The sequence below is a fragment of the Crotalus tigris genome, unplaced genomic scaffold, assembly GCF_016545835.1.
Source record: "Crotalus tigris isolate CLP2741 ecotype Arizona unplaced genomic scaffold, ASM1654583v1 scf7180000024424.1579004, whole genome shotgun sequence".
Lineage (NCBI taxonomy): Eukaryota > Metazoa > Chordata > Lepidosauria > Squamata > Viperidae > Crotalus > Crotalus tigris.
The window spans coordinates 1,203,115-1,467,375 of NW_024100591.1; the positions used below are offsets into that span (position 1 = coordinate 1,203,115).

At 39.1% G+C, this 264,261-nt stretch overlaps 2 protein-coding genes and 1 non-coding gene across 36 annotated transcripts; 1 reads left to right on the forward strand and 2 right to left on the reverse strand.

Moving 5' to 3' along the window:
• Positions 1 to 3,267: 3,267 nt before the first annotated feature.
• Positions 3,268 to 9,460, reverse strand: TSN (translin). Its single transcript, XM_039330131.1, has 6 exons — positions 9,047 to 9,460; positions 7,239 to 7,332; positions 6,334 to 6,430; positions 5,591 to 5,706; positions 5,210 to 5,289; positions 3,268 to 4,756 (listed from the first exon to the last, which is right to left on the reverse strand). The coding sequence occupies exons 1-6, from the start codon at positions 9,110 to 9,112 to the stop codon at positions 4,520 to 4,522; spliced, it is 690 nt and encodes a 229-aa protein (XP_039186065.1). The 5' UTR covers positions 9,113 to 9,460; the 3' UTR covers positions 3,268 to 4,519.
• A 13,654-nt stretch (positions 9,461 to 23,114) lies between these two features.
• On the forward strand, positions 23,115 to 238,319 carry CLASP1 (cytoplasmic linker associated protein 1). Of its 34 annotated transcripts, XM_039330093.1 has the most exons (43): positions 23,116 to 23,379; positions 57,645 to 58,135; positions 97,394 to 97,472; positions 100,068 to 100,171; positions 101,655 to 101,746; positions 101,853 to 101,928; positions 111,839 to 111,936; positions 112,733 to 112,800; positions 134,252 to 134,404; positions 135,824 to 135,897; positions 137,442 to 137,534; positions 138,993 to 139,138; positions 141,098 to 141,233; positions 143,002 to 143,072; positions 146,557 to 146,616; positions 150,564 to 150,641; positions 151,436 to 151,603; positions 151,927 to 151,976; positions 152,889 to 153,062; positions 156,943 to 156,966; positions 165,705 to 165,812; positions 166,865 to 166,891; positions 167,798 to 167,974; positions 172,156 to 172,263; positions 177,838 to 177,900; positions 184,468 to 184,571; positions 189,576 to 189,599; positions 191,947 to 192,191; positions 193,668 to 193,731; positions 194,184 to 194,186; positions 194,409 to 194,572; positions 195,138 to 195,216; positions 195,473 to 195,616; positions 199,399 to 199,494; positions 201,885 to 202,028; positions 203,570 to 203,676; positions 213,914 to 214,064; positions 217,378 to 217,624; positions 218,249 to 218,439; positions 219,648 to 219,776; positions 222,756 to 222,962; positions 233,595 to 233,711; positions 235,912 to 238,319. In XM_039330093.1, exons 2-43 carry the CDS (start codon positions 57,941 to 57,943, stop codon positions 235,996 to 235,998), a joined length of 4,725 nt encoding a protein of 1,574 aa, XP_039186027.1. In that variant the 5' UTR covers positions 23,116 to 23,379; positions 57,645 to 57,940; the 3' UTR covers positions 235,999 to 238,319. The 34 variants fall into 34 exon arrangements, with proteins under 34 accessions (XP_039186028.1, XP_039186032.1, XP_039186027.1 ...); XM_039330094.1 differs by lacking the exon at positions 194,184 to 194,186 and having other exon boundaries at positions 23,115 to 23,379; XM_039330096.1 differs by lacking the exon at positions 189,576 to 189,599.
• LOC120302147 lies at positions 95,098 to 95,225 on the reverse strand. Its single transcript, XR_005555089.1, has one exon. It is a non-coding gene; the product is annotated as a U4atac minor spliceosomal RNA (small nuclear RNA).
• Positions 238,320 to 264,261: the final 25,942 nt, after the last annotated feature.

Genomic DNA, 264,261 nt, shown 5'->3' on the forward strand with positions numbered 1-264,261 from the left:
TTCTGCAAAGTCAGTATTGATACTCAACTGGACAGGGAACATGGAGAGGGAGATGGAATCCCAATGGACCACAGGAGCTTCCCTTCTCTCGGCTTCAAGTTTGTGCTGGTGATGAACAAGGTACTCAAGTGAGCACAGCTGGGAGAGGCCAACTGTCCCAGTTCATTCAGCCAAATCTCTATTATACATAGCATTTCAACGTCTTTATCTTCAACTAGATCCTAAATCAGGTAAGTTTTATTTTGGATTTTTAAATTATTTGGAGTTCCTTAAAACCAACTACTGTAAGATTTCAGAGCAAGGTTATATAGTAAAATATTCCAAGTAGCAATAATGGTTGAGGTAGTAGATAATGCCAAGCCAGGAATTTTAATTGTGGAATCCTTGGTGCTCTCTGAGCTTGGTTGCTTGCAGCAATGGGCAATCCTGAATAGGATTCACACCTCACAGGGCGTCTGCCAGGGCTCTCTATATAAATGGGGCTTAGTATCCTCCCCTCAGTGTCACTGGGGGGTCCTACGTCAAACTGTAGATCACATTGTGACTGGCTGTAAGCTGAGAGCATATACCGATTCAGTATCTGATTTTTTAAAATATAAATGATGCTGTGCTCCGGTGATTACATGGTGTAGACACTGGTATTTGAATACAGATCTTTTTAACATTTATATTTTATTGTTTTATTAAACTAGATGAAATGTTAATATATATTGCTAGTCCATACCATACACTAAATAAATAGTGATTAAGACATCAAGCTAAAACCCAGCCTTAGGCACAAAACTAGTTTGGTGACCTTGGGCCAGTCCCTTTGTCTCAGCCCTAGGAAGGAACCTTGCCAAGAAAACTGCAGAGATTGGTCCAGGCAGTCTCCAAGAATTGGATGGATTGAATGAGAAAAAAAGTCCCCATTTCGTAATCACAGTTGGGCCTGGCAACTTCGTTCTTAAGCAAAGTGGGTACTAACTGAAAATGTGACTGTGCTTATGACCTTATTTCAGCTTTCCTTTGTTTTACAGATCTGAAAAGGTCATAAATACGATTAGCTGCAAAGTTACTTTTTCATCAGTGTTGTAACTGCAAATGGTTGCTAAATGAGGACTACTTATAAATCGTTTTTATTTAAACCAAAGATTCTCAAATTCTGTAATTCCATGTCGTAAGATGGTTAATAAATTTGTGTTACGTCATGGCAATAATCCTTTCAAAGATTTCTTTCAAATCTTTCTGGCCTATCTGGAAACCCATTGTACTGTTATTAGCAGTGCTTTTTTTCTTTAAAAAAAAAAAAAAGGTGCGGAACTCACACACGTCATACAACCCGCCTTGCCTACCCTACAAGGTTCCATCCAAAAAAGGTGCCGGAACTCCGTTCTGGGCATTCTATGAGAAAAAAAGCCCTGTTTATTAGTAATAGTAGTCTTCATAAACACTAACTATGCTTAGGATAAGAACATACTGAGGAATTTGAGGAATTCAGATGTGTCAAACAAATCTATTTAGCCGTTGTTATAATGTCTCAAACCTATTTTTCTCATTCTTTCAATTACCGTATTTCGTTTCAGACAATGCTCTGCTGGCGCTAGACTAAAACTACAGAATTAAAACAAATCTGCAGTTCAGGTTTGTAGACAACATACAGATAACTTTTATAAGTTTTGTCTCTAGTAACAAGTTCTTGTTGAAGGAAAAGAATTGCAGTGCACAAGAATTGGGAGTTGATAGAGAAGTTCAAGAATTTAGTTGCATTGGATTTTCACATGGATTAATCAGTGGCTTCTTGAATACAAAGTATTAAACCCAAATCATACACATTGCAATTTAGTGTTGTATGTGAATTAATCTCTCTTGTCTCCATCTGTTCTGTCTTTCTCTCTCTCTCTGCATATTAATAAATAATTATCTTTGGCACTTTGTGATACCAACCATATACACTTTTTTTATTCGAAAGCTCTTAAATGGATCCTAGTATGAAAGAGAACAAATTATCTGTTTTAATTTCTCAAAATTAATTCAGAAAGTTTGATAGTACCTTTTCTAACAAATTCTATTGAAAATGAGTCGAGATGGCGCAGCAGTTAGAGTGCAGTACTGCAGGTCACTTTAGCTGACTGTGTTCAGCAGGTCAGCGGTTCAAATCTCACCGGCTCAGGGTTGACTCAGCCTTCCATCCTTCCGAGGTAGGTAAAATGAGGACCCAGATTGTTGAGGGCAATGTAAATATATATATATACATTGCTTACAGGTGTACACCGCTTAGAGAGTGCTTGCACTTAAAGCGGTATATAAGTCTCATAAATAAATAAATAAATAAAACCATACACATTGATGGGCTATAGCACACTTCATCAGATGGATGGAGTGCTAAACTGACGTTAGGTTTAAAAAGAGGGTGATTGTACAATTACACGCAAGCCAGATTACAAATCCATCATTAATTAGCAATTGCAATGTGTTAAGTTTTTATAGTTTAATAAAACTTGTTAGTTGGAAAGGGGGCTACCAAATTTTGTTTCAGCTGCCATAGAGGCCATACAGCCTTCCTCCTATATGTATGTTGAGAATCTAACTTTTGCCCAATATTTTATAAATTTGAAGAATTCTCTTTAGTGCCCGACACTTGAATTTGTGATTCTGATCATGGAATTTAACATTCTGGTGATTCCTATATAAATAGATCTGTTTAGTTTACCCATCAAAACCATAAATAATTAACAAATGTTAATTGTTAATTTAAAAAATTAGTCAATTTTTCATGGTATTTGTAGAAAGGGCTGGGAAAGAAAGGAAGATTTCTTTTAAATAAATCACTAAATTCATCACTAGACATGAGAGGTATGTTAAAATACATAACATCATGCTGTGATATCCCCTTAGATTAAGCTCTCTATTATTTGGCAACCCTCTTGATAGTCTAGCTCAGGGGTAGGGAATGTTGGCTCTTTTATGACTTGTGGACTTCAATACCCAGAACCAGCCATGCTGACTCAGGAATTCTGGGAGTTAAAGTCCACAAGTCATAAAAGAGCCAACGTTCCCTACCCCTGGTCTAGCTATAGCTGGGAAGAGCTGTATTAGATAGTAAAAACCAAGGAGCCCCTTTTATAACAAATTTTATTAACCTACCATAACTGAAGGGGTGATTAATGACACACACAATCCTGAATTTAAGATTATTAGCAAATTCCAATTACACAAATTATCAAACCCTTGAGTGTTTACGGGCATTATCATGGATGAAGCATAAATCACAGACTTACAAGCATATGCCATGTTTAAAAAAATGTCTATTTTTATTTACCAGTTTTAACAAAGGAAGTATTTGCTTCCCGTTGAACATTTCAAAAACAGCAACCAGAACAAGGAAAAATGTTATAAACAAGGATGCTTATATCAGTTATCATAAAGTACATTTTTTTTATTCTTTGGGAGATAATCTTTCTCAAAAAAACAGACAATGGAGAAAGAAGGACATAAAACCTGCATGTAAAATGATCAACAGAAACATGTCACTGTACATTTCAGAAACAATATGTAGTTTATGCCTGAATGACAGCGAAGATGACGATCAAATATTAACATAGAGAAAGCAGAGTAAGTGGCAGTATAAAATCAGCTTGCTTAACATCTGCATCTTACTATTTAAAGGCTGTGATCTTATGTATATTTGCTGGAAACGAACTGAATAAAATCAACCTGCATTCAGATAAGCATAATTAGGATTTAGATGACAATTTTCTCTTATCTGTTTGCTAAAGATCTACTTAGAACCTTGTTTTAAATTGACTGGGCCACTTAAAATGAAATGGACTGCTGACTCAGTGCAGATTCCAAGCACATTAATTGCTTATATCCCTTTGCCCTCTACTAAACCACATACACATTTTCAAAAATTTAAAAAAAATGGATATAGACTAAGAATATGCATATAAATGTATTAGGAATGGTTCACAGTTCTTTCCAATGTTTAAGAATCAGCTTATTTCAGAAAACAGACTCTGTATTATATAATGATCATTTAGAAATAAATTCTTAACATGTTTACTTATTAAACCGATTACATTAAATCTGAAATCTCACAAGATAACTAGAAAATGAAGCATTCTGATTTCATTTTAATGATAAACATGTTTACACATGTTGAAACCAAGTGCTCATTTTAAAATGAGCATTTATTCTACTAAATGTGAATTATGGACAGGTCCAGAAAGATTCAGTTCAACCTGATACTAAAATACAGTAGCAACTGATTTCCATGTTTGGGACTTCAGGACTATGAGACAATAAAGGACATAATTCACAAATGCGGCTTATATCATGGTAACTTATCCTGCACACACACTCCACTAGATGGGCATTTACAGAATAGTTTCAGACATATACTAAGTGTTCAGTTGGGGAAAAACATAGTTTGTAGCTTATGGTTCTTCTACATTACTACTAGACAGCTCAGTTGAAGCTTCTCTTTCATTGGCCATGTTACTGAGGTAATCTTGAATGCAGTTCAATGAGGCCTTTTCTATTTCTCCTCACCAGCACCTCCGGTTGCTGTTTTGCTGAGTCCTCTGATTGACAAGTCATAAACCACCTCTTCTATTTTCTTGACGTCATACTTGAGGCCATCGTAGCGCTTCCTCAGGGAATCATTTTTCAAATTGAGCAGGCGGAATCCCGAATCCAACTCATTGATGAAAGCAGAGATGCGGAGTGGCCGACAGTAGTCCCCAGCTGTCACACTGTTCACTGCTAACCTAGACTATTAAATAAAACAGAATGAAGCCTGTTATGCCTTGCTGGAATTCCACTGTAATACCTGTATGTTAATAGGATACAAATAAGCAGCCCCAATTATTTTCAGAAAGCGTGAACTTGAAATCCAGATATTTGGAAAGTACCTCAAAAGCCTTTTAACTAAAAACTTTACTAATTAAAATCTTGCCCATCAGACAATAGGAAAGGCTAACAACATCAATCAATCAGCCAACAAGGAAACAAATAGTGCCGCTTAGGTGTAGCTTCTTCACTTGCTGTCCTCCAAATAAACTGAGATTTTACACTTCCCAGAATTTTTTAGCTAACATTTGAGATTGCCTCTTCCAACTAGAGAATACCTGGCCAGAAGAGACCAAACTAACTTTATCCGTGCATTAACTTGCTGTTCCTTCTATCTAATTAGGCAAGCAACGTAGCTGTACAATATTCCACATACCAACTCACTGGCAAGAGTCAATACTCCAGAAAGATAATCCTCAATGTCCAGATGAAAGCCTTTTTCTCTTTCAGCTTCAACTGAAAAGAAAAAGAATATAAATAAGTAGGCAAACTATTTTGGCAATTAACGAATATGAGATTCCTAATGCCATGTTAAGCCTTCCTCTAAGTTGGGGGTTCCCAACTGGGGGTGCTCACACCCCCTGGGGGTGCAAGACAATATTCCAGGGGATGCGAAAACTCGGGTTTGGAAATTTCAAAATTATAGTGTATACGCATAATTTGTTGCTTTATTCTGAACCTTTGTAAAGGGTGCGAGAACACATCAGAAGCGTTCTAGGGTGTGGGATATAGAAAAGGTTAAGTCTTATTAACTTACTTCCAAGCATTTCAGTAACAGCTTCACGTGTCACCAAGGTTTCTGTTTCCAGATAGACAACAAATGCTGCTAAGAACACCAGTCGTTGGAGCACAAACCTCCAGTGTTCATGAAATCTGTATGGAAAAACACCTGATTGAAATATAGGCATTTTATAAGCATTTTTAATGATACCAGGGTCATGCTTACCAAGTTTCAATGGTCGTATAACCAAACATCAATAGGAAAATATATGCGCACCTTGCTCTTCTATTGAATGCAACAAGTTACATTCTGATTAGTCCCAGAATGCTAAATTATTCTTGTTAATCTATAACCCCCCACAATTATTTCTCAAATAATTCTTCTTGCACAACAAGACACTTACTATTTAACATACAAACATTAAAGATTAATACAGCAAATAATTGTTTAGAATTAGCTCTCTCTAACAACAATTTTACCTTTTAGCACAGTGGTTCTCAACCTTTCTAATGCCATGACCTCAAATACAGTTCTCCATGTTGTGGTGACCCCCAAGTGGGTGTGGCCACCAATAAGAGGGAGTAGGACAGCTAGGGAAAAGGGAAAAAAATGGCGGACAGCGTGGTTTGGCGACCCCCGTGAAATGGTCATTCGACCCCAAATGGGGTCCCGACCCACAGGTTGAGAACCACTGTTTTAGCAGATCTTTCCCCCCCCCTTTTGAAATCTATCCTGTGTTAAATGTGTACTCAGGGAAGTGGAGGGAGGAATTCACTAACCTGTAATATTGATCTGCAGGAAACTTTGTTTTCAGAGAAGCCAGATGTATTTTAACAGTATTAAAGTGTTCTCGAGCCTTCTGACATTTCTTTGGTACTAAAATTTAAAAAAATAACGTTAAAAAAAGCTATTGAAAATGTATGCTCCAAGCATAAACTCATGAGCTGTGGAAAAAAAAAAAAAAACCAAATTCAGAATTAAAAGAAATAGGTCCAGATTAAAGTTTTAGCCATTCTCAAATAAATGAAACAAATTAATGATGACTAATTTCGATCTAGCCCTTTTATGTCTTAAGCTGGGAAATTAAACCTTCTGCGACAGGCAGCCTATTTTTTTTTTTTTTTCTCTTTCTGTCTCTTTTTAGTGGCTAAGGACCACAGCGGGCAGATGCTGACACACCAAAGTAGCTGAGTAGGATTTCTGAGGAAGCAGCTTTTGAGATGCATGTGCTTCGTTTCTATGCGCATTGGTATATTCATTCTAAAAGAACTTTTATATACCTTGAAAAAATTTTCTGCCAAAAATGATCAGGAGAAACCATACTTTTGTTTCTTAACAACTGGGCACTGAAATTCAGCTGCACAATCGGGACACTAGAAGAGGGGATTGGAACCAAATGCAGCCTCTCCTAAATTTTCAAGGCTTAAGAAACATTTTGCTATCACACCATTCAAATGATGTATCAAGTATTTAACTCTCTGTTTAAAAAAAAAGTAATTATTGACTGGCTAAATATCTAAACTGGATTACTTTACTGTTAGATAGGTCCCCCAAAATGCAAGGCCATTTTGAGTCAGAAAATACATTCCCCACCTTACTTGGTGGTGACTACTTTTGTAGCATTGATACATTTTCCATTTTCCCCAACAGCATGATATACTGAATGCAACAAAGGTGGACTTACTGTCCTGAAATCCAGAACCCTGGTGGACTCCTTGAAGCACAGTCAAAATTTCCCGGGCAGTTTGCTCCAGAGTTTGAACACCTTTCCTAATCTCCTGTATTTGATAATAAAAACAACCCTTTCAAAGAAGATTAATGTAATTTTGTCTTTTTTTCAAATGTTATGGCCAAACCTGGTTTACCATAAGCAATCCAACTGCTTTGAAGATGCAACACAAAGCCTTGGATTTAGAATAATAAGATACATTTTGGCTTATACGTATAATCATGTTATAAAAGACCCTCAGCTGGGAGTAAAATGGAAGTATCCATGTGCATATCCTTATGGGAATTTAGACAACTAAGTCTCCCCCCCACCCACTTCTGGATGCCTTCAAAAGCTATTAAATGATTTGACTTTCTTATTCCAACAGGAAAAGGATTTAGACATTTTTAGAGGCCTAATTCATTTTGAGGATCCAATTCCCTTCATCACTAGCACAGGTAGTCCTTGCTTAGAGACCACAATTGCGACTAGCAACTGCATCCTAAGTGCCAGGACCATTAAGCAGAAAATTACATGATTGCAATGGGCTTACCACCTCATTTAGATTGTTGGGGGCAACATGCTGACTTTTTAAAGCGCTTAGGGCTATAAAACACTGTGAAGCGGTATATAAATCTAAGTGCTATTGCTATCAAAATATGCTTCTCTTCTCTCTCCTCCTCCTTTGACAAGTAGTTCTTGATTTATGACCGGTAACTTAAACACCCTTCGAAGTTACAAGGGACTTCCCCAGAGCTACCTATAATCCATCTTTGAAGTTATGACAGCTCTATCTTCCCAGGTCATGTGATTTTATTTTGGATGCTTGGCAACCAGTTCATCTTTATGGCCATTTGCAGTACAGTATCCTGAGGTCATGTGATTGTGATCTGTGACTTTTTTGCTGGTTTCTGGCAAAAAAGCCCATTGGGGAATTGGATTCACTTAAGGATTGCTGCAAAAATGTCATAAAAGCAGACCCAATCACGTGATGCTTCAACTTACAATCACAACAACTTACAACTGGGCTCAATTATGGTCATAATTTGAGGACTACCTGTAATATAAACACAGTCATATTTTACACCAGTGTTCTTACAACTTTTTTGCTCTCAGGTCCCCTTCCCACTTTTACAAATTATGGGGGACCCTATCAATATTTACTATATTAAACATTTAAATAGATGCATTCATAGAATATTTATTCATTGCAGCATGTAAAAAGAACAATATTAAACCTATTAGATGTTAACGTAAATATTTTCATGAAAAATCATGTTTTTGTTTTAACAAATAAAAAAATGAGAAGAGTGAAATTGTTTTAAATTTTTGCAAATTATCTTCAATATCTGGCAAATCATTTTGATTTTGTAGATTCCCGAGATGCACTTGGAGGACCTCCAAAAGGCCCTCGGACCACAGTTTAGGAAATACTTGTTTAGCATACCATGATTATTCACTATGGGGAAAACGTATGCAAACCTATGCGACGTAGGTGGATAGACAGATAAGTAGGGTGTGTGTGTGTGTGTGTGTATGTATGTGTGTGTGTGTGTGTGTGTGTGTGTGTGTGTGTGTGTGCGCGCGCGCGCAGGAAGGGCAACCAAAGCTTCCCTTTTTCCTTACAATCAGTATTACCCATTACCTCCACCTTACATCCGCCCCCTCTCTGGACGGGTAAGGACTGCAATTCCCAAAATTCACAGCCACGGCCAGGAATCGTGGGAGTTGCAGTCCCGATGCCAGGGAGGGGGCGCCCCAGGGTCCCTCCCACCTGCTCTTACCTCGCGGATATCCTGGTCGGCGGTGAGCACCCCCTGCAAGCCGATAAACATCTGGCTGACGGACATGACTCCCACACCTGGACGAAGATTCGCGCCTCCTGTGACCGTGCGCACAGCAGACGAGCGGGCACGCACTCCAGTCGCGTTCAGCGTAGAAAAGGGTCCTTCTCGGCCGCCTTCGCGTGAGCCTGTCCTCGTGGCTGCCTCCTCCAAAAGGCTGCGGCATGGGGAAGCAGGTTGTTGTGAACCCGAACTGGCTGGTTCGCCTTTCCCATTGACTGGCTGCTTTGCTGCCGTCCGCCCCTGTCCGGGCAACGCGTAAGGCAGCCCTCCGAGAAGAGCTAACCCCAGTCCGAGCTTATACTCCTCAGTTTTGGTTCCAATCAAAGAGAAAAAGATCCCGGGAAATTTCTATGGCTGGGAAAGACTCTCGTTGAGCTTCGTGGCGTGATTTTCTGTGTTCGCTCTCGCACCTCAGGCTTCACTCGGCCAGCTGTGCCCAGAGAGTGGGGACCTTTCTCGGTTTCGGCGCGATTTGATCTGCTGTGCTGGGGGGGGGGCAATGAGAGGCACCCGCTCTTGGATGTCATAGAAACGAAGGGCGTGATGCTCAGTCGCTTCCTCGAGAGGAGGACGGAGAGACACGAGCGTCTCTCTTCGAGGTCGGCCTGTGCTGAGAGCGTTAGTTGCGAAAAATGCGCAAAGCGGGGCGGACAATTTGGTGGGTTTCTACTCTTACTCCCTCCTGTCCGTAGCAACCGGGGAGTAGCGAGTGGTTCACCATGTCGGAGTAGCAAAAATACGCAGGAGATTGCAGCCTGCCTTAGCTACCGTCTCCTCGTCCTCCGGATTTTATTTTATTTTTCAACTTCAGTTATGGTTGTTGAAAAGGGGGTAGCGGTAGAGCTGCCAGGAAGCCCATCATCCCCAATTGAGCTTTGCACTTGCCTTTGGCGAACCTCCAGGATGAGGGAGTTTTGCTGGCGCTGTGGTTGTTATTTCCCAGGTTCTGTGCTTTCCCCTCTCTGTTGTGTACAGGTGGTCCATGACTTACGACCAGAACTGAGCTCCAAATTTCTGTTGCTACGTGAGTCGTTTGTTAAGTGAGTTTTGCTCTTTACGACTTTTCTTGCCACAGTTGTTAAGTGAGTCTCCGTAGTTGTTAAATTAGTAACACAGTTGTTAAATGAATCTGGCTTCCCCATTGACTTTACTTGGCAGAAGGGTGCAAAAAGTGATCACGTGACTCCAGGACACAGCAACTAGCAAAAAGTGATCACGTGACTCCAGGACACTCCAGCAACTATCATAAATATGAGTCAGTTGCCAAGCATCCAAATTTGGATCACATCACTCTGGGATGTTGCAATGGTCATATGGTAAAAAACAGTTTTTTCAATGCTGTTGTAACTTCACATGGTTACTAAATGAATTGTAAATTGAGGACTATCTGTACTGAGTAACACAGCTGAGACTTAAGGGGGGGTCTTGAATCAATCTTAGAAATGTTAAAAATTAGTCACTAAGGAGAGTTTTTCTGCTTCTTGGTAATGATTAAGAATGAATAAAAGTTGAGGAAAAAATAGACTTTAATCTTTGAGATTTTGTTTTGCAGTTTCCATAATCCATTCACGGTGGGCTAGGGCTAAATTAGAGCTGAAATTGAAAACTTTCCTTACCAGTCTTTGCTTTGCTCATATGTAAAATTCCATTGCAGGAGTAATACTTCAAGATAAAGAATAACATATTAATAAAATTATAGGGATTATTAATACAAAATTATAAAACTAATACTAAAGATCAAAGTGTAAAATTGTACATACTTTTGATATTAAAACTAAAAACTGGTATGACAGTGTAATGTAGATGATTAAACAAGATAGCTTAAAATATAATAAAACAAAAATTAAAAAATATGCAGTCTGCAAATCAAAATCTAGAATTTAGAGTATTAGGTTTAATAAACTACAAATTTATATTACAAATATGCTGCAGATTTGGTTTATTTAGCTTAATCCAAGATCAAAGGTGTAGAAGACTCATCAAAGCACTAAATTGCCTATCCCTGCTTTTTGATAAATGTAATTCAGATTTCAGCATCCTCTGGCACATAAAATTTGATGGAGTTGTAGGCGACCATGATGGATTGGATAATATTAAACAATGGACTTTAATGATAACTTTATTTCATAATAGAATCCAGCTATAAATGCAGGCTACCTTCACTTAAGAACATGGTGAAGTTCTATATTCATTGAGGAAAACAGCAGAGTTCTCTTAATTTTATATCTTGAATAAATATTATTAATGGCATTATTGTTTTAAAAGATACGTTGGAAGTCAAAGATGCATCCCCGCCTTTTCTTTTTCACTGGGTTTTATTTTAAAATCTTCTCTCGTATTATGAGAATGTGAAAATATTAAAACATTATTATTATATGCAGTTGAAGTATTTTTATCAACATACCAACTTTTAAAATCCCTTTTACTCCATTAAAACTTTTTTTTTATTGAAAATTTTTAAAAGCTTTTACAAAAAACAAGAAACAACAATAACAACAAGAAAAAACAAAACAACCCTCACCCAACCCCTCCCGAACCACCCCCTCCATCCCCCCCCCCGAGCTTCCCAGAGCTGAATATAGGCTTAATTAAAAAATTTTAAGGATCCTAAAAAAATTAAACAAATTATAAAATAATTAACAATAATATATATATATATATATAAAAAGATATAAACCTTAAAAAGAAAAAGTGTTTAAAAAAGAAAAACAAAGAAAGAAGAAGCAAAATTTATATACAAGTTATAAAAAAGCTAAATGATATTTTTTTATATCCAATTTGTATTGTATAAAATTTATCCATTTTTCCCATACAGCAAAAAATTTCTCTTGCGATTGCTCTTTTAGGAAAGCCGAAATCTTTGCCATTTCCGCCAAATAAGATACTTTAAAAAACCACTCTTGCAAAGTAGGCAAAGATTCCTTCTTCCAATATTGCCCTACTAACAGCCTTGCGGCTGTAAGCAGATTCAACATCAATATAACCTCCTTAGCATCACAATCAGTAACAATACCTAGCAAAAACAATTGAGGAGTAAATTTTACCCTCTTTCTAAAAATTCTCTGAATATTCCACCATATCTTAATCCAAAAAGCTTTTATATTTTTACACGACCACCAAATGTGATAGTAAGTGGCGTCCAAACAGCCACATCTCCAACATTTAGGCTGTAGGTCAGGATACATAAGAGACATTTTTTGTGGATCAAGGTGCCATCTATAAAACATTTTGTAAAAATTATCCCTTAAGTTCTGGGCTTGTGTAAATTTAACATCCATTAAAACTTTTACAATAATTATTTATTCACAAATTATTAAGCCTGATTTATCTCTCCCTAAAGGATAGAGTTTAAGCCAGTGGTGGCAAACCTATGGCACGGGTGCCAGAGGCGGCACTCAGAGCCCTCTCTGTGGGAACACATGTCGTTGTCCCAGCCTTGCCTCCCTCCACAACCCCCTCCTCACCAGCAGCCCCCCCTGGAGGAGAGTAGCCCCCGAGCGTGGCCCACACGGAGCAGTGCAGCCAAGGACATAGCAGCCAGACAGCGTAGACAAGACTCTGTCCTCATGCCCCATTGCGCAGTTGATGCTGTGGGGTGCGGGCAAAGGGCGTGGCCACCATGGTGCTGCTGGGCGATTTGCGGTGGGCCCTGGAGGCAGTGAGTGGCCCTGTGGCCAGGCAGGGTGGGGGCAGAGCAGGGGTGGGACATGGGGTGGAGCGGGGGCGGGGCCAGGTTTTGGGCACTCGGTCTCTAAAAGGTTTGCCATCACTGGTTTAAGCAATTGCTGTACTTACTGTACAACTTTATAAGAAACTGAAAGAAGGCTTTAGTATTCCATCATAGTGTCCCTGTAGCTCAGACATGTCAAACACAAGGCCCGGGGGCCGGATGTGGCCCGCAAAGCCATCCTGGAAACAGTGAGGGAACGGCCCCCGCTGCTTTGGCCCTGGCCCAGGCCGACTGGGAGCCAATATACAATTTTGTGGTGGCCATCTATGCTGAAACGCATTCAGTCTTAGCTCCACAAGGCTGTCTAGAAACAGTGAGGAACCAGCCCCTGCTGTGTCAGCCCCTCCCCCTGGGTGCATGCTGGGGAGGTGTCACTCTTTGTGAGGAATGAAGAAATGGACCATGCCTTGGCGCTTGCTCCGATCCCACCCCCTTCTGCCAGAGACCCTCAGATCTGTCCCAGTCCTGCCCAGGCCCCCACAGGCACCCTTGATGCGAATGATGTAGAGCTGGCCACGCCTACCCAGTAGGCCACACCCACTCCATCCACGCCTTACCCAGTAGGCTGCACCCACCTGGCCCCCCAAGGGCAACCGCAATTGATGCGGCCCTCAATGAAATTGAGTTTGACACCCCTGCTGTAGCTGGAATTAATTTAAAACATTAAAACGAATAAATATAGTTAGTGGGATATTGCTCTGTGAATTTGTCTAGTCCCCTTTGAAAATGACATATTTTCTATTGCATCCCTTCTTACCTGCCTTCTTTCTGTAATTTTTCCTTATATAGGAGCTGTTCATACATTGTTTGCCCTTTTCCAGCTCCACAATAATTATTGAAGTGCAGAGATCAGAAATAGATAATATTCCAAATGCTGTCACTCCACAAATTTATATAAATGAACATGGGCAGTTTTACTTTCACTGTTTTTTTTTAATGATAGACATCTTTATCAAGCATGATTCCAAGATCTCTCTTAATCATTGACAATTGCATCATGATCTGCCCACCATTATCCAAATTGGCAATTCATTATTATTATGAGTCTTTTAATGGTAAATGTCCCTAGTTTTTGATAGAGGCCACAGTTCAGACTTCCCAGTGTACATGGCCAACAGGAAAATTCATCCCACCCATCCAGTTGAACATTTAGAAGTTCTTACTTCACAACCAATTATGTTGACAATGCATCCTTAAAGCCACCCACACTATTGCTATTAAAGTTTTGTAATGAGTAGCATTAGGGAATCTGTAAGTGTTTTAGCATTATCTGTAGGTTATTAGATTTTCTTGCAGGTGACATACTATTTTGTTTTGATGCCTGTTGTGATCATTGCAGCATCTTAGCTTAGATGGGGTAATGACTGGAACTAATCTTTTTATCTGACTTAGAGTTGCTACATTGTACTTACCAGATTTTATTTCATGTCACAAATACAGAATGCCGAATAAGTTTGCATAATCAGACATGACAAATCCTTTCACTTGTACATTCACCTGTAGATAATCTAGTTGTACTATGGAAAAGTTTCCAGTATTACCATCTGCAGGACTCCTGTTAACACCATTTTTAAAACCAATCACATCAATATGTATTAGAAAATATGAATAAAAGGGTTATTTAAGTTTTGGAAATTTATAAAAGGGTGAATCTAACCGATGTGAAGAAGAAACTGACGATGCAAATATAGTTACACTATATTCAGTATAATGAATACTCTGTGAGCTGGTTTGGAGATTTTCATTTTCATTAACTTTTATTAGATTTCATTGGCCTGTATGTCAAATATTTTTTCTATGTAACCAGTTCTAAAATGTACTAATCTAAAAACTGCAGATCTTTAGGAAGGAAAACTAGTCTCCATCCTTTAACGTTGATACACCAGGGGGCAGCAAATTTCACTTTCCACCAATATTTCATCTATTTTACATCAATATAGATTTGTTTTTCATTTGCAGGACAAACAAATCTTTACCATGAAAACATTTGCATTTTATCAGTGTAATAACACATTCTATGATGTGAAATGTAGTTTATAATTGCAATTGCAATATAGATTTTAAGCTGAAGAATGCCAGTGGTCCTTTATGAAAACAGCTAATGGTGAACAATGAAACCTTATGTTTGGAGATTTGGCCAAGCTTCTGATAATGGATTAATGTAAAGGTGAAGTGCACTCACAATATGCTTGTTGGAGAAGAAAAAAAAGAGCATAAGTTTTCTTGTTCTTTTCCTTTGCAAGCCAGAGACTTCGTCTGTCATGCTGTTTCAGAGTGTTGTGCCTCTGGGGTGGTGTTCTAAGGAGTTATAGGGAAAAGAGAAAAATAGTGAAAGTTATTCACCACCTACCTGTTCTTCCCCCACTGCCTCTAGATCCTTTTGGGAGTGAACAGAGCCAATCAGTGTTGAAAGATAATTTCTGAATCCAGCCTTTGCACAGCCATACATCTCATAAAGGTGATTTTGGGCAGCATACAGAGATTAAAAATAACTCAGTAAAATTCATAAAAACAATGTGTAAAAACAATAACATGTGCCTGGGATCAAAAAACACTTGTCTTCAATTCGATGCAATTTGACAATGGGGCTTACTAAACCTCCTGGCCCAGATCCCTGTGGAACATCCAAGTTTTCAAAGCCCTGCAAAAGTCCAACAGGGTCAGGCCCATTTGGATTTCTGAGGCAATACTTAACAGAAGCAACAACAGAGAAGGCATTTAATATCACAGAAAGCTGCTAATTTGAGCATTCCACTTTCATCAGGACAGTAATTTAATGTGGCCTTCCAGATACCACTGAACTGCATTTTCAATAGCCAAGCAAATAAAGAATGACAAGATGCTGGTACTTGTAATTCAGCTATATCCAGGTGTAAGATCCCTTCTCTTAAACACATTGGCATCTTGTGTATTCTTGGAAGCGTGTCTTTTCAGGCCTTCGTCTTTTTAGTTTTCTAGAGAATATTCTTCCTCCAAGCACTGGGATAGGATGAATTCAGGGTGAGGTGAGATGAGAACATGGGTTTCCAACAGAAAAGAGTGTTGTGATACTATATTTTTGTATTTTTTTAGGAGGGGGAGTTATTTTATGATTATAATATATTGTTTTATTAGCTAGAATTGGTTTTAAGATAGGTGACTATACAACTGTTTTACATTGTATTGTATCTATATAAATAAAAATGTAAATGTTCGTTTGTTCAAAATCTTAAATCTCCGAAAGTTCTTCACCGATTGCTTTGAAATTTTGACACAACGTTGCATTCAAATACGTGCATGTTTTTATATACCTATTATTATATAGATGTCACACCTGTGACAGGTAAAAATTTTTTTAAAAAAAACAGCGCCATCTGTTGGACATAAAAGCAATCAGACAATCTCTATATCTGCACATACAATGGAACAACAAAAAATATTGTATACCCACAAGCATTATGAAATTAAACATCTTACAAATGTGCGCTTTCTCTTTTCTTTCTTTTCCATTAACCAGACTGAGCCACAGCAGCGCGTGGCCGGGTACAGCTGGTTAATAAATAAAAATAAAAGGCCACAGGTTCACAAGTCCTGATCTATTCTCAAGTCATCCCATTTTTTCACAGTGTCAAGATGCTGATAACAGAACTGGATTGCTCAAGCATTGACATTCGTCTTGCTTTGCTTTAGCATTCTTTGTTCTGTTGTTCTAATGTGGAATATTAATCTTACTGGACACATAGCTATCTTTGTCTGGAAAAACTGCATTCTTCTGGCAATTGTAAAACCAACAATAATTAATATATTATTATTGCTCAAGCCAGATTTTGAAATAAACTTCAAGGCTTGGAAAGAAATTGATTTGCTGTTTTAGTCTTTAGGGCAGCTGAGGTTATAAATGCATAGATATTGCCAGCTAAGTGCATGAGCAAAAGCCAGGCACCTTATATTTAACCAAACATAGTTTCCATAGCTAATGGATGGGATGTAGTCTCATTATTAGCTTCTGACAAGGAGAGTGCATGTTGACGATTCTGCTCATTGAATTAAAAGGTGTATACAGTCTTAACTTACAAAAAATATATTCATAAGGCTTCATAGGATTTACTTTACAAAAAAGAACTTTTAGAATTGGTATAAGTAGCACAATTGTTAAGACTGGGAGAATGATGAAATATATTTAGAGTAAGGTCGCTAATCTTATGAAGGCTTTGGTGTTCTTAATAGGTACGGTATATGGCACACAGAAATTGAATAGATTATGATCTCCCTCATTATTATTACCATTTGGATCTTCCAACTTTACTAGTGTATTATGAACTTCAATTTGTAAAAATACCTGATAGGCAGATACCCCATATGTGATATTTTTTTGGCATAGAGATGTAGGGCAGGAAATAAAATTTTACCAATTCAATTAGGCAAAAAACAACAACAACAACAAAAACCCCATGCCCTGGTAATCCTAGGTATGATATAAGGAAGCCAGAAGATAGGTTTAAGATACAGGAGGATCTGGACAGACTTGAACATTGGGCGCTATCTAACAAAATGAAATTCAATGGTGAAAAAAATAAGGTTCTACGTTTAGACAAGAAAAACCAAATGTACAGGTATAGTATAGGTCAGTGGTGGCGAACCTATGGCACGGGTGCCAGAGGTGGCACTCAGAGCCCTCTCTGTGGGTACACATGCTGTTGCCCCAGCCTTGCCTCTCCCCGCGATCCCCTCACCAGCAGCCCCCCTGGAGGAGAGTCGCCCCCGAGCGTCGCCCACGCAGAGCATTGCAGCCAAGGACATGGCAGCCAAGCAGCGTAGACAAGACTCTGCCCTCACGCCCCATCGTGCACAGTTGATGCGGGGTGCGGACAGAGGGCATGGCCGCCATGGCGCTGCTGGGCGATCTGCAGCAGACCCTAGAGGTGGTGAGTAGCCTTGCAGGCAGGCGGGGTGGGGGCAGAGCAGGGGCGGGGCTGGTTTTTGGGCATTCAATCTCTAAAAGGTTCACCATCACTGGTATAGGTGGTACCTTGCTCAATAGTAGCAACTATGAGAGGGATCTTGGAGTCCTAGTGGACAATCACTTAAATATGAGCCAGCAGTGTGCTGCAGCTGCCAAAAAAGCCAACACAGTGCTAGGCTGCATTAGCAGGGATAGAATCAAGATCATGTGAAGTGTTAATACCATTTTACAATGCCTTGGTAAGGCCACACTTGGAATACTGCATCCAGTTTTGACCATGATGTAAAAAAGATGTTGAGACTCTAGAAAGAGTACAGAGAAGAGCAACAAAGATGATTAGGGGACTGGAGGCTAAAACATATAAGGAATAGTTGCTGGAATTGGCTATGTCTAGTTTAATGAAGTGAAGGACGAGGGGGAACATGATAGCAGTGTTCCAATATCTCAAGGGCTGCCACAAAGGAGAGGGAGTCACGCTATTCTCCAAAGCACCTGAAGGCAGGACAAGAAGCAGCGGATGGAAACTAATCAAGGAGAGAAGCAACCTTGAACTAAGGAGAAACTTCCTGACAGAACAATTAACCAGTGGAACAACCTGCCTCCAGAAGCTGTGAATGCTCCAACACTGGAAGTTTTTAAGAAGAGACTGGACAGCCATTTGTCTGAAATGGTATAGGGTTTCCTGCCTGAGCAGGAAAGGTCCCTTCCAACATCATCATCATTATTATTATTTTTCAAACTATTAAAACTCTGGACATTTTTGAAAAACAGTGATGGGAAATCTCTTTGGGTCTAAGGCAGCGGTTCTCAACCTATGGGTCGCGACCCCATTTGGGGTCGATCGACCTCTTTTGTGGGGTCGCCAAACGCGGCGATCCGCCATTTTGTCCCCTCCGGGGGCGCGCCGCGCCTCTGGGGGGGTGGTGCTGCGCATGCGCGCCGCGCGTGGGGGCGGCGGCGCGCCTCCGGGGGCGCCACCGCGCATGCACGCCGCGCGTGGGGGTGGCGGCGCGCCTCCGGGGGGCGCCGCCGCGCATGCGCGCCACGCATGGGGGCGCCGCCGCACCTCCGGGGTGGCGCCATGCATGCGCACCGCGCAGGGCCCCGCCCCCATGCGCACCACACGTGGGGGCGCCGCCACGCATGCGCGCCACGCCGCGCATGCGCATAACGTTTGTGTGACGGGGTCACCGTCACACAAACGTTGAGTACCGCTGGTCTAAGGGTTCAGATAAGTAAGCATGTTGAAAGCTGCAGAACGCCATATGACAGGGTACACCCCGAATAAGGAGGGAAATCACAATAATGAGCTTGCCAAGGCTACCTATTGGGTTCATAGGTTATGTCAAGCTGTAAGTAGATTGCTTAGTCTTGGTTTTAGCGTGTTTTATGAACCCTATCAATTATGTCTTATTTAGTTAATTATGGTTAATTACCCAGAGCTGATAATGTGTAAATCCAGCCATACTCTCGTCACATTCCTATTCATTGGCAAAACTTCAAGTTAATTTCTAAAGGAATCACTTGAAGCTATTTCTGATGCAATAAGAGGGTTTTTTATTTTTGAGGGAAGGATCAGAGATTAGTGAGAAAAGCATTTCCTTCCCATTCATTTCTCCCCTCCCATAAATACATGGAGCTTGTAAAACAGCTTCCATTTACTTATTATTTAAAGACTTGCCTGAAGCCAGGGAGAGTTTTTAAATCTAGTTAGCTGCTGACAGGAGATAATAGCTGGGTTCATTGTTGTTAATCACATTGCTGAATGAACTGTACTTGTCTAGATTCCACATTTATGCAATCCACTCTAACACCATTTTAAGATGGCTATGATCATGTGATCATGGGGATGCTGCATTGATCATGAGAAAAATGGTCATTGGTCACTTTTATCAGTGACGTTTAACTTTGAACAGTCACTAAATGAATAGTTGTAAGTCGAGGACTACTTGTATTATAATAAAAACTCAGGATAAAATGGAATCCTTCAAAAAATGTATTTGGACCAAACTGTTCAAATGTTCTATTTGTAACAAGCAATACACCAAGGACTCTACGGACGAAGCTATATCTTTTAATTTTTGGAGAAGATAAGACTTCTATACAATTCCACTACTATAAGCTCAGAAGGGAAAACTTTGCATCTTCTTACATGCCAGTGTAAAAAACAACTTTCCTAAATATTTCTCCAATGCAGTTGAAGACACAAGAACATTACCTCACTAGTAACCTAAAAATTTTAGGTGAGAGAAAAAAAAACACTTTTTTTTGTACTGTTATTGTGTATCCAGCTGAGTGAAAAAAGCTGCAGTTATTTAATCTAAGAGAATGACATGTCAGCAAAGCTTTTCTCTGCTCCTGAAGGTTATAAGCCCCTCTAATTTCTCCTTCAAGAACTTTAAAAAAAAGGAAGAATCGCATGTCTTGGGAATTGGAATGAATTATAGTCATACAACTGCTATCTATTGTAGAATCAAGTCCTAGTCATTAATGTAAACTGAAATCCACTTCTGTGTTGCCTAATGCAATAATCAGTTTCTTGCACCTGGCAACTAGAAACTGCCATAATAAAAAGGTATAATGACATGAGATGCTTAATACGGAAGGATTTTGTAGTTACTTCTTATTGTGACCAGCTTTCCACTTGCAACAAGGAAGAGGAGATAGTGGTGGAATGTTAACTGGCTGCTGATTTTTGTGCTCTCCCACTGGTCAGCTGAATGGAGCACTGGTTGCCTCATGGAGAGTGAGCAAGCACATTTGAAAATGACTGTTTGAGAATAGGTATATGAAACTGGTTGCTGTATGAAAATTCCCATAGGGAGGGAGGGAGGAAGGAAGGAAGGAAAGAAGGAAGGAAAGAAGGAAGAGAAAAGAAAGGAAGGAAAGAAGGAAGGAAGGAAAGAAGGAAGAGAAAAGAAAGGAAAGATATTTTGGAAAGTCAAAGTTGATGCCATTTAAAATGAGAAAAAGTATGAAAACAATTTAGGCAAATATTGTCCGTAGAGAAAATGAAACATTTCTAACTAGTCTACTTGTGTGAAAAGTTCCAGATCAAATCTAGCATTAGATAAAGAAATGGATGAGATTTCATCAGGAAGCAGTGAAGAGATGTTGGAGAGTAGATGTATGCATGTGATCTCCCTTTTGATTTGTACCTTCTCAGCTAGCCTGCTGCCTTCAGGTGTTAAATTAATTTTGCATTAACTATGAAGGATGTCATATTCACCATCTTAAGTTAGAGCAACGATACTATCAAGGCAGGATTTAGAAGCAATACATCTAAAGTCCCTCTTCTCCAAACAACTAAGCCCTGCTATTTAATTTTAAAGGAAGTCAAACAATTACAGATTGCCATTTCATAAGGCTATGCAGTCCAATCTTGCATGTTCTTCATCAAACTGCTTGGATGAACTCTGCAAAACTTTCTACTCAACCAAACCACTCTTTTGCCTTGGGACTGTTGAAACAGTATAATAATATTTAACTCAACAAGGGGGAAATGTTAGTGAATCCCAGTCTTTTGAGCCTTACAGAATGCTGGTGTTTGCTAATGTTTTTGCTAGATTTGAGGTCCATTCCTTCAGCATGCAGTATTTCCCCTCCCTGCATGGAAATCCTCAAAATCTCAAATCTAATGTCCTTTCTGCTTGCAACCTTCCCCACTGACCCTATTCATCCAGCTGGCTTTCTTGCCTAGGGGAGGCTTCTCCTGCTTTCTAGGCCATCACCTGAACTACTACACCGAACTGGCTCTTTGAAGGGAATTGGAATTCAATAGCTCTTGGAAGATCATGCATTTTCCCTTCTTGATAGGTCAGACTAGGTCAGATTCTCTTGTTCCTTTTGATATAATCTAGTAATAAAATCCCATGTCCCCAAGTTTTTGCCTGATGGGAAAACTAAACATTAATCAAGAAAGTTACATGAATATTATAGAAGTATAACACGTGGTAAGTGGCAAGTCTAATTTTAGTCATTTGAAGGAACTTTCTTGGCATAAGAACATATCCTAAATAGAAGTATATATCGTGTAAGGGTCTGGGTAGAGTTCACAGTGGATTGGAAATCATGTTTGTCTTTTTTAAAATCCTTTTCAAATTTAGTGTTTCTATAATGTTTTGCTAACCTAAAATTTCCATAAACAGTATAACCTTAATGTATCTTGCTTTCTCTTTTTTTGTAGTGATAGAATTATTTTAATTATGTTTCTGGTGCATCGGTTTTTTTTGTTTTTTTAAAAAAGCTTTCTCTTTAATCATTTTATTTCTCATCCAACCTAGAATGAAGGAAAAATTTCCTGATAGTTAGCACAATCAGTAGAACGACTTGCCTTCAGAAGTTGTGGGTGCTTCAACACTGGAGGTTTTAAAGAAGAGACTGAACAACCATTTGTCTAAAATTGTATAGGATTTCCTGCTTGAGCAGGGGGTTGGACTAGAAGACCTCCAAGGTCCCTTCCAATTCTGTTATTCTATTCTGGTATGCATTCGAAAATACCCTTGTAATTATGGAATTTATGGATGAGCAAACACAAAAAAAAATATTACATGGTACAACTCTTTTCATTTCTCGAATACTTTTAAGGCAGCGACAATAAAATAGGCCTGACGTTGAAAACAAGTTTTGCCCGTAATTCAAATTTCAAATCATTAGGCGGTTTATAAAATGAACGTATGATAACCTCAAGTACGGACTACTATAAGCGCGCCCCGCCTTCTTGGTGCCTTTTCATAACCTTTAACCCCGGAAGGAAAGCTAGCCACGCTGTTCGCCTCCATTTACTAAGCACCCTTCCGCCTTCACGCAACCCCCCCCCCCGCGTAAGAGTACTAATGAAGGTATGCAGCAGTCCGCTTTGCCCTATACACCATTAAGGCGCACGTCTCATTAACGCATGCGCATTCCACGCGCTGAGATCATCGCTCCAGCCGTGCTTCAAAATCCCCCCTCCCTTATCGTTCTGATCGGATTTCGTCACCGTAGAAAGGTTCGCTCGTTCTTTTAGCCTCCCATAAAACTCTAATTTTTGACACGGGGAATTCGGGGTTAGTAAATCTCGACGGAAAAAAAAAATTCATGTGACCATTGGGAAGCGGGAAAGACCGAAAAAAAAACCCCGCACCTCTGCTGCCACCTAATACACAGCGGGAGGTTTGCAACCGAACTCCTATAGTCTGAGGGGCAAGTGCACTAAGCGAAGGCAGGCCAGCACATGCGTGATTATCATTAGAAGCGCCAGGAGTAAGAAGCGCATGCTCACTGAGGGTTTTTTTTTTTTACTCTGGCCTATTGCGCATGCCCGTCACCGGTCCGCTCCGTCTTTCCAGCCAGTGCGAAGTGCGCCTGCGTAGCAGCGCTTCCATTCTTACCAAGCCCAAGCTGCAGTTTTATCAGCAACACAGGGGCGGAGAAAAGCATCAGCCATGCATTGCAGTTGCAGCAGGAGCAACAGAGGCAGCGGCGGCGGGAGCAGCGCGGATTAAATACGTCTGTTGCTCCCATTCGTCTGAATGTCTCTTCCAGGTCGTGCAGGGCTCCAGATACCTTTGCACCCACCTCCAGTGTTAGCACCGCTGCCACCACCATCACCGCCAGGTAGTCGATCCCCCCCCCACCCCCTCCCCGGCGCTTGCACTGTCATGTTGCATGGACTTTCTGCATGGATGGGTGGAGGACTTGGGTGCTTGGGGGAGGGGAAATCGACGGCCGGAGGGGGGGGGGAGGAGATGCGCGGGACGGAAGGGGGAAGGGAGCATTGTTTGGATGTGCGTGTGTGCAAGGCTGATGAGCAGAGAGGGGGCATCTGCTTTAGGGGAGTATGGTCTAGTAGGCAGGCAGGCAGAAGTGCGGGCACTCCTCGGATCTTGTTGCCCGCCTCGTTCATCTCGCGAAGGTCACGGTTTGGTTTTGCTTCAGATGCGGGAGAAGGAGAAGAAAGATCGGAAGCGCCTGCACAATGGGCGGGCAGGGTGAGGAACAACTCTTTCAGAAAGTGATCTGGGGGGGGGCGGGGGTTTTTTCCTGCCGATCCTCCTTTCCTTGGGATGATTTATGCGAGAACAAAGCAAACCCTTTCGGTCTAACTGCATATCTACAGGCCGGCGGAAAGTGGGTTGGGTGAGCTACTGTCTCGCTCGTCTATCTGTGTTTTTCTGCCTTCGATCTAAATTGAGAGAGGGGAGAGAGAGTTGCCGGAAAAGTGCAGCTTTTGTTTTATCTCTGCCACTCCCTATTGTCTTTAAATCAGAGATTCTGATTTGTACTAGGGCCGTATAGAATTATAAATTATATCATTTCATTCTTCCTGCCGGATCTCTTCCCTTAACTGATTTGGGGGCATTCGGATTTTGATGTCAGCTTCCCTCTCGAAAATGTGATCACATTTCTGCAACAATCTCTTTAAATTGGCTCTTTGTGCATCTGTGTGTATAAATTAACTGGGATTTGTTATCTGGATGCAAAATGAAGCTGCATAATATTTCTTGGAGTTATTTCACTACACTTGTTTAAATGATGTGAGGTTATGAGTGGTGTTTAAATATTCTAAGATGCTGGAGGAAAACAGGTTGTAAAGAATTTAGTTTGAGTTCACCTGAATAATTTGCAGATTGTTGGACTTGCACCATTTCTCTTAAACATCAGTGGTATCATTATTTCATCTGCCCTTTCTAGATGGTGACTTTATATCTTGTAGTAAGTGTCCAAGTTCTGTAGTTGATTATATGCCATCAAATCAATGTTGATTCTTAGAGAACACATAGAGGATGATCTGTTCCCAACTTGGCCCTTCAGGTCTATCAGTAGTGTAATTATCACCATTCAATCAAGTTCATCCATTTTTTGGGTTGTCATTCCCATCTCTTTCTTTCTACCTTTCTCAGTATTTCAGACTTCTCAAAAGAGGTAGGTCTTCTTACATCCAAAGTACAATAATTTGAGTCTGATGCTTTGTGCTCAAGTGAGAATTTTGGGTTGATTTTTTTTCTCTTTGCTTTCTTGGCTGCTCATGCTATTCTCTGGAATCTTCTCCAATATCAAAGTTCAAAAGCATTGATATTCTTTCCATCCTGCATCTTCAGAGTTGAACTTCTGCTTCTGTAGAGCGTGACATGGTAAACCAATGCCTACTCAATCCTAATCTTTGTAAACATATACACATCTTGGCATCTGAATATCTTTTCATTGCTACCCTAACAAGTGCCAGTTTGCAGTGTATTTCTTGATTATTAGTTCTGTTATCTGTAGACCCTCATAAAAGAAGTTATGACCACTGTATGATCACTTTCAGTCTTAAGGGTGGTTGGACTACCTGTTGCCATTAGCTCGGTCTTCTTTATATTTAAGCATAATCCCATTCTTTTCACTGTGTCTTTGATTTTCATCACAATAATATTTTCATTTAGCAGAATAGTATTAATACCATAGCATATGGCAGATTATTGACTTTTCTTCCTCTATTTTAAAAACATGCTCATCTTTAAATCCAGCCTCCTTCAATATATACTTAGCATATAGATTAAATCAATAGAATAGACTAGAATACATCCCTTGCTGATCTGGAACCACTCTGCTTCACTATTTTCCATCTGACCATGGCTTCCTGTCTTGTATATAGATTTTGCACGAGGACAATGAAATAGTCTGGGATTCCTGTTTTCTTAAGAACATTTTAAAACCTCTTGTGATACCTCTTGCTCTTTAGCCTTTTCTACAACCAGTTCAAACCTCTGGCACGTACCACTGTAACCTGCATCAGATGATCCTAGGTATTATTTTCTTAGTATGTGAAATTAAGGATATCATACCATAGTTTTCACATTATTTTAAATCTAATTTCTTTGATACTGTATGTAAACTGACCTCTTCCAATCATTCATTATTGTGTAATTCTGTAGATTTGCTGACATAGTTAGATTCATTAGCATATTTATTGATTCTTCTGTTGCATGCCATATTTGTGTAGATATTCCAATTTCTGTAAACTTTCAACTTGGTAATAACCAGAATGCTGATTTAATTTCACCTTCTGGTATTACAGTTCTTATAAATGTTTCTTATTCTTACAATTCTTATATTTCTTAGAGAAATTTTTTAAGGATCTTGGATTTTGTTGTTTGTACTGTATAGAATTTCAGCATCCTCCTTCCATCTTTGTTTAGTCTTTGAATCAGTTACTATCTGTTCACTGGTATCCTTTATTATATCACAGTGATGGCGAACCTTTTAGAGACCAAGTGCCCAAACTGCAACCCAAAACCCACTTATGTATCGTCGGGTGCCGGGTGGGCGTGGCCAACTGGGTGGGACTGAAAAGTTCAATCAATCAATTCCAACTTTGCAAAATCTTTTTTTTTCCCCGCGAGAAGTTGAAATTGATTGATTGAACCTTTTTTTTTTTTTTTGCACATGGCAGCAGAGGCCTAAAGTGAAAAGGTTTTGTAAAACCCAGCTGAAAGCCTAGGACTGGGGCGATGGTGCGCATGCCCACAGAGAGGGCTCTGTGTGCCACCTGTGGCACCATGCCGTAGGTTTACCACCACAGTTAAGTAAGTTCAGGGTTGGCACCTCTTCCTCAATTCAAAGATCTTTTGGAAAGCTTTCCTTGTTCTTTTATTTCTGTTTTCATTGTTTAGGTTTTTACAAAAGTCATTGAAATATTGCTCCTTGTCTCTTCTGTCAGCTCCCTGATACTGTTTCTTAAATTTCTTTCTGAGATCTTTTTGGCTTTGGCTTCTCCTCTCTTCTTGGTAATTTCTAGCATTTGTTCTGATATCTAGTTTTTTGTTTGTTTTCGGTGCCTTGGTTTTTGGAAGTCTCTTTTCACAATTAACCTGAGCAACTACTTTGATTTCATTCCATAGTTTACCTAGTTCTCTATATATGAGATTCAGGGTTTCAAAGCAATTGCTGATGTTCTCCTTGAAAATGGTGGGATATATGCTCAAGATCATATGATGGAAACCCATTGGCTTCCTTCTTTAACTTGGATCAGGAACAGTTTGTGATCTGTTCCACAGTCACCACCTGACCATGTTTCTGATGCTATAATTGAGCTCTTCTACCTTCTTGTATCAGTAATACAAGCAACTTGATTTCTGTGTACTCTGATGATAACTATATATATAGGCATTATTTTGGTTTTCATAAGACTGTTAGCAACAAAGACATAATTGGCAGAGATTGATACATCATTTTCATGCTTCATTTCTGTTTCTTAGGCCGTACAGACCAACTACATTTTTCTTCATATTTTCAATTTTGGAATCTCAGCTTGCAACCATAACCAAAACATCTTGCTTGCATGTTCTGTCTATTTCAGATTGAACTTCTTTCTGCGTCAGTGGTTGGAATATAAATTTGGATAACCATTATACAAAAAAGTTGCCCATGAATCTAATTTATATTATTCAATCATTGATTGCATTGTTCGCAAATATTATCTTTGGCATTTTCCCCCGACTATGAAAGCAATACATTCATTGTTTTTCACATCTCAAGTATTAAATAGTATGATTTTCTGACTGAAATTGTCTCATTCCAGCATTTCAGTTCATTGATGCCTAAGATATCAATGCATAATCAATAAATTTAATATCTCACGATGTTGAGCTTTTTCCATATTCATGCTTCTTATATACCATGTTCCCACTACAATTCTCTTTTTGCAGCTTCAGATTTTCTTTTCCTACATGGCAATACCAGCAACTAGATATCCCAAGGATTTAATCTAGCCACATCAATAACATATTGATACTATGAAAATCTTCAGTCTATAGCATATTGAGTGTATCCAACCCAAGGGGCTTGGTACTATATCATCAATCATTTTGTCTGTAGTTTTCTCGATAAAACTTAGGAGTGGTTTACCATTGCCTCCTTCTCCTGTATAGTATAAAATGATACCTTTGCTGTTGTTTTTCATTCATCCTTCCCAGGAACAACAATCTGCAATGATGAGGCAGCATAACTGCAGTTGGGCAATTATAACACATCTCTGCATCAACCATGTTTGTATTTTCAAGTAGTAGCTGTACATGAGAGATCTCTGATGATCTCTTAACAAGTTGATATCTTCCAAGTATTTGTATTATAACTGTCATAATCCTTGATCACTGAATATGTGGCCTGGTCTTCTGGGGAATCAAGTCCAAAAATCTGAAAGTATGACATAGCCTATCATAGTGTCTGCTAGTATGCCTCTTTTTGAAATGGTCATTTCTTACTTTTCATGTCTTCTTAAACCACATTGTCTCAAAATGATGAGTTTCTTTCTTTGTATGTTTCTTTCTTCAACAACAGCATTTACATGATGATGAAATTCATATCTTAGCTAACTTTCAAGACCATAATGGCCTTCTATGTCATAAAAGTATAGTAGCTTATTAGTAAGAATGTATTTGAAGATAAATAGTAAATTAAAATCAGCTATATGAATAACTTTGTCAGTAATATATGACAAAAGTTATTTTACGTGCTGTGAACATGTTTGAATATTTTTTCCTCATTATCAAAAATGAGAGACATAAGTAAGTCCTGCTGCCATATATTTTTGAAAACCTTTTTTAAGTGATTGAATGATTTCTTCTTGAAAGTATACTTTTATTTATTATTGAGTAATAGTAATAGATAATACATTCTTCTGTTTAAATGAATGCTTTGATGTTTTAATATAATAATCACTTCATTATCTTTATCCTATGCACATATTCTACTTTTATGTTTTAAAAATATAAGCATGGACTGGATCCATACTTTAGATCTGTACATTTAAAAATGTTATCTGATTAGCCATGACTAAATCAAGTCACTTTGATTGTAATAACCTACTAAATATAAAAATGTCTGAATCTATTTTATAGTTTCCCCTCAGTAAGTCTTATCTGAATTCTAGAAAAAAAGCTAAGGCATTCTTTGTCCTTTAGTACATGTTGATTGGATAGCATATTATTCCAAAGTAGGCTTAGGTTTTGTTAGATGTATACATTCTTTTCTTACTTGCTCAAAACATTGGACTTTTTTGGGAGAAGGCGGGGTTGCCTTATATATAGTTCTTCCTGCTAACTCAACCTTGACAATTTTAAGGCATGTGGACTTCAACTCCCAAAATTCCACAGCCAGCATTTGCCTTAAAATTGTCAAGGTTGAGAAACACTGTGCTAAGCTATGGATCATCAATAGGATTGGGTTATGATTCTGTACTCTTACTTTCACTTATGCTAGTTTCAGACATATTGTTCCTGATAGTTGCTAGGCTCTGCAAGACTTACAGATAAGGCATGTGTGGAGGGGTTTGTATCTTGATAGTGGAGGTTATATTTTAAGACATAAAATATGTAGTGCTTCTGGGAGGAACTTTTGAAATTTAGGAAACAAACTGCCAAGTGTTTTGATTATTGAGTGAAATTGATCAAATTGACTTGGTATAGTAGCTTCAATTCTGTATTTGGTTTGGAGAATGCTAAACAGAAAATATATTTCACTGTCATTGAATTCATTTAGATAAATGAATTTTTAAAGATGTCTTTCCTGAACACAATCGTCACTGGATATGTTGCACTTAATGTCCCATCTCCCCCTGTACCATAGCATAACAGATTAAGAAAGGTTCAGTTGTTAGGACAAAGTGTTACAGTCTTATACAGGTGGGTATTAAAATGTATCTGTGTGGATTTTATTTTTTAGTGATATAAATTTTATTTGCTAGTGATATAAATCACCTGAGTAAATAAAAGTCAATCTCAGTAATTAGAATTGTGTAACTGTTCCATAAAACTTGAGATGTGGGAAGGAAATTATTTAAAGGAGATTCTTTGGTCTTCAAAGTCAGCAATGGTTTTATTAATGATTGTCTTGAAAAAAATCTACATTTTATATTGTTTCCATAAGTGATTTAGCAAAAAAAAAAAAAGGCCCTATTGATTTAGAGCATGCATGTTTTTGGGGAAAGGCCAGTTGAGCCAAATTTTTATGTACAATTACAGGGAAATTCTCAAGAAACTAATTAGTGACTCTGTATAACTTGCTTTCTCTGATACTGTGACAGAGGAGCATCTTGAGACCAAAATGGCAAGGAGGCTTAATTATATAATGGAAAATAACAGTAATGGAACACATTGGTTGCACTAGCACAACACAACTACAATAACAGTCTATCACCATTCTCAAGTACCATAACTTATCCAGTGATCCAGTGGCAGGCAACTGATGAAAGCTGAATCTGTCCTTGTTAAGTACAGAGTAACCATCCAAAATAGCATTCCAACTTGATTTGACAATTTCTCTCACCCCAGAATTCAAAAGTGTTAAAATACATGATAGCTTGATCAGGGTTGGAGCAAATGGAGGATCATTCAGAGCCAGAGACAATGGGAATATTCACTGGGTAGAAAACTGAAAATATACCATAAAGATCAAATGCCTGCAGCGGTAGCTGCTCTAGATTCTTTATCTCTATGTCTCTATGTTTTCAGAGGCTGGAAAGAAATATAAATCACAAGTTAACCCTGTCTTTTAAAATTTTAATACTTTTGATTTTGGGGAAAAGCATGATCCTAACTCAACTGATTGGGTTTACATAACCCAAGAGGTATTTAACTAACTTTGTTAAAAAAAAGTTGCTGTGACCCTACATCCTGTGAAGTCATGCCTGTAAGGTTATTATGACTATTTATGATCCTTCTAGCACAGGGGTGTCAAACTGCCAGCCGTGGGCCAGCCGTGTCATCCGGAAGCCACGCCCACACCATTGCCAGCAATGGCAAAACTGTCCCGATACTTCTCACAATGTCACATGACGTCGCGAGTTTGATATGTTTGTTCTAGCAGTTCCCAAGCTGCAGCACCCCAGAATGCCACAGAAAGCTCACTAATTTTCAGTAGTCAAATATCCCAGCATTTTGGGATATTTGGGATATTTTGATTTTGCTATATGGTTCCCCTGCGACGCTGAAGTGCACGGTTAGGAGACTGCAGGCTTAGAATATTGTTTAAGCAAAGCACTTGTAATCTGTAAATGATACTTTATAGATTAGCTACTAAACCTTGGCACAACATGTAAAAACTAATCCAGCCATTCTGTGTAGATTAGTCAATTCCTCTAGTTAACAAAATCTTGGTTTGGCCTGCTCTGTCAATGACCCCATGGAAGTCATTGTCACATCGGATTGCTTTGAGGACCAAACTCCCTAGAATGAAGCATTCTGTGGGAGAGGGATCATGAAACAGTTCCCAGAAATAAAGGAGATCAGAAAAGATAATCCTTTTTTCTCCTTCAGTGCTACAAGAGGAGGACTGGGTAGCTTCTCATCTCCTACAGAATGGATGGAGTAAATGCAGTTGGCTGTAGATTTCGCCCCCCCCCCCGCCCCTCCTTCTGCCATCATCATTTATAAATTACTGTAACTAAAAATGCATGCACTTGGAACAATGATCAGTTCTTCTATTTACTCAAATTAGCTTAATCCTCTCTTGTTTATTTTGTATGCCTGTTTCAGTCTGTGCTGTAATCTCCTAGGGAAAAAGCCTAATATAATAGTGATTTCCAAGGGCAATATGCAAATCCTAGACAGTACTCCATAGCCATGTACATACATAGTCAATAAAAAAGTAAAGATAGCTGATAACGTATTGAAAATATAATAAGCAGCTGCTAGGATATTTTTCTACAGATATTTGATAAGCTTTTTTATCCTGCTATTTTGTGCTTCAGTAGTAAGGATTTGTTTTTGGTTTGAAAGCTTGATGGTCCTCAAGAATCAAGAGATCAATTGGAGAAATGACATGCGATGATCCCATGCAGCATCTGAAGATGATGCTGTTATATTGGGTATATCCAGTGAACAGTCTGGAACAATCCTGCACTCCATTGACACTCCTAAAATGATGTTTACACAACAGGAGAACTTAAATACATGCAATTTTAGGTGCATTGATTTTCACATGAGCCATGTCTTTGCATTATCAAGGTCCTGGTTGCTGTGGAATTCTGTGCGTACATAGCTGTATATGCAAAGACTTCTGTATTGGCATAAATGATGTCATTTATGTGATGTTGGTAGTGGAATGGACTTACCCAGGTCCCTTATATAGTCAATATTTTAGATTTAATTTCAATCAGATATGGGCAGTATGGTAAGTAGTGGGTGAGCAGCCAGAATACCACTTGGGATAGAGAATTTCTATATGAGATCTGGGATGCTGATCTTTGAATTTGAAAGACTATTTTAGTTTCTAGTGTTGGAGGAGAAAATCAGGATAAAAAAAGAAATATTTTCAAAGGTAAAATGAAAGTAGTTCTCTTAAACCAGCCTTTCCCAATCTGGTGGCTTTTATAAATAGTGCAATTACAATTTTTAGGATTCTCTGCTTACATGCAGACTTCACCCTCTACCCCCAATCTAAATGATTATAGTTAATCAGCTTTTTTATTATAGTTTGTGATTACTTCCATTATTGTATTTTGGGAAGTTAGAAATGTTGTAATGTTAATGAAATTAAAATGGTCTGACAAAATAATACCCTAGAAAATTATTATTTAACTAGTTCTATTGAGCCAGACTGTCTGGGTAGCAAATCAGAAAACTATATTTTTTTTTCTTAGCAACATTAGCAAAATATCTTGAACCTGCTGTCTTGTTGTGGAATGTATTTTAAATGCTTCCAATTAATAGATTTATACTGTGATTTTTCCTGACAGTTCAAGGCAAAGTACAGTACAGTTATAAATCAGTCATCACATTCCTGCTACTGTGATCCAGATTATTTGGAAAAACAATTAAAATGAGGAAGCAATTTGAAACCGCACCCAATAGTTGTTTTTCAATATGTAAGCAAGAAAAATGCAACCTTATTTGTAATATGTAGCTATGTTAACATAAGGCAACATTTTAAAAACACAGTATGTCCATTCTTATTTAAAATAGAATTAGCTTTATCTTTTGTTTCTGATAGTCAAGGAAACCTTCTAAATGTTGAGCTTCTTTTCAGCATTTTTGTCCCCGTTTGTTCTGTTTCTGAAATGTCTCATCAAGTTAATAATTTGACATTAAATTCATTTGTGAGCTTTCTATTTTTAGCATCTCTAATTCTGTCCCACTTTCATTTAGCAAGTGCAATATAATCATATTTTACAAAGAAATAGAATGATCATGGGGAATAAATTGGTTGAAGTGGAATGCTGGAAATATATGATATGCCCTAAAGATTTATTTATTTATGTATCTGTAGATTACTTCAGTCAATCAATTCTAAGCAAAGTACAGGAATGGTTTTTGAAAATTTACTGAAAGATAATCAGTCATCAAAGTTGTAATTTAAAGTCTATGACAGTAATACTCAAGAAACATGATTAGAACTGGATTAGTATCTTATGTATTTTAGCTTTCCACAGATATCAACCAACTCTGTTTTTTCCCCGTAAAAGACCCATTCTTTTCCAAAGTATTGCACCTAGCCTTAGGTAGATATAGTGGTAGAACTACACAATACAATTTTGTTATATTTCTCCTCCCTACCACTTTTGCGAAAAGATTTGAATTACTCACATAATATAAAAAGGCTGGCACTTTCCAACATAGACAATAGTTTTTCATAATTTGTATTTTTAATTTTTTTTAAATGTTGCTGCAGGTTTGTACCTGCTTACAGAAATTTAAGATCTGTTCAGTTGATTGTCACTTAAATCTGTCTAGACTTGTTTAGGATTGTAGTAGTATTTGTTCAGAAGAAACAATGGAGTCTATGTCCACCTTTTACTTATTAAGACACTTACCATGAGGTGAGGAGGTAGTTATTTAGCCTTTTCATTTTTAAGCAGATCTGGAAGTATATGAAGTGAATTTTTTCCTAATAGAAGATGACATGTAAGGGGGATGGCAATGGAGCCAATAAACTTGCACCAAAACAGATACCTATACACTAGCATAATTTATTAGATATAAATTAGACATCCAGCATTTGCAGGTTGGCACTTCTTTTACATAGGAGTAGATTTGTTACTTTTAAAAAATGACATCTACAAAGATGATGAATTTATCTGTTTGATGTGTCTCTAGCTTTTCTTCAGCATGACGAGTGGAGAATCCACCAATGGGTTTTGCTTGTCTTCTGCCCGTAGACAAGTGGTTCTCAACCTGTGGGTCGGGACCCCATTTGGGGTCGAACGACCATTTCACGGGGGTCTCCAAACAAGGCTGTCCGTCATTTTTCCCCCTTTTCTTTAGCCACGCCCCTGGCACCCAGTGATGTATAACTGGTTGGGGGTCACCACAACATGGGGAACTGTATTATGGGGTTGCGGCATTAGAAAGGTTGAGAACCACTGCCGTAGACTAAGTCAGCCAATTTTGCCACGCCTCTCTTCCTGGGCCCTCCTCTTCCCGGTCTCAGCTTAGTCTATAGCCCAAACAGACAGATTCTTCTTGGCTCCAGAATCAGTTCACTAGATTAGGTCGTATTTTTTTCTTTGTTTAACTTCACTCGAAGGGGGGGGAGTAAAAAACGAATGGCTGTTCGTTTTGCCGTTCCTGCCGATCACAGTGCAGCTGTGAGGCTTGCTCTAGCCTGGCCGATCGTCGGAGAGAGAACAAAGAGCCAGGTGCCATTTTTGGCACCGCGTGAGCTCTAAGGCGAAGGGAGGTTTCCCTTCCACCCCCCCACCCCCCCACACACCAACCCACAGGGAGTGCCTAGTTTTCGTCTCCTTGGAGGAACAAGGCTTCCCTGAAGCCTAGCTGCTTCGCGGAGAACTAATAGGGCTTCCGCGGCTTTCCCCGAAGCCCAGCTGATCCATGGAGAGCTACAGGACTCCCATGGCTTTCCCCAAAGCCCAGCTGATCTGCAGAAAACTACAGGACTCCCGCGGCTTCCCCTGAAGCTCAGCTGATCTGGGGAGAGCTACAGGACTCCCGCGGCTTCCCCGAAGCTCAGCCGATAGGCGGAGAGCATAAAATCTCTACACGTTTTTTCCCCCGGAGCCCAGCTAGTAGGCGGGGTGCAAACAGAGCTCTGCTGGCCTTCCGGGAACTCAGCTGAGCTGCAGAGAGCGATCAAGGAGATCGGTCGCCATCTTGACTCCACATGTTTTTGGAATGGGGGAGGGAAGGGAGCGTTCAAGCTGTGCTTCCTTTTTCTCAAGGCAATCAGAGTCAAGCATTTCCTATATATATATATATGTATGTATGTATGTATGTATGTATGTATGTATGTATATATGTATATATGTATGTATGAAGGAAAAGAGAGACAATCATAGGAACATTTTACAATCACAGATTATCCCCTGGACTAGATGTTCACCAGGCCTCTTAATTGAGATTTCTCTCAGTCTTGCGCTGGGATATCTCTTTTGCCAATGGCAGACACAAACGCTACCCAGACAGCACAGGAATCCTCCATTAGCCCTCCTGGTTGTAAGAGGCCAAGATCATCCAACCAGGAGGTGGTGGGCAGGATCAAGGCCAGAGCAATATCTGGCAAAAGGTCTTCCAAGGCAGCAGATAAGGAGGCCAAACGTCGACACCAGGCCCTGGAAAAACAATTTTCTAGACCCGAGAAGAGGCAAAACACAGCAGAAGATGGTCTAGTCCCACCTACTTACAAGGAGGAAGAAATATTTGGCCCAATGAAGCCTAGTCAGGAATCTCTGGAAACAGAGGCTGACACATAGCAGGCAATCGGATCTCCTCTAAGTGAAGGGCCAGAAGGCCTGGGGATGGCAACAGGTCCTTGTCTCTCAGACAACCAGGGAGCGTTGTCATCAGAACACTTACAATCTCTGATATCTCAGGCTGTTGCTCAGGCCATGGCCTCTTGAAGACATCATTGCTCCAGAGCCGGGTCTGTGGCTTCAAGAGGTCGTTCCCACCTCTCCCAAGAAGAAGCCTCTATGTACCAGGACTCAATTTCCCCTTCTCGGTCCTCCAGAAGCAGGAGGTCTCCTGCAGAGGACTATGAGCAAATGGATCAGGGGCTGTCAGAGGACGATGATATATCACCAGACCCTCCACCATTCGTGGGTCTCTTTAACCCGACTCTATTCAAATCCCTGCTCCACAAGGCTAGCAGCACCGCAAAGATTGCAAGACTAGTCAGGTCATAAACAACAGGGTGTTCTCACAGCCCACTTACACACAACAATTTATTCCCTGCCCCCTCTCTTCTTTGATACAATTCAGAATAATCTGGGGGCACCAGGGTCTTTCCTCCCAGTGGGGGGGGGGGACAGACAAGAAGCTGTTCAACATAGATCCGGCCTTATCGGAGGTAATAGAGGTCCGGACAGTAGATGAACCTCTAGCTGCGCTTTTCTCTCTATCCACGGTAACCGGGAATGCGGCGGAAGCCCTGAAATCAGAAGATAAGAAGTTGGATCTCACCTTCCACAGGACACATCAGGCCTCGGCGTGGGCAGTCAAGGCAGCCATGTCTACCTCTTTTTTTGCTAGGACTTCGTTGCTCTGGCTGCGCCAACTCCAGGTGAGGATCTCCCCGGAGGAGGAGAGAACCCACCAGGACTTAAGAAGGTTAGTGGCGGCAGCAGAATTCATGGCAGATTCATCCTTGCACGCAGCAAACTATTCTGCAAGGGCAATAGTGTACAACACCGCAGCATGTAGATTACTGTGGCTCAGACAGTGGCGAGCCGACATTAAGGCGAAGTGGCGGTTGGCGACAGCGCCCTACAAGGGCGGCATGCTTTTTGGTGAGGCCCTTAATCCTTATCTGATAAAAAACAAGGACAAATGCAAGGTATTGGCCCATCTGTCAAGGAGAACGGAGAGGAGAGTCCCTTCCTACCCTTGTAGACCGTCCTTTCGATCTGACGCAGGCCCAGAGCAAAATTCTTTTTCCCATCCCTATAGGCCCAGGTCAGACCGACAGAGTGATAGATTTGGCAACAGGGACAGATTTAGGCAACAATTCCAGTCAAAACTGCCCTTTCGTGGAGCGGGGGGATCGTCCATTTCGCAAATCCAACTGACGCCGGGGAAGGCTCTCCCATTTGTGGCAGGCTGGCTCTCTTCACACACAAATGGCAGGCCACCACCATGGACCTTTGGGTCCTAAATACTGTCGGATTCGGCCTCTCACTGGAATTCATCTCCAAACCCTCAAACCGTTTCATCCCTTGCCCATTGCCAAGGGATCCGACCAAAGGGGAAGCCATCCAGCACCTCCTGGCCATTCAGGCAATAGAACCTGTGCAGAAAGGGCAACAAGGACAGGGTTCTACTCCATATTATTTTTAGTCCCAAAGAGTTTGGGTGGGTGGAGAGCAATTCTACACCTAAAAAACCTGAAAACCCAGCTAGCATACAGGAAGTTCAAAATGCAGATTCTCCAGTCAATATTAGCAGGCGTCAGAAGGGAGACCTCCTGACGCCCATAGATTTGATGGAGGCCTACCTTCAAATCCCCATCCTACCAGAACATCCGAAGTTTCTCAGGTTCTGCCTTGCAGGCTAGCACTTTCAATACAGGGCCCGTCCCTTTGGTCTTTCTTCATCCCCCAGAGGATTCACAAAGGTTCTGGCGACCCTCTCCGCACACCTACGGACAATTCCAGTGCGCATCCAGTGTTATCTGGACGACATTCTCATCTAGTCCTCATCAGTCTAGGCGGCGCAGTCAGATCTAACACTGACCCTAAGGGCCCTTCAGGACCATGGGTTCTCAGTAAATTTCCAGAAGAGTCAAATGGTTCCATCGACCCGTCTTCTTCATCTGGGAGCTGTGATAGACACGCTAAAGTGCAAGGTCTACCTCTCTCGAGAACGCAAAAACAGCATTCAAACCCTGGTCAGGTTAATTTGAAGGAAGCAGACCACCACGCTCTCCCAATTGCTAGGCAAAATGATTTCATGCATAGCAATTGTGCCGTGGGCACGGCTACACTTCAGGGACATGCAATGGTTCCTGCTCCCATTTCAGAAAATGTGAACTGGCGCTTCCAACCAGAGGGTAAAGGTGCCACCAAGGGTTCTGAAATTGTTCAAGTGGTGGTTGTCCCCAGTGGTGGCAAAGGGACACATATTCAAGGAAACCACCTGAGTCATTCTGACCACGGACGCCAGCCTATTCGTTTGGGGAGTGCACCTGCAATCACAATTGGCACAGAGCCAATGGTCCAAAGAAGATCTAAGACACAACATAAACTGGTTAGCGCTCAGAGCCGTACATCTGGCCCTCCGTCACTTTCACAACGCAGTGGCAGATCAGCACGTCCTAGTTCTCACGGACAACGTGGTGGCCAAAGCCCATGTCAACCGACGGGCACACGGTCCAGGTCCCTCATGATTGAGGCCCAATCGCTGGGAATCTGGGCCAAGAACAATCTAGTCTTCCTCAGGTCCGAACACATATCAGGAGAAGCGAATCAACAGGTGGACTTTCTGAGCAGGCAGCGGTAGACCACTCAGTGGAGCCTGCACCCTTCTCTCTTCAGGGAAGCATCAGAGAGGTTCGGCCATCCAATGCTGGACCTCTTTGCCAGCCCCAAGAATGCTCAGCTCCCAAGGTTCTTCTCCCGTTTTCCGTCACCGGGGGCGGAGCGAGCAGATGCGCTCCAGGGACACTGGCCGGAGGGGTTGCTATACGCCTTCCCACCGCTTCCTCTGATACAAGCAACCATCATAAAGATACTGCAGGAACAAGCAGAGGTGATACTCATTGTACCACACTGTCCAAGACGGCCATGGTTTGCCGACCTCATAAGTCTTTCTACATCCCCACCATGGAGGATTCTGCACAATCAAATCTCCCTCAGCCAGGGGGATCTACTACATCCAGAGCCACAGTGGCTCCAATTAGCTGCCTGGCACTTGAACGGAGCCTCCTAGAAAGGGAAACCTATTCACAAAGAGTCATTAAGATAATCTAGGCCTCAAGAAGGCCTACAACTAACAGAATCTATGACTCCACGTGGAAAAATTATTGCAGCTGGTGCGCAAGGCAGTAGCTAGATCCCTTTAGTATTACTATTCCGAGGATCTTAGACTATTTAGGGGAGGGTCTGGATAGGGGCTTAGCACCCAACACGATTCGTAGACAAGTGGCCGCCCTGTCCACTATTCTTACATATGGCAACTCTGAACCACTGGCCAAGCACTCAGTGGTGTGATCCTTCATTAAGGGCACAACAAACAACAGACCCCCCGTGGTCCACAGATATCCCTCCTGAGATCTGTCTAAGGTCCTACAAGCCATTACCTCACCTCCATTTGAACCTGTCCGGACCTGCACATTACAATACTTGACCCTTAAGGTCACATTTCTGGTCGCCGTTACTTCAGCAAGGCGCATTTCAGAGTTGGCAGCACTATCAGTTAGAGACGATCTCTGTACCTTCCACATGGACAGGGTGGTCCTACGTCTGGACCCCTCCTTCATTCCCAAGGTCAATTTCCTATTTCACAGGGCACAAGAGGTGGTGCTACCAGATTTTTGTCCTCAGCCCTCCCATGAATTGGAGCGCAAATGGCACACCTTAGACATTTGCAGGGCCTTAAGGCAATACATAAAGTGAACGGCACCCTTCCGCAAATTGGAGGCCCTGTTCGTTTCCTTCCACTCGCACTCAAGGGGTCGAAGGGTCACAGCATCCACAATCGGCAGATGGATCAGGAAGTGCATAGCAGAGGTATACCAGGGGCAGTCGCTAGCAGTTCCTAGACAAATCACTGCCCATTCCACTTGCAGCGCTGCAACTTTAACAGTGTGGGCAACTCAGGCACCGATTGAGGAAATATGTAGGGCGGCGACATGGGCGTCACCTTCCCCTTTTATAAAACACTGCAAATTAGATAAGTTCACATTGGCGGAGGCCTCATTTGGCAGGAGGGTCCTCCAATGCGTAGTGTCAGGAAGTGGGACACAGGCCCAGACGGCTTCCCACCCACAGGGACAGTGAGGCTTTGGTATGTCCCATTGGTGGATTCTCCACTCGTCATGCTGGAGAAGGGGCGTTATCTTACCTGAATGCCTTTTCTCAGCATGACGATGGAGAATCCACTCCCACCCTTAGGGCCAGTCAGGTCCTGTGCTTGGAAAAGATTGAGCCAACACACGGAAACATAGCCAACAGCTTCGCGTCAGCTGAGACTGGGAAGAGGAGGGCCCAGGAAGAGAGGCGTGGCAAAATTGGCTAACTTAGTCTACGGGCAGAAGACAAGCAAAACCCATTGGTGGATTCTCCATTGTCATGCTGAGAAAAGGCGTTCAGGTAAGACAACGCCCCTTCCTCAAGAAGCTAGAGGACTCATTGCATCATTTTTCCCCATTCAAATAACTACATGATATATGTGGGTTGATTAGATATATGCAGCTAAGTGTGTATGACTAGGACCATTTGCTTATTTATTTTTTAAAATCTTTATATAATTGCCCAACTTCTAACCAACCCTGGGCGGCTCCCAATCAAAAGTTAAAACAACATATACAATCATATTAAAACCATTAAAACTAAACAAATTAAAATATTAAAAACAACAAAGACCTGGCGCCAAATCAAACTTTTAATGTGCAATTATCCTATCTTATCCTAGTGCTTGTGGGAAAAGCCCGGTCTTTAAAGCTTTACAGAAGGCTAGAAGCCAGCCAAACCTTAGAGGGAAGAGTGTTTCAAAAGGTTAGGGGCTGGCATGGAAAAGGCATGCTTCCCAGTTCACATCAGATGGCAATATTTAGGGAAGGTACTAAGAGCATGCCCACCCTATTTAACATGGTAGGACAAGTAGAAGGAAAGGCAGTCCCACATATAACTGAGCACTGTGCCATGTAAGGATTTAAAAGTGATGACCAGCACCTTGACTTGCACTCAGAAAGAAACTGGAAGCCTGTAGGAGTAAGAGTGGCAGAACCTGGAGGCAGAATTAAAAGAGGGATCAGCTTAGAATCCCTACATAGCTACAAGCTATGTCCAACTTTCCTGGAATTCTGGTGACCCTTATCTAACTGCATGCAGGTGAAGGCTGTTAGCTGAGAAGATTCCCGTGCACAGGCATGATTAGCAATAAATCAGTTTAATTGGACCTTCCATCTATGGACCTGATGTTTTGTGTTGACAACACTTTTGCATGCAGTTTGTGCAACATACATGGGAAAACTTAGGGGTCCCCATTATTGTGTGCACTGCTGCGTTATGGACCAATTGAAGTTTCTGGGTGGTCTTCAAGTCCCATATGGAGTGCATTGCAGTAATCCAGATGAACATGATCAAGGCACATGTGTCTGTGCACAGCTGAAGGTAGATTTTAACTAGATATTCTGTTCTGGCACCATAACCACTTTATCACTATAATTCAGGAAAAAAGAAGAGTAGTGTTGCTTTTACACTACTGCTGTCTTTAAATTCTATATAACCTGGATTGGTAATTGTCACAATGCTTTGCTCTCCCTATTGCTAATCCCTGACATGCCTATATTATGTCTATTCTGAAAGGCTGCCAAATGATGCTCTTCTGATCAGGAAGCATGCCACTCATTACAGACAAGATGATTAGTTTTCCCTTCTTGCTTTGCTGCCATTCCCTTTCATCATGTCGCTGGCCAGCCAGGAATACTTCCTGCAGTAACAGCACCTTAGCAAAAATGTGTTGAGATCAAATAACATTTAGTTTGACTGAGTTCTTTTCTGGGCTGCTTTGTACACTGCTCTTCTTCTTTCAATTCTGTGACATCACAAATTGAATAAAAGTGTAAGCAAGAAACAGACAGGAATCATGAAAGACGTTGAGCCCTTAAATGGTACATAGCAGTACAATTTTAATTAGGCCCTTCCCTTCCCTTCCCTTTAATCTGCCCCTGTGAATGTCAACCTCTTTTGTATGCATGCAAAAGCACATGCACAGACATATTTACATGCATGGTCAATAAATGTCAGCCTTAGTATTTCTCTGTGATATTTAGAAGTTGGTTTTGTGATTTCACAATTTCACTATGTCAGCTCTGCACAATAGTGCTTTCCTTTCCCATCCCAGGATTAATGTGGAATTAATTCAGTCCAGGAACCTCTTTACTGTAGTGGTGGGAAACCTGGAGAGAAGCTGGTTTGTCAAAGAAACAGGGTGCAAATGTACCTGATAGCTAATGCTGATGTAAATCTTCTCTGATCATATCAGAGTGATTGGTTGTTGAGCAGAGCAAAGATCTGTTAGCAAATGGGAGCTCTTTCTGCACTTCTGATGATTTCCTCTGCTGGCTCATATTTCGAAAAAATGTAATTGTTTGGGCACTGATGTGAAAGAAAGAGCACTAGATATTGCATGGAGGCAGACAATGAAAGCTAAGCCAGCCAAAGAGAATGCCACAGCCAAGGACATTTAAACTTAGTAATGTAATGCTGATTTCATGATCCAAAACCACATAAGTAGATTGGAAAACTTGATAGAATGAAAGAAAATTGAAAATATTTATTAAACAAATGGGCTGGAGTGGTCTCACATTACTCTACAATTCTGATTGGCCATTTAAATTTGTTGATTGCTCAGGAGAGCAGCCAGATCAAGGTAGTAATATGTTGATATCCACATGTCATGCTGTACTGTACGTGGACACAGCAGCTGGTAGAGAGAAGCCATTTGGATGCCAAGGTTATGAGAGGAAAGCAAAGGAAGCTCTTTTCCTCCTGCTTAAAACACAGCAGTGCAGTGAACGTTCTAGTCTCGTTCTGGAAGCCTGACAGTCTGCTAATAGCAGACTGTCTCCAAATAGCAGCATATAAAGTGGCTTTATTGGAGGATGGATTTCTGTTTGGGACAACAGAAATACAGATCCCCCCCCAGCTATTTGTCCTCCAAATTGTGAAGGGAGGGAGCATGATGGCTCGATGGTTTAAAGACATTGAGCTTATCAGCTGAAAAGCTGACAGCCTGGGTTCAAGACCCAAGTGCCATGTGATAGGGTGAGCTCCTGTTCCTTGCTCCAGCTCCTGCCCACCTAACAGTTTGAAAGCATGCAGCTGTGAGTAGATAATTAGGTACCACTTTGGTGGAAAGGTAACTGTTCCGTGTGCCTTGGTATATAGTGATGCTAGCCACCTGACCACAGAATTGTTTTCGGACAACACTGGCTCCCTCAACTAGGAAACGGAGATAAGCACCACTCCCGGTCCATGGACCAGTACCAGGCCGCAGCATGCCAGCAACTGGTCCGCACAAACAAGCAAAGCCCCATGCGCAGGATGCAGCCAGCACACAAAACCATGCATCCTCCGGTCCGCGGAAAAGCCTCTCTCCATGGAACTGGTCTCTGGTGCCCAAAAGATTGGGGACGTCTGCCTTAGAGTCAGATACAGCTGGACAAGGGAAACCTTTATCTTTAGTATTGAAGGACCAGTAATGATAAGTTGGGAACATCTTCTAGTGCAGTGATGGCGAACCTTTTAGAGACCCAGTGCCCAAATTGCAACTCAAAATCCACTTATTTATCACTGGGTGCTGAGTGGGCATGGCCACAGTAGTCATGGCAGACTGGGTGGGCGGGGCCAGTACAGCGGGGGCCAGTCCCACGCCATCTCCAGGGCACGACACGTGAGCCCACAGAGAGGGCTCTGAGTGCTGCCTCTGGCACGCCTGCCATAGGTTCGCCACCACTGTATCTAGTGCTTCTGAAGAGCAGTGCACGTTTCCGGATTGTGTTACAGTACTTCATAGGCCAAACTTTGTTCAGCTCTTTAAGGAGAGAAGAGCAGAATAATAGCAGAAGAGGCTGACTAGAGATCAAAGGGGAACTGGTATAGCTGGATCAGCCTGAAATACCCAATAAACCTGTGATCACACCCATTATGGGTCCCTGCCTGGCAGAGCACAATAGATTTTATGTATTCTTGAGACTGTCTTTGTATTGGAATAAGGGTGAAAAAATTATATTTATACTGGCTAACTTCAGGCTGTGTTACTCTTGTATTGGGGGAAAGATAAGAGCAGTATTAAGGGAACAAGGGAGAAATTGATGCCAGGATGCCCATTAGTGCAAATGGAGATAGAAAAATCTTTGAATCCGACCCATTATGTTATAAAAATTGCAAGATACTTTATAACTTAGATAATTATAACTAAACATAATAGAAAAAGATATTAGGGCCAAAAGCCAGAAAGTATAACCTCTCCATTACATTTTTTACAATTGTGTGGAAAGTTGAATGTGCAATACCAAATCAGCCCTGTAGCAAATCTAAACAGCAGGGATGGGTGATAACACAGGCTGTCCAATTTGGCTGTGTTAAATTTGGAAAAAGAGAAACTCCTCGATTGTAGTGGATAGAAATCAATATATGTATCTGAGTTTGTATAAGTTATAAGTTCTTGCTCATTCATATAGGAATTTGCTAAAAGGGGGAGCAAGTATTTCTTCATGAAATTTAATTTTGGGGTAGGGAACTACTTTTTTCTCACCTTTACAGGTGAGGGACTATAAGGGTACAAGTCTCCCTGAGAACAATGGATTTTGAATAAACATACTCAGGCTACAGAATAGGCAAAACCAGATTTGTCTAGGGCCATCTGATAAGTGTATGGCTCCATAAAATAACATTGGCCTTTTTCTGCCTGAAGCAGTGCTGGACTTTAAACATTAGATTACAGGACTTCCTTACTAAAATTGAGGTCCTCTGTGGTAGAAATCTGTTGGGTAAAAAAAAAGCAATTCTTTTATTAAGATTAATTGCAGTGCAAGATAAAAGCTTTTAAGCTTTGCAATTTCTGTCTCCAGTTTGTTTAAAAGGGAGGGCAGGTTCGATAGGCATTTCAACATTGCATTTGCTTAAAATAACTGTTAAAGGTACACTGCATTAACTCCTTGTTTGCAGCATGAATGTGAATTGCAGCTGAATTTTGCTCTTGATGGATCCACTCGTGAATTAAATTCTGCTAAATTTACAAAGTCTTTCAGAAACTGTTTCTATTTAAAAGTAGGCACAATCGACATGCCCTTGTATATCAGCTGATGCACCTAAAGTTGCAACACTTGCACTAAAATGTTGTAACTTTAAATAACTTCATACCGTATACATCTCTCTCCAACTATAAAAAGGGTGGACCTAATATAAAAACAGGAGCAAAATCAGAAGAATGCCAGTAACGAAATAAGAAAAAGCTATGGAGCAATTGTGTAAGTAACAGGCTTATGGATAGGAATTGTAAAAGATTGCACTTTCAGAGAAACCCAAAAGACAACACACATTTCATTTAGTTATTTGTAGGGCCATAATATTCACCTGTTCAAAGGTGGAGGTTCGTCCTTCCCTCTTAGTGCTGAAGATTTCATTCAGGAGTCTTCCTCTCTCATTCTGTGTTCAGTCAGGTTCATCTGCTACCTCTATCTTGTTGGTTGCTTGGTGATTTTAAGATCTTGGTTGCTTGGTGATTTTATGGTGTTTGGGATATGCTTGGAAGAGTAATATGAGAACAGCTTTTAAAGTCATCTTTTTAAACCTTGTAAATGAACAACTTACAAAAGAGCCATTATCCACTGAAGACGTTGGTGGATTATATGGAACATTTCCTAATTCTTCTTTATTTAGAAGGGAAGAAGGCCTTTAAACCAGTGTTTCTCCACCTTGCTGGCTGTGGAATTCTGGGAGTTGAAGTCCACATGCCTTAAAATTGTCAAGGTTGAGAAACACTGCTTTAAACCTTTAACAAACTTGCAAAAACTGCAGGGAATGCACTTTTTATACAGTTGTGACTGATCAACTTCTCTCTCTTTTTTCAGAGTTCAGCTAAAGGCATTATCTGTTTCTGTCACCGAGAGCTTGAGGAGTTACAGGAAGCTTCTTTCCGAATTTAAGACTCAGATAGTCTATTTTGATCGCATAGGATGGGTTGGCTGCCCTAATCAAGTTGATGAAATTTGTAGTCAGTGTCTAAAAGTAATGTGTCACAGGGAATATGTATTTTTAAATGGCATGAGCCATAATAGGGATTCATTTTTTATAACAGATAAAACATAGGTAGCTTTTGGAAGTGGTAGCTCTTTGTGAAATATTGTAAATTGAATCTGAAATGCTATGGAGCGAGCAAACACACACACTTTTTTGAGCTTTTGAATTAATTTTGACCCCCTCTCTTTTAATTTTCAATATTATGTATATATATACACACACGTGTGTGTGTGGGTCTGGTATGTATATGTACGTATATATGTATGTACCGGTATGTATGTAAATATGTAAATTGAAAATAAAATTTTCTTTGCCTCCTAATGTGATAGGAAGAAACATGGTTCTAGTTAGATCTTAGCTCCAAAATTATTTTTGTTAAATCAGTAGTACTTGGGGCACATAGTTTGGGGTTCTGAATTTTAAATATTCAGATAAGTCCTATGGATCAGTACATCCCCAGAAGCCAAAATAATTTCTGTTACATTGTTGTATCAAGCTGTTTTTCTTTTTCAGTTATGGAATTTTGGCACCCAGCAGTGTTCAGAGACTTTTTTTTTTTTAAAGCAATGTCCCTTAGTTACCCAAATTCTCTGAGGGCCTCCCCATCTTGCAAGTGTTTCTGACAGGTTAATTTATCTTTTTATTTTAAGATGAGTAGCTGCTTGTTAGTTGAGCTCATTGTTCTTACCGTTGGCATCAGTATTGCATTTGATTTCTATAAGGGAAGTGTAGAAGCATTGGGTTGAGTTCAAACTTGGAAAGGCTGTCTTCTGAATGAGCGAATGTAATAAAAGGAATTTACCCCTGCAGGCTTGTTGTACTAAATAATTGTATTATTTGGTACTGCTCTTGGATAGTTCAAGATTAAACAATTTGTCAAATTGAAAACTCATATTAATCCATACATTTCATGGGGAGGAGGGTTGCATGATTATTTAAAACATGAACATCTGTTTATTTGCCAATTAGTAATGTTATATTATACTCTCATTCAGATTACAAATCATTTTGTCTCAGAAATGGATTGCAAATTTATTAAATCACTATTAGTACTTTTAATATAGGGAGGCCTCTCTCTCTCTCTCCCTCCCTCCCTCCCTCCTCCCTCCCTCCCTCCCTCCCTCCCTCCCTCCCTCCCTCCCTCCCTCCCTCCCTGTATGGGAATGCATTGTATTGTATTATATTGTATTGTATCATATCATATACATATTTGCTTCTATGTACCAGTATTGACTCCTGACAATTGCTTGGATTCGTCACTGCATTTTTTTTGACAGCAATTTTTTGGAAGTAGCTTGACTCTGCCTTGTTCCTAACCAAAGTCACTCAGCTGGCTCTTCTATTTTATATCCTAGTATCTTCACCACTGCACCAAACTGGCTCTTAAATAAAATCTATTTGGCCCCAAATCTCTAATTCTGCAAAATTCCACTTACAGGGTTAACAGTCATTTCCTTTATTGTGAAGATTTGCTTATTTAAAACAAATATACTGAAATTCCATTCATAATATAGAATTGCGCATTGTATTCAGACACCTGGTAAATTGTGGTTTATCATAATAGGAGGAAGGTCATATGAGTTGCACATACTCCCTCCTTTTTCTAGCATGAGAGAGAGAAGCTTCAAAATATGGTTCCTTTTCAAATTTTGTTCAGTTTATCATTTTCCAGATCTCACAGTCTTTGCTTAATCTACAATCACATTTACTTCAGACAAATCAACTTCAAACCATGGAAATTTTCAGCCAATCTTAATTAAGATTAAGCACAATTTGAGCTTCATTGTAATATTAAATCATCATTAATCAAAGATGGAAGTACATATTTCCAAAAGCTTCACAAACCTGATTATCTATCTATCTATCTATCTGTCTGTCTATCTATCTATCTATCTATCTATCTATCTATCTATCTATCTATCTATCTATCTATCTATCTATCTACCTACCTACCTACCTACCTACCTACCTACCTACCTACCTACCTACCTACCTATTAAATGCATGGCAGTAAAGAGCACAGACATTCAATTTCACTGGGCTAATTCGTATAATGCTGCTCTGTGAATTATTATGAGATGCCCAAAGCAACTACTGACTGAAGGCTGGATGGAGGAGACGACAGTCTGATCTCCTTCTGGAACATCCACAGAATTGGTCTTTTTGGTCTCTGTTTGCAGTACTTCCATTGGCTTCCCTTTGGGTTGGGTCAAGAAGGTGATGTGTATCAAAGTATCAGTTGTGTTGAGAAATTATATTCACATAAAGGTGACAGTTCAGCGGGGATTGTTGACCTATAGGGTTCCATAGAGTTTATTCTTATTTTTCATTCCATTTAATCGGTATCTATATGAAGCCAGTCATCTGGAGTTTTGGAGTAGGATACCATCTATGGATTGATGACACCCAGCAGTGCTGCTACCGTGCTTCCCTCTAACTCCAGGGAAGCAATCAGGGTTCTTGAATGTTGCTTAAGTTCAATTAACAAAACTTCATGAGTGAGCCGAGGTGGCGCAGCAGTTAGAGTTCAGTACTGCAGGCCACTTTAGCTGACTGTGTTCAGCAGGTCAGCGGTTCAAATCTCACCGGCTCAAGGTTGACTCAGCCTTCCATCCTTCCGGGGTAGGTAAAATGAGGACCCAGATTGTTGGGGGCAATGTAAATATATATATATATATATACACACATACACATTGCTTATTGGTGTACACCGCTTAGAGAGTGCTTGCACTTAAAGCGGTATATAAGTCTCATAAATAAATAATAAATAAATAAAACAGATAAGACAGCGGTTCTGGAAATCAAAAACTGAAGTTCAGTATTTTTTGGGTGGAGTCACCAAAGTATTAGCTGTGTTGAGAAATATATTCAGATAAATACAATATATACTTCACCTTATATAGGCAGTCCTTGATTTTACAGCAGTTCATTTAGTGACTGTTTGAAGTTACAACAGCATTGAAAAAAGTGGTTTATGACCATTTTTCACACTTACAACCGTTGCAGCATCCCCAGGGTCACGTGCTCAAAATTCAGACGCTTACCAACTGACTCATATTTATGACGGTGGCAATCTCTTGGGTTCATGCAATCCCCTTTTGTGACCTTCTGACAGGAAAGTCAGTGGGGAAGCCAGATTAATTTAACAACCATGCTACTAACTTAGCAACTGCAGTGATTCACTTAACAACTCTGGCAAGAAAGGTTGTAAAATGGAGCAAGACTCACTTAACAAATGTCTCACTTAGCAACATAAATTTTGGGCTCAATTGTGGTAATGGGTCGAGGACTACCTGTATGTTTTTATATTGGTTCATTCTGTATTTTTATTACTTCTCTGTGTTTGTTTAATAAGCCATCTTGAGGGGGTTTTTTCTCAATGAAAAACTGTGTGTATGCACACACACACACACACATACATGGGGGGGGAGGAGAGGAAGAGAGAGAATAATGAAATTTGTTGCTTAATTGTGACTATATGAACAAGCTGTAGGTCTACATGGTATAATTCTCTAATTAGCTAGAAATTATTATGTATAACTTCATGCATATGCGTCCATTATCATGAAGTATGAATTTGGCTAAAGATGAGGTAGCGAGATCAGAAAGATGAATGGAAAAATACCCAGGGAAAATAGCAACAAAGTAGCTTTGTAAAATGGAATGCAAGAGTCATTCGGAATGATGCATTTGCAAAGCCACAAATCTGCTTCAGCAAGAAGGCTTTATGAAAAATGAAATTTATGGAGAGGTTTCCCTTCAGATTCCTGATCTGTTAAGTAAACTAAAGCTATGAAAGTAGCACCGGGACATTTCTAGAATGTGAGGTTTTAATTCCTTTTATTTGTTTTTAATTTACCAATATAATTATGGCAGAATGTCTCCCAATAGAAAAAAGTATAATATTTTATATATTTAAAATGAAAATGCATTTTCAGTAGCGAAGAAGGCTTCATATGACCTAGCATAAGGTCTTCAGAAGAATTATGAGGAAGGGGGGGGGGTTGCTTTTAAGATTGTACATTTTTAAAAGCCATTACTTTCTCTGAAAATAATTATTATTTGGCAGGTCAAATTGCCAATGTAGAGGAGTGTTTGATTGGAGCAAGGGCTCTCTATGTCAGGGGTCTTCAAACTTGGCCCTTTTATGACTTGCGGACTTTAACTCCCAGAATTCCTTAGCTAGCGTGCCTGGCTGAGAAATTCTGGGAGTTGAAGTCCACAAGTCATAAAAGGGCCAAGTTTGAAGACCTTTGCTCTAGGTGATCAGGGACTTTTTGAAACTTAAGTTCCACCACAGTCACTTTATTGAAGAAACTAGATTCCATAATGCCAGAAACAAAAAGGCCTATTTCCCCAAGAATGGTGTTTAAATATGTACATTAATTATTTGTGTATTTTTAAAAGAACCCTTAAAAGGTTCAGCTTCTAACCCTGTGTGTCCTTTCAAGATTGCTTCTGAGCCCCACTGTGGTATATTTTACCACCAGCTGAGAACTGTTGCATTAAAATGAGACAGTCTTTCTCATTTAACTAGCTATTGATACTGTCGCCACTAGATATACAGTATGTGCCTGCGGTTTATGAATTAAATCTGGATTGAATATCTGTATTCTTAACAGTAGTTTCTGAGGACAGCCGGGCAGCAAGGATGAGGTGGGACTACCAGAAATCAGTGGAAAATTCAGAAACCTCACATTTCAATCATTAACAGGTTTATAGAATAAAACATGCAGCGTGGTTCATTTATGCCCCTTTTTTATTTTATATTATTGAGCCACGGGTAAAGCTGGGAGCTCTGCTTGTGTATTTCCTTTTTTTTAAAATTCTTGAGGCACAAATTTTCATTGTCTATTTAAATGTGCAAAGCTTGAACGACTCTACTTCCAGAAGATCTGCCTGTCATTCTGCTCCAACAAAAGCAGGTGTGGCTTTGTGAAAGATCAGCAGGTTTATTGCTGTATATGCTTTAGCTATTTGACTTCATTAGATCACGAAATATTTACAGGTAATACTCGAGTTACAACTGCAATTGAGCCTGACAATTAAGGTTGTTAAGTTTTGATGGTCATAAAGTGGGTCAGCAGGTGACTGGACCGGATTTTATGATTCTCTCCCCCCCTCTGCCCGCAGTGGTGGTTAAGCAAACAAAGTGGTCATTAAGTGATCCCATTGTTCACTGTTGGGTGTTTTTTGCCAGAAATTAGAGAGAAACACTGGTTTCTGACAAAACTTGTAAATTGTGGTCATATGACTGCAGGGTCACATTTGCAAAAGGCAGTAAATGTGGGCTGGTTGATGAGACCTAAAATAGTGTCATGTGACCTGGAGGGGCCAGACTGGAACTCTGAAACTGGGCCATTAGTAGCTTTTGGGAGATTTTAACTGTTGCTATGTGAACAGTTGTAAGTTGAGGACTCCCTGCAGTTAGGTGAATTGGTGTATTAGAGGAAATAGGAAAAGAAATAGTATATATATTTAAACAGCGAAGGATCAGAAGCAGTTGCTGCTGCTTATTTTCTCATGTTATGGTCTCTTATATGTGTGCAATTTGTTGTTTATTGCAACCAGTCCACATAAAATATGTCACAATAAATAATTTTTAAACTACTACAGGAATCTTCACTTTAAGTTAAAGGATTACTGTTTCTCAAGAAGCATTCTCTCTCTTTTTGATGTGCATCTCTATCTGGGAAATGTATGATAATTTAACCAGCTTCCTTAGAGAACCTAAAACAAGATTTTAATTGAGCTACTCTTGTATCTAGCTGACATGCAAATACCACAGCATAGTTCTTTTTGGATCTGAATGAAGCAAACTCTTTTGGTATGTGAGTGGAGTGGGTATTGTATTGTTTAGGAAAGAATATGAGCATAATATTTTGTAATGGAATATTCTTTGTTTGAGGAAGGGAGATTAAAGAAGGGAATGTGGCTTCTGGAAGGAAGCCTTTGAGTACGAAGTAGAATAATTTGTTGAGTTAGGGTTGATTTGGTCAGTGACTCATTGGTTTGTTTTCTTGATTGTCCATTGGATTCTGTGGAGTTCTCCCCGGCACCATACTCCAACTGCATCAATACTCTGCCTATCCTTCTTCCTTAAAGTTGAACTTTTGCTTTCATAATGTCACAGAGAATTTCATGGTTTGCCTGATTCTTACCTTTGTAGGTATAAACACATCACAGCATTGAACAACTTTTCCATTTTAATGGCTGCTCTACCAGGAGCTACTTTTTAGCATGTTCCTTTTACTGTTTACTGTTGATGTTTCATCCTAAAAAGCAGAAGCTATCCACCACTTCAGTAGCAATAACAATAGCAGTAGCAATAGCACATAGACTTATATACCGCTTCACAGAGTAAGCATATTGACCCCAACAATCTGGGTCCTCATTTTACCAACCTCGTAAGGATAGAAGGCTGAGTCAACCTTGACAGCCTGGCAGTGAGCTGAATTAGCCTGCAATACTGCTTTCTAACCATTGTGCCACCATGGTTTCTAGTATTTTCATTGTCAAATTCCATGGCTGCTCGTTCTACTTGTCATTTATTTGGTCTTCTTTATATTTTTAATCCCATTTTCACTGTCTTCCTTGGCTTTTAGATCTTCCAGATCCTTTGCATTGTTAGTTTTAAATGTAGTATTATCACTATAGTGCAGGTTAATAATGCTTCTTCTTCCTGCAATCTTAAAACTATGCTTATTTTCTAATTTCCTGTTCCTTTCGCAGCCTTCAGGAACCCTTGTCATATTGTTCAGGAGAGTCCTTAATACATTCCCTCCTGTTTTCCAGGAACTCATCCTGTGAGTAGAACCCCACCCATAGGATAGATTCTATGTAAGTACTTTACAAAACAAAAGTCTTAAGTTTGCTACAGGGTTTACAATCTGATTTACAACTAGGATGAAAAGAAATCTTGGAAGAAAAAAAATCTGAATTTACTAAACAAGGGAGAAGGTAAACAGATAAGAAATCAGTGGAATTGTCAAATGTTGCTGAAGAAATAAAAGAGAGAAAGAACCATTGTTTGACTTCATTCTTATTTTGAAAAAAAAAAAAAACATAGGAGAGGGAAGTGAGCAAAAATGTGCAGGGGGGAGCCAAATGAAATTATCCTAGGATAAGACCAAATAAAACAAAAGTAGGCAAGAGACAAGGCCCTTTGATATTTTTGATTACATTTACAGTGCCCTACAACTCATTAATTAAAAACGGGGGGTCTTTTTTCTTTTATTTTTTTCACTGCTATGAACTTTTTTGTCCAACGTCTGAGACTTCAGCTGGAATCTTAACTGTTGGATGAACATTTGTCATGATATTTATTCCTTTAAAATAAATGTTTTTGTTAGAATGAGGGAAAAGCAGGCAGTTACAGAATACAGCACAGTTAACAGGCAGCTTATTCTGCTAGAGAGGAATTGGTTTACTTTTTATAGGCTCTAGCTCAGTGGTTCTCAACCTTTTTAATGCCGCAACCCCAACCAGTCGTAAGTCGAGGACTACCCAACCATTCGTAAGTCGAGGACTACCCAACCGGTCGTAAGTCGAGACTACCCAATCGGTCGTAAGTCGAGGACTTTCCCTGCCTGGGAGCACCGTGCATGCGTGGTGCCACCCCCTGTGCCGGCCGAGGCATAGTTGGCAAGGGTCAGCGACGGCGCAGGGCAACCACCGGCTGGGCCACCAGCTGGCCCGGCCCAAGGGAGATAAGGCACCCGCCGGGCCCCACGCGCGCCAGAAACCCTCCTTGTGCCCGCCGGCCTCCCACCTCCCATCCCTGGCCCTCTTTTACTTACATTTTTAGTAGTTGCTCAGCAGGGAGGGGGGGTGGAAGCTTCCAAACAGCTCATCTTCGCTGCAGACAACTTGCAGCACCGTTTGCAGACTGCGGCTTTTGGCGGGCTCAGCAGGGCAGAGACAGCCTGGACAATTCCTAGTGGCTTTTGAAAGCCAATAGAATAGACTCTCTTGAATAGAGAGTCTTTCCTATTATTTATTTATTATTTATTATTATTTATTTTAATAGAATAAAAGGGAGTAGCACAGCTAAGGAAAAGGGGAAAAAATGGTGGACTGCGATGTTTGGCAACCCCCATGAAATGGTCATTCGACCCCAAATGGGGTCGCGACCTACAGGTTGAGAACCACTGCTCTAGCTGCTTTTCATAAAAGAAGAGGCTGGTAGGAATGATGACCTGAAAAAAACCCAGGAGGTCTGATAAGGGAGCTGCAACTCATTTCAGCTTTAAGTCTTTGACTCTTTGCCCTGCAGATGAAGGAGGCTCTCCTCCCATATTGTCTGATAAGGGAAAGAAGAGACTGATCTGCAGAAGTCTCCTCTGATTTGATACAGGTCATTTAGACTACACTTCTAATGTTTTGGCCGCCATGATACCTTTAGGTCTTCTTCTGCTTGTTTACTTATCAAGGTTTACACACACACACACACACACACACACACACACTCCATTCACACACTTTAATGCTGAACCTGACCCATTTTCCTTCAAGTGTTGCCCTACTTTTCTTTTTTTGCAGAACCAGAGACATGCCATATTATTATTATTATTAGATTACCCTCTTTTTATCAAATGAAAAGGGACTTGCTGGACTTGAGTGCTTTAAGGGTAAGAGAATGTTCTCTGCAGGCAGGCAGCAGTTTTCCAAGTAATGGTGCAAGGTTGAAGGACTATGGAGCATGGCCGGAGGACAGAAGGAGATTGTGTATCTGTCAGACTTAATAAAGTAAAGTACACACATGGGGGAAAATTCATTTTGTTATAAGGGGGCAGGGAAGAGGGAGGCTGCAGCTGCTGGTAAAGTGATACAGAAGAGCTGGCCCTGTTGTCATGATGAGAACCTGCAGTGTGTACTTTCTTTGTGTCTGTGAGAAATTCTGCTTGCAAGTAGTGCAAAGGACAAAGTAAAACTTGCATTAATTGTCTATATATGTATTTCAGGTAGTGCTGTGTGGGTGCTGGAAAGGCCTGTACTCAGGGCCAGTCTCAATCATGGAACATCATCTATCATGGTGTTGTAATGAGAAGAGGAAGTGCTAGCTATACAGCTTTGCACTGCTGAATGAAAGGCATTCATGGTGATGGTGGTGATGGTGATGAGATTGCAAACAGTATAGTTAGCTGTCCAACCTTTAGCCAACATAAGTCCTGCTTCGTCTGAACAAGACTTATTTATGTGAACTCAAATAACTTATTTATTTATTTATTTATGAGACTTATATACCACTTTAAGTGCGAGCACTCTCTAAGCGGTGTACACCAGTAAGCAATGTGTGTGTGTGTGTGTGTGTGTGTGTGTATGTATGTATAAATGTATGTATGTATGTATGTGTATATACACACACACACACACACACTGCCCCCAACAATCTGGGTCCTCATTTTACCTACCCCGGAAGGATCACACACACACACACACACACACACACACATTGCCCCCAACAATCTGGGTCCTCATTTTACCTACCCCGGAAGGATGGAAGGCTGAGTCAACCTTGAGCCGGTGAGATTTGAACCGCTGACCTGTTGAGCACAGTCAGCTAAAGTGGCCTGCAGTACTGCACCCTAACTGTTGCGCCACCTCGGCTCTTAATGAAATAGATACAATCTATTTATCTGGACAAGTAGATGCAAAATTCTGAATTGTTTCAGTGCCCAGTAAAGCATGAATGCTGCTTATTAGTATTGGTAATCTAGAAATATTTGTTGAGCCATAAACCTGGGCCTAGATGTGTATCGCCCATCCCTGATAGTTTACATGTTAGCAGTGGTGCCACTTATCTTGATGAAAATTCAGGTTTGTAATCAAATTCATTCTTAAAGTCACTATTTAACATGATAAAGTGAGGGAGTTATTATTTATTTACTTACTCATTCCAAAATTACTCTTAACAAGCAGCCAAAAAAGCATATCCAAACCTGTTTGATGTAGGAGTCTAGTAATACTGGATGCCTGAAAGGGTAAGGCTGCGTCAGATGGCTTTAAGGAAATATTTCTTCCACAGTTTCTCTGTGGATCAGGGATCCCCATTCCTGCTTGAACACACCATTTTCCACTATTGTACCATGTTGTGTGGTAGTGGTAGAAACGAAGGTTTAGTTTTTATAAGCAATTATTTTGCTAATTGCAACTATTTTAAGCAATCTATTGTACCTCTTGCACTGTTGTATTTTTGTCTTTCCTTAGCTGGTGAAACAGGTTAAGAGATTAAGAATGCATATTTTGTCAACTCAGGTTTCTGCAAATGTACATACCAATCATTGCAATGTAAATTGTTTTCAAATTAGCATGCGGATTGCACCTATGGTTGCGCTTCTTATAATAACCTGGGCAATAGAGCTAAGTGCCTCTGCATTTATTTGGCGTTACCTCAGAGAAGTCATTAAATTAATAGCCATAATAAGGGGAGTCTGCATACTGACAGTTTAATCCAACTTTTTCTATTTGAATTATGTTAACCCATAGTATGTGAGTTCATGGCTTCAGTTGCATTAGAAATAGGAGTGTGCCAACTTAGGAGCCTGGTTGCCTTCAGAAAGAAATTCTGAGGATGCCAGGTGTCTTGAGATTAGAAAACTTTGCCAGTGGATATCATGAAACATGATATTTGCAGTTTATTCAGGTAGGCTGGATAGCCTTTCAGGCTTCTGGAGGAATGTTCTTTGCACAGGTAGATCAAATGGGTATCTTTTGGATCTACTTGGGTATTATGTCTGGCAGAAACCAAGTGCCGTATTTTGCGATAAGAACTTTATATTAAGCCGAGCAGGGAGATAATTTGACAATGCTATGTGGTAAGGCTGTTTGCTTCCTCCTTTAACACCTCCTTAATTCACATGCTTTCAGATGGAAGTGTGGCAAGCCTTGAGAAAGCCATGACTCCTTTAAGAAGCTACTGACAAATAGAATAAATGCGTAACTAGAGAAGAAGCTTCCCTTCTTTGCATCCAAATAGCTGCACATCTCTAGGAAGGATCCATGCAAAGCTCTGATAATGTTCAGTGGGAAAGACAGGCACAATTCCGAAAACCCCAAAGAGGGCAGAGATATATACGGAGACCTGTAGATGTTATCTGGGAGTGTTGCGGATGATGTAACGCTCATGCCAGTGTATTGCTTGCCCTGCAGCAAGAGAAAGTTTCAGGATAGCATTCTGACATTCCTGATTATGGAGCATCTCCCACAATATCAGTTAAGCCATGTTCTAAATATGATGCTTGTTTTAGTATTTAGAAACCATCATCCAATATTGATTTCTCTTAAGACTATCCTAAACCTTGCTGTTCAGTATCTTGGTTGTGCATTTTCTCCTCTTTTTTTCCCTTGATGTAGTACCAGATTTGGATACATAGATCCTGTAGCAAAGTATCTTCTCTATTTAAATATGGTTCCTGGTAGTCCATATTAGATTCATATTTTTGTAACTGAATAAAATGGGGTGATTGTGTCTGTGTGTGTGCGCGCGCTTGCGCAAGCGCGAGCATGCATTTTCTGAACACTTGACATCTTATTACACTAAAGCAGTGATTCTCAACCTTTCTAATGCCGTGACCCCATAATACAGTTCCCCATGTTGTGGTGACCCCCAAGTGGGTGTGGCCACCAATAAGAGGAAGTAGGACAGCTAGGGAAAAGGGAAAAAAAATGGCGGACAGCATGGTTTGGTGACCCCCGTGAAATGGTCATTTGACCCCAAATGGGGTCCCGACCCACAGGTTGAGAACCACTGCACTAAAGCTTCATGCTTTAATTTTAAGACAGACTTCAGTACTACATAAGATACAAAAAGATACAAGTTTTTAGTCCCCGTTTTTAGAACCTTAATTAGTTGTCATGACTGAATTGAAAGAGAACTGCAAGGGAAATTCATTCTTTCTAAAAGGAAATTTGGGATTTTGTGCAATGTAGATTTCTGCTCAATATTCACCACTAACTTTTGCCTCTTTAAAATTTCTTTCAGGATGGACTGCTGATTTGGAAACCATCACAAACCTGGTCCTACAGCCTGGCTGGTCTGCTTTCTGCTTTATTTATCTATTACTAGTTATTTGAATTGAACTTTTAATAACCTGCCAGCTGCTCTTTAGACACACATGGTGCATTGTTGTCATTCCCAGAATCACATCTTTGAAATCCAGGACCTTGGTAACCTTCTTCAAACAAAGAGGCGACCTCAAGGATAATATCTGCAGGAGGACTTTTCAAACCTACCGCTCTCTAGTTTCTCTTCTGCCTCTGCCCTCTTTCTAGAACATTATGGAACCCACAATGGAGTCCTGCTTGATGCAGGTCCTGCAGAAAGATGTTGGGAAACGACTTCAGGTTGGCCAAGAACTGATAGATTATTTCTCAGATAGACAAAAATCTGCTGACCTTGAACATGATCAGACCATGCTGGATAAAATGGTTGATGGTCTTGCTACCTCGTGGGTAAATTCCAGCAATTATAAGGTAAGCTTGATTTGCAGAGACAGGAGTGTGAATGGGGAGATCTTGTGTATTTGCATAGGTTCTTCAGTCAGTTTTGGAACAATGAGTTCACATTGCAAATCCCTGGAGGCCCAGCACATTTCTTACTGATCCATGATAAGCTTTCATTTGTGGCATTTCCTCCCCGTCCCCTTTGTTTTTATGAACACTCACACCAACTTGTAGGCATAGGCACTTTCCAATGAAAATAAAAAAAGGAACCATGTAATTGAATTTGACAAGTTATTGGTTTTCTTTGCTGGGTGCTTGGGATGGTGATCCAAGCTGAACAGATAAAATATTGTGTGTGTGTGTGTGTGTGTGTGTGTGTGTGTGTGTGTTTCCCTGTTCAGGATTGGGGATCCAGGTTCAACTTCTTACAAAGTCATGGAGGCTAATTGACTGACTTTAATCAGTATTGTTGTGGTAAGAACAGTTGGAGGAAGAAGAACTCTTCATGGTGACGCCTAGAAGAAATCTGGCTATAAATCTAATGAATTAAGTAGAGGATCAAAATAGTAACTGCCATTTATTTTTTGCCAAGAGACCATTTGCATAAAAAGAGTATGTATGTAAGATTAAAATGTTATATTTTAAAAGACATTGGGCTGTTCTTCAAAAGTTAATCTTGTGTTTTACCTCCAATGCTTCTTTTTTAAGTAATTATGCTGTATGTTTTCCTTCCTTCTCTTCTAACTTTATTGGTTGCTACAAACAATAATCTTAATAGGGTTCGAGTTAGGGCAATCAATTAAGTCCTATTGCTGTTACAGGAGGAGAGACTGTAATAGCATTTCCTGTAGCATACAATAACTTTGATAAATATTTTTCCACAGGGAAAGGTTATAGGATAATAGGAATCATTTTGAAAAAGTCAAATAGGGAAGAATTTATTCTGTTACTAATCAGACAATGTCTGACATCAAGGATTCATAATTTTAATAGAACAGAGATTTTGCATTGTATGGTATAAATATCAGGCTAAGTATTACCTGAGTGACACAACTGTGGGTGATGGGGGTCCTTAGAGCCTTTTCAGGAGAATCTGCAATTTCCCAGATATTAACTGATTTGTAATTCCCAGCATCACTTATTGTTCATACTGTCTGGTGCTGGTGAATATTGTATTTATGCAAATCTGCAGAACCACATGTTTCTCTAGCATGATGACTGAAGAATCCACCAATGGGTTATTTCAGTCCTCCTGCCCAATCAGACTAAGTTGTCAAGTTGTCACGTCCCTCATTGACCGGGACTTCCCAGTTTCATCTTAATCTTTCGCCAATGAGGATGTGATAACTTGACTCTCTTCATTGGAATAGCAGGTCAGACTAGATATTGTTAAAGCATTGGTGGGTTCTTCCTGGAGAATAGGAGAATTGTAGTTGGGTTAGTCCTTCTTCAGGAGGTTTAGCCATTTTTTCCCCTTTCCTTTTTCTTGGGAGCAGAGTTGTATTCCTCTCGTTGCTGGGGGGGGGGGAGTGGCTGCTTCTCCAGCAGGATGACTGTAGAGTCCAAATGGATGGGTTCTATGACGGCCTTCCTGCCTGGCAGACTGGGTAAAAACTTCGGCCACACCCCTTCCTTTGGGCGTGACCCCAGTTTTGACTCAGTCTCGAAGCCTGGTACAAGTGCGAGAGGCAGCTCTCAGAACCAAACGAATTTAAACTCAAAGAAAAAAAAAAAAAAAAAAAGGAATCCCCTCTTCTTCCCTTTGCAAGAGAAACTTCCTGGCAGCGATTAGAACTGAGAGAGGCAGCCAGGATCGGCGGACTCGTGAGTGGGGCTAGCTGGGGAGGCTCGGAACGGGCCGGATCGCCCACCCTTTCTTCCGGCCCGCCGAGCAGCTGTTGGGCGCGGGGGATCTCACCGGGTTGCGCGCAGCCCTCCGGGCCCTCCCAACAGCTGAGCAGCCTGGCCGAGGGAGCTGAGCACCCCTCGGCGCGGAACAGCTGAGCCGCGCGGGAAGCGGCAAACCAGGTCGCCGCTCGGCTGCGATCAGCTGAGCGGCGCGATAGACAACGCGGCAAGAGCAAAGCCGGCGCTGAATTTCCCTCTATCCAGAGGAAAGGCGCAGCCCCCTCATGACTAGAGGAGTCTTCCTGATTGCAAAAATCAGGATCCGCCATTGTTTTTGAACCTCGTGGATTCCCGGGCTTCCATTGGGAGGCGTGGCTTCTTCCCCATTCGCCATTTTGGAAATTGATCTTCCCGCCGTTTCCCCTTGGGGGCGGGGCCATCACCCGGACTCCATTTTCCGGCAAACAAAGGGTTTTTTTTCCCTTGCAAGGATCTGAGGTTGCCCAGGGAAATTGAGACAGAGGAAGGAAGAGGGAAAGCAAAAAGAATCGTTTTTTCCTATCGTGGTCTGTTGCCACAGCCAAAGACTGGGGGAGAGAGAGAGAGATATAAACTGCACCTTGTCTGGACTAGGTGAGGAGGTGAGGAGGAATATTCTTCCCTAACTGTTCCTATAGTGGCCTTTAGTCACTGCCTGGCAGGATCTTCGGTCCAAAGAATCCTGTCTGTCCGGCCATTGTTTGTATAGGCAGAGGAGGGCACAGTCCCAAGCATCTGCCTCTGATCTGCGTACCTCATTCCCCCATCCCAGGCATTTCCTACTCGGGGTGTCTGGCACAATGGCAGACAATGTCTCGTATTCAGTCACACAGGTCCCTCAATTGTCCCCCCCACAGCAGCAGCGAAAACGCAGATCCTCTGAATCAGAGGTGGGGGGGGAGAAGAAAGCTAAAACAAAGCACCTTACTCAGAAGGGACAGTCTAAAACGGCTGAGCGAGAGGCTTTGAGGAGACATTTGGCTTTAGAAAGACAAATTAGCAGGGCACAGAGAACCAATGCCAATGGGACAAATTTGGTTTCCCCTGTCCCAGTGGCGGCACCCAGCACAGAACCTACTGCCGAGGAAGTGCTCAAGACTTGGTCTCCTCCTGGGGAAACTGAACAGTTAGATTCCTCCAATCCCTCCTCACCAGCTTCTTCTCCCTCACCCGACCACACTCCAGCGCCTCACCCCAGCGACAAAGCGCAGGAGAACATATGGTCGGCACAATTTCAGGCATTCATGCAGGATGCATTCTCCCAATTCATGGCTTCCAAAGGGCAAGTGGCCTTTCACACACCCCGTAAGGGACGAGCTAGGCCACCCCCTACCAACATCTCTGAATCTTCCTCTCAACTAGGAGAGGGTGACTCAGTAGATCTTGACATGTCAGACATGCCCCTATCGGAGGACGAGGAAACCGCACCTGAGCAGGAGACGAGCTCTGGCCTCTTTAACCCAGCGCTCCTAAAATCACTCCTGATAAAGGCAGTTTCCACAGTCAGCCTAACATCAGTACAGGATGAGAGGCCATCGACAAGCAAGGAGGCCAACCCTCTATTTGCCAAAAAGGTCCCACAGGACAAGTACATTCCATGTGCGGAGGTCTTCATGACCACGCTGGAGGAACAATGGTCCTCACTTGCAAGCCCACCGGCACCTAACAGCGCGGAGAGGAAGCTTTTCAACCTATCTCCCTCCTTCTCTAACATGTTAGAGGTTCCCACTGTAGATAACCCCTTGATCTCATTATTCTCTACCTCCGCGATTCCAGGAGACATGGCGGAGGTCTTGAAACCTGAGGAGAAGAAATTTGAACACTCCTTCCGGCGTTCCCACATGGCTGCAGCCTGGGCGGCCAGAGCAGCCACCTCATCATCATTCTTCGCGAGGGCCTGCATCATGTGGCTGAGGGAACTGCAGGGCACGGTGCCTCCAGACCAGGTCAGAGTACACCAGACATTGGCCAAACTCCTCGCGGCCTCTCAGTTCATGTCTGACGCTTCACTGTACGCAACAAAGTATGCGGCAAGATCCATTGCGGCCACAGTGGCCTCGCGTAGGCTACTGTGGCTCAAAAACTGGAAGACAGACCTGAGGTCCAAATGGCGTCTCTCGACGTCCAAATACAGTGGAGAGGCCCTATTTGGTTCCATTCTGGATCCACATGTCAGCGAAGGCAGAGACAAGAAAAAAATCCTAGTACATCCATCAAAGAAGTTAGACAGGAGAGGCAGTCAGGACTTCCGGAGGCAGGGCTCCCGCCCAGGAAGCCCCTGGGAATGGAGGCAGCCCTTTCGATCAGGGCAATCCTGGGACTGGCCCAGAGGCTCACGATCCTTCTACCCGAGACAGGATCGAACCCAGGATCGCCAAAGCCCGGGAGCCAGGGGCCAGTTCCAGTCCAGACGCCCATATAGAGGAGCGGGAGGCAGATCCTTTAAGCGTACCAAGTGACGCCAAACAGGATACACCCATCGGGGGTCGGTTAGGAAATTTCACCGAGGTCTGGGAACAGACCACTACCGACGCCTGGGTCCTGGAAACGATCAGGCATGGCCTGACCTTAGACTTCTGTTCTCCCCCTCCAAACCGGTTCATCAGATGTCCCATCTCCAGAAGAGTACACAAGACAAGGCTGATAACTTCGGCCATAGCTCACCTCCTGTCAATTCAAGCCATAGAGAAGGTACCAAAGGAAGAGGAAGGAAGAGGATTTTATTCTATCCTCTTCGTTATCCCAAAGACATCAGGAGGGTGGAGAGCAATCTTGGACCTGAAGGGCCTGAACTATTTCATAAAGTACAGGAGGTTCAAGATGCACTCCCTAAAGTCCATACTAGCCAGCGTCAGGGAAGACGATCTACTATCCTCAATAGATCTCACAGAGGCGTACCTACACATCCCCATCCACCCCAGCTACCGGAAATTCCTCAGATTTACCTACGCGGGGCGACATTACCAATACAGGGCATTACCCTTCGGACTGTCGTCAGCACCAAGGGTATTCACAAAGATCTTAGCTGTACTAGCGGCCCATCTCAGGTTGATCCCGGTTCGCGTCCAGTTTTATCTGGACGACATCTTGATCCAGTCCAGATCTCGGGAACAAGCAAGGGCAGATCTCAAGACCACAATCCGAACCCTACAGGGGCACGGATTCTCGGTCAATCTAAACAAGAGCCACCTCATTCCCTCAAGGAGACTGCAACACCTGGGCGCGGTGATAGACACGTCACAGTGCAGGGTATTCCTTTCCCAGGAGCGACTGATCAGCATATCCAAGCTAATCCACCAAATTCAAAGGATCAGGAGAGTGCCCTTGCTACAACTCTCGAAGCTCCTGGGGAAGATGATATCTTGCATGGGCATCATCCCATGGGCAAGGCTACACTCGAGGGAGTTGCAGTGGTTCCTCCTACCCTACCAGAGGAGGAACCTCAGCACCTCCAACAGGAGTGTGCTGGTACCAGCACAGGTGATGAAATCACTAAAGTGGTGGCTATCCCCCACGACACTCAAGGGGAGCATATTCAGGGAACCGAACAGGGTCACACTCATGACAGACGCGAGCCTGTTCGGATGGGGAGCCCACCTGGGAACACAGATAGCACAGGGCCAGTGGGGACAGAAGGACCTGTCACACAGCATCAACTGGCTAGAGCTCCGGGCCATACACCTGGCCCTCCGCCATTTCTCACACCTAGTAACGAGGAGGCACGTCCTCGTACTAACAGACAACGTAGCAGCCAAGGCACATGTAAACAAGGAGGGAGGAACGAGATCAGTGGAACTAATGAAAGAAGCATTGGCTCTGGCTCGGTGGGCAGAAGCCAATGTGAGTTCCATCAGAGCGGAACACATCTCAGGGGAGACAAACACCCAGGCAGACTCCCTGAGCAGAGCCAAGGTGGACCAGTCGGAATGGCGTCTGGACCCGGCTCTCTTCGAGGAGATCTCCCGGAGGTTCGGACAACCGCACCTAGATCTATTTGCCAACCACAAGAACACACAACTCCCCAGGTTCTTCTCCAGATTCCCGTCCCCGGGAGCGGAGGGAACGGATGCTCTCAGGTGCCGGTGGCCGGCGCAACTCCTGTACGCCTTCCCACCGCTGCCACTAATACCGGCAACCATACGCAAGATGATCGTGGAGGGCGCAGAAATGGTCTGCATTGCCCCTCACTGGCCACGGCGCCCGTGGTTTGCCGACCTCGTGGACCTTTCGATATCACCTCCGTGGAGGATTCCCCCGGACAGGGTAAAACTCAGTCAGGGCAAGCTCGTACACCCAGACCCCCAGTGGCTACAACTAGCCGCTTGGCATTTGAGCGGCAAAGCTTAACAAAACAATCTTATTCTGCAGGGGTGATATCGATCATACAGGCATCACGAAGAGCGTCCACTAATAGGATTTACGACGCTACATGGAAGGGATTTTGTAGGTGGTGCGCTTCGCTTCACCTAGACCCGACCGCAGTATCTATCCCCAATATCCTAGATTACCTATTGGAGGGTCTTAATAAGGGCCTGTCAGTCAATACTATCCGCAGACAGATATCGGCCCTCTCAACTGTACTCTCCTGCGACAACTTAACTTCCCTAGCACAACATCCAGCGATTAATGCCTTTTTAAAAGGGGCATCTAACACAAAGCCCCCAGTCATACACAGGTACCCGTCCTGGAACCTGCCTAAGGTCCTTCTAGCCTTGACATCAGCACCCTTCGAACCTCTTGAAACATGCTCACTCCATCACCTATCACTGAAGGTAGCTTTCCTTGTGGCAATTACTTCAGCAAGGAGAATCTCAGAACTAGCAGCACTGTCAGTAAGGAAGGATCTGTGTACCTTTTTCAAAGACAGGGTCGTTCTTAGACCAGACCCGACCTTCATCCCGAAGGTAAATAGCATCTTTCACAGATCTCAGGAACTTACGCTTCCTGATTTCTGTCCAAGACCCAAACATAGGCTAGAACACAGATGGCACAAGCTAGACGTACGGAGAGCACTGTGTTTCTACGTGAAACGCACCTCGGCTTTCCGAAAGACTGAAGCATTATTTGTGTCTTTTCAACCATCAACTATGGGAAAGAAGGTATCTTCTTCCACCATAGGCAGGTGGATCAGAGCCTGCATAGCGCAGACCTACGTTTCACAGGATTTGCCAGCACCCACTCAGGTGACTGCCCACTCAACTCGGAGCGCAGCCACATCTGCGGCGTGGCTAACGCAAGCTCCAGTGGAAGAGATTTGCAAGGCCGCAACCTGGTCCTCACCTTCGGTTTTCATTCGACATTACCGTTTAGACTCCCTAGCAGCAGCAGACGCGGCCTTTGGCAGAAGAGTTCTTCAACAGGTCGTATCTGCTCAGAGTTCGGTAGCCTAGACTTTCCCTCCCAGGGGGACATGAGGGCTTTGGTATGTCCCATCCATTTGGACTCTACAGTCATCCTGCTGGAGAAGGGGCGTTGTCTTACCTGAACGCCTTTTCTCAGCAGGATGATGTAGAGTCCAAGCCCACCCAGAGGATAGGTCTAGGCAGGGATATAATAAAGATATAATAAAGAGCTGCAATGTTAATTCCAACAAAGTTTCTCGCCTAAGTCAAAACTGGGGTCACGCCCAAAGGAAGGGGTGTGGCCGAAGTTTTTACCCAGTCTGCCAGGCAGGAAGGCCGTCATAGAACCCATCCATTTGGACTCTACATCATCCTGCTGAGAAAAGGCGTTCAGGTAAGACAACGCCCCTTTCCCCCCCAATTTAGCAGTTTGCTGAATTAATTCATTTCTCACCAGAGGAATAGAAGTGGGGGGTGCTCCTTTTGTTTAAGTGAACAAGGGGTCTGAGTTAGTCAATCCCCTTGGAACAGCGAACGCGTTCTTTCCAGCGGCCGCCATTTTGAGGCCACGTAGATTCTTCTCTGACCGGGCCCGGTCAGAGCTTTTCTCCAATGGCCGCCATTTTGGGTTTGCTAAACTACTTCTTTTTTGAAGCAATTCAGGCTATTACCAGTTCTGTTCGCAGCATGGTGTAATTGCAAAGAAAGCCTGTTATTTAAAATTCCTTTTCTTTGGCTGCTGCTAAAAGGAACGAAGCTTCGTTCCGCGGCGAACAGCGGATGGCGCGATTACTCATTAGCATATTGAAGACATTGAACGCTTTCCTTTTTTGCCTTTCTGGACTTGGAATAGTCAGATTAGTTCAAGGATTTGTTTCCTCTCCTCCCCTCCACGTAGGTCGTATTCCTCCCTCTGTATCCAGGGCATCCGCCATTTTGCCACCTACTATTCCCATTGGGAAACGCCCAGGGCAGGCAGGGACGCCATTTTGGGATTGATTGAATACAGTTACTTCACAGCTATTATTGATATTTCTTACCTCATATATTTCACCCTAATTTGCAATTAAGATTCACTTTCAGGATTTACTATCTACTTGCAATCATCAGATCAACAATTTGGTAGAATTACTACTAATGCTGAGGTCCAGCAGGCCCTGCTCGCCATACCTTGTCTGAGTTCTGCCACTCCACATCTAGTGGTTGCCTCCAGAATCCTGACCATTGCCACTATTGTGAGACATGTGTGATTTCGTCACCATTCTGACCTCAGGCCTGGTATACAGTTGCCCTGTGCCTTGGTGACGAGTACCCCAGAGCGCCCAGCATGAGGCCAGGCTTGCCAGTGGGCCGGTTCATGCTTATCCATGTGCAGTCAGCCCCTCTTCGGGAGGGCTCCTGATGTCTCTTGCGGAGCGAGTCAGTACCAGAGTCTCGTCTGGGGTGCATTTCAATCAACATGGCAGAACCCATTGAGCACAGACAACACCACTGTCCAAGCTGAGCCAGTTTCTGAGGCGCCTACAGGTAGGGCCAAAGCAAAATCTAAAGATGGCAGAAAGGCTGGCAAGACAAGCGATAAGCAGGCCGACCGAACACATAGAGCTTTGGAGAAGCAATTCTCCCGGGCCCAACGCTTGTCAGCAGAACAGGGTCATACACCTTCTGGTTCCATTCCACCTGAGACCGGAGCTCATATGCCGTCCACATTGAGAGCCTGGTCGCCTGTGAGCGCAATTCAGCAGGTCTCCACTCAGACCTTTGGTCAGGTGGGTCCACCTCTGTTTGGGGAAGACCTTGATCTGCCCGGACCGTAATCTGCACCCACTGTTACATTCACTCCAACGGCTGCGGGGTTACGGCCTCCGCTAGAGCCATCTTTTTCAGACCAGCTCCAATCGTGGATATCGCAGGCGGTGATCCAGGCCGTGGCATCATCGGGTATCCATCAGGTGTCGCCAGTTCCTGGGCCTTCTTCTGCACCAACTTCCTCTTCTCGACCTCCATTGGATCGTTCGGGTACGGTTTCCCCATCCCACTCTCCTGAATCCGAGTCTTCCAATGTCTCGGATTATGACGAAGGTGGGGACTGCTGGTCTGAGTGCGAGGAACCTACACATGAGTGTCAGCCCATGGCAGAGCTGTTCAGTGCATCGCTCTTTCCCTCCTTGCTGTACAGGGCCTGTGCAACGAGCAAACTCTCCTCCGTTACAACTCCGACCCCTCAGCTTTCCACAGATCAGGACTCTAATCCTCTATTTGCCGAACCGGTAGACAACCACCTCCATATCCCATGTCCCCCCATATTCCTGAAGAACATTCAGGGACAATGGGAATCTCCGGCAGCTCAACCTTCTCAGGGAGTGTCTGAGCGCAAGATTGTGGACATGGCAAAGAATTTGACTGACCTTTTGGAGGTGCCTAAGGTGGATGAATCTTTAGCCCCACTGTTCTCTGAAGCCGGTCTTCCGGCGGATGTTTCAGATGCCCTTAAGGCGGAAGATAAAAAGTCTGAACTTGCCTTACACAAAGTTCATCTGGCATCCGCATGGGCAGCAAAGGCGGCAACTTCCACCTCCTTTTTTGCCAGGATTTCCATTACCTGGCTTTGACAGTTACAGGACAGGATCCCTCTGGAGGAGGTCAGGATCCATCAGGATTTTACTAAACTTATAGCTACATCTGAGTATATGGCAAATGTTTCCATGTACTCGGCCAAACACTCAGCCCGGGCAATGGCTTCCGGCGTAGTCGCCAGGAGGCTACTCTGGCTTAAAAACTGGAGGGCTGAAAGCAAGCACAAGTGGCGTGCGGCCATTGCCCCCTTCACGGGCAGCTGACTGTTTGGGGAGGCATTAACTCCATACCTTATTGAGAATAAACAAAAGCAAAAGGTCATTTCTCACTTGGCTAGGAAAACCAACAGGCGTTTCCTCCCTTACAGTCACCGTCAGTCCTTTCGGACTGAACTACGTCAGAACAAGGACAATCCTACAGGCCCCCTGCTCCGAAGGCAGAGCACCCCTTTGATAGAGCAGGTTATAGGGACAGATCCCGGTACCAAATCCCAGAACAAACCTTCCTTCCGTGGCAGAGGGGGTCGCCCCTTCCGCCGCTCCAAGTGACTCGGAAGAGACCCCTCCCATTGGCGGCAGGCTTACTCTTTTTATCCGCCAATGGGAAAGCACGACCACGGACTCCTGGGTTCTGAATACCATAAGAGAAGGCCTGTCCCTGGAGTTCAGGTCCACTCCAATAGATCACTTTGTCTCTTGCCCAGACATGAGAAATCCCATAAAAAGAGGTCTCATGGAAGATGCCATCCGAAATCTTCTGGGCATCAAAGCCATAGAGGAGGTCCCCTTGTCACAGCGGGGATTGGGGTATTACTCCATCCTATTTGTGGTTCCAAAATCCTCAGGAGGATGGAGGGCAATCCTCGACTTCAGGGGGCTGAACCTCCACCTACAATACAGGAGGTTCAAGATGCAGACATTGCATTCCATCCTCAGCAGTATCAGGAGAGGAGACCTTCTAACATCAATAGTTCTCAAAGAGGCATATTTACACATCCCTATCCATCAGGCACATCACAAGTATCTACGGTTCTGTTACCTTAACCGTCATTTTCAGTACAGGGCTCTTCCATTCGGCCTCTCCTCCGCCCCCAGGGTCTTCACCAAGATACTGGCAGTTCTGGCAGCCCATTTGAGGTTGGTTCTGGTGCGTGTCCAGTGTTATCTGGACGACATTCTGATCCAATCGCTGTCAGCAACATCCGCCCAGTCGGAATTGAATCTAACGATCAGGACCCTACAGACCCATGGATTCTTAATAAATTTCAGAAAGAGTCAGACAACCCCATTGACCCGTCTATTACACCTGGGAGCGGTAATAGACGCGAACACTTGTCACGTGTACCTGTCGGAGGAGTGGCGCAGGAGCATCAGAGACCTGGCACTCAAGGTTTGCAGGAACAGGACAGTTTCATTGGCTCTCCTTTCCCAGCTACTGGGAAAGTTGATATCTTGCATAGCGATAGTGCCATGGGCCCGACTACATGCTCGGGCCCTCCAGTGGTTTTTGCTCCCGTATCAGAGACAACACACTAGTACCTCCAACCAGTTGGTGCGCGTCCCTCGTCAGGTGTGTCTCTCAGCTGGTGGGCTTCCTCGGCCATTTGCAAGGGGACCCTATTCAAAGAGCCCAGTCGCATCAGTGTGACCACGGACACAAGTCTTTTCAGTTGGGGTGCTCACCTCCAAAACCGGATGGCGTAGGGTCAGTGGTCACGGACAGACGTGAGGCACAACATAAATTGGTTGGAGCTGAGAGCGATCCACCTAGCTCTCAAACATTTCCACTCAGTAGTCAGGGGGCAACATGTACTGGTGGCGGCAAAAGCCCACGTCAATCGGCAGGGGGGTACCCAGTCAGAGTCCCTCATGGCAGAGGCTCGAGCTTTGAGCTCCTGGGCAGAGAAACACCTGCGCTCCATCAGGGCAGAGCACATTTCGGAAGAGGCGAATCGGCAGGCAGACTTCCTCAGCAAGTCAATAGTGGACCATTCGTAGTGGAAATTACATCCGGATGTCTTCAGGGAGATCACAGACAGATTTGGTCGTCTGATAGTGGACCTGTTCGCCTCGCCGGAGAACACCCAGCTGCCCAGATTTGTCTCTCGGTTCCCCTCGCGGGGAGCGGAGGGGGCGGATGCCCTACGCAGCAAATGGCCACAAGGCCTCTTGTATGCTTTCCCCCCACTACCTCTGTTGCCAGCAGTTATCAGGAAGATCCTGGAGGAGCAGGTAGAGGTAATATTTATTGCTCCTCACTGGCCCAGAAGACCATGGTTTGCAGACCTGGTGAGCCTCTCTGTCTCCGCTCCATGGAGGATTCCAGACAGCCGCATTTAGTTGACATGGGGATCTCCAGCATCCAGATCCCCAATGGCTTCAGTTGACCGCCTGGCACTTGAACGCCGCACCCTGACTCGGGAGTCTTATTTGTTAGGGATAATCGATATGATTCAGGCTGCCAGGAGACCGGCGACTAACCGTATCTACAACCTTACGTGGAACAACTTCTGTCGTTGGTGCGACAGGAATCACGTGAGTCTGTCTCAGGTAACCATTCCCAAGGTGTTAGAATACTTACTGGAGGGCGTCAACAAGGGGTTGTCGCCCAACACTATCCGTAGACAGCTGGCGGCTCTTTCCAAGGTACTTTCTTGGGACTCTTCAGAGTCTTTGTCTTGACACCCGACCGTCAGATCTTTCCTAAAGGGAGTCACTAATAGTAAATCCCCTGTGATTCATAGGTATCCCTCTTGGGATCTACCCCGGGTTCTACAAGCCCTAACCTCTTCTCCCTTTGAACCACTTAGAACATGTTCCTTGCGGTACCTGTCGCTTAAGGTCTCATTCCTGATAGCTATTACTTCTGCCAGACGTATATCGGAATTGGCTGCCTTATCGGTCAGGACGGACCTGTGCATGTTTCACGAGGACAGGGTGGTTCTTAGATTAGATCCCTCGTTTATTCCAAAAATAAACACAATATTCCATAGGGCACAAGAGGTTATTCTCCCGGACTTCTGTCCTCACCCGTCATATGACTTGGAATGGCAATGGCACTCACTAGACGTGAGGAGAGCCTTGCGCTGTTATATTAAACGCACTGCACCTTTCCATAAGTCAGAAGCCCTGTTTATATCCTTTCAGCCTTCCTCAATGGGCCAAAAGGTGTCAGCTTCCACTATAGGTAGGTGGATCAGGGCTTGTATTGCAGCCGCCTATGCGTCTCTTGCCCTACCCGTTCCTAGTCATGTGACGGCTCACTCCACCTGCAGTGCTGCCACAACTGCGGCGTGGGCAACCCAAGCATCTATTGAAGACATTTGCAGGGCGGCGACATGGTCCTCGCCCTCCCCCTTTATTAGACATTACCACTTGGATAAGTTTGCATTGGCTGAGGCCACCTTCGGTAGACGTATTTTACAGCAGGTAGTGACACCTTCATGTTCACAGGCCCCAACTGATTCCCACCCATAGGGACTCCAGGAGCTTTGGTACATCCCATTGGTGGATTCTTCAGTCATCATGATGGAGAAGGAGCATTGGCTTATCTGAACGCCTGTTCTCAGCATGATGATGAAAAATCCACGCCCTCCCTTCTAATGGTTAGTTAAGTTCGGGTTGGGGGCCTGTTCCTCTTTTTGTTTTTTTCTGGATACCTGCTTGAGAGTCATCACATCGAACTGTTGTCATTGGCTACACCGTTGATGAAATTGGGAAGTCCAGGTCAATGAGGGGCGTGACAACTTGACAACTTAGTCTGATTGGGCAGGAGGACTGAAATAACCCATTGGTGGATTCTTCATCATCATGCTGAGAACAGGCGTTCAGGTAAGCCAACGTTCCTTCTCATACCTGTTGTTAAGCCGTCCTGCTTGAGCTCCAATGAAAGCCAAAAACCAGGAACGTTAAACAACCAACAGCTTTATTCGCTATATGGAAACAAAGTTAGCACTGGGAGTGGCTTGCTCCCAGTGCCTTATATACAACAAGCACACCCCACCCACACCAGACCCCACCGTTACCTGGCCCAGCCCCGACTCAACAAGCCCTGATTAGGGTGGTGTTATAAGGAAGCGCCCGTTGAGTACCTAGCCCCTCCCCTGTCTACCACTGCACCCTTGTGCCTCCTCCCCCTCTGCCGAAACACCCTCGGCCATGCAAAGCCGTTTGCCAGTAGCTCAGGCAATAACAGTCCCTTCCTCCTGCCGCCTGGCCTCGCAGTCTGCTGAAACGCTGTTGGACCCGGCGAGGCTAGGATGCCCACAGTCCAAGCTAGGATCAAAGCCCAAAGAGCAGCAAATGGAGCTGGGCGCCCCCTGAGGATGTCAGCGGCACTTCCCGATGACGTCAGCAGTACAGGATGGCAGTCGGCCACAATGGCGCTGGGAGACGTAGGGCGGCAACACGGAGAACGGGGCCTCACCGGAGCGGTAAGCAGGCAGCGACTCCACCCGTCCGGTTGGCGAAGCCTCGCAGGGTCTGACACCTGTTATAAAAAATTTCTGGAGAAAGTCAGTATATATGGAGCCTGCTTTATCTCTGTGAAATAACTGAGTACTAGCCCACCACTTAAATGGATTTCATTATACAATTTATTCCTATTCTTGTTGCATTCTATATGCATTAAAAGTGATATAAACCCAAAGCATCAGGACTGACTTGTTCTGTGAAGTGAACGCCAGTAGAGGGGCAATTTGGGGTCAGAATTTGAACAGTTGATTAGGGTCTAGAAACTAAGTCATATGAACAGAGATGGAAGGAACTGAGTATAGTTAGTGTTGAGAAAAGTTAATGGCAGGGGAATATGAGAGAGATTTGAAAGGTTGTCTTATAAAAGGTCAATCTGGCTCTCTCTTGTTGCAGAGTGATGAAGTTAAGATATAAGAAGGTTGATGCTAATGGAGGATTAGGAAAACTTCTTCACAATGAGACTAATTTGACAGAAGAACCGATGTTGGTGGGTCTCCATGCACTATGCATGTCCAAGCAGAAAATAAACAGCCATGTGCCTTTAGCTTTAGTTTGGACTTGGGTGCTGACCATGAGGTCAAACTGAATGATCAGGGTCCCTTCTAGTTCTAAAATCCTGAATCTAGCTTTGGTTACTGAATTATCAGATGTAGCCTATATATTCACAGAAAAAGTGACAATAAAGCTCCTCTCCCTCTCCCCTTCTTATAAAGGTTCTCTTTATGGCAGCATGAAATAAATAGTTTCTTCTCAAATTGGAATTTTGGCCAGACACCTGGAACAAACCAATATTAAATAATTCTGTCTGGCACTAAGATTTGGGCTTGGCTGTTTTGAAACTTAAACCTGATATTTGTCATAATATTTTGCAGTTGCTCTGTTAGCATCATTAAATTGTCATAAAAGCCATTGAGTCAGACTTGTATTTTATCTAGTCTTTTCTCTCTTCCTGGGAACAGCATCTGCAGTTTTACGTAGCTATTCCCATCCCAAACTGATTTTATTTAAAAAGAAAAGAAAAAGAAAGATGTTGAAACTCAATCAAGGACTTTCTACATTTTAACCATACCTACCTAGTACTGCTGATCATCTTTTAATGTTAATTCAGCGCCTAAATACCAGCTTTGAATTTTATGCATATCATAAGCAATGCCAAATGAAACCGCTTCTATTGTTACAAATTTGCGATGAGTTTGGTGTATATGACTCACAATCCCAGACTACAAATGTCCTTATAAATAAATAAAGTGACAGTCCTCCTAGCTGAGTCTCCCCTGCTGATATTTGAGATGAAAATGAGCATTTAAGGAGAGTTGAAAAGCAGGGGGCCCAGCAGTTGTATAATAGCCCTAATAGAATTTCAGGAAGACTGTCATAGCAAGGGGGAAAAAAAAGTACTGTAGACCTAAAGCTACAGTACTTTTTTTTTCCCCCTTGCTGTGACAGTCTTCCTGAAATTCTATTTCCCTGGAACGATAACAGCATGGGATCTTTAAGCATTGGTCACTGCCCTATGGGCCCTATTTATAACTACTCAGTTATCAAATTCTTTGTGGCAAATGCTACAGTTGTTAAACACATATTTTTTCATGGAATCATCAGTGCTGTAAATTAGTGTTATGAAGATGCAACTCCTTTATAATGCAGATAAGTTAGTTTATCCCACAATAAAAAGATTACATAATTTATCTTAGGGATAAAGACACTGCATTTTAAGTAAGTTAAATCCCAAAGGTTCCAAAGTGTTACAGACGTACTACTGGTTATAGATACCTTACTGTGGCCTTTGCTAATCTACTGTCCCCTAAGAGGGTTTGAATTGTAGCATTCTGAATCTCGGAGGTGGGAAAAGATTGTAAGGGTCGGGAAAGTGGTCTTAACCTGTACAGTGAGCGTGAAAACTGACACAAAACAAGGTGGATGTTGCTGGGAAAAAAAATTCCAATCTTGTATTTTGAACATAAAAACCACGTCTATATATCTTTCATTTCCATTGTCACAAACTGCTTTCTGAAAAACAATTGTTAGAAAAATATAATGAAAAAGTAATTCCTTTAAGAAATCAAGTTGTATTTTTACAAATAATGCATACAATGTAAGGGAATATTGTATATACTCCAAGAGTGGATAAACAGACTCAATTTTTTTAAACCAAAATACAATGAAAAATATGGTTTAGCCTGTTTGTGGGTGGCACATTTTTCATGCTATTTTGATTAAAAATTCAAGGATCAGTTTAACTGTGAGTATATATGGTAAAATGTCCCTTGTCTGATACAAAGGGGAAAAAAAGTTTTGAATTCCTTAGAATAATAGTGTCCTGCCACAAGCTGTGGCTGCAAAAGCAAATGCAGAAGAGTAGGAAAAGGTCTTTGGAAAGTACATTGCATCTTATAGATATTTAGAGCAAAACCTTTGAAAATATCATAGACATTTCTATATTTAATTCTTCTATATTTTATCAATTTTATAAATAATTTAGGGTGGCAGACATATCTAATGCTCCTTCCTCCTGTTTACCCCACAACAACATCCTGCGATGTGTGTTGGGCTGCAGGAGAGTAACTGACCCAAAGTCACCCAGCTGCTTTCATATCTGAAGGTGAAACTAGAACTCACAGTCTCCTGGTTTTTAGCTTGGCATCTTACCCACTAGCTTGCTATAAATGACTTTTTGCAGGACATTCAAACTCGTAGTTGTGCCTTTATTGCTAAGGGTGATTGTGTAAGGAGCCACACATTCATTCCTTCATGTCTGTAAAAATGTACAATTGCAAAACTGCCTTCGACAGGCTGCATCAGGAGGGAAGAAAAAAACCCGCCTGCACCATGCAATTGTGGAGTCTGATGCTGGTTTTGTTCTTTGGAGAGGCTTCTAAAGACCCTTGGCAGCGAGAGTTGCATGAAAAGCAGAGTTAAGTAAATAAAGATTGGCATTCTATATTCTTGTGCATGGCTGGAGGTTGATTCTGCCTTCTATATAACTAGAGAAAGGAGCAGATGGTTCAAGCTTATTTTAAAGTGCAGGGTCTATTAAAATAACAAGCTGATAACAATCATTTGGCACTTTAAGAAGTCTACTTTCTGAAGCAGGCTTTTCATTCTGTGGAAGTCCGGTGGATGAAATTAGCAGAACGTTGTTAGAAGCAACAATAGGAAACAGGCAGTGTTTTATCTCTTCTCATAGGTTTTTTTTTCCTGAGAAAACAAGTTGTTATAACTTTTTAATTGTGAAATACGGAGGAAGAAGGAAACTGCTGTGCAGAAGTAATGCACACATTCTCCAGCATGAAGAATGGAGAATCCACGAATAGGTTAAATGTGCTCTCCTGCCCAATTAGACCAAATCAGCCAAGTTGCCATGCCCAGCAGGGCTGGGTCACGCCCCTGTTTCGATTTGGTGTCAGCCCAAGAAGAACGTGTTAACTTGGCTCCCAGCAAAATTAAAAGCGGGCAGGTTGTAGATATTTATTCCATTCATGGTTTTTTTCTTCTTCTACGGCCATCCGGTCAGCGCTGGGATCAATGCTGCCCCAGGTGGCTCCTTCTTTCATTCTCTCTGTTTCTGGTAGGCTACCTCATAAGAAAAGCTCAGCTGTTCGTTGCGGCCACCATTTTGAGCACCTAGCAACGAACAGATCATTTTCTATCTTCAGGCTCTTTCTCCAGAGGCCTCAGTAAGCTTTCCTACATTGCTTAAAGGTTTTCTTCCCGAGGTTCTCCTGCCAGATCGCCCCGGCCGCCATTTTGAAGCGCCACATGGCATCCAGCCGGAGTTTCTCTTTCAGCCTTCCCTTCTTAGGGGGAGGGGGCTATGTAAATAGATTCTTCAGCTTGCAGTCTTACCCAAAAGGCGTTTGGGCCCATTGAAGTCTATTTTCTCTGATTTGTTTCTGTCTCTTGAAGGTCGTGTTGCGGCCGCCATTTTGGATCGCGCCATGCAATTGCAGGTCCAGAGCTCCGGACGGAGCAATACAACAGCAACTAGGGCCTATCAAAAATAATAGTAATCAGCTCTCTCTCCAGATTCATTGTTCTGAAACATTTGTTTGGGGCCTATTGCCCTAGTCTTCATCTAGTGGATAGGCTGGATACTGTGAGGCTGCCACTAAGTGAGACACGTGTGATCCCTTGATACCGACCTGAGATGTGCAGCGAGCACAGCCAGTATTTTGGTGAAGACCCTGGGAGCCGATGAGAGGCCGAATGGCAGGGCCCTGTATTGATAGTGGTTGTTGGAATAGCTGAACCTGAGCTTCATGGCTCTTTCGCGTTTGCTTCATATCTTTCAGTGACGTGTGACATTTGTCGCTAAGTGTGACTCCAAGCTTGTCAGTGGGCCGGAGATCACTGATCCACGTGCAGGGCAGGACCGCTTTGGTGGGACATAGTGCAACTCTTGCAGACCGAGACCCTTCAGCATTACACTGGAATAAATCTCACTGTTTAAATGGCAAACAACACTGAGCCACTGGCCTCTACTTCTGGTAGTCAATCAAAACGTAAGTCTTCCAACCAGGAAACAGCTACAAAAATTAAGGCCAAAAGTAAGGCCAGTATGGACAAGAGAGCCTCCAAGATGGCTGAGAAGCAGGCTGGATGCACTCACCGTGCCTTGGAGAAGCAATTTTTGTATGCTCAAAAAAAGGGCACGAGTGGAAACTGTTGCTGTGACCCCTAGTACACTGACGTCTACTTGTGAGCCTCGGCTTGTAACTACCACACCCGTATGGTCCCCAGGACTGGGCCCTGGCCAGGGTTCTTCTCCTGGTTATGAGCAAGAGCACCTTTCCTTATTCCAGGACACGAGGCCTCGAGGCCCTCCTCAGGCACCAGAGACCACAGACAATCCAACCTGTGCAGAACAGTTGCAGATCCCAGTGGCCACGTTTACGCCCACCGCTGCTGGTCTTAAGCCAGCGGAGCAACCATCTTTCTCAGACCAACTGCAGGCCATGATTTCCCAGGCGGTTGCACAAGCGTACCTCCACATTCCCGTCCATCTGAACCACTGTCAATTTCTCAGGTTCAGCTATTCCAACAACCACTATCAATACAGGGCCCTGCCATTCGGCCTCTCATCGGCTCCCAGGGTCTTCACCAAAATACTGGCAGTGCTCGCCGCACATCTCAGGTCGGTACCAATCCGGGTCCAATGCTATCTGGACAATATTTTAATCCAGTCTTCCTCTGCCCTGAAGGCACAAGCGGATTTGGCCTTAACTATAAAGACGCTTCAAAACCACGGTTTTTCGGTCAACTTCTGAAAAAGTCACCTGAGGCCTTCAAACCGCCTCTTACACTTAGGTGCGATGATAGACACTGTCAAGTTTATCTGTCCCGGGAACGGCAGGACAGCATTCGAGACGTGGTCCTCAAGGTTCGCAGGGAGCGTGTAGTGGCACTGGCCTTACTTTCCCAACTGTTGGGAAAGATGATATCTTGCATTGCTACAGTGCCTTGGGCCAGACTACACTCCAGACACCTACAGTGATTCTTGCTCCCATATCATAGACTGGGTACAAGCTCTTCCACACAGAGGGTACGGGTTCCATCTCAGACCCTAAAATCTCTCCAGTGGTGGATCTCCCCAGCGTTGGCCAAAGGGTCCCTTTTCAGGGAACTTGCCCGGCTAACCCTGACCACAGACGCCAGTCTATTCAGCTGGAGAACGCACCTCCAATCTCAGTTGGCTCAGGGCCAATGGTCTCGGCTAGACCTGAAGCACAACATCAACTGGTTGGAGCTCAGAGTTATACATCTGGCCCTTCGTCACTTCTGCGAAATGGTCGCGAGGCGCCATGTGCTCGTCCTCACGGACAATGTGTCTGCAAAGGCTCATGTCAACCGACAAGGCGGTACTCGGTCTCTCATGGCTGAGGCTTAATTGTTGGGATCCTGGGCAGAACGGAACCTGCTCTCCCTGAGAGCTGAGCACATTTTGGGTGAGGCGAATTGGCGGGTGGACTACTTGAGCCGCTCGACAGTAGACCATTCCGAATGGCATCTGCACCTCTTCAGGGAGATCACGCAGAGGTTTGGTCAACCGATTCTCAACCTGTTCACCTCTCCAACAAACTCACAGCTTCCATGGTTTTTCTCTTGGTTCCCCTCCCTGGGGGAAGAGGGGATGGATGCTCTTCGCAGCCCATGGCCACTGGTGTGAGTGTCAACCCTTAGCCATCTCGGAGGTGACTATTCCACGGCTCCTAGAATATCTGTTGGAGGGCGTGGACAAGGGCCTGGTGCCCAATACTATCCGCAGACAGGTGGCGGCTCTCTCCACAGTCTTCTCTTGTGACAATTCTATGCCATTGGCCCAGCATCCCAGGGTCTGTTCCTTTATTAAAGGGGTCACGAACAGCAAACCATCCGTAGTTCATTGGTATCCCACTTGGGAGTTATCAAGAGTCCTACAGGCCGTTACCGGGTCGCCATTCGAGCCCATCAGACCTGCAACCTATGCTCCTTATCTCTCAAGGTGGCTTTCTTGGTTGCGGTGACCTCGGCTAGGCACATCTCGGAGCTGGCAGCCCTTTCTGTCAGGGACAATTTGTGCGTATTTCACTAGGACAGAGTGGTCCTGCAATTGGACCCATCTTTTATTCCTAAAATTAATACCATGTTTCACAGGTCACAGGAAATTGTATTACTGTACTTTTGTCCTAACCCGTCTCATGACTTGGAACGGCAGTGGCATACTCTGAACATCTGCAGGGCATTGCGTTATTACATCAGACGGACGGCTGCCTTTTACAGGTCGGAAGCCCTTTTTGTTTCATTCCAACCAGCCTCTAAGGGTCAGAGGGTTTCTACGGCAGGTGGATCAAGTCTTGTATAGCAGAGACGTATCAGACGTGCTCCTTGCCGGTTCCAAGTCATCTGACAGCACACTCCACCCGTAGTGCCGCTACATCTCCTGCATGGGCTACGCAAGCCTCCATACAAGATATTTGCAGGGTGGCGACGTGGTCTTCGCCTTCCCCTTTTGTGCGGCAGTACAAGCTCGATAAGTTTGCTTCTGCAGAGGCCTCTTTTGGCCGAAGGGTGTTACAGCAAGTAGTGCCAGTGGCAACGACACAGGCCCAGTTTGCTTCCCATAGGGACTAGAGGGCTTTGGTAAGTCCCATTCGTGGATTCTCCATTCTTCATGGGCGTTGTTTTACCTGAATGCCTTTTCTCAGCATGATGAATGGAGAATCCACCCCCATCCCTTGTCCGCAGTCAGGTCCAGTGTCAGGGATCTGGGAGCTAACACGTCGTACAGTCATTGGCTTCGCCCTTTCCGAAACTGGAGCGTGACCCAGCCCTGCTGGGAGTGGCAACTTGGCTGATTTGGTCTAATTGGGCAGGAGAGCACATTTAACCCATTCGTGGATTCTCCATTCATCATGCTGAGAAAAGGCGTTCAGGTAAGAGAATGCCTCTTCTGATTTCAGTTGATGTAATATTGTGATGATAATTATCCTAAAAAAACATTTATTACAGCTATCCCCTAAATTGGATATCCTTAGACCAGGGGTGTCAAACTGCCGGCCCGTGGGCCAGTTTCATCATACCACCCCATTACCGGCAATGCAAAAAGAGTCACAATATGTCGTGACACATCATGTGATGTGACGAGTTTGACACCCGTGCCTTAGACGGTACCCTTAGCAATATGACTCATGGGATAACTGTGTTGATCTGCAGTTCTCAATCTTAATTACATTTAAACATTGTGCTAGATCATGTTTTAACCATTGCTTTTCTGATCATCTGCATGATTTGATTCACATTAAAGCTAGGGCATAAATCATAATTGACAAAGCAGAGTAGCTGTGTTGATGCAGCTCGGCAAGATATGATGTGTTATAAACACAGTCATAAAACAAATGATGGGTAATTCAAAGTTATGCTAGACTTCAGATTAGAAATACAAATTTATGCAAAAATTACATAGGTTCATTAAAAATGGAATGGTAAACAAACCTACTAGATGGAATATTTTGAATTTTAATTCAAAATAAGCTGCCTTGACCTCTGTGGAAGTGATCCTACAAAGTAGAAAGGCCTCTATTTTGAGGTTGAAATATGGGGATTTTGAGGTCAGAACGCCTTAAATAAAGTTGGAATAGTGTTGAAACACTTCTGTAGAGTCTGCACAGCCTTTTATTAAGTACAGTGCACCTCTATTTATAACTCATTCTCATTCTAAGTGAAAAATTATCCCCTATGGAAGATTTTTTTAAGCCTCTATCTATGCTAAGTGAATGTGTAGACAGCTATCTAAAGTAGCACTTCTCTGAAGATGTTAATGCAGCTGTTGTGATTTTATGTGCATTTGCATGAAGCACAATTTGCTGGAGCAGTTTGCATTTGGTGTAATTTTTCCAGGAGTTCCTGACCTAATTACTCAATACTTGCTTTAAAAAGTAAAAGACAAACATATGCATTTCACTGACACAATGTGTGTGTGTGTTTTTTATATAACAGCCTCCCTCATTTTACCAGTATGGTTCCTTTGCTCTTGTTCGTCATCAGTTTGTGATTGGGACAAAGCACTAACAGCAACCCCAAATTGGTTTAAATCCATTAAAGCAGTGGTTCACAACCTTTTTAATGCTGTGACCCCGAACGGGTCGTAAGTCGAGGACTACTCAACCGGTCGTAAGTCGAGGACTACTCAACTGGTGCAGCACCGTTTGCAGAATGGAACTTTTGGTGGGCTCAGCAGGGCAGAGACAGCCTGGACAATTCCTATTGGCTTTTGAAAGCCAATAGAATTAGACTCTATTCAAGAGAGTCTATTTTATTGGCTTTCAAAAGCCAATAGAATAAAAGGGAGTAGCACAGCTAAGGAAAAGGGGGAAAAAAATGGCGGACTGCATTGTTTGGCGACCCCCGTGAAATGGTCGTTCGACCCCAAATGGGGTCCCGACCCACAGATTGAGAACCACTGCATTAAAGTTTTTCACTAAATGCTTCCTTCCCCACCCTCAATTTTCTTCATTTTCTATATACCAGACCAGGGGCAGCTCTGTTGTGAAGTAACGTGAAATAGTTGCTTTAGGCAGTAGATTTTTTAGGATGGGTGCCATCATGATACTATCATTTTGACATTTTTGTTTAAGGGGCAAATGTTTTCTGAAGTTGCCAAGGTGAGTATGTATCTTTGGGATGCCTGAAATCTGTGACTCCACACCCTTTTCTGTACTTTTTGATTTGTTTATTACTTTGCTATATCTGTAATAGCCAGTAACTTAATCTTCCTGAGGTTAGACTGGTATTATCAATATGAGGAGTGTCACAGGGAGGGTAATTGGCATTCAAGTGGAGCTATAGCAGCTGGACTCTGTCAGAGCCAATGTTAATTTGAAGCCGATCTTACAAATTTATTGAGCTATTTAAGAAAGTGGGCTGATGCTTTTATCTCGCAAGAAGTACAGAACAATAAACAGCAACATGGATGCCTTTTAACAGCAGCTTATGGAAGGGAGGGGGTGGGTGTGAAGGAGAGACAGGGTGGGAAAATTACCTGTTGACTGTTTCAAATATGCAGGAAAACAAGCACAGGAGCCAACTAGACAACTGTTCAAAACAACTGGTCCTAAAAGCTTCCAAACATGATGATAGTGGAGTTGATTTTATTTTTTTTTTAAAAAAGGATTACAAGTAGCCCTCGCGTTATGGCCATTCATTCAGTGACCATTTGAAGTTACAGCGGTGCTGAACAAGTGGTCCTTGTGCCTGGTCTCTGAAGTCACTACTGTTGAGGGGCCCCCATAGTCACAGGATCAAAATTCAGATGCAACGGGTTCTGAATATTTAGCTTGCAGACTGTACATTTCTTAGGGAAAGTTATGAAAGAAAGAGAAAAGTCCTTGTGCCCAAAGAGTAGAAGGTGACCTTTATCTGCCATTTTTAATGAGTGTACTGAAGCTGTATGTGGGTGAACTATAAGACTTTATCTTTGTTTATAGAAGAAGATAAAGGGGATAGAAACTTCAATGTTCTCAATTGTTTGAGTCACAGGAAAAAGGCCTTTTCCCACACTTATTACCTGATTTATTTTCTGCAAAAGTTGTAGCCCCAATTGACTTTCAAGTATAATGTGAATTTTAATTTATTCCCTTGCTCATCTTCATCCCAAACAAACTTTTTTTTAATATTACTATTATTCTTATACAATCAATATAATTTTTGGGAAATGTTACCTTCCACATAAAACTTTTTAGTTCTGTAGATTTAACACATAAATATATCTTGTGAGGGAATAGTATGATATTTGTGTACAACAACAAATGTTTTTGAGACTTTGGACCGACAGTATGATTCTTGTCCTTGTAATTAATATGGGAAATAGAATGCTGATTTCCAGAATTCAGAAGTAACTCTTAAGGGGTCAGAAAAATAAACATGGCTTTGTGAAGGAGCCTTTGGTCTCTTGCAGTGGTGGCAAACCTTTGGCACTCATGCCAGAGACGGCACTCAGAGCCCTCTCTGTGGGCATGTGCACCATCGCCCCAGCCCACCTCCACCCACGACCCCCTCCTTACCAACAACCCCCCCCCGGAGGAGAGTAGCCCCCAGGAATGGCCCGCATGGAGCAGCACAGCCAAGGACATGGCAGCAGGGACAAGACTCTGCCCTCACGTGCCCTCGCACTCAGAAGATGCTGCGGGGTGCGGACGGAGGGTGTGGCTACCATGCCTGCAGGGCCGCCTGGGCGATTGGCAGGCTGTGGAGGTGGTGGGTGGCCCTGTGGTTGGGCGGGGCAGACTGGGTGGAGCGGGGGCAGGGGTAGAGGGGGCAGGCCAGGGATGGGTCAGGGCGGTTTTGGGGCACTCGATCTCTAAAAGGTTTGCCGTCACTGTTCTATACGATTCCAGAAAAACGGGTGCCCAATCTCTTCCATCCTCTAGTGATGGAAACCAAGCACAGCTTCTAGAGGCAAGCTGTTCCACTGATTAATGCCAAGCAGATCATTATTCTTATATAATTTTATATTGTCTATCGCAGAGAAAGACAACCTGATGCTGTCCAGATGTTTGGGACTACTATTCATTTCATCTCTGATCACTGGCCATGCTGACTAAGCCTGATAGAAGTTGTCTAAAACATCTGTAAAGCCCCAGCTTGCTTGCATTTGATCTATATATCTAGGAGCCCTCACCCCCTTTATCTAGTGGAGATATCAGAGAACAAGCAAGCTGTGTATGAAAACTGCAAAGTCTGAATGAGCTACCATCTCCTTGGATACAACAAAAGAGAAAGGGGAAAATCGAAGCTTAAATGTTAGAAGTCATGATATAATTTCAAATTTTAGTTTGACATTTAAATAAGGAAAATAAAAAACCCATTTGTTTATTTAAAAAATTACCCTTTAACTCCAGGGTAAGCGACTTCTTACCTAGCTTACATCATAAATTTTACAGATAGTTCCCGACTTAAAACAATTTGCTTAGCAACCGTTTGAAGATAGGGTAGTGCTAAAAGCAAATGATTTATGATAAGTCCTCATACTTAACGACCACAGCAGTGTCTCCATGGTCACATGATTGCAGTTTGGGCACTTCACACTGGCAGGTTCTTACAGCGATTGCAGCATCCGGGGTGTGTGTCACATGATTGCTATTTGCAACCATCCCAATAGGCTTCCGACTAGCAGAGCCAGTTTGCTTAACGACCACATGGTTCATTTAACAACCATGGCAACAAAGTCATAAAATTGTGTTTGACTCACTTAACAACCCACATAAGTGTTAACCCACATAAGTGGCAGACATTCCAATTCCAATTGTGGTCATAATTTTGAGGACTACTTTTATTTCAACTTCTTTGATGCCGGATCAAAGGTAATCAGATTTTTTTTTAAAAAAATACTATATTTGGTAGGATTGCTGACAAGATAATGAGAACTTAGCAAATTAAGCACTCATTTTTCAGGTGGGGGTGTTGGATCTGTTTGCTCTCTGTTACCAAATTTTATTCATACAAAATGACATACAACAGAGTGGCATTCCCTATTGGGAAAGATTGACATTCTATACTCCATCTATCTCTAGTTTGTAAAAATTGTGGAGAGATATATCAAATTTGTTTTGATTCCTATAATACGTTTGATATTTATCCCCAAAAGAGGAGAGGGTTTTTTTTTCCACCCTTAAATGATAATTTATCTTAAAAATAAGAAGGTTCTTTGTGATGTGCTGAGAAAATAGCAGAAACAGGAAATGAGTTCTTCTGATTAAGCATTTAATCTAAGCGTTTATTTTAGGAAGAGGTCATTTTAAATTCAGGCTTATCTTTCAGGTAAATAAGGATTTTTGTTTGCTCTTGCTAGCATTGCAGAACCATTTTTTCTGGCTTCTGAATTCCTGTCAGGCATTATCAATACATTTATAAGTATGGCCATGAGGGCTACAATCTTACTGTGTTTTGAAGACTTAATAATTGAGATGCTGAGAAAAATAATCGTTCTTTGATTAGAGCTTGCATTTTATTGATACTCTTCTAGTGTTGTAGCATATGTGGGAGAGGATTACTTGATATTGTCTGGTACTGCTCCATAAATACCTTTTTAATGGTAAAGTGGTACAGATGGGTTACTTATCTCCATTTGGAAACCTGTGGACCACGACATTAGAAAAAGCGAGATTTTGTTAATTCAGCATGTAATATGTCTAGCTGATGGCTGACTTGCACAGTGACCTTGAAATCACTCATGAATCATTAAACTTCATTAGAATCCTGTCTCCTCTTATTGTAAGATAATGTCAAGATAAAGGTTTCCCCCCCCCCCATGGTTTTCCAGAAACATTCCTCAAGTTTGTACACCACTGTGAAATTTTTGAACAAGTCTTGATTCCAGCAGTAGGGATTTTATTTTCCATGCCTCTTATTTTATTTGCTTTTGGTCTACTTTCAGATGCCTATCTATGTATGTGATTTATGCCCAATTATGTTCCATTGAAAAAGTTAAAAAAAAAAGATTGGGGGCAGGGTTTTGCTTTTAGTGAAGGACATTAGTTTTTCTTCCTTGTAACCAAGGAGGTTAAAAATAGTAGTAATCAAATTGGAAAAGTAAAACCCAAGTACAGCTTTAGAAAGCAATATGGTGCCACAAGAAGTTATCTTTTTAAATGAAAGTTAGCTTTTCTACATTGCTGCTTTATAATTCAGTTAAAGCCATCTTTTATTTTCTATTTCTTGCTTGCAACCTCTTCAATTTTCTTAAATATTTACTTCCATGTTTCACAATTATTGTATTTTCTAGCAGCAGTGTTTGTATTTGAAAAAAGCAATTATTTCCTCAGGACGTTGTATTAGTGATGTAGCAATAATCCAAAATGCCAAGGGTCCTGATTTCATTTTCTATTTAAGATGCACCATATTGTGGAACTATCCCTTTGAAAAGTCTGTATGTGAGTGTACAAAGGGAAGGAGGGGAAAAGCTCTCCAGGGTTTCATCTCTTTATTGATTAGCGGTGCAATATCTTATGATATGCAGGAAATAGCCTCGATTTGAATTGGGTGGGTATTTTTAGTCTGATGGCATAGAAATATGATTAATCAATCATCAGTCCACATTTCCCATGAAAGTTATTGGTGTTGTAAGGAGATGAAAAACTGGCAGTGCATACAGTAATGCAGATATTGAAGTGTACACCATTTTTTTTTTTTTTTGAAAGCCATTTTAGCTGACCCTGTCCTTGTTTTTCTGCCTGTCTCCTTCCTGAGATCTGACCATTTGGGGTAGCTGACTTTCTCCAGAGGTCTCTTGATGAAGCAGCAGGTTTTTGATGGGTAAACAAAGAAAAACTAAGTGACCAAAAGAGAGAAAGGAAAGCGGGTTGGAAAAAAAAGAGAGATTGGGCTGATAATATGGGTGGTTGCATTCTGTTACAACATAAGCCAGGATTTGTCTTAAGCCAGCTATCTCAGTTTCGTGGTCAAGCAAAGGAATCTGTTCAGGTCTTCAAGTGGGTTTGACTCCAGTCCCAATTACCTCCTGTCAGGCTAATCCAGGGGTGGCTCAGTTTGGAAACCTCTCCCTTTCCCCTCAGCATAGCTGGCTTAGGAATTCTGGGAGTTGAAGTCCACGAGTCATAAAAGAGCTAAGGTTGCGTACCCCTGGATTAATCAAAAGCCAAGTTAGCTGGAGATGGTGGGAGTTGTAATAAAACTCATCAGGGCCTGTAGAGGTGCAGGTGCAGGGAGCAGGTGTGGAAGGGCAGACAGTTTCAGATCTTTTATGGCTTCTAAGTGTTGCATCTTGAAGGGAATTAGGATAGTAATCTGAATCTCTATCTTGCTGAAGATAAAGCATTGCTTTGACTCTCCCTAATCTTTAAGCCTGGTGGCATAGCATCTTCCTTGGTTCCTGGCTTAAGTAGACAGGCACTGATTCGATGAAGCATTCCTCAGACAAATCAGACTTCTCCAAAATGAGGACTAAAAGAAGCTTTGCTTCATCTCTTTGCATTTTTATACTTTCCCCCAGTTGATAACCATCCCGTTTATTAAGAACTGTTGGTTTATGTACAGTTTTTATCCTAGATATGAAAATATGCACAAATCGGAGAAGTCTCAGACATTTGAAGAGAACTTCAGTAACTGGAGTAAAAGTCAGGTTATATAACTCACTAGTGAAACTCTTTTCGTGGGGGCTTAGAACTTCTTGTGTACTCTAGTACTATATAAGAAAACTTTTGTACGGGGTTGTGATTTGCCTGTCAAGTGCAAGGCACAGTCCTCTAAAATTTATGCAGCTTTGACACAGGTTACTTAAGCTTTATTTCCCTCAAATATTGATTCAAGAAAGCCCGCAGGTTCTAAGGTCTTTCATGCATGGATCAAATTCAAGGGCAAGTTATCCACCTCTGATGGTAAGATGTGTTACTGAGTAAGTAGCAGGTGATTAAGCCTGAGGACCTGCCAAGATGTTTGGAGAAAATAACTGGTGTAAAATGAGAACATGGCCTTCCTTCCCAAAGATTTTGGAAACCACTGCTATGTTCAAAAGGTGAGCTTCTCCCCATTTTCTCCAATATCTGCTTGAGAGGAGGGGTATAAAAAAAGGCCTTCATTTCTTGTTTGTTAACTGATTCTCAATGAGGTCAATTTCTCTTGCCCTACTCCTGGTTCTGGGGCTGAAAGATGCCAGGAGCTTCTTTCCATAGTCAAGTTATAGTCAAGTTATGTCTTTATCACTCAGTAAACACACTGGTTTCAGAAAAAGCTTGAAAATTGCAAGACTTGGAAGCACAAATTGGAAAAGTTAATAATGTGTAGATCATTTTCCCTTCTATTTCTTATTCTGATGCTTTGATATGGAACCTAAATTAATATACTTTTGAAATGCATTCCTTATAATTTGGAGTGCCCAATGAACAGCCAATTTGCCACCTCTTCAGATCTGGGTACAAGCAGTGTTCCGTCTTCTTTCCTCATACTTTCTCACTCAATTTCCCATGAATCTTTTAATAAATCTGGACAAGATTTAAGGAAGAAACAAGTTGGAGATCAATTAACAAATAGCGATTGTAGCAGATGCTTCCTTTTTAAAAAGAAAAAATCAATTGATATTTATTTCTGCTTGATAGAATGGTAGTAATGCTTGGAGAATATCTGCAGCCATTGTACCTCAATCTTCCAAGATGAAAAGATATAGATTGTTTGATGGAGCATGCTACTTGCAAACAGTAGAATTAGAACAGAGGAAGGCAGCTAATAAGCAACCTTGAGGATGAGATGGGTCTATTTCTAACTGGCCAATAAATCTGATTGTATTATTTCTGATGCTAATAATGGAACAATTTAGGGGGGCTTTTTAGGAACTGATTTGCTTTGGCTGTACAGGTTCTTGGCATTTAATGGGATCGTAGCAAGAAGTAAACATTGCCTGCATTGTCAACAGAGGCTGTATCTGTTCTCCAGATGAAGAGTCACCCCTGAAAGATCAGATTCTGCTCCCTGGTGCCTCTTCATGTGGCCAGGTCACCTCACACTCTTATGGAAGCCTTACATCTCATGATTTAGTTGACCACAGAAGTCACCCAAAGCTGCATCTTGGTATGACAGATGAGGAACAGGTTGTAGTAGTGGTGGGGAGACAGGGAGCCACTATAGAGTAAACCTCAAGAATAGGTTTGAGGACATATGGAAGTGTACAGGCTAGGCACACTTTTGCAGACAAGTAATTTATGGGCTTGCAAACTGACCAGCTCTTTTATTTAATATGGCAGAAAATTTTAGAAGATTCCCAGAAGATGAAGTTCATGCTGCTTGAAGGAAATAATAGGATGGGGCTGTCAGATCATTCATTTAAGATTCCCGTTTTTATTTCTGTTCATAAATCAATCAGTCCCATTGGACCAGAATTCATTGTTCTGTATACTGCACAAAAGCAGACTACTGTAGTTTTGCTGTTTTTTTTTTTAATAAAAGCTTGAAAAAATGCAGTTGCCACCAATGGAAACAGAAGAGTTTTTATATCTCATTTCTGTACACTAAATGATGTCCCTTAGGGGGAAAAAACAGGCTGGTGCATGCCTTTGTATCTTTATTGCACGGCTTGCATACCCTCATAAATTCAGCTTTAGATGTGATTTAAAATTGCATGATTGATGATACAAGTAAATATTCACATTCTTACATCTATATGGTGGCAGCAGAAATTTGTGGTGGTGCATGTATAATCGTGCATGTGCAACCAATAACAGTCATATTAACATAATCAGTTCAAAGAAATACGCATTTGTATCATCAATCATGCAGTATTTAATGAAGTACTATGTTTGCAGAAGATTACAATTCAAAAAGGGAACTGTTTCTCCTTCTTGCTTATCTTCAGAGATTGCAGGAAGCTGGCATTCACTGGAAGAAGGCAGTTTACAGGAGATCTACATTTCAATCCCTCTATTTCCCTGAAGGATGAAAAAATCAGATGTTGGTGTATTCTAGCAGTGGGGAACTTTGACCTCCTAAATGTTAGGTTACAGTTCTGTCATCCTTGACCACCAGCCTACTAGGGAAAGCCAATGAGAGTAGGTGTCCAGCAGCATCTGGAGTCTGTCATTCTTGTCCAGGTGTTCTTTTCCATGGTCAGGAGGGAGGAAATAAATCACCCTTTGTGATTTGGGGCTCACTGGGTCTGTTGGTTTTAAGTTTCTGAAAAGTTTTTATTGATACCAGGAAAAAGATTTTTTGTTTGTTTGTTTGTTTGTTTTGCAATTTAGGTCCTCCAAAGCATTACACTATACCACAAGAAGAGAGATAAAATAGTTTCTTCAATTGCTGCCTTCTAGGGTGCTTAGATGGCGTCTCCAGGTTTGTGGAAGGTCATTTTTGTGATTGTTTGGAAAGATTCTTAGTCTGGTAATCCATGCATATATTTAAAGTAAGCATATTAAAAGAAGAGTATTTTGAGAGTAGGTGGCTCAGCAAGATCCCTAGGTCCCATGTTTGTTTGAGTTTCAAAAAAAAAAAGATGTGTAAGGAAGCAGAGTTAATAAGACAGAGGAAGAATCACAAATATACACATGGGTGAAAACTGTGTGGGATTTTCACTTCAGATTTGATGTGACACATTCCATGTTCTATTACGTGCCATCTAATATTTTTAGATGCCATAACTATAAAGACCATAGTTCAGTGGTAGCACAACTGCTTTGCATGTAAAAGTCTACTTTAGTCCCTAGGTAGCATCTCCAGATTTTTTGGGGGAAAATTTATGGAGAAACTGACCACTCTAGTAGATCAACCTTGAGTTTTCCAAATGTGTTGCACTTTAGCTCCTCTCAGCTCCACTCAACATGACAAGTAGCAAGAAAATGTGGAGTCTGTTGTTTAAAAAGTCACTAGCTTGCCTGCCCCTGATTTGAATAATAATAGACTAGAGGGATCCTGGGGGGGGGGTCTGGTTCAGCATAAGACAACTTCGTTTGTTCCTATCAGACATCTCCTTTTCATACTGTAGTTTATGCTATATTTCTTGGCTAGCCAAGTCAAGGCAGCCATTTTGAAGAGTAAAGTCCTTTGAAGTAAACCCAGCAAAGTTTGCCAAGCCAACCCAAATTTTTATACCTTTCAGTCCTGTGAAAGCTCTGCTAATGATCTGACAATAATGGCAAAGGGCCAGTTGGTGAAATACCATTCTAACAGCACTGGATTTTCCCCCTACCCCCACTTCTCCCTGTGAAAGAATACTCTGCAACTTCCTAGCTAATTTTAAATGCTGATTTGACATAGATAAAAGATCTTAGAGAGCTTAACTGTTTCTCATTTGTCTAAACCCAGGAACTGGGAGTGGGTTGGGGAGTTCAGTTTCTTTTATATTTAGAACCTTGTAGGCTTCACCCTTTGCTGTACTGAATTGGTAACACGGAATTTGTCAGTGGAAGTAGTACTGCTACTTCTGTCTTGAGTTTCATATTTCCCCCCTCTGGATTTTGTATATCATTAGGTGGTACTTACTTCCTACAAATGTGTTTAATTGCTGGTTGAATTGATCACCCAATTGTAGACTCTGTTCGCTAGAAAGTCCCATTCTTACAATTGGGTTGCATCAGTTTTATTCTGTAAACAAGAGATGGAAACCCGTGTTTTGCCAGCATTCATTTGACTTTGGGTATCGTACAACAATCCAGCCCTCAAGGGGGCAGTCCCTCCTATTTTCCTGTGGTGCAACTTCACTAGATAAATTGGGCTCTCTGTAATTGGGTTCTTACTACTTTTTCTGTGTTTCTGTGGATTCCCCCCCCCCATACTTCATGGGGGCTATTGGGCCTTGAGCCATTTGGAACCGGCTGCGGAAGTGGTGAGCATGCAGGCATCCCCACTTGCATGAGCAGCAGGTGAGTATGTGTACTCCATTTGTGTGAGCAGCAGGAGCACGGGCCTGCAGGTCATACGAATGGAGCTTTGTGTGTGCTCGTGCACTTGCCCACTGCTTGTGTGGAACCATCCCCTCCCCCCCGCAAAGTCAGAAAGGTTGGGGAACTCTGGTTTAGACCTTGACATCAACCACTGCATCGCCAAATACATATTCATACTGAGAAAAGATTAGTGAGAGATGTAATCCAACACATTTAAAGGATGCCAAACTAGGAAAATGTGGTCTCATCAGAATTCTCTTTTTTCATTTGTGCAGCCTTTCCCACGTACACGTTCTATCATATGGTCTGGATTGTATTAATTCTTTAGATAAAGCCTCTTTCTATCTGAGATCAACTCCTGGTGCCTTCAGAGACATACAGTACTTATGTCAGTGATGGCGAACCTTTTAGAGACAGAGTGCCCAAACTGCAACCCCAAACCCACTTATTTATTGCCGGGTGCCTAGTGGGTGTAACCCATTGGGTGGGCGTGGCCACCTTGATGGTGCTCGTGGGGAGGGACACCTCTGAGGGCCGGGCAGGGTTGGGGGAGATCCAGGGGGTCTCTGGCAGGTGGGGCGGTGGGCAGGAGGCTCGTCCTACAGAGTGAGATGAGGCAAGGTGAGGCAGGGCAGGGGTGCTGTTGTCGCAGGGCAAGGCGAGGCAGGGGCCGGGGCGGCTGCTGCCTGACACCATTGGCCCCTGCACACAGAGGCCAGCGAGCACATGGGGAGCGACAGTGTCCGTCAGCAGCCACAACCTGCCGGCCCCTTGACTGGCACACTCTGGGGCTCCGCAGCCTGCTGCTAGCAGTTCAAAGAAGCCGCCTCTGAGCTGGACAGCCAGCCAACACCTGAGGAGGCAATGCAGTGGGTCGTGCCCAGGAAAAGGAGAGCATGCGAGGCCAGGAGGGATGGGAGGGGAGGGAAACCAGCTGTGCTGGGATGCATCCGTCCACGTGGGACCTTGGCGAGTTAGTGGGGATTGGTTGAAGAGGGACAGTTGTCATCTCTGGGGCATGGCACGCATGCCCACAGAGAGGGCTCTGAGTGCCGCCTCTGGCACGCGTGCCATAGGTTCGCCACCACTGACATGTAGTTTTCTTAATTAAAGGACATTGGATTTGCTCTTGCTTTCTTCCACCATGCTTTCTCACTTCCCAGGATAACCTTCAACTACTTCAGTTTTGCACAGGTCAAATAACAACAAATTCCAACTCTGCTTACCTTTTCCATAAGAAGCCACAATTGGCTAAGTGTTGCTGCTGCTTAACTGGATGATGTTTTCTGTTGTGCCTCTGTTATGCTAAATTTCTTTCTTTTTTTTCTGTCAGTGTGATTTTTGTACTTTTATACTTTCCTAAGAGACAGGAGATCTCCATCTTTTGTGAATAAGTACATGTAATACAACATTCCTATCAGGCTTGTCAGGAAAAATATTTTTATTTGAAAGACTGAATGGTAATGCAGATCTTGATCTCCTTGGACATCTTTCATAAATACTTAAGAGTTTTAAGGTGTATTTGCCAGGAGCAAATCAAAGAATAGACTTGTCTATTTCTTAGTAAAGAATTAAATTTTTAAAGCAATGCCACTTTAGAACTTGTGGTGATAATTTGATTTTTAATGTATGCGTATAGCACATAAATTGGGAAGTTTGATGGTGCAAATTGCATAGACTGAGTTCAGTCAAGCAGAATCACTTCGCAGTAATACTTGCAATGTGACAATAGTTGAGCAGTTATTTTGGTGTCGTGACACTTAGGGTCCTAACCACAAGTATGAAACGCAACTTGAAGTAGCACATACTGTAGCTGATCTTAACTAATCTTGAAAAGATGAACAGGATCAGATCTGATTATTATTTGGAGAGAAGGCCACCAGAAAATCCTGAAATCGGGAAGTGAGGAGGTTTTTTTTAAAACCTTAGAAAAAGTGAATTCCCAGTGGCTGGTAAAAGGTGCCTTAGGACTGGTGCTGTGTGATCTTGCTTACCAACTTGGCCACAGCATTTTCCAGCTGCAGCTTTGAGACTGTTTCAAAGGTAGGCCTGTGGAGAACACCTCAGAGTGACCATACCTTGCAATTATTGGGGTAGGATCATTGAAGAGACTGGGATCCTGTGGAGTCCCTGATGCCAGGGGACCAAATCAAACACATGCACATACACTCTCTCTGCTGAGTTTTAGTAGTGACCTGAGCAACTGTGGTACAGGACCTTGAATTCCCAACCCTCAAAACTGCCCCAACTAAATCCCATCAACAGTGAGGGAGCTAGCAAGATCCACAGAGCATCCAAAAACTCATCTCTCAGGGTAATCCAGACAGGGATGTGCTCAATTGTCAGATCTGAAAATTGAAACATACAGGAATAATAATGTAAAGAATGAGGGACTTGTCAATTAATGTTTGAAATGTAGGTATTTCTTTAAATGCATAGAATGGGCAGCTGTTAGCAAGTTCTTATGATGGTTGTTTGAGAACTGAAAGGACAGGTAGCCTATGTATGTATGTACGTATGTACGTACGTACGTACGTACGTATTTATGTATTAAATTTTATTTCTATAGTTGCCTTCTCAGCATTCTATTCTGCTTCCTCGTAAAGTGGATCACTCTTGATTCCCCTTTGCAGAAATGCAGAGTTCACAGCAGGTGGCAGCCCCATGCCAAAAGTGGATGTATCTCAATAAAGCTAAGCATGATTGGACCTGGTTAGCATTTGGATAGGAGACCACCATCGTGAGATTCAGAAGATTAAGCTAGACTGGGAATGAAAAATAATCTCAGAAGGTGCCTGAATCCGAACACTTCCATATTGCGTAGTTGTCAGGAATTCAGTTTGACTTAAGGGGGAGGCTTGCCCTAAAAAGACAGCCAGGTTAGTTATAGTAATTAAAGGCCCTTGGTTAGAAACATACAATACATTTCCTCTTACATTGCTGTCTGGGGTGGGGGTGGGGAGGCAGGGGAAGGCCTAAATTTTCCACTTTGCTAGTTTCGGTTTGAGCCAGTTGGGTGTGGTGTCATGGCACCAGACTAGAAACTGGGAGACCATGAATTCCAGCTCCTCCCTTGGGTGACCTTGGGCCAGTCATTCTTTCAGCCCTGGGTAGGAGGCAAGGGCAAGGCTGAAAAACCCTGCCAAGAAAATCTCAGGGACTTGTCTAGGCACTCACCAGTCAACACTGACTCGGGGATTCTCCCCAGATTTTGCCTAAAGGAGGATGATTGGTCCAAAGCTGATAAAACAGTTGAAAACAAGCACAACACTGCTTTAGCTTTCTTCTGATAAAACAGTTGAAAACGAGCACAATACTGCTTTAGCTTTTTTGATCTTCATGTTCCCTGCAAATGCTAACAGTGAAGCATTGGGAAAGAAACCACCTGCCTTCCTTAACCATCTATTAATGTTTTTGCAGACAACTTTTATCTTTTCTGATTTGTCAGATGGTTTGGGTAATTGAAGACACTATATTAAATAGTTGGAAGAAGTCATTTTGAAAGAGGCTGTGTGTGGAATTCCAATCTCTCTCCTCTTGGCTCAGTCTGGATTTTTGTTGTTGTTAAATAGTACCTATGGAAATGGCCAGATTGACTGCAATTGCTTTAGGATGCAGAAGTCGTAAGAATATACTCTAAACCTCCTAGCACAACTTGCTTGCTTGTTCTGGGTGTACCAAGTAACCTGTAGCACCACCTGGTGGCAACGAATGAAAATTAGACACCAGCTACTCTGCAGGGACACCCACGAGTACAGTTCACAAGACTATTATTATCTAGCACAAAACATAAAGATAACGCATAGCAACATTGTTTACTGATATTCGTACCCCGTTGGGGCTTATTAAAATAAGGTTCCAAAAATTGCACCTCATTTGGGGAACAAGCCCCAAGGATGCCGAGTGTGTTGTGTAGGTGTTAGCAGTACTGTCCTCACTAGACGTTCATTGAACAGTAGCGCAACCCCAAGATAAGGATGGTTGAAAACAAGCGCGCAGGCGGTAGTCTGGGGAAGTAGACGGGAAACCCATTGAGATTATAGTGAGGCGCGACCCTCGTTTGTTTGCTCAGACTGCTTTATGTAGGCGGCGTGTTATTTAATCTCGTTTGTGAAGTATTTGCAAAGCAAGCAGCTTTTCGGCCCCTCTCTTCGTGAGTTTGGAGGTTACCCAAAATACCTTGCAGCAGTCGCTTTGCATAGTGGGCGGTGCTATGACTATGCATAGCGGGGAGGCGGTCTTAAGCTTCGACGCAATACCTTTCGTTTTGTGAAGATCTTGTTTTGGCGCGCCTGCCTAGCGAGGGGGGTAGAATTCATTCTTCACTTCCTCTTTAGGGTTCTTTAGACTGCATGCCTATACGTGTCCCCGTTGGGTTTAGGACTGTTGATATTTTTTTTTTTTTAGTTGAAGCCCTTAAGAATGTTACAGACCAGCTTTCTCCATACGGACGCAACCCCACGTCATTAGGCAGCAACTTCCACAAAGGAGGATTGTGGGAGGTGTAGTCCAGTGCTCTTGAAAGGCAGAGGCATGAGGAAGGCTGCCCTAGATGGGTAAGCTTCCTGTAACAGAAAAGTTCTGCAGGTAAATTCCTTCTGTGTTTGGAGTTTTGTGTGCTGTTGGAGTCTATTTATCTCTGAATTCTGTAGCAAATACATTCTGGGAACTACATAAACTTGGTACTTAAAGGTTTTCTAAAATATATATTAGGTTTGCTTCATTTCAGGATGCTTCATGCAAACGCTTCTCCAGTCTGGTTCTTTGCAGATCTGTTGTGGCTGCAAATCCAAGAGTGCCAAGCTTTGTAGTTAGAACATTTTGCAGGAGGGATAAGGGCTGTTTTAAAATTATAGTTTTGTAGAATTTAGGTTTTCTTTTTTTTTTCTTTTGCTTTTAACTTAGTATTTTTAAAAAGTAATTTTGGGAAAGTTTACATCTTACCCTTCATGTGTAACATAAGTTATTTTTCTCTGACCCTTTAATTTAAATTTGAGGGTGTTTTACATGTAAACCAATACATTCATAGTAATTGTGTTAAAGGTGTCAAGAGTTGGAATAAGTTAAATGCAAATACTGCATTATTGGTCTCTTCTCCTCTCCACCTTGTTTGAAGTATGTATTTGAAGTATCTATTCAAAATCCATAATTCATTTATTAATCTTATATGCTGCTCAATTCTCAATGACTCTAATCCTTTGGTTAGTCATAAATGTACTGCCCACATAAGGATCCCCCCCCCAAGACATCAGTATGGCTTTGATAACATCTTGAAAGATTATTAATAAAGAATGCTAACTGGACATTATTTTAAATAACAATCATTGAATATGAATACATTGTTTTATTACTGCTATGGTACCACATGGTATCATTTTCAAAATGTAATAAGTTTGGTAAACACATCAACAACTTCAACTTATGCAATATTTGACCCAGTTTTTTGAAACTGTTAATGTTAATTTGCTTACTGATAACTTTTAGGTTACAAAATGGTGCATCTTCAGTATAGTTGGATTTGCCATTTTATGTATTTCAAATAATGCGCCTCTCTCCTCACTTGCTTGTCTTAAACCAGTATTGGTAACTTTTATGGAAATTAATCTTTAGACTTGCAGCTGTTCCACTTATTTGCATTTTCCTGAGCTGTTGCATAGACATTGGCTAGGTTTCCTGAATCACAACTAAGAAAAACCACAAACAGAATACAACACTACATAACTGGCCTTCATTCCTCCACTCTTCTGCCTGGACTTACAATGTGGGTTAATTAATCTATAATAAACTACCAAGTTTAAAACTTTAATATCACTCTCTAATCCAGAATCCTTAACCTGCTATTTAAGTATATGGGAAGCAAGGACAGAATTAGCAATAGAACATTTACTGTCCTGAGCAAAGTTGGATAACTGACTAGAGGATTTACTCCAATAAAGGTGCAAAGCATCAGAGAGGACATTGGTTTCTGCCCATCTTAGTCATTGAATTGGGTTTATTTATTTCAGTAGCAGTTGCCTAATTACAGTCTTGTCTACAACATTGGTTACCTAGAAGATTGCATATTCACTGTTTCATATTCATGTTTCTTTTCCATATTCAGAGATTGCCTGCATCTTTTTTACTCTTTTTTGTTTGTTTGTTTGTTTTCAGGTTGTCCTGCTAGGCTTGGACATCTTATCTGCACTGGTGTCACGGCTTCAAGATAGATTTAAAGCTCAAATTGGCACAGGTGAGGTAACTGGAGCCAAGGGATAGGCTGCTCTATTAAACAGGGTGTACTGTCTTTGGTGACTTGCCCTCAAATTAAGTTTATTTCATGATGAAACTAAGGGTCATATGTGTGAGCCAGCTTGTTCTTAACTTGTTAGTTAGAATTAACAGCAACCTGCAATAATTAAAAAAACCAGGAACTTTGCCATTGATATGAAGATGGAAATTACTTTGCATTGTAATAGTGTTAGATAAAAAAAATGGCATAATTATTTTGCTTTTACAGTTTTCGCTGAGGAACAGGCTGGGTTCATACAATATACTAACCTAAAATGCAGTTAGATCAGGGCCGGCCCGCGGGCTGGATGCATCATAGCGAAACCGTGCCCACCCCATTGTTGGCAAAAGCAAAAAAGTTGTGATACATCATGACACGTCACATGATGTTGCAAGTTTGACACCCCTGAGTTAGATGGTTCAGGATCCAGTGGGAATCCAACTTTAATATCACAACGTGTTTTAGCACATTGTGTGAAATAGGCCACTATGTTAAGCCATAATATGGCTTGCTTATTTGGTTAAATATGTCATAGGAATACAGCAATTGTATGAGCCCTGATTTAGGATTTAGTAGGTGGTGTGAACTCAGCAACAAAAAGTGTGCCCTAGAGTTTGCAATCCAAAACTTGATTATTCTGTTTAATGGCATATATTATAATAATAAATATATTTATACCTGCGTCTATCTGCATTGTTGGGGCAAGGAGAAGAAGGAAAGAGACTCTTTCTTGCAGAGTGTGCAAAACATTAAAAAATATGGGCACACTGTCGATTGGGAAAAAGATGGAAAAGGAATTTAGTTTGTAATCAAAGAATCTAGCTAAAAATCCAGGCTCATATTCTCTTTTCAAACTTTTTTTTGTCTCATAGTTTAGAGGTTAACTCTTTGTAAGTCACTTTTAAAGTAGAGATGATTATATCCTGAATGCTACAAGCACTTGAATGAAATTATAGACTCGGCACCAATCACGCTAATGCTAGTTTTCAGCTGATTGGATAATATACCTTTGAGCTTGTACAGGACATTGGGAAGTCATGAAGAGTCAGTCTGGTGTAGTGCAGGGGTGTCAAACTCGCCGCGTCGTGCGAACGTGTTGTGATGTATCGCAACTTTTTTCCCCTTGCTGGAACTGGGGTGGGCGTGGTTTCCGCATGACGCATCTGGCCCGCAGGCCTGCAGTTTGATACTCCTGGTGTAATGGTTAAGGTGCTGCCCTAGAAACCAGAAGATTGTCAGTTCTAATCCTACCTTAGCTGTGACAACCAGCTCTCTCTGCACAACCCCCCTCACATGGTTCTTGTTGTAAGGAAAATAGAAAGAAAAGGTGGCATTTGATATGTTCTCTGCCCTGAGTTACTTATAAAAATAATAAAGGCAGGATAAAAAAAAAATCTAAAAAAGTCAGTACCTGTGAAAGAGTCTCATATATGTGTGATGCTACTGAATTATTATTTACATTTACAGTAGAGATTGCTGAACCTTTAAGGACTCTTGCACATAAGAAACATAAATATACAATCAAGTAAAAGCGTAAAATAAGTGTTCACAAACTAATGAATAAAATGAAGCTTATCAAATCAAAATGCCTTCTGAAAAAGCTCAGAAAGCAGTCAGGTGGGCATAAAAAAAGGAACATTTCTCCTTATGTTCCTTAAAGCAGACACTACTAATAGTTTCTCGAAGATAGGCTGAACCAGTCAGGGCAATTCCAATGAGTGAATCTACTCATGCGAATAATTAGCAGCGAGTTATTTAGGGTTTTAAAAGTTAATGCCAGCACTTTAAATTGTACCCTGGAGCCTATTAGCAACCACTCAGGTCCCGCAACATTGGGTATAATGTATTCCCATTGGCAAACACTGGTCAGCATACAGACTACTGCACTCTGAACTAATTGCATTCTTCCGTGTGATCTTCAGAGACAGCCCCAGGTACTGTGTGTTTCAGTGAGCAAGTGGTGAAAATGAGGACATGAGCCACTGTAGTAAAATCTTACCACCCCAGCTAGGGTCACAATCAATGCACCAGCAGCAGCTGGAAAAACACACCTATCTTTCCCCCCCCCCCAACCATAGCCTCCAACTGCTATTGTAGCAGGATCCATGTGTCCCGAAGAGTCTCATGTCACTAATTAACATTTATGTAAATATGACTGGTTGCCAAGTACCTAAAGTGCAGTCACATGACTGCTGGTGTATGTGTGGCAATCCTAACTTTGAGGATGGGTTGTAAGTAACTTTGGGGGGTTCAAATGATTGTTAAGTGACTTGTCATTAAGCAAAGTCTACTTGTATTGGGTAGTTTACAGGAAGCAGCCATTAATACAGTACATGAAAATAAATATGATTGGACATACTTGGAAAGCTTGCAGCATATACAAGCATCATAATGGCAGGGCAGCCTTTTTCACAGCCTTTTTCTGTTTCTTCTATAAGAGCAGCTTACCAAAACACCGTCAGAGGCATTTGGGTAGACGTATTTTAGTGTTGATCTGAAATACCAACTCTGTTTTTCTGAATCCTCCTTTGTGATTGCCTTTCTTTTTGTCTCCAGTGTTACCTAGTCTAATTGACAGACTGGGAGATTCAAAAGACTCCGTACGAGAGCAGGATCAGGCCCTGTTGTTAAAAATCATGGAACAAGCTGCTAGTCCCCAGGTGAGCTCTTGGAAACGTACAGCAGTCAGGCAAACCTATGGTACCTGCTCCAAGAAAACTTTTCACAAGAGGGCTCAATTCGTAATGGACATTTTTATTATGCCTAAGAAACTCTATTGTTCAAATAGGATGGGTGCTGTGTATCTATCAAAAGCATACAGGTGGAAGAAGGACTATAGCAGCAAAATTGTCCTCAGTACTTTGGGAAGCCAGCACAACAGTAGCAGGATTGATATCAGTGCAGAAAATATCCTTAATTGAAGTGACCAAGAACATAATCAAGAATCTTTTTATGATGTGATAAAGCTGGAGCATACAGCTAACCTGTGTGTTTGTTCAGAGTATTTGTGCTCCTTTTTTAAATTGAAATAAACCGGAATTGAAGCATACTTTTTGTAGGTACCAAAAAGAACAAAACAGGCACAGGGGAATGGAGATAGGGAGGGAGTGATGCTGATTAGATTTCAGTCCTTGAACATAAAGTTTCTATTTATAATCTATGCAGAGCAATATTTAAGAAGATCCTCAACCTCTGCCCTTTATGCTCAAAAGTCTACTTTGCATTATATTCAACCGATTAAACAACAGTAAATATATTGTAAGAACTCTGAGAAAAAGTCAGTAATTTAGCTGCCATAGTTCCATAGCTACAGGTAGTCCTCAACTTACCACCCTAATTGAGGCAGGAATTATGGTTGTAAGTTGTGCTGGTTGTTAAGTGTGTCATCACTTGACCTGATTTTATTACCTTTTTTGCACTGGTCATTAACTGAACACCACAGTCATTAAGCAAACCAATCAAACTGATCATTTTTAAAGTAGCAGGATGACCTTTTCCATGGAGAACATGTTGTCTTTGTTTTTTGCTCATTAATATTTATTAATTCCTCAGGTTGTATGTCTATTCCTTTAAATGGTGTAATAGATAAGATTTTGTTTGCTATAAAATAAAATAAAAGATGCTAATGAAATCCAACCAGTTGCCATCAAAAAGTTTTTGTCATGATGTCGGAATATTCTGGGTCTACAGAATAGAGATTAGGATGTACTTGAGATTGTAACAACAGGTTGCCTATCTGTGCTTTAAAACTTCTGAATAAAATTATAGATTATGAAGTATTTTATGTATAAATAATATATGTTTAGCATTCTGTCAGAACAGTGGAATCTTACACAAGGTATTTTTAATTTGATGTTCAAAACATAACTTTTGAGAGCCTTTATATATGGATAAGATAGGAGGCCATTTCAGTATACTCCCACCCAGTAAAAATAAACTTCTAAAATATTTTTCAATAGTTAAATTAGTTGCACTTGCCTACACTGCTTTCATTCATTTATGCATCCGCACATATACATTACATGTGCAATCCTGTCACGCTTCCTTATCTTGTGACAATAGGATGTTCAGGATCAAGCAGATGCAACTGATCTTGGTTTAGGGTGTTTTCCCTCCCCTTACTTTCTTATATTTATGTGACAGTACGTGTGGGACAGAATTTTGGGAGGATTCAAACACAAGAATTTCCGGACAAGAGAAGGAATTTGCCTCTGCCTTATTGCAACTCTTAATGCGTAAGTTGGACTATTATGCCTAATTTATATCTGCATTCAGTTGCTTTGAAAAATACTTTAGTTGATATGTTGCTTGCTTTCTTTTTCTCTTCTTCCTCTGTTTTAGATCTGGAGCTCAGAGTTTAACCTTGAGCAAGATTGTGCCCCATATATGTAACTTGCTTGGTGACCCAAACAGCCAGGTGAGTATTTAATGCTCTATATTTGCTTACTTATATCCTTCCTGGGGAAGAATATCTGTGCTAGAGGCTTTATTTTATGAGACATGGTGGTGCAGTGGTTAGAATGCAGTACTGCAGGCTACTTCTGCTGACTGCCAGCTGCCAGCAGCTCAGCAGTTTGAATCTCACCAGGCTCAAGGTTGATTCAGCCTTCCATCCTTCCGAGGTCAGTAAAATGAGGACCCAGATTGTTGGGGGCAATATGCTGACTCTGTAAACCTCTTAGAGAGGACTTTAAAGCACTGTGAAGCAGTATATAAGTCTAAGTGCTATTGCTATTTGCGTTTTATTTTATTTCAAAGCTTTACCACACCACATTCATATGGCCGGGAAAGTTTTAACTTTTTTTTTTTTATTGATAGCAGGTACCTATATATTTTAAAATATGTATCATTATCTTTAAGCAGTAACTCCTTATGGAAGCTCTTTTTTCTGGGACTCACATGACTACTGCTCCACAATTCCAGGAAAACATGCAATTAATTTAAGACATGTTGACAGATATTATGCAAAATCGTAAGGTTGAATGACCTCAGGGGCCATTTGAAACAGGGTCATATATAATTTTGGAGTATCTGTGGTAACTTTGAACATTAGTTAAGTCAACTATCGTATCTCAAGGACTACCTGTATTGCACTGAAATCATAAGCTTAAATTAATTAGTAGGAGATCAGCTTTTCTGCTCAAACTGTGTACACTTTCAAAAGGATGCTGAGACATTTGCAATGCATATTTTGACTGCTGCAGCTGATTCATAGATTGAAGACTGTTTTGTATGAAAACTTATGTGTGAATAGACAATATAAAGAATGGTTGAAATTGTTGGCTCTCTTCTTCCATCCTATTTTCATTTCCGATTTACTAATCCTATTATTAAAACAGTGTCACTAATGTGACAAAATAATGTTTTTTCAGCCTGATGTTGAAGCCTGAAAAAAATTCCTGCCTGCTTTAAGGAATAGCAGGAGGTCATATGAATAGCAGAGAGGTTATGTGGACACTAGGTATAAATATTTCTTCGAAATCATTTTTAAATCAGCTACTGTCCTAACAAATACTGGAGACCAACTGTTATTAGAGTGTAAAGAGGAAGGTTTCCATTGTTTTACAGGTATTTTTCTCTGTTTCTTGGTATGGTGTAGCTAGTCTTTCCCAAAAATGTAGACATTTCCTAATTATTCCTCATCTTAATCTTTTTGAGCCTGACTTACTTTAAACCATGTTCTTTGCAAAAATCTTGTTATTCTCCTGATCAGGCCAAGATAGAATTGTACCAGTTCCGATCCATATATAATTAGAAATGAACCTAATTATTAATGGATATGAAGTGGTCTAAAAATAGCTCAGTTAATTTAATAATTGGAGTTTACTGAAAGGGGTAGATAATTCATATCTTATCAGAGCATAATCTATCTTTCACTAATTGCTGTAAAGCCACAGTGAACCAGCACTGTCTTGTTAATTGCAATATATCCATCATTTTGGGAACCTAGTGTTCCACAATTTCATCTGGAACACTTCACACTGCTTCTGGATTTGTGGATTTAATCTTAGAAACTGCCAGACAGGCTTGGGGTGGTATAATTTGGGAGGAAATTTGGTGTAGTCTGAAAAGATAACAGTATTCTTATTTCTAGTTGAAACAAAGTAGAAAAGACCATTGATTTTTAGATTGGTTTGCTTTTGAATAATTGTTTGGGCTTTTCTTTGAGGTATTTTCTTTGTTCTTTTAAATGATTTGCACCTTAAAGGATTATGTAGTATTAAAACTTTGCTTTCAATATTTAAACGATATTTAATGTATTTCAGACCTTTACTGTATTATTCCAAATCCTAATTTTTATCATGATTTTTCACCTTCTGCTTTCTTTCTTCATATAATAATTGTGCTGTAAGAAAAAAAATGCAGTTATCTTCATTCACTACTCCTAGAATGGATGCCAGGATTTAAATATTGTAGGCAAGAGTACCAATACCTTTGAGTTTCTAATTCCTTTCTGCAAAGAGTTTCCATGTTGCTCAGATAATTCATTTGAGTAGAAAGCTTAATATAGCACTAAAAAGTAAATGCCGCATGATAAACTTTATTATGAAAACCACTGTTAAGAAAATCCAACCAAGTATAACGTTGGCCATGTTTTTGTATATTGATCTGGCTCTTAGCAGGTGTACCTAAGCTCTCTTTAGGGGCCATCATGTATTTTATTATTGAATTTTAATTGTATAAAATGAGGTAATTGGGATGCCTCTTTTATACTGTTCTATATTATTGTATCCTACCCAGAAATTTGGAATTGGGCATTGCAAAAAAACTTTTGATAAGTACACCAATGAATAGTTCCCCCTAAATCCATAGAATCAGTGTTTTGCTTCTGGGACTTACTTTATTGATATTTAAACGATAAAAAATAAACTTGCGTGCCTGTTTTAGTGAAATACGTTTTTTTATTTTTCTCTTAATCTGCCATGAAATCTATGATGATTAACTAAACATCAAGGCTTTTTTTGTCATAGAACGCCCAGAATGGATTTCCGGCACCATTTTTGGATGGAACCTTGTAGGGTAGGCAAGGCGGGTTGTATGACATGTGTGAGTTCCGGCACCTTTTTTTTTATATACAAAAAAGCATTGGATTTTATTAAAAACAGTTTCCTGTTTATATAACTCAAAATTTATTTAGAACTGTTTTGTCCAGCTTGGTACTTTCTATATGAACTGAGTATTGGCCAAGATGGCAGAGAATTTTAGAAACTGTAGCCCAAACCAATCAAGAAGACACCAAGTTGAAAGAAACTGACAGAATAATATTTTAAATCACTTATCTTTTTTCCTCCAATTTTCCTGCAGGAAAGGGAATAAACTAAGTGCCTCATGTTGTTGCTGTAAGGCAGGGGTGTCAAACTCAATTTCATTGAGGGCAAATCAGCATTGTGGTTGCCCTTGGGGGACTGGGATGGGTGTGGCCTACTGGGTGGTGTAGCTGGGGTGGGCATGGGCAGCTCGATATTACTCACTTCAAAGGTGCCTGGGCAGGACTGGGACAGATCTGAGGGTCTAAGGTAGAGGAGGATGGGACTGGGATGAGTGCCGGGACATGGTCCCTCTCTCCCTCCCTTTCTCTGTTCCTTTTTTCCTTCCTCTGTTCCTTCTTCCCTCCCACCCTCCATTCCTTCTTCCCTGTACCTACCTTCCTTCCTTCCTTCCTTCCTTCCTTCCTTCCTTCCTTCCTTCCTTCCTTCCTCTCTCCTCCCTCCATTCCTTCCTTTCTTCCTCTCACCCTCCGTTCCTTTTTCCTGGTTCCTCCCTCTGTTCCTTCCTTCCTCCTTCCCTTTTTCCCCTCCCTTCCTTCCTCTCTCCTTCACACCCTCCCTTCCCCCCTTTGCCTTCTCATCTCTTTCCTTCCCCCGTGCTCAGGAAGGGGTGATGGGAGGGGGAGAGATTGCCAGAGCTGCCATGTTGCCGCTGGTCTTGCTATCCTGCATGGGGGGGGGGCTGTGCTGGTGAAAGGAAAGCCTCGTGGCTGCAAGGCTGGAGGTGCTGGGGGCGGGGCAGCACTGATCTACAACTTGGTTGCATTCATCAAAGTCAGAACGTGCTCAGGCTAAGATCCACTGGAACCAGCAAGGAGCTGCCTCGCCACCTCTGCCCTGCCCCCGGGTGTGTGCACAGGAGACGGCCAGTGCTGGCATCCTGGTGAAGTCAGCCTGCAGGGCAAGACAGGCAGCAGGGACGCTGGACTCCGCTTGCGTGTGCACCCAAGTGGCGGGACAGAGCTGCCCCGTGGATTTAATGCTGAGCACGTTCTGGCTTTGATGGATGCAACCAGGTTGTAGATCAGTGCCCGGTCAGCCTGGGCCGGTCCGAGGTGTGGCGGGCCAGTCCTTCACTCTTTCCAGAGTAGGTCCCCGGGCCGGACAGAACCACATATCGGGCCGCATCCGGCCCACGGGCCTTATGTTTGACATGTCTGCTGTAAGGCAAATTAGTTGCTGGGTTGTTGAAAGGAAATGCTAGTGACTGTGACAGAAAATGTACATTTAAGTTTTCTCCTTTTATTTCTTCTGTAGTGCTACTCTTCTGAATGCAAATAACCCTCTCTCATGGGTAATTCTTCACTAATACTTGGCTCTCTGAAGATGGGGCTAACAGCACGGTCTTATTCTTTGGTAGTTCTCTGAAATATATTTTTTCATCTATATACAAAAAATGACTGTTGTTTATCTGCCTTTTTGTTTATTTCTTTTGGGGAATGAGGTGGGCTACTTGTGAGGTATTGGAATTGCCCAGGGATCCTGAGTTGATTCTTCCTATCCCAGGGCATGGGTGGGATACGTAAGGCCAGTAGTGGAAGTCCAGGTTCCAGAACCTTTGCCTATCAGCAGTTGTACCCTTGAACAGTGACAGTTGGGAAAAATATACATACATACATACATACATACATACATACATACATACATACATACATACATAGTTTTGGTGGGAGGATGCACAAAAATATCCTTTAACATGTATGTTTGTCCCTCCTGTGATCATTCCTTTCCTCAAGATGATAGGACCTTGTGCGGTCTATTGGCAAAGTCTTACTTCCCTCTAGTCTTGCAACACAGTGGCTTACCTGTGGTTACCATGGAGACAAAAAGAGCTTTCAGCCATGATAGGCCAGATAGGTGGAAGAACAGCATGGAAGGACCGTTTGGGAGGAGGATAGAGGCCTAGTGAGGATGGCTGGCAGGATGAGTATGATTTGTGAGAAAGAAGAATGGAGGATTAATTAGAAAAGTTTGCACCTTTGTGAGACAAAAATACAGAAGAGGTAAGTATTTTCTGGAAATGCTACTGTTAATGTCTGGATGCGTATGTGTGTTCTCCCTAGATCAATTTTGGATTTTAACCTCTTTTTAAACTGGAACTTCCCTTCTGAATCAGTATTTGATGCTGATCAAAGATAGGTGGCTACATTGACCTATTATGACATCATTTGTAAGGCCATTCAAATTATATTTTCATTATAACCACATTTATTTATCAAATTTCTACACCACCCATCTCACCTCTGTGATCTTCTAGTGTATTAGAGGTCCTTGTGCAGAATTCAAAAGTTCAGCTTAAGCAAAACTATTCTGCATTTTTAAAAAGTGTTGCTTTTTTAAAAAAGTGAGATTAAATGCTTTAGATTAGGGCCTTGAGTCTGAAGTGGATGCCAAATCTGATGCAGTGTATATTGACCAAGATTCCTCCTATGAATAGTTCACTTATTTTCATTTTATTTATGTTATTTATTTAAATGTATTGGCAGTCTAACTCCAATGTAATCTGGGAACTACACAAAACTAAAAAAAAACATAAAAACAGCTAAAAACATTAAATAAGATGGATAGTATGGATTAAATTAATCTAATAAACAAATCAGATTGGTTTTAACTATTGGCTGAATAAGTTATATTGGCCTCCTTCACACTTAACTACTATAAGTCTAGATTTACAAACCACTATGGCTGGGTTCTTGCATCATGCCAAAAGAAAATCAAAAGCCAAGCCTGTTGCTGTTCAGCATGATAAATTATTTTGCTTTTGTCTTAGTCTACTTTCACTTAATTCTCATTCCCCCTATTTAAAAAAAACAAGAAATATTATTTCTTGTCTCTAGAAAAGGTAGGAGATCCAAAGCTGTCTGTAAAATTTAGAAAAGCCAGATTTTTAGTATGAGCTTTTAAAAGATTGTTTAACACTTTCTTCCATTAATCATGATGGCAAGAAACATGTTTATCTTGCAGGTTTACTGTAAATATATTGACAAAAAGTTAGTAATCTGCGCATACCGATAGAAGAGAAACAGAGTTTGATTCCTCTAATAACAATCTGCTGCAGTGGTACACTGATTTTGGAGGAGGATATTTTCCTTCTCTAGGAATATACTTTGATTCCATGTTAATGCTAAGGGAAAATGTGGTCCTTTTTTATTAATGTACTAATCTCTGCATTTTTATTGTTATCTATGGCTAGCAAACCAGGGTATAAGGCTGGAAGGATTGAAATGTGATCAGTTATGCTAGACTGTACTGAAAGTCAGATAGTTAATTGTATGCCCATACAAATTACCATAAAGCTAGCTAGATGAGTCTTTTGCAGCAACACATTGCAAAATGTCTTGTGGCACCTTATATATGCCATATTTATTACTACAGATACTTTCATGGATTGTGATCTCCTTAGGCAGTTCCAGCTTGTCTACTAATCTGCTCTGATATTATTTCTCAAAGCCTTCAGAAATGGTCTCCATAATTGGATGAATAATGATGACATTCTCTTTGACGCTTTTAGTTTTTTTGCTTCCACATTAAGTTGTGAAAAAAGATGCTTTGCCAGGTACATTCACTCAGAGATTTGTTTACCACACAGGAGAAGTCCTGGCCTGGAGTGAATTACTTTGGGAATTGCAGTTTGGTGGCTGCTATCATTAGATTTAGAAAACTGTAAAGGACTATCTTTTCTACCAAGCGCTCACTTACCTACTTATTCACTCACTCACTCGTTCATTCTTTCCACTTATCATCTTATCATTATCAGATTGACTCTTTTATTTGTTGTTTAATTTACTTTGATTTTAACTTTCATTTTGGAACTTTCTGTACTGTCTGTACTTTTTGTTTTAACGTTGTTATCTGCTTTGCCTACTCATTTAAGTAGAAGGTAAAATAATCCATGGATGGATAAATAGTAGATTGTGATTTTCTGCGTTGTGTGAACCCATCCTGTTATGATTGATTTAATACTTGGTTAAAATAATGAGTTGCATGAATAGACATTATTAAAAAATGAGAAGATTTCTTTTCTTACCAAGAAATATTGAAACACACAAACACATTGATTGCTCAATGAAATTTTCTTTAACTGGAAAATTGGCCATGGTGTTTGCTTGTTTCAGCAATTGTTTGTTTGCCTTGTTTCAGCAATTGTTTTTTTCTGTAAGCAAGTACAGTTGTTAGCTTTGTGTTGTTTCATCACAACATCAAACCATGATGTGCTTTCTGAACAGTGCCCTTATAGACGGGAGAGATGATGTGGGGAAATGGTAGTGGGAAGAACCACTATAACCTGGTTCTCAGGTAAGCAGGAAATGTACATGCAGACATAAATCCCAGTAAAAAACTTAAGAAGTCATGAGCATCTCCCTCCCTTTTTATTTCCCGTTTAACTCTACACAAAATGTGTACATAGAATTCAAAGCAAACCTTGGCTGCCTAAATATGCAGACCTAGCCATGTTTATAATTAACTTGTTTAAAATTTGTTGCAACTGGTTTTAAAACATTTTTTCTAGTTCAATTGTATGAATGAACCTGTTTCTATGTAAGGTTGAAGTCAAGAAGACCCTTAATATCAAGGAGGGAGGAAAAAGTGGAGGAGGCGAGAGGACTATAGGAATTTGGTCCTACTTGTAAAAGTAATTTTAAGTATCCGTTTAGGGCAGTGTTTCTCAACCTTGACAATTTTAAGGCATGTGGACTTCAACTCCCAGAATTCCACAGCCAGCATTGCTGGCTGTGGAATTCTGGGAGTTGAAGTCCACATGCCTTAAAATTGTCAAGGTTGAGAAACACTGGTTTAGGGTAATATGAAAAGTAGGCCTTTGTGTAAGCAATCTGTAACAGCCAAGGTCAGTTGATGGATATAGAAATAGATCTGTAAAATTCACTTTGTTTTCTGTCCTTTGGCTTTAGAAGGAAGTATAAATAATTAAGTGCTATCAATAAAGAAAGGTGTTTGTATCTCAGGGTTGAAATGAGGGGTCTTTGGTCCTCTCCCAAGGACCTCTCAATGAAGTACTGTCTCTTTCAACACAACTCTTATAGAAATGAGGATGTGCTTGGGACCTGTATCGTTACATTCTTTGAATATGCACCGTCATATGGTTGAAATGGTTTATTCAGAAGGAAACTTAACTCTATATTACCCCTAAAAGTGCAAGAATTGGTAGTACATCAATGCCTTAGAAGGAGAATTTCTTACAAAATAATCTAGGCATTGTAGTCCTTGACTTACAACTGTACATAAGTGGTAATGGTCGTAAAATAGGCTGATTAGGTGTCCAACCCGATTTTATGACATTTTTTTGCAGTGGTCATTAAGTGAGCACAGTAGTTGTAAAGCATCTGTCCTAGTTCTTAAGCAAGCTATATGGTCATTATGTGAACCAGTTGTTTGCTATGGGCATGCTTTTGCTGAAAACCAGAAGTAAATGCCATTTTCAGCAAAACTGTCAGAGAAAACGATCACTTGATCACAGATGCTGCAAACAGACACAAATGCAACCTTTTGCCCAGCTCCCAAAGTTTGGTCATGTGACAACAGGTGGGCCTCAACTGTCAGAACTTCAAATCTGGATCATAAGTAGCCCCCTGGCTAAGCAAAAGTCACTAAGTGACCGGTCATTAATCATGAACTATCTGTATAGAAATTATTTTCCAATAAGCTAAAATATAGTAAGACAGGCTATTAGCATGAATTACACTAAGCTTTTAAGAATCTTGGGTTCCTTCAGAAGAATTTTGAAAGCTTGTACTTTTGTTTAATCATGGTTTTATTGTCTGCATATCATTGGGAATACTGATTTACACTAACTGTGGTCATTTCAAAGAAGCTAAATGAAGATGAACCTATTGCGACTTCTAAAGCCAAATGTCTTGAAATTAACTATAGTTATTTTTAATCATAAATTGATGTGTATTCAGCGTGATATGGGAAACTGCCTTATGCTAACTCTTAAGATCAACTGATAAAACTCTCTAGTTTGATAGCTTGCATTTGCTGATAATACCTTTGTAGAATTTACACTAGCCCTACATAGAGATTCTGAAAATAGAATCCATTTCTTCAGGCAGAATTATGTGCAATTTTATTCTCAGCTATGGCCCCTCCCTGGGATAACTAGATATAATATGGGTGGCTGTTAAGGTGTTAGACTAGAAGCAGAAAGACCCAAATTCAAGTTATTTTCAGCCATGGAATCTCACTGGATGATTTTTGGCCAGTTAATCTTCCTCAATTTACTCTGTTTCACAGAATTGTTGATGTGGAGGAAATCATGGGAGGAATGAGGACTATGTATACTGTCTTGAGCTCTTGAAGGAAAGGCAGAATATAAACCTATTAAATAAATGGGTATTACTGTCACATTCACATATTTTGCAATAGAAGTGGTATAGTGGAATTCCTAGAAAAAGAATTTCAGTGCAAAGTTCTGTCGGAGGTTCAATTATACCATATTATGTATTTCTCTGTGTATCATAACATTTCTATAAGAATTTCGAAATTGCCATTTCTAAGACATTGTATTCTCTTGTTCTGGCATAGCAGGCAATGCCTTAGGTAGTAGTGCTTGTACATCACACTGGGTCATTAAATAATAATGCAGTAAAAGTGCCATGCTAGGTCTGCATGCATCATCCTGTAGCCAAAAGTGTGCAACTTCCAAATCATCAATTTGTGCTTTGGTAAAATGGCTAAGCATGTAGATCACGGGCTATGTATGGTTGCACAAGCCACAAAGTGAAACTTCAGTTGTAGTGGAACAGTTTAATATTAAATGGTTTCAGCTAAAGGAAAAATACCAAAATTTGACCTGAGTTCAAATCATACAGGATACCAAAGTAAGTTTAATTACTTTCAGCATTATTGGTTCATAATATTTGAAAATGGAGAGTACGTTTGCCAAGAAATAGAGAAAGTCTGCAAAAGTTTCCTTAAGCTAGCCATGCCTTGCAATTTTACTAAGGCTTTGGTTTTGACAGTGTGTAGAGTAATATCATTGCTTTTTCTTTATGCAGCTGAACATATACAAATATTTTCCTTTTGTTATTTAATGATTAGGTTCGTGATGCAGCAATAAATAGTCTTGTAGAAATCTACAGACATGTAGGTGAACGTGTAAGAGCTGATCTCAGCAAAAAGGGATTGCCACAGTCTCGGTGAGTGAAAAGCTTCTCTTTCTGAGTTTTGTTCGTTTGTTAGGTTTTGAAGTCCACTTTTAAAAATCAGATTATCGTGAGGATTTGGCAACTCTCAATTATGATACTATCTTACAAATAATGAGATTAAAACCCATTCTGAATTAGTGGCATTTTATACGTGTATGTTCCTGGAAAAGTATGTGCAGGTAGTCTTCAATGTACAGCCATAATTGAGCCCACAATTTTGGTTGTAAATTGTGATGGTTATAAAGCAGGTAACCACATGACTAAGACTTAGTTTTATAACCTTATTATGGCAGTCTTTAAGCAAAACTGACAGTTGTAAGGTGAATCCATTGTTTGCTATAGGGCAGTTTTTCCTGGAAACCAGAAATAAACACCAGTTTCCACAAAAATATCATAAATTGCCAGTGTATGTGAGCCAGTTATCATGTGACCACAGGGGGTCCTGGATGTTGAAAGTTTGGGTCATAAATAGTTTTTTTTGGGGGGTCCATTGTCCATCACTAAATGACCAATTATAAGTTGAGGACTACCTGTATCTTTTGTTTCACTAAATTAAAACTAAGACTGAAGAATGGACTAAATTTTCTCAGAGTAAGAGAAATATAGTTCACTTTATGTACAGATTTGAAATTCCATAGTCTTTAAAATATTTAGCCTCTTTTGTTTTCATTTACATTTAATTAAAAAAGAGAAAAAGAAGGACTTAAAATTAGAGAAACAAATGTGCTTTATTTGGTTGTCATTTAAGTGCTGACAAAATCATTATTCTTCATTTTTTTCCAACCAGGCTGAACATCATTTTTACAAAATTTGATGAAGTCCAGAAATCAGGCACCATGATCCAAGGAGCTGGTGGTGAGTAGTAGTGTTTTCTTCAAATAAGATTAAATCAGTGTTGTAAAGTCTTTAAAATAGTTTTAAATTTTCTTTTATTCTTAAATTATGAGGATCATGCTTTTCTACTTTCGTATATTACTTCTGGAGGAACATTTCATTTTATATATATAGACGTGTGTGTGTGTGTGTGTGTGTGTGTGTGTGTGTGTGTGTGTGTGTAAATATATTGGGCTGAAACCCAATGAATCGGTCCATATGCAATGTTAGAATATTTTCAGAATTATAGAAATACGTCTTATGCTCATGTGATTTCTGCGACCTCTGTATGCTCAATTATTTCATAGTTTGAGGGGGACTAAATTTTAATGTAAACAAAATACTTCACTATCTTATTTAAAGTCTGTAAAGTGTTGGTAAAAAGGATGATTTATGACAGCTAGGAGATTATCTAGATCAGCTTCCCCAACATGTTGCCCTTCGAATGTTTTGGATTATAATTCCTATGTATTCTATCCAACTTCTGGAGAATACCAGATTGTGGAAGATTGTTCTTGCATAGATAAAATGGAATATTTTAAGGGTCAAAATTTGCATTGTCAGAGCAGCAGGTTTTCTGGTTGAATCATGGTTTAAAAAATGCCACCATATTATATGCTGGGCATGACTATTTAAACTTCACAGTGCTTTGCTTAACATTAAGTAACAAATATTAAGATGCTTTGTTTGACAAGGTTTGTCATTGAACAGAGATGTCAGATTTTGAGAACTAGTTTAGGGTTTAACAAGCATTCATTGCAACTGTAAATGTATTCCAGAGTAAAGTGCTAGATATAAGAGATTCATGCTGGATTTGATATTTTTTGTAGTCAATAAATAAGTGTTTAACTTAGAGAAAAGATACTATGTAACCTATTTATCTTTTCATTTGAGGAACTGATGATCATTGATGATCATCTTATGAAGGAATTATTGGTTAAGAAATAATAGTTTTTGTGAACGCAAAGGCACAGTTGGTATTATGTCCTCACTTCAGGAAGTAAGTTTATTTGTGTGTGTGTGTGCTTGCATGCATACATCTATGCATATTAGGGTGGTGGAGGTAATTTGATGGTGCAGATTAGTTGATTTATGTGTGATCAGTGCATAGTAAATAAATTAGGAAAAAATAGTCCCCACTTTCTTCGGCAAAAATAGATTCAAATGAATAGAAAGGCAATATTTGTTATTTACATAGCTTAGAGCTGCTCTAGTTAGCTCACTGTACGTGGCGTGCAAGTCCTAATATGTAATTGGGATTAAAAACAATAAAAATCAAATTTAAAAACAAATTATACATTATAATACTGGGGGTGATGTAAAACTGGAAAACATAACTGGTAATAACATATGATAAAACTGGGAGAAGAATAAAACCATGAGAGTTATTTATAGCAAATGTGATTCCATAATTTAGTGGAACAGCCATGTTTTCATAAAATTTCTGAAGAGAAGCAATTGTTCAGATATCCTGGGAGATGGAATACTGTTCCATAGGAGGAGGCAGTCACTGAAAAAGTATGCTTCTCTAAAGATGACGGCATAAAGAGCCAACTTAAATATATGCTATAAGTTTTAAAATAGGTGTAAGGAAAGCATCCTTTAGTATTATCCATGCTAGCTAGGATTGCTAACAACAACTGGATGATCTCCATCTCATTCTTACTCATTTAATACCTTTTCATTGCCTTTAAAATTAGAGAAACACACACACACACACACACACACACACACACACACACAATGATTGTTACTTAAATGCTGCTAAAATCTTTGTTCTCATTTAGGGATTTTAAATTTTGACTGTTGAATTGTTATCTTTTTTTCCCAAATGGGTTATACAGTGTTGAAAATGGTCCTAATAAATAACAGTTGAAAATAGGAAAGCTTGATCTTGGTTCCTCTTTGGAATTCTCATGTTTGTTTCATGTAAATAATATCATTGACCTTCATATATTAAAGATCATACTTTAAATCTTCGTTTGCTCTTGAATTAGATGAACTGACCATTCTTTAAGTATAAGATTTCTTTTCCTCTTCCATTATAGGGCACGGGAAATAGAAAATAAAATACCAGCTTTATGATTGTTATCTATAATGGCTTTGTTTTTAAGTTTTTATAATAGTATTAATAAAATGCCAGTTATTAGATACAAATTGTGATTTGAAGCAGGCTTTACTTTATGTAACAGAAAGAAGGATTTAATCTTGCTGATATGCCATAGTTGCTAGGTTACAGGAAGGTTTTTCATTTTTTTTATAGCAAAAAATAGTGCTAAACTGCATGCTGGATTTCTCACTGATTCTTAATATTCTATCTATGCACATATGTGTTTATGTGTATGTGTATGTGAGAAAGAGAGATCTGTAAATTGTTGGATTCAGCTAATTATTTTTCTGTTAGCAGCCTTTTCTGTAGTTTCAGTAGAAATCTATTTTGGGATGTGAAGTGAGGTGATTGACACCTTTGCCTATTATCCTTTAGAGCAGTGGTTCTCAACCTTCCTAATGCCGCGACCCTTTAATACAGTTCCTCATGTTGTGATGACTCCCAACCATAAAATTATTTTTGTTGCTACTTCATAACTGTAATTTTGCTACTGCTTTGAATCGTAATGTAAATATCTGATATTTTCATTGTTACGAATTGAACATAATTAAAGCATAGTGATTAATCATAAAAACAATACAGCAATGCTCGCTGGAGAAGCTTACTCTTTCTTGTTCAAAAATGTTGGGAGGGAGGGAAGGGGAAGGAAGGAAGGAAGGTTGAAGGGGAAAGGAAGGAGATGGAGAAGGAGATTGAAGGGGAAAGGAAGGAAGGAAGGAAGGAAGGAAGGAAGGAAGGAAGGAAGGAAGGAAGGAAGGAAGGGGAAAGAGATTGAAGTGGAAAGGATGGAGATGGAAGGAAGGAAAGAAGGAAGATTGAAGGGGAAAGGAAGAAGATAGAGAAGGAAGGAGATTGAAGGGGAAAGGAAGGAAGATTGAAGGGGAAAGGAAGGAGATGGAGAAGGAAGGAGATTGAAGGGGAAGGAAGGAAGGAGAGAGATTGAAAGGGAAGGGATGGAGATGGAAGGAATGAGATTGAAGGGGAAGGAAGGAAGGAGAGAGATTGAAGGGGAAGGGATGGAGATAGAGAAGGAAGGAGATTGAAGGGGAAAGGAAGGAAGGAAGATTGAAGGGGAAAGGAAGGAGATAGAGAAGGAAGGAGATTGAAGGGGAAAGGAAGGAAGGAAGATTGAAGGGGAAAGGAAGGAGATGGAGAAGGAAGGAGATTGAAGGGGGAAGGAAGGAAGGAGAGATGGAAGGGAAAGGGATGGAGATGGATGGAAGGAAGGAAGATTGAAGGGGAAAGGAAGGAGATGGAGAAGGAAGGAGATTGAACGGGAAAGGAAGGAAGGAAGATTGAAGGGGAAAGGAAGGAGATGGAGAAGGAAGGAGATTGAGGGGGAAAGGAAGGAAGGAGAGATTGAAGGGGAAGGGAAGGAGATGGAAGGAAGGAAGGAAGGATTGATTGATCTTTGGACAGTCATGTTTTTCTAGATGGTGATGAACTGCAACTCCCAGCATTCCCCCCTGGGACCTGCCTGCCCCTCCAACCTCCTGAGCGCCATCGCAGCGGCAGGGTCGCAGGAGCCCCTTTCCATGCTGTGCAGCCCTTCACCACCATGACCCTTCCCCAACTCGTTGCACGTCAGAGGGGCGCAGCCAGAGTGCCAGGTCCCACTCGGAAGGTGCTGCTTCTCCCCTCCTGGCCCGGCCGGCTGGCCTCCGATGCAGATGCGGGCATCGCTGCTGCCTGGCTGCTTCCGAGGCCCGGAGCCCGGCGAGCCGAGAAGGAGCCGCTCCTGCCCACCAGTCCCAGGGCTGAGGTGGCCTCTGACGGCGAGGGAGACGGGCTGGGCAGCGCGGGGAGGCTCCGGTGCAGAGGGCAGCCGGGGGTGGAGTGCAGCCGGGCAATCAGGAGGCGTGGAGACCGGCTCGGTGCCGCAGCTCAGCTCAGCCAGCAGCAGCAGCGCGTTGCCAGAGCAGGGCGGGAAGAGAGGGGGCGGTGGTGGCAAGTCATGAAAGCAGCGTCCATACGTTCAGGGTGCAAATGCCTTGGACGGTTTGGCTCCCCCACCCCTTTATTTACTGATCTGCCACAAGCTCGTGCAAACAAGCCCTGAGGAGTTCTGAACGAGCGGTCGTTTAAAAAAAAAAAGCTTTAAGCAACGAGGCAGAAAGGGGAATTCACTCACAGCTCTTTTTTTCCCCTTTCTCGGCGACTGGGAAGGCAGCAGCCAGAGACACTGCTGTACAAAGGGAGGTGGAGAAAGGGGCGAGGGGGAAAACCTCACTCAACTTTTGCCCTTATCAGACCCAGTTCCCTTCTGGTCGACCCCCTCCCACCCACCCGTCCCCTTCACCTCCCGCTACAGATCGACACTACCACTCGGGAGTATTTCGCCAGGCTTTTTTTTTTTACCTTGGCCCTGTGCTTCTCCCAGACGGAAACCAGGCAAGAGGACCTGAAAGACGCTGAGCAGGAGGTTCATAGCCATGCGACGCGGCAGTAGCTGCTCTGTGATGGGTAGCGCAGCCCCGCCATGCTGCTGAGATGGCTGCTTTCCTGTCTGCCCGAGCTGGCTGGCGGAAATAGCCTTGAGCAGAAATTCTCACTAGTGTCTCGGTTCCTAAGACTATCGGAAATATGTGTTTTCCGATGGTCTTAGGCGACCCCTGTGAAAGCGTCGTTCGACCCCCAAAAGGGTCGCGACCCACAGGTTGAGAACTGCTGTTTTAGAGCCAATTCTTTAATATTATAATTTCAACTGGTGTTGATTCTTTTCTGATGAAAGGGAGGGTGTATTACCATGTTTCCCCAAAAATAAGACCAACCCCAAAATAAGACCTAACCTGATTTTATTGGTGTGTGTCTAATATAAACCCTACCCGAAAAATAAGCCCTAGTTAAGAGCCCGCCCACTCCGTCCCACCATCTGGTTATTCGCTGGTACAACCATGACCACGACCATCTGGTTGTGACCGCGAGCAGCCAGACAGGATGGAGTGGACGGCTGGCCACAAAGTCAGGCATCCCCCCAAAATAAGCCCTAATGGGTCTTTTGGTCCAAAAACAATTATAAGACCCGGTCTTATTTTCGGGGAAACATGGTAGTTGCCTTAATTGTCTTGTTTAAAACAAGGTTTTAGAATTAATGTAGAGATGAATTTTGGGTTCTGTAGCTCCACCTTTAAAGCTTTACTTTCCAAGGAAGCTATTTCCCCCCCCCCCCTCGCTTTTTGAGGATTGAAAAATCTGTTATATTTCAGCTACTCAAATGTGATTCACCTTGCCCTCTGCTATTTACAGCAGTGTGCTACAGTATGTTGCAGTCTGATAGCTATGCCACTCAGGTGTTTATTTGTTCCATTTTCTAGTGTATAGGATAATATTTAAGTCAACAGTTATTTTTCTGGTTTTGATTTTTGTAATTCTTTTAGAACATTTCTTTCAGGGGTTAGTATAAGGAAAGCCATGTCAATAGGCATGCAAATTAACAACAAGGCATGCTGATCATTCCCGGTCACGCTCCCCAAATCAGGAAACTGTAGTTCATATTTTCCCAAATATCAATAAATTGTACTGTTTAAAGCTGAAATTCCATATAAGGAATAGATGAAGTATGAAATACTTTTCTCAAATCAGCATTGAAAGGAATAATATATTCCAGTTCATTCCAACTTCATAGATTGGATTGTAAAACTGAAAATGAGCATTTGAATCAAGTGCAGTGTTCATATAGCACTCCTTAGTGTGTGTAGTTTTTTTAACTACTTGGAAAAAACATCAGTTTTCCTCTGTATGTGAATATGATAACACTGATTTATTATGACTTGGCTAACCAGTCAGCAGAAGCATTATAGCTACCAGGAGCAACAGTACAGTTTACTGAATTTTTTAACTCATTAATGATCATCTCAACCATGTCTTTATCTCTGTATTGATCTACTTTGGCTAAACATGGAAATATCTTTGTGGCTGGTCCATCAAAGGTCATATTTTGAGGCAGCTGTGCAGATTGGATATAATTCATTTTTCAAAAGAACAACCAGAATGAATTGGAAAAGACAGTTGATTACTAATAATATTATAAGGAATCTTAAGGCAAAATTTGGCGTTATTAAGCTGGAGTTTATGCGCTTTATTTGGATCTTATAAAAAATCAATAGAGTGCTTATTTGAAGTTCTGAGGGATGAATAGTGCAATATGCATAAAAGTTGATAGACAGATTCCTATTTTGAGAGAAAAACCAGGGCTTTTTTTCTTATAGAACACCCAGAACGGAGTTCCAACATCTTTTTTGGGTGGAACCTTGTAGGGTAGGGAAGGCGGGTTGTATGACGTGTGTGAGTTCCGGCACCTTTTTTTTTAAAGAAAAAAAGCACAGAGAAAAACAATTAGATTTTGACAAAAGAACTTACTGAATTTGTTGTGAATGATAACTTTTGTAATTTTTGGATTTGAATGTATCACATTTTACTTAAATTAAGTCAGAAATGGGACACAAAAAGATGCTGCTTCCGAATGATCGTGTCTGCTTGGATTAAGCAGACTTTCCAATAAATACTTTGCTGAAAAGCACACGTACTAATTCAAAATGGAAATCCTTCAGGTTGCTAAACGCAGCTTTACAGATAAAGGTTTTTAAATCAGGGTTTGTGTGAAAATGCTCTATTTCTACTGCCTTCCTTCTTATACCATAGAGGGGGATGATTATGCTGTATAGATTAAGTCTTCTTTATCTGCAAAAAGCAGCTTTTATTTTGGAACTGTGTAGCACTAACTTCTTGCACTTGGAGTTCGGGGGAGGAGGTGAACTGGTTTTTAAGTTGATGAGAGACTGCATACAGGCATGGGTGGTGCAATCACTTTCAGATTAGGGAGCATCACTGGACTGCTGCAGATCATGACTGCCAGCAATGGTAGGTGTTTTGCTTAATAAATTACACAGAATGCATGTTATGTGGCAGATGGCTGAATCTGTAATCTGAGCATGAGCAAACAATTTTTTTATTTTGATATTTAACAAATGGAACTTACCGTTAGTACCATTTATATGATGGAGAGAAGTTTAGGCTAGCAGTAGCTCTGCAGTACATACAGAAAGGGTATTAAAATATGAATAGCAATACCACCACAGTAGAAAATCAGAGATTAGTCTAATAGAAACTGTTGAGAAATAAAAAAATCTGAAGGTTACAAACTTGTAATTTAATAATTTAAAATTTATTTTAATAACACTGTTTGCTGGTGTATTTACCTGAATGCTTAAGTTAATATGAAATTTGTTTGGGAGCTCTAGAGATCTTTAATAATGCTTTCCTAAGGCACAATTCTAGCTGCATTTATTCAGGAGTACATTATTTTACACACTAAGTAGTATTTTCTCCCTGGAAAGTTTATTTAGGATGGCAGTCCTAAACCTATGAATTTTTAGGCTGGCAGAATATTTGGAAACTGTTACAGCAGCATGTAAGAAAAGGAGAATTGGACTGTCCTGTGTATTTCAAGTCATGCTTTTTTCTTTTTGTTAAGAAAAATGGGAAGGTAAAGGGAATATGTAAAATGGAACTGCAGTGATATAATTAATTTATTTACACATTAAGCATTGATTTGCAGAGGATACACCCTGGTCTTCCTGTCTTTCTGGATATATTAACATTTCATGGAATCCATTTATGATGCCCACTTTTGTCATAATAACACTACATCTCTGCTGTCTGCAATGCCTACCTACTTCTCTTTAAGGATAGCTTGTTTGTCTGATGAAATGGTTTCACTTTAGTCTGTTCATGTTTGTAAATCACGATTCAGTTGTTTTTAAAGATGAAGCAGAAGAAGGGAGTGTATATGCTTCGGTAATAAATGCAAGACATAAAGCATCACTGCCTATCAGTTGCTTTCCTTTGAGTTCTCTTACAGAAATCTTCTCTTGTGCATGATAAGATGTAAATTTCAACTTTCAATTAATTATAGTTCTTGACAATTGACAATCATTACAATCAACTTGTACTATTACAATTCAGTGGAATAAAGTTTTTATTGGTTTAATGATGGCAGCTGTATGCATTTAAATAATCATCTTGGACTTGAAAAAAATGTGTCAGGTTATAAATACTAAGGATAATTAACAATGAGATACTTGATATATTAGTCCCACAAGTGATCTCATGGAGCCTTTGTACTTACAGGTGTTAATTATTATTATCAGGTCTTTTGGCAGTTTCCTGATTTAAAAATCTTTTTCAAGAGCAATTCTCATGCAAGATTTATTGAGCTGAAAGGAGTGGTGGAGGTACAAGAATTCCAGCAAAGAAATTAACTTTCCTGTTGAAGCCAATATATCTTCATTTGGGCAGAAACTTCCTCTTTCTCACAATATTACAATTAATAAGGAGAAAAGCAGCTCTCTTAATTGATAATGGTAAATCTGGTTATTTATATAATAGTTATTTGAATATTTATCAGTCTGAGAACAAATTCTTCAGATGATCTTACCACAGTTTGATATTTAAGTTGAACAGTGCTTGAGTTTCAAAGCAAAAGTACTTCAGAGCATGCAGTATACAAATGTAGCAGCACTCTGCAATTCCTAACCCAAATAACTTAAAATGCTGCACATCCAGAACATTACATACTAACTAGAATAGGGCTGCTTGTTATAGGATCATTGTTATGTAGGATCATGGGATCACCTTTTGCAGCCTTCTGACAAGCAAAATCAATGGGGAAGCTAGATTCACTTAACTGTGTTACTAATTTAACAACTGCAGTGATTCACTTAATAAGTGCCGCAAGAAAGCTCATAAAATGGGGCAAAACTCACCGTCTTACTTAGCATCAGAAATATTGGGCTCAGTTGTGGTTGTAAGTCAAAGACTACCTGTATACTGTTCAACATAGACTACTTTCTTCCATTGCTTCCAAATTTTTTAATTAAAAATTTACAAAACACATAAAAGCTAACATTTAGCTAATAAAAAGAGGAAGGAAGGAAGGAAGGAAGGCTACTTTGTAATAGTGACTACTACATGAAATTAAGAGGACAATGTAGGAAAAGTAACACTAGTTTTGCTGTCTAGAGACCGATAGAATGATATAGGTGAGCATTCAAGCAATAAGCATGTGTACTTACCTCAGTGGCCCAGATTATATGTATGGAAAGCCCCTTGGACCTAGATATGTCCCAGTTTTGCTTCTGCTTTTTTAGTCCTGCAATAGGACATTCCCAATACAGATAGGTGGGCTTGGGTTTATTTGTGCTGAAGGTCCTTCATTTTCATGGAAGGCTAGGAGATTAGGTATCTTTATTAGAGCAGCTTGAAGTAACATAGTTAATTTGTTTATCCATAGACTTCAAGTATAGGGGAATAAATAAGTAGGAACAAAAGAGGGAAAGTATTGCTGTACCTCACCACTTGTTTTAACCAATATTTGCCTGCAGGAATTTAAAGTGACATTTCACTTAAACACACACACACACACACACACACACACATGGCCACAATTAAAATGACTTGATAACATTTTAAGAATCCATAATATGCATGTGTGATAAAATGATTCTAAGTTAAAATGGGATTTAAGACCCCCTGAGTCTCCTATTGCATTTCAGAACATTAGGCTTTCTTTCATCTTCATGTGATGCTCCTCTTTGTAGAGTTTTTATCTTAACATTTTCTAATTAGTGTACATTTTGCTAAGTATTCTAGTTTAGCTACAGTATCTCTCTCGGTATCCTGCTCTATCAATTAAGGAAAGATCAATTCATTGTTCTTCTCAGTATTTGTGGATTTATAAGTTCCCAATATTTGGATAAAACTATACATCTTTGGGTTGCCTATGTTCATTGTAGTATGTCTACAAAATAACTCTGTTTTTAGAGTGTTTGGTGTTTCTTTACTCAGTCACCCTGTATTGAGATTTGGAGCAGATCTCCATTCTGTAATCAATAGTAGACTACTGTTTTGTTTTTTTAAGAGTTACACAACAAGTTCTTTCTAAGCCTGGCATTTTGACTATTGAATTAATTATAGCCTTCTATATCCTTATACATATTCATTTGTTGCATTATTCCATGTGAATCTGTACCTTCTTTAGATTGAATAATAGGGCTGTGTAAAACTTTGAAATAATGCTTCTGTTCAGTGATGCTTCTAAGAACGAACTCCATTACATTTGATTTGCAAAGTAACAGTGGTCTTTTTGCTTCTTAGTTTAAAGCAGAACAACCACGTTGCTTCACTTCACTCTGATGCAGTGTTTTTCTTGAGTTTGTCTTGGCCGTGCAAGAGAAAACTGGGAGTAATCCCGGTTTTGGGTGACTTGAGAATCCCAAAGGTGTGTTGGAGGTATCTGACTTGAAAGTTTATTGGGGAGTCCCCTCCACTCAGTAAATTCTCTTAAAAGGCTTTCACTTGAAGGGAAATTCTTTATTAGATGCTTAATTCCAACTTTTCAATACAGTTGAGAGTTAAGATGTAAGTTCCTATTCTGCCAGGGCAAGCTGGATGTCTGGAAAGCTATCTGTCAGGTTTGTAGCTTTTTCTATGCATGCAAAGGCTCTGAAGTTTCCTTCCCACCTGTCATAGTTTGATCGTAGGTTGTTCTACAGCTGAATGTGTCTGTGCCTTTAAGGTTGCTTCCCAGAGACAGATACGCCCTGGAGGTTTTTTTAATTTCTTTGTTTTACTGTGTACAAATCTATTTACAGAAATTAGGGAAACAACTAATAATGTCCAAACTTTTCAGTTTCTCACTTTCCCTCCTTCATTTTCCCAGGGCTATTCACCCGTCACTTAGCTACCAGCTCCCTCTTTCTCCCTTCCTCCACCCTTCAGTGTTTTTTACAGGGAGTGTGAGAGAAAAAGAGGAAGGTAATTGGCTGAGTTTGCTTAATATGTTTGGTTGTCCATGCATTTTCAGATCTATGTCAGCCATCCCTCTGCATAGACATTGCATGATGCACTCTCTCTGGGTCCTCTGCCCTACCCTTTTTGCAAGCTCTGCAACCTTTCATATGTCCCTGTGACATCACACCACAAGTGTAAAAGGAGCAAGGCTAGTGGCACAATATTTCTTTTGTAATTTGCTTTTCTTGATCCATTTTGTATGTGCAAATGACATTTTATTGTTTATACAGTAATTTTTAAACTATGTTATAAACTGCAGTGAATATCTAAAGTTAAAAAAATTGACATGAACACAAGACGGCATTAGCTTCTGTTAGCTGTAGATCTTAGTGTTTATCAGTGTCATGCTCAGTCTCAGCAGTAAATTGCAAGTCTACAGATCCTTATCCTTAATTCTGCTCATTGCTAGATTTGGAGGAGTAAATACCACTCAACTATGTTAAAAGCCTCAAACTCAGGAGCAAAGACATCAGTAAGTTGTATATTTTGTATAGTTGTATATATGTATAAGGAAGTGATGGTGAACCTTTTAGAGACCGAGTGCCCAAAAACCAGCCCGCCCCCACTCTGCCCACCCACTCCTGTCCCGCTCTGCCCTCACCCCGCCCACTCTCAGGGCCATCCATGACATGCCGCAGATCGCCCAGGCGGCCCTGCAGTGCCATAGTGGCCACGCCCTCCACCCGCACCCCGCAGCATCATCTGCCCAGCTGCCATGTGCTTGGCTGTGCAGTTCCGCACGGGCCGCACCCAGGGATGATTCTTCTCTGGGGGGGGGGCTGCTGGGGAGGAGGGGACTATGGGGGAGGCAGGGCTGGGGCGACAGTGTGCATGCCCACAGAGAGGGCTTCGAGTGCCGCCTCTGGCACTAGTGCCATAGGTTCGCCACCACTGGTATAAGGTGTTTCCTTCCACCCTTCTGAATTAACAGATATTTGGCACACTGAGATATGTTTATGTAATAGTATCTGTAACCTAGAAATTGCTTGTTCTCACCTTCAGACCTTACTGATGCCCATCACGAGAATGCTGTTCTTCTGGCTATATCAGTGATGAATTGATGCGGTTTAGCATAGAACTGTAGTATCTGTTGTTATGTTACTAACAGAGGAATACTTTTACAGATAGGCAATCTACCATTTTAAGAGTCCTTTCCAATAAATTATGCTGGTCATCTAAGAGAAAATTCATTTCCATCTGTGTTTAAGTGTAGAAAACAAATCAATTTCAATTGGGAGAATTTTAACTTTGCAAAGTATTTATTTAACCAATGAAGACTTTGATGTATGTGTTTTTGTACATTCATTAACATTCTCCAAAAGCTCTAGAGTTCTTCCTGATGATAATATGATTTAAAATGAGAGTATAGGTAGTTCTTAACTTATGGCCGGTTGTTTAATAACCACTTGAAGTTATGACCGCTTCAGAAAGGTTGCTTTATGGCAGGGGTGTCAACCTGTCGGCCCACGGGCCGGATGCGTTATGCCCTCCCGATTGCCGGCAATGGAGAAAAAGTCATGATATGTCGCAATACGTCACGTGACGTTGCGAGTTCGACACCGCTGCTTTATGGCCATAAAAAACTTCCAATTATTTTAAAACACTCTGTCACACACCCCTCTCCCTACCCAAAGTCACACGATCACAGTTTGGGTGTTTGCCAGCCAGTTTGCACTTGCAACCACTTACACGTGTTCACCATTTGCAGTCTTCTCCACCAGCTTCCCCAGTAAGTCAATGGGCAAGCTAGCAGGGAAAGTTGCAAGCTGCTACTAACCTGAGAGGATTCCCACTTATCTTTGGGGGGTGGCTTAAAAAACTGCCTACTTGGCCAAAGGTGTTCAGGAACTCATTCGCCAAGGTAGAGAAATGAAAGTCAGATCCGAAGATCCGGCCTCCATTCCTGTAGCCTGCTGGAGTAATACACTTCCACGTACAGAGGGGAGCTGAACTTGGCAGGCAGCTCTTTCGCTTTGTCCATTTAATGAGCCAGGAGACCACTTAAGAACCCTAACCTGGAGTGCCAAGATGACAGTGGTTGAGCAAAGCATTTTGCTTTATGACTGCTTCACTCGGGACCTGAGATTCCTGTCCCATTGTGGTTGTAAATTGAGAACTACCTCTAGTCTGGAGACTAGTAGTTTTCAGCCTCCAAGAGGGGCCTATGGCCCATGGCCAGAGAGCCCAATAACAAGCCTAAATTTGCCTAATCTATCAATTTGTACTAATTTAAACTACTAATTTAATTGTGCAAATTGATTGCCCTTCCCCACCATCTCTCTGGTCACACCTCTTCTTTCATGCATATCCATTAACCATTCTCTTTCTTTGTGTCATAGCCTCTTTTACATCAGGAGCAAAATAATTGATTAACATCACTTGGAGTGGTGTGGTTGAAAGCCTTTCTTCTCCTCTTTCCACCCTATAAAACCAAGTTGATGTTTCTTTGCTATTTAGCTGTAGCTGAGAAACAGTAGTGTTGCTCACCATTGTCAAGCACAGCAAGTGAAGGTTGATCTTTGCCATCTTCCCTCATAATTCTGCCCAAGACAGTACTTGTTTTTTCAATGTAAACAGTTTGAGGAAACCCCAGATTATTGGAAGCTCATATGTGGTTAAAACTAGGCTCTTTTTATTCTATTCTGTTTGATTTAATCATGTCTCAGGAAAAAAAAAACAGATTAAAATAAATAATATGGAAATATAAATTTAAATTAATCAATTGACATCCTCGTTTTTCTTTTTCTCCCCACTTTGTGTGCATTTGTTTTTCTTTATTGTACTTGTTTACTTGCTTTTAATACAGTAAAGAACTCATCATTTTTGCAGAAGTGTCAAGCTACATTAAAAACAGATGTAGCTCTGCCTTCTTTAAAGGGAGATTTGTCCTGAATCTTAATCATTGCCTGTCCAATTATTCATTAGAATTGCTAGTCTTGGCCCCTGATAAATGAAAACGGAAGTGCTAATCTCTACTTTCTTATTCTCTTGCTTGATACTAATGTCTTTTTAAAAGATGAGTGCGGAAAAATATTCCCAGGAGTCCACTGTTCCATCTCTCCTAGCAACATGTCTGGGGGTTTTTGCTTCTACTTCTTCCTATAGCTGTTTTTTTTTTAATGGTTTGCATGAGGAAGAATTTACTATCACACACTGCTTGGATGTTGACTTACACTTTGGTGTGCTTCTTGACTATTCTATACTTCTGCTTCCTTGAATTTCTGATTTTACTTCTGTAGTTTTAAACCCAGATAGAAGTTGGACTAATCTAGTTATTTTCTCTTCACCATGTCTTTTGAGTCACCAAATTTGGCATGACAGACTTTGTCAAAATGCTTTGAGGCAGGACATTTTCGCTTCTGACAGATAACTTGCCCAATACTAAGTAGCAGAGGATACACAACTTTAAGATACAAATGAACAGTGGGCAAAACAAAGTACTGTCTCACCACTGCACAATTTTATTTTGCTAAATGACCAAAATCAGTTGGGGGGAAAAAGTGGGTAAAACAAAGCTAGGAATCCATGAATAATACACATATTGCTTTGAAATATAACTTTTAAACCAGTGGTCCCCAACCCTTTTGGCTGTGTGGACTGGCGATGGGGGGGGGGGAAGGGATGGTTTTGCGCATAGGCTGCTTGCACAAATACAACTTCACGTGCTCACTTGCTGTTAGAATGGCCCAGTTCCCAATGGGATGCAGCCTGACATGGCCACGGTCTGGGGGTTTGAGACCCCTGCTTTAAACAACAGTGAAAGGCAAATAAATGGTTCTAAAGAATTGGCAGTTGTTGTTTGCTCTTGCAAGAGGCAGATATCAGCGGATTCTATTTATCTTAAGTAGTATTTAGCTAGTATCAGTATTTGTCTTATAACATCTGTTTCTCTATTCCTCCCCATTAGAAGTGTTCATTTTCTTGTAGGCAGTGAAGATTGCTCTAATCCAGTGATGGCGAACCTTTTAGAGACTGAATGCCCCAAAACTGCTCCTGCCTTACCTGCTCCGGCCCTGCCCCGCCCGCCCGCAGGGCTACGCACTGCCTCATGGCCTGCCGCAGCAAATCACCAGGCAGCCCTGCAGCACCATGAAAGCCACACCCTCTGCCCACACCCTGCAGCATCATCTGCACGCTATTGGGCGCGAGGGCGAAGTCTTGTTCCTGCTGCCTGACTATGTCCTTAGCTGCGCTGCTCTGTGCAGGCCGTACCCAGGGGCAACTCTCCTCCAGGGGGGCTGCTGGTGAGGAGGGGGCCATGGGCAGAGGCGGGGCTGGGGCAACAATGCGTGTGCCCACAGAGAAGGCTCTGAGTGCCACCTCTGGCACGCGTGCCATAGGTTCGCCACCACTGCTCTAGCCTTTGTACCACTTGATTCCTCTTGGCTCTCTTGGTTTAGCACAAAGTCCACTCTTGCCAACTGAATGTAAACAAATAAGTCTATATATTTCCCATAAACAGGTATATTTACTTTTAGCTAAGAATCTGTATTTGGATTATTTTTTTTCTGAGTTTATGTTAGGGTTTTGGGTTTTTTTGCCACTTGTGCTTTTGTCTTTGTATTGTGGGTCATGCTGCACAATTCACACACACATACATTATTTTGGATTATGTCCATGAATATAGATTTATAGTTTTTAAATCATCAGTTTTCCTTGATAAGTTTGAGTTGTATAAGATCCTGAACCTGGCTATAAAAAGAAAGTTTGAGGGACAGCAGCCCTATCTTGTGTTCTAACTGGAGCATTGCACTTTAATTTAGATCCTCTCTCTCCACAAGCACCAAAATTTATTTTGTCCAGTCCTTGTGAAAATCAGTCTGTGTTGTCAAAAAGGAAGAAAGAAGGCTTGAATCCTCAAATTACATCCCTCAACTCTATAGAAGGTAGCACTATAGATTTTTTTAAAACTTTTTATTTGCCAGAAGGACAGTACAGGTTGCCAATGTCCTATCTCTCTTAAAGATTAAGGTTAGGGGAAGGACATCAGGTAAGGCACCATTTGTAAGTTAGGTGGTAGAAACTACCAGGCAACTGCACTAAGAGAGACCTGGTGATATTCTGAGTAATGAGGTTTGACGTCAACTTTTGATCCTATTGGCCCATCTATGCTGCTACAATATCCTTTTGTTGTATTAAGAACTGAAAACATGTTGGGTTTCCTTACATTTTCTTGCCCTTATGTTCCCTTGAATCTCTCTCTCTCTCACATACACACATAAACACAGCATATGGGGAGATATGTTCTTAACAGCAATGAAAGCATCTACTCTTACAGTGTGGGCTCATTCAACCTCACCTCATTGAGATTCAATTTGTCCCTATATAGCCATTAGGTTTTTTTTAATTTAATGTGATTAATGGGATAAATGTTGTGTGCTCTCAAATCTAGTTGTACATACAGTTGTATCACAAATTAACAGACTTTGTTTCTAAGCTCTAGCATTGAAACCTACACAAATATTTGGTTGCAGTGGTCCCCTAGACCAGGGCTTTTCAACCTTTTCACTGATTGTACCACTTTTAGGATATGGCAATATTCGAGTACCACCTAGCAAGATGTCAAAAACTTGATGACCCCCCCCCAAAAAAACACCAAACCTGTTCAAAGTTGCAATTGCACTGAAATGACGTATGACCATTTTTCACACTTAATGACCATTGCAGCATGCCCAGGGTCATGTGATTTATATTTGGATGCTTGGCAATTGATTCATATTTATGATGGTCACAGTATCCCAGGGTCATGTGATCCCCTTTTGCAACCTTTTGACAAGCAAAGTCAATGGCAGGGCTGCTGGTGGCCAAGTGCTAAGGCGGGACTTACTTCCCTCCCTCCCTCCTTCCCTGCCTCCCTCTTTCTCATGCCCACCTCCTTCTGAAGGAAGAATTTGAAATACCCCCCCCCCATATTTTCTCTCTTCCATATATTCATCAAACAAGGAAAAGCTTCCAGAGACAGAAAAGACAAACTGCTGAGTGAACTAGCTTAAAAAGGCACATTCCCCTTTAAGAATTAGCTACTGGCTAGAAAGCAAAGTTAAGGAGCGTAGCCGGCACTTAAGAAAAAAAATGTAGTAAGTATTGGCTGTCGGCTAAGGCAGTCTCCCCAAATGGCTCCATTCATAAGTAAAGGAATGCTACAGGCAAAATCCATTCAGGAGAAAAATACTTCAAAATCCCTTGCAACAAAACTTACAGCTAACAATAGCAGAGCAATAGAAGACATCAGCCATCAGCCAAATAGAAATTGCCAAACACTTCTTAAGAACACAAAGCCCACATTGCACAAATCCCAGAACTTCAAAGTCACAAAAGCACATAAGAATCCTTCCACTCTCCATCTCCCTCCCTCCGTGCCTCACCTCCAGCCATTGCTGCCTTTTTTCATTCCTCGTGGAGGGTGACCCCTCCCCTGCTGTATTTCTTGCCTGTTTGCTGCTGCCAGCACAGGTGGCTGCCACAGCAGTTGTAGATCGGCTCATGACCGGCCATCTTGATCTTCTCTCCTCTCCCACTCTCCTCTTCCTCCTCCTCCTTCTTTCCCTTCGGTGCAGCTAGAGCTGACTCCCCTTCATCCCAAGGCTGCTGTTTTTTTTCTCTCTCCCTCTCCCGCCTAAACTGCCTCCTTTTACAGCCTCTCCTGTCTCCAGCCCCCTCCTTCTCCTTTCTCAGCCACTATGCAGCTCCAGAGGACTCTCTCACAGTAAGTCCTTGCTTGCACTGGCTCTTTCCCTCCCCCACTACACTTGGCTAGGCAGGGCTGCATACCTCCTGCCACTCGTTAATGTACCACAGGTGGTACGCATACCACCGGTTGAGAAGCCCTGCCCTAGACAATTATTTTCTATCTCTGTTATTTAAAGTACAGTGTAGAGAAGCACTGAAAGGGGAAGCAATCGATGTCATTAATTCAGAGCATGAAAATGAATTCTAATGTCATGAACTCTTTATTTTAGAAATCCAGGCAGCATGACATTAACCAGAGTAGGGTGATACATGGGTTTTTTTTAAAAAAAAACTTAGTAAATTCTGAAATCTGCTCACTCTGAAGCTTATTAATTTGCCTCCCCCATCTCTGTCTTTTAGATTACCCTGCACTCTTAAGGTCAGCCAAGGTTGGTGAGGGCAATGAGAGTAGGCAGTGGAATGTAGGTGGTCAAAAGAGCAGAGATAGATGGGGGAGTATAAGCAGGGGTGAGTGTGGCAGGACAGGAGTGTGAAATCCTGGCCTAATGACCACCACTGTAACTACCAGAACTGCCATCTTTAAGCAGTACAATCATGTGTTTTGCCTAATGTCGCATAGTTTAGCGACAGAAATTCAAGTCCCAATTAGGATGCTTAAGCAAGGATATATGCAACCTGGGAACATAGTCTCTCTAATTCAGAGGTCTCTCTCCAATCTTTTGGGCACCAGGAACCAGTTCCGTGGAGAAAGGTTTTTCCCGTGGCCCAGAGGGGGCGTGGTTTTGTGTGCTGACTTTGCTTGTTTGTGTGAACTGGTGCTGGTCCATGGACTGGGGGTTGGGGACCCCTGCTCTAATTGCTTCTGAAAATTTACTCTGGAAAAGATGTTGATGATATAACATGCTAACTAAATGAATTAACTGAATAGCTACAAAAACTCTTCAACCCCTTAAAAGCTTTCCTTGAAAGCAGAAATAAAACATAATTGCAGGTTTAATCAACAGCAACAGATTTAGGGAACAGAGTTATGAAGCGCGGAAGGTGACAAAGCTTTGTTTGGGTATTGGAGAAGTCCTCTTGCAATTTTTCCAGAGAGTTTGTACAGCCGAGGGTGGAGCATTATTTTTGCTTTTCCACTCCATGCATTTTTTCTGACTTCCTGGCATCATCTCTGTTTCTTGTAATTTTATACCTGATAGGCTGATGTTAGGAAGTAAGCTTTTAAAGCAACGTAATGACAAATATATGCAAACGTATTTGTCATGGGGCAAATGATGACAGCCGTTAAGATGTTCCCATTAGACTTCCCGGAGGGATGAACTTCATTCAGCTCTTTTTTTTCTCTCTCTTGCTGGTCAAAGCAGCCCTGAAGAGATTCTCTGCTCTGGGTGCTTTTAATAACCTTCCACTTTTGCCCCTCAAAAGCTTAGAAGGGTGCACTGGCTGACTCAACTCTCCAATCACAAGCACCTAAACAGTGCTCAAGCCTAGGCTGTTGAACACTGGGTGTGAAACTGCATGCTTAATGAATACAGGGGGCAAGGATTGATTATGCCTTGGACTTGGAAGCAGCAGCTGCCTGTGAAACAGTGTTACATCTAAGCTCGCTATGGAAAATATGAAGGAATGCTGAAGAAGCTAATTTGCAAAAGGATATGTTACTGTAAGCAATTTTGTGTGTGTGTGTGTGTGTGTATGTGTGTGTGTGTGTGTGTGTGAGAGAGAGAGAGAGAGAGAGAGAGAGAGAGAGAGAGAGAGAGAGAGAGAGAGAGAGAAATTTCCCCCCTTCAGGGAGGAATAAAAGATCATTAAGCATTTTTTTTATTTGCTTAACTGTTATTAAGAACAGACAAAGGCCTCTTTAAACAAGCATGTGTCTATGTAAAGCTAGACGGTCATTCATAAATGAGCTTTGTAGAAACGGAAGGAACAGCAGTGATGGATGGATAATGGCTAAATGTAGGGAACTGTGTACTGTCTGGTTTAAAGTCCATTGAAAGCAGTGAAAGCAAAGCAGGTTTGGATATAGCTTTATGAAATGTGTTGCTTGACTTGCAAGCCTCTTCCTGCAATGTGAACTATTATGTAGCACTCAACTGTCATATGGGGTGGATTTTATTCTGACTTTATAATATAGATCTGACTGCTAGATTCCCATTTCCTGAAGTGCGTGGTCAGATTTTAACCTGTTCTTTGTTTCTCTTTCTGCTCTGCACATGTGCTCTCAAAAACCTGATGTCTGGAATAGCTTAGATTGTTAACAGTGAAAATTAAGTCTGGAAATAATATAATGTTATTCAAACTGCTACTTAGATTGATTTTTTAAAATTATCACAGATATTTAAATGTCTTTTCTGGCTGTTTATATCTAACCTTTAAAAAGCAATGAGTTTTACTAGAGTATTTTTTTCCCCTTTGATGTATTATAAAAAAACAAAATGTGCTTCTCAAAAGAAACTATTGAAAATTGTACTTTCTTTAGTTAATACTTCAATATGGGAAGCCACACCCCTGAGTGTATGAGAGAGAGAACAATATTCTGTTCATCTATTTATGCTATTTATTTTACTGCTAATCTGCTCAACAAGGTTTTGAACAAATTAATTCAATGCTTCAAATTAAGATTCTTTTGCTTTGATAAAGACCTATCTGTATAGTAATTGAACATTTCATATTGCTTGTAAAATTTTATCAGGGTCCTAAAGATAAGGTGTGATACATCTTTTCCACAAGTGACAATAACAAAATTAGACTAAGATGAGCTGATAGCTTTATTTTATAAGCTCTAAAGGTGTTACACTGCACCCTTTTATGAGCACATGGTTTAATGATTTCATTGCTGATGACTTGCATTGAAATACAGTATGCAGAGCATGGATCTTACTACTAATAGTTCACAGAGTCACTTTAAAAAAATCAGAGGGTGTGGTATTATATCTAGGCCTCTATCTCCCACATGTTTCACTCATATAAGAAAGGAGATGTGTGTTGAATATGTTGTTGAGTAGAAAAAGACTGAAACAAAGGCATTTGGTATGGCATCACTGTCAGCAATAAAGTTTAAAAATTGATGGATTTGTTGGGTATCACACAGACATTTATTCCCAGTGATCAGACTTCAAAAAATGGGGAAATTAGTTTTGTGAACCCTGTAGACTTACGCTTTTGATACTGGGGGGGCTTTCCAAACTAGGTTGTGATATGATTGTGAGAGTTAGCCATCAGAATAAAAATATTCCACAAAAGGTCCTCATTTGAATATAAACAGCTAGTTGGAGCTCAGCCCATGTTTATAAATCATACTTTTATAACAGAGGAACATCCAGAGAAGTAGTATTCAGTATTAGAATAAAACATTCATCAATTTTTTTTAAAAAAAATCAAAACATAGAAATACTAAAATGCTGAACAGAAATCCACAATGATTTAGTCTGAAAAAGGAAAATTACCAAAATAATTTGGAAATGTACATAAGGAGCAGTGGCATGAAGGTTGTTACAGATTACATTTATAATAAATCCATGGACTTGACTCAGTCTTTACATGGTTATCTTGTGAAGCCTCTGTCTTCCAATGGTCATTCAAAAGCAATATAATGTATGTTTAATTTTAAGTGACTGGGTCCAGGCAGGCACATATCTCCATGTGCATATTACTGAATAACAGGTTGTGTCCCGCTGTAATATGTTATTTCATTTGTTCACATTTGCAGAGCAAACTTGCTTCAAACTGGGAGATGGTTCTAAATAACTCTATGAATTTTATGTTGTGTTTGCTTTGTAGATAAACATTTTGATGATGATGACTCTGTGGATGGGAACCGACCATCCTCAGCCAGTTCCTCAACCTCTTCAAAGGCTCCCTCGTTATCTCGAAAAAGTGGGGTGGGCACTGCTCGTAGGGTAGGAGCAGTAGCTTTAGTCGCAAAAACTCCAGGTAGGTCCAGCCCTTGCAAACACCTAAACATTACTTCTTTCAATCTATTTTTTGCCTTTCCATTTTTTATGCATGGTTGGAACAGTATAATACCACCCTCAGTGCACCTATTTGTTGATTTGAGGAACGTACTAAAAGACGTAAAATATTTGAGATTGTGTCATGTCAACAAGCATATCATCAAATACGTTTATTATAACTAGAGGTAGTTCTTGTTTAGCAGTTACAACAGTGATAATCAAAAAACTTTGCAACCAATCCTCACATTTACAATCCTTGTAGCTCTATAAACATAGGACAGCGGAAGTAAGATCCTAAGCACAGTTGTAGTTTGTTCACCTAACAGCCAGGTTGCTGATCCCAGTTGGGATCACTAAACTACCTAACATCATTTAATAACATTGTTTAAAATGTTTAAAGAAAACTTTCTGACATTTTAATAAAGACAAATTCTTAAGATCAGATTTATATTCAGATGCAATTTTCTCTGGCTCTTCTAAAGCCAGGAGCTTTTCAAATATTAAGCTTAGTTTATGGAAATGGAATGCGTTAAATCCAGTGATGGGGAACTATCTAATAAATATACAGGTAGTCTTTGACTTACAATCACATTTGAGCCCCAAAATTTATGTAGCTAAGTGAGACATTTGTTAAGTGACTTTTGCCCCATTTTGCAACCTTTCTTGCTACAGTTGTTAAGTGAATCATTGCAGTTTTGCTAGTAACATGGTTGTTAAGTGAATCTGGCTTCCCCATTAACTTTGCTTGACAGAAAGTTAGAAAAGCTGATCACGTGACCCTGGGATACTGCATCTGTCATAAATATGAGACAGTTGTCAAGCATCTGAATTTTGATCACATGACCATGGGGAAGCTGCAGTTGTCATGTGAAAAATTGTCATAAGTCACTTTTTTCAGTGCTGTTGTAACTTCGAACAGTCACTAAACGAACTGTCGTAAGTCGAGAACAACCTGTATTTTATTGTAGTACTTTCAGAAAACTTTTCAAAAATAGAGTTCAATCTAATTAATGTTTTAAACTGCCTTATTCATTCTTATATATCCCAATCAATTATATCACGTTTACATTAATTATACATGAATGTATACACAATGTATACACATATACATTAATACACATACATTATTTAAATAATTTATAGAAAAATTATATTCGCTTTTCTAAACTTCACCACTTTAGAAAAAAAAAACAAATTCCATCTCTTTCAGGCAATATTCTGTCTTCTTTGATTGTTTCAATCTTTTCCTTAAGAAAGCCTTTTTCTGAAGACATTGCATGCTTTGCCATTTCTTTTTCTTTATTCCTACTACAATAAGACCTGTTTTACATATAGTTTATATAAATTTCTTCCCTAACTGTTATTGTTGCCTACTTATACTCCCTCTTTCATTTTCTAGCAACTAAAGAAGGAGCTGGAGCCATTGATGAGGAGGATTTCATTAAAGCTTTTGAAGATGTCCCAGCTGTTCAGGTAAATTGCTCATAGTGTGGTTAGAAATAAAGCACACTAGAATGTCTGGGTGGAGATGGAATGCATTCTTTATGAAGACACTATCTGGAACTTTTGTTTGCATCTCAGAGAGGGACAAAGACATGGTAGTAAAGTTGATTGGATTGGCAAATCATTTCTTTTCCAATATTGCCAATGGGACAGCAGGTTACTTTGAGACTGTAAAGCAGAACATGCCATGAGAAATTTGGTAATCGAACAGAATGAAATGGTGAGGAAACACTCTTAAATCTCAGTCTTAAGTCATGAATGATATTAGGAGTAATTGTATAGTTTTACAAGAGGCATAAAAGACAGATTATAACACACTGAGGTATGTTTCCTTTGTTAATGGAAGCTGGTTGATCTAGTGGAGACATCCCTAAGCAGAAAATGGGGAATTGTTTTTCTTGGATCCCTTCTTTTCTTTGTAATTCCATCCTATCCCCATTTGCACTAGAGGAGTTCTCTTTGGATCACATGAAAGGTAAACAGGATGCTGCAGTAAAAAAAGGGACGTTTTATTTATTTATTTAAAACATTTATAGACACGTCCATTGTTCAACCAGTTCTGGGCGGTTCCCAATCAAACAACAGGAGAAACATAAAATTCTGTTTAAGACTATAAAACCATATCATTTAAAATATTAAAAACAATAAAAACCTGACATTGTTAGATAAAAGAAGTTCCCATTAATAGAAGTGCACAGTTGGATACAATTCATGTTTTTTAAATGGGCAAAATTAGAGCAAATTAGGCAGCTTTTATATCTTTTTCTGGGTAATGTGCAATTAGAATATTTGGTTTGGTGTATATAATAGTAAACTAGATCATGTGGTAGTGACTACACTGTTTTCAGGAAGCATCACAGTGGAATTCAGCTGTATCTTACTGTCTTCAGGGACAAGTTGGTCTACTTGTTCTGAGTTTAAAAATTAGGGATTGTCATGTTATTATTATTCCTTGTGACTACAACAATGAGGTTTTTAGTAACTTCAATAATTTTGAGTTTTTAATATTTTACATGCAATTTACCAATTTATTTTATTTATTAAATTGTTTTATCAGATACCAAATTTTAGATTGTATCTATACTTTGCTATTTGGTTTTTAAAAAAAAAAAACAAAAAACTTTAACTTTTGGTTTTCTAAAAAATTTGGTACCTGGTAAAAGAACATTCAGACATATCCCTTGATTCCCTTGTAACCCAAAATACGTTTACCTTCAAGTAGAATGAAAGCCCTTATCTTTTAATGAAATAACACAAAGTAAAGAAATATATGCATTTGATATCCTGGATTTATATCCATATCTTTTTGCCAATGTTATGGAAAAATGAATTGTCTTTGCACATCGGGGTCCCTCTTTTTAGTAGTTTTCTGCTCCTCTCATGCATTTTTTTCTGAACCATCTAATATATATTTAGAGGTGTATAAAAAATATGTGATGAGGCAGGGATAATTACTTGTAGTTCAGTGAATTCTTCTAACTTAGTAAAATAATTTATATACATTTTTGTTACAGATTTATTCTAGCCGAGACTTTGAAGAATCCATAAATAAAATCAGAGAAATCCTGTCTGATGATAAACATGATTGGGAACAGAGAGTAGCTGCAGTAAGCATTTAATTGTATATGAATGCTTTTATGTAATATAACCTACTTGGCATGGGACTTTGCATTTTATGATATGCTAGAACAGTAATGGCGAACCTTTTAGAGACCAAGTGTCCAAACTGCAACCCAAAACCCACTTATTTATCACTAGGTGCCAGGTAGGCGTGGCCCACTGGGTGGGCGTGGCTGTGGTGGTCATGACAGACTGGGTGGGTCTGGCCAAGATGGGCGTGGTCACCTCTATGTTGCTTGTGGGGAGGGATGCCTGCGGGGGCCAGGCAAGATTGGGGGAGATCCAGGGGATCTCTGGCAGGTTGGGCGATAGGCAGGAGGCTCATCCTGCAGGGTGAGGTGAGGCCGGGGCGGCGGCTGCCTGACACCATCACCCCCCCGCACAAAGAGGCCAGTGAGCGCATGGGGGCAGACAGTGTCTGTCAGCAGCCACAGCCTGCCAGCCCCTCGACCAGCGCATTCTGGGACTCTGCAGCCTGCCGCCAGCAATTCAGAGAAGCCGCCTCTGAGCTGGATGGCCAGCCGACAGCTGAGAAGGTGATGCAGTGGGTCGTGTCCGGGAAAATGAGAGCATGTGAGGCTAGGAGGAATGGGACAGGGGGGAGGGAAACCAGCCGTGCTGGGATGCATCTGGCCACATGGGACCTCGCCAAGTTAGTGGGCGGCTTGTTGAAGAGGGACGGTTGCCATCTCTGGGGCATGGCATACGTGCCCACAGAGAGGGCTCTGAGTGCTGCCTCTGGCATGTGCCATAGGTTCGCTATCACTGTACTAGAAGATTGGATAATCTCTACTGTGTCTGTATATTTCTGCAAATTGGAACTTTGAAACTTCAAGACATCCTGAAAATTCTCATTTCCTGTTGGAAAAAAAAAACCAAGCAAGAATTGTCAGTGCTTAATTTTCAAAGCTGTAGAGGGAAGTTTTAATAAGGCACATTTTCTATGGTAGGCTTCATATAATAAGAAGTTGCCCTTCTCTTTAAGTGTGCTTCCAAGTTGGTTGAATCTATTAAGAACTCTATTTACATTTTTTAAAGTTATTTTAAATATATATATGTTAGGATTTTAACATGCTTGGATTTTAGCTTATTACTGTACCCTATCTCGAGATTTCACTGAAATAGAAAATATAAATAATACAATTTTATCACATTGACAAATCTGCACTCTATAGATCAGTGGTTCTCAACCTGTGGGTCAGGACCCCATTTGGGGTCGAACGACCATTTCACGGGGGTCGCCAAACAAGGCTGTCCGCCATTTTTCCCCCCTTTTCTTTGGCCACGCCCCTGGCACCCAGTGATGTATAAGTGGTTGGAGGTCACCACAACATGGGGAACTGTATTATGGGGTCGCGGCATTAGAAAGGTTGAGAACCACTGCTATAGATGATAAGTGATAAAATAGTTAATTTTGTTTCCTATGTTCAATTTGTGTTCAACAGCTGAAAAAAATCCGGTCTTTATTATTGGCTGGAGCTGCTGAGTATGATACCTTCTTCCAACATCTGCGCTTGCTTGATGGAGCCTTTAAATTATCTGCTAAAGACTTGAGGTCCCAGGTGGTGCGAGAAGCTTGTATCACATTAGGGTAAGGAGCACAATCTATATATTCTACATTATGTTAATTATTGTCTTGGTGAAACTATATGTTTTTTTTCCTCTGATCAATCTCTTCTATGGTAGGAGAGTGAAAGTACACTTTGTTGAATAGGTAAAGGGTCACTCCTTGCTGTAAATCTTTATCACTCTAATTTGTTTGAATGACCCAGTTTGATTTCTGCTTTTTCTGAGGAAGGGGAGACTGGATCCTGCCCTTTTATGTGAAAATGGGAACACTTATGCTTAATTTCTATGGCATTCTCCTATACGATTTGTGTTAACACCACATAATGGGGCACTCGTGAACATTCATGGGATGGGATGGATTGGGTCTTCTGACTCCCATAAAATGGTCTCTGAATCCTTCACCTCCAATCCTATGTACTCTCTCATATTCCTGGGGATAGCCTCTATTATTTCTGTCCTGGAATACTTTGAGAGAAGAGGCAAATGGCATTTTTTTTTGCCTTTTCTTCAGTAGCTGATCTCCACCCCACACTTCATGGGTGGGGGCAACTTTTTCTTACCTGCCCTTCAGTCAACCCTGGGAAAAGAACTGGTAATGAAACAAAAATCAAAGACAGAAAACAAAGTACTACAGCACAAATACTTGCGAATTGAGGATCAGTGCAGGAAGTTGTTATTAAGATCTTCTAATTTTCAGTCTAAAGCATGTCTTTTATATCATTTTCATTTCTGGACAACTTGGCATTTCCATATCTGCTTATCTGAATAATCATGAAACTGAAAAAAATAACAAAGAATTATTAGGTGATAAAACCCTAATTGGTAACTCTTCAGTATTTTAGTAGTATTTCCTGCCTCAGAGAAGTAGTGGAATTGCTGGGAGAAAGAAATCCATCTCTGCTGTTCTTAAAATACTCTGTTAGTTTATGAATATATTTACCACTAAGCATGTCAGTGACTCCAGCTTCATGTCAGATATGTCCTTTAACGCTACAGCAATTGTCTACCCTGATATCGATAGTGTGAATAACCTGTGCCACATCTGTGAACAGGATTTTGCAAAAGTTATGCAAGTGAAATGGCCTGCTTTCTTGTCCCCTGTATATTAGTGCCGTTTTGCAGTTACAGTGGATGTTGGTTCAGAAGCTACTCTCATTGTTCCTTAGTTAGGGGGATATAGGTTTGTAGTTATTCATTAATTATTTTCAGCAGGTTTTATTTGTAAATGTTATCTTGGTTATTAAGGAAATGCCCATGGATAGATGCTATGACAAATGTATATTTAAATAATGTGATAGCTTGTATTTCTATAGAAATAGGAAGATGAAAAACAAATTAATCGCAAGTATCTTTACATAAACCAAACATTCTCCTCTCTGTTCCCCTCTCATTGTTATAATTGAGAAATGTTTATTGGAACTTCAAAAAATTTCACCATTACTGGCATTTCTGTAGCCATTGTTTCAATAATCCAGTGGCAGTTTCTGTCTTAGGTGCCTGAAAGCTTTCCTTAAATCTTATTTTATAGGATTTAATACTTTGTCTAGGTTCAATCAGAGTTCAGGGTGAAAGTTCAGGTATTTTATTTGCCTTGGCACTTTCATTCTGTACTGCAGTTTTCTGGAAACACTGATTTTAAGCAAAGGGCAAGAGGGATTGTTAATAGCAGCTCTAAAATTCACAAACCCCAAGGCAAGATGGAAAGAGAAGGTCTGACCAACTGATCAAGCAGTTTAATAGTATCCTTTGGCCTATCCATAATAGCTTCACAGTGATCTACTCCAGACTGATTCCTTGTGAAAACTGACCATCATATCAAGTATTGGGGGGGGGGGGAAACTGAGAATACTTTGTTAACACAGATGCTGTGTTTGTAATTTATTGTTAATTTAAAGACCAGGAATATAATAGCCTTGCCTAACTGCATCTTGGCCTAATCTCCTCTTTAATTTTTGCGATCTGTTTTCTTGTTTTATTTCAGACATTTGTCATCGGTATTGGGTAACAAGTTTGACCATGGGGCAGAAGCCATCATGCCAACAATCTTTAATCTCATTCCCAACAGTGCCAAAATCATGGCAACTTCTGGTGTAGTAACTGTGAGGTTAATTATTCGAGTGAGTATTGCTCAATGCAGATACAAATTGTTCTCCCATGTACTCCTGATGAGAGCAGCAGAGGGATGTAATAAACATGAAAATCAGTCCAATTAACAGGCTCTTGCACAGAATCTTAAACAGGCCTTATAGTCAGCATGAGAGATTCACTTACTGTTTGCCTTGCATCTGTGTTTGTGTAAACATTACCAGACTGGAAATTCAAAAAGCTGAAATTAAATTGTGCTCTCTGGATTGTTTTCTTTCTAGTCTGACAGTGATATATTCTACAGTTGTTACTTGTTAAATGTCGATGAAGAATAGGATACATCTGCTGAAGAATATATATATTTTAATGGAAAGCACAGCTCTGCATTAAAAACAGACCTTCAGTTTGCATTCAGATGTTATAAACTGAGGTTTGATTTACCATTGCTGCTTTTTAGTTTAACATTTTTTTGATGTGAAGGAGAAGCAAATCTGTGTTCTTTTTCATGGAAAGAGTATTAAAAGGTCATTCGGCTGTACCTGCAAATCACAGCATGTGAAAATTCTTCTAAATTTTTCCATTGATTTAGTAGAATGCTAGTATCCTTCTACTGGCCACAACTGCACTATTCTTTACGTGTGTGGCAAAAAAACAACAACCCCTAAAGTAGATTTGATTGATTTAGCTGATATATAAATCTGCTTCATTTTTTTTAATGTATGCCTTTAATATCCCATCATTATATTCAAGCACATATTTCTTTAGTATCTAGTAGCTTCATTTCTACCACATTCAAAATTACAGTTTGAGGTCCTCTTTGGGAAGATGACTATAAACTGCATCCTAGGTTTTGGAGTCCACATAGAGACCAGGACCCTACATGCATTCATTGTTTAATTGAGCTCATTGGCAGTAATAGTCAACAAGGAGCATCAAGCATAAATATGTTTATGGTAAAGTCAGAATTCTAGTTTGACATGACATGCAGTCAGAATCTTTTTTGAAGATGCAAAATTAAAAAAAAAACATAGAGCTGGGCTTATTTATGAATTGTTGGTAAAGTATGATTGAGAAAGTGAGCAAGCCTGCATGATTAAGTAGGCACAAAATTTAAATAGAACAATCAACATGCAACAATCAGAATATCAATAGAAGAAACATATAAATCATACATTAAGTTTTATACTTAGAAAAAATAGTATAAGATGTTCTGGTGATGTTTTATTACTGCAGTGCTGATTAGTAAAATCAAAAATTGGTTCTTTTAAAAACTGTTGGAAATTCAGTAAATAGGTTGATTATTTTTCATATTTGTGGGCCGTGTTATAAAATCCAACTCTGGAAAATAATTTGTAACAACATGAAACACATTTTAAAGGATTTTTTTCCCGTCATCCTGCAGTTTTTAATTAAATATTATCAAGCCTTATATTTCCATAAAATATGCTCAATTAGCTTTGCACATGGTAAAAGCTGCAATAATTCTTTATGCTATTCACTGGAAATTATATGGAAGTATGCTTTGATATTAAAATTAACTTCAGATTTGAAAAACAAATTTAACAAAATGTAGAAGCTGTGAAAACAGAAGTATATTCCAAGACCATTTGCTTTTTAAAAATTTGAACTTTCTACATTAAAAATACATTGATTTGCTTGCTAGCCATGGAAAAGCGTGAAGACCAGCTCTGGTATTACAAATCTTTGTGAGCCTGCTCAAGCTACGTTCAATGTTTTCAATTTGATAATCAGTTTGTTTAAGCTATTGCTTTTTACATTTTGATTGTTTTTATTCCCTAGCATACACATATCCCTAGACTAATCCCCATCATCACCAGTAACTGTATCTCCAAATCAGTTGCAGTTAGAAGGTGAGTTATGCATCTATGGTCTGCATTATAACTTAAACAATTATATGTTATTATGAAATAATTATAAAAAAACAGCCTGGTTTTAAGAATAATTAGTTATATGAATTTCCTTACTTTTTTCTCCCTCCCTCCCTCCCTCCCTCCCTCTCTCTCTCTCTCTCTCTCTCTCTTTCTTTCTTTCTTTCTTTGAGGGCTTTAGGGTTATTGATAGAAAGATTGCTATTGTTATTTAGTTTTTGAGCTTTCGAATCATCCTGATTCTGACCAGCAGTGATAGATGTGGTGGAAGAGGGCCTTTTTGTAATCTCCATTTAGTGAAGAATCGTCAGACCTCTAGTTCATGTCTTTGTCATTACTGAGCTGGACTATACAAATATTGGCAGCTATTTTTAATGACTAAAAGCTATCAATATCAATCTTTCTTGCTTCCTGTGCTTTTGCAGATATAAGTAGAGCATACAGGTAATTCTCCTGTGAAATCCTCAATAGTATTGATCTACACACATTTAAAGAAATGTCTCTTTTTCCCTGATTGGGTAGAGAATCAGTTTCAGACCAACCTGTTTGGGAATATTTTTTCCCCTTCTTGTTTGGTCTCTTTAAGTCGTTTTGGACTCATATCAGCCCCTTCTGTTTTCTTGGCAACATTTTTGGTTTGCCCTCGCCTTCGTCCTAGGGTTGAAGGATTGTAACTGGTCCAAGGTTACCCAGCTGACTTTGTACATAAGCTAGGTCTAGACCAGTGGTTCTTAACCTTTTTGAACGAATCGCCCCCTTGAGCCAATGAGGAAGTTGTCATCGCCCCCCTCCCCCAACATAACCTCTCAATCACAACATAGGAAATAATTCTTCAATTTATGCAAACACATTTTTTGTTTTCTTTAAAATTGTCATCAGGACATATCGATGCAAATAATTTATTTCCAGTCTTTTTCCCATATCTCCCATATTCTGGCCAATGGCATGCCACTGTATGGGTAGAAGCTGCTGCGCAACGCGCATGAAGATAAGCGATGCATATTCACATATGTACTGCGTTCTGTACTGAAGCTAGCTGGAGGAACATTTGAAAACACAATTCAATCCACTATTAGCAAGCAATCTGATGTTTTTGTACGACAGATATACAGCCATTCACTGTACGAAAAAGTCTCAAAAGTGTCCACAAAACTTCTCGCTCCATCGCCCCATATCGCTCCCTTTTTGTTCCTTCACCTCCGTGTTGCCCCTTTTCGTTCCATCGCCCCCCTGAAAAATGAAATCGCCCCCTGGGGGGCAATATCGCCCAGGTTAAGAACCACTGGTCTAGACCTCACAATCTCCTGCTTTTTTAGCCTGGTGCCTTTAATTATGCCACCAAACTGACTCTCGAGAACATCAGGTAACTGCAGAGCAAAGTATGATTCTCACAACTCATAAAATTATCTGCTATATCTGACTTCCATCTCCCATTCTATTTACTCAGCTCTGTCTACCAGTGTTGTGGGTTTTTCTTTTCTTTGATGCACCTCTTTGGTATTTATGTTGATCATATCACATCTGGTAACTATATTTCAAAATTGTCGTCTGTAAATCTTGCACAAAGTTAGCTGTTGGCCAAAGGCTGTTCCCCCCCCCCCAGAAAAATTATGCACGCAGCACTAGATAATTCCCAAGAATAATGCTGCTGTGTGCATTTATCTCTGAAATTAATCTGCTTAGATGAATAGTCACATCCTATTTACTGTTGTCTTGCAATTCTTAGAGTTCCTACTGGGGTTGTTTTGATGCATCATCCGCTTTTACCCTAAAGTAGATTTAATTTCATTTGTTATGCTTTTTGGTTCCTTACTAAGAACTGAATTGTCCAGAACATTTGTGGAATTTTTACATGCTCCCTAACTAATTCAGGGTATTCTTGGGAAATAGGGTAAAACCTGCTGGTTGTTATTCTTTGTCCCCTACATTTGCAACAATTTTGTATCAAAAAGCACATTAAAGTAGAAAAATGCCAGGTTTTGGCCTCGGGTTTTGTAGCATTCGACTATAAAATTCCAGATTTGTATCTTTATGATATCTGCTGTCACCTCTTATTCAGCCTGTGCATTTCAAGAATTTTAAATAAAGGTAACTATTTATTTATAAGTAAATACTTACAAGGAAACATAGCCTGATTTACTTAAATATAAAATTTACTAACAGACAAGCTAAATTATTTGTGGAGAAAGGAATTCAGTCCTCATTGGCCTTTTAGTAAATGACTGCATAATAAATTATTGAGCAGTAAGCATGATCAATTGTGATTACTTCTTGAGAAATCTTCAGTTGTGACTAAAAGAAATTACAAAGGAAAAAAAATCCTGCTGGAATACTGGAAAGTAATGAAGGTTAAAAAAGAATAACAAGATTAAAAAAAAAGATGCCTGAATGATTACAAAGATTCTGCAGTTAAGACAATAATTTAATACAGGCATTCCTTTATTCCTTCCATTTATTTAGTTCCTGAAATTACAGTGGAGCTGAATAAATAGTGGTTATGACCAGCCTTGGAGTTCCAGCTATCCCAGAGGCCCTGCAGTCACGTGATTGCAATCTGGACACTTGACAACCAGCTGCAGTGCCCCACAATTATGTGATTGCCATTTGCAATCTCCCCCCCCCACATACACTTCCCCAGAAAGTTAGTGAAAAAGCTGGCAGAGAAGATAGCAAGTCACCAGAGTAAGTTTTTCCCAACTGCACTTTTCTCCCAGCCCCTCTGTTTATCTTGCATTGGCCACTTGTGCACCCCTACATACCCTCCCTGACCCTCATCAAATCTCCCTTCTGCCGTCACTCATCTTCTCCAACCCATGCTGCATCTCTTATGTACTCCTAGCACCCGTCCCCTACCCCTGCACTCCTTTCTCCCACTCCCACCAGGAGCAGCCACTTAGCTGCCTGCTGGCCTGGAAGTTGCCTCGCCTAATGCCATGGGATGTGGTTAGGATGACAGTCGTGATTGCAAGGATTGCTGTCATTAAATGAGGTGGTCATGCTTGATGGCCACACTGCTTAGCAATGAAAATTCTGGTCCCAAGTCTGACACAAGTTGAAACTACCTGTACAATGCTGGCACATAGAATACTGCAGTTCCTGACTACAGCAAAACCCTGAGGGGCTGGCGGGCATTGGGTTAAGAAAAAATAAAATAAAATGAAATGATGGCCGTGACGGCATAGTTGAAGCCTCATCCCTTTTATGTTTGTCATGTGGCATACATAAAAAAGAGTGGTGCCTCAGTTGCATAGTCACAACCATCCTTTGAACATTTCTGACAAACTCTCCCCCCTCTGCTCATGCCAGACTAGAAGCACATGATTTTCTTTAAAGTTTTTATTTAGTAGCCTGAATACAGGATTCCTCAAAATACTTTTGAAATCGCTGTTTCATATCTAACTACTTGCCATTGATATAGTCTCTGGAGCAATATGAATGAAAATTACTTTTTTTTTTTCTCTCTCAGGCGGTGTTTTGAATTTTTAGATTTACTTTTGCAGGAATGGCAGACACACTCCCTGGAAAGGTAAGATATGAACATTATGATATGTGACATGTTGCTTCTCTGGCTGTATTTGAGGGGAGGGGAGATTCTGTTGAATGGAATTGAGATTTGGAATGTAAATTTAATGTGGCTCCTTTCTCGCCTAGCCTTGGAATGGTGGACAGACATTCCCTCTGACTCCAACAGAGCAATAAATAGAGACAGGTCTGGCTTTACTGGGGGGAAGAAAAACAGCTTCTTTTGCCTGTCTAGTGTCTAAACTGTTTCTATCCCAACTGCTCCGTATAAGAACTGCTATGTGACTTCCACAATTAGTGCTTCCATTTTGATTGCTTTGTTTCAGCCTTCTTTCACCCTTCATTCAGGTCACATTTGAGCTTGTAGCCTGTGGGTAGGCACTTTTTTGTCTTCAAGGATTTAGTAAGCTGCTCTTGAAGGCTTCTCAAGCCAAAGAATGGGGTAAAATGCTTAAATAAATGCATGTGCAGGAAAGATGAGCAGAGGAGATGGAAACTCCTAATTTATATTCTTTTTATTTTTAAAGGTGTCTGTTTAAAACAACTTTTTTTGTAAAGGGATCTATTTAAAATAAACATTTTTATCTGTAAAGGTATCTGTCAAGCCTCTGTGGGCTTGCCACTAATGGGAGGGGGAAGGAAGGGACAAGACCATCAAATTGAGGCATCCGGAGGCAGCGGATGGAACCAGCAACAGAGACGGCAGCAACAGCCCCTTCCCTTCCCTGTTACCTGTATGCTGGAAGGGGGAACCCTGTGGAGTGTATCTACGTGGCTGTCAGCTCCACAGCTGTCCCACTGAAAAGCTGATCAGTGCAAAAAAGTGGCAGGAAGCCGGAAGCTTGTCTCGCATCCCAGCCTGGCTGCTCTTACTGGCGCGCATGCCGGATGCTGGCTAGGGAAGTGAGGCCAGTCGGGAGGCATGTATTTAGAGCGCTGGGAGGTGATTGCTCCCAGTGCTAACTTTGCTGTTTCTTTGGATACTGCATGCCAGAGTGTTCTGTGAATAAACCAACCACCTGTGAACTCAGTGGCTTTTTTCTTGTTGGAGCCAGGGGTGTGGCAAGGACTTCTGACAGAAAATTAGCGCTCTTTTCTATCTGTCCCTACCTGTTACCCTTGGTCTGCTGACAGCGTTCTATACAGGTAACGGCTGAGGGCACACAGGAGCTGAGCCTATGGGTGAAGGGGGAGAGCCAGCAGAGGCTGGGGTGGCAGTGCCAGCACCGGAGGCTGGGAACAATGACGTCCAACCGGTGGTGCGGCCCAAGGTGCGCGAGGTCCGGGCCACAGAACTGGTGAACAACAAAGAGGCGGTCCTGGGGATGGCGCAGGAGGCAGGAACCTCAGGAGAGTGGTGGCATAGTTCAGCTGTGACCGGCCCATCAGCCGGCCACCTACACACATTGGGTGTTTCAGGAGAGAGAGGCGCCTAACGGATGTTGAAGGGGAGTGGAGCTATTCCACGGCACCGGGTTGGCATATGAGGGACGTGTTGTGGGAGAGTTTTGGAGAGGCTGGGTTCCAGGATCCCCTCTCATGGCTGCGTTGGGAGCTGGGGGCTGAGACAGCCTGCCCAAGAATGGGACCCCAGCCAACCCAGACTTCGCAGACCCGGTTCCGACTGACCAGCCCAAAACTGAGATTGGATGCTGGATGTATCTCTGACACTCCACAAGGGAGAGGCCCCACTCAGTGCATTCCTGCTCATCCCAGCAGGATGACTGCAGGCTGCGTGGGACAGGCGTGGGTGATATGGGAAAAGGAGGTGTTCGCCATACGGTGGGCACTGTTGACTTGGCGGCATTTCCTGGAGGGAGCCAAAGAACTGTTTGAGGTCTGGACGGACCATAAAAACCTTGAGGCTTTGCAGACACCACAGCGCCTATCCCCGAAACATGTTCGATGGGCACAATACTTTCAACGGTTTCGCTTTTGGCTGAAATATGTGCTGGGGGGGTAGGAACCTCTTGCTGGACGCTCTGTCACATATGCCCCAATACAATAGCTGGTGGGAGGAGGTAGTAGAGGCCATTATGCCTCCCTTCAAGCAGTCGGCCGCTCAGGTGGCTGCACGCAAACCGGCGGACGACCTGGTCCAGGAACTGCACAGAGCTAGCCAAGGTGACCTCTGGCTTCTGGAACAACAGGCCCTCCTAATTCAGAGGGAGTGGTTGGCGTGGAAGGGTAACAGGCTCTACGTCCCAGAGGCATTAAGGCCTAAGGTGCTACGGAAGTGCCATGACGTTAAATAGGCTTGTCACTTTGGGTTCCTCAAAACCCTGCACCTGATGAGCTGCCAATTCTGGTGGCCTCAGATGAAGGCAGACATAGAAGCATATGTATGGGACTACCCTGTGTGTGCTACCACAAAGCCTTGTACAGGGAGGTCACCTGGGTTGTTGCAACACGTGGCAGACCCGACCCGGCCATGGGAGGACATAGCCGTGGACTTCATCATGGAATTACCAGAGAGCCATGGATGCACAGTCATATGGGCAGTGGTCGATCTATTTACCAAGCAGGCCTATTTCGTTCCATGCAAAGGGTTGCCATCTGTTCATCACAGGGATGCCTGCACAGGATGCCCCGACGAATAATATTGGACCGGGGAGTGCAGTTCACTGCACGCTTTTGGAGGGAGTTTGTCCGCTCCATCCGATCGTCCCAGGGACTCAGCTCAGCTTTCCATTCCAGCACCAATGGGGCGGCTGAACGGGCCAATGCAATGGTAGAACAATACCTGCGGTGTTACGTAACTTACCAACAGATGGACTGGGTTGACCTATTACCATTTGCTGAGGTGGCATATAACAGCGTGGTCCGTAGCAGCACTGGATTCATCCCTTTCCTGGTGGTTCATGGGATGGAGCTTGTCCTGATTCCTGAGTGCCCTCAGGAGGACCTTTCCCCCGCCAACCCTAGGACTGGATAGACCGCATATGGGAGATCTGGGAGACCATAAAAAGAGTACTACAAAAAGCAGCAGAGGTCTAGGACGATAAGAAACGGGCGCCTCAAAAGCCCTTTCGAGTGGGGGATATGGTATACCTGTCGACCAAGTACCTGTGCCTGAAAATACCCTGGAAAAAGCTAGAGCCAAAGTTCATAGGTCCATTTTGGATTGTACAGGTCATTAACCCAGTTGCTGTGAGGCTACAGCTACCCCGTCTTTGGGGGAAGGTGCACCCAGATGCTAGACTCCTGAATCCATCGGGGTCGCTTGCAGTACTTGGTACGGTAGAAGGGGTACCCTGTCATGGATGCATCATGAATGGGGGAAGCGAACATAAAAGCCCCTGTTTGCTGAGACTATTCCATCGACAGAATCCCCGTAAGCCAGGAGTGGGGTTAGCTGTGTTGGCCGCCGTAGTTCATGACTAATCGCACGTCTCTCCTTGCCTTCTAGAATGTTTGTTTTACCTTTCTACTTAACCTTTGAGAGATATTACCCTAGCCACTGAAAAAAATAGTGATTGTCTTGGTGTAGGCAAAAGGCAAGGACATTCAGGGTGCAAGGAAGTAGTTACAGAGAATGCCCTCAAATTGGAATATGTGAATATTTTGTTGACCCACATAAGCTTAGCAAGTTGGTGTTGCCGAAACCCTTCAGTATAGATCAAACATTTGGTTTAAAGCCACTCGATTACATTCTTGTATGGCTTCAGCATTTTAATGTATTTTAGAGTCTCCATGCTTCTGTGGTTTCCACATACAAAGGAATGACCTCCAAGGAATGTTTCTTGGTATTTTTTATAAAAGAGAATGAAATGTAATAAAGCTCACTGGTACAAACAAACACCCACACCTTCCAAAAGGATACTGTGTATCCAGTTCTTTCAAATTCTGAGCAACTGGATAAACTTCGTTTGAATTCCAAATGTAATGCTGGAAGACTGTTTCTTCACTCCTCCCTCTGACAAGGTAAATAGTGATGTCTTCTAATTTCAGGCATGCATCAGTATTGGCTGAAACCATCAAGAAAGGAATCCATGATGCTGACTCCGAAGTACGGATAAAAGCCAGAAAGTAAGTGGGCATCTTTTTCTTTTAATTGTTCAGTCCATCAATAATCACAGGCTTCTATTTGCTGTTCAGCTGAAAATTTCTCCAGTAACTGATATTCCAAGGGAAGAAGAGGATCAGACCATTAAGAACTCAGGAAATGGACCATGTTATGCTTAATAATGATTCTAATCTTTTTACTGATGTACTTCAGACTAAATTTCATCAGACTCATTGGAACTTTTTTCTGCATAAGCCAAATAAAACTAGTTGTTGTTTTGGCTCTGTTTAATATTGTTTGTTCAGAAAATTAATGTTGGAATTTGGAAAGAAAAATCTTGATTTCAATATTTTCTTTGCTTAGTACCCCAAAGGTTCAGGCTTTTGCATTCTACAGGGTTGTTGCTATTCTCACTTTAGAATTTAGAACATGGTTTAATTTAATATAGAAGAGAAGTCTACCTATTTCTATGTTCAAAATATTGATAACTAATGGCAAAGTGGAAACTTATTTAAGCTTGTAATGTGCTCACTTCTTTATCTATTTTGTAATAGGAAGTACACAGACCCCTACGTCTATTTTCCAGTTTCTGCAGTCACTTTCCTACCAAAATATTAAATTCTTTTAAACAACGTTTGGAAGCATAAATACTATATGTGAAAATTAATAGGTTTGTTGTAATTATACAGTTACCATAATTGATTTTCTCTGCTATGTTTTCCAGTTTTTTTCTTAAAATCTATTAAGGCTCTCTGGATGGTTAGAATCTGACATGCTAGTTTACTATTCATCAATCAATGTAAACTTTTATTTTCAGGTGTTACTGGAGCTTCCACAGCCATTTTAGCCGAGAAGCGGAACATTTGTTTAATTCACTGGAATCCTCGTACCAGAAAGCCCTGCAGTCTCACTTGAAGAATTCTGATAGCATTGTGTCTTTGCCTCAGTCAGATCGCTCCTCATCTAGTTCCCAGGAGAGTCTCAAGTAAGCTTCCCTTCCACTAATATATGGCTATTGGATGAACTTAATACCTTCAAGTATCCCTTCCTCATCTATAAATTAGAGTTTTTGCATTTTAGAAATTGTTGTTTTCATGAATTAGGTAATACATGGAGTCTAAAAATGATTTTGCTTCCTTATTTTTGTTTCTGTACAGCATTTTTGTAGGAAAATTCAAAGTGCATTAATGTAAAGTATAAATACAAATAATATAGAATAATTCATCAGTGTTGATAAAAAATGAGTTAATATAGAATTAACATAAAATTCATTATGGAACAAAATCCATTAATTCTATTCCTTTTTAGCCGTCCATTGTCTACCAAAAGAAGCCCAACCGGAAGCACTACTTCACGAGGTAAGAATGAAAAGCCAGGAGAAGAAATGGTCAGATGTGAGGCAGAGTTCTTACTCATACTGCTATATTCGTTTTGCACGTTACTTTTATAAATTAAACACCAGGGGCCTAAGACAGAATGGTTCTAAATATAAGATGATTGAATGCTTTAAATATAAACCAGTGGGAAGAAATACTAAAATATGAATTGCTTTATTTCTTGTGTGTAATGATGGATGACGTGTAATGATGGATGATGGGGACAGAATATATACATACAGAGAGAGAGAGAGAGAGAGAGACAGACAGACACACATATGGAAAATGTTATTTAAAGATATAAACACCACATTTGATTAGAAAACTCATGTCCAGCATGGTTGTATTAATCCCTGCATAATACTTGCTGGGTATTACCAATCATAAACACCAGGGGGATCTGATAGCAACCAATAGAGATCAAAAATCCCAATACTTGCTGAGCATAGCCCTATCAAGCAAAATATGGTACATGAAATAGGTCAGTGTCTTGCCCTGCCATAAATTCATAATGTGCTGTGAGGAAAGAACTGTGCTATACAAAAGTATAAAATGTCTATTTGGGCTCTAAGATAGTATGTCTGTCAAATAAAATACATTTTTATAGTGGTAAACTGAGGATTTATGATGTTGTGAGTTTCTAAGTTATTGAAAGATGATGTTGGAATATAATGGATTTGGGAAAGTCTTTTGATTGCATTTACAAGTCTTAACCAGAATTTATTATTTTGAAATTACATTTTTATTAAGCTTAAATGTTTATGTGCTTAAAACATAAGTTGAGAATATTTCCTCTTCTTTCAAAAAGAATTGAAAAAATATTCTGAAGAGATTATGGTAAGAGACTCTTGGGATAGATTTATCTATAATTGTGGTTTTTCTTCTTCCTTAAAGCTTCTGCAGTTAAATCTGTGAAATCTGCGTCAACCTCAGGGTCTCTCCAGCGTTCTCGCAGTGACATTGATGTGAATGCAGCAGCCAGTGCCAAATCCAAAGTAATATCTTCTGGCTCAGATTCCCCCTTCAGTTCTGCTGCAGCCCTTCCTCCAGGCTCATATGCATCTCTTGGTAGGTGTACCTTGTTTTTCACAAAAAAGATACACAGGTAATCAGGACATTAGAAGTAGAAGGGAAATTTTGGTTTAAGAAATTCAGTTTTACAGAGGAATGTGGATTAAAAAGCAGTAGTGGGGCTAAGCCTACATATTGCACTGCATCATAAATCATAGTTTACAAGGTTCAGAGGTTGGGGTCACTGAGTACAATAATTCAAGATGAGAGCTTTGTTCCATATGTGACATCAGGTGATGCATAGTATGTGGAACATATATACAATGTTTACTAACTTTTTAGAGAAGTAAACTTCTTTCTAAAGTTTCTAAAGTAACTAATTAGTTTTGAGGGAAAGGTATTTTTGGTGGTGTTTATTAGAATTCCCTAGCAAGTCTTCAGAATTCTTTAATAATTCAAGTACATCGTAGTCTGAAGTAAACTTGTTAAAAAACCACAGTAGGTATAAAATGGGAAGTATCCTATCCTGATATTTCCAGAAAAAAGTTCATTTGAACTCACTGTCTAATCCAAGAATAAAAATGTGTTACAAAAAGGAAATAGATTCAGTGGAATATATCTCAACAACTTATTTGCATTGCTTATTGTTTATGGCCACCTTATAGATAACAATCTCTATTAAGAATGACTTGGACATGTCTGACATTAACAAAGCCTTAATTTAGTTAAAAGAAATAACTACTTTTGTAAGAAGCTGTTCATTATTGGTGATTACATGATATCAATGGCAATATGTTTGAACTATGATCTATGAGAGATCATTGCAGTGTGTAGCAATGGAGCCTCTTCCACTGCTGGCATTTTCTAAATATTCGTTATGCCAGCATGAAAAATTATATCCTAGGATTACTGAAGTTTGAGATGGCATACAAAGCTCTTTTCAGAACAAATAGATAATTCTTCTGAGACCCTCAGGTGATATCCTGTCTCTATGGATGGAGCCTTCTTGTGGAGAAAACAGGCAGAGTCTAATCTTCAGTAACAACTCTAAGGGGAAGAATTATCCTGCCTCCCAGACCGATCTTCTCCAGGGCCTGATTTTCCAACAAAAGTGGATCATGTTTGGGGAGTGAATTAATAGCTTAAGCGATTTCAGAGGACCTGAATGTTCTGCAGCAGAAAATGGAGTAGATTCATATCCCTTTCCCATCCCTGGTCAAAAAATGCAAAAGAAAAGAGGGAAGTGGCTCTGATTCCAACAAGAGCACAAAAGGAGTTTATAAATCCCGGGGCTGTTCCTGTGGTCCTTCCAAATTCATCCTCTTTCCAATTCTCAGATTCCCGAATTTCCTCTCCCTTGAGAATTTCTCTTAGAAAAAAGGCCAGAAAAATAAATGCCACAAGTGCTGTTTTTAAAGTGGGGAATGATGTTAGACAGAGCTCTTCATAATAATTTAAATCTCTTCTAAGATTTTGGAGATAGGGAAACTTATAATAAAGATTTTATACTTTCTCCATTTTTAAAAAAATTTCCAGCCAAGTCATAGATGGTATTCCATTTGGCTAATACATAGCAAGAAACAGCTGAGGAGCAAAGCCTTACTCTTTCTGTTTCCAGCGATGCTAAGTCTGGTTTCCAAAAGGATCATAAATTTGATAACAAACTGTGTTCCTTCCTGCCAAGTTAAAGAAGTTGTGGAGAAAAATTCCTTTGGTCAGTATGCTTGCAGGAGCCAATGGAGGAGAATCTCTTTAAGAAAACTGTTGATACTGTCTTAGTAGAAACAAAAAATAAAAGGCTTTCGTAATTCAGGAAAGGATAAATTTAAAATTATAGGTGTTATTGTCCTTTTGCCCCAATCTGCTTAGATGATCTCAAGGAGTAAGGAGTAACCAGATCCAGATATTCAGGGCCTCAGGTAAATCCATTTTCTAATAATGTGCTCTTCCAAAAAAAAAAAACAGAGGTGAGAAGAAAACATCAGCTATAGGCTACTGTACGGAATTCATTTATATGATAGGGAAGAAGCATCACCATTTTAAGTGGTCAAAGCATCAGGATTTTCTTAAGACTACCAACCATCTTCTATAAATCAGTGCAAAAGAACAAGTGTGAAATTCCACAAATCTGGAATTTATTTTCCAAAGTAAATGGAGGTATAAGGGTTACACTAGATCTCATGGAGTACCTAGAACAGAGATGCTTCAAAAGAGAGATACTAAGGTCAGTTTTGTCAACAATCAACCTGCAGTATTAGTCTCTGTAGAGCTAGTGGATCACGGGTGTCAAACTCGTGACATCATGTGATGTGTCGCGACATATCACAACTTTTTTCCCATTGCCGGCAATGGGGTGGGTGCGGTTTTGGCGTGACGCATCCGGCCCACAGGCCGGCAGTTTGACACCCCTGCAGTAGATGCTTACTTTCATCACCTGATTAGAAAAGAAACTGAAATTACAGTTCTGCTATGATAACATCCTTCTTAGTATTAGATCTTTCTTTTCTAGTTAATTCAAGTACTACATGACATTAGTAATACCAGTGGCTCATCTACAGATTTTGTTTCTGTAGTTAGCCAGCATTTTGATTTCAGCATCACCTGGGCAGAAGAACCACCTTCTATCCTTGGAGCTATTCCCAGCTGTCTACCTGAAACTGAACAGATATGATTAGGGGGAATATTCAGATAAAATCCACAAAAAATTATTTTCCCAAGGGAGAGTTTCTACTAATAAAATGTATGGGAAACCTTTTTAATTGATAGAAAGATATAAGCAAGTTGGGAATTTTCAGTGAAAAACTATAATTTCACAATTTTTTTGATAGAAGAGGCCATATTTAACTTTCTGACCTGGGAATCTAAACTGAGTCTTGACTGTGCCCATTTTCTTTGTCCTACATTTGAGCTTTTGCCTATTTGATATTTTGAAATTACTTACACTATCTCATGATAACCAGAACTCCAGTTAGCAGATATCAGAATTGAAAGGATTACCAGAATGCTGTTTTTTTTATACTTAGACATAGATCCTTGATATCACAGAAAATGGATGATAGTCCTCTAAAGTTTAAAATTGTGACTGATTGGCAGAAGCATCCATGGGGAAATGGGGGGACAAGTAACACAAGCACTTTCATGTTGCAAGTTCTATTTTTGTTGGACATGCAGTGTCACCTTGCATGCACACATGAAAGGGGCAGAGCTTATAACATGAAGCTGCTTTTGTCATTTTAGTGAAAACCTTCTGTCCTGTAGATACCACTAATGACTAGTTTTGTTTCACAGTGTTCAGGTATGTAAGATGTCTGGGTGATATTTTATTCTGATATCACAATAACATTGGAAGCTTTGACACCTGCATTTTCTTAAACAACTCCTCCAAGTGTTTCCATAAATTTGTATTCATGGTAACAAAATATATGGGTCCTAGTGGAGAAAAATGCACAAACAAAAAGCACAACTAATTTAGGAATTGTTTGTTTCTTGTTCAGACTTACTTATGCTTGAACATTAAATAATGTATGCAGCAGCATTAATACAATAAAATGAGTGATTGTGTTAGCTGCTTATATTAACAATGCATTATGTGGTCATTTTTAATCAACTGGAGCTGTTGTTACAATTTGGTCTGTAGTGAAGAAATATCTGCTAAATTAGTAGAAGAATGAAAATTAATTTATAGTTTACAGGTTATGCTAAGTAGCATATAATTCCAGAAGAAATGCATCAGAAATGTATTGCACCTTGTATGAAAACAAGAATATGGGAGAAAGAAATTTTTTGTGGTTCTGCAATATTAACTAATTTATTTTACTTTGTTTGACTGATGTGATTTTCCCCTCATTTGTGAAACTAAAGACACCCTGTCCACTTTTGCTGATATTACTAATTATTCCCTCTTATCACTCTCCTTATTCTTTTAATTTGCTTAAAGATGGTACTACCAGTAAAGCTGAGGGTAAGCTGTCTGTGTAACAGGTCTGTCTCCAACTTTACCAGGTTTCTGTTATCACCCAAGTGCTCCCTGGTTTTCATCCGTGTCTGCTGGTACTTCTTGCATGACTCTTGCATGGTGTTTTGACTCTTTCCTCATGTTGGAACTATTGTGTGCCCTTTATTGTCTCTTTCTCCTAACTCCTAAGCACAATTTAATTTAATTTATTCAATTTAGGCAACATCTGACTCCAGACTCTCTGGGCACTCACAGTATAACAAACAATAAAGTACAGTGAATAATAACAAACAAAACAAATTAAGAATAAGAATGACATAGAGCAAGAAAACAACATCATCAATTACACAATATGTCTCCCAACCCCAATAGGTTTATTAGACACACTTCAACAGTATGTAACTTTTAAGTCATTCATGAATGTCATTCACTGTACCATTAAATACAGAACAAGAAATTTAAATCTCACATATATTTTTATTCAGACTTAATTTATACCAGATACTGTAACAATGAGTGTTTATTTGGGGTGGAGAAACAAATACATTGGACTTTTTATTCCTATAGGAAAAGTACTCAGTGCAGAATGTTAAAAGATATTTAAATTCATTGGCCAGACTTTTTCCAATTCTCTTATAGGTTGTGCAGAAATAGTAACTTTTGTGATAAATAGGTGGCTTGTTTTCGTTATGGTTGATGCCTGTTGCTGCACTAAACTCTGGTTTTTCAAACTGAGATGTTATTCAGACTGAATTACTAATTTTATTTAGAAATTGGAAATAGAGTATACAGATTTATTCATGCACAGATTCATTCTCATCCCTCTCTAACCAGTTTCATTAGTATTATACTGCAGAGGTCCCCAACTCCTAGTCCACTGCCCGGTGCCGGGTCACAGCTGTTGAAAACGGTTGAAGTGGTGTGTGAGTGCATGCACATGCACGGAAAGCTGCATTTGTGAAAGTCGTGCACGTGCAAAATCATCCCCTCTCCCCCCCACTGCTGTCGCCTCTGCCAGTCCGCCAAGCCAGAAAAGTTGGGGACCTCTGCTGTACTGTATCATGCCTATTTACAGACATATGCATTCATTACATTACTCTTTTTTGCGGTAAGCAACGTTATGTTAAGTGCAGAAAAGCAGTTAGAAACAGTAAGCCAAGGAAATTAAGGCACGAGGTAAGAAAAATAAACATCTTGTTTACATTAAACATTACACTTCATCTTTATCATCTTTATTATCTATTCTTGTAAACCACATTTGTTCCATCATGTCCCTACACTAGTTAAATACCACATTTTGCTTTTTGAATTTCTTTCCTCTCTCTTTTGAGGATCTTACCAACTTTCTCAATCATTTATTTGTTTGCAATTTAATCTTTATTCTGCCTTCATCTCAATGTATTTTTCTGTATACTGATCACTCTCATTTCTAGTATATTCAGTCAATATCCAGTTAGCAACTGTTTATTCTTGATTCTACAGTAATGCTTATGCACCTTTTGGAATTTTCAATATTTCTATATAAATATGACCTAAAACATGATCTGTTCTCTTCACAAGTCCTAAAACTAAATAAAGAAAATCCAATTAAACAAATAAGTCAAAAAGAATACCCCTCCTGGAGTATTACATGCCATGCTCTTAGTGTCATCTTGATTAGTTAACTACTCTGGGGGTAGGGAAGAGAGACAATGATGTTGAATTGCCCCCATTTGTATTGCCTCCATTATCAGTTGTATTGCCCCCAGTTGTATTACCTCTATTACCTGATAGTGAACTGGTAGAGTCCAAACTTTTTGGAAATAGTTTTGTAACTTTTCCAACTATTGAACATCAACAACTCTTGTTGTTCAAGGGGAGCACCCCAGTTATTGAAGGCAAAGGTTCACATATTTTTGCCCCACAAAAATAAGTAGCTTTGAATTATTTTCTTCAATGAATAGGTATGATGTTTTTGACCATTTGTTTAATTCTCTTAATCAAGTTTTAGGACCTAATGTGGAGAACAAATCATCTTTAGGTCATATTTCAAAACGGTTCACAAGCACCACTGTAGGATCAAAAATTAACAGGTGCTTAATTTTCAGATCCATACTTGTTTCATTGTATAGTCCAACATTTACCACAGATCGATGGGGTTTTCAGCCAACAGCACAATATTGTCTCCATACAAACGCATATACACATTCATGTTTCCAACCAACACATCTCAGATGCCATCCTAAACATTATACAATTATATAGTAGAATTTGAAAACAAATTAACAATAAAGGAGGTATCACACATCTTTGTCTTAATATCTTTAGTATGGAAACATTCACCTAATATTCCTTTTGTTCTTATACGTGTTTTGCTTCTATTCTATTTCACGCTTACGACATTTAGAAATTAATCTTCTCTGTGTATTCATACAAACCATTCCATAATTCAGTGCTATTAATTACAGTAAATAAAAAAGGATGGCCTTGAAAGACAGGGCGATGATCTATTACAGTGGTTCTCAACCTGTGGGTCGGGACCCCATTTGGGGTCGAACGACCATTTCACGGGGGTCGCCAAACAACGCAATCTGCCATTTTTTCCCCCTTTTCCTTAGCTGTGCTACTCCCTTTTATTCTATTGGCTTTTGAAAGCCAATAGAATAGACTCTCTTGAGTAGAGTCTAATTCTATTGGCTTTCAAAAGCCAATAGGAATTGTCCAGGCTGTCTCTGCCCTGCTGAGCCTGCCAAAAGTCCCATTCTACAAACGGTGCTGCACCAGTTGAGTAGTCCTCGACTTAGGACCGGTTGAGTAGTCCTCGACTTACGACCGGTTGGGGTCGCGGCATTAAAAAGGTTGAGAACCACTGATCTATTACCAAGGCCAACAGTCAGGTAAATTAAATTTGAGCATAGGCTAAGAAAGTAGTTTATGAAAATGCATCAGACAGTCTTCCCACCCCTTTCCCAATTATCATGAAAATAAAAGGAGGAATCGTAGCATATTTAGATCTGCGACATTCGGTTACTATAGCTGTCCTAATAAAAGTAGTTTTACATTTGTATGGTATCTGTTTCTTAGTGTAGTTCACCTGATAGGGCTGGCATTAATTTTGTCTTCCAGTTGATAATTTCTTTTTATACATACTTTTTTTTACTTGTAAGCTGCCCAGAGTTTGTATGGAGTCAGGCAGCCTCAGAATTGGATAAATAATTAAAACTTTCTCTAAATCCATAAATCCACAGTCCCTCCCCCACCTTTTCCCAGTGATTTGCTAAAGAACAAAAATTTGATCTGCACAGCTTTGCTCAGCAATAAAGCCACACTGCACTTATCAAATTTTCTTTCTGTATATTATCAATCAGAATTATATTCAACACATTCTCTGGTGTTTTTAGTCTTGTTATGCTTCCCTTGAATAGAGAAGAATAAAGAAGTTGCACAGCCATTCCATAAGCCAAACATACCTACGTTTTAACATGTTTCCAGTTACACTGTCTTTCACCTGCAGCTTTACTGTTTTTCAACGTCATTGAATCATTTATTGTTTCTTTTTCATTGTTGTTTTTTTCTTGGACACAACATTTACAGTATTTATTTCACATATTACCATTCAGATCTCTAAAATACAGCTTCTGGAATTCCTTCCAGAATTGCTTTGGTTTTCTCTTAAATCCTTTAATGATTTTTAATACTGAATTCCATTCACGCTGGTGGAACTTTTCTTTTCACCTACTTCTAAAATAATGTTGTATTTCCATCAAAATTGCACTGTATTTTAACTACCTCCTTTAACCTTAACATTTCCTTGCTTCTTTGATAATTTTGCACCTAACTTTTTTTCTCTCTGTATGCATAATCTAATACCTTTCCTTCTACTCATGAATTTCACTGTAAATATCCAATTTAGTTGGTTTCTCATATCCTTTTTTTTTTTTTGGCAGCAGTCATTATCTTACAATCATCTTTTTCTCCTCCATGGCCTTTATTATTTCATCATTCAATTAAGCATGCTTTTTTATACTTCCCATTAGAGCAGTGTTTCTCAATCTTGGCAATTTTACGATGTGTGGACTTCAACTCCCAAAATTCTTCAGCTAGCAATGCTAGCTAGAGAATTCTGGGAGTTGAAGTCCACACATCGTAAAGTTGCCAAAGTTGAGAAACACTGCATTAGAGTAACTCCACATATTTCTATGTTACTCTGAATCTGTTCCAAGAAGTTTTTGCATTATCCTTATTTGCATTATTTTAATGTAAAATATTTTACATCATTCTTAATTATCTTGGGAGATATTGTATATATGTGTGTGTCTTCTAATACTTTCTTCATACAAATCTCATACTTCTTTTTCCTGCCATGGTTCTAGTTTCACATTAGTTTCTTTCATATATTTCATGTAAAGTTCTTCCCCGAGATTCATTTTAAACATTACTAAATAATAGTCTATCTCTCATGTATAACTGTCTTACACTTCTATATCTCACTTATTTTTCTGTGTTTCTTCATAAATAATCAAATTAGTTATGTTTCTTTATTCATTTCTGTGTTGTATGTACATACTAATAGAAATTTATTCTTAAACCATATATTACAAATAGTCCTTTTTCTAAGGAAATATTTGCCAAACAGTCACCATTCTGATTCATTCTTGGGTCTCCAACTAGCTATTCTCTTTTTCTGAATTATCTCATCTCATTCCCACCCTATTCAGTACAGGAGTCCTTGAGTTACAGCCACAATTGAGCCCAAAATTTATGTTGCTAAGTGAGACATTTGTTAAGTGAGTTTTGCTCCATTTTACAACCTTTCTTGCCACAGTTGTTAAGTGAATCACTGAAGTTGTTAAGTTAGTAACACAGTTGTTAAGTGAATCTGGCTTCCCCATTGATTTTCTTATCAGAAGGTTGCCAAAGGTGATCACATGATGTCAGGATATTGCAACTGTCATAACTATGAGTCAGTTGCCAAGCATTTTAATTTTGATCACATGACCATGGGGATGCTACAGTGGAATTGTGGAAAATGGTCATAAATCACCTTTTTCAGTGTCGTAATTTTGAACAATCACTAAACAAACTGTTATAAGTTGTCAACTACCTATATTTTTCCCTTAGATTGCATTCCTAAGGTTTCAGAGTTTTTAACAAAACTCATCCCTAATTCTTCCATGATTTGCATCTATTGGACATAATATGTAGCTGTACCCTTCCTATGGGTTTTTGCTTTTATACACCCCACCGCATCCCCCATCTGACCTCAGCAACAATTTTAGATGACACAATTTTATACATTCCAACATACAGTTAAATTTTTTTGATCATAAACTTATGCTTTTACTTTGAGGAATGTATTTATCAACCCCATTCCATAAGATAAGACCATCATTCAGATCTATTGCTTTTTTAGGTTTTTCTTAATTTCACATATACACAATTTATTATTTTTAATTACGCTTTTTTCATACTATTTAGTGTTAGACTTCATGTATAATCCAAACATAGTCTTCCACATCTCATAGTTATCACCAAAGGGGCCCACATGTTTTCCATATTGCCTATTAAGCTTTAGTCAATCAAGATTTTTACATAATAAAAATATAGACTTAGTTACCATCATTAATTGCACCCATACCACACACATCATTCACTACTAATGGTAATAACAATACAGGTTAGTTTGGGCATATTTTGATTATAGTTTGATTATAGTTTTAGACATGTAGTTGTGAATTTCACCATCCACGGCTTGGATGCAATATATTGAACATATATATGGGTACTATTATAAACCATTTTGGAATAAAACTGGTTATTTTACTCCACTCAGATTGATATTTGCAAATTATAAATAGATTCCTAAAACCTATTCTCAGAATCTGATCGTGCCTCTGGCTATAGTAACAAGAAGAAATCAAGAAGAATGATAGTGGAAAGGGACATGTGACTTCATATTCCTTTCCTAATTGGGAAATCTAGGTTCAAGTTGCATCCAAATGAAGGAACCTATCTACTGAAAGATATTAACTTTATTTATAGATTCAATATTTTTAAAAAGCTATTTGGACATTATTTAAGCAGTGCTGATTTCTAATTAATGGTTCGTGGTGTTGAGATTTTTTGAACTATATTTGCCATAATAAAATAGGCCAGTATGACATTGGAAATACTGCTGTGGAGATGAAGAAATGTGGGTGCTGACTAGTCTGAATAAGTAAATCTAGAGAGAATATTTGTGTTAGCATGCACATTATTTTAACCGAGAGTAACAGAGTTAGAGGCACATACCAGTATTAAACTGTACTGGATAAAGTATCATTGGATATTGTATTCTTTACTTCCTTATCCCTCTTTTCTATTAGATGAAAAGGCCATATCCAGTTTAGATAATAGTATGCATATAGAATCACTGTAATAAAAGCTTACTATAGATCAGTGATGGCGAACCTTTTAGAGACCGAGTGCCCAAACTGCAACCCAAAACCCACTTATGCATCATCGGGTGCCGGGTGGGTGTGGCCCATTGGGTGGGCGTGGCTGCGGTGGTAACAGCAGACTGGGACTAAAAAGTTCAATCAATCCCAACTTTGCAAGATCTTTTTTTTCCCGCAAGAATTTGAAATTGATTGAACCTTTTTTTTTGTACACGGCGGCGGAGGCCTAAAGCAAAAAGGTTTTATAAAACCCAGCTGAAGGCCTAGGACTGGGGCAACGGCCTGCATGCCCACAGAGAGGGCTCTGAGTGCCATAGGTTCGCCACCACTGCTATAGATCCTACGTAAAGTATTATAGTGCAGAATAATCTGGGGATGAGAAACTAAAAGAGACTGATATTTTTCCCTCACCCTGATCTTCCATAGGCCCATTCATAACTCAACCTTAACTTTATCCTTTTTTCATCTTTCCAAAGGACCATTTTACTAGCAGTTCAAGCACTCTCATCTACCTTTCATGTTTGGCTCTTAGTTAAAGCTATTTGACCCTGAAAGTACAAAATGAATGTTTCTGTTATGTTTTTTACTTGTTTAAAGTATTTGAATTCCGATTTTTAATAAATCTGAGGAGTGTCTCAGAAATTTGACAATAAATAAATACTTTGCATGATCAAACTGCACAATATTTTTGCTTGCATCCAACTCTGTACAAAGGATAGTGGTTGCTAGAGAGGCCTTTTGGATAAACAGACCAACTAATGGCATTATTTTAATGATAATAATTGAAGTTGCTTTTTTGACTCTGAAGGGGAAAGTAGGCCTGTATGTTTTATTGTTCTTCATGTATCCTTTCCTAAACCAATTTACATCATTAATATGGTATCATTTACAGCACCAACTCCAAACTGTTTTAGACAGATAATTGTCAGAGTACTAAAAAAAAGTATAAATGTAATGGGGAAAGTCTTCCTAGAAATTTCTTAATTTATGTGGCACTCCCTGAAAGAAGACAAGACTTCAGTTAATTAAATAACTGTACTGTATTGATATTTTTAATTGGCTTGTTATATATTCATGATTAAATTGAATTGGATAGTATCCTGCATAAAAGTAATGTCCTATTTATTGTGGAATAGATCTAATTGTGTGGCTAAGCTCCATGTGGTTTTAAGTAATAGCAAAAATTTGAACATTCAAAAGGATTCACGAATTTAAGCACCACTGTATTTTCTGATAGTGATGGCCAATAAAAGGCTTTAGGAACCTTTTTCTAAAAACAAAGGAAACTATGTCATAATCTGATCATAATAACCTGGTAGTTGCATGATAGGTATCAATATGAAATGGCCTTATGCAGATTGAAATGTATACACATTGGTCTTTCTCGATGTTAGCTGGAACTCTGACTAGTCTCTGTATACATAAGACCTCTTTATTATGATACCCCCAAAAATGATTACTGGGAAACTTTGTGGAAGCACCAGAGAGAATCCATATAAATTCTCATAAATAATAATATGTGATCTGCAGGGAAAGGAAGCTCTTTTTCTCGTCAGTAAAATAAGAGTCATGTTGCTTAATCCTATTTAATATTAATTTGAAGATACTGCCATTCATTTCTTCTTAACATATGTTCCTATGGTTCTTTCCTTTTTACATTCACACCTATTTCTATCTCTTTAATCCCAACTTTGTCTGCTGGTTTTGTATTTGCCTTGATAACTTATAAGCATCATGCAAGTTACAGGAGTATAGTCTTTTTTCCTTTTCCTGTTAGTTCTGGTGGAAATTGGTGTTTATTTGCAGTATGCTGTAAAAATAAAGATATTTTATTATATAATTCTTTCCTGGTGTTGAGTCTGGAGTTCTGAATGCATTAAAAAGATAAATAATTTGTAAGGTTGAGCATGATTGTAAACTGGTTTGGAAAACATTCTTTAGAAGTCATATGAACAGAGTGTCTCTCTGCTATTCATTAAGGCAGCCACATCTTTTTTTATATTTGTTCAAAAGTCTGAATAAGATATGAGTGCTTTAATGAGCTTGTACAAATTCGTGTCTACTTCTTCAGAATCATTTTAGAACCATGCCCAGCTTTAGTGTTTGGTATTTTTTCCACTAAGTAGATAGCTTCCATTCTAGATAATGTATACCAATGAGAAAATAACATCAGCTTCCTAATTTGGGGGAATCCAGTTTCAGTCTCTTCTTACAATTTTCTCATTTTAGTCAAATTGCAGAACTATTAAGTGAGGTGTGAGTGAAAGAAAATTAACCACAATCTCTTTAAAGTTTATCTGTCACTTTTCTGTTCTCCCCCCCCCCCAGGTCGAATTCGCACAAGGAGACAAAGCTCTGGAAGCACCAGTAGTATCACCTCAACACCTGCTGACACTCGAGGTCGCAGTCGAGCTAAAGTAGTTTCGCAGTCCCAGCGTAAGGAACCATTTAGTGTGCTATTATGAAGGAGACACTATATTTTTCAAGTTTGTTTTTCTTGCCAACCTTATTTTAATATGCATCAGCGTTTCCATTATGAGTATTCTTCAAATGCAGTTTTTAAAAATTATTTCCTATAATTAGGTCCTGACAAATTAGGCATAACACAACAGTTTTTTTTTAAAAAAAAAAATACAACTGGGGCTTAACTCTTCAGGATTCTCATTGCTCTAAGCAAGCCTATGAACTACTCATTTATTTTCCCAAACAGCAACTTTTTCACATTCTCTTACATTATAAGCACCTCTTTGCTTTTTACCTTTTGTTCCTTTAAGAAAGGAAGCAGTGTAGCAAAAGATTGCTATGCTTGGTACGGATGGCTTTCTTGTTAGAACTGATGAACTTGTTTTCTCAATCCCCAAATGTGATGTGCTGTAGTCCACAAACTGACATTCAAAATTTTTAGCATTATTGATTGCTCTGCATATGTGCCTACTTGCTAATGAGTAATATTTTCTGATGCTTATTTTATCTTTAAAAAATTGAAGTAATAAATCATAGCCAGAAACAAGAACTGTTTAGTAGATGGAATGTTAGATTTAAGGTGACTGAAGATTTTTTTGGGGGGTGGGGGTTACTAACCTCTATACTAACTGGTCATTCTGCATTATAAGCACTACCCTTGTATCTTTGTCTTGTTTTGTCTTGTTTTTCTGTGATATCATTGCCTATTTTGCAACCCTGCATTGTTGGGATTGCTATTCCCAGGACAGTAATGCTATTTGTTTGTCCCACACCCCACCAGCCTCATGGATATCAAGCATAAAACTAGAATTACAGTTTATTCTACTCTAAATAGTTATTTACTGCTTTGCACAAATGTTTTCATGAAACGTTTTGCCACATACTAATCCATAATAAAATGTGAGCAGCGATGTGCTTGTCAAAAAGAAGTTTGTATGCAAATAACAATGCTTCTTGAACTCTGTATTGTCTCGCTTTCTCTGCTTCACTTTCTGCCTGTCCTTTCGTCTGCTGTCATAATCCAGGATCCAGATCAGCTAACCCTGCAGGTGGTAAGAAATACCTTTTGTTTTTCACTCTTTTACATGTCTGTACTGCCTCTCATACTACTGTTTTTAACTGATTCAATGTCTGAAAGTATTGTAGTCCTAGAGGCTTAAAAAAAAGTAGTGTTTTTAAAATGAAAGTTCAGCCATCCATATGATGTACTTAGACAAAGTACCCATGTGTAAGTTCAGTGAGCAATGGGACTAATTCCTAGGTAACAGGGTGTTAGGACTGTAAATTTTAAGAACTGAAAAAGGATTTGAAGATGTCTTCAATTGTTTATGGAGATGTTGTATGTTAACAGCAGAAGGGACAAGCCTGACATGCTATTTTTGAAACTAGACAATTTCAAAGATAGTTTCTTACAACACAAATTGTCTTGTGACAAAAGGAAAAATTCCGCTGGGTGATTTCACTTTCATTTGCATAATTTCTTGGATATGAATGCCTATTTTTTGGCAATTACTCAGTCAGTTTTGTGGTTGGAAGATAAAATAAAATTTCAGAAAGTTTCCTTGCAAAATGCGTGAGAAAAAAATAAATAACGGGACAAAGAAATTGTGTGTATGCGCACGGATGTGAGGGAGAGTGCCCATGCAAATGAGTTCATTGGTTGCTTCTGTATAAAATATAGCTTGCTGGTATGGCTGATGATATTTGATCATTTTAAAGGTGAGTAGTATCATTCAAGGTTGTGATTGTATTCATTCATCACTCTCAACACTTTTTATTGTTAATCTATGTTGTTAACCCCCATTTTTGAACATATAATCATTTTGAATAATTTATGTATCCTGTTTTATTTTTAATTTACTATTAATTGAGCTGATTTTTTTTAAATACATTTGGTAAATTTAATGATTTGAAATATTCTGAAGACTTAAGAGCATTTGCTTGTTGTTGTTTTGTAGCTGGTAGTCGATCTAGCTCTCCTGGCAAACTGTTGGGAAGTACATATGGTGGGCTTAGCAGTGGAACAACCAGAGGACACCCAGTGCCAACATCATCCTCATCTACTGACAAACGTAGTAAAGTCCCCCGAAGCCAGGGCTGCAGCCGAGAGACCAGCCCTAGCAGGATAGCTCTAGGTAAGAGTTTTCTTGGCTGCAATATAGAGCCAAAAGATTGATTTCCTTTCTCATGCTGATTGGCCAAAGTAATTCTTGAAATAAATTACAGTTTTGCTATAATGATTTCATAGTTACGGTATTCTGCTGAGTTTGTCAATAGCATGCTAGGCAAAGAGAGCAGCAGGGCCTAGATAAAGTTGCCAATGGGATTAGCATAAATTGCCTATGTTTATACTTATTGTTTCAATTAGAAAATAGTTCTTCCTTCAGATGTGTTTTATTTTCATTTTCACTTGGCACGGTTCAGTGCCATTTGATGATATCAAATGTATTGTCCTACAGCTATAATACAGATTTCTCCTTTACCCTCCCTTTGAATGTTAGAGTTACTGCTCTGTTGTTGTTTTCTCTGATCAAAAATTGCACCTATTACTTTTAGGTTAAATACTAAATTTTATCTGAAGCGTTTTTTTTCTAATGAACTTATTAGTACTACTGTAGATGGATGACTGAACTGTTCTATCATCAGATATATTAATTATGCACAAATGCCCAACTACACATTATTAATATAAAATGGTAGTCATGGCAAATCTTATTTTAGAGGTTGAAATTAGGAAATGCAGTTGCGATGTACCAATTCAGATTTGGAACTGGGGCCTTCCGATGAGCAAACAAGATACACTTAAATATAATCACTTTAAAATCTGTTCACTCAGTTTCAGCAACAAAAAAGGTGAAAAGGCATGCAAAAGAAGAGGAATGTGACAAGGGATTTGAAGCTTGCATCAGAGAAGGAAAATGAGAATAATATCACCGACATTTATATTAATAGACAGGCAGAATGCATGGAGGAGAAAATAAGAGATAAATCATATATATGCTTCAGAAAATGATCAATGAACTTAGCACCAAATTGTGGCCAGTGAGGTCATTAACCACTTTGTGGTTTTTAAAGAGTTTTCAATCTTTGTGGTACAACACCCCCTTAATAGTAATTTTATATGATCCCAACTCTGTGAATAATTATTTCACCAGGTTTAACACAATGGCAAGAAATAAATATATGGTTTATTTTTAGTTACTAAGTTTGGTCTAAATAGAACAAAAGATCTCAAATGAAACCTCAACTAGACAGGCTTCTGCAGGCAAAGTGGGAGCAGAGCATAGATTTAGTTTTGAGGATGCAAAGCTGGTTTACAAAAGCAAATCAAGAAGCAATGACAATTCTCCTGTTTTGCCTGCCCTGTCAAAACCTACTTCCATTTTGTCTGGACAAGCCCATAACTGGCAAGGAGGAAAGCCCAAAATAAGTTTTGATGGTGCTTCCATTTTGTTGGGGCCAGTCTGATTTAGGTCTTTTTTTTTTAATATTGAATACCCTCTAAGTTTCTTAACAGTACTCCAGGACATAATGATTGACTCAAGAAAACTGTATTTTCAGTGAACCAGAAGATCTATAATTAACATGTGACTCTGAAACATGTTGTGTGGGGCTTTATTTTTTATTTTTTTTGAGCTAAGCATTTTTATGTGGAAAGAAAAAAAATACTTGCAACAGAAAGTATATATATTTAAATACAGACAGGGTTTTTCTTTCTTCTGATTAGTATGGGCGCAGAGCTTATTGGCCAGGTTAAGTACTTATTTAAAGGACTTTTTAAAAAAAAAATATAAGCAGTTGTACCACACAAATGAAAATAAATATATACTGTTCCATAGACCATCTTTTCTAAAATTATTTTGATTTACATTTATATTTACTTGCAATAGTTAACCTAGAGCAGGGGTGTCAAACTCTCAATGTCATGTGATGTGTCGCTACATATTGCGACTTTTTTGCCATTGCCGGCAATGGGGTGGGCATAGTTTCTCTATGATGCATTTGGCCTGTGGGCCAGCAATTTGACACCCCTGACCTAGAGCAATCTCTAGGAGAGACACTTCTGCTTTTGTGCTGCTGCTGTTTTCTGTGCATAATTCATGAATGTGTGTTCCTTTGTAACATAGATCAGCATTGTGAACAAGCAGCTTTTTCCCCCCTCTATACATGTGATCAAGTACTATCAAGTAACAAAGGATAGCTTATGGTGGTCCTTGAAGTTGGAAAATGATCTCTTGCTTCCAGGGGGATCAAAACTATGAACCAAAATGAAAACGTTAACTTGGAACTGTTTTACTAACTTGGTTGGTTTGGTAGCAGTAAAGCAGGACCTCAGATACCTGCATGAAGAGAGAAACAAAGCAGGAACAAACAAGCTATATACGCCAAGCATGTTGCCTTTTTACAGTTAGCCAAAATAAACCTGGAACCCTATGTGGAAACATTTATTTATTTATTATAATAATGTATATGTGGTCTACTCATCAAACACTGGCAGCTCATGATATTAAAACCCTAAGGCATGGAGGTTAAAAAAAAGTATACAAGAAATCACTAGTAAAGGACAAAAGCTTTGAGAGGAAATTGGCTGAAAAATAACAGGGGACATTATACCAGGAAAAAAAATAGTTTGTCCATGGTTTCCAAGTTTACAGTTAGGACCTTTCTTCCAGCCACATGGGGAACAGTACGCCTGGTCACCACGAGGTGGAATGTTAGCAATGCCTCTCCTACCCTGCCTTGGAATCAAAGCAAGTAAGCTAGTTGTAGATTTTCAATAGACACATGCCTCAGTTCTTACCCAGCCAAATCTCAGTGATATGCTGATTGCCACCAACAGGTCATGGAGGAGCACATAGACCAGGGGTGTCAAACTGCCGGCCTGTAGGCCGGATGTGTCAAGCCAAAACTGCACCCACCTCATTGCCAGCAATGGGAAAAAAGTCATGATACGTCGCGTGACGTCGTGAGTTTGACACCCGTGACATAGACCATTGAATAATGTGGCCTGATTAAAACATTTTCTACTCCACACTCACAGACTTACTCTTTCCCAGGCACAAACAGATAGGACTTTGTGTATTTCTTACTTTATTTCTACTTACAGCAGTGTATGACAAATACAAGTTCCATCTCTGTTAGAGCGCTAAGAAATTAATTATACAGTTAATAGATTTTTTTATTTGTCGAAATAATTAATGGGATAGATTTATAAAAGTGCATTAAACAACAGTTTATACACTTTCCAGGCCATATTTCTTATTCTTTATGAAAAGCTTCATACCACAGTGTATAATTGCTTTCAGGCAGGAACACGAATGCACACTAGGAGTAGTCATCATTATTTCAAAACAAGTGCTGCCTGAAAGATTATTTCTCTTTTCCAGGGTTATGACCTTTTAAAATGCCATTCTTTTAATTTTTAATAGTTATGTATTTGCCATCATTATAGCCTATTGAACAAATCCTGAGTGGATTCATGCCTTGAGGAGTTTGCAGTCTAAATTTTTTGTCAGTGGGCAGGAGAAATATAGAAAGGAATAGGAGAGCCAGAAAACCCAAATGGGAATAAAAGTTGTTAAAAAAAAACTCCTCTATATATGTGCTTATATGGATTAGTAATTTTTATGGGAAAATTCAACATGTATTTTTAAAACGTTGACTTCCTGAACCTGGTTTTTTTTACTATCTTTCTTAGAAAGAGAACATCTAAGGGTAGACTCAATTATGGCTGAGATAGAGAAGAAGGAGAATTTAAAACAGTCATAATAACACTATGAACCAAAGAGGAATATAAAATAAGTTGAATACAAATAGTATGTTCGTTTTGACATTTTGCATGATTAAATATCCTTTATTTTTTCCTTTGTCATCGATTATTATGACGAATCTGCATAAAAATTATATAAATATGTTATTTCTTTAGGTTTGTATTGCTCATTCCCTATTAGAATCATTTACTTATCCCTCTAAAATAGAGTTGACCTTTCTTTCCTGATATTTTCTCTCTCCTCCTTCCCTCCCCCCCCCTTAAGTGGAATCTAAGTCAATCTGAAACTATTATAACCCTGTTTTCCCAAATAGGTTTTTCTGGCTTGTGATAAATAGAACAAGGTTCTCAGGAGGGTCAGAACATCTCAGATGTTCTTGGGCAAGTTCAGCATGTTCACAGTTTATACGTAACAAATCAGATTGGCAGTTGTCTGGGATATTACTAATGTCAGTAATGACCAAAACTGTAAATTTATTGTCTCAGCGTTGTATCCTCGTTAAACTTGTGTTCACCTTCTCTGAAACTCTCCATGCTGCATGCTAGCACGGAGCAGCCGTATCCCCCGACCCAGCGTGAGTCAGGGGTGCAGCCGCGATACCAGCCGTGAGAGCAGCCGAGATACAAGCCCTGCTCGGGGCTTTCCTCCACTTGGTGAGTACCTGTAGGCACTAGAGCTTCTAAGGGCCACCCCTCCTCTTTCTTGCTAGTTCGTCGATATACCTCTGAGTGGAATGGGCTTGTTATTCTCTTCTTTTTTAAAACTCTTTTAACATTCCTCCTTTCTGACCTTATTTATTCTGTTCATTTCTGCATGCTTAAATCCTGCTTTCCTTTACTAGGAAAACCCATAGTTTGAAATGCTTTTGACAATATCTAAATTTTTGGGACATGCACTTAGGCGCCATTGGTCTTGACAAAAGCAGCTATTGTAAAGGCTACATCATTCCAGGGAAAGTTGATGCTACTAGAAAGCATGACCTGCCTTTTTTGATCCAGTGCAAAATGGGGGTCCTTTGGAGAAAATTTAGTAAATGTCTTCATAATATACTTTTTATTATTTTGCATTGTATTCTTGGGCCTGAGTGCATGCCATATCAAGGATAACGTTTTCCAAGCCCCAGGTACACTGAGAATTCCTTTTCTGTATAAAAAGCTTGTTCCTTAATTCATAGAGCTCAGTGTTTATTTCTGCTCTTGAGAAATTTACCATCTCTCTTGGTTTTTAAATTATGATCCAGCCAGTGTAATTTACAGAGACCTATCTTTTCACATCAGAAACACGAAGTCTCGTTTCTTTGTATATAATGTTTTTTTTCTGCATTATTATTAAAATAATTGTATATTTTTAGGAAAATATTTTTACAGTTAGGGCAATCTGAAATCTTGAAAATTGTGTGTTTGTGTGTGATGTGTGTGCGTGCATGCACACATTTGTGTGTTTCTGACTGCTTCAGTTCAATTATATTTCTAGTTTGTCCACATATTTAGAGAGTGTACTTGAAATCGAGGAAAGAAGGCGGTACAGATATAGAACTTATCCTACTGTCCATGAGGTTCACAGGGCCTACTTTTAACATTAATTAGTTACATTTATTCACCATCCATCTTGGTGTTCTGTGACTCTGGGCAGTTTACAATAAAATTATATTATAAAAGATTAAAACATGATAAATACATTATAATGAACAAGGAAATAGCTAAGATAATGGGGGTAGGGGGGTGGGGTTGTACCCAGTAACTCCCACCAGGATGACATGCTCCTCTCTGGACCCCAGGCCAATTGGCAGAGCCAGGTTTTAAGGCCATTATAGAATATTACTGTTGAAATAATTCTGTGAAAAGAATTAAGAGTTGCAAGATGGAGAAGTTACAGCAGAAGGGAAAAGCGCTATGAGGCTTCTGAGTGATTATTTATTTCTTTGTTTTTCCATTTTTCCTGTTAGAAAGCTAGAGTCCCAGTAATGTCCCATATAGGAATCGCTTGTGGTATGCACATATTTTAGCCAAGAGGACCAGACAGAACAAAATGGACAAAATAAAATTACTGAACTTTAATTCTGCTTAGTGGGGCACAATGGCTCAGAACTTAAAGATGCTGAGCTTGTCAGCTAGAAAGCAGACAGCCTTCATTCAAGACTTTGAGCGCTGAGTGCCGTGGTGAGCTCCTGTTACTTGCTCCAGCTCCTGCCCACCTTGCAGTGCGAAAGCATGCAAATGTGAGTAGATAAATAGGTACTGCTTTGGTGGGAAGGTAACAGTGTTCTGTGCGCCTTGGCATATAGTCATGCTGGCCACATGACCACACAAATATTTTCGGACAATTCTGGCTCCCTTGGCTAAGAAATGGACATGAGCACTGCCCCCTAGAGTGAGACAAGACTGGAAAGGGGAAAACCTTTAGTAATTCTGCATATGGATAAAAAGCAATACTATTTAACAATAGACATTATTAATTTATAAATAGGTTAATCTAATTCGCCCACCGGTGGCTGTTAAATTTACAAAGCAACAAAATGCATACTTGGGAGGGGGTTTTGTGTTGTTGTTTTTTTGTTTGTTTTGTTTTTTGCCAAAGTCATAGATGGGCCGTTTGTAGGATCAAGCCTGGACATTAATGTTTTAATGGGATAGGAAGTGTGTGAATTGTTTTACTTGTGAATGGATTAGGATTTTTTGGCATTTGGCATTTTCTACACACACATATGTACATACAAAACACATTTTATTTAACTGAATTATGTGTATTTTGGGATTCAGTTATATTTTTCTTGTGTTTCTTACCTGAAAATAGATGGAGATAATTCTAGATGCTGCAAGGAAGGTGATTTGGGTCTGCATCCAAGGCAACAATTTCAATGTAAATAAATAAATAAAAATTATAAAAACTTGAGTTAACTAAGGGCCACAGAGGATCATTTTAAAATCCATTACAGAATGCAAAGGAATCTGTCACTTTTCCTTGCTGCTATAAAAAGGATAAAAGCTTCTTCCTTTGATCTAATAGAATAGTTTGTATCATAAACATTTGCATAGAGCAAAGGGCTGCTATTGTGAGCCAGAAACCAAAGTCGGAATGAAGAACCTATGCCCAGCTATAATACATTTCACCTTTCAGCATGATTACTACAATTACTAAAAGATACAGTTCAAGAACATCTTGAGATACAGGTCCCCATTTCTTTTTTACAGACATTTTAAGCCTACTTGATTTATTGAAGGCATTAATTTTAATGTTTTAAGTCATCCTAAAAATGTGTGATGCCATTAATGTAATACTTGGCTGAGGTTTCAGCTTTAGTATTGTATTTATGATTAAATAATAATAAATAATTTTTACTTATATTTCATTCCTTTGGCTAAATTTTATGAATTAGATCTAGCTCATAATATCTGAACAATTTGCTTAACAAAGGTGCCAAAAGTCTTCCTGATTGTACTAGAGTATAAATCCAAGAAACAAAGAAAATCTGTAATATAATTGCTTCAGGACACTTAAAATTGTAAATGTTGTAGTCCTTGGGGGGGGGGGAATCCAGATTTTAGGAAGACTTTAAATTTGGTTTCAATATAGACGCACTCTATTATTGAATTACCAAGAAATATGTAAGAATATTTACAAATTTCCCTGGATATTTAAATATCTTGGATATTTTTAATGTTTCCTGTCATGTCAGAAAATATGTACTGAACAATGTTAGTTACAGCTCCAGCTCTGACCAAATTACCACCTAAGGGAAACCAGCAGTTCATTTTGTTTCCCATCCCGCCCAGGTTTAATAGCTTATTATTACAAATAATTAAGCACATATTAATCAAAACTACTAATATTAATAGAAAGTGATTCACAAAATATTATTTTAATAACTGTCAATAACTTCTCAGAATCCACTGCTAACTTACATTGTTCCAGCTTCACTGTCATTAGCTAACATTTTATTATATAGTTCAATACATTGTTGATTGTTTTATTTTTAAACAATTTCTAAATCCTTTTGTTTTTAACTCTGGATGGTTCCATGCAAATTGTGGCCATGCAACTCTGGTAGTCTGCAAATTCTATTGAGGCAATTTCTAAATGCTTTAGTTAACAGTAACTGCACTAATCCCAGCATCTAATTTGCTATCTTGATAATTGAGATAAAGACTGCTACGAGCAAAGTCATCTAAGCCCATTAGACTGGTTTATATAGACCAGCACCAGTTCAAAAATTTTTAAATCATTTCTTTATTTTTTTAGAAAGAAAGAAAAAAAACAAATTATAGTGAGGGTAAACCAAATCAAAGCATATGCATTCTGCATCCTGGGATAGCAGAGCTATGGTTGCTGAAATAATACTGTTGATCTAGAAAAAAAAACCTGCATTAAATAATTCCTTTAAAATACTAGCAATTCTAAGGTGATTTGTAGGAAACAAAATTTTGAAAACCATGAGTCTGTTGAATAAAGAGATGGTTCAAAAATAATGGAGCTGAAACACAACTTCTCATCCCTCAGTTGCCTCTTCAGGCTTTTTTGCTGACGCTTTTTGATTAGCAAGGTTTATTCATTTTGCTTCTCTTTGCATGTGTATGTATTGATTGGCTGTGCCCAATACACCCAAAGAAAACCATAGAGTATAGAAAGATCTACATTGCATAGGTGTTTGAATACCTTTCCAGGCTTTCAGCATGATTTGCTTGTCTTTAACCTGCAAATGTGACAATCTGTTTGACTTCAAGAATGCAATTGAGTCATTTTATAGGAGCAATTTGTGCTTAATATCTTAAGTTCATTAGAAATATTTTCTTTATAGTTCTTTTGTTCAGTCCCAGAATTAAAATAACATTCTAAATGCAATTATAGTATGCATCTCATGTTGTTTCTTGTAGGACAAGTTATTTCTTTTTTTCCTTAATTATATGCTACATTCTGTTAATATAGTAATTGTACAGATTGAGCTATTTTATTCTCTAGCAACATTGTAGAAACCTATTCGAGCAAATAGTAATTTCCAAGCTCTTATATCTAGTTTAACCTTGGAATTATTCACATTGGCTATTCCACACTGCATATAATTTTGTTTATTTAAAGACATATATCAATATAAATTCTGATTTTAGTTAAGTTTTGGTGGGATTTTAAAGTCCCATATACCAGAAATATTTTCAGTTTAGAGCTATTAACATTGTGAATGTGGTTAAAATAACTGTTGCTATTACACCTTTTCTTCTCAGGTATTCAGTTCTATCCATCCACAAAGCTGGTTGGTTGCAGGCCATTCTGTAACCTAATTAGTACTATTTCAGCTATCCCATTTTATTAATTTTGCCTATTAGTCAAAATACACACATCCAGTATTGTATCTGAGTTTGTACATGGGCGATGCTGTGTGGATTTGGGAGTCCTATTAGATTAGACTCTGGGAAAGAATAAGTTTTGCATGAAGAAAGTCCAAAGGACCAATTTCTGATGTACAGATAATAGTTCCAGATAGGAACTTTTAAAAGAGATTTTCTTTTTGTGAACTATGGGACAGCCATTGACTGTTAGACTGAATACAGTTTGGAAGATGGATCAATGAACTGAGTCTACATAAAATAACTTTGCAATCAAATTAATAAGAACTTGAATAATAAATACTTTGCATGTCCTAAGTATAATTCGTATTGTCACTATGTTAAACGAAGGTTACTTCCGGTTGTCTGTTGCTTTTCTGCACTAATTTACTTTGTCCCTGATTTAAAATTGTCTTTTTATTGATTATGGGATTTTACATCTTTGAATGGAAAAAACTTAACTTTTATAATTGCAAGCACACTTTCTAAGGATTCATTGTAGTCTCACCTTAGGATTTGGATTGTTTACATCTAAATCCTATTGCTGCTGAGTTAGTCATTTCATGTTATCATGGTGATTCACCTGTATTCGACAGGTGATTATTGTTATCGATCTCTGCTGGACTTCATACAAGCTGGAAGGCTTAGAGGTTATTCCTTTCGTTTTCCATATATCATATGTTCCATAGTTGAGGGTGGAGGGAGCGTATGCAAGAAACGCTATGTCAGACCTACCATGGGGCTTGCAATTGATTTTCAAGTCCATTCATACACAGTGCCATTTCTTTTCCCTTTGTAATCCCAGTGTTGGTAGTGAATCATGTGCATCTCCTTTGGATTGTGGCATTGTTTTTGTCTGAAGTACTTGTGTGTTAATTCTGTGGGTGTTGCCATTCCTTTTACTTGCAGCCTCTCGACGTCATTCCAGATCCACTAGTGCTCTCTCCACTGCTGATTCTGTTGGGCAGTCAGGTGAACAAGTGCTAACTGCATGAATCTGCTTCTTAATATTGTCTCTTTTTATTGCCTTTGTAACATTTGCTCTCACAAATGTCATTCAGCACTTAGCATGTGGGATCATCATGAGATTATTATTATTTAACACGCTTTTGTCATTTTCTATTTTGAATGTTTTTATTTTTGCTCATTTTTATTCTTTTGCTTAATGTTATTTCTGGAAATCAAACAATATTACAGCAGCTTATAGAATATTGTCATATACTTCCTATGTACCTCTTAGGAAGTACTAAGGAAGGACACTGTAACTTCCTCCTCTTTATATCTATGAAAAGCAGCTATAGCAATTGTTCATTAGTGAGTAATATTTCTAACAGCTAGCAAATGTGACAGCTAGCAAATGAGATTAATGCAACTAAGGAAGAGAGTCAGATTCAGCTATAGCTTTGAGTTTTTAAAACTGTATTGATTAGGATCATGCATAATGCTAAATCAGAATCTATGCATGAGCAAAGAGACCCTGTATGGATAACCAGAACACAAATATTTCCCTTTTTTCATAAAAGTGATTGGGAGACGAAATAAGCCACAACCTCATTTTACTTTACACAAACATTTCCTGGCCTCAGATATTCCAGATGTTTTAGCTATAGTTCTCACCATTCTAAACCATCATAGCCACTCAACATGCTTGGGCTCATTAATCAAAAATCTGGACAATAACAATTGGAGAACACTGCATTAGCTAGTCCTTGCCATGATTCGGGGAACGGACATCCAAGTCTGAGGCTTTACCAAGGATCTTTGCTGCTAGTTCGTGTAGTGCTACAGGAACACAGTCATCAAAATGGCAAAACTTTGCCCATCAACCCAACATTTATAATTCTGAGACATAAATAAAACAGTAGAATTTCAATTTAATGGGCAGGCTGCTTAGGTCTCTTTTGAAAACTATGCTGCTGCTTTGATGACAGGAAATTATATAAAAATTAGATTTGAAAAGAAAGTCATTATGATGTTATCTGGGATTTGGAATATATAAATATTGAAAGAAAGAAAAAACTCTAGAAACAGCATCTACCTCTGTTTAATACAAGTTTTAAATACTGATAATGTAAACCAGAAGAGACCATTTATTTATGTATTCCTATCATGTAAATTCCAGATTTAAATCTGAAACTTTGCTCTATTTACCTAATAGTTTTGACTTTATGTGGACCACAGAAATAAGCTCCATAATGTTCCTTGTTTTCTTTATATTGATTTAAGTTATAAGGTCCCATTGAATGAAAAAGAAGCTTTCTTGAAATATTTTTAACATCAAAACTTCATATTTAGAATATTTACAAAAGTTCCCTTTGCTGTAAGAGATTCTTGTTCTTTAACTTAAGTGAGGCCCAATCATGTATGTGACTTCCATCCAAGCTAGTTTATAACAAAAGTCCTTGTGTATCACAGATTAAAGGCCATTGCCAAGACTTTGATGGGTTAATTCCAGTTTACTCAGCCCTCCCCATCACTACTCACATACTGGCCAGTTACCCATGAAACAATTGCTCTTTCTTTTTTCCCACACTCCCCCCCCTTCTTTTCTGCTGACCCTGTCTCTCCACTTCTTGAATGCATGGCTTGTTGGTAATAAGGCTTATTATTCCAAAAATACAGCCTGCTACAAACATGTGCTGTATTAAGCTTGGCCAACACTGATAAAACATGTAATTTAAGGATGTAAATCTAGTATGCTAATTGTTACATATAACCATTTAATAGCATTTAATATTCAGGTTTGGAAGTAAGCATTTTGAGTCAAAAGTTTCTTTAAATTTACATTGCTTTATGTTTGAACCAGACCTCAATATAATACATCTTTGTAACATATTAAAATGCTTCTCCCAATTAAACTTTATAATATTACTCCTCAATATTATTTCTTAACTGAGTTCCATCCAGATGTGCTAGAACAGGGGTCTCCAACCCCCGGTCCGGTCCACAGCTTGCCAACAAGCGGACTGCACAAACAAGCAAAGCTCCATCCTTGGGATGCAGGCAGTATTCAAAACCACACCTCCTCTTGTCTGCAGAAAAACCTTTCTCCATGGCACCGGTCCCTGGTGCCCAAAAAGTTGGGGACCTCTATGCTAGAATACAATTTCTGTCTTCCCCGCCCAGTCTGGCTATTCATCATGATAGCTAGGAGAGAATGAATGATGCAAACCACGATACTTGGAAGACAGGAGGTTTGGAAAAGCCACTTTATATGCTACTGATATTCATTAGTACAGTCTGAATTAATCTTGGAATAATATTTCTTTCCATGGAGTTAATTAATGACCTTTAATACCATTTCATAATCTTCTCCTAAAATAGTTCCTTCAGTGTTAGATGTTATTAACAAAATTGAAATAAAATGACATAGCATCACCAATCTTTCTGTGTAACGGAGGTGCCCATGAAAAGATTTGAAAATTTTCTATTGAGATTTTGGAAGCTATCACCAACATTCAAGCCCCTGCCTTAGTACCTGAATAGAATACAAGTAGTCTTCATTTAATGACACCAGTTGGGACTGGAATTTCCATCGTTAAGCAAAATGGTCATTAAGCAAAACATCACATGACTGCACCGCTTAGCAACAGCAGTTCTGGTAGTCCTGGTGGTGATCATTAGGCAAGGACCTCATGCTTCTGCCTTATTGTGCTTGTCTCCACTTCAACTCCCCCTCACTGTCTCTCTGCCCATGTCTTCCCTTTTGGCCACCCTAATTCCACTGCCTTCCCCCCCCCCCCCAGCTGATCTTCCTTTCACTGCTAATGAGGAACACCTAGTTGAGGCATCTGCTGGCGCTTTGTGAGGCATTCAAGTACTGCATGGAGCCTTCGGGAAGCATTACCAAAGACGTACGAAGGCCAGCAGCTGTCTCAGCCAGGCATGCCTTGTCAACAATGGGAGGAGAAGACAGTGATGGTCAGCAGGAGGCAGCAGCAGTGGAGTTCAGGATGGCTAAAAGGGCAGAGATAGGGGAAAATAGGTGGGATGGGGATTTGAAGTATAGATTACAGTTGCAAAGTGCCTGGATTTTGATCATGTGACAGGGCCACTGCAAGTCTATAACTTTGATTCCTTCAATACCATCGTAATTTCAAATGTTTACTGAACGAATGAATGGTCATTAAGCAAGGACTACCTGTATGCTATTCTCTGTCAGTGTAGTAGTTTTAGAGTCTTCTGGGATTTATTGAGAATTTCTGCTCCTGCGCCTGAGGTAAATTTCCATTATCTGACAGTGTTATGATCTAGACAGGCACTAAAAAATACAGAATATAATCCAGTAAGAAGTTCATTTCTTCATCATCACCACACCACCATCATCATCTTTGTTGCTGTTCATATGCTAAAAACTGGGACATAAAGTTGCATGTCAAATATACTTAATGTGATTTAATTTAATTGTTTCTATTGAATATTTTAAAGGCTTGCAACTTTACTTTGCCATTTTGATTATCCATGTCTTTTTAAAAAACTATCTTCCCTTTTCTAATGCAATGACCATTTTTATTCAAAACAACATGAAGCCAGATTTAGCACTGGTTCTTCTGGAAATTTGATTATTTCAGTTTGGTTAGAGTAAGCAGGAATAAGATTTTCACTTTTATATAAGAAACTTTTTTTTTGGCTGCCAAATTTATTTCTGAGAAAATGTCCTTTTGGAGGGGGTATCAATATTCAAACTGGGATGCAAATATACTTTTATTTATATTTGGACTGTCAAATGATTATTTTGTACTGTATCAAATCAGGATGTAATCTAGTCAAGATTATTGTTTTTTTTTTTAAAAAAAAACAATAACGTAACTGCATATTCGTGATAGACTCCTTTCTCATGGTTCCAAAAATTACTAATTTCTCATGCCACGAAATTAGTCAAGTAATATCCATGAGATATCATCCTAGGAAGTATGACTAGGTTCTTAATACAGTGATAATACTGACTTGCAATGTCTGTGAGCAAAATCTACAGTCTCAGATGCTCACGTATTTTTAGTGGAACAACATTGCAGTTTGTATACGTACGTATATGATGAATATGTATGTGTATACATTTTGTTTTCACAAATAGTAGAGATCCAGTTATACTTAAATTTTTCAAAAATGTTAGTGATACTTTTGCAAGATTTAACTGAGGTGAAATTCCATTTCAGTTGAGTTTGGAACCAAAGGACTGAAAAATCTAAGTTATCCTATGATTGATTGCATCTTTGAAATATTCTGTTCAGTTTGTTCACTAGAGAATTGCAATATATTTTCATAATGTACCAAATACTTACTAGGCCTTAAGATATTATGTTGAATGAACAAAATGACATAGCAAAACATTTGGATTCTCATATTCATTATCATCATTTCACCAAATCCTCCTGCTTGGAGCAAAGCTGATGTTTGAAACAAGCATCTGTGCTGCTTCAGCAACTACATGCATTAAAAAAGGAGATAGTGATACATATAGTTTTTCTTTCCCTGTGAACTTCATCAATTCCTTTTCAAAGCAGATTTTCATTAAAGATATTTAATTTTCGCATGTAATGTGTATATATATATATTTATATATATTAGAAAATGTGCTTGTTGTCAACTGTCTGATCTTAGTAAAATTTGAAAAATATCAAACTCTTAAGTGGCATTACCACAATGCTCAAATATGTTTAATTTTGCTTTCTTCATGTTAGCAGCAGCAATTGTTCACAACGTTGATCTGATTTTGTTCCCCTTAGTGGAAACTTAACAATAAAGTTAAATGAAATTTTTGTCTGCAAAGGCTTAAAATCGGTTCATAAATAATATTTCCCAATGATATTTTTCTGTTTCTAGGTTTTTATATCGACTGTTGTTGTCATTTTCTCCATGTGATATTGAAAGACATTTCTGTGCATTAGAATTGAAATCATAACACTGCTTAAACAAATGTGATTTTTAATTAGAGTACCCTTAAATAGTTACGTGCAATTTCTTAACATAAAAAGTATATTTGTTGGTAGCCACAAAATGATAATTTGTACATCTATCCTCTAACACGGGGTCCCAGTGTAGCTTTACTCATGCAAGTGGTGGGCTGGCACATACACGCATGCATACGCAGCTCAACTAGTCAAGCTACATGTGCTTGTGTGTGTGCACTAGCCCACCCCTCATGCGAATAGAGCTATGCCCATGCATGTGTGCCAACCCGGTGCTCATGTGGCCCAGTTTCCCTCTACCCCTCCGGCCAGGCCATCAAGCCGCAAAGGTTGGGGATACCATACTATGAGTGAAATCCAGTTTAATGGGGCTACAAATGGAAGGGATATTAAAATAAATAAATCAAGAGATACATGGAATAATCTAATTCTTTATTAGATTCACAATATTAGTTGGACACCATTGAACAGATCTTTTGAGGTGCATGGGAAGCATATTTCCCTTTACACCAGTTATATGCAACTAATTGCCTTCATTGGGATGGCTATTTTAAAATCTCCCACGATTAAGCCTTTGGGAGTTCATTGATGAAGAAGGAAAAATGACAGCTGTGTACACTTTAGGCAACACTGGTCCAGATAATTTTATTAAAAAAAATAATAGGTAAATCAATCCATTGATGGTATATTCAAAAATGCACATTTATTCTAATACTGCATTACTTCTCCAATATATTAGTGTTTTTCAATCTTGGCAACTTTAGAATGCATAGATGGTGCTAGGGGATTCTGGGAGTTGAAGTCAACACGTTGTAAAGTTGCCATGGTTGAGAAATACTTTCATATAGTATACATAAAAATCATAATTTAATCTTTAGATTTAAGGAAATAAAATAGTGATTACTTTAAAAACCCAAATTAGTAAATCTCAAAGAATTCTTAATGGGCGAAATAAATTAATATTATTTATTTTAAAAGTATAACATTTAACTATATATTAAGAGATTGGAAGGGGGAAATCTTAAAATTATTTGATGGTCTATGAAGATTTATTCATCTACCAAATACAATGGGAATAGTGCATAGAGTATTTGTTTTTTGTTTTTTTTTAAACTGTCACCTTTAATTTTTTGTTGATCAGTTGTACAAATTGCTGGAGCTTTACTTTCGATTCTTGGTTCTGTTTTCACTAAAATTTAACCAGCAAGTACACAAATATACAACAATCACAATAATTGGAACTCTTCAGATTAAGACTTGAATCGGCCAGTTCATAAAAATGCTATTACAAGACCTAGAAGTAACTTAAGAAATTAACAATATATTACTGCAAGTTTCTTACGAAGTTGAAGAACTTAGCCATAGTGCTTACACTTCCTGCTTTGAAAAATTTAGAATATGTAAAAGTAGTTATATTTAACCATTATTGTAAAAGAGTTTAAATAACAGTCTCCCTTCTGTCCCTCTTTTCTAACCACATACACAGAATTTGTTTGACTTTCTATTATAGCCTCATAGTAATTCTTAAAACTTGGACCCAATAAGAATTAAAGCAGCCAATGGCCTTATTAATATTCCAAGGGGCTGTGAACTTATGTAATGATGGCTTTCATTCTTGTCTTTTGTGCAGACCGGTTTGGGCTTGGCCAGCCAGGCAGGTTGCCTGCCTCTATGAATGCAATGCGAGTTCTGAGTACAAGCACAGATCTGGAGACTGCTGTGGCAGATGCATTGGTAAGAGGGAAAGCACAACATGTTACCAACTCCAGAAAGTTACTTGAAGTTGCTTTCTGTACGTACATTTTCCTCTCTTAATTTTATATGTGTTCTATTAAATGAGCCTGTATGTGTACATGTGAGTCTGCCTAAATCTTTCTTTAGGATTTGGGAAGATGTGAGGAAAGGGAGTTTTAATCCATAATTGCATTGTGAAGAGTTAAATTGTTGGTATTAGTGCAGTGAAATGTGGAAGATGAGTTTCACAGTCTGATCCTGATTTTTTAATTTGTGGAAATAAATCTTACTGTTTATATACATTATCTCTCAAGTGAATGCATTATAATAGTGAAACCATCTGTGTCAAATGCTCATGAATGCCACTATGAAGAGAATTGACCAGTCTCCTAGTATAAGTTGTGAATAATACTTATACTGGATGTGTCAGTATGTGCAATATTTGCTTCGTGTTCCACAATTGTGTTTTATTCTTATTCATTTGCCAATTTTGGAAAGTTAAAATTTATAGTTGAAATAGCTATTGAGAATAAATTGCTTTGTCCTACCCTAGGGAAAGTTGTATGGGTTATCTTGACAAAGGCTCCTGTCATTAATTCTAGAAGTTTCTGATCAGGTCACGTGTTAATTACCATTAACAATAATTAATAATAATTAGATTATGGGTTGATTGATGTGCACCTGTTGGTTGGTCTTTGGATGATTTGCAATAATAAAACACATTTGTGATTCTTAGTTATGTAGCAGTAAAAGGAATACAATTGCAGTCATCCAGTCATCACTCTTCAATTCTGAAATTCTATTAAATATAAGAAAGGTTAAAAAAACAAAAGCTTATGTACAAAAATAAGGTGAATTAAAACATGTTCCTGGACTTAAAGTTCATTAAATCTATGTACTTTAATATTTTCAAATTCTCTTGTACTCTTGAAATTAAGAGTCTACTTAAAAGCAAAAATATATAAATACTTTTATAAACAAATTACTGCATCCCTGATTGCAGATGATTCTATGGACTAGGTTTTAAGTTCATTTTTATTGAACATTACTTTTGACATTTTGCTGTTACTCCCAAATGTTGGAGATCCAGGGTGGCAGACAATATATGGAAGGCTCTTAGCATTATGAACTATGAGTTACAAGATAATGTACAAATAGCTTCTATTGTCTCTAAATATGTTATTGTATAACACAGTGCAGTGAAACCTGCATTCTCATCCACTGAATGATTGATAAATACTATATGAAACTGGACTTTTGCAGATTATTAGGAAGCACATGCTACATGCACATTTTTGACATTATTTTATAGCAGAAAAAAACCACAATTCGAACATTTTCTTTTGCTTTTCTGCTGAATCCAAAATTGTATTATTTTTATTCCATTGGCACTGTTCATAAAGACTGAATATGTAATGGATTTGCAAACTAAACTAAAAAATAATGAAATATTAAAATTGGAGCCACTTGGCTGATGAAGGTTTAGTTTCTGATTTATAAAATGAGGTTTATTGGATAAAATGATTTTAATTATAGGTTGATAACCAGGATTTTATTAAATACAGATAATCCCCGAGTTACAAGCGTTCCCTTAGCGAACATTTGAAGTCATACAATAAGCCCCCCCAGTGCTTATGAGCAAGTCTTGAAATTACGAATGTTGCCGCACCACGGCAGTCGTTCACCTTTACGAGTGACCACAGTGGTACTGCAACATTCACCCTGGTTATTCCCTCCCTCCCCACCCCTGCCATGGGTCTCCCTAGGCACTAGGCCTTCAGTACTCACCCTGTGAAGATCGAGATCCTTCGCTTTCTTGGTGCTCCAGGCCTTCGGTGCAATTGCAGAGAATGGAGGCCTGAAGTAACACAAGTTCACGCGAGATCAGTGGGGCGACATCTCACGCTACTGATCTCGCATGATCTCATGGTTCTTTAGGCTTCTGTTCTCGGCAACAGAGAATGGAACTGAAGCTGGGGGATCCTTCTGTATACCTCTGCCGCATGGACCTATGGCCGGGAGACACTTCTGAGGCCTTCCAGAGGCTGGATCCGGCCATTGGAGGCCTTTTCCAGACTGCTGCCACCCAGATCTGAGGCTGCAGAACACTTCCGTGTATCTCGGTAGGCTGCATCCGGGTGCTGGAGGCCTTTTCCAGGCCGCTAAACCCCCCCCCGGAAACAGACCTCTGGAGGGCCGTGGGAGCATCCCAGAGCCTCAGATCTGGGCAGCAGCAGTCTGGAAAAGGCTTCAGACAGCCAAATCCGGCCTCCAGAGGCATATGGAAGCATCCCCCAGCCTCAGACCCGGACAGCAGCATGAATGGACAGAAAATGGATCTCCGATACTTCATGTTCAGTTAACGAGCCGTGTGCGTTTTAACGAGCAGGGAGTGATTCATGTTCGAGATACAAGATTCATTCCCAGGTTTTTGAGTTACGAATGGAATGGACAGGCGCCATTACATTCGTAACTCGAGGACTACCTGTATAAGAAAAGGTTGCCCAGTAATATATGATTAATATAGTTACATAAATTACATGGTGATGGAGATCTCATTCATAGTTATGTGAAACAATATTTCAAACAACTACAGTTCCAGTTCTTTTTCATCAAAACTGCCATAGAATTACATGTGGAATTTTGGAAATGCAAGGGTAGGTTGGGAGCTGATCGTTGATGCTCTGATTCAAGTGACTTGAGCTTGGATATGGGGTCTGGAAGAAATGAAGGCCTGCTGTCCTCAGTGTTGGTAAATGTGGCTTTCATCTGGCTTATCTTTGGCCATAAACCTCAAATAAAAAGAAATCCTTTACCTGAGATAACTTTCCAGCACTGTGATTTTAGAAGGAAGGTTATAATTCTAGCTCCTGTGAGTAGAAGATGCTCTGACTCTTTTCTACCTATTGATAACCATGTATGAAATCATCCATCAGTTCAATATCTTTTTCTTTTGCTTCTTGAAGATATAACTTAAATAACAACAAATTTTGATATAATTTTAAATGATAGCAAATACCTTAGAATAGAGAACTGAACTTTTGGCCCTGAAGTGTAGCATTCATACAATTGCACACAACTCCTCCTTTAGCAAAAATTGTGAGTATTTTAGGAATTTCACTACAGTACAGTGTATATCTGTTTTCCGTTTCACAATTGTAGAAAGTTTAATTGTCTATTTTCCCAGCAATCCCATTCTAAGAGTTTCCAAAAGGGGATAGAGGCTACATGCTTCGCCGCTGTGTTCTAGCTTTCATTGATCAGAACTATTTAAATCAGCGGTCCCCAACCTTTTTGGCTTGGCGGCCTGGCGGAGGGGTGGAGAGGAAAACCAGGCCGCGCAAGTGGCAGGCTGACATCAGTGTGCACGTGCAACTTGATTTGTGCAAGTGGTGGGCAAGTTGAGCTATGCGCGTATCTGCACACAAGCCAGCTCACCGCTGACACAAGTCGAGCTGCGCACGCATGCACACTGGTCCACCACTTGCGTGGCCCTGTTGCGAATAGGCCACAGCCCTGTAGTAGTCTGGGGGTGGAGGATCCCTTATTTAAATGATACTGTTATTCTAATTTGTAGTATTTGCCTTATTTTTATCAAATTCTAAGTAGTGTGATGAGCACATTTGGTTAATTTCACTTACAAAGAGATAAACTGATTGAGAAATTCACATAAGGATATATTTAATGATGTTTTGTTCCTTTTTTTTTAGAAACCCTCTTTAAAATTTACAAGTTCCTAAAATGTGATGCGTAAAAAAAAAAAAGTTCATCTCCGTCTTTTCAGAATTTAGCTGCTTTTGCACTGTGTTGTTGATGATCACCATCAACAGTTCTTTAATTTTCTTCGGCTATTCCCTTGCCTATTTGTCTTCATCACTTCTTATGTAAATATTCTAATAGCCTTAAAGGAATATTTCTCTCTTCTCTCCTTTGTTCTTCTTTTTTGGATTCAAGATACTTTGCTTCACAGTAAAAGCTGTATTTCCATTAGAAAAAAAAGATGCAAAACAAGTCCCTTCAGGTCAGATTCTCAGTCCTGGCCAAGGCTGATTGTTGTACTTGTAAAAGGAGAGCAACTGAGCCTGGTCCAAGGGGGGAGTTCTTTTATTCCTAGATCCCTGCAGAGAAAGACCTGTTGACAGGGAAACCAGATAAACTTTGAGATAAAGGGAATTTATTCAATAGTAGAGAGAATAAGCTAGAAGAACTGAACTCTTAACCCTCACAGCATATTTGATCATCTTTAGTGACAAAAGAGCTCTTGGAGTTTAATTCCAGGAGATGAGGGAATATTTCCAGACTTGGGAATTGATATATCTATTACAGTACTCAAATGGCACCTAGTACATAAATAATAACTACGTTAGATCTCTTTTTTTTTCTGAGAGTACTATACAGACATAAACATGACATGAAACAGATACAACCTACAGCTGAGAAAGGAAGCCATCAATTTAGACATTGCAATTGCTGAAAACTAACAGGACAGTTTCTCAATGATTTGAGGCCAGAAACATGTAGCTGTGGTGCAAGCCCTAAAATAGGCTTCAAACAAAAACACAAAATGTGTGGGGGACGGAATCCTAGCTTTACCCATATGCAATATATAAATCCATCCTAACCTATCCATTGTGGACTTTACTCTCAGGAATAAGTCCTCCCCAAGGAATAAGTCCTCCCCAAGCCCCTCCCCCCAATATAACCCGTTTCTGGCATAACATATTAATGTTGCCTTTAGAAAGCCAGATTTCTAAATGCATATTACTTGTGTGCATGTATTTTTTTGAAGTCCTTGGCTGTAGGAAGATGAGAACAATAGAGTGCACAATTTCATGCCTCTGTCTGAACTCATTTTATATTTCTTAAAAGAAACTGGCTGAATTTGTATTTTTAATTTGCTAAGACTCATTTGCTTGTGTTTTTGTTGCAAGAAAAATGCCTGCAGAAGCTTCTGACATAATTCTCTATGCTTTTTCCCACCCTTCAATATTTTCCTGCATACAGCTCTTAGGAGACTCCAGAAGCAAGGTACTAGTGCCATCCTGACATTTTTTTTCTCCCTGCCTCTTTCTTTCTTTCCTTCCCTCCCTTCCTCCCATTTTTTTTGCTTCCCCTGTTACAATATGATATAGGGCTGTAATTATTTTGATACCTTAATGTCCAAGCCTTGTATCCTATCAAACTACTTTGGTGCCTTCAACATGTTTAGTATATCTGTCTACAGTAAAGTCAAGAAAACACAAATTCTGCCATAAATTAATTTTACATATATATATAAAATTATATGTAGGTCTTTGGTTGTTCGGGTTTTCTCCCACGTAAAATTGGAAGTGTCTTGGCGACGTTTCGACGAAGTCCCATTCGTCATCTTCAGGCTGGTGTTTTCAGCTTCGTGCTCCTCGAAGCACGAAGCTGAAAACACCAGCCTGAAGATGACGAATGGGACTTCGTCGAAACGTCGCCAAGACACTTCCAATTTTACGTGGGAGAAAACCCGAACAACCAAAGACCTACATACAAACACCCGCGAAAACCTCAGAAAACACATAAAATTATATATATATATATAAAATTATATATATAAGAGGAATTGTTTTTGGCCACATATAAAATATATAATTTAGTTAATATATATAAATAACAAGCTTCATTTATTTTATTTTTAAAATATTTGTATTATCTTGTGGGGCCACATTACTAGCTGCCCAGGGCCGCAGGTTGGACACACCTGATATAGACTTTCTGAAAATTACACAGAAAATATATAGGAAGGTAGAAAAGATATGGAAATAGGCTTAGGAGGTTAATTTATATTCTGTGATGAAGAAATGGTAGCCACAGAAAAAAATTTGATAATAAGACTCAGGTTCTCATTAGGTCTATGCAAAGCCTTCAGGAGAGAAGCTGCATAACAGGTGGGAGCAACTATGAAGCAATGTGGCAATACGTTCAAGACAGCTGGGAGCAACTTATCAAGCAGTTTTGTAGACCTGAAAAAAGCTATTTTACCATTTGAAAAGAGCAGCTTTAAATCTGCTCTTTCATATTATAATGCATCTCTTTTGAAGAATTTGCATAATTCCTCATCACTTAAAACATGCCTTGAGGGCATGGACATCTTTGTCTGGCACTCACCTGGATTTAACATGATCAGGATGATTTGTAGCTGAATTGTTTCATTTGCAAATGTGGGATGCTTCAGGGGGTTGGGGAGAGCCCGGGAAGCCAGCACGTGTGTGGGGACCTGCCAAGGGCCAGCTAAAGGGCCCCCTAGCGCACAGACTAGGAGGCCTCGGCCTTGTTCACACCTCACAAGGCCCAGGAGGCCCAGACCTGCTCCCCAGCCTGCACACCTGGGAAAGGCCCAACAAGGCACATAAATTGCTCTGCTTACCTTTGCATTTTTCTGCAGCTTCTGATAGGTGCACCTAGCCAATGTGACGTGCAGCCCTTCTACAGATGCCACCTCATGCCATTCTGCAGATGAGCACCAGCTCTCACAATCATTCTGAAGGCTAAAAGGCTAGAGACTCACTCTGACCTCCCAAATGATTGTGCTACTGAATGCATTTATTGGAAAGGCTATAAAGAAGCTTTTTTTTAGTCTCCTAAACAATCATATGAGCTGGCACCATTCTCTTTTTACCCTAGGCCAGGGATAGGCAACCTTGGCTCTTTTATGACTTGTGGACTTCAACTCCCAGAATTCCTGAGTTTGCATGGCCGGTTCAGGAATTCTGGGTATTGAAGTCCATAAGTCATAAAAGAGCCAAGGTTGCCTACCCCTGCCCTAGGCTAGAAAGCTAGTGAACATGATTATTTGGACAGCTAGAAAGAGCCTCTTTCTAGCTTTCCAAATAATCACCAGAGTTGATGCCAGTCTCACATTAGTTCGGAGGTCTACTTCTCCAAATCACACAATTTGGCATCTGCTTGCAGAATAGCATGAGACAGTCTCTATAGGAAGGCTGTATATTGCATCTGCTAAATGTTCCTGTCAACAGAGGCAGAAAAACTCAAAGGTAAGTGGGCAAATTACGTGTGCTATCCCTATAACAAATTGAGGTCTTCTGGGCATAATAGGATGGAGAGCAGGTCCAGCCTCTAAGCCTGCAGTAGATTTGTGCACACTGATGGGTCTGCTGGGCAGCTGAGCTGGGGCACCCCTGTGGTCAGTCCTAAGAGCAGATAGGCTGCCAAGCACTTAAATGTTCATTGTGGGGCAATGGCTGTAACATTGAGTAAGTCCCTTTGTTTAGCCCTATTATAATTTTAAATGGTCACATAATGAACGGTGATTAAGCAAGGAATATCTGTACTTTAGTGAAATCATTCAAAACTCCTAAATCCAATATTTAATTCCCCCTTCCACCAGAAAAAACCGGTGAGAAGAAGGTATGAACCATATGGGATGTATTCTGATGATGATGCAAACAGTGATGCCTCCAGTGCTTGCTCAGAGCGGTCCTATGGTTCCCGCAATGGAGGTATCCCACACTACCTGCGACAAACAGAAGATGTAGCTGAGGTCTTAAACCACTGTGCTAGTTCCAACTGGTCTGAAAGGAAGGAGGGGTTAATTGGCTTGCAAAACCTATTGAAGAGCCAGAGGACATTAAGGTAAGTGTATATTTAATTAGTAACTATTAGTATATTTTGTACCTGTTATTTATCAAGTCTTTAAAAGAGTTCCATAGAGTATGACATGTTTATGCTTCTTCTAATTCATCAATATTTTGTTTAATATTAATCTTAGTTGTATGGTGTATTTTAAATAGCCAGCATTTTAATGATGGGACTGTGTTTTTTGTTACTCTCACCCATTATTATCATTATTTTCGAATCCAGTTTATAATTATGATGAACAATTGGAATTAATATCATTGCAGAATAGCTTTTCTACTTAGTGATAGAGATATTGTAGGTATTCAAAGCTGTTCATATAATGGAATGTATTTAGGAGCCTTTTCATCTTCTTTTTACTTTGAATAAATTAAGAAAATAGAGAAGATTTTGAAAAAGTTGAGCTGTGGCTTAGAACATACTTTGTAATGCTGTAATTCTGTCCTCTTTTAAATACAGGTAGTCCTTGGCCTACAACAGTTCACTTAGTGACCGTTCAAAGTTGCAATGATTGTAACAAAGCTACAACCAGTCATATTACTAATTTAACAACTGCAGTGATTCACTCAACAAATGTGGCAAGAAAAGTCGTAAAATGGGGCAAAACATAACTTAATAAATTTCTCACTTAGCAACATAAATTTCAGGTTTAATTATGGTCATAGGTTGAGGACTACCTGTCCAGAATTGAGCAATTTATGGTTGGCAGCCTTGCATAATCATTTTTTTTCAGTCCAGAAATATATTATGCATAGATGCTGACAGACAGGCATCATGCTGCTAAAGATATTTATTTTGCTGTAGTAATTAAGGTTCTGACCTAAAAATTAGGAGATTGTGAGTTCTTATCCCACCTTACACCGGAAAGCTAACTGGTTGACTTTGGGCTAGTCACATCTCTCAGTTCAGCCCAAACCACCTCACAAGGTTATTGCTTGCAGGGAAAATAGGAGAAGGAAGGAGTATTAGATACATTCCCTTGAGTATTAGATACTCAAAGGTGAGATAAAAAAACTAGTAAGTAAATAAAAATAAAAACCAGAGAAAGCAAAAAGATTTTGAACGTTTTGCATCATCTCCTTTGGAGATTTCATCCACATATCTCAGTAATCAAAAATACATTGAGTGAAGGTGAATTGTCTTGGGCCGTATATAAATTATATAATTAATATATATAAATCACATAATGATGTTAAAAGTTTATGATCTTGTGGGGTCACATTACTAGCTGTCTTGGGCTGTGGATTAGGCATGCCTGATTTAGATTATATCACAAATGTTAGAAGGCTAAAGTATAATCTAACCTTATATTGAAGTCCTCTCATCTGTTGAGATTAGAGTCAAGTTTCCTTGTCTATACTCATTTGCTGGTTTGGAAATAAATGATGGGTTTTGTATGTACATTTTTCTTGCTATCTTTTGCCATTTCTAATGTTCTACAATAATTTGGGGGGGTTTTTTGTTTGGGTTTAGCCGTGTGGAGTTGAAAAGGTTATGTGAAATCTTCACACGTATGTTTGCAGACCCCCATAGCAAGGTAAATTTTAAAATATATGCACCTTTTATTAAGAATCCATAAATGTTGGAGTTTGGGTTATAAATAAATGATTGAATTGAAATGATAATCATACTATTTCAACTTTTGTGCTAAATAGTTGTTCAGTTTTTGCAGTTATCTCTGGTGAGATATTTTTAAATTCCATAATTAAATCATACAAGTAGAATATTATCTAGAGGAGAACATTTCCTTTAAATGTAAGAAGATAAATTATTTCAAAAACATGTATTGCCTCAAGAACTAAGCAGTTGACCTTGCATATTAGAAAAATATTCTTTCATAAAATTATCTTAAACTTTCTGTGAAAGGCAATTTATCTGAATGCAAGGGAAACTGCCTTAAAGCAATTTGCTTTGATTTTTTTTATATCAGTTTACTAATGAATGGTTTGTTTTGTTGCATGGCCTGTTTTGCGGTGGAATTCACAACAGAGAGTAAGTCTATTTTCCTTCCTCACCACTTAATCTCACTTCTTTTATCTATTTAATGTGAATCATCCAGTACATCCTGGTGCTTCACAATATTAACATGGATGTCAAAATCATCCCTATTAATGCAGGTCTTGTTTGCCTTTGGTTTTCATCATTTTTGTGTTAATCATGATATTAATAATTATGTAAATCATGACTTCTCCTGTTATCTCTTTTAACTTAAAGGTTTTCAGCATGTTTCTTGAAACCTTGGTAGACTTCATCATTATTCACAAGGATGATTTGCAGGACTGGCTCTTTGTTCTTCTGACACAGTTACTCAAGAAGATGGGTGCTGACCTGCTGGGATCAGTGCAGGCCAAAGTGCAGAAAGCTCTGGATGTAACAAGGTAGTGTATCTGCTAAGTAATTGGCGATAACCTGCTGACATTTTTTTTACATAATGCAAAACCAGCTTTGTCAAACCTAGTGTCTTGCAGATACGATGGATTGCAATGATTATCGTCTCCAGATAGAATAGCTATTATTTAGTGTCTCATAAATTGAGTCTGTTAAGCCACAGCCATGAGCCTCTCATCTGATACAATTGTCCAGATGGAAATTGGAAGAATTTATTTCCTCATTTAAATCCCGCGTCAAAATTAGGCTAAACTAAGAATACATGAAAGTAAAATCTTTGAAGTAAACAAGTTCAAAATAGAGTAATCTACACTTGGATTGCTTCTTTTTACTAAGACTTGGATCCTTTATCTGTCCTTCTTGTGGCTTAAGAACATACATAATTACTCAAAGTTGACTGAAAACTGGGGGTGTATCTATTTATTTTTATTTCTTAGACTGTGGCATGCAACTGCTATATATTTAATTTTTCTCTGTCTGAGGAAAACGCTTGTTATATTTAAATCTTGGAACTTGTTCTCATGCTCTCTCTTCCCTTTTCCCTTTCCATTGTAGAGATTCTTTTCCATTTGACCAACAATTTAATATTTTGATGAGGTTTATCGTAGATCAGACCCAAACACCAAACCTTAAGGTAGGTTAAGGTGCTTGTAGTTTCATTGGGAAGTGAGCATGTCTGAGAGTAAAGTCAAGCATAATGCTTACATATAGATAAGTGGAGCAAATACATTTTTATTCTTGGTTATATTTTAAGGGTTTTGAGAAAAACTAGAGCTGGCTCTTTTGCAGCAAGCAATGGTTCATAAAAAGATTGGGCCTGAGAAAAGGTTTTTTTGCTTTGGAATTTGTTGTGTTACCTTTATTTACGAAATGTGTTCTATTCACTTCAGGTAAAAGTGGCAATATTAAAATACATTGAATCCTTGGCTAGACAAATGGATCCTACAGATTTTGTAAATTCCAGTGAGGCTAAACTTGCAGTTTCTAGGATTATTACCTGGACAACAGAACCAAAGAGCTCAGATGTAAGAAAGGTGAGTCAAAGCAATGGGAGGCAATAATTGGTGGAATTCTTGTAAATTCATTCAAAAAAAATTAAGATTATATCAAAGGGATAAATTCATTCAGTTCGATTCAAAATGTGCTGGATAAATACATTCCTTCCTTTGGTAGAAGCCATTTGCTCCAACCAAATATTTCCGTTATATTAGTGTAATAATTTGCATTGATCCCCCCTCTCTGCAGTCTTCTTTGTCATTCCTTTCCCCTTTTTTCTGGAGCTTTGGGTAAATTTTCACATAGTGTGGAAGGGCATGCTAAAGAATGCAGATTGAGACTTTTCAGTTAGTGGAAGCATTTGAGTGGAATTCAGTTCAGGGAAGATTCATTCTCTGAAATGAAATTAGAGATGGATAACTTTTGTGGGCAAAAACCTTGTTCAGGAAAATAATCAGGAGCCAAATTATGTTTTGGCTAAAAATGAAACCTTGACAAAACACATCTTGTTTCTCTTTCTCTTCCCTCCCCTTTATTATAATCACAATTGAAAGATATTCTTTTATCTTCTGAAATTTTGTATGTATTCCAAATGTGTGTGCAAATGCACTCATGAAAGTACAAATGCATATCATTCTTTCCAGACAGGGCATATCAAGCACACACGAAAGGGAAATTTATTTCATGTCCATCCATGTATGCATTCACATGCATCTTTTGTATCCTCCCCATCCACACACTTTACTAGAACCTGTAGGAAGCAAGGTTTCAGGTGAGCAGTGGTAGGATGGAGAGAAAATTGCTGGCCATGAATTCCAACTAATGGCTTAAATAAATAAAAAGTTTTGGAGACTAAGAAAAACTTTTCCTATTTTTAAAATATGACAAGGTAAGAATTCTGTGGAAGGCATGGTAGTAACCCTGTGCAGATAATACAGTGCCCCTTAAAGCACTTTCACAAAAAACATGTAGTAGTACTGCACCATTCCACTTCTATTCAATGGAGCACTCATGCCATCATTTTGCTTGGGAACAGTGGCTTCTGCTGATTGACCTGCCTCAACTCTTTGTTAAAGTAGAGCACTAAGTGACTGTGAGTTGTTTACAGTGCTGAGGCTGTGCAGTAAATCTCTGTGAGGCAAAGTATGTACTTCATCAGAGCAAATCTTCCATGATCATACATGCACATATACATACACAATGAGAAGTAGAGAGAGCAGTTGCCTGTGAGGTTCCTCCGTCAGCTTTTCAGTTTTCTTACTAGTTCCTCTGTGAGGAAAAGTTAATCATATCAAGTTTCAAATTTGCTTTCTTGCCAACGTTCACATTAACGTGGTCCATGAAGTTCCCAGCTGTGCCATGAGGTGCCGTCTTTGTCATGCATGTCAAAAAGAACATCACCTTGGAAACTTTTTAGAGTAAGGTTAAGCTGTGTAGAAGGAAATGCGCGCTTGTGATGTTCAAGAGGAGAGGACAGATTAAAGGAAGTCCATTGAAATCGAAAAAGGAAGCTGATTAAAAAAAATGCATGAAATGAATCTTGCCAAAAGGCAACAACATGTAGTGCATACAGATTAAATGGCAGGGGATGAATTATATAGCCCCGTGGTGGCGAACCTATGGCACGCATACCACAGGTGGCACACAGAGCCCTCTCTGTGGGCACGCGCGCCGTCACCCAGTCCTAGGCCTTCAGCTGGGTTTTAAAAAACCTTTTCGCTTTAGGTCTCCGCTGCTGTGTGCAAAAAAAAAAAAAAGAAGGTTCAATCAATCAATCAATTTCAACTTCTCGCGGGGAAATAAAGATCTCGCAAAGTTGGAATTGATTGATTGATTGAACTTTTTAGTCCCACCCAGTCTGCCGTTACCACTGCAGCCATGCCCACCCAATGGGCCTTGCTCACCCAATGGGCCACACCTATCTGGCACTTGATGATACATAAGTGGGTTTTTGGGTTGGAGTTTGAGCACTCGGTCTCTAAAAGGTTTGCCATCACTGATATAGCCTTTTGAATATCCATTTTGGAATGAGAGCTACTGCATTGAATTTGTTGAGTGTAAAGTTACAACATTAACAATTGTTTACAGTGAAACAAGGCATCATTAAATAGACAATAAGGCATTCAAGAAGTATTTCTTCAATGAAACAATATGACTAATGGATTCAGTGCACAAAAAAGAGAAACAATTCACATTGGGGTTTACATGCTTTTATTCCTTTTCTACAAATTGTTTTTATGCTAACCATGATGCAGAAAGATGCATACAACGATTCTTGCAATGGATATTGCTGATATAGTTGTCTTGTGACCATATTTTATAAGGCTACTTCTTAGCCAGATTATTTGAACAGTCCTATTATTATTTAAAGACAGTTTAGATCTGGAGATAGATTAGGATTAACTCAAGCAGTCAACAAGAGGACATATTTAAAAGGATTTATATATTTTCTTTTTACTTCAAGGCAAAAATATGATAGAAATTTGCAGAAGCATTAACATTATGAAAAAATAATGTTATTTCGTTATTCATCTAATGCTGGAGGGCAAAAAATATGATCTGTGAGCTGCATGCTGTCCACCACTACTGTATTCATTGGGTCCTTAAAATAATGTTTCTTTCACGATAGCGATAGTAGTCAGAGAAAACCTTTATTGTACATAATAAATCAGGAGAGAGGCTAATTCTGTCTCCTTCCATCATACTGATAGAGACAATGAGAAAAGTTAGTTACCATGGGAAAGATCTTTTCTCTAAACCTTTATTCCAGGTTCCAGAACAAGGAGTTCTGTCAAAAGCAACTTCCAGTGTTTGTTACATAGAAAAAAAGTATAAAAACATCTTTTAAATAAAACAGCTTGGTGTTTTCCTCATTGTTAGGTAAGCAAATGTCTACTGTGCTGATGACTGTTAAGAGCCCACTTAACACTATCATCACCACCACCACTCAAAAATTAAAACTTCTCTTTGGTATTTTAACATGCCAATATCATCTAGAACACGGGTGTCAAACTAGCCGGGTCATGTGACATGTTGCAACGTATCGTGACTTTTTTTGCATTGCCGGAGCTGGGGTGGGCCCGCCCCGCCCTCTACATGATGCAACCGGCCCCGCCCTCTACATGATGCAACCTGCGCACAGGCCTGTAGTTTGACAACCCTGATCTAGAACTCTAATCTTATTCACAGGTCAATAGTCATTTTAAAAATCTTTTTTAATATTTCAAAGTATAGTTTACAAAAATAGGTTGAATGTTGCTCAACCATAAGGAGAAAATACTTTTGTATACAGTGCATCATTGTTAGTGCTATTGCAGTGAAAGGCTTCCTAATTTGCTGCTTTGCAGATTTGCTGCTGCTTGACTGCATCAGGCTTTAACCGTATGCACATATCTGTTTAGAAGCAGGCTGTAGTAAAAAGATAAACCAACTTCTGATGGTTCACTTAGACACAGTAGCATCTGTGACATAAGTACAAAGTTGGAGATAGAACTGGCTGGCTTCAGATTGTAAGTTTTGTTTATCTGTTTTCAAAAAGGCTGAGTAAGGAAATAAATAACTAAAAATATGTTACAGCCATTGAATGCTATATGAGTAACAGAGGAATTGTAAAATTTACACCTACAAATTGTAAAGGGCATTAAAGTTCAGGTCAGGAAAAAATAAGAGTTACATCCACTTTTACATAATGGCCATCCAGTTTCATTTTTGTGTCATTAGTTCCATGTTGGAAGAGCATCTCTGCTTTATAATGCGGTCAGTGAAAATCTTGTGCTTGGTTCTAATAAATAATATTCCATTTCCTATTTGTTGAACTCAGACCATGCATAGTTGGGTAGGTGAGGATATGCCAGCTAGACCAGCAGCAGCCTCGTCAGGTCCTGGTGAAGGAAACTTGGAAGAAAAATGTAAACAGGTAGACTAAAAGTAGCATACACTAATCATAAAATATTAGTCTGTGTTTGCAGTCCAAAATTCTAATCTAGTTTAGATGTATGGGAAAAATGGATGGGGGGAGGATTTTTTTAAAAAAATGTAGTGGTGTGTGATAACCTCACGTGTGTTTCTTTCACTCTGGTTTGAATTAGATTAAATGAGTATTATATGAGGTATCTGCAGCTAGTTGCAGTCTCTTATGAGTTCACATCCTAATGTGGATGGAAAATGACTGAAAGCTTCCAATTCAATATTGCATGTCTGCTGTTCCATCAACTTGCAACATGCATGTGCTTTAGGTTCTTGCTAATACAGCTCTTCCCTGTTACAGGAGACAAAGGCAAAGGACCTTTATTTATATACAGTGACAACTTGGGTTGTTCCAAAGTGCTTATACACCTTTTCCCTTTGGCATTTGTGGAATGTTATTTACAGTCGCCCCTTTTGATAATTTTTTGAATTTTAATAGATGTTATTGGAAAATTTCTGAGGGAAACAAAATTGTATCAGCAACTGGCAGAATTGGTTTAAGAACCAATAAGGCAGCTGAAAAAAGTATAAAGGAATTTTCACTGCAGCCCAAATTGAACCCACTTGAATTGGGAAGGTACAAAATAGAACTGGATACATAGAATTGGATCTTTTGCTTGGTTGCTATAAAGACTTGCATGTAGATGTCTCTAACTAAACTAAAATTCCCATGCTTGGATCGGCATGATTTTTCTGATTGTTCATATAGCTATTTTTCTTTATTTGTTATCCATTCTTTTCTTGGACTTGACTTGAAATAATATTTTCTGTTCAAAGAATGTTCTTTTAATGAATGTTCCACATTTCTGTAGGGCAGGATGAGTATGACCATATGTGACTTATTTTTCACTTTCTGAGTTCTATGCAAACAGATTTCCCACTTAGAAGTACATTGATTTGAGGAAGAAGGAGAGGCCAGCTGGAACTATTTCATGTTGTTCTTTACTTACAGTATTTAATTTTGAAGGAACAGTGCTTATTCTAAAGGAAAGGATACTGGTTCTAGGACTAAATTTCAGTCATAGTTGATAGGTTAAACCGCACCCAGCCTTTTAGCATCTAACAAGTCATAATGGGTATTTTTTTCAAGCAAACATTACAGGACAGCATACAGAAACTGAAACTTAGTTGTACTTTTTCTTAGTGACATTTTCTTATCCTGCCAAAATTTATTATTAAGCAAATGAAAAATACATATAGAAAGATAGAAATTACAAGTATGGGTTAATAGTTGAAATTAGAAGTTAATAATGCAATCCTATAAATGTTTATTTTAAAGAACCAGTTTGATGTGGTGATTAAGTTACTAGACTAAGAAACCAGGAGACCATGAGTTCTAGTCTTACTTTAAAGATAAATAGAAAGATAGGAATAGATAGACACACACAAACTTACAAAGAAAGAAAGAGAACATTTTCTTCAGGTACTAGCTTCTACTGGAATAGCTAATTTGATTTATAAAAATAAATTGATTTATTGAATAGTTGCAATCAATTATTTAAGTTCACGAATGAATGCATGTTAATGAATCAGTATCACCTGTTCTGTTAACGCAGTGGTTCTCAACCTTTTTAATGCCGCAACCCCCAACCGGTCGTAAGTCAAGGACTACTCAACCAGTCATAAGTCGAGGACTACTCAACTGGGGCAGCACCGTTTGCAGAATGGGACTTTTGGCAGGCTCAGCAGGGCAGAGACAGCCTGGACAATTCCTGTTGGCTTTTGAAAGCCAATAGAATTAGACTCTATTCAAGAGAGTCTATTCTATTGGCTTTCAAAAGCCAACAGAATAAAAGGGAGTGGCACAGCTAAGGAAAAGGGGGAAAAAATGGCGGACTGTGTTGTTTGGCAACCCCCATGAAATGGTCGTTCTGCCCCAAATGGGGTCCCAACCCACAGGTTGAGAACCACTGTGTTAACGTATGAAGTATATGATTGAAGTCTGGAATCAGTTTGTTTACAGGGTAATTTAATTTTCAAAGCTCTGTAAACACAATGTGTTTCTATTTTTTTACAAAAACTTTTTGAACTTGTAATTATTGGAAATTGTTTGATACAGGAAATTGAATTATATGTATTTTTGTTGGACTCTCTCTTGCATTCTTAATTTGCAGTTTAGAGAAAGGGAATTTCATTAGATGTGAGAAGTGTTTTGCTTTGATTCTTTTTTTTTTTTTACTGTAATGGATTGACCCTGTTGTATATTTGGAATGTGTGATATTACAGGTATAATGAATGTACTTAACTGCAGTCCGGATATTGTGATACGTCCCTGTAACATTTAACATTTTTTAAAGAAATCGCTGTGATTCTGACTTACTTCTTCGTTTCACTTCCTAGGCAGCACAAATAGTCCTGATATCTCTATTCGAACTGAACACTCCCGAGTTTACCATGTTACTTGGTGCCTTGCCAAAAACATTCCAGGATGGTGCTACTAGACTATTACATAATCACCTTAAGAACTCCAGCAACACTAGTGTGGTAAGATCAGGGTTTTTTTCTGTAAAAAATAAACAGCAAAAACAAAAATTTCTAAAGACTGTAATTTCTTGAGTACCAGTTAATTTCAGCAGAGTCATAAAAATCTGCAGTTTTGGCTTTACAAGGCAGATACTACTTTTAATAAAAGAGGTGCTGTTATTCTGAATGAATCCAAAGGATGTATGTCTTTTTATTATCCTCAGTTCTGAGTTCAAGAATCCTGTACTTTTTTGTGAACCTGGGTATCGTCTTGATATTGTGGTGGATGGTGTGCATATTGTACCCATAAGGCTCACTTAACCTTGGACTCTCATTATCCCGCCAAATTCTAGGGGCATTTTTTTTACTGCAGTTGTAAAGGACTTTTTAAAGGACTTTGAGGACTTTCAAGAAATAATGCTTAAAAAAAATTGCGCCATTACCCTGCATAGTTTGCTCTATCTACATATTAGCTCTGCTTGCTAATATGCCATGATGCCAAGTGTGGCTCTTGGCAAAAGAAGAGGGAACAGGAAAGATCAGATACTAGAGATCCAGTGGCTTAAAGTTAAGAAAAAAGCTTTAGCTTTAGAGGCTAAAATAGGAGGAGAAAGATGTGGTGGATACGTTTACCGTCTTGAGTTATTTGTAAAAATAATAAAGCCAGGAAATAAATACATACATACATACATACATACATACATACATACATACATACATATCTGTTCCCAGGGAAGTAGTTCAGTGCTGTCTGTAGCACACTATGGTGATGCCAGAATGATGATCTGCTCAATGATGTCACCATGCAAATGCCGCCGCTACAAATTTTCAGTTATTTGTATCAGATGCAATCAAATAGTGTGATATTATGTGATGTCCTGATGCAGGCGTCATCTTTTGCCCTCCAGTGGACAACCAGGAAAGGAGGAGCATTGGGAGCCAATATACAAAATATTCAAGAAGAAATTCAAACCAGAAAATTCCAAAGTTTTGCTGCCATTGAAATGCTCTCACTTTTGAAGCTGCAGCTGGGAAGAACAGTAGAAATGTAGGTCCAGCTGCATGGAAGGAAAAGGGAGATCTTGTCCTACCCTGCTAAACTTGAGTGCTCTTATACGTTCATACACAAACGCCTAACATATCCAGCCAAGACTTCTTACTTCGCTGTATTTCTTGAAAATATGTGCTTTCAAGGAGCCCCCAAAGCCTTTCATTCTAGAATACTGCTAAGTCATTAACGTGAAGGAAAAAAATTCAGGTCTCCCTATAATAACCCTTCTGCTTCTGACAGATAGATGATATGAATGTTGATAAGCAGCTTGTCTTATTTACCTTATAATATAAAGAAACCAATAGTGGATAACTTCCAACCCTAGAAAATTCTTATTGAATTTGAAAGCTACGAAGCAATGGATACTTGGTTAACAGTCAAAGTTAAAATGTTCATAGATATTGCTAAAGTCAGAATTTAAATTAACTGAAGTAAAGTTCCCATATTTCATTTTACTTTTCCCTGTAATTATGTTACATTATGTTATTTCTTCTCTTTTTTTGTATATTAGGGTTCTCCTAGTAATACTGTTGGCCGAACCCCTTCACGTCATCTTAGCAGCAGAACCAGCCCCTTAACTTCACCTACCAACTGTTCTCATGGAGGAATATCACCCAGGTAACATGGTAGCTTAATTAAAGTATGACTCCAATATGTAAAAGCTTTCTGCTTAAAATATAATTGGCTAAAAACTCAATATAAATGCATATGTAATATATACTTGTTCAGTTGTGAAAATAGGGGAAGAAATAATTTTGCTTCTCTTAAGGAAAAAATAATAGTTGTTGTAAAAATACTAAATATTTAGGTAATGTCAAAAAGGTATGATAATATCTACCCTTTTGTCCTGCAAACATATAGTCATAAATATATTCAAATGAATATGTATTATATTAATTTAAAAAAAATACTTTTACATTTGTTCTCGTTTCCTTTACAGTCATATTTAAAGATCTAAAAAAGGAGAGGAGGAACTTTGGGAATGCTTTATCAATAAACTGGAAAATGCGACTTTAGTTTCACTTATTTGTAGTGTTCTTAAAATGTGCTGCCAAGAAAATCAAGAAAAATCATTTTCTGCCTAAAGTGACTGTATAATGGTTGTAGTGGTATAATATAAAAAATATAGTTGATTAACATGCCCATGTTTTTTTCTGCTTCTTATGGGAGATGAGTCTGGATGTATAAATTACGAGGGCAATTCAGAAATAAACCTCCATTTGGTTATCAATGATAGACACTAGCAGATATAGAACTTTTATTATACACATTAGAAAACCACAACGTTACATTACTTTTCAACATAATCACCATTAAATTGAAGCACTTGTCATAACTTCTTACAAGGTTTGAAATTCCTTAATAGTAGTCACTCGGCACCAAATCTGGCTAGGGGGGGGGAGGATGATCAAAAACATCCCAACGGAACTGCTTCAAAAGTTCTTCGGTGTGTCTTGAGGTGTGCGCATGAGCGTTATCGTGAACCAACATCACACTGGAAGTGGTGCCATAGAAAATCCCGCCAAATGTGAAGATGCCAAAGGAGTACTGCTAGTGAAGTTCATGGGGCATGGTTCATCCATCAATTCAGAAGTCTACTGTGAAACATTACGAAAACTGAGACGAGCCATCCATAACAAGTGTTAGGGCATGCTGACTTCCAGTGTGATGTTGATTGACGATACTGCTCGCCTGCACACTGCTAGTCACACCCAAGAAGTTTTGAAGTAGTTCTGTTGGGATGTTTTTGATCACCCCCACTATAGCCCAGATTTTGCACCGAGCGACTACTACTAAGGAATTTCAAACCTTGTAAGATGTTATGACAAGTGCCTCAATTTGAATGGCGATTATGTAAAAAAGTAATGTAATGTTGTAGTTTTCTAATGTTTATAATAAAAGTTCTCTATCTGCAAGTATCTGCATCTGTGAGTGTCTGTCATTGATAACCAAATGGAGGTTTATTTCCGAATTGCTCTCGTACATATAGTAATTAAAATATTTTGAAAGGATGGTGGCAATAAAATTGAGATAGCAGTGTACATATATACATAAATATTCTAATTCAGAACCATTTTCTTCCAAAAGATAGTGTGTGAATAGACTTACTAAAGGGAATAACTACTTGCCTGATCCCAGAATTTATTTGGGGGAGGCATACAACTTGGGGGCATATACCAGAGAAGGGACACTTTAATCTGTTTTGTCTCACAAATATAAATGGAAATATCTTCCCTTATTAAGTAACATTTTTGTCCTGATGGAAATATTACCAGAAGGTTATTGATAGTTCATTGTGAAATGATTTGACCATTAGCATCCTGTCCACATGCTATCAATTTTAAAGTAACTATTTTCTGTTGATCCTGCTACTTAACATATCAACCTCTATCATATTCTGTTGATCCAATATGTTGTTCTGAAATGCAGTCCATACTAAAAGTCTCTACTGAATATTATTGACTCAGAACATTATTTGCAATTGAGTCAAGTGGCCTTTGTTTATAAATATTGAAAATATTAAGTTTCAACTTGCTGGAATGGAATTTGGCACATTAGCAAGTTTGCTCCTCCAAGCAACTCATGAACTTTGATCACAATAAATAGGATTAACAAAAGGTGTATCTGCTTCCTAAACATTTACTGTATTTACACCTGACTCTCTACTTGAAAAATTAATTGCAAACAAAATTCCTACTGTTAGTGGGGTGTACTCCTAGCTATATGCCCTGGGCCCCAACATAGCACCAGGGGATCATCTATTTAGATTTTTAAAATTGAAAACAATGAATGAGAAATGCATATCAGTGTCAGTATAAACTGTATTTTCAGCAGTGTTTATAAGTGTCACATAACATGGTACATGGCTACAGGCCAATATTTATTTTATCTTCTGGGTTTTGTGATTGGCTACATCCTCTATGAATAATCATTTTGTGAGAATGTCCTTAACATTCATTGTCCCTATTAATAGTATTTACATACTGTCACTATTCCAAATGAAAGATTGAGGATTTCTGGCATATGCATGTGGTCCTTAAGTATATCTTATAATTATTCAGAATGCAGGTATAGATTTTAAATACAATACATGTTTTAGCTAATGTGAGTTTACTAACATGTGCTTAGCAGATACAAAAAATGCAAAAAGTATTCTTTATCCTGTACAAATATGACCTTAGTGGGGAGGGGTTTTCCCCCTTTTCAAAGATTTTTAAAATGTCTGACATTTTCTTCTCCATATATAGTATTTTTCAGTTCTATGTGTATTATACAACCTACTCTGTTTGGCCATTTTAGGTTATTTTGTTCCACTGAACTTATTCTTTGATAAAATCAGGATAGTTTTGTTCTAATTAGTGTCAGCTTTCCACAAGTCAAGAAATCTAAATCTCTAGACATTTTCAGCATAATGATTATATATGTTTAAAATAAATATGGTGTATATTTGCTTGTATATGTATGGACATGCATTGTAATATACACATAAAAACACATACATACATGGGGTTATTTTTCTTAAGGAAAAAAATGCATATATATTTGATTTTATATTCTATTTCTGTTGCTTTTTGCTCCAAGCTATTCATTTATTATATTTTTATCCATTGTCAATATTTTAGTTTTCAATCATATTTTGCTGTTTTTATTAAATTACTTTCTTTTTCAAGCTTTAACCTATAATATTTGAGAAACATTTCACTGTGACTTTTACATTTTTCTTTGATCTGGCTTTCTATTTTACACTCTAATTTTTTGTTCCTGCTTTTCAGAAATGTTGGAACAAAAAACAATCCTTCAGGATTTAAACTATAAAGCTCATTTACAAATATAACTTACATTCTTTTGATTTGATGAAACATACTCTTGAAATGAATCTCTTTCATTGCATCTGAGTTGCATTTGTTCAAATTAACGTTTTGAAAGAATTAACCAGCAAAATATATCTCTTTAGTTTGAAATGCTAAAAGGCCCTCTTTCTGTCAGAATGTTGTGCTTTGGAGTTACAAACCTGTCAATTTGTTTGGTTATAGTGAGATAGTAAGGGAGAATTGGTCATACTTTGTTTGTTAAAAGTTGAGGTTGCATGTCTTCAGTTGCTTGCCCCATAGGATCACATTTGTAATGTTAGCCTTTTTCTCTCCAAATGCAAAAAGTATGTAAACGTAACTTATTTTTGGCCTTTTTTTTCCCTCTGAAAGACTTTCATGACAAACAGCTGAAGAAGCATGCTGTGATAAGGTTGTGCATAGATCTAGCGTCAAAGAGCAAAATTTGTGGGCATGTACGGAACATTTGTTAGAATCCTCTAAGGGTTGCACTTTTTCCTGGGTAATAACTCTTCCAGGGAAACATATGGTTGTTTTAAAATGTTCTCAACTGGTGCTATATATTATATGCCCATGCTCACTTTGAATTTTACATTTTGTCCTTCGAATCCAGATCTTTGCACAGCTCTAAAGTACTGCAAAATTATTCTGATGTCTCATTTGATGACTTGCAGCATTTTTCATTTATTTCTACACCAATTGTAATTTTTTGCTATAATGACGTACTGGAAACTCAATAGAAACAAAATGACTAATTGAATACTCCAGCAGTTCTAGAAATAAGTCCCAATATATGGCATAGCTCATCTTATAGAACTGCCTCAACAATGATGGACAATGCCATATCTGGCCTTTTTCATCTTGGTAAATCTTTGCAACTGCTAATAAATATCTGGCATGGAGATAGGCTAAAAAGCTACAGTAACATGGATGCCCAAAATGTCTTACACTGGAGAGTCAGATCTGCAGTGTTTAATTTTCCTTCCAGAAATTATGTTTTAGTAATGGTTTGTGTATTTGCAGAAGTAGGCAACTCAGAACTGGAAGTGGTTCATGGGGGTATTGGATTTGATATGGCCTCAAAATAGATACAGTATGAGAGATTTCTAAGGGTTTATCTTTATTTACCTGATTTAGACATTAGAGTAGTATTGGATAAAACTAGTCAACACAATGTGGGCTATAGGAAACAGAAAGACTGTTTTCTCAGTTCTGGAAAGTGATTGTTTGGAAGAATGAATTAATAAATGGGAGAAATAAGCAACCCTGTTTTAAATTATGGTATAAATTATCAGTCTGAATGCTAGTTGTTCTGGTTTTTTCTGCTTTCAGTTTTGCATTAGAGCATTGGAAAACTGCTATCAGTTTGTTTGCTTGACAGTTGGGCTGCTAAAGGTGAGCGGGTTTTATGTATGGTATAAATGATGGAATCATATGCCCATAGATATGACTATAAGAAGAAATTGTAGTATTTAATATTTAGTGCTGTTTCTGAATAATTGGTGGTTGTTTATATTGAGTATATGGTGAGGCTAAAGAGAACTTACTGATTGTGGGATATATTTTCAGCTTATGCAGGTGTCTATCCAGATCTATTTTTGTTGTATCTTTAAATCTCATATAGTCTAAGATAATTGATTGCAGCACATATTCTGCTTACCTTGATATATTAGGAAAAACAAATTTTCACTGTAAAACATTTTCTGACTATGTATTGTGAAATAGGCAAATGGACATAGACAAGATATGCCTTAAAATTTCTTAATGATACCTATTAATATTGCAAGTATTAATGAATAGCAGTATATTTACCTGAAGCAAATCAATGGAGTATTCCTGTTCAATCTGTTTCTATTAAGTTCTTCTCTAGTTGAGAAAACATGAAAAAAAAAAAACCACAGCACTCAGATTGTAGTTTTCTTTTCCCTTTTTCTGTTTCTTCCCTCCTTTTCTCTTTTTTCTTCCTGTGATCACTGCAGTCGTTTCTGGGGTTGGAGTGCAGATGGGCTGTCGAAGCACCCCCCTCCCCTTTTTCAGCCTAACTCCATCCCCGCTGCTCCTTCTCACAAGACTTTCAGGCGCTCTTACTCTCCCAGGTAACAAGCCACCTGTTATTCCAACCTGTCAGAGGTGTCACAATGTTATTTACCTTTTGGCGCAGATGAGTGCTTTCAAAGAGACAGATCCAGGGGATGTGGAAAGAGGCAGCACCTTTTGCCTTTATAGATTTTACCTGTGAAGAAACCACAAGTGGTAGATAACCACAAGACCAGAATTAAGTTATATTGAACTTTTAGTTAGACACTGTAACTACACCTTTCAGATGTGCTTGTCTACAATTCCTGTGATCTCTATATAGCAAGACTGGCTGGAAAATAAAAATTTGAATGTCACGCATGAAGACACCAGGTTGCAAACCTTTAGCATAATACTACAACTGTCTTAGTAGCTGAGAGGAATAGTCAACCGCTAGGATCTAGTTGACATTTTATATGCATACTTGCTGGCTGTGTACAGCTTCCCAGTCAACTCATTTGGAGAAATATAGAACTAGACTCATTAATTTTTTATGTCACTTCCTACCCTACTTGCCCCACTTGCCATGTGGTGGAATTCCAGTTTTATTTGTTGAACTTCACATGCATAAGACTGGCCTTTGCATTTGTGCCCAGTCTCTGTTTTAAGACCCAGCCCTTTTGAATTGGTGGGTCCCTGTGGAATTTTGACATGTTATGTCTTGAAAAATTATTGGGAGAAGTGATTGCCCATTTATAAAATGGCTATATTGGGAACATAACCAATCCATCATCAGTTTCTTAGAATTCTACTTGCCATGTCCTTTTTTTGCATTTTCATGCTTATGGTTGCCATATTAGGGAAGCAAAGAAAATTTCCCAACAAAGTATAAGCCACCCATCTTTTCCAGCTGTAATGAATGATTAGCAGGCCCAGCATCATTCTTGTAAATAAAGATGATATTAAAGTTGATGCTTTGCAGCATGCCATTTTCCCATTATTAATGAAAATTATATTTTAAAAAAGCAACTGGGGTAGGAAGCTGATGAGATACCAAGGAAAATGTCTGCGGACACAGTGAACTTCTGAGACCTACCTAGGAAACCCCAGACCCTTTAGTTAAGAAAATTAATCATAAATTACAATTGTCAACCATGACAAAATTATACTATTTGCAACAAAAGAGATTGCTTATTACATAATAGCATTTCAAATTGCAAATGGCTATATGAAAGCATAAATCTAATTTTAAACAGTGTTTAGATGCATATTGTGCAGATGTGTTATTGGCCAAGTTGAGATTTCCTGGCATTTGTCCTTTATTATCCCTGTTTGTATAAAGCTTACTTGTACAGCTATCAATATGAAGATTCAGTAGATCTTAATCTTCATATTTGTTAGCAAAGCTTGAGGATATAATTACAACATCAGTGCCTGAAAAAGTGTGAATATATCATTGCTTGCAGTGATAGATATCTAGCTGTGCAAGAACAGAACAATGAGAACACTGAAAGAGACACAAAACTATTCTTAATTATAGCAGATAGAAGTCTACAATATTATTCTATTTACATTACTCTGTGTGAAATTAAAATTAGGACATCAATAAACAAAAATGATTTATGATATAGATTTAGGTTTTTGTCCTTCAACCAAATGTGATGAAGATTACTGATATTTAAAAGAAATTTCCTTTGTTTTATAGAGCAATTATGGTTTTATACTTAGGACATACATGTAGAGTCCCAGACATTGGCAAGTTCTGAATCCTTAAGGCTGTACTTGTTGGAAGCTGTGGCAATGGAAAATAATATTGTGACATCAATTAAAAGTCACACATTTTTTCTCATCTCTTTGTTCTTCTTGTAACTTCTCCAATTTTATGCATGAATCACTGTTTTCTATTGTATAAAATTGATATAATGTAATTTATTCATTGTAAATTGATCTTCCATTTTTCTTTTTTTTTTCCTTTTATTTTTACATTATCTACAATATTTCATACAGCTCTTATACTGGCTAAATGTATTTGCTTGTTCATGTGATTAGGTTTTTTAAAGAAACAATACACCAAAATTGTTCTTTTTTGTGAGATATTTTCTTATTCTCAGGTTTAAAAAAAAAAGGCTCTTCCCTTGTAGACTTTGGATGCCACTGATATTTGAAATCTATTCCACTTAACAAGTGATAGGGAATAATCCATACATTTGCAAAATAGTAGTCCAAATTACTATTTTACAATAATGCATACTGTTTGAATCCACTCCTAATTGCTTTGTTAGGAAAAGTTTGGTGTTTTTTTTCTTTTTTTCTTTTTACTGGAAAACAAGGACTATCATTCAAAATAGGACCTTTTTTTCTCCTTGCCATACTAATATACAAACTGCAAAATGAACATTGTGATGCAAATTGAGTTTCTGGTGGCTCTATCATTTTGCTGTGAATATATGTGTCATAGTTCTATACAGTACATAGCGTTCAGTTCCTTTGAGGAGCATAACAATCTAAAAATTAGTATAAGAAAGAAACATCAGGTAGAGGCAGTGATAATAAACCGACAGTGGGTGTGCAAGCAGTGCTGAAAAGTTTTGTTGAAAATAAATCCACTTTGTAGCTGAAAAGGATTGATGATTGATTTGAATTATTGGGGTTGGAGTTATTTTGCTTCTTTTATGATTCGACTGTATGAATATTAAGTATATTGATTCAGATTCTCAGACCCATGCTTGTAGTTTAAGGAACACTAATAATAAGGTGTATGTCTACCTTTCTGTATTCATCTGGTCAATCAATAGGGGAAAAAAATACTACTATTGTTATGTAGAGAAATATTGCTGTAGAACTAACAGCACAAAATATTGTTAAGGAAGAATTGCCATAATCTTAACTAATGCCTATCAAGGAATTCTAAAACTTCCTCTTTGATTTATGATTTATCTCATATAGAATCTATGAATGTTTGTTTAAAAGAATAATTGTTGCTTCCCTGACTTGACTACAGGGCTACAGTACAGCAAGCTGTCACATGTTGAGATTTTAGGATGTGCGGTATTATTGCTTTGCCAAAACACCAGATATACATTCAGTCCTGCCAGCGTTGCTTGGGCTGTGCTGCTGAAAGAGTACACTGAAAGAAAGTCAGGGACTGGAACTGTTTCCATGAGATATAAATCTTGTTTTTGGCAAGTAGTTTTAAATAATGAAATACTAGTTTTCAGAATAGATCATCATTTTGTGAAATATTCTCTTAGCAGAGATAGAGTTTTGAGCTTGTTGTAGTATAGGAGGAACTCTTTAATTGTAGGCCTGTTTCTCTGGATCCAGAGGAAAGCTTTCTGTGTTATTCACAGTCTACCTACCCTGTATACAGCAACTCGCCAGCTGCAGAATAGAGAGCAATATTTAGTTTTATGATTATTTTCCCACAGTCGTTAAGTGAATTTGGTTTCCCCAATTGACTTTGCTTGTTAGAAGCCGGCTGAGAAGGTTGCAAATTGCAATCATATGACTGGAAGATGCTGCAACTGTTATAAATATGAACCGGTTGCCAAGCTCCCAAATTGCAATCACATAACTGTGGGAGTGGTGTGATTGACCCAACCTCAAAGATGGTAGTGATTTACTTTTTCTGGGGCCACTGTAACTTTGAACCATCATTAAACAAATGGTTGTAAATTAAGTACTAGCTATATTTATGTTTTAATTTCTAGCTTATCAGTTACCTGGATTTTAAATAATAGTGTTTCGAACTTTAGCCTAAAAAGAGTAGACAGCCCTTCATTCCTGCCTTCCAATTTTTTTTAGTAGAACCTTTAGATTGTGCTTAGTGTTTCATATTTCACTTAAATTGCTGAAGTAGTAATGTGACTGATCTGGTTAAAACACCAATGATAGACCAAATAAAATTTAGCCTTAATTCTGATATTTGAGAAACCTCATCTTATATAATTAAGGAAGAAAGGAATTAAATTATATTAGTATTTTTTGTAATTCTAGAGTCTTTTATGGTGGTCTCTTAGGGGAAAAAAATCACATAGAGCAAGGGTGTCAAACTGCTGGCCCACAGGCCGGACACATCATCGGGAAGCTACGCCCACCCCATTGCCGGCAATGGCGAAAAAGCTCCGATACGTTGCATGACATCATGTGACGTTGTGAGTTTGACATGTCTGACATAGAGGAAATGCTCTTTCCAGCAAGCATAAGAAAAAAAACGACTAGAGGAAGATGAGAAATTGCTGATAGATTTTTATTTAAAAATAATTAAGGTGTAATAATTTAGATTCTTTGATTTGGATTCCTTGCAGAATAAAATTTAAATCCAAACATTAGTTTAAATCCTTCTTACCTTGAGTCTGCAATACCATAGGTTAAATTTTCTGCATCACTGATGATTAGTTTTATTGCTATTTTTTATTTATTTTCATATATTTGAAGCTACATTTCAGGAAAAAAATACTAGAACTTCTTTATTCCATGGGGAAATACTCCATTTTAATGTGCCTTTGGATTTTTATATAGGAGAATGTATTTAACATCTTGGGAAGCATTAAATATAATATTTGTGCAGTTAAAGACATGCTGGATATTCATGTTCACCATGTTCTTGTTATTTAATATTTTTATCCCACTGGATAGAAAAAGGGTTCAAGAGAGATCAATTCAAAGCTAGAAAAGAATGGTATGATTTGTAAGTTACCATTTATATTTAAATTTAACTCAGGGCAAGATGTTTCTTCTCTGAATAATAAATATACAGCCCTTACTCTCTTGGTCAATTGATGAGGTCCAGCATTGTTGCTGTCTAATTATAAGTTTAGTTTCAGTAGTTTTTATACATTCTGGAAATTAACATCTGAGTTCCTGCTGCTCAAGCTGAAAAATCTTCTGAAAGTTGCATGTTTTAAAATTGAATTTCAAATGTTGACTTTTTAAATGAGAAAATGTCTAATTCAATCTCAAAGGAGCCACTATTTAATTTTAACATTCCGTGTATGTTCGTTCTTCAGCATGCTGGATTATGACACGGAAAACCTAAATTCTGATGAAATTTATAGCTCTCTTCGTGGAGTTACAGAAGCAATTGAAAAGTTTAGTTTTCGTAGCCAAGAAGATCTAAATGAGCCAATCAAACGTGATGGAAAGAAGGACAGTGATATTGTAAGTAGACATTGAAAAAATGTGTAATGTTTGTGTGATATTAATAATTGAACATTTACATGAATAGTTTCCTATTTTGAGCATTTCCTATATTGTTTAGTTTCAAGCAAACAACACGTGGGTGATTGAGTTTGTCAGCTAGGCATTTTTATATATAATAGTTTGACCAGATCTGCTGGATTGTGTAGAAGAACAAGAGGCAGAGCCTGGGGGCAGAGTCAAAAGAGGAATCAGATGGGAATCGTTAAGTTCCCACAAGCAAACCAAGTTGAATTCTTGAATTCTGTTAAGTCTTATCTGGCACCAATTTAGTGCTGCCAGTATTGATTAGATTCTTGTGTATAGGCTTCAGCAATTAATTTGATTGGAAGTAACATGATTCTTTGTGCCTGACAGAATACTATAGTAATAACATATTTTAGGAGTATCAGTTTGAGGTATGCTGATGTACACTTATATACAGTATACAGTATATATACAATGTTGTTTCATTTTTTAAAAATATAACTATTTCCTTTTCTTTATATTTGCCATTCCTGCAATGGAGAACATGATGGGAAAATCATAATTTTTTCCTATAAAACTAAAATATATACACTTTTTGTACTGAGTTGTAAAATAATATCATTCTTCTTGTCACTAGAATCAAGTGCTTAATATATAATAATAATAGTAAAGTTGAAAGGGACCTTGGAGATCATCTAGTCCAACCTCCTGCTCAGGCAGGAAACCCTATAGCATTTTGGACAAATGGCTGTCCAGTCTCTTCTTAAAAACTTCTAGTGTTGGAGCATTCACCGCTTCTAGAGGCAGGTTGTTCCACTGGTTAATTGTTCTAACTGTCAGGAAATTTCTTCTTAGTCTAGATTGCTTCTCTCCTTGATTGGTTTCCATCTGTTGCTTCTTCTCCTGCCTTTAGATGCTTTGGAGAATAGCTTGACTCCCTCTTCTTTGTGGCAACCCCTGAGATATTGGAACATAGCTATTATGTCACCCCTAATCCTTCTTTTCATTAAACTAGACATACCCATTTCCAGCAATCATTCTTTATATGTTTTAGCCTCCAATCTCCTGGTCATCTTTGTTGCTCTTTTCTGCACTCTTTCTAGAGTCTTAACATCTTTTTTACATCGTGGTAACCAAAGCTGGATGCAGCATTCCAAGTGTGGCCTTACCAAGGCATTGTAAAGTGGTATTAATATTTCATGTGATCTTGATTCTATCCCTCTATTAATGCAGCCTAGAACTGTGTTGGCTTTTTTGGCAGCTGCAGCACACTGCTGGCTCACATTTAGGAGATTGTCCCTAAGACTCTAAGGTCCCTCTCACAGTTACTACTATTGAGCAAGGTACCACCTATATCAGTGATGGCGAACCTTTTAGAGACCGAGTGCCCAACCTGCAACCCAAAACCCACTTATGTATCGTCCAGTGCCGGATGGGCATGGTCCATTGGGTGGGCGTGGCCCATTGGGTGGGCATGGCTGCGGTGGTAATGGCTGACTGGATGGGACTAAAAAGTTCAATCAATCAATCCCAACTTTGCGAGATCTTTTTTTCTCCACGCAAGAAGTTGAAATTGGATTTATTGATTGAACCTTTTTTTTTCCCACATGGCGGTGGAGGCGTAAAGCGAAAAGGTTTTATAAAACCCAGCTAGGACTGGGGCAATGGCACGCATGCCCACAGAGAGGGCTCTGCGTGCCATAGGTTCACCACCACGGACTTATATTGTACTTATACATTTGGTTTTTCTTGCCTAAATATAGAACCTTACTTTTTTCACCATTGAATTTCATTTTGTTAGATAGAGCCCAATGTTTGATCCTCCACTTGGTACAGAGTTTGTCTCTCAGGTGATGTCAGGGTAGTTAAAGTCCCCCATTACTATTATGATGTGCTTTCAACATACCTTAGTTATCTGTCTAGCAAAAAGTTCATCTATTTCCTCTGGTTGGATGGCCTATGATATACATCTGTGGCACTGTTAATTTTTCCCTTTTTATGTTGACCGAAACGCATTCAGGACAGTTTTCATCATTGTTGTGCTCTATTTCTGTAGAGATATAGTTATTTCTTACATATAGTGCAACTTCACCTCTTCTTTTATTTGGTCTGTTTCTTTTAAATAATTTAAATCCCTCTACCTGTGTGTTCCATTTTTGGGTTTCATCTCACCAAGTTTCTGTAATGGCAACAATATCATATCTGCCCTCATTTATTTGGATTTCTAATTCACTCTGTTTATTGCTCATACTCTCTGCATTGGTGTATAGACATTTGAGTCTTTTCTGACTGACCCTGTGTTTACTTTCTACATAACCTGTGTGATGCCTGGATTCCCCTATTTTCTTACCACCTATTTGATTAGTGCACTTTGTGTGGCAGTCGCTATTAAAAGCTTGATTTTGCTTGACAGCAAGGTTGATATTCTTGTCCACACACACATCTATGTTACATGCACTAGATAACCCTATAATTTTTAGATTGCCGAGGACAAGAATGTTCTGTGTCAATTAACTCACTGTCCCTGTTGTTTAGTTTAAATGTTTCTCCAGAAAGTCTGTAATTTTAATGCCAAGTAACTCAGTCCCTTTCTTCGATAGATGCAAACCATCTCTTTTGTAAGTTTTTCATTGGACCAGCTGCAGACATTGTATACAATATAACCAAAGCTTTCCCCTTTACGCCACTCCTTTAGCCACATATTTTTGTTCCTTATATACTGGTAAAACCTCTTACTAAGTTTCTGCCCCAAGCTCTGGAAATCTGGGACAGATCATTTGTGCCAAGTTGTACAATAGCATCAATATCACAGTCCTTACTGGCATTCTTTACTATCTTAGAAATATGCCTCTTGTCTCTGCTGGCAGTAGCACCTGGCAGATACCTGATCTCTTTTAAAATCTCCACATTTTCTCCTAAATTTACAACCCTTACAATTGAATCACCAACCAGAAGGTGGTTTCTCTTTTTGGATGCCTTGCTCTTCTTGCATGACTGATGTGTAATAACTCTTCTTGCATGACTGATGTGTAATAACTGATTGTTCAAAATTATTCAGCAGCTGCAGAAAGAATAACAACTTATTGGAATGGCTACAGATGATGAAGGAAATCTACATGTAGAAACTGCCAGTTTGAAATTAGGGTTTAGTGCAAACAAAGTTCTAATTTATTTAGCCCTACTAATCAGATTCGGAATGGAAAAAGATTGTTGTTTGCAGTGTAACCTATTATCAGAGTAATAATAGAGTTGCTCTTAATGGAAATTGGTCCCAATTAAGTCATTTTTCTTTGACCAATTGCTACAGGTTTCCAGAGATGATGGTATTGCCTCACCAGCCACTGATATGCGTGGAAGCAGTGATGTGGTGGAAGGAGGAAGGATGGCTCTAGATAACAAGACTTCTCTGCTCAACACCCAGCCCCCACGTGCCTTTTCTGGACCCCGAGCTCGAGAGTACAACCCTTACCCCTATTCTGATACCATTAGCACCTATGATAAAACTGCTCTTAAGGAAGCCGTATTTGATGATGATATGGATCAGATTCGCGATGGTTGGTTTTCATTTATTTTCTTAAATTCAGTATTGAACGTATTGTTGCCTTAACATTTACACATTGGTGTTAAACTGTTACAGAAGATCATACTGACACTAGCTTCTTGAATTCAGTTTACATCATTTCTTAATCAGCCTTGCTGGAATAAGTAACAGTATCTTGCTCTCCTGGGCAAATGATTCAGCTAGGTGGTACAACAACCACAGGCTCATCTTTCAGTTCTAATAATGAGACTTGGGTCCTGACATTCTGTAAGTGGTCTTCTACATTCATATCAGTAAAGAAGACAGGCTCCAAAAGTCATTTTTTTGTGAACTGAAAGCTATATATGGTTAAAGGAAAAGCCATGGGAACAGAACCTTCATATGTTTTCATCTGGCTCCCCCTGCCTGCTCAGAATTGCTTTATGAGCATATAGTGACAAGTGGCAACACTGGGAATCAATTGTTAGAGACTGAATATATTTAGATTATAGATAAAATCTTTGTACTTAAAGAATTCGGAGACAGATTATGTTTATATACTAGTTAGAAATATTGTGTATAAGTCCTACCATCACCTGTTAAAGTTCTTGCTTATTTTTCTTTACAGTGAAATTACTTTTTCACTTTTTTTTCTCAGTGCCCATTGATCATTCTGACTTGGTGGCTGATCTTTTAAAAGAATTATCCAATCATAATGAGCGTGTAGAAGAACGGAAAGGAGCCCTTCTTGAATTATTGAAGATTACAAGAGAAGATAATCTGGGAGTTTGGGAGGAACATTTTAAGACAATTTTGCTTTTATTACTTGAAACACTTGGAGATAAAGATGTAAGATAATGCTTATGGGTTTGCTGTGTCTCATAGATACTTACCACCTGCACTCTCATTACAGCATATGTGGCTAACGTTTAGATGGTGTTCTCTGTTTTCCTTAGTTTAATCTGGCTTCCACAGTCTCAGAAATGCCAACCATTTGGCATTTATTTAACTCCACCTCCAGTTTCTCCAAGGGAGCATCACCCTGATATCGTGACACTTGAAATTTGTATTTCTCAAATGCATGGTGTACGTTGGAACACTATTGCTGCGCTACTCACTTCCTTTACCAGACATCTCTCCAGTTGAGGAGGGGGGCCCAGCACAGAGTACTTTACTCAAGATTCACACCTGTTATTTTTTGCCATTTGTTTCTATCGGTACTTCTTGTCATCGGATATTCAAAAGTTTAAATTGGGACAAATCAAGTGTTAGCTTGGGAGTTGCAGAGATGAATACCAAACCATGGGGGCATACTTAACATAGTTCAGTCTGAGGAAGCTAAACCATATGCTGGGTTGAACTAGTCAGTGGTTGAAATGGTTCTCATCCAAAAACACATCTCAACTATTAACATAACCTGAAATGTTATCTAATATTCTAATAATGATCTTCTTGGATAAAGGTGTCAGTGACTAGAGAGGAGTAGGACTGAACGAAAAACCAATAGTGATCTCCAAAAGAATTGGATAGATACATTTGTGCAAAACTTGGAAGGCTGCTTTAGCTTCCTGTGTTACTAATAAGATAGTATTGGTCTTCATTACCAAATAAGTTCCAAGGAAATGAAACTTGAGTTTTTAGATTTTTTTATGTATTTCCAAAAGAGACTGAACCAGAAATGGTTATGTAATAAATTTGTTTGCTATTCTCTTTGATACACAGTTCAATGAGTGGCTTATTTTATACATTGATATAATATAAAAGCTCCCAATATTTATTAGCAGCTCAGTTCTCATGCAAAAATACTATTGAGTTTTGCTAATGAACTTGGGCCCATGATACAAGGCTACTGTGGTGTTCACTTCTGAGCCTTGTTCATTTTTCTTGATTTAAACATTTGATTTTATAAAATATGTGTCCATTCTAGTCAAGCAATGCATTCCTTGCATTAATGATTTTGAAGAGTGAAATGACTTCAAGGCACCCAGAGTCGCTTGTTAGTGAAATGAGAGGCATATAAATTTAATAAATAAAGATGTGCTATTTCTTTTATTTAGCATTCAATACGAGCCTTGGCACTGAGAGTTTTGCGAGAAATTCTGAGGAACCAACCAGCAAGATTTAAGAATTATGCTGAACTAACTATCATGAAGACCCTAGAAGCGCATAAAGATTCTCATAAAGAGGTAATTCTGAGTGTCATACTATAGTTTAAGAATCAATGCATCTATAGGTCATGCCTTACTATTAATTCCAATAGCACAAAACAAAACAATAATGAGCCAGTTTAAGTTTAAATAGAATGAAGAGAAAAATAAATCATACTTAATGGAATTCCTAACCTATAGCTCTGACTATTTCCATACATTATTGACTGTGGCTGTAAATTTACTTTACTTGTGGGTCTGCATTTAAAGAATTTACTTAACTATCTCATGTGAATGACATTAGCTCGGGAGCCATCTTTTAGCTATATATGCCCTAAGACACTCTTATCTGCAGCCTCTAGGACCTACAAAACCATCTTAATGGGTACATGTTTCAGGGTTTAAAAACCAAAATATTGGTTTAGTTTACCTAAATGAAATGAAAAAAAAATGTCCATAGGTCCCAAAATTTCAGACCCACCTACTTTGCAGGTATTCCTCAAGTAGTAGTGTTGTTTCCCCAACCCCAAAAAGGTTGCCATTTCTTGCCAGAACTTCAGTGACAAGTAAGATGAAATGAAGAATATGAATACATTCAACCTATTTCAACATATCATATTTTATGTTTAATCTACCCAGATTTTCTTATTGTGATATTTTTTTAAAACTAGCTTTAGTCCTGTATATATTTTTGTATTTATTTAGACCATGACTTTCCAGGTTTATTACAGGACTGTAATCTTTCTAATTGAAAGCAGTTGAGTTAAGGGTACGCAATTCTGTATAGAATAGTGAAAATTTAAATAATAATAATAATAAAGTTGGAAGGGACCTTGGAGGTCATCGAGTCCAACCCCCTTCTCAGGCAGGAAACCCTATACCATTTCGGACAAATGGCTGTCCAGTCTCTTCTTAAAAACTTCCAGTGTTGGAGCATTCACTTCTTCTGGAGGCAGGCTGTTCCATTGGTTAATTGTTCTAACAGTCAGGAAGTTTCTCCTTAGTTCTAAGTTGCTTCTCTCCTTGATCAGTTTCCATCCGTTGCTTCTTGTTCTGCCTTCAGGAGCCTTGGAGATTAGCTTGACTCCCTCTTCTTTGTGGCAGCTCCTGACATATTGGAACACTGCTATCATGTCCCCCCTCGTCCTTCTCTTCGTTAAACTAGACATACCCAATTCCAGCAACCGTTCCTTATATGTTTTAGCCTCCAGTCCCCTAATCATCTTTGTTGCTCTTCTCTGTACTCTTTCAAGAGTCTCAGCATCTTTTTTACAAAAAAAAAGAGCCTTTGACCCTAGAATAGGAATAAAGAATAAGCTACACTATACATCTATTTAGCTGTTTACAGGAGTTTTAAACACATGATGACTTATTCAGTTAAACAAGCAACAAGGCATAAGGATTGTCGTGAAAGGCCAGGAAAGATTTAATCCTTTTAATAAATCAGCATGTCTTTATTATGTTTTCTTGGAATCAGAGTCTTCATACAACAGCTTTCTGTGTATGTGTAGCCACAATTAGCAACAGTTGTAACAGATTTTGCGATAAAGCACTTGGACAAAACATTTTGTTCTTAAGGAGTGCCTTTGTTGGCAAGCTTCTCCCTACCGTGCATTTTTGTTGTCTCACCTTGACTTTGTGCCTTTGTCCATTTCTCTGTGAATTACCTGTGCAAATGATTGAGAAAGCTTGTCATCTCCAGCGTCACTTTAATATGGACTCACACAACCTGAAACTACACAAAGAAGGATCAGAATGAACAGGGCATGGGGAACTTAAATTCTAGGACAGAATCTTTAGCTTTTTGAAAAGTCATCCGCAACGAGGATGCAGTAGCATTCTTCAGGTACCTAAAAGCTCAGAAGAGAATCCTGACTTGTTCTCCGTTGTTTCAAAGTGCAGGAGATGGAATAATGATTAAATTACAGGGAAGATACATTCAAGTGTAACTTAGAACACAAAACACGACAGTAAGACCACCTAAACAGTAGAATTTCCCTTTGCTGGACATCTTTAAGCAAAGGCTGGATAGAGACGTGCTGATCACAGAGTTGGGAATTGATGAGCTAACTTTCCAATTTTTTGATTTTATATAATTTTACAAAGTATAATTATCAAAATACCTTAACGTTATCTATATTCTATATTTTTGAGCTTCATTTTATACCTCAAGCAGCTTTCATTCTCATAAGTGTATAGTAGCAAAACTGTATCTTCTTTATAATACCAGTTAGTACCAATTATTATGAGTAAAATGAATGAAATAAATGCACACCATATGTGTGGAAGTATACATATATAGGAGCTATATGTATTTATGTTATGGATGATTTAGAATGCCAATGAAAGAAAATATATGGCTACTAACACATTTAATCTGTTGAACAAAAAGACATTGATTCACATCTAAATAACATTAGAATAGGCAGCTATATCGCTGTGCAAAAATCTATCCTGTACTGCACAGTTCCTTCTGCAGTTCTTACATATGTATATAGAATATTCTAACCAGAATAAATTCTGCGTAGAAAATTCACCTTTTATTTATGATGGATATCGGAATACATTCAGAGCAAACAAATCATTTTGACAAATATATTAACTTTATTTGCTCTCCATTTATTACAGTGAAGATCTTCACAGTTACCATCATATCCTAAAATGCAGAATATACAAGTTTAAGATAAGTCATTGGAATCAGAATATGGTCACACCTACTTTTTTCTTAATATTTCCTTCAGCAGTATGTTAATCTGCAATAATTAGTTCTTCTGATCTGTTTGGTAAATACAGAACTAAGTTTCCTATGCTCACCACTGTTGATGGCAATGGCAGAATTTTTTTTATAGTGTTCTGATAGAAAAATGTATTCAGAAATGTTCAGTCACTGAGACAACCAATATAATATAATAAGCTTGCTGTTGCCTATACTCATGGTTCTTAAGGATGTGAAGGTACTATTTTTTGTAACACTATAACTTTAAAAATTGTCTGCTTGTCTTTCTCAATCCACTATAGGTTGTGAGAGCTGCCGAGGAAGCAGCTTCCACACTGGCTGGTTCCATCCACCCAGAACAGTGCATCAAAGTCCTTTGTCCCATCGTTCAAACAGCTGACTATCCAATTAATCTGGCTGCTATTAAAATGCAAACTAAAGTCATTGAGAGAATCTCAAAGGAGTCATTACACCAGCTCCTACAAGACATCATCCCTGGATTGTTGCAGGTATGCTTCTGTGAATGGAATTGTTCAGTTGCTCCAAGCAGAAAATACCATTTTTATTTATTTTATGTTGGTGTCTCACAAATTATAAGACTTACTAAATTGAATGAAATAATAGTAAGAAATTAGAATGTAATGCATTTTCAGTGTATATGAGGAACCTTTGGGCTAAGGTCCTGTTTCAACCTTGTTGTTGTTGTTAATTCGAGGTCATGTCTGACCTATCACGACCCCATGGACAACATTCCTCCAGGTCTTCCTGTCTTCTACCATCTTCTGGAGTCCATTTAAGTTCACGCCTACTGCTTCAGTGACTCCATCCAGCCATCTCATTCTCTGTCGTCCCCTTCTTCTATTGCCCTCAATCTTTCCCAGCATTAGGCCCTTCTCCAGTGAGTCCTTCCTTCTCATTAGTGGCCAAAGTATTTGAGTTTCGACTTCAGGATCTGGCCTTCTAAAGAGCAGTTGGGATTGATCTCTTCTAGGACTGACCAGTTTGAATGACTTGCAGTCCAAGGGACTCGCAGGAGTCTTCTCCAGCACCATAGTTCAAAGGCCTCAATTCTTTGTCGCTCAGCCTTTTTTATGGTCCAACTTTCACAGCCATACATTGCAACTGGGAAAACCATGGCCTGGACTATACGCACTTTTGTTGGCAGGGTGATGTCTCTGCTTTTTAGTATGCTGTCTAGATTTGCCATAGCTTTCCTCCCCAGGAGCATCTTTTAATTTCTTGGCTGCAGTCCCCACCTGAGGTGATCTTGGAGCCCAGAAAAATAAAATCTGTCACTACCTCCATTTCTTCTCCATCTATTTGCCAGGAATTGAGAGGACCAGATGCCATGATTTTGGTTTTCTTAATATTGTGTTTCAAGCCAACTTTTGCACTCTCCTTCTTCACCCGCATCAAGAAGCTCTTTAGTTCCTCTTCACTTTCTGCCATTAGCGTGGTATCATCTGCATATCTTAGGTTGTTGATATTTCTCCCGGCAATCTTAATTCCAACTTTTGATTCATCTAGCCCTGCCTTTCTCATGATGTGCTCTGCATATAAGTTAACAGGCAGGGCGACAGACCTTAAATCCATCCAAAGCCACCACCATTCTTTCTGTCTTTGCCAACCATGTTGCATCTTGTTGGGTGGAAAAGCAAGTTGGGGGCAGAGATGGTAAAAACAGGTATCAGTGGAGTCAGCTTTCTGTGGCTCTACAGGGCAATTCTCTTGATTTGAAAAAACATGCTCTTTTGTATGGAACACGTCTTTGCACAGAAAAACTGGGTGGCTTCAAGGGCCAGTCCCAATCCTAACCCAAGCAGCTTCTTGGATGAGAAGCGAAATGCCTTCAAAGAAAAACAACCAGGGACATCCATGACCTAAATGATTGAGAATCTCCATAGACTTCAAGGGCCAGGGGAGGATTCCTATCCAATCCTCCTACGCTCATCCTTGTTCTAACTTTAAAAACAGTTTATTGAATCAGTCTCTCTGCTTCTTTCCCATTGCTGCTTTAAAAGCCTTTAGATGTGGCAACCAGTAAGACCGCCAACTCTCTCAATTTTTTTTCAGGCCAATTTGCTATTTTCAGACAGACAGCAGTCAGAGAATGGTTGAGTTTCCTTTATCACCTTCACTAAATATTTCATTCAGGCAAGTTTTTGTTTATTTAGACAAATTCATTCCGGAAACTCTCAAAAGTACAATCAGAACAGTCACTCTGAACCTCCCTAGTTGTTTGATGAAGAAAGGTCAGTTTCTGCTAAATGGTTACAAACAGATTAAGTAAGCTCTAATCCTGTGACAGCATTCAAGTAAATTTCTTGGAGTCTGTTTCTCTCTCTTCCTTCCCCCCCCCCCCATCCTCCTTCCTCTGAGGCACAAGCCTCTTTACAGTCAATCTTAGTGTCTGGTAAGTTTCTCTCTGCTTTTAACTGAGGGCTTATGAATCACCTCTCCAATAAAAGGCTTGAAGAAGTGGATGGTAAAGTTAATATAAACTCTGAGAATACAGGCATTGTCGATGAGGTTCCAAAGAAGTCCTTTATTTGCACTCATTGTCTTTCTTGCCTCTCACAAGCTAATTAAAGGTCAAAATGGCCAAAGGGAATTCTGGTTTCCCAAAAGGCTTTTCAAAGAACAGAATAAAGTTGGGGGTCAAATGTCATCATTGTTTTTGTTGGTTTCGTTTATAAAATGTCTTGTTCAGTGGTTTGTTTGTTTGTTTTGTTTTTTTGTTTTTTGAACAGTCTTAAAGCACTAAAAGTACTGGTTATCAGTTTTACATAGCATGGGTCAAATTACTTGTGAAACTGAAGATAGTTATTGACATATAACCATTTGTTTAGTGATCGCTCAAAGTTACAGTGACTGTTTTTCACACTTAGAACTGCTGCAGTATACCCTTAGTCATGTGATCAAAATTTAGATGCTTGTCATTTGTCGTGTATTTATGACAGTTGCAGTGTCCCATGGTCATGTGATCACCTTTTGCAACTTTCTGACAAGTAGTCAATGAGGAAGCTAGAGTCACTTAACAACCTTGTTACTAACTACACTGATTCACTTAAGAACTGTGGCAAGAAAGTTCGTAAAATGGAGCAAAACTCACGTAACTGTCTTAGCAACAGAAACTTTGGGTTCAATTGTGGTCATAAGTCAAGCCCTACCCGTAATGTCTATATCAAGTATCCTAGTAAAGAACAGCTTAGCACCATGTGTGCTTGTAAAGAGTATGGAATGACAGGAATGTTTTTTTCTCTGTGTGCGTGTGCATGTGTGTTGTGCATTTTCTCTGCATGTATGTGGGTACTAGGTGTTTTGGGGGGGGGGTATTAAGTGTTTTTCCTGTCTTTTGTGAATTGTGGGCTGTGGTACAACTGCCTGTTTATTGGATGTTATTTTTCTGGATGATTATGTTTTAATTCTCTTGTTTTTTGAAACATTAGTTTCTCCTAAGCCTGAGGGCTGGCATGCTTATGTCTTCAGTGGATTGACAAAGAGATTGGATGGGCAGATTGCTTTGGGTTCCCTGGAGAAAGGCAGGATAGGAATTGAATACATACAGTACATATATAAAATGAAAACAAATAAGTACCACATCTTTTGGGTCAGATGTAACAAATAATAATGAGACTGAATTAATATGCTACTGTGTTTCCCTGAAAGTAAGACCTACCCCGAAAATAAGCCCTAGCTAATTATAACAATGAGACTAAATTAATATTAGTTTTAACTGGAGTTTGTTGAACACTGCAATCTGATTCTTGCATAATGCAAAGTTGCTACACATGATTTAGAAACTACAATGATTGGTTCACGCATTAATAGCTACATATATGTTTGTTTAAACTTAACTGTTCTTGCCCAATCCTTAGGTTTCATAAGCAAGTATTGATGCCTTTTTAGAATTTACAGTTCTTATTCCAAAGGGTATCTAAGTTGAGATTGTACAGCACAAGCTATTAAATGTATGAAGAATTATTTTTCTGGGCAGAAAAATGATCATTGATAAAAAGAAATTCCTAGTTCCTTTATTCCAATGTAGACTCCAAAGGCCATTTTTCATGTTTTAAAAATGAAGTATCAGTTGGTTTTTATACAGGTTAGCTTGTATTATATGGTTTAGCTCTGAACTACTTGTTCAGTCGCTCTTGTTAGTCCTTCCTTGCTCTCTGTGTCAGATTCTCTAACTCAGGCATGTCAAACGTGCGATGTCACATGACATCGCACAATGTATCATGACTGTTTCCCCATTGCCGGCAATGGGGTGGGTGCGCTTTCGGCGTGATGCATCCGGCCTGTGGACTGGCAGTTTGACATGCCTGCTCTAACTAAATGGTTTAAGTTGCATGTTTGAAAATCAGTTCATTTTTATGTCTTTTAGTCATTCAGCATGTAAGAAGCATGAAAAAGTCCATTTAATCTGACCATGTGTTTAGTAACTTGTAGATACATTACATAGTGGTACAATGAGAGAAAAAATTATTTGATCCCCTGCTGATTTTGTACATTTGCCCACTGACAAAGAAATGATCAGTCTATAATTTTAATGGTAGGTTTATTTTAACAGTGAGAGACAGAATAACAATAACAAAAATTCAGAAAAATACATTTCAAAAAATTAAAATCAATTTGCATTTTAATGAGTGAAATAAGTATTTGACCCATTCGCAAAACATGACTTAGTACTTGGTGGCAAAACCCTTGTTGGCAGTCACAGAGGTCAGAGGTTTCTTGTAGTTGGCCACCAGGTTTGCACACATCTCAGGAGGGATTTTGTCCCACTCCTCTTTGCAGATCCTCTCCAAGTCATTAAGGTGTCGAGGCTGACATTTGACAGTGAGAACCTTCAGTTCCCTCCACAGATTTTCTAGGGGAGTAAGGTCTGGAGATTGGCTAGGCCACTCTAAGACCTTAGTGTGCTTCTTCTTGAATCATTCGTTTGTTGCCTTGGCTGTGTGTTTTGGGTCATTGCTGTGCTGGAATACCCATCACGACTCATTTTCAGTGTGCTGGCTGAGGGAAGGAGGTTCTCACCCACGATTTGATGGTACATGGCCCCATTCATTGTCCCTTTGATGCAGTGAAATTGTCCTGTCCCCTTAGCAGAAAAACACCCCAAAAGCATAATGTTTCCACCTCCATGTTAGACGGTGGAGATGGTGTTCTTGGGGTCATAGGCAGCATTCCTCCTCCTCCTCCAAACACGGCAAGTTGAATTGATGCCAAAGAGCTCAATTTTGGTCTCATATGACCACAACACTTTCACCCAGTTCTCTGAATCATTCAGATGTTCATTGGTAAACTTCAGACGGGCCTGTACATGTGCGTTCTTGAGCACGGGGATCTTGCGGGCGCTGCAGGATTTCATTCCTTCATGGCGTAGTATTACCAATTGTTTTCTTGGTGACTATGGTCCCAGCTACCTTGAGATAATTGACAAGATCCTCCCGTATATTTCTGGGCTGACTCCTCAACGAGATGAGATCTTGCATGGAGCCCCAGACCGAGGGAGATTGACAGTTATTTTGTGTTTCTTTCTATGCAAATAATCGCACCAACTGTTGTCACCTTCTCACCAAGCTGCTTGGCGATAGTCTTGTAGCCCATTTTAGCCTTGCGTAGGTCTGCAATCTTGTCCCTGGCATCCTTGAACAGCTCTTTGGTTTTGGCCATAGTGGAGAGTTTGGAATCTGATTGATTGATTGCTTCTGTGGACAGGTGTCTTTTATACAGGTAACAAGCTGAGATTAGGAGCACTCCCTTTAAGAGAGTGCTCCTAACCTCCGCTTGTTACCTGTATAAAAGACATCTGGGAGCCAAAAATCTTGCTGATTGATAGGGGATCGAATACTTATTTCACTCATTAAAATGCAAATCTATGACTTTTTGAAATGCATTTTTCTGGATTGTTGTGTTGTTATTCTGTCTCTCGCTGTTAAAATAAACCTACCATTAAAATTATAGACTGATCATTTCTTTGTCAGTGGGCAAACGTACAAAATCAGGGGATCAAATATTTTTTCCCTCACTGTACATTGTAATTTTATTCATTTAGAAGGGTGGCTAACAAAATACAAGTTACCTTACTGATCTGGTTTTGTTGAGGAATATGTATTTGCCTTAGAAAGAAATAAAATCCTTCCTCTATGCTCTATGAGAGAATATCCTTTGTAAGGTCTCACATAATGCTGAACTATTTGTCACTAATGTTAAGTGACAATGTATACTGCCTGGTTATTTGGGGTGATAAAATTTAATTCTAAGGAGACAGAAAAGTGAATCTTGTTGAAATGCAGATTTGCCGAACAGCAAAATAAAGCAGAAGATAAAGCATTCCATCTGGGTAAATCAGCTTGCAGGGGGGGGGAAGAGAAGCAGCACCTGAACTAAAAAAAAATGTTGCTTTTTATTAAGTCCCTTACCAGAGGCCAAAGTCAAATCAAAGCCACAAGGATGATGAATGGTCACACTTTGGCTATGTTGACCAGCGTGAATCCTCCCCCCCTTTTTTTCAGTTGGTTTGTCATAGTTAATGGAATTAATAGAAACCATAAAAACCATGTAAGAAACATAGAGTTGTATAAGTTAGGCAGCAAGTCATCTTGCCAAACTGGAAGAGGATATTATGCATTCAGATGTCTAGAAATGTAAAACATAGCTATTTAACCTCCTGCTTCATTTGCAGAAAGGAAGCCTAATCTGATCTTGCCTTATGAATACTGTTCCCCAGCAAGGGCTGCAGTAGCAGATAAGAGTGGGGGGAAAAACTAGATGTATGGGCTGAAAATCCTTGTAACCTTCTCCCAACAGAGGTCACTCTGAGCCCAGGGCATAAGCAAAACATGAGTTCAGCATGTCTCTTTCTGTTTTATTACTATCTTTTCAAAGAGTAATTTAATAGAATATTTTTACAATTATATTATTTAATTACCATGTACGGGCCAGATGCCCTTTACAGGTAGTCCTCAAGCTCCGAATGTAATGGAGCCTGCCCAGTCCATTCGTAACTCGAGGATTTGTAGGAGTGAATCTCATATCTTGAACGTGATTCACTCCCACGCATTCGCTAATTTAATGCGTGGGCAAATGCACAGCTCGTTAAGTGAACATGAGGTATCTCAGGGTGGAAAAGGCCATGGAGGGGCCTAGTGATGGAACGGGCCATCTTCAGACTACTCAAGCCCTCTCCCTAAGATATATCATGCTCTCTCCCCTGGAGGTCCCCACAATTGCTCCCTCGGCCAGTCCTATTGTGCTGGGTGAAGATCTGTCTCCTCTCCAGCCTCTGTTTCTTTCTCTGCTCCCGGCAAGAATGGATCTCTGGAAGCACGCAGCCACTTCCCACAGCCTCCATTCTGGGCCTCGGCTTGGTGGAGGCCTCCACGGCCCAGATCGAGCCTGTGGAGGCACATGGAAGCGTCCCCTGGCCTCCTTTCTAGGAGGCAGCGGCCTGGAAAAGGCCTCCGACACCAGGATCGGGCTTCCAGAGGTTTCTAGGAGCATTCCCCAGCTTTTGTTCCAGTTTCTTTTGCAAAGAACAGAGGTCTAAACTACCATGAGATCACACAAAATCAGTAGCGTGAGATCTCATGCCACTGATCTTGCGTGATCATGCATTACTTTAGACCTCCATTCTCTGCAAATGCACCAAAGGCCTGGAGCAGCCAAGAAAGCGAAGGATCTGCGATCTTTGCAGGGTGAGTATCCATGGACCTAATGCCTAGGGAGACCCAAGGGGGGGGGGGAGGGAATAGCCAGGATGAATGTTGCAGTGCTACTGCGGTCATTTGTAAAGGTGAACCACTTTGCCTTGGTGTAGGAATATTCCTAATTTGGGGACTTTTTTGTAAAAATTAGGGGGCACTTATTGTTCAAACATTCAAATGTTTGCTAAATGATTGCTCGTAACTCAAGGATTGCCTGTATTGAAGCTCTGCTTCATCTGCAGAATATAGCTTTCTCATAACTTAAATCAGGTGTGGACAATTTACTTTCTGATATATTACCACATAAGTCTGTCATGAACCAAACTGCATGCAATTAGTAAAAAAAAGAGGTTACTGTAGTCTATTTATTTGAAACCTACTTTTCTCCCTCCTTTTATCTTCACACAGATAGTCAAGGAAAGGTAGATCACTTTATCAGAGATCTGAACTGATTCATTGTAAAAGATGTATAAAATTAGATTAGTGGGCTTCATAAAACCAAGGAATGGGACAATATACTTAAGTGTGTTTATGTGCTTATTTTATTTGAGAGAGCAGTCTTTCCAAATAGCAACGAATAGACCTACATGTTGTGATTTCTTTTCCTCTCATACCACAGTACATTTTCTTATAAAATTAAAGCAGGCTAACAATCTGTATGATAAATTGGAAACATTTGCTTACAAATAAGATTCCAGATTATTTTTTTCCCCAAATACTGCTGAATTAGATCTGAGTTTTGGACTGAACCAATGAATTATTTTGAATTATTAATTTTTTCAGACGTAAATCTAATGACAAACATGTGCAGCTTCATTATATTTTGATCATTCCTAATTGCGATCTGAGCTGTTAAATACAAACAGAATAATATTCAAACAGATCCCCTGAGAAAACTAGGGTAGGGAGGAAAATGAAAATCTGAAAGCTAAACAACAAGTAATCAAATTTAATCAACGGGACCTCAATATGTTTATTAACTACAGATTTTCAGTTTGTTTTGGACAAACAGAATAAAATACCCATAGAAAAAGTATGGGAACTGTTCTCTGAACAGGGCTGAAATGTTACTGAACTTAAGTATCGTACCTCAATGTTTGGTCCTAGTACTACATTAATCTCCATTTTTCTGCCCATTCAGCAGGCCATTCTGCTATTAACATTGTACTTTAAAGGACATATTATCACAGTAAAATTACTTAGAATCACAGTTAGTATTTGAGTTTTGAAAATTACAAGTATAGGAATTCTTTACAACATAAGGTCGATTTGGTCTTCCTGGAATTAATTAGCTACAATGCTGCATTACAAAGCTGAATGAGTTTCTATTTATCTGCTAGAAACTAACAACGAAGTTTGGCCAAAGTTTGATTATGGAGAAAAAACAGCTTAATCCAGAAACTTTCGGGGCTTGGTTTTGTACATGGACTTTTCTATCCATTCTGTGAATTTCTGTAAGTTAATTATTTAGTTAACTGGGCTCATATGTCATTCCAGTCAGTACCGACCCTGAGTGGCTTCTGTACTTAAAATATGTAAACAGGATTAAAGTAGAAGGCATCCCCCATCCTATACATCATCATCATCATCATCATCATCATAATAATAATAATAATAATAATAATAAATTACTATCAAACAAGGAAAAATAGTGAAAACTGAAGGAATCAAGATGCCCCACAAAAATAGCATTAAGAGTCTGGATGAGGAAGAGTACTACAAATACTTGGGTATCCTTCAAGCTGACAACATCAAGCACACTGAAGTCAAGAAAAAGATTAGAGGTGAATACATCAAGAGAGTGAAGAAGATCTTAAAATCCAAACTCAATGGAGGAAATACCATAAAGGCAATCAACACCTGGGCAATCCCAGTCATTAGGTACACAGCTGGAATAGTGGACTGGACTCAAGCAGAACTAAAAGCAATGGATAGGCAGACCAGAAAAATAATGACAATGAATCATGCCCTTCATCCACGCAGTGACATTGATAGACTTTATCTACCAAGGCAAATAGGTGGGCGTGGAATGCTACAAGTACATCAGATGGTTGAAGAAGAAAAAATGGCTTTGGAAGAATATCTGAAGAACAATGATGAAGATGCACTGAAATTAGTATATCAGGAAGGCTTACTAACTACTGGAGAGACCAAACTGGCCTACAAGAAAGACCAAATGAAGAACAGAATAGGAAGGCATGGGAAGACAAAGCACTACATGGCCAATACATGAAAAAAATAGTGGGAAAGCAGATAATAATAAAACCTGGCAATGGCTAAGAGCAGGAAAATTGAAGAAAGAGACCGAGGGACTAATTCTGGCTGCACAAGACCAAGCCTTAAGGACAAATGCATACAAAGTCAAAATTGAGAAGACAGCAAAGACAGTAAGTGCCGCCTATGCAAAGAAGCTGAAGAAACAGTGGACCACTTGGTAAGCTGTTGCAAGAAGATTGCACAGACTGATTACAAGCAGTGGCATGACAAAGTAGCAACAATGATGCATTGGAAGATCTGCAAAAAATATCATTTGCTTGTAAGCAAAAACTGGTGGGATCATAAAATAGAGAAAGTCATAGAAAATGATAAAATTAAACTGCTCTGGGACTTCAGAATTCAAACAGACAAGCACCTGCAACATAACACCCCAGACTTAACAATTGTCGATAAGAAAGACAAAAAAGTCTGGATAGTGGACGTGGCAGTGCCTGGAGATAGCAGAATAGAAGAGAAAGAACTGGAGAAGATAACAAAATACAAAGACCTACAAATAGAAATAGAAAGACTGTGGCAAAAGCAAGCAAGGGTAGTACCAATAGTATAGGCTCCTTGGGTGCAATCCCAAAACAACTGGAGCACCACTTGAACACCATTGGCATTGACAAATTCGCTATTAGTCAATTGCAAAAGGCGGCCTTATTAGGAACTGCTTCCATCCTGCGACGATACCTGTAATACCATCAAACATCCACATCTCCTATCCCAGGTCCTGGATAAGGACTCGATAGGTAGACAAAATGCCAAATCCAGTCTGAACATCTGGCTGACTGTGCGATGATCCATAATAATAATAATAATAATAATATGTCTATATCGTCATGCACCAAAACAACACTAATCAAATAAACCCAGTTATCCCATCAAATCTATGTGTATGTGATGTATATGTATATATCAGTAAACCTCTAGTCACTTTTACTTTTAACCTGAGGTAGAGTCTGTTTGCAATGAGGCAATAAGTAGTCTGTACTTCTTTTTTAAAAGGCACAGACAGATATGGACAGTGGTACCAGAGTTTTGAGAGGGGTTATATTTAATATATCTCCTTTGGGGAACAGTGTGATGTATCCATCTCATTCATCCTTTGAGTTTCTAAAACTGAAAGAAAAGTGTTTTTTATTCTCATGGGAGTTGATATCTTGCATCTAGGGCTATGACAACACCGAAAGCAGTGTTCGCAAAGCCAGTGTATTTTGCCTCGTGGCCATCTATTCAGTGATTGGTGAAGAACTGAAGCCTCATCTTGCACAACTGACTGGGAGCAAGGTATGTGCACCACTGCTTCAAAGTATATTCATAGAACAAAAGGGGCAAGTCTTGAAATTGATAACTGAGTTCTCTTCCAAAAGGACATAAAAGAAATGTATATCTCAGTCACTGATTTTACTGGGTTGTTAGTTTTATGAATGACAAAGTATCTCCTTTACAGATAGATCTTTGAATCGGCTAAACAAGTGACTTCGGTTTGTCACACTTTTGGTAGATTTACACATAGAGCACTGTGACATACCCAAAATAGGAAGGGATAATTTGGGAACCAAACTGGGAAAAAAAGTTTATTGAACTCATTTTTAAATCATAAGCATATTTGGCATTTCTTAAAACCTGAAACCATTGACTTATTTAACGTAGGGTATTCTAGTTCCAAATTTCTTATATATTATCCAAATTTATTTTGATATTTTTTAAAAAAAAATGTGTTGGTCATATTTGGATTTATAAACTGAAGTGCTTTGAAGATGCTACCTAGTTTGGTAATGAAATGTCTGGGGGGAAAAAAAAACCAAATAATTATGGAACAAAGCAACTGCTTTATCCATATTTTTGTCATTTTGCTGTTTTTTATCAATTAGATTCCTTTTGTGTTCTTTTTAGAAAGTTGTTAATAGATGATTAAGAGTATCTATCCTATTTTCATCCTGTGTTTTCCAATATAATCAAGCACTTGTCAGGAAACCAAATAATAGCTGTTTAAGTTAACCCCCGTTAAAATATTACCCAAGCAGAAGGATTAGAATAATATTTTATCCCAGAAAAAAAATATAGGAAATAAAAGTTTATTCATAACTTGCTCCACACATTTAATTAAAATTAGAAGAATGGTCTCTGCATATATCAGTACTCTCTAATGCAATATACATTCTTTAAAAACGCCTGCGCTTTTTTCTTACTATAAAAACATTTAAAGATACTCATTTTGAATCCAGTGATAGTAACAGCTGAAAATAACATTAAAGATGAATAGATGTAGAGCTGAACAAATTAAGAATATAGGATTAGCAGTGTGCAAATTAACTTTAACTGATTTTAAACAATTTATTTGGAAACCTAATTTGAAATTTGGGCACTGACAAGGTTCTATGGATGGCAGGAGAAGACAGGGCTCAAAGGATTCTTTCAAACTCTGAAGACCACCCCTTCTTAACTTTCCTCTAAAATAATGCAAGCCGCAGCAAGAGAGAGATCTCATAAGAGACCAAAATCCTTTGCAGTGCCCAGAACATTCAAAACAGTATCGGGTATGCCAGGAGATGTGAAAAGGAGAATTAAGAATCAGCATGGGCATTAGGCACCTTGAAAATATATATTCTCAGAATGCCAACAGCCTCCTTGTTTCCACAGATTAGCAAGTAAACAAGGATCATTCCCGTATATGCCGGCGTACAAGGCGACCCGGCGTATAAGACGAACCCCGTCTTTGTCGCCGAGCCGCATTCCTAGAACGTCGTCTTATACGCCGGAAACTACCAGCATTTCCGACGTATAAGACGACTCGGCGTATAAGACGACCCCCGTCTTTGGCGCCGATTTTAGCGCTTGCGGAAGTCGCCTTATACGCCGGCGTATACGGTAAGTTTGCTGAGCCTCAAAATGATTAAAAACTAAATTAAAATTCATCATGATATGAGTGACAAAGTTTGAAGGGTACCCCTTTCCTTGTGTATTTGATTAGGTGATCCTGAATCTACTTACGATGTTCATTCTGTAGAAACATCTTGCTTAGGATAGATGTGCTGAAATCTGAGAACACAATTGTAATGGGAATCTGATGGAAAAGTAGTGTAGTATCAGTTATACTTTTCTTAGTATGAGGAGTATGAAAGACATCTGGATTCGATCAGCCTGTCAAGCTTTCCATTTTTTATCTTCAGAAATGAACAGCAGAAGCTAACATATGGATTTCTTATCGGTAATGTCAAAAAAAAATTCTACAATAAAAATATTGCAAAATAATTATTCAGTTTTTATCAAGTGTAGCATTACATCCACCTGAATAGTACTGATACTGTTCTACGTGCATGAAAAATGCACAATTTTACTTTTTGGAGAGAGCGACTTCAGTAACTGCTCCCTTGATTGTGGCAGTATACAAATAGTAAAAATAAATACCGTAACAATGACCTGCTCTGAAATGAATAAAATAACTGAAAATCGTGAAAGTTACTCTTCTTTGTCTTTTTTACAGATGAAGCTCTTGAATTTGTACATAAAGAGAGCCCAGACTACCAACAGCAACAGCAGCTCATCCTCAGACGTTTCTACACACAGTTAATGGAGATCTTTGGACATACGTGTAGACATAGAAACAATCAGCTGTGCCTCTCAGAAACCCTCCCCTCATCAGCACGCTCCATCTGCTGATGGAGGCCATGCAAATATTTATTGCAATCAGTATTTTTAGTCCTTTTAAAGCTTTTTATTGTAGGAGATTCTTGGAATTGAATATAAGGGAAGCAAGGCCTGGATTGCAGTTTTCATTAAAAACAAGGCAATAGTGTACTGTGGTTAAATACATTGCAGTTACATGCTGTCTCTGCTAAGATCTGAAGTAGTCCCAGAGATGCATAACACGTTCGTATTTTATCAAACAGATTTCTTTGATATTGATGAAGAGCTTGAATTTATATTAGACTATATTTGTATTATAGTCACACTTTTAACTAGCTGTTCTAGTTTCCCCAATTTCTCAAGCATCATTTTAAAACTGAGCTTACAAGTTGGAATGGTTTGCATTTATTTTCAGGCATAATTATACAGGCTATAAAATCAAGCCCTTCAATTAGTTTTTTTAACTAGAAAAAAACCAATAACAATCACCTGTGTGGCAAAGGTCATGAAAATTCAAGAAATCCCAAGCAAATATGCAACAGTACAATCTATACAGGGCAATATGGTTAGCTTTGTAGAACTGATTCAAGAGCTGCCTCTGCATGGACAACTCGATTTGCAATTTCTTCTCAGTGTATTTCAACATCTTTTTTCAAAATATTTGAAATTGCAAATTACTCTTAATATTGGTTCTAACCTACCTGACAATAGCTTTACTGTTTGTTTCTTTGTTTTAACAGAGCTCTGTTTTGTTACAGTATTTATGGTATTCCTTCTGTGACACAGATATCTGTTAGTGTGCAATGAGACTAAATGCACTGTAATGCCTGTATACTGGTAAAGACCTAATATTGCTGTCAGAGAAAAATGTCTCCTAGGAGATATGTGTGAAATTCTATTTCTGCTGCTTCAATGTTCCATGAGAAAATGTTCTTTCCAAAGCTCTGATTGGCTTCCTGGAGCTGCAACTCGGATAACCAGGCCTTCCTTCCTTAATAAAGGACTTCTTTCATTTGTCAACGATGTTCCTTAGTGTGACACTTGTTCTCTTAACTTTCACCTCCACTGATCAGGAGTCCTCCAGACTTAGAGTACTTCAAGAGGATAGCCTCCTCCTGATCCCATTCAGCCTGAATGATTTATAATGGTTTTTATGCGCCTAACATATCTTATCAAATTATTTCCATCTTAAGATTATCATACATGTACTTTTATTACTTTTGGCAGTGCTCAAAGGGCTAGCTTAATCTGCAACAATTTGCTTTCTTTAAAGCTGTACAACTGGGGAATGTAAGATGTATTTAAATGCTCTGGGCAAAAGGATTCTTTAGCTATTACTCTGTCCATACTGATGGAAGTAGATCTGCATGCTGCTGGCACACAAAAAGCAAGAGCCAGAATAGAGAGGGCTCCCTTTTTCCCCAGCACGGTCCAAATGTGCTCAGCTACTTTGTCTCTTCCTGCCTTAGACAGGGCTTTAGCTTTTTTGAGAAAAACCGATGTGTTTTTTTTCAGGGTCTTCTCCACTGACCCTTCCCTTTTCAAGCTATTGTATCTGAAAATTCACACAGAACAACCTGCCTGATGCTTAGATGGGGATGCCTCTGTTCTCACAGGGCACATCAGTGTATCCAGGGCAGGTGTATACAAATCCGTGCAATCCCTTTCACCATCTAAATCCTGTCCATTCCTTAATATAGTGCTGAATTATCTGAGGCATGTGGCTTTCTTTGAAAAGGTACACTATGTGTGCTTGCTGGACTACAATACAACACAAGATTTTTCTATCACTTCTTGTTAGCTCTCAGTAACCTGTATACCTAATGTACCATGCAACCTTGTCACATAAATCTTCTTTCTGTCACCCTTTCAACCCCTTTATTTATCAAGTGTAATGGTTCGCATTAAAGGACAACAATGAAATATTTGTAGAATGCAGAAAAAGTTTGCTAACAATAATAATGTTATAAACGGGAAGGACAGGCTGGCAAAGCTTTTCAAAACAGTCAGCCATCAGAAAGTTTCTTGGCACAGTGTTCACGCGCATGTATTTAATTTTGATTTTGGGTTGGTTGTTTTATTTTCTTTCATTTTTTGCTCTTTGTCATGTTACATCCATATCTGTATTTATATCTTATTTGTTTGAGTGTATCATGGCAAATGTACAGATGTTTTTATGTTAACATTTACATGATAGAATTTGCTAAAAAAAATAATAATAAAACTTTCTGAGTTTGCCCTAGAATAAAAGAAAATTAAATTTAAGCCCTTATGGGAGCTTCTTTGCACTACTTCTTTGCATTCCCTTAATGATGGAAGAGAACCTTTAAGATCATGTTGATAAAATGCTTGTACTAAACATAATTTCGTAACCTTCAAATCACATTTGAATCACACATGCACAACCTTAACTCTATGCAGGCTTTCAGAAAATAGCTGTGTGTTTGAGATCAGGTGTTTGGTCAAGGAATATGACCATGGCATAAAAGATGCATCAGAAAGCAGTTCTTAATGCCAATCTAAATGGTCTTTTTATAGGAAAAATGAAATGTAGAAATTACATGTTACATTTATACATCTAGAGTGCTATATTAACACGCTATGAATTGATCTGCCATCACAATCACAATCACTTGTCGCATTGGATGCATTTTTCTTGCACAGAACTGTTGCAGATTTCAAAGAGTCTCTTCCTAGAACAGTTCCACCTATATTTGATAATTGAAAGTGAAGAGTTTCAAGCACCAAGAAATTAGATGACATCTTAGAAGTAGTTTGTGTGTGTGTATGTTTATATAGCTACAAAAAATGTGATATAACCTCTGTATTGGTACACCACTGTGGAAATTCTTATTCCTGTACTGACCTTTTGATCATAGCATATTAATGTCAAGCAAGCCAATCTGGTTTTTATCCTCTATAACTGAAATTTCTACATGCAACTCTTTAGTTCCCAAGCTAGGAGAACAGGTTGGAAGAGTTGGCAATCCCGTGATTCTACAATCACAAATACTAAATCAGAAACAGAAATTCCATCCTTTTTTAAGGAACTGAATGAGTACCTGCTAAAACATAGTAATGGGCACCAAGTTTCTGCTACAAAGGAGTTAATCCATTTTTATTTTTTGTAATACCTGAATGTTGCAATGAAGACAAGAAGCAGGAGTTAAAAAGCCTTAACAAAGCATTGCCTATTAACAAAACAAGCATTGGGAATCATATTGTATCCTGAAAAAGTCTACCCACAACACAATTGTGCAATACAGAAGATTATTTCTTTTTCAAACAGAAAACTAAAGTTAAGAATAATGGGTATAATTAGAAATTGGTAATAAATTTGTTAAGAACTCTGATACTCGTATGCACATTAGTTTTTACATCATTTCTCCCACTGAAATAATTTCCATCGTAAGATCTATATACTGTATATTTTGTATATATTAGTAAATATTAGTGCCAAGAGAATAAAATGAATGACCTTTTAACAAATCTGTGTCTCTATGTATGCATTAATGCGAATGGAGGCGAGATTCTCTGCATACAGGTGGTGACTTCATTCAACAACTGTTCAAAATTACAACAGTGCTGGACGAATGGACTTACCATCAGTGCCTGGAGTTACAGCTGTTGCAGCACTCCATGGTCACGTGACCAAAATTTGGGCACTTGGCAGCCCACCACAGTTAAACTATAGGGGTGCTTCAACTTCCCCCACCTTCCCCCTCATCTATGCCCTTTTGACCCCCCTGGGCCCCTGCATTCCACTGCCTCAGCTGATCTTCGCTATCTTTTTGCTCTCACTGCTGACCCAGTTGGGACTGGGCTTCAGCTATGAAAAAAATAAAAGCCAAAAGCAGCCCCAGAGCTGTGGTGCCAAAATGCCCCTTTGTGTTGCTGCTGCTGCTAAAAAAAGTGGAGGGGGGGGGCAAGGATTTGCAGGACATGCTTCCAGGGGGGAAGAAGTTGCAGGAGAGTCAAAGATGTCTTGGGGCACACTGTACTTTACAAATTTCTTGCAAAGGAGCATTTTAGCGTACTGTGGTTCTGGAGCTACTTTTTGCTCCCCTGTCCTGGCCCTGTCCAGGAGCGTGAAGCAAAGGGGTTTTATGAAGTACTCTAGTTCTCAGGCTGCATTTCGCTTTCAAATTATGTTTATTTAGCAGCCTGACCTGGCCCAGCAGCCAGGCCAGGCACATCTCATCAGCACTGGGAACAAGAAGAGAGTAACCCTCAGCTGAGGCAGCAGATTGCAGAGAGGTGAGGACAAATATAGTTCCCTGGTTCATGACAAGCAGCCCCAGAGTTGCATGCACCTTTTTTTTTTTATTTTGGGAATCTGTAGATATGTAGACTGGCATAGTAACCAGGAGCAGAATCCTACTTTAAGTCCAAATGGATGGTATCTAATGAAAATACTTGATTGCACTGGAGTAAAAGGCTTGACATCCTATGACAACTCGTTTTTTTCTCAAAGAAGATATACATTGGTTCTTTATATCTGCCCCCAATTTTCACTAGTTTGGAGCTACAAAAGCAGTCACCTTTAAGAGTACTTTGGAATTAGAAGCTTTCAAGACCTATTTTGTCCCACTAGGATATTTTGTTGAGTTTATACTGCATTACATGACAACAATTTGATTACACAGTGGTTTACAATAGTATAAAATAACTGTAAAACAAGTTAACAGCTATTAGCCTACTGTCCTTTTAGAGCAGGGGTGTCAAACTTTCTGCGTCCCGTGACATGTGATGCATCGTGACTTTTTTCCTGTTGCTAGAGCTGGGGTGAGTACAACTTCTGCGTGACACATCCGGCCCGTGGGCCAGCAGTTTGACACACCTGTTTTAGAGTAATAATATCAATTAAAACCAGCCAACTCCTCCAAAGAATTGTAATATATAACCACAAGGTTTTAACCTGTCTTCTTAGTGATAATTAAAAATGTTTAAGTTTCTTTTGGGCAATTCTTTAAAGATATTCCTGAAAATGTATCCATTTCCTCCCCCCCCCCCCAATGTAAACATCACAAAGAGGATAGAAATGTAGAGAAATTTGGTTCCTTTCAGGTGAAAATTAAATGGATAATAGTAGGAAATCAGGTTAAGACCAAATAGATTTTAAAAAAATACCTGTCCAGAAACACTACCAAATCAACTGTAATCTCTAAAGAGAAAGTTGACCCTTAAAATATCCCAAACTATGTACCTGATCACCTGAAGCCTAATCAACATGCATGCTAAACAGGCACCAATATAGACACTTCTGTCTTCCCAGAATGTATTTAGTCCTCTAATCCCAGTTTCATGTATCAGTTCAATACTTCTGACTTACCTAATGTAAATGAGAAGGATAAGTAAGAACTAAGTGTTATCAGACTATTGATTTTGCCACTTATCAGAGTTATGCAGAAATACTTTATTGCTTGATGTATTGTTTGAAATTTCCATCTCTTCTAGCCATGTTATATGGAACTTGTTCAAAGGTTTCCTATTCTGTCTGTGAAAAGAAGGACAACCACAGTTCATACTGCATTATATGTCCCTAAACTCGGGCCATGGCCCACTACTGGGCCTTGAGCCTTTCAGAACTGGGCCACAGAAGTGGTGGAATAAGTGTGCACATGTGTGCACACATCCCCACTTGTTTAAGCAGTGAGTGAGCCATGCACACGGAACAATCCCCCCTCCCCCGCCAATCCACAAAGCCAAAGCTGAAAAGGTTGGGGAACTCTGTGTTAAACCATCATTGGTCATCTGAAAGGTGCATGACATACCTCAACAGCCTAGCATTTATGAGACAAGATCAGGCCAAAATATAGATTGTAGTGGGTTTGATATTGGCTATTTCAATGAGGACCAAGTAAAGTATACGTTGGACCAAATCGACCACACTTCATCTGCTTACTATAAGTTAAGAAAGGCAAGCAGGAAGGTAGACTGCAATAACACAAATGCCTTTGCTACGGCAACTGAAAGCCATCACACAAAACAAGACCATGTAATGCAGACATAAGAACGTTTTTATATACGGTATATTACTAACTTTTGATGGGGATATGGATATGTCCTTTTTAAAATAAAAAAAACAGCTGATGATGTTTCTCACCCTGATTTTAGCAGTGCTAAAACAAATACGTAGAGTCATAATACCCAAAGTATCTTGATGTGATTTGTCTGGACTGGGTAAGATCGGTTTTTAGCCCTGAGGCATTACAGAAAGCTCTGAAGTTTCCTGCATTGCAAATTGCATGTTAGACAAAGTTGATAGAAATGCAAATTTCGAATGCACATGTTTCAATACCCTTTACATCCCATTCAATCAAAAGACTCTTCTAAAAAGCTTAAAGAAAATGGAGGGGTTTATTATTTATTTATTTAATAGATATGGGGAGATAGTACTTCACTATAAACATGTCAACCAACATAGTTTTTCTCCTTAGAATTATCCAGCCTTCTGCAATTGGGTAACCCCTCCAGAAGTTTTAAATTTCAGTTCACAGAATTCCCAAGTGGGAATTATGGCCGCTAGGTCCAAAACATCTAGAAGGCATCAGGTTGCAGAAAGCTAGATTAAAGCAATGACAAGTTTTTGGAGATAATAGTGTACCTTTTACTTCCATAAGCTTACATAATTTTAAAATAACAATATTAGATTCTATCATAATAGTCTTAAAAAAATCTAACTGGATCTAAGTTAACTTTTCCAAGGAAAAGTATGTTATCCACCGTTCTTACCTCAAGTAGTCTAACCATAACTTTCACAGATAGTTTTACAGAACAAAATTATTAATGACTTTCATGTTTCAATTCAGCCAATTATCTTGGGGTGAATTTCCTATGAGACTGTGGTAAAAAAATACTTAAACCCAGAAAGATCTTTATAATTTAAAATACAGGTGGGCAACTGGGGGTCTTTTTTGTTGATCTCAAAGTCCACATGCATCATTACTGTTGAAAATTACTCAATTTACTCCCATCGTGGGAGATAGTTGAAAACTACAATGTAAGCTTCAAAGCAGACATTTCAGTTTAAAAAAAAGACAAGAGAATTTACAAGTAAACCCTGTCCATATTCCATTTGATCAAAAACTGTGCCCTGTGACACAGGAACAATCAAGACACTGAGCCACGTTGTACTGTTCTTATTATGCTATTTCATGCCAGGATCTCTTAGGTAAATGTCCTTTGGCTTAGATTCATTTACTGTCTGACCAATTGAATTCTGTTTCAATGAATGGAGCTAGATACTACACTTGTCTGTACTACTTGCCATAATGTATCAATAAGCAGCTTTTAATTAGTTGGCTAATACATAGGTTTTACAGATTTTTATATTGTTCACACACACTGCTCAATAATGGGAACTGTATGTTTTAATTTTGAACTTTATTTGAAGTGCTCTATGACTAATAAATTCAACTAAACTGAGCTCTGTCTATCTGCAATGTGATGATACTTTGACCCCAGCCTCCCAAAATATTAAGTGTGGCTCGTGGCTGGGAAAGGTTTGCTTATTATGGTAGGAGCACCAGTATAAAATAAATATAAATAACATTTTTAGAAGCTATTTTTTTTACAAAAAAAAAAGTTCTATTAATCTATGAGCCACACTGCATAAGTCATGAATGTAAAGAAAAACACTCCTATGACATTTGGAAAGAACAGGATTGGAGACACTGTTCCCTATTATTATACTGCCTTGCCTTCGACATGTGTCTTTACTTGGTCACACATAAATACCTACTTGCAGTTGGTTGCTAAGCTCAGCCTTATAGCACTGATTAATCAGGCTGGTGAAAATAAGCAAAGGATGGCAGTCTTCAAATGAGTATTTGACAGGGACATGTCCAGCTGGAGAGGGGTTGAAGGCTCTTTTAAATCCTGTGTCAAAAATTAGTATGCCCAGACTCGTGTCTGAAAGAAGAGCTCAAGTTCCAAAATGAATACTTCGATTAAAAAATGATTGCCCTGTGATACATTCTTTCATCCAGTTAAAAATCACGATGAGAGTTTCAGTAATATAGAGATAGAGTGCTTGATCAGCTTTGATCTACTTGAAAGGGAGATCCTTTGTCTGCACTTAACTGCTGAAGGTAGCTTGCAACAAAAAACACTCCAATCTAAATAGTATTTTGGAAGTGGATCACAGCAGTTACCCTGAGATTGCTGAAATTAATAGAGAGTGATATTGTCCATTTTTGCCCTCTGGAAGATTCCCTGCCTGCTCTGATGACAGGAAAATTGGATAGTATGGATAAACCTTTAGTCACTATTCCAATGAAATCGCTCTACCCGTGCTCCAAGCACCATAGAAAACAAAACACCATGCAAGCATAATTGAATTAAACCCCATCATTTTGGAAATATAGAATCCTATCCAGTTTTCTCATGAAATGATTAGTATCTCCCAAGACTTTATGACATTAGCTTTCCTTACCTTCAACTCGGTAGCCAGCAGTTGCTACCAGAGTTTTGAGGTATATTTCATATTTCTGGACATTGTTTGTGGCCTTTGTAATAGAGAAACTTGCTTCTTTTTCTCCAGCAATTTTTCTCTCTCAATATGAAAACAAGTCTGCTGCCTAGATTTTGGTTCCCATAACAGAACTGATAGGGAAGAACACATTTGACTATATATAACACTGAGTTTTATTTAGGTTTCAATTTAGCGCTTGGCTCCATCAATTGATATCTTTTAGATGTTTTCACAATCCATTAACATTCTCATTGACAAATTCAGTGTTAATAAATTACAGAAATCCTTGGAATCCAAATGAACAAAAGTGAGCAATTTGTTTGGGTTCCAGAAGTTTGATTCCAGGGCGCAAAGAATCTGTTGAAAAAAAAAATACACAAGAAACCTGTCCTTCAACTATTAACAGATTATGAAGAAATTCAGGCAAATATTAATTTAGAGTAGAATTCAGAAAAGTTGGTTTAGAGCAATAGAAGATTCATTGAGATTTGGATAGCACTCTTCATCCCCAATTTTGAAGAGAACAAATGGAGTGTTTCTAGACAGCTTACTAACATGTATGCAGATTAAAGGTCTTCCTTCTGCATTGGGAAATTTCTAGCCCACAGAAGAGGTGATGGCTGCATGCTTCCTGGAACTATGTTATTCCTTATCTCATCTTTACTTTTGAAGTTACGGCAACAGCAATGTTACCTTGTCTACTGCGTAACACTCTCTCTCTCTCTCTCTCTCTCTCTCTCTCTCTCTCTCTCTCTGTGTGTGTGTGTGTGTGTGTAAAGGGGAATTTCCATCTTCCTCAAAAGGTCTTTCCTCTTGAAACTTTGCATGTAGTTCATGAGGGCCACTAATAATTTTCAAAAGCTAACCTTTACTTAAATCTAGTATAAAGATCAAGACAGACTAGGCACTTCAGCTAATGCCATCAGCTTAGTTTTTCTGATGATGTGATTTCACAAATCACTACCTTAAATAAACCTCACATGAATAGTAGTAGATAACGAGGGAGAGTGTCTTAAAAAGACACCAACATTTTCATATACAATATTGTCTTTCCTCTTGAAAAAGACAATTTTATAAAAGGATGTAGTATTAGTATATGACACCAGAAAAACTATTCAAATTTATGTTAAAAATATGGAAAACATGAAAGGTTGTTTTATCATGCTTATTGGACTTTTTAAAAAACTAGACAATTTTTGGTTCAAATACATATAATAATACAAAGAACTTTAAAGATTCAACTGAAACCAAAACTTTTCTTGCCAGCATGGCTGCCTCAGGAATTCTGGGAATTGAAGTCCACGAGTCATAAAAGAGCCAAGGTTGCCTACCCCTGTTCTAGATATTTGGGCCATGAACATTCTTTTGTACAGAAGACCTTGCTTAATTATTTCATTGCTATAAGATTTCACTTCTCTCTTTCCTTTCTCCCATCTAGTTTCATTCTAATCACCTCTGGTTGCTAACAAATTACATTTTTCTGAAGCATCCCAATAATGAAAGCACCACATATTAATATTCGCAGTATTACTTTTATTGGTGAAGTGGTAAATTAAACACTGGGAATGTGAAAAGTCAATTAAACTTGCAAATGGAAAACATTAAAAGCAGTGCAAACCAGAATGACTTAAGGATGGTCAGAAGGATTAGGGGTTGGGAAACAGGCTGTTTACAAATATATCTGCAGGCAAAAGAACGCTAAAGAGAAAGTAGTAATGAGTAATTAGTGAGGAAAGGTTGACTTACAAGCACCTGAGATAATGAACTCCCCTTAAAATCCAGTTTTAACAAGAAAATTTGAAAGAGAACAGGATTTGAATCAATTAAGTAGTAACAAAATACTGCAAAAATAGAAAACAAAATGTCTATAAGTTACTCTAAAAGTAACTAGTAGATTTTTGCATGTTTACAGCAATTTTATTATACAATCATGGACCTATTATAAAATACTGATATAGGTAGCATTTCCTTTATCAGGCAAGGTACATAATTGCCTGATTTTAAAAAAAATTGGTAAATCAGCCTTATAGTTGGATGGGACCCTGATCTTACGTATAGCTCTACATATATATATATATATATATATATATATATATATATATATATATATATATATATATATATATATATATATATAGTACAAATAAAATACGAACACCAGGAGAGTATAAATATAAAAATATACTTCACTAAAAGCTGCCAAGCTTTCGTTTGGAAACTCCAAACATCATCAGGGCTAAGGAGCCAGTAAACAATGATGACTTAAATGGGTTTTGCCGGCATCTGCACCCGGCTCATGGACCACGTCACCGGTCCCGGCCGGTTAATTAGTGTTCCAGATGTTTCTTTATTACTCTCCTTACGCTTCCTTCTATGGTTCTTCCGGATCATTCCTTCCACTGTCTCATTACTGGCATTCATCTCCTCCACCACCCCTTTATCCTTATTTCCTTCCATAGTACTGACCCTCCTCCCCTTTTTGTTTTCATTTTACACCCTGGGGGCATCTGTTTCTCCTCTATCAGTGTTACAAGCTTCCCTGGGCTCACAGACGCTCCCCCACACACACGCTTTTCTCAGTCCCTGCTCCACACCCTTTCTTCTCACTCCTCCACTGTCATGAGTAACTTTCATATGGGTGTTGCATATTTGGAGGTCTATGCCCTCCTCCTCCGTCCTGGCAATCTTCGTGTCGACATTTCTCCACCGTTCCATTTGTTTGCTACGTGATCGGGTGCTTACTCTGTCTCTCAGTTCATCATCCCCCCTCCTCCCTATCGCATGCCCTTCCCCATTGCTGATAGGAATGGTATTCAGGCGGACACCAGGTCTCCAGATCTCTGCATTCTGATTCCCCGCGTTTTCACTCTCCTCTCCTGTGCTCGTCTTTGGGGGGACTTCAAAGTGTTCTTCCCAGGGGGGGGCTGTATTGTTGGTGGGGGTATTCCTTGTCTGCAGAGGGTCCAGGCAGAACACCGTGTCTCTCCCACCGTATGCCTAGGCAATCGAGCCGTGCTTTTGTTCTTCTCCCCCCTTTTTTCTTTTGATCTCCGTCAACGTTCCCCACAACGTCAGGCTGCAGACTCCTCATGCTGGATCTTCCGCACTCTCCACAGTTGTTGTTAAGTTCCAGGGGTGGGGGTCTATCATGGTGATATTGGGGAAGGGGGAGGTCTTCCATCGGTGGATGATTACGTGTGTTTGACAGTGGTGGCCTCCTCAGATGTTCATTAGAGCGGTATTGGTGTTGATCGGGCGAAACGGGGGTGCCCCTGGAGTGTCGAGGGTTAGCCAAAGTTCCATCTATCTGCTCAGGATGGAGGCCAGGTATCTCGTCACATTTACAGCTGTAGAAGCATTGTTCAGACCGTTTATAATGATTGGCATGGTGTTTAAAATCCCATTTCCTCAGTGCTTGTTGCGCTGGATGTAAGTCAATGTGACGATTCACCGCATCACTGCTTTTTTTTTGCTCATCATTGATCATTCTTTTTTTTTAAAGTATTGTATTAATTTTCTATTATTACAATACGTGTTGTCTGGGTTAATTTTTTGCTTAGTAATAAAAATTAAGTTCTTACTTTCTATCTCGTTTTTTCAGCCATTGATAAAATAAGTTCCATGTTTGAAAGTATTCTGTGTCTTCTTTTTCTTTGCATTCTCAGTGTAAGTCTATCCATTTCAGCACAGTCCAGTTGTTATGGTTGCGATAGATGAAACCCTTCAAAAGAACTTTGAGGCATCATTTTCCTTAAAGAATCTTTTTATTCAGGAAATAAAGTATCGGCACTACATAGTTGAACCCAAAAACTAAATTCCCTTCCCCCTGATACAAAGTAACAAAGTGCAATTCCCACCCCCAATAAACTGTCATAAATCACATTCCCCAATTAGCTTAAAGCGCGGGCTTTCTCCTTAACTCCACAGCCCGCCAAACTGTTATCAGCTTGTCCTTGGATTCCCACCACAACTACAGTATATGTTATGGCTAGCTAACCTTACATTCCAACCCCCCCCCTTGTTGCACCTGATTTCTAAAGCAAGAAAAGCATTGTAAAGGAATAGAGAAAATGGCTGCATTTTCATCAATTGTCAAAGTGGGAACATCCAATGTTAGCAGCGTTGACACTAGTATTTTCTTGATTATTGCTTCATCCAATGGTGTTACCTCATTTTTCCAGTGCTGAGCAAATACAATCCCTGCTGCTGTTAATACATGTAATGTTAAATATATATATTGTTTATCAATTTTTTCTGGAATTATACCTAATTTTAAAAAGTTCAGGTTCAAAATCTACATGTTTCCCTAACATCTTTTCTAACAAAGTTATGTATTTTTGTCCAAAGTTTTTTTGCTTTAACACAGGTCCACCACTGGTGATAATATGTACCAGGATTTTGATTACATTTCCAGCATTTACTGGACATATTTTAAAACATTTTTGCTAATTTAACAGGTGGAAGATGCCATCTATAGAACATTTTGTATAAGTTTTCTTTATATGAAGTTGCCATTGTCTATAGTTTCTTTCCAAAGATTTTGTCATTTCTCTAATTCTATATTATATACAATATATTTTGCTCATATTATCATTGTTTCACTTGTTCATCTTCCATTTTCAGATTCAATAAGAAGTTATACAATTTCTTAATCAGTTTTTTATCAGAAGTCAACAATGCCTGATCAGACATTGGCTGGTCTTTATAAAAACCGTATATTTTAACATCTTTATCATATCTCGATTGCACTTACAGTTGAGGCCACCATGATAAGTCAATACCCTGATCTTCTAACTCTTGATTAGATTTTAATTTCCCATCTGTATTCAGAATATCCTTATATATTAGAATTTTCTCAAATTTAACTAAGTTTGGGTGTATGAATACTTCCATTGTCTTATCCTTGGTCATTCTGTTTCTCTGTTTAGCTAAGGAAATATCATTGGATGCTAACTGTTCAAACTAATTTAGTCAAGTGATGGCTCCTTGAGGAGAGGATTTACCACTGCCTCCTTAAGAACTGGTGGAAGCATCCCACCCTCAAGGAAGAATTAACTACTCCCCAAACTCAATCATACATGTCTCTGAGCAGTTTTAACCAGTCAGGAAGAGCACAAATCTAACACAGAAGTGGCTGAATTAGCAGTTGCAAGGTCCACTCCTCGGGTTCAACAGGATCAAACTCCCCTCAGATAACCATGCAGACTCAGCCCACATAACTTCCATTGATCCTGCTGGAGTTCTACATAGAGTGAATAAAAACAGCTTTATCTTCTAGATGTGCAGCATATTTCTCACAGCAACCCTGTAAGTGACTCTCAATATTATCTCCTCCAAAGAGAGACTGAGTCACCCAAAACAGGGCTGCATGGAGAATATCTGCAGATAAAGTAAACATAGAGAAATAGATAGGTTTTGCAGCTATAATCATCACAAGGTAGTCTATAACAGCAGCTCTAGCTCATGCCTGATTGTCTTCACTCCCGATTGTTTGCTACTGGTGTTCTAGGCATCTCTTAGCCCTCTTTAGTTCCCTCCTTCCTTCTACTATAGAGAGTTATGGGGATTGTGGGCATGGAGAGGCCATTCTTATGCAATCTTGTCCAAAGCTGTGATCATTCTTCCATTCCAAGTGACCACCAAGGCTTTGCCAGACTGTGTAGACCTTCCAGAACAATGCCAAGCTTCCTCTGGAACCCAGCTGGAGTCATCTGTCACCTGGAGTAAGCTGATCTAACAGATCCAGCCTTCCAGGGGTAGGTGGTTCTAGTGAATTGGAGACTCATCTCGGAGTGTTCTGACCAAGACAGGAGAGAAATCAATATTTTCCCCAAATCCAGAGCATCGTGCTACTGCTGTAACAGAAAAAACAGGTCAAGCATATGAGAACTATTATGAATCTGGCCCTGGGTGATTTGGGACAGGCCCATAGTGGCCGTGAACTTCCAAGCTGCCTCAGACCTTATGCCTAGGGAAAGCAAGTTAAGATTCCCCAAGACCATAAGCCTGGGGAAATCCACCACCAACCAAGCCATAGAGTCAAGCTGCTCAGTCAGTGAGGTTGCTGAACACCAGAGAGACTGGTACAACAGCAACAGTCCCCACTGAACCCTCTTTGTGCCCATCTGAACAAATAGGAACTTTCACTCAGCAATTTGATGGGTAGGACTCCCAGATGCCTCCCAAATATCTCTGATCCCTTACCCTGAGATCTTGGCTGGTGCCACACTTGAATACAGAGTTTTGAGAGTTTTTGAAAAGGTATTTAGCTGGTCTGAAAAGAGACTGGTTCCAATAAGTTATTTAGAGAATCTGATGCAGGTTCATTAGCAGGTCTACATTTTCCAATACGATTGCATTCTCAATCTGTCTTAAGTCAATGAAGATTCTCAGTCATCCAAGTAGAGTTGTCTAGAAGTTGAGTCAACAAAATATTTCAAACCAAAAAGGAGAGGAATACAGTTGCCATGACTCATCTTCCAGTTCTTAAGTTTACTTCCTCTCAGTAAAGCTATGCAAATAAAGCTGTGTTTATGTACAAATCTGCCGCTATGGGTGCATCTCAGTGGGGAGCTGTGGTGATGCAGTTGTTAGTACAGCAGGCTAACTCACTGCTCACTCCAGGAGTTCAATTCTGAATGCCTCAAGATTGACTCTTTCTCAGGTCGGTAAAATGAGGACCCAGATTGTTGGGGGCAATATGCTGACTCTCTAAACTGCTTAGAGAGGGCTGTAAAGCACCGTGAAGTAGTATATAAGTCTAAGTTATATTGCTATTGCTATCTGTTGGTGCCAGTCAAAATTTGATTGTGATTATTAAGCCATTTACAAAACATTAACTTACATTTTTATTTTAAAGTATTTTTATACATGTAAAGGGTTCTGTACATACTAACACTTCTGTGTCCTAAATGTCCATATTCTGAATTAAAACAGTGCAGAAAAATGGGGTATTTCAGTATAAGTATTTTCAATAGAAGTTTGTTCACCACAGACTTTTTTTCAGTCATCTGAAGCTTCAAAGAGTTAAGCTGCCACTGACATGCCTGAAGGGCTAATACTCTTGATGATTTTGTCGCTATTCTAAAAATAAGAGGCAAGCTTTCTAATCTCCTTGCCAGTCATTTCCACTCCCTGCCAGTTTTTTCCTGCTCTTTCTTGCAAAGAGGCATCTGCAACCCAGAACTGTCTATGGCCTAAGTTTTTAGAATGATTACCAGGACTTATTCAGCTGAACAATTTAGAATCCTTAACCTGTCAGTGGGCTTTACAACCAAGTTACAGAAAAGTCTATTTTTTGGGTGTTTTTTTTAAAGGCAACTTTAATAGAAACAGAAACTAGAAAGCTAACTCTCCATGTTACTATGTAAATCAAAGGTTTGCTTGGTTAAGCCAGGATGAAAATCATCACATAATCTTTCCTAGGAACAACAGTGAGTCTTAAAGAAGGAATCCAGGAAAGTTAATTTGGCAAAAACTAAAATTAGGTGAACGCAGATCTCTCCATATATATTATGCTTGATTCAGAAAGGACATGGGTTTAACTTTATCAAAGCAGAATTATCATCCTTCTGTTGAAAAAAGGTTTCATCAGCTTGAGACATAAGTTTGCCTACTAGTTCAAACCCTCCAAGTGAACTATGAAAGTTTATTTTTTTAATGAAATTTACCCTGAATTAAAGGATTACAGGGATGTAAAAATACCTTGTTGGTTGGAAAAGGAAATCCTGATTTTTTTTTTGCTACCATAAACTAATATGATTCTTCTCTTATAAGGTCTACAAGTCAACTACAGGGCTGAATGTCCAACTGAATCTAATATTCCCACCCTAGTCCCATCACTATGAATGGAAAGTTATGATAGTGAAAGTCAGCACATTGGTTTGACAGGGCTAACCAGGCTGACAGGCACCACAAAAGCTAAGTGTGCTGATTAAAAATTGGCAACAACGTTTTATATATATATATATATATATATATATATATATATATATATATATATATATATATATATATATATATATTCTTTTATAGAGAGAAGCATGAATTATTTAGGAAGACTCATTTCAACACCAGAATTGTTGGACTAATAGATGAGCACCTTTGAGTGGAGAAACTCCAGAGGTATTACTAGATCCTATCAACCAGAATAACAACAATTAGTGAAATTCTTGCCTCTAAAAAGGATTTGGTTGAATTAATTCAGTTATATTATCTTCTATGTTGTTTTTCCTATTTATGAAATTTTGTATGCAGATAAATTCATTATATTTGCCCAGTGCTTCAATCAACTCCACCTTTTGTATGACATTATAGAAATAATGATAAACTGATAAATGACTATAATGATAAACTGAACTGATAATGACCTTCACATCTCAAACCTACTAAAGTTTGATTGGCTGTTAGTTGTAATTGTTATACATTGTTACATCATAGGCATTTTACCTCTGAGTAAACCTCAGTAAGTACAGTCAGTAAGTGAGAAGGTGGGGGAAGAGAGAGACCATTACTTTATATTTTTGGATAACTTCCTGGGAAGATAAAAAGAGCATTGCTACACTCATTATATGCTTCTATATACTGTACATCAAGTATCAGGTAAGCCACCAGAGAATTGAATACTCAATTAGATATCACTATCTTGCGTACAATGTAAATTTGGTGACATTTGTGTAGGAGGAGTTACACTCATTTAATTAATTAATTAATTAACCAATTTAACCTTATCACTGCTAGATTCCAGTCAATTCTGAGTAATTCAGAAAATAAAAACAAAACATCAAATACTATCAGACAATAAAACATGGAGCAAAAGATGAAATGGGAAATCTGGTTAACATCAAACCTATAAGCCACTCCATCTATCCTAGGCCAAAGCCTGGGAGTAGAGGCAAGTATTTGTCATCTGGAACTTCATCAGGATGGGAGTCAGCTAGATCTCTGAGGGACTCTCATTCCAAAAGGCAGCACCGCGACAGAGAAGGCACAATTCAGGGATCACAACAGATGGCACTGCTTAATTGAAGGAGCCCAGTGCACGCCAACCCTGTAATCAGGCCACTACAGGAGATAGATGGTCCCTTAATGAATCAGTCCCTGTCTTATATAGGGCTTTATAGGTCATAACCAGCAAGTTGAAACAAACCGGCAACCAGCGTAGCTTGCTGGTATACCAGGGCATGGCCATCACTGTATGCATTGCTGCAATCTGGACAAAACTGAAGCTTCCAAATGAAGTTGTAGTGTGCAATTTTTTTGTTTGTTTGTTTCTTTGCTGATATAGCACTGGAACCAAGTCTGAAAGAGTCAATGATATTGCTTTTGAATCCAACATGATTTGGAATACACCCAAGGAACTAAATAATTTAGGTCTATTTGTAAATGAATATACCAGTTTGCCTTTTTAAAAATATAGCAAACACTGATACTGATTACAAGTGTACCTTTCAAGTGATTTTAAAGGCCTCACTGTGATAAACAAAGTGGGGTTTCAGAAGAGCCCAACCATCAACTGGATCTCTTAGTGGTTTGCCTGTATTTTCACACAATACCTTTGGAAGGAAACCTATCAGTTGTTTGTCAGAAACAGCTGATTTTAGGTTGTTTTGTTTATTATTATAGGAGCTTGATTTAAGGTTTTACTGGATTATTGAAGTGAAGGAAGTGAATCATGTCGACACAGACCTTTTCTACATTGTCCAGTTTTATTGAGAGATAAGGTTAACTAAAGCTACTTCAGATTCTTTTAACATATTTGTATTCAGTTTGAGATACCAAACATGCTTTTTTACGAGGCAACTGGACTTTCTTGTTTTTCTTTGAAGATGTTTCACTTCTCATCGAAGAAGCTTCTTCAGATTTGACTGGATAGTGGGGAATGGAAGGATTTAACTCCTTGCAGACAGCTGGTCATTTGCATTCTTTTAGAGAGTTGTTGAGGCCACCTGGAGGTTTATCTGTGTCCTCAAGGTCACCAGAGTAGTGCAAATGGATGTGGAGCCTTCTTAGAAATTCTGAAAGAACTGTGGACTGGAGATAGATGATGTCTATTGAGAGGAAGCTGTTCAATTTTGACATAGATGGCCTCTTTGATCCTCTTGGGTTTGTTCTCATATGCTGTGCCATACATTTATGAAGTGGTTGTTTTGTTTCCCCAATGTACAGATCTGCACATGGCTCACTGCATTGTACTCGTATATCACGTTGCTCAGTTTGTTCAGTTTCTCAGTTTCAGTTTCTCTGTATATGCAGTACAATGCAGTGAGCCATGTGCAGATTTGTACATTGGGGAAACAAAACAACCACTTTATAAATACATGGCACAACATAGGAAAAGAAACCCATCAGGACAAGATTCAGCAGTCCATCTGCATTTAAAAGACAAAGGCTTCTCTCTCAAAGACAGCAAAGTCCACATTTTGGACAGAGAGGACCGCTGGTTTGAAAGAGGATCAAAGAGGCCTATGTCAAAATTAAACCATTGTCTCTCAACAGAGGGGGAAGGATATGACATCAACTATCTCCAGTCTACAACACAGTCCTTTCAACAGTTCTAAGAAGGCTCCACATCCATTTGCACTACTTAGGTGACCCTGATGACACAGATAAACTTCCAAGTTTCCTCAACGACTCTCTAAAAGAATGCAAATGATCAGCTGTCTGCAAGGAGTATAAATCCTTCCATTCCCCACCATCCAGTCAGAACTGAAGAAGCTTTTTTGATGAGAAGTGAAACATCTTCAAAGAAAAACAAATCCAGTTGCCTCATGAAAAAGCATCTTTGGGATAACTATGACCTGAATGACTAAGAATCTCCATTGACATTCAATTTGAGAAACAAGTTTTTTTGGCTAGATCATTTATCTGGCTGTAGTTCACCATTAATAAAGTTTAGAGTCTAAGATGTTAGATTGAATAAAAATTAATTTAAGATTTGAATTTAATAAGAAGACGTTTGTCTATATATTAATAGGTTTGTTGTGGTAATAGTAATTTTAGGAGGAGGTTAAAGGAGTTTGACACAGATATTGAGAGAGTGATAGTTTTTTTTCTTTTTCTCTTTTCTTTTTTTGAATTAATATTTTTACTATTAGGAATGATAGCTATTTTGTAATGGAAGAAGAATAAGAAAAAAAGAAGATATGATATTAACAAATATTTATTGATTATGTTATGGAAAAAGGGAATGGGGAGACACCCGAAGTGTTAATTATGTATTTAGAGTAACAATATGGAAGATAGTAACTGAAATAGTAAAGCTTTATACAGGATTTGGACTTATTTAGATGAAATGTTACTGATTAAGAAAAAAAGAAGGAATGTTATTAATAAATGAATATTGATTGTGTTAATGGGAAAAAAAGGTATGGAGAGACATTTGAAGTGTTCATTATGTATTTATGTTACCAATATGGAATATAGCAATTGAAATAGTAAAGCTTAATATAGGATTTGGATTTATTAGATGAAATCTTATTGATGACTGTTTTGACTGACTTAATTGTACTGAAATATATTAATTTGAATATAATATACTACTAGAGGGAATAGAGAGGGGTGCATTTTTTTTAAATGATTTAATTTGATCTTTACGAGTATGATTTTGTATTTGGACAATTGATTGCCCTGCCACCACAGTGATTCTTAAACACTGGTTTGTAAAATGAAAAAACTAATAAAACTTGTTTAAAAAAAAAAAGTTTAGAGTCTGAAAATCCTTGAGTCACACAACATATCTCTTCCCAAAAAATGTGAGATACAGTATTAGATAATGTTTATTTATTACCCAGGTTCTAAGCTGTTTATTACAAAGGTTGTTCTTAGACAGTTTCTTTGTTAACAATATAACTTTAACCATAAAAGAAATTATACTTGCAAGCAGAAGCTCCCATCTGAAATATTTACAATACAGGACAATTTGAGGGAATAAATCAACATTTGTCGGAAATAGTTTATCAAAAAATCTTACTAGAAGTCAAAAATCATTCTGCATTTTGGAAGGACTTTATTCAGTAACCAGTAATGATGAATGTTAAAATTACTGCAATATAGAACGGATTATTAATGGATATAAATTCAATGAACTATTAGCACTTCAATTCAGCAATAGCAGCAATAACATATGGTACATCCATAAGATTAGATAAATAGATGATAGCTAGATAGATAAATAGATAAACCTGAAGAGGAAGCTTCAAACTATTCTATGATGCCTGATTGCTATTCTTGAAGTCATAGAATTGCAACCTAACAGTGAAAATGTATTAGAAGAAGGAGGGGTTCAATTTCCTGGTATGCTTAGAGCTGTTAGACAAAGATCCCATTATTTCCTTATCATTATCAGGATTTCCAATAATCTATCTAGCCACATAGTATGCCTCTTCTTTCTCACCCTCTGTCCTGATGTTGGTAATTGAAATTTTTTTCCACCGTCCACATCAGTTCCAGCCAACCTTTTTCACTGTGCATTTCCTTGATTAGAAGTTGCATAAATAAAATGACAAGAAGAAAAAAAATAACCCTTAAATAATATTTATGCTTCCTTTGTCTAAAACATACAACTACTTATGAATAGCAACTGACAGCATAGATATTGACACTACTTGTTTAGCAACCACAGTTGGGAGCAGCAACTCAGTCATTAAATGAAACGGTTAAAAACTGAACCCGCAACTGTGCTTATGATCTTATTTCAGCTTTGCTTTAGAGACCTGCAAAGATTGTAAATGAAAGAATTGGTTATAAAGTTACTTCATCATTGTGTAACTGCAAAGGGTTGCTAAACGAGACAATTGTTAACAAGGAATACCCATCCAATTGCAAATGAGATTCCAGGGCTTTTACATTTTCAGTGTTTTTCTTTGTTAGGAAAACCTGAAAGAGCATAAGTGTGTGTGTGTGTCTGTGTATTTCTGTATCTGTATGTGCAGAATTCAAAACCTTTAAATTAGATTAAGACATAGTGCATTGGTTCTCAACCTTTTTAATGCCGCGACCCCCAACCGGTCGTAAGTCGAGGACTACTCAACCGGTCGTAAGTCGAGGACTACTCAACTGGTGCAGCACCGTTTGCAGAATGGGACTTTTGGCGGGCTCAGCAGGGCAGAGACAGCCTGGACAATTCCTATTGGCTTTTGAAAGCCAATAGAATTAGACTCTATTCAAGAGAGTCTATTCTATTGGCTTTCAAAAGCTAATAGAATAAAAGGGAGTAGCACAGCTAAGGAAAAGGGGAAAAAAATGGCGGACTGCGTTGTTTGGCGACCCCCGTGAAATGGTCGTTCGACCCCAAATGGGGTCCTGACCCACAGGTTGAGAACCACTGACATAGTGGTTCCTTAAACGAATACGCAGAATAGGAGAGGGGAGAAAAAATAAGAAGGTGATTATGTTATACTGATGCTTTTCCTCTCTGTTTGATTCTACCTTAAAATGTGAGCCACTCAGGAACATTTGGGAATTTGTTACTTTAACATACAATATTACTTTTACTTAATCTTTAGAGGAAATAAAGACTTTTGTCAAGTTTTTGTACAATGAGATCAGTACAAAATGTTGTAGATTTGCTATTTCATATTTGTCCCCATGCTAAACATTAACTTAAAAGTTTATACTCTACATTATGAAATGCTTTTCAATTGAGAAATTAAGGAGTTTTAAGAGTAAATTCTTATCAGACTCATAAGACATGCAGGAATGCTAAGTCACACAGAGTAGTATTAGTATCATTTGCTCTGCACCAGCACACAGGCACCCACATGGGTTTCACCAGAAAACATTTTTACAAAACTATATAGTCTCTGTTCTTATTTTTTGGTGTGTGTGCGTGCGGGTGTAGTTGTTTATATAATACTCAATAAACAGTATGGAAGGCAGGTGAATAAATGCTCCTAGATGTAATCTGTAATTTGTACTCACTGAACAGTTGTCATTTAAATGCTGTGCACCATATCCACACTTTGCTTTTATATAAAACCTAAAAGCAAAAACAAATATTAATAGGGAAATAGTGATATGAAATATACAATATTATATACTTCCAAAGTTTCTTTTTTTATTTCAGATGATACCTATTTTGAAAAAAGATGCTAATTTGGAGGAATGGCAGAAGGGGATTAACAAATTTATTTGGGCAGGGAAAAAGCCGAGAGTTAAATTCAAAACTATGCAGGATACACGGGAAAGAGGAAGACTAAAGGCGCCTAATTTAAAATTGTACTATAATGCTGTGACTTTAACGCTGATTAGTGATTGGCTCAACTTAACAAATAAAAATATTCTTTCTCTTGAGGGATGGGATTTATTATATGGATGGCACGAGTATTTAATTTATGATAAAAAAGTTGATCAGGTTTTTAAAACCCATATTTTGAGAAGTGCCTTGTTACGAGTCTGGAAGAAATATTATTATAGGCTAAATTATAAAATCCCAATTTGGGGGATTCCTGGACATGTGATAGAGGGAGTATCTAGGGGAGTAAATTTGGATAAGATTTCTTATAAGGAATTACTTAGTTTGTTTGGGCAGCATTGGCAATTAAAGCCCTTAACTGAGTTGAAGCAAGAAAATGTTGTATATTCTTGGTTTTATTATAATCAACTGTCAGTGAGGTGGAGTATAGATCAAAAGGTTGGTATTACTTTAGAGGATGTGAATTTGGTAAAACAGATAAAGATCAAAGTCAAGCTCATATAAAAAGAATTTATAGTGCTTTAATAGAATTGGACTCTGAAACGGAATTAGTTAAAGATTGTATGGTCAAATGGGCTCAAAATATGCAAGATCCGATTTTATTGGATACATGGGAGACAATTTGGATTAGAAATGTAAAATTTACTCAAGCGCAAAATTTAAGAGAAAATTTTTATAAAATGTTTTATAGATGGCATTTAGATCCCCAAAAGTTGTCTCGCATGTATCCGAATTTACAGCCCAAATGTTGGAGATGTGGAAATTTAGATGCAACTTATTTTCATATCTGGTGGACTTGTAGAGATATTAAAGCTTTTTGGATTAAGATTTGGTGGAATATTCAAAAGATTTTTAAGAGAAAGATAAAATTTACTCAGCAATTATTTTTGCTGGGTATTATTGTAGATTTTGATGTTAAAGAAATTAATTTGATGTTGAATCTTATAACAGCTGCAAGATTATTGATGGGGCAATATTGGAAGAAAAACTCACTGCCTACTTTGGAAGAATGGATACTTAAGGTGTCTAATTTAGCAGAAATGGCGAAAATCTCCGCCTACTTGAAGGACCATTCACAAGAAAGATACATTATGGTTTGGAGAAGATGGATTGATTATATTCAAAAGAAATATGAAACTGAAAAGTATTATCTTGCTTTTGAGTAGAGTTTAGATAATTATTAATAGTTTTAATTATATTATTATTTTTATTTTAATTTGTTAATATTTGTTTTGAGAAGGAGTTAAAGTGTGTTATGGTTTTGATTGATAGTATAGTTGGTTTATGTTAGTTAGATTATGTTTGTTTATTTATTACCCTGTAATCAGCTCTGGGAAGTGGGGGAGGAGGGGAAGGAGAGAGGGGTGGGGGGGTTTATATTGTAATAAATTTTTTAAAACTTTTAATTAAAAAAAAGAAATATACAACATTCAATATAGGAAATTGGAGATATATATATCCAATATATAGAATAGAACAGAGGAGTATAAATGCACGCTTGCATAAATGAAAAACCTTGTATTTGGCTTATCATATAAAAGCAGTGAAAACAAGAATGTTTTCTGCCATGACAGCCCTTAGGCAATCTAATAATCAATGTTTTGCCATGACCATCATTTTTATTAAATATATATATATATATTATATGTATCAGGGCACTGAAGGCATTTATTTTGGGTGTTGTGATGTTACTGCTAAGGAAGTAATCCCAATGTTTTCTAGAGATGGTTATGTTGCAAGTGTAACCTCTCTCAGCCTCTTATCCCAGAATCACAATAAATGGCCTCTGTCCCAAAGCAGGGACTGTGACATGGACAAGTTCATGAAAGCAGGAAGAGATTTCTCCAACTCCTCCTTGTTCAGGTAAAAAGAAAAGGGACATCTCAAGGGGACATCTCAAATGAAGAGAGACAATCAAGAAGTTGTGTTGGAATGGAGGGAAGTGGGAATTGAAGTCTATCTTAATTCAGCATCAGATTTAAACTTGACATTTCTACAAAATCAAGAAGCAAGTTAGGCAAAATTAAATTAGAAAGGAACTTCTGACTGAAAACAATTGTTATGTAGATCCTATATGATAGATATTTATTAGTACTATGTTAAGGTTATTCTTTTTTTGTATGCAGGTATTTATTGTTTTTGATGCTTTGTTCATGTAAATTTAGTTATTATATGTTTGATGCATCTTGGAATCTCTGTGCAGCAGTACCGCCTATATTATAAGCAGATCCATTACATCCTGTGATCTGCAACTAATTCTTCTCCTTTAGAGCATTTTATTGTATAATTGTAGCAACACTGTAAGTTTATTACCTCCTAGCTTGATTGGTGGAAATAGAACTGCTGGACTACTTTTGTAACATGTTGGGAAAGAGGAAGGGTTGCACAATTTTACAAGCACAGAATATCTGCACATTCTTTCTTTGCCAGGTTAATGGGTAGCTACCTCCATATAGCATTAATTGGCACTTAGTAAGATGATCAAGAAACTTCCACTCAAAGAGACAGAGATACATTGATATATTGTAATAAATTAAAGATATCCAGTTACCAAGATTTTGCCAAAATATTAAAGGGGAGGATGCCAGATAAAGTCACCCCATGGGATATTATTGATGGTGGCAGTAATTACCAAGCAGCTACACCAAAATAGGAAGATAATAATAGAACAGTATTTGCTCTATTCTTGTTGCATTATTTGTGAAATATAATAGAGCCCTTGTTATCTCTGCCTGTCCCAGAAGATTGCATAGGGTGGTCACCCACAGGGTTCCTCTATGAAACAATGCCATCTAATGGGATCTAGGAGGATGCCTTCTTTGTTATGCTGCCTATTCTTTGAAACAAGAGATTCCAAAGTTCCCTGATGGTACCACCCTATTGGTCTTCCATAGAGTTATGAAGACCTGACATCTCTACCATGTATTGCTGCAGGAGGGCAGATGTACCTATTGTATGATGTGCATTTTTCTTTTCATCAGCCTCAGTTATGTATGCTGTTTTTCCGGTTTTCATATTATATTCCTTCTTTCTTGATTTTTTTTATGCACCCAAATTCACAAATTGTAAAAGGGGGAGCCACATTCAGTATGAGTGGAGAAGAAATTATGTTTCACACTAAATATGTTGAGATGTGGGATTTTATTTCTGTCTAGTTGCATTCTGGTTGCATTAATCCAAATATCTCTTCACTTGTTTCATTTCTTGGAACTCCTCAACAAATGGCACAATAAATAAAAGAAATAGTACCAAACTGGAAGGCATCTGCCCCTTAAATCTCATCCATCCCAATTTGCTATAAAGAAGGGATTATATAAATATATAATGTCTATTCCTTAAAAATATCTGGCCTTAGACTTTCTTCTATATTATTGTATATAGAATTGTACTGTTTTATATCTTTTGAAAAAAAAACCCTAAATGTAACTTCACTAATATTTCAGTCAGTATTTTTGTTCATCAAGTCCTCCTCAATTGGACTTTTGATCTGATAATAGATATTATCTTCATCTGTTCCAAATAGATATAAAAAGAGTTAACAGTGCTTATTAAAAACAAACATCTTAGCAACAATTTTCATCTTCATATATGTGATACACTAATCTACAATTTTCCATGTCTGTTCTACATTTATTCCAGCCATGACTTTAGGGAATTCTTCAGAAAAAAATTATCTTTAAGGTAATGATTTTTCATCCTGCAAGTTCTGTCAACTATTGGTTAAGTACCATAAATGCAAACATTATATGGCACTTATGTTGGAAATCAAAGTAATAGCTTGTTTGCATGCAATAAATGATAGTTATCATCAATATATCTTCTATGAAAGACTGTCTTAGTGGCACTCCAAAATAAAAAAAAACCCTTTTCTTTTTCGCAATATGGTTTTGAAGAGAAAACATACTGTAATATTTGAGGTCCACAATTATAATGCCATATAAAAAAGAACTGAACATGTGATGTAAAATACAAGTAGTCCCTTTTCTTAATATCTCTATTCTTGATAGCGTATAGAGAACTTCTGTTGCTGTTAATTGTCCTATTCAAGAAAATGCTAACTGGAACACAACTTGCTCCTTCTACCTTTGATTCAGATGAACAGAGCAGAGAAAACCTTAAGTGCCCTCTCAGTTCAGAACAAATGACCATTCATAAAATTCATTTAAGATATAACAGTATTGACAAAGCCAAAAGGAATTCATGAAAAACTACTATTCTTCATAAGAAAAGGAAGTAGATCTCTATGAAATTATTGTTTTATTATACAGGGACAATATTATGCAATTATTTATTAATCTATACTATCCTGAATAATTATTGTTCTGTCCATTATGAGGTTTAATCAGTCAACTGAATTAGTAAGCAAGGGTACCCGGCTTATGCAGCGTAAGCAAGCTTTAGTACTCCTACTGAAACTGTGTGGCTTGGTTCATTTTCATTTCTCATTGTGCCCAACAGAATCTACCATGGGATGCCATATTCCAATGTAGATTATGTAGATATTGGTAGAAATGTAATTTTGTTAATTTAAGAAGAAAATGTAGATTAAATGTGAGTAAAACTATAGGATAAGTATAACTAAAGGATACTTCAAAGACTTTGCTGCTGTGTAATATTTTTCAGTCAATGCTTATTTCCCTCCTTTTAAATATGTTGATCTCAGAAAAAAAGGATTTTCATTTTTGCAGTGTTTTCCTTTAATAGGTTTGACAATCAACAATATAAATATACTTCTTATGAAAAATGGACAGTTAGGTCACCAAAAGTAGTAACTACAATGTAGACTAGAAAAATGTTGATTGATATAATGCAATTTTAATGCTCCTGCTAAAAAATTTTTAAGGGAATTTTAAATATATTGTGATAATACATATCTATGCTTAATATTGGAATGGTAACAGATTGAGAATCCAATGTCAATTCAATTTATAGCCACTGAACATCCTTTGAAGACCAAATAATACAAAGTAATTGTTTGAACTGAAAAGTACCAATTAATTCACGTCAATCTTTCTTTGCAATGGAAAAGGAGCACAAAGAGCAGGAAAGAACTAGATAACTCCCCCCCCCGCCCCCAGCAGTCTTACTTCAAACCATTCTGCCCAAATTTATTTATGCTTAACTAATGCTAAATCACTTATTCAAATGATCTCTAAATGGTGTATGTTGTAAGACATTCTGTTTTTCCTCAGGGTTTCTAGGAGCTCTACATCTTCCCTCCTAATTTAGCCTGTTTGACTCTCTTATCTGATTACCTTAACCATGGTTTTTCCAATTCACCCAGGTTGTTTTCAAAGCACTCTGAACCATACAGCAGCCACATAGGGTGGTTTCACACAAACAGGCTAAATTAAAATGTGGCTGGCTAATTTATGGGTTCAGTAGATCCTACAACGTCTGCCTTTGGGGAGTTGCATGGGACTAGGTTATCTTATCTTTGGCTTCCTGTTTGGGAGACTTGAGGGCAGACTGAAGCTCTTAAAAATTAACCACAAAACCCCAATCTCAGAAATCAGTTTTCAGTGTCTCACATAGGC

Bases quoted from the DNA above. Each gene is read 5' to 3' on its own strand.
- CLASP1 (XM_039330093.1), top strand. From the start codon at position 57,941: ATGGAACCCACAATGGAGTCCTGCTTGATGCAGGTCCTGCAGAAAGAT. The intron at 177,901-184,467 runs GTGAACAAGTGC...TCTTTTGTGCAG, and splicing joins TGATTCTGTTGGGCAGTCAG to ACCGGTTTGGGCTTGGCCAG. The intron at 192,192-193,667 runs GTAAGTGTATAT...GTTTGGGTTTAG, and splicing joins AAGAGCCAGAGGACATTAAG to CCGTGTGGAGTTGAAAAGGT.
- TSN (XM_039330131.1), bottom strand. From the start codon at position 9,112: ATGTCCGTCAGCCAGATGTTTATCGGCTTGCAGGGGGTGCTCACCGCC. The intron at 5,707-6,333 runs GTTAGTGAATTC...TTTTCCATACAG, and splicing joins CCTGCAGATCAATATTACAG to ATTTCATGAACACTGGAGGT. The intron at 4,757-5,209 runs GTATGTGGAATA...TTTATTTAATAG, and splicing joins TGACTCTTGCCAGTGAGTTG to TCTAGGTTAGCAGTGAACAG.